This window comes from Hyperolius riggenbachi, chromosome 4 (assembly GCF_040937935.1).
Source record: "Hyperolius riggenbachi isolate aHypRig1 chromosome 4, aHypRig1.pri, whole genome shotgun sequence".
Classification (NCBI taxonomy): Eukaryota; Metazoa; Chordata; class Amphibia; order Anura; family Hyperoliidae; genus Hyperolius; species Hyperolius riggenbachi.
Genome location: NC_090649.1, coordinates 390,773,910 through 391,012,634, shown reverse-complemented (window position 1 = coordinate 391,012,634; position 238,725 = coordinate 390,773,910). Strand labels below are relative to the sequence as shown.

The following is a 238,725-nucleotide window of genomic DNA, read 5'->3' as shown; positions in this document are numbered from 1 at the left end:
GCTGTGTCCATTGGACCGAAAGTATCGAATACCGAATCTGAACTCCAAGTTGCTACACACTTTCAGTCCAACGGACACAGCAGGTATGATCTTCGTGTCACTGCCCTGAAGGGTGGCTGTGGACCAGGGCTTGAATAAGGACAAAAACTTTTTATATTGGTATGAGGCTGATGATATTGTGAGGATGTAAGCCCGACGAAGGCTGCAAGGCCGAAAGCTTGCTTATTCTTATTCATTTTTAGTGAGCCAATAAATGGTATCATCCTGATTTAAAACTTCTTGCTTTTCCTGTTGAAAGAGTAACTACTGGTGTAATGATCAAATCAGTCAACCACTCCCACGTGTTTAGTATATTCTACAACTGCTGTGGGCTTCTCAACATTTTCAGTCACTCTACCAGGGGCGTAACTAGACATCACTGGGCCCCCCTGCGAAACTTTGAAAGGGGCCCCCCACCCCCCTCGCTTTCTGCACAGGAAAACTGAGGACCAATGTGTTTTCCCCATGCAGATAAAATCACCTAGACTTAAAGGAAACGTCGGGCAATCTATGCTACCCCCAGATCTACTTAAACGGGGCTTCCTCCAGCCCCTTGCAGCTGACAAGTCCCTCGTTGCAGCTCTGCTCCCAGTACATACATACACACACAGCTGTATTATTTTACTACATGAGAGCACATGCTCTCCATATAGCTTATGGAGAAACAACAATGACATGCTGAACATAAGATATATTATTAATTCACTGTAACTTTGGCAAAACATTCAGAATGTCACTGATTGATACTATTATGCTGGGCATACACAGACCAATTCGGCGGCTCGATTAGCCGCCAGATCGACTCCCGCCGCGTCTCCCCGGATCGATTCCCGCTCGTCCCCGCAGGCGCTTCCTTATCTTCCGCTCGATTCCCCGCTATTGTCCACCCACAGGTATCGAGCGGGGAATCGATCTGGCAATCGGACCTGTCGGATATTATCAATTGAGCCATCAGCGGCTCAATTGATAAGAAAATAATGAGTCATGTATGCCCAGCATTAGGGATTTTGGACTTCATTGAGACAACAAGCTCTCAATGAAGCAGCAACAATAAGACATCAATCTCCACTCCATTGTGTTGTAAACATAATTAGAGGCCATAAGGTCATTAGCCCATGCGAGATAAGAATCTAGGAATCCTTTCCGAGTGATTGCTGAAAAGGGAAAGTCTACAACTTTTTTTTAAAATGTGACTTCTTTGTTTGTTAGGTTGTACATGGAGTCATCAGAACTTAGCTGCAGTGTAAGACAGATGTTTTTTACGAACCCTAGGGAGCAGGGACAGTGTGGTGGAGACATGAAGTCAATATAACGATGGTGCGAGAGCAGGATAAGTTTTTTCACTCCATGCCCTTAAGCTGTCAGTCTCTCAAACTTTTTTCCCCCACGGGCCCCCTGTGGCTTCGGAGGCATCCCTTGCAGGGTCTATTGTTACACCCTGTGACTCTACCTTTCATTCTTATCTGCTGTGTTGTAGTAGCAGGGTAGAAAGTGCTAAGCATGTGTATAATACGCTTATCCTTCCATGCCAATATCATCTCTTCACTGTCAAGTTTCCAAGCACGAACCTTCACAACTCATCAGTTTCAGTTTTTTTATTTCACTTGGTAGACCTTTGCGATTGGGCATGACCGTTCCAGTTATGTTAATTTTTTCTTTTAGTAACTCTTGAGCCAATATGTGACTGGTATAAAATCGATTTGTAAATAAATGGTATCCATGTACAGGAGTGGCTTGTTTCAGATTTGTACAAAGATGAAGGACAATGCGAGCTGAAAATGGCAAGTCTGGCCTTGGCAAGCTTTCGGTAGTTGCAGATCCAGAATACGGTTCAAATGGAAAGAGGTACCTAGTCTCGCAATCAGCCATAGAAAACACTCGTAGGCCCCACTTGCTTGGTTTCTGAGGATTGTACATCTTGTACTTTGATCTTCCTTTGAAACGAATTGTGCTTTCGTCAATCACTACATTCCTATGGGATATAAACAGACTTCTGCATCTTTCTTTCATATGTTCTGTCAAGTTCCTGACCTTCCAACCCCTAGTTTGAGGGCCTTCAGTACCACTGATGGGTGGAGAAACATGTAGCATCCAATGGATCTGACTAAATCGCTCACGAGAAATAATATCTCCAAAAAAGGGGGTGTAATTGATCCACCGAGTTGAGAAAAAATCCTGGATAGATCCCTTTTCTTGCAGTGCCATCCTAAGAATTACTCCAAAGTATGCCTTTATTTCCTGCATAGTAACATCAGTCCAGCTCCTCCAGATGGATCTGGGTGAAGGAGGGTTACTTTCTAACTTCCTTTTGGAATCATCATTTGTTTGATTAATAATTTCTTCTAAAAGGGCTGGTGTAAAAAAAACCCTCAAAAAACACCACACAGTTTCTAGAACATTAGCTGCAGGCAGTTGTACCCCTGCATTACACACAGTAAAGGGAAAATTATGCAGCAAGCAGTCACTGGTAGGAGAGAAGCTTGCCCATTTTCTGTGATCACCATCACCCTCCCCACTTTCAGCAGGCTCCCCACTTTCATCAGCTTGCCCACCTTCATCAGCCTCGTCAATATCAGTGTCATCACTATAGCAATAATCCTCATCAGAGACAGTATAGTCACTGTCATCACCAGAATCCTGCACATCTGATTCTGAGCTGCTGTCATTCGTAATCCGTTGTGTCACGTCAAACGCTGTCATTTTTCTTTTACGCGCTGCAGAGGATGCCATTGCTCCGCTCTGTAAGGAATCTGCAAGGATTCTTCAAAAAAAAACAAAAAAAAACTGGAAGGGATCTGCAAGAAGGAACATGCAAGCGATCAGCCAGGAATCCACCAGAAGTAATTTGCCAGGAATCTACTAAAAAGGCCATGCAGAAAAGCAGGAACAATCAGCAACAACAAAGCAGAGTTGATGCCACTACTTCCTGCCAGCGCTGATCGCCCACTTCCTGTATAGGGGAGGGGGGTACCACCTGTGTGGGCATGTAGTTTTACATGCCCACTAAGTATAGGGACAGAGATCAGACTTTCCGTGCGGCCAGATGCGCCGCAAACTGCCGCTGAAAAAATGTCCAGCACAGCGGGACATACGAGTGGAACACGGATTTCACAATGTCCCGATATGCGGGAAGTGGAAAGGGTTAAAGAGACACTGAAGCCAGTTTAAAAACGTCTTTTTACCTTTTATGTGAGGCATGTTTGCCCCGGTTAAAACGCCGCTATCCCGCGGCAGTACAAGGGGTCTTTAACCCCCAAATCCCCCTGGGTACACTGCGGGGAGCGCTTCCGTGAGAGGCAGAGCTTTTGGCTGTAGCTTTGCCTCTACACGCGTCTATCGGCACTGATCGCCGCCTCTCCCCACCCTTCCCAGTCTTCCTTCACTGAGAGGGGCGGGGGAGAGGCGGAGATCCACGGCTGATTGACCAATATGGAGGCAGAGCTGCAGCCGAAAGCTCTGCCTCCATGAGCAGCAAAATCCACGACCAAGTTGTGGATTTTGCACAGGGGATTTGGGGGGTAAAGACCCCTCGTTCTGCCGCGGAATAGCAGCGTTTTAACATTGGCAAACATGTCTCACATAAAAGGTAAAAAGCAGTTTTTAAAGTGAACCTCCAGACTAAAAATCGACTCATCAGCACTGAAAAGGCCTGGTGTTTATTTCTGGTGTTTACAGTTTCACAGCATCAGAACTTTGTTTCTCTTATACAAGCCTCATTTTTAGCTGCACAGAAGAAAACTGCCTTCCCCTGATGCTGTGCAAAGCATGATGGGATTTTTTGATGTTGCTCTCGTTCTGCTGTTTTGGTGCAAATTTTTTTTCTTACATTTTGAATTTGATATTTGAAGCCTAGGGTGCACAGCTGGGAGGGGTTATCAGGACACAGGACAGTTGGAACTGTGTATCCTGCTCCCTATCACCTCCTTTCAACCAAAAAGATGGCTGCCCCCATGACAAAGATGGCAGCCCCCATGAATCACAAACATTTGCCTGTTCTTTTAAAACAGGGTGAGTAAGAGATTATATTACCCATCTATTCTAATTAACATAACTAATGTAACTTAATGACAGTATGTTTGTTTAGGCTGAAGTTCTCCTTTAAGCTGGCTTCAGTGTTTCTTTAAGCCTGGTACATACATCCAATTTTGATTGGCCAATCAATGACCAATTTTACCAACTCCATATATTATGAGAGCTTACTTACACAATTTGTTCATAGTATTCAATATCCAGTCTCCCTCATACTACATGGTTGTCGTATAATTGGCCAAAAATTGAAGGTGAGCACCAGGCTTTAGTCTGGTAAAGGGAGGTTCCACTATCATTGAAGGAAAAAGCAATGTCTTCACTTTAGATCTATACACTGCACACAGGAGACCAGGGTTCAAATCTCAGCTCTTCCTGTTCAGTAAGCCAGAACCTATTCAATAAGGAGACTTTGGGCAAGACTCCCTAACACTGCCACTGTCTATAGAGTGTGTCCTAGTGGCTGCAGCTCTTTGTAAAGAATAAAGCTGCCACTGCTGTGTGAAAAGTGCTAAATGGAGTGGATACAATAATGCAAACTACCTATTACTAATCATCAGAAACTCAACAGGCATTTCAATTGATCTAACAGTAAATCTGCAAGAAAATCTCACCGTGTGTACCTATAATAAGGGAGGTTGTGTTTAAATTCCCCTTCCCTTTCCACCAAAAAAACAAACAGCAGAGAGGAAATTCTGAGTGCATTTCCACTCTAGGTAAAATTCCACATTTGTTTTTAAGATTAGCAACATGACAGACAACCTTTATGAAAAAATAAATCTTCATTAAAATTAATAGAAATCACAAAAAAGGTGAAGCTTGGAAGTTATTTTCACTTTGCAGGAGCACTGAAGGGGTTAAGCTCTGGTGTTTACAGGAAGAGAATAATGGCAGTGCTCCTGCAGTCTATTCACAGCTGCTGATAAGACACTATGATCTGGGTAAACTGAACATAGAGCAGTGTATTCCTTCAGTAACTATATTGGAATAAAGACTTTTCATTATGTGCTGTGCTAAATAATTTGTGATTGGTATTGCAGTCCTCAGAAACTGCATGTAATCAAAGTTTACCACTAGTGAGTTAGCACTCAGGCAACTGGTAAAAATCACGAGTGGCAGAAAGTGAGGTAAAGCCTAGTACACACCATGCATTTTTTATTTAAAGGATAGCTGAAGTGAAAGCGATATGGAGGCTGCCATATTTATTTCCTTTTAAAGTGTAACTGTAGATCGAAAATAAACACATTGTTTCACTTACCTGGGGCTTCCCCAAACCCCCAGCAGCTGTCCTGTCCTGCGCCGGCCCTGCCCGAGCCCCTGCTCTCCCGCCGCCGCCCCTCGACTTGTAAGTCGAGGCCAGCGCAGCCCTGCCAAGCGTATCCTTCGCGTTCCCCTCTGCAATAGCCGGGACCGCGAAGAAAGGATACGCGTGGCCAAAGCCGCGCAGGCGCAGTGGCCCGGGGTCGAAACCGAAAGTAGCTGGCGGCGGGAGAACGGAGGCTCGTCGAGGAGCGGCGCGGGACAGGACGGCTGCTGGTTGGGGAAGCCCCAAGTAAATGAAACAATGGCCTCAATTCACTAAGCTGATCTACTGTCTTTAATGACGTTTCTAGAGTTGTTACCATGGTGATAAGGCTTGTAGTACTCAGGAAACATTTTTACCTCAGGCAAACCTAAAGTTAACTCTTCTGTCTTTAAGTTAACTCTCCAATCCTTAAAATAACTCCAGAGTTAATTAACTGCGTGTGAAAATAACTACAGAGGAGGTTAATTAACTACAGAGGAGGTTAATTAAGGATTGAAGAGATAAGATAACTCTCTCACGTGTGGAGGTAAGTTTTCTCTTGCCTTATTATCTCCAGCATGATCTTAGTGAATTGAGGCCAATGTGTTTATATTCGATCTACAGTTCCCTGTTAAGCAATACCAGTTGCCTGGCTGTCCTGCTGGTCCTCTGCCTCTAAAAATTTTAGCCATAGAGAATGAACAAGCATGCAGATCAGATAGATCTGATGAAAATGTCAGAACCAACAAGATTAGCTGCATGCTCGTTTCTGGTGCTATTCAGACACTACTGCAGCCAAATAGTCCAGCAGAGCTGCCAGGCAACCGGTATTGTTTAAAAGGAAGTAAATATGGCAGCCTCAATATTCTTCTCACTTCAGATGTCCTTTCAGCTCCTATTCCAGAGTGTAATGAGATCAATATTCAGATCTGACAGAGGAAAGCCAGCATAAACATGTATGCAATTTGTTTCAGATTTCTTTTTGGATATTGATCTAAAATGTATCAAAAAGACATACACATAGAATGGTAGCCAGCTTTTCGATCAATATTTTCCAGCATGTCCAATCTGCTTCTGATTGAGAAATCAATTTTTAGTTTAGGATTGCTCCCTGGAAATCAGTAGGCTGTATATTTTTTTATCTGTCGGGTCTGCTCTACTACGCAGGCGCAGGAGACTTGCACCTGCACAGTAGAGCGGCCCAACAGCGATCGGCTATTTCCTCCTATCTGCTAGCATAGAGCCAATACTGCACCTGCGCTGGAGCCGGGAAGGTAAATATTTACATCCCTGCTGTTTAGAGGGGCACATCGAGACCGCCGTGGGACACTGGAGGACAGGGGAAGCCTCGATAGGATCCGAAGGCTTCCCCCACCCGAGGCGAGTACCACCAAGGGGAACATTTTTTAGTTACAGGTTTTCTTTAAAGCAGATAAAAAGAATTTCTAAAGCTAAACATTCCCTTTAGAAAGGTAAGCTTTGGTTGGTAAATAACTTAAAGGATACACAAGGTGACGTGACATGTTAGGATAGACGTGTATGTACAGTGCCAAGCACACAAATAAATATGCAGTGTTCCTTTTTTTAATTTCTCTGCCTGAGAGTTAAAAATACGGTACGTAAATGACAGTTTCTGGACCATAGCGTAACCCTCACTGATACGAAATTACAACCATAAAACATTACCTGGCAGAAAATGGCAGGAAAGAGATAAGGGGGCAATAGTTCATAGATTTAAGCTCAGGAATACTTCAATTAATGTGTTATTGAATGGAAACACAACAAATAAGTAAAAACTTAAAAAGTAGATATGAATATAAAATACAATTGCGGGACATTTAAAAAAAAGTCATTGTAGGAGAAAGAGGATAGATACAATTGTTTATCTCATCAGTTTATTATCACCTTGTGTTTCCTTTAATCAGGAAATAAAACAACGCACACAGTAATCAAAGAGCGCCACACATAGCTTTGCTACTGCTTTAATGATAAGACTGTTTCCCCTTTTTGAAGGCAATAATTACACATCCTTTTCCAGGTAAAATGTCTTTTTTTTCTCTGGCACCGTCATCATTTTTTCATTTTAAAAAAAGTAATAAAGAAAAAAATAAAAACAAAAAGTACCTCTTTGGTGAGGCAGGTACCAACAGAACTTTTGGAACATTTTGTAAACTGAACGGCAATACAGCGCTATACTTTACTTTTATAAAGTTTGGGTACCACAGATAGTCATCACAATGCATTTTGTGATTTTATAAAAGAATTTTAAAGCAGAGGCACAAAGCAAAAAAAGGATTTAAGTAGGATATAAACATCCCTGTTTTAGATATATTTATATATATTTATATATATATATATTTTTTATATATATATATAAAAAAGTGCATAATATTCTAGTTTGAATCTCAACATGTGGCCACATCAACAACGGTTTCCAAGTTAACGACTTGTTAATCCGCAACTGTTTGCAAGAGGTTTACTCCTGCCGATGGACAGTCCATCAATGGTGCAACTTGCATGGGAACTGAAGAGCGACAGAAACGTCCCTTTTCTCGTGTAATTCAGGCTTATCCATGCCATTCTTTGCAGTTTGAGGAAACAAAAAGTTTTTAGTGTTTACAATACACCATCTGAGTTACAAGGAGTTGGCATTCTCCAGCAAAGGGGGTCCATCTCTGTGGATGGATGGATGAGGAGGCTCCCGTTTGTAAGTTTTTGGAGGGAGCTTCGGAATAGGCTGAGAAGTACTCTGTCGGGGTGGGACAGGTGGGCCGGTAATGGCAGGCAGTTCTAGATCTTGGACTATTAAAGGGGGAGAAGGTAAATGTCTTCTTGTTCCATGAGGGGATGGAGTCTGTGGTGGAGGAGGGGTGAACGGTGAAGGACTATAAGGAAAGAACGTAGTTGAATGTTCACTTTTTCGTCCAAGAGGAGGTGGTTGAAGGTGCAGCGGAGAGCTAGAAAAGACGTCAGGAGTACGCACTGGCTCTCGTGGTGGTAGAAGCGGGGGGCTTTCAGGACCCTCAGAGACCGAGGTGCGCTCAGACATTGGGTACCGTGGGGAGTATCCTTTGTTAGGTTGTCGAGGTGGTATTGCTGGAGGGCTGTCTACGTGTTTAGACATCATCTGAAAATAAAAAGACACACAGGATATCATGAACAAAATCGATCAGATTTGTCACGACTGAAAATATAAGGTTAAAACAAACTTTATTACAATGAAACAAACGCTTCAAATTATAAAACTGTACAAAGTACTCATGAGTAGTCCGGTATTTTGATTGGATAATTCATCATCGAGCGGTACGAACGATTAACAGCAATTATCATCCAAACCAATCCACCAGGACGGACTGGTCTACATGGACGATAATCGCTTTCTTTTACCATTGTTGGGGAATTTATTTTAAACAAATGTTCACTGACCTGTCATTCGTTTCGGGTGACCGCGGCCACACAATTGTGCTGACCTTAAGCAGTAGGCCTGAACAATAAATCAAATTTAAACTGAAATCGAGATCACAATTTCGGAATCGTCAAAGCGGCGAGTATCGCGATGATGTAATTTCTGCATAGGGGAAGTTTGAAGAAGCGGCTTCATACTTCCCCCTAAGTCCCGGCGAGTGCGGCCCACAGCATCTGCAGTGTTGGACATACCTTCCGCACAAACCCAACACTGTCTGGCCTCTATCGCCATCTGCCGACTCTTGTGCATGGCATACTTCCTGGTTCCTGTATGTCACAAGAGGAAGTATGCTGTGCATTAGATCCTGCAGGAGAAGAAGTGGATAGATAGGCATCATTGGACTTGTGCTGGAAGGCGTATCCAGCACTGCCCGCAGCTTTGGGGACAGAGGGGCCACAGAGAGAACCAAAGCGGGTACAGAGAGAGATCCACAGTGGGCACAAAGAGAGACCCAGAGGGGACACAAAGGGGAGCACAAAGAGAGACACAATGGGGACACAGAAAGACACACACAGAGGGTGCACAAAGAGAAACGGGACCGACACAAAAGGGGAACAAAGCTTGATTTGAAGGAAACCGTGAATCGAATCGAAATTGTAATTTCGGACAGAAATCGCTCAATTACATTTTTCCTAAAATCGTTCAGGCCTAGTGTAAACGTAATCTGTACACTGCAAATACTAGTACACCAGAGGCAGGGGGTGGATGATCCAGCTCAGCCAGTTTATTTTGTATTTTCGGTTTGAGTTTTCAAACTGAGTGGGCCATTTAAGCTGCTGTGTAATCCGTCCAGAGCAAGCTGTATATAAGAAATTAAAAAAAAAATTATAGTGAAGGACGTTTCACCAGTTTACAAAATGAAGAGGAGTAAAGTGCCATTTTACTAAAGCACTGCATAGAGTTGGTATAATTGGTAGCCAAAAATGAGTGTTAAGTCACTCCTCCCACTGCCACTGACAGTGCATGGCAGTGTAGATAATCTGAGGAGGGAGACAGAGACCAGAGGCTCCCTGTAATGCCTTAAAGGACAACTGTAGTGAGAGGTATATAGAGGCTGCCATATGTATTTCCTTTTAAACAATACCAGTTGCCTGGCAGACCTGCTGATTTGGCTGCAGCAGTCTCTGAATAACACCCTAAACAAGCATGAAGCTAATCTTGTCAGCTCTGACAAAAATGTCAGAAACACCTGATATGCTGCATGCTTGTTCAGGGTCTATGGCTAAAAGTATTAGAGGCAGAGGATCAGCAGGACAGCCAGGCAACTGGTATTGTTTAAAAAGAAATAAATATGGCAGTCTCCATATACCTCTCACTACATTTGTCCTTTAAAGAGACACTGAAGGGAAAAAAATATATGATATTATGATTTGTATGTGTAGTACAGCTAAGAAATAAAACATTAAGATCAGATACATCAGTCTAATTGTTTCCAGTACAGGAAGAGTTGAGAACCTCCAGTTGTTATCTCTATGCAAACAAGCCATTCAGCTCTCCAACTAAGTTAGTCGTGGAGAGGGCTGTTATCTGACTTTTATTATCTTAACTGTAAGTGAACTGTTTACTTTTTCTCTGCTAGAGGAGAGGTCATTACTTCACAGACTGCTCTGAAAGAATCATTTTGAATGCTGAGTGTTGTGTAATCTGCACATATAAAGCCGCATCTACACGAGTAGATGCGGCCGCGATGCTCCTTATCAATCGAGCTGCTGATGCGGCTCGATTGATAAGATCCGACAGGACGGATCACCGCACCGCCGATTCCCTGCTCGCTCCCCGCGAGGGGACAATGGCAGGGAATAGAGCGGAAGATAAGCGGCGGCGGCGGGGACGAGCGGGGAATCGAATGCGGCGCACGCGCGGCGAGCGGGGACGCGGTGGGCACGCGGAAGAGGCGATCCGGCGGCTAATCGAGCCGCCGGATCGCAGCCTCATCTACCGTGTAGATGAGGCTTTATAGAATAAGGCAATGTTAGAAAAAACACTATACAGGATCTTCTCAAAAAATTAGCATATTGTGATAAAGTTCATTATTTTCTGTAATGTAGTGATAAACATTAGACTTTCATATATTTTAGATTCAAATACACACAACTGAAGTAGTTCAAGCCTTTTATTGTTTTAATATTGATGATTTTGGCATACAGCTCATGAAAACCCAAAATTCCTATCTCAAAAAATTAGCATATTTCATCCGACTAATAAAAGAAAAGTGTTTTTAAAACAAAAAAAAAGTCAACCTTCAAATAACTATGTTCAGTTATGCACTCAATACTTGGTCGGGAATCCTTTTTCAGAAATGACTGCTTCAATGTGGCGTGGCATGGAGGCAATCAGCCTGTGGCACTGCTCAGGTGTTATGGAGGCCCAGGATGTTTCGATAGCGGCCTTAAGCTCATCCAGAGTGTTGGGTCTTGCGTCTCTCAACTTTCTCTTTTGGCATTTTCCTCCTGACCTGAACCCCATAGAGAATCTGTGGGATATTGTGAAGAGAAGGTTGAGAGACACAAGACCCAACACTCTGTATGAGCTTAAGGCCGCTATCGAAGCATCCTGGGCCTCCATAACACCTGAGCAGTGCCAGGTTGCCTCCATGCCACGCTGCATTGAAGCAGTCATTTCTGCAAAAGGACTCCCGACCAAGTATTGAGTGCATAACTGAACAATTATTTGAAGGTTGACTTTTTTTTTGTTTTAAAAACACCTTTTTTTTATTGGACGGATGAAATATGCTAATTTTTTGAGATAGGAATTTTGGGTTTTCATGAGCTGTATGCCAAAATCATCAATATTAAAACAATAAAAGGCTTGAACTACTTCAGTTGTGTGTATTTGAATCTAAAATATATGAAAGTCTAATGTTTATCAGTACATTACAGAAAATAATGAACTTTATCACAATATGCAAATTTTTTGAGAAGATCCTGTATACCTAAAAATAAAAGTATGAGAATATTTTCTTTGCTGCTAATCTTCTAGTAATTATTCATAGTACACAACCAATTCATTATATCATATATTTTTTTCCGCTTCAGTGTCTCTTTAAAGCAAGACCCAAACACTTGCACAGAACACAAAGTTGTTGAATAAATTTACTTCTCTGTATTCTGTGTTCGTTTAGGCAAACCATAGTAAACACTGAGGCTTAACCCTTCCAGTGCCTTCTGCAAAAGTGAAACTAAGTAAAACTTCAGGGTTTTTTTTTAGGATTTCCATAAATTGTAATAAAGATTTTTTTTCCTCATAAAGGTTATTGTGCTGTGGCTAATCTTTTAAAGCAAAGAGGAAGTTCTGAGCCTAGTTCCACTTCACAGCAAAGAAACTGCCTGATAAATATCTGCAGCTGCTGATTGCACCTGTCAAAACTGGGCAGCAAGGAGAGTATGGGGGATGCCTGTACAGACTTCAGACAGATCACCCATACAAGCACAAACCATTATTTTGGCTGTCAGCAGTCATTGCGTGAGTATACGCATCTTAGTCTGAATGTACAATAAACAACGTCTGAGCTTAAGGCTGACAATTCTAGGCTGCCGCAGAATTAAGATCCGTCATATATGCCTTATTAGCACTGACCTCAGGGAGGAATTAAAACAGAGTAAAGCTTTTATACTGAGAGAAAACTTAGAGTGTGTGCAGCTGTCCCTGATTTCAGTGGCCTCCACATCTTCAATTACCCAGCAAAATACTCCATGGCAAATATTACTGTAGTCCATCGCAGTGTAGTGCCTCCCACTCTTCCTATATCTCTCCACTCTCTATAGAAAAGAATAGGCTGCTCGGCAGATAGACAAGCTGTGTCTCCGTACGGTGATCATTCCTAATGTGTCATCATTCGTTAACAGTGATCCAAAGTTTTCATGTAACGTTGTTTGTCCCTATATCTACGATTTCTGTTTGTCTATGAGGAGAACTAACTGACAATTGAAGGGGGGCGATACAGATTAATAAATATATGCAGGCATATCGGACAATCTATTTCAACTAGGGTATTACATTTTGCATATGATTTCCTGTATGCAAATTTTAAAGTGAATTTTCGTATGCGTCTATCAATCATTACACGAGAAACGAAAGCATGTTGCAGAACTCTATCCATATTTTTCTGCATTGTACTGCATGCAAAAATTTGCATTCAATGGTTATTACTCTATAGGTATTCAATGGTTACATTTTCAATGCGAGAATTTGCACTTAGTGGAAATGGGCCCTGAGGCCCAGAACCCACTAGCAGTGCACTAGCAGTGCTTTTCTAAGCGCTTTGGATTTGAAAAGTTCTTGCTTATGTAATGCTCTATGTGTTCTTCCACTTGGGATGTATTTTAAAAAAAATCCCCCCAGCATTGCATTAGTAAGAGCTTTTGAAATCACAAGCGCTTACAAAAGGCCCAAGAGTGACCAGAACCTAGAAAAATTACATTTTTTACGATGTACTTGCGTATTCTACATTGCAAATTAATAGCCATATAGCAATTTGTAACAAATACTAATAACATCAGATATTAGAATTATTTCTGCATTACCTTTGATGGGGATGACTCGGTTGGGGCGGATTCTGGTCGTCTGCGAGGAGGGACAGGCGGAGGAACCTGAATTTCATCACAAATCTTCGTGAAGTTGATAGAAGACACTGAGGCAGAGCCTGAAGTAACAATATAAATGCTGATTTATACATTAGGAAAACAAAACCATCATTCACGCAGTAAGATGAAACCTCACATACTATGTATACTCCTATATACGCGGACCCGTGTATAACCCAAGGTACCCACTTTACCCTTAGAAACCAGGAAAAAGTTATTGACTCGCGGATAATCCCCCCTCCCCCAGTTGCCAAATGTGCCCCCAGTACAAGTCACCCTTCCTCCTCATAGCCAGATGTGCCCCAAGGATGATACAGCGGTTTCTTAAGACGCCACTAGATGGAGTCATAGATACGAGACAGCGATTGCCACACAGGAGGAATCCCTGATCAATGCACCGCTGACACTTTGCTTGCACGCTCCGCTCCACAAGCCAGGGGACACAGATAGCCTTGAGGGGCACGGACAAAGCAGGGACCAAGCTGACAAGAGCAAGATCACTAGTGCATGATCATTGCACTCCTCTGCCAATAACAAAACCTGATCCACCATCCATTCTGCTCCACTGACTCGCATATAAGCCGAGGGGGTAACTTTTCAGCACATTTTTTTGTCCTGAAACGCTAGGCTTATGCCTGAGTATATACAGTAGTTATCACAAACAGAGATCTACATAAAGGTGCCCATACACGGTACAAAAAAAATGTTCAATTTTCCCATTTATTCGACCAAAACGATTGAATGAAAGTTTCAAAGAATCTTTTTTTCTATCAAGAAAAAAGAATTGATTATTCTGTTTTTTCAATAAAAATCCAATTGGACATTCACAAATCTTTATATTTGATCTAACGGAATAATTGAACAAAATTATATAATCGAAACAAAATTAAAAAAATTGTACCATGTATGGGCACCTCTAGGAGGACAGTGAGTGATGTCAATCACTGAGGGAGACAACAGATACTGCCCTATGAGGACCATACTGCACATCAGAGGGGAAGGAGTACAGTATATTAAGCCAGATTTTCCAATAAAGTCAAAACAAATTATAGTGTATAAATTCCCTTGAAAGTGCTTATAAAAGTCTTAAAATTTTTACATTTATTTCAGAATAGGAAACTTTAAGTCAAACACAAAAAATTAAAAGACCACTATCAAAAAAACCTGTAAAATATAAAACACACTTCTATAAAATGTGCATTTCTTTCAGAGTTAAATGCTGTCACTTACAGTAGGAAGTGAATAGTAGACTGAGCTGACAGATTTTGGACTAGACCATCTCCTAATGAGAGGTTCTCAGTACTTTTGTTAAGAACAAATGAAATACTATCAGGAAATGGGTATAGGACAAAAGGTGAACAGACTCTTGGGTGCATGCAAAAATTATTATTTATTAATTTAATCAATTAAATAGAAAATTTGAAAAACCACATACACAAAAATATCAATATACATAGGACAACATATAACTAATGAACATTTATTAAATAAAAGCGGACAAAAATATCCCAGGTAGCTCGATGGGAGGCTGCAGTCCTCCAATCCTAATCTATATTAATGTTCCTATAAACCTAGCAGGATGGTGATGCTATTAATGAGAATTGTGCTATTGCACTATTGATGGAGGCAAAGTTCAGAGAATGCCCATATAAATCCAGAAAATCCAGTGATGTACAAAGGACCAAGAGCTCTAGGCCTAAAACTGGATTGTTAATAAGCAGCCTTGTGATCTGAAATGATGTAAATTGATGCCCAAACCTCCGCTTAAATGCGCTATAAGGATCACTGTAGATAAAGTGGTCCTGGACCCAATCGCAGTCCTGAAGAAAGCATCCACAGATCCGTGGATACCGCATCACTTGCTTGGTTATAAATCACAAGTAAAGATGGAACACAGCGGTGAAGCACACAGCAGAAGCAGAAGCGATGCAATCAAGCACAGTGCAGGTAGTTCACATGCAATTCAATGGAATAGCTGTATCAGCAGGCATATAACAAAAGTTCTTTAAGCAGCAAAGCAGAGGTAGCTGGGTTAGCATAAGTGAATTAGCTGCATAGTTCCAAGTAGAGCATAGAGCTGCATAGCAAACAGTACATAATTACCATCCTGCGTAAGTAAATCCGGATAGGTAAGGAATCCCTTGGTTACAGGAAGGCTCCTGGGATAGTGTCCACGGGTGGACGCATATGTACCGACATGTTTCGCCGTTACCAATGACTGCCTCTTCAAGGATAGTGTCCTTCTTAGTCTCTGTCCGCATATAACTAATGCGGACATTTAAATCCTCCAGACCTGCCTCCCCAGCCCCCGTGACCCGCCTCATCAGCCGCAAAGGCGGCTGGTACACGGCGCGCGACGTCACACGCCATCCAGCGCATCAGAGCGCACAGAGGCAGAAGTGATTGCGTCGTGCGTCCCACAGTGGAGCGCAAATAGGAAGTACGGCGCTCCACTGTCGGCGACCAAGGGGGGGAGGGGGAAAGCGCGCACCGGATCACAGCTAAACATCATGTGTTTTATACAAAACAAAACAAAAATAATGAAAAATTCATTAAGAAAAAAGATAATACATAAAGCAAAAAACAAAAGCTATCAAAAATATAAATATAGCAAGAAATGTGCATATATATGTTTATACACACAAATCGTATCCAATGAAACTCATAACTATAACTATGGCAATATACCAATACGAGGCTGAATGACCGGGTCCTATAAATATAATAAGTAATATGAATGGGTGCACGTCACGCGCCGTGTACCAGCCGCCTTTGCGGCTGATGAGGCGGGTCACGGGGGCTTGGGAGGCGGGCTCCTGGAGGATTTAAATGTCCGCATTAGTTATATGCGGACAGAGACTAAGAAGGACAATATCCTTGAAGAGGCCGTCATTGGTAACGGCGAAACATGTCGGTACATATGCGTCCACCCGTGGACACTATCCCAGGAGCCTTCCTGTAACCAAGGGATTCCTTACCTATCCGGATTTACTTACGCAGGATGGTAATTATGTACTGTTTGCTGTGCAGCTCTATGCTCTACTTGGAACTATGCAGCTAATTCACTTATGCTAACCCAGCTACCTCTGCTTTGCTGCTTAAAGAACTTTTGTTATATGCCTGCTGATACAGCTATTCCATTGAATTGCATGTGAACTACCTGCACTGTGCTTGATGGTATCGCTTCTGCTTCTGCTGTGTGCTTCACCGCTGTGTTCCATCTTTACTTGTGATTTATAACCAAGCAAGTGACGCGGTTTCCACGGATCTGTGGATGCTTTCTTCAGGACTGCGATTGGGTCCAGGACCACTTTATCTACAGTGATCCTTATAGCGCATTTAAGCGGAGGTTTGGGCATCAATTTACATCATTTCAGATCACAAGGCTGCTTATTAACAATCCAATTTTAGGCCTAGAGCTCTTGGTCCTTTGTACATCACTGGATTTTCTGGATTTATATGGGCATTCTCTGAACTTTGCCTCCATCAATAGTGCAATAGCACAATTCTCATTAATAGCATCACCATCCTGCTAGGTTTATAGGAACATTAATATAGATTAGGATTGGAGGACTGCAGCCTCCCATCGAGCTACCTGGGATATTTTTGTCCGCTTTTATTTAATAAATGTTCGTTAGTTATATGTTGTCCTATATATATTGATATTTTTGTGTATGTGGTTTTTCAAATTTTCTATTTAATTGATTAAATTAATAAATAATAATTTTTGCATGCACCCAAGAGTCTGTTCACCTTTTGTCCTATACCCAATATTTTGCTGACATGGTGCATGCAGAATTTTAATATAGTGGTCTTCTGATTTAGGTTATATTGAGTCATTCAGACTCTTGAATCATAGTTGTCTGTATCCTGTCTGGGCCTCCTTGTTGCAATACAATTAATTACTATCAGGAAATGATCTATACAATCATGTCGGCCAGCCTCCCTACACAGGTGCACATTATTTTAGCAGTTGGACTGAGCAATTCAGTAAGTACTTTGGTAAACAAAGAAATAACTGAGAATATCCCATGAGGAGATGGACTAAACCAAAACCTGTCAGATATATCTGTCAGACTTTCACTACCTATTGTAAGTGCCAGTGACATAAGTAAAAGGTAATATATAGTGCATTTTATTCTGGGAGAAATCTACATTTCATATGTATGTATGAAAGTTGTCTTTTAAAACGTGCAAGGCAGCTTTCTTTACTCTTCCAACCTGTCAGGGGAGCTCTGCGCGATAAGCAGCTCAGACTGCTTTTAGATGACCAGTATTAGAAAATACTTGGTAGCTAAGACCATTTATATATGCTCTAGTCTAGTTCATCTACATTATCACCTTTCAATAAAGCCATTTTCCATAAATCTATGCAGCAAAAACCAAGCCTAAACCACCTGAAATCTATTATGGTAACGTGATAAACAAAAAGACCTAAGAAAAACTAAGCTACTGAAGAATCATAGAACTGCGTTGAAGACAAGGACTTGGAAAGACACCTACGTGAATGAAAAGGACTTGATGGGTCGGAATCGAACACACTGCAGACGTCGGTGGTGCTGGATGCTGTGGATTGTGGAGGAGGAGTTAAGGGTGTCCTGGGTGAGTTTGGTGCAGAGGCTGCGGTTTCTGTTTCACTCTCTGGGATGCGACTGTAGCTGATCTTTCGTGGCTCTTGTTGTAAGGGAGTGGGATGCCTCATTGTGCCCGGCCTTGTGTTTGACGGACGCACGCCAGGAGACTTCAGAGGATAGTTGTACTTTTTTTGCTGAAGGAGAGGAAAAACACAAAACGAGGGATTGATTCCTAAAGAAAGACATTTTCACTCAGTCAGTTTTTTACTTGTAACATCCAATCGAATTCATGAAAACCTGATATCAGAGAGCATGTGTGGTTGCCTTTCACTATTAGCATAGGGACTACACAACGCAACTGGCCTTGAAGTGGGTTATGAGGCTCACCTTCATAACAATAGACTGTTGTGTGCATCTATATGAACTTGCATCTGCAGGCTTCATGTGAGCAGAGGGTTCATCTATTTTTTGCTGTGTACATTTCAGCATACAATTATAAAATGACAGTGTAACAAAAGTGATAGATGGACTGGGAATAAAAAGCAAGCTTGGCATTTTTGTCACATGTCCACAATGGGGTGGACTGGCAAATATCGTCATTCCACGTGGCACACTAAGGGCCCGTTCACACTGCACGCGTTTCCAGCCGCGTTTTGGAAACGCGTGCAGGTGGCCAAAACGCACGACATCAGACATTGCATAGAGTGCAATGTCTAATGTTCACACTGCATGCGTTCCGGGAACGCATGCTGCACGCAGATTTTGCAAAAACGCGTGGCTGTCCCATTCACTTTTCAGTGATGGGATCAGCCACGCAACGCACACAAACGCGGATGGCCATGCGTTCGTACGCGTTGCGGTCCGCACGCGTTCCGCACGCATGGCCATCCGCATTTCTGATCTGAACGGGCCCTTATGGCCAAAGAGAATGTAACTATGTAACTATGAGGCTGCTTTATCAGGGGAAAAAAACTACAAATAAACAAGTTCTGACCTGCCCACAAATTTGATCAGGGACCTTCCTTAGTGCACCAGTCCTGCTACAAACTACAGCTGGCTATACACTATTATTCTACTATTGAAAAGACTGATCAATTTGATCATCTCAAAACTAAATGGTCGTGAACATGAATGCACATTTTCATTCTTTTTTATACTTTAGTGCTGATACCAACTGATTTGTTCATGGCTGACAAACTATTGCGACAGGTGCTAAATTGTGAGTGATCATTGGAACGATTGTTTGCTTTAATGATCATGACCTAACAACACGTTGTAATAATTTAGAACTACTGTGCCTATTCATAAGCACTGCAAAGGTGAATGACCTTTATAGCTTGTTCTGACTTTTTAGCCTGCTGGTGAGGTCATTGCTCTGCCACTTTGTGTACCTGTGAGGCCTAGAACCCACTAGGAGCGCTTTGTGATTTGAACAGCTCTTGCTAATGTAATGCTATGGGTGTGATCCCACTTGAGCGTTGTGATTTTATAAAAATCCCCCATAGCATTGCATTAGCAAGAGCTTTTTCAAATCACTAGCGCTTAGAAAAGGCTGCTAGTGGGTTTCAGCCCTGATTGTCTGAGGCCCCCTCTACTATAATGCTGAATTACCATGAAATAAAAAAAAAGTTTACCAATTCTATGGGCTACATCTTAACAGTACCATTTGAAAACATAGTAAATAGTGTGACTTGCAGTATGACTTTAGTTCTTGCTGTCATATTAATTAACAGCCACTAGATGGCACATCTGCATCTACAGTATGCTTAGCCAGGGAAAAAGTCACCACTATAATGAAAATGCGCATGATTGACTAATGATGTATGGCCACCTTAAGTCTGGCTTTAAATATAAAAACCTAAAAACACTGCTTACAAATCTTGGCAAAGTCTTTGCATTCCGTGGCTCAATGTCCAGCGACTTCTTAAACAAGTAGTCTTCAAATTCCTTCTCTGCAACATTCCCCATCGGATTCAGGTTCTCAAAAAACCTCTGAAATAAATATAAAGAGTTACTGTTGAACACTGTATAATTGATAAGCACTGTGTTGGCGTTAAGCACTGTGTTGGAAGCTATAGTATTGAGGTAGTATTTAGCATTATTAGGATAGGACATATGACATAAAACCACAAAAAGAAAAATATCTATCCTGTCACAAAACTTGCACATCTGTGCAAAAAATATAATGGAGTCACAAATCAGAAAATACATGATAATTGTATTATTGAGACATACGCAGCACAATAAAGCGCAAAAAAAAAAATCAACAAAGCCGGTCCCAAAATCACAATAATTAATCCATTATGAAGGAAGATACTCCCTAAAGGTACTGGTTGTCATGGTCACGATTATATAATTCAATAATTCATATACCGGTATACCAAAGTGCGAGTGCAAAAAAATGCTAAAATTTGAAAAAAGGTCCCCAATCACCAGAAAAAAAACCCCTACCATTCAAAGAAAAAAAAAAAAAAACACCAAACACCCCCCCCCCCCAGCAACAGACAATTTAAGCGTAATTAATGAAATAATTAATATTAAACAGCGGTATGAATTATATCAGCTGATTTATTGCTTTTTATTCTTGTTGCTCTAGGTATGTCCCACTAATAAAATCATTGTGTATTTTCTTCACAGTTTTTTACTCCATTATCATTTTTGCGCATACGTGCTGGGTTGTTGCAGGATAGAACTTTTTCTTTTTGTGGTTCTAGGCGACAGGAATTGGTCTGCACTCCAGTTGTGTGTAGTCATTATCACAGGATGTGTCAGAAGCAGATAGTCATTACTTACACGGATGTCAGCTTCTACTTGTAAACAGTATGGCTGATTCTGATACTGCTGGATCTCTCCTGTGATCTCGGCTACTTTCCTCCTCTTGCTGAAGTTTACCAGTTCCTTCCCGTGTCTTTTCAGAAAATCAGGATTGCCTTCTTCTGTCTTTAAAATGTTGGTCAAATAAATACCTGGAGAAAACACAGTTTACAACGTTAAAACGAGGTCTCAGTTCTCTGTGGCCCTGTTTGGAGCCCAGCATGTGTTGTGTGTGTCCGATTAACATGTGGAACTGCGGGCAGGACGTGGCTGGTGATAAGGGCAGGATAGGGCAACTGATGTGGCCTACTTTGCTTACTGAAAAAAATGGATTCTGTTTTTAAAGTGGAACTAAACTCAGTTTACTCTCTGCTCAAGATGATTAGCCACTGCATATAACCTTTATGAAAAAAATGAATTATGCTTCATTAGAATTTATAGAAATCCTAAAAAAAAAACACTAACGTTTGCAATTTAACACTTTTCTTGCTCCTGCAAAGTTAAACCAAAGGATGCCTAAGCCTAAAAGCGTGTCGCAGGGCAGCACCTGCGAAGTCTTAACCTTTCAGCACATTTAAAAGCAAAATAATCACTCAAAGTAGGTTGTTCCTGATTAACTTAATTTCAATATTACTTTTCTTACCTTAATTATATTATATATTTGCTCTTGGGAGCGTACAAATGTAACATAGATAAGGTAAAAACAGAGGCAAACAGGTGAAAAAACTTTGTGAATCATGCCCTATATGTGGAATTAAGACTTATAATTGTGTGCTGTGCAAGAGTTCAGTTCACTTTAATGTTTGTAAATCGGCTGTAATAAACTTTTACTCAAATTATTTTGCTTCGGAACACTAAAAAGTGTTGACTACAAACAATACTTACCGCAAAAAGGCACACATGGTGGATTAATTGACCTGAGTTTAGCCAAATACTTCTTTTGGTGATCTTCGCTTAATTCATGAGCTTCTTCAAGAATTTTCCTCTGCCGACTTGGTATTTGCTAAATGGGGGAAGACATACAGAATGAAATGGTAGTAAACATTTTAATCTTAACATGGTATTGTTATCAAATTTAATCTATAGTCTGATAAAAAAAATATGACTGGTTTTCAAGGGTTAAAACCTATGCTTTACAATTAAATTCAATAAACCTGCCTTTACCGGGCAACATTATAAGACTAAGCTGGACGTGCATACACTTTGTAAACAAGGCAGAAACTTTTCTGCTGTATCCAGGGGGAGCAGAGAACTTTATTCTATTTGCTTACCAATTACTTCTTAGAAGTACATCTGATTATCTGTCCTGCAGCCTGCAATGATATCCGTCAGCTTCAGGAGGTGCAAATTACCTCCTGAACGAGAACTGGGCATGGAGATCTGGTTCAAAACGTAACTTGTGCTGGCAATGCGTTTTGCAGGTCTACACCAACTTCTTCAGGTATCGTGTCATGCGCCATATAACAGCAGACGGACAATTATTAAAAAATCTAATCCACGTTAGTTGGATGACCTCTGTTCTCCATCTCAGGAGAATGTTAGTAAGTCTACTCCTGCTGGCTGTCTGTGGCCCCCATGAACTCGTGTTATCCTCTGTTCCCATTACAACATTGCAATGTATGAAGTGTCACCAGAGCAGGAAGTGAAAGGCAGCAATACAGGCCAGCACAGTGCCTCTGATCCTTTCACACTAAATTTTTATTTTGAAATCCCAATCTCCGTTCTTCCTGCAGCAATGTACTCCTGTCAGTCAAAACAGGAAACAAGGACTATTCCCCTGAACAGGTTTGAGCTAAGTACCTGGAGAGTAGTGGGTAGTTTCGTACGAGCCAGAGCTCAGCAACTCCACTCAAAAAACACTGTTGTAGGAATCTACAAAAAACAACCCTTGCCTGATCATGTGACCAGCTGGACAATGGACCAGTAATGATATGTAGCTATTTTATTACTGCTGGAACTTGTTAACTTGTTGCACTGGATTAGGTCAAGATACATACAAATCCTTTTTTGTCTGACTTTAGACCAAGAATGTAATGTACATCACGTGACTTATGGCATGGTCACATTTTGCTTATATCTAATAACCTGCAACATATAGTTAAAGACTCCTGGGTTCAATCATTCCTATTGATGTGCACATTATTGGGTTAGATTTACATTTACAGGGTGGTGCACAAAAGACCGACACTTAGCCAGTCACATGCTCCAGTATACAGACAGACTACAGCAGCCAGTCCTCATGCACTCTCCTTGCTGTGTGTGTCCTCTCTGGCTAATGGAAGCCGGTTTCGCTAAATGCCATTAGTACACACACAAAGTACCACTCCCACACAGCAGCGCAAATATAGGTGAAACAGGCTTCATTACACCATAGAGAACACACACACAGCAGGTAGAGTAAGAGTTGCATGGGGACCAGCCGCCGGCACCTGACTGTATGCTGGCGCACATGACAGGCTCAGGGCCGGTCTTTCATACGCCATCCTGTATTATCTCAGAATAAAATACTCACCTCAAAGGTATTATCAAGTCTGTAAATCGGTGAGGAGTTCATGGCACTTACAACTTCAAGCACTCCGTTAAAGTTATTTAGCTCTTGAAAGACCTGGAGGATTTCAATAATCCGGCTCACAACCACCACCCGTTCTTCTAAGTTTTCTGTTTCTACAATACACCTGCAGGACAACATGGGGTACGTATGAAGATCAGTAGATGTAGTCACTGAACAGGAGGAAACCGCCACACATGCTCAAATGCAAGCAAAACCAAACCTCTGTAACAATCAAGCTTTTGTATTTATCTAGAATTATAACTATTTTCTTTATGAACAATGTATTATAAAACCACGCAGCCCCAAGAAATAAAGTGTTTACATAGAAAACCATTGTTTACAGCAAGCAGCTGAAAATCCACAAGAGACACAAAATAATAGCATACAAAATAGAAAACAGAAAAATATTGTGAAAGAGAATCCGACATGGTTCATACAACAATGACCAGAGGATGTAGAGAATGTAGGCAGTAACTTCAGTTAAACAGAGTGTGGTTTACTAAGTTTCCAGGTATTAACAAGATATAAACATCGTTCCCCAAGCAGGTCATTTACAAGTTCCTCTTAACCTCTGAGCAGAGTGCAAAAAAAAACAGGAGCATTATGCTGGCAGGTTACTGGCACCGCTCCACAGAGGTACAGCAATGACTTCAGTGCTGGATATAAACACAGTAAAAGGAAACACACAGCTTGCTACACAATGGAACTGTTACTTTTACACAACACTGTGTTTCTCAGAACAGACTGCAGGCCTAAACGGGGAATCTGTTTTTATTACTCAATGGGTCACCTATAATGGCCTTGTTGTTCAATAACAGGGTCATTTGCTCAATGGTTAAAAACATGTATTTTCTCTCTTTAACCTCCTGTTTAAACAAACTGGTCTACAATGCATGTTCTATTTTTAAAGCCCATCTGCAAGCAAAGACCTAAATATATCATTTAACAGCTTGGTAATTATTTCACACAAAAATGGAACATTTGAGCATTCCAACAGCTGCTACAGCTAAAATTATCATTATAAGACCTAAAGGAACATACTGGAGGGGGCTAAGATTAAAGGACAACTATGGTGAAAAATTGTAAAATGCACACATATAAAATGTACGTTTCTTCCCGAGTAAAATTCACTGTAAACTACCTTTTTCCTGTGTTGCTGTAGCAAGTAGTTTGTAAGAAGAAAAAAAAAAGCAGACAGATCAGTTTTTAGATTAGTTCATCTTCTCACGGGGGATTCCCAGATTTTCCTTTATTCTTTACAAAAGCACTTCTTGGAAATGCTCTATACAAAGATGCTGGCTGGCTTCCCTATTTGCTTAAATGCTAATTTGGCAGATGGACTTAGCAACTACTATTCACTAAGTGCTTTTGTTAGTTAAAGGGGCACTACAGCGAAAAACTGTAAAATTTAAAATATGTGCAAACATATACAAATAAGTACATTTTTTCCAGAGTATAATGAGCCATAAATTACTTTTCTCCTATGTTATTGTCACAGTAGGCAGTAGAAATCGTACAGAAGTGACAGGTTTTTGACTAGTCCATCTCTTCATAGGGGATTCTCAGCAAGGCTTTTATTCTTTATAAAGATATTCCCGAAAAAGGAGTTAAACAATGATGCTGGCCAGCGTCCCTGCTCCCTACACAGGTTTTTTGGCAGTTGGACAGAGCAACTGCCATTCACTAAGTGCTTTTGAAAATAAGTATATACCTGAGAATTCCCTATAAAGAGATGGACTAGTCCAAAACCTGTCACTTCTGTTAGATTTCTACTCCCTACTGTAAGTGACAGCAACATAGGAGAAAAGTAATTTATGGCTCATTTCACTCTGGAAAAAAATGTACTTATTTGTATAGGTTTGCACATATTTTACAGTTTTTCGCTGTAGTGCCCCTTTAAGAAATATCTGAGAATTCCTATGACAAGATGGACTAGTTCACTCACTAGCACCCTAGCACAGAGCACTTTCCCTGACGATGGCTCCAGTTTAGGAGCTGAAACATGTTGGACTGGTGGGGGGTTTTATCTTGTATGTAAGATTAGAAAAAGTATTATTCAAGGGATAGGATTGTAGGATCGAATAAATCTACCTGGATGGTGGTATCTAAAATATGATCTGCAATAGTGCAATCTTATCTTGATATGTTAATGATGCTCTCTATGAGAATTTTTTTTTATTGAAAATAATAAAAGTTACGTTTTAGTATATATACTTCTATAAGGATCAACGTTGTGTTTTTCTAGTCCAAAACTTGTCAGATTTTCAAAACCAACTTTGACAGTGACATAGACAGCAATGTACATTTTATATGTATGTATGCATGGATTTTACAACTTCACAATAGCTGTGTTTCAAGATTCTTTGTGTCATTGTACAGACAGCAGGGAAAAGGCACAGATTGGATGTCTCTGAGAAAACTGCAGTCTACAGCACAGGCAGTCTGTTATGTAGACAGTTGCCAGTGTCTGGTCTCCTGAGCCCGTACTTAAAGAAAACCTGTACTGAAAATTAATAGTCAAAATAACCATACACAAGTCATACTTACCTGCTGTGTAGTCTACTCCTCAATCTCTTTCTCCTCTCCTGTGTCCTGTTTGTCCACTGTGATCAATGGAATTCTCCGTCCTCCATTTTGAAAATGGCCATTACTCCGTAACAGCTTTCTGGTCAGCACACAGTTAAACTGTAACATCGCCCACTTGAGCCATAGGGAAACATGGACACATCAGTTCTCCTCTCAGCTGTAACTGACAGCAACTGATATAAAACTGACAGCAACTGATTTATTTCAGTTCTGACAAAATGTTGTCAGAACTGGAAGTGATCATTGTCAGAAGAAAATGGTGAGCTTCTGAGAGGAACTGATGGCAAGGTAACTATGTAATGTTCATGTGAAGTTACCTCATGTGTTTATTTTAAATAATTTTACTCAGTACAGGTTCTCTTTAAACAGTGATTCGGCTGATCATGAGGCTTAGAGGCACACACAAATCAGGACAGGTGTGCAGGAAATAAATCCAGGGCAGGTGTGCAGCATCACTTATGTTGACTTTCATAATTATCCACAGACATGCTGGGCATATTTAGAAAGTTTTATAAGCAACCAATGCAGAAACAAAATACCAGGAGCGTCCACCAAAAATCAAAAAGTAGTGTGCCAAAGGTCCTCACCCCAGTACCAAGGGGTCGCAATAGTGCAGTAACAACAAAGGACCGGCACCACACGATGTATTATAGCTCAGTAATGGTTTATTGTAGCATCAAAGCAATCATCAGCAACGACAGCCCGCTGTTTCGGCCAAACGACCTTTGTCAAGTTGCACAAGTGTGGTGCTGGTCCTTTGTTGTTACTGAACATAAGCAAACAAGTGACAAAAAGCATGCATGCTGTTCCCCAAATACAACTTCAATTATGTTCCTCTAAGAGGTGAAAAAAAAAATCTGACTGATAAGGAGAAATGTACTTTGAAATTGAAAATCTAAAACATTTCAAAGTGGACCCTAAAACTTTCAGGGAGTCCAGGAAAATGCCAACAGATAGAAGTATTGCCCAGGATTGGTCTCACCTGTACAAAGTGCTGAGAAACCCATTCATGTGACCAGATGAGAAGCTTAAAGTGGATCCGAGATAATCTTTTACACATTGCATAATTGTGTTCCTTACATTTAGTTTATAGGGCATTCCTCAAGCCTAATACTTTTTTTTTTGTTTTAATACCCTAATTCCCTATAAACTAAACAAGCCTCGCCTACAGCTCCTCCAGCGCCTTAGCATTTTGAGTCCCATGTAGCAAGTGCTCATGGGAGCTCAGTCTGGGGAGGAGGAGGCTTTTCCCGAAGGAGGAGGAGACGTTACCAGCCAGAGATTTCAGAGGCAAGGGGGCGGAGAGGGAAGGAGAGAGGAGTGGAGTTTTCACAGGCTGAGGGGTGGAGATGCAGAGCAGCTTTCTTGTGTGATGACAAGTAGAATATGGCTGCTCTCATTGTATCACAGGAAGAAATAATCATATACTGTTGAAGCTGTTTGCAGCTAGAGTTGTTGTGTAAACTATCTAAACTTTAGATAAAATACATAGACAAGTTAGTTGTTATAATTAGTTTTTTAACTCGGATCCACTTTAATCTCTGAGTCCAGGACTTGACTGTGGGGTGGCAAGTCTCTCTCTATAGTGTAAGCAAGTGGAAGTACCCAACCTCCTTTCTGAGATTAATGGAATGGTAATTGAGGGCCCATTGCTGAATAGAAGTGTAACTAAGCAGATGGAAGAGACCATTTTATTGGCACATGATTGAACTAAACAACTCATTACGACCTGGGCAGACAGGCTCAGGCAGCTACAAACAAATTATGAACCCATTAGAGACCTCATACTGGGGCTCAGTAGCCATTTGGACACATGGTTTTCCAGTGACAATGGTGGCCATAGCACTATCATCCCCCTCCCCCTTCCTTCTCTGTTTTCCAAATCCAAATCCAAAAAAGCTTTATTGGCAGGACCAAATACATTTAGCATTGCCAAAGCAAAACAAAACATTAACATGGGGGGGGGGGGGGGGGTTGTGGGAATAAGGGAAGGATATAGGGAGTTGGGGTATATAGTCCATAGGTGTGTGGATGATGTAAGGGACAGCATGGGGGACTGGGATATACAGTCCATAGGGGGGTATTGGGGGGGGGGGGAATACAGTCCATGTGGTATCATGTTCCTCTCAGTTGGTGGCAGGCTGTGACATATCGGGCAGCTATTTGCACGGTTGTTTCCTCCTCCCCCAGTAGGATGTAGAGTTTCCTCTCCTCATCTGTGGAGGTAAAATCCTGGATGTGGGCGGAGTCTCTGGAAGTGGGCGGTCCTCACAGGTGCATATTTGCTGCAGTGTAGCAGGAAGTGGGCCTCGTCCTCCAAGACCTCCTGGTCGCATTGTCTGCACAGTCTCTCCTCCCGGGGCTTCCATGTCTGTCTGTGCCGCCCTGTCTCTATCTCCAGGCTGTGGGCACTCAGACGGTACAAACTCAATACCTGTCTGTCTTTGTGGAGGTGTAGCCTCTCCAGATATGGAGCCATTGTGTACTCCCTCTGTAGTGATTGGTAGACAGCGAGTTTCTTGGAATTCTTTATGTCACATCTCCATTCCTCTATGTATCGTTCCTTGCAGCTTTCTATAGTCTGTTTTATTTGGGCTTTTTCCTCTCTCTTCCCCTGCTGCCCTCTCTCTCTCTCCTGCGAGTTTGGAAGAAGAAGTTTGCGCAGTGTTCATCCAAAGCGTAGTGTTCAACAACTTTCCCACGCTAGGAGTCAATCCCAAACTATTGAGACAATATGCAACAAACTCTTTGTAGAAGTGGTCATTCATTCTATTTTTTAGACTGCTTAAAGGGGGATATGGATTTGTCCTTTTAAAATAATACCAGTTGCCTGACTCTACTGCTGATCTTGGTGTCTCTAATACTTTTAGCCACAGCCCCTGAACAAGCATGCAGATCAAGTGCTCCGACTGAAGTAGGACTGGATTAGCTGCATGCTTGTTTCAGGTGTATGATTCAGCCACTACTGCAACCAAAGAAATCAGCAGGACTGCCAAGTAACTGGTATTGTTTAAAAGGAAACATCCATATACCTCTCAGTTAAGGTTCCCTTTAATAGTATGTATAATACTGCTTGGAAATTTTGCATAATTTTGTTTGCATCTATTTCCTTTTTTGATGCAACATTTGTCATTTGCCCTTGTCTAATAAACTTTCATGCAATAAAAAAAAACTCAGTTCAGTGTTTTACCCTCATTACCATTCTAATGATCCCATGAAGGTGATTGTGCAATTCCACATGCTGACACCATAGAGAGACACAACCGGACAGTTCCTGGCTCAATTGGCGATTATTCTTCTCAGCTGGTCATTTGCGCACGTTCACCGGCACTTTGTGGACCTTTTTGTGTCCTCACAATTTTGCACTGTGCGGCACATCTCAACCCTCGTCTGTATGCTCCTTCCATTATCCCACACAATGAGATAAGGAGGTTCTGTCTGCTGTCTATACAGTTTTTTCTTTCCATCAAAACTGTAGTCATTTTTTGTGCTAGATCAAGATCTTTGGCCTATTTTTGGCATAACTCTAGAAAATAAAGCTCAGAACATGTCAGTTCCACAATGGTGAACACACGTGGTAGGTGTAAGCATCTGTTATCAGGAGAATCACGTGAATATGTCAAATCAATGACTGCAGAAAACAATATGGAAACAAAAAAAAATACTGCTGAAATGATGAACTTACTTTTCAAACCACAAAGTTAAATTAGTTGTGTGCCTGATCATTTTTAAGAGGTTGGGAGAGTTAACCTCTTTATCTTCTTTAGTCCAAACACTACCGACAAGTTCTGAAGACTGTACAGCCCTGTAAGGAAGAAAACAAACAGGCTTACTAGTAATTCAAGGTTAAAAATGAATTGCAAGAGTTTCCAACTTGATGCACATTTTTATGCAATTTATGTGCAGATTGTCAGACACAGCTGCTGCTAATTTGGATTGGCCCAACTCAAAATGACATACAATTTGGAACACAATTCACATCCTGTCAGAAATATTGGCATCTCTACCAATGACCATGAAAGGAGATGCTGTGTAATGGCAGACGTAGGTTCAAAGCCAGACAAGCAATGAGCAAAGCAAACAATACTCTATAATGCCCACTATACAACAACTTGCACCTGTTCAACTCACTGCAATATGAACAGAAAACACGTGTTCACACAAAAATGCAAGAGCTAGTATGGTTGAGTTGAGCCACAGCCGCTTCCTGTACATAGCAGAATGGCAGTGACCACGGGTTTGTAAGAAATAGGGGACCCAGAGGGAAAAACTGCACACCAGGACCCTTGCTTTTGACTGCTGCTGGGCACAGTGTTCAAATTAGCTACCGCCTCTGCTTGCTTAACTTTAATAAACCTATTTGGTTGTAGGTGTGGATAGCAATTCCTGCTGGGTGCCCCGTTTCTTACAAATGAGTGGCTGCGACCAGTTTACCAAGAGCAGGAAGTGGATATGGGTCTGAGGTTTACCATTGGCCAAATGTGCATGTGAATTTTATGCTGGGGTGACTCATGACCTTTACACAGTTATTACATTTAAATAAAAAGGATAACTGTATGGGCAATAAAAATTAAGGAAACAAATGTATACTGCATTTTTACCAGACTGTAAGGGCTCAAACCCACTAGCAGCCTTTTCTAAGCGTTAGTGATTTGAAAAAGCTTTTGCTAGTGCAATGATATGGTGGACTTGCTCAAGTAGGATCCCACCCATAGCATTACATTAGCAAGAGCTTTTCAAATCACAACTGCTTAGTAACATCCCGATAGTGGGTTCCAGGCCTAATTCTGCTTTTAGAGTGAAGCAGGCCTTTTAGTTGGTAGTACAAAAAGACAAGTATATTTACCAACAGGCTAAATCAGTAGCGGCAAGCATTAAACATCATAGAAATTAACAAAAAATTATACAATGCTAGTTCAGATGATAAAATAGAAATAGATTTTATTTAAAGAAGAATAATAAAAAAGACATCCAGAGACAATACCTGTATAAATCTGATTCTAGTAAAGTCAGCTGTCGAGCTATTTCTATGGGATGTAATGTAAGCAGGTCAAAGGTCTCTATCTGTCCAGGCCTACTAATGTGCCACTCGATGGGAGGAGGCAAGCTCTCAAATGTTATATTGTGGCTAGGTCCATTGGCTTGGGCTTGTTTCTTGCGTTGGATGATCTTTGTAATGGATTCCACCCATTTCTTCATGGCTTTACCTATAAGAAAAACAGGCATTATGATGCCATCGGCTACAACTGTCTGCATAGCTACAATAGCACAACTCTGAAAAGTATCTCTAAACAGAAAACTAAAAATATTCATGAAACAGACAATGCCATCGAGGAAACACTACTAATGGGTTCTCCCAAGTCCAGCCAATGACAATACAACCCAGGAAACACTGCTAATAGGCTCCCCCAAGTCCAGACAATGACAATGCCATCCAGGAAACACTGCTAATGGGTTCCCCCAAGTCCCAGTGAGCAGGTTTCTTAGTGGGATGTTCACTCTGAGCAATGCTTCCAAGACACTGCTATACAATACATTGTAGGGAACTGATGACCTCCTGGCCAAGCAGTGGAAGATCTGTCACACTGCAACAAACAAGAAAAACGAATGTAAAACTGCACACCAAATGAACCTTTCACAAACATGCTGAAAAAGTACCATGTAAAAAAAAAAGGTTACAAGACTTGACAAGATTTACAGCATGCCATAACACTAGCAAAAAGGTCAACATGTACAATATAGACAAGCAGTGACAAACCTGACAAAACAGCACAAATCAGAAAGAAGGGATCACAGAGACAGATGTTGCAGCTAAAGTGTTATGGCCATACTTCTTCCAGCTTTTGAGGAAACGTCAGGCTGTGTGATCCTTTCTTTTAGACTTGTGCTGTTTTGTCAGGGTAATGTCACTGCTTGTCTATATTGTATCCACTGACCTTTTTGACAGTGTGATGGCATGTTGCAAACATTGTCAAGTTACCTTTTTTAAATGGTACTTTTTCAGCATGTTTTTAACAATTTCTCAATTTCTCATTGATTACTACAGTATATAAAAATTTAAGATAATTTGCTGGGCGGTTTTACGTTCATTTTTCTAGCTTGTTGTACAATCTGCCTTACTGAGAGGAGACTTATATTTATAACCAGCACCCTTTATTTAATATATAGATTGCATATAGACAGATGTGCACACCTATCTGTATTTGAAATGATACAGCAATAAACAGTCATTTCATGTTACGGTCAGAAATCAGTAAACTCAAACTTTATACTATAGAAAAAAAAACCATAAGCATAAAAATTTATGTTTTTACCTTGATTTAGTTGTTTAATAAAACTGTGAGTAAAAATATCCTACTTTTACAGTCATGCAACCTATCACTGGCAGCATACCGGCAGGCTTTTTTCTGGAGGGAAGAGGGAGTTCTTCTTTACTGCAGTTGGCTGATGGTGTAATGGTTAAGGGCTCTGCCTCTGACACAGGAGACCAGGGTTCGAATCTCGGCTCTGCCTGTTCAGTAAGCCAGCACTAATTCAGTAGGAGACCTTTGGCAAGTCTCCCTTACAGTGTTACTGCCAATAGAGCGCGCCCTAGTGGCTGCTGCTCTGCTCTGGCGCTTTGAGTCCGCAAGGAGAAGAGCGCAATATAAATGTTATTTGTCTTGTCTTGTCTACTTCATGGTTAACTGATAGCATTGTGGGAAAGGGGGGAGGGGGTTAGATTCTCACAGAGAGGATCCCACAGGTAGAAGCAGGCAAGTGCTGGACAGTTGCACCATGAACATCAATGCCTTCACATAGGCAGGTACGCTGTGCAGTGTCGGGGACACACAGAGCTATGGTTGTCATCCAGCCTGCAGCGGTTACAGGTAACCGTGGTGATAAGTGTGTCACTAGAGCCAGGGATATACCACCTTCAGAGATACGGAGAACTCCTTACATGATGAAACATATAAATAGTTCTTTTGTGCTCCTCATTAAGTTGGCAGTGCCAACAGTCAGTCAACAGTCAATGTTATCATACATTGACTTTCTATAAAGATTAAATTACAATAGCCTTTTTTACAGTTCTTTACACCATTTTATTACTATTTAAAATATATACTTATAGAAAAAATATCACCAGTTACATAGCAAGAAAAAATGTGAAAGGGCTGAACTCTAGCGTTAAAAAGTAGATTAAACCGTCCTACCTCTTACTGTTCCAATAAATTCTTCTAAACGTTCAAGTAGGTCTGCATCTCGTTCAAAGTCATAGAAGTGATGTTCTACCCAATGTCGACATACATTCAGCACTCTGAAAATGATGGAAGGTCTGTGTTAAGCACATGGTATAAAATGCTGTAACAATGATCTATAATCAAAAACACAAGGTGGAGGAGCACTCTTCCATAAGGAGGAACTGACGTGTGCCCAAGCCCCAGATCCCAGTATCCTCAGAAATGTTTGCAAAAAAAAAAAGGCTGGCACCACACAAAAATAGGAAAAAATAAAAGATTAGCTCTTTATTAATTAGTCATTAAAATGACAGCATAGTCAAAAAGTAGGCTCTGGCGGCGACAGCCCGCTGTTTCAAGCTGCTATAGCTCTTTTTCAAGCCACTCAGTCCATAAAACATACATCCATTGACACAAGCTTATATAGAGATCTACACAGTAATCAGCCAATCAATTCAAAATCATGAGCGCCAATCAGTGCGCTACAACGTATAGGCGGACCTATACGCCTATATGTTCTAGTGCAGTGATTTGCCACCTCTGGGATTGCTCAGAAGGCTTTGGGAGCCCGAGTGCTCCGTACAGTGCAGGGCTGTGGAGTCGGAGTCGGAGTCGTGGAGTCGGAGTCGTGGAGTCGGGCAATTTTGGGTGCCTGGAGTCGGAGTCGGAGTCGGGAAAAAATGCACCGACTCCGACTCCTAATGAATTTGTAACTGTAATTAAAATAGAAAATATGATAAAATGTTCTATTTCTCAGATAATAGTCATTAAAAATAATGTATATATACAGTATATATACAGTAATAGCTGTGCTTAGTATACAAAAATGAAATAAACCAATCAAAATTAGTTACTTGTGCTGCTTCAATAAAGCAGTCCACGTATTTTTAAGGTCAGATATACATATCTGATTGTGACTGTATATATGATGTGTACACAGGAATCTCTTATATATACTAAATATCATCTATGCTGTAAGAATAAAGCCTGATGTGTAGCTATGTCACTAATAGAGATGGTCAACAAGATGGAAATAATTCTGCATTGATGCTGATTTATGCAAATGTATGCACTCCCTTTGCTGATGAAATAAAATAATTTGATATGTTATGAAATTTGGTTTGGTGACTACAAATTAAAGGGTAACTGAGACGGATGAAAAGTAAAGTTTTATACATACCTGGGGCTTCCTCCAGCCCCCTTCAGGCTAATCAGTCCCTCACTGTCCTCCACCACCCGGATCTTCTGCTATGAGTCCCGGTAATTCAGTCAGTCAGCGGCTCCACAGCCAGGAACATTCTGCACCTGCGCAATAGTGCTGCACAGGTGTAGTATGCTCCTGGCGGCGGAGTGTGTGCATGCGCACTACGCCTGACTGGCTCAAGTACCTGGACTCATAGCAGAAGATCCAGGTGGTGGAGGAGGACAACGAGGGACTGATTAGCCTGAAGGGGGCTGGAGGTTACCCCAGGTATGTATAAAACTTTAATTTCATCTGTCTCAGGTTTACTTTGTTACACAGTAGTACTATACTCTACATATGCACTCCCCACAGAGCTGCAGGGAATCCACTGAAAATGCTGTGCACATTGAACACAGAGGTGTTGTCTGTTTACAATCTCCTCATTCCCCTGCAGAGTACCTGCACATCATTCTTACATGTACCCACACTTACATTGCCTAGGGCCTGATAGATGTTCTTTGTTCCGGTTTGTACCTTTTACAAGTACTCTTACCAAGGACTAGTTTTAGTCTAAAGGGAATAAATATAGTATTCTACATATCCTTCTCACTTCAGTTGTCTTGTAAAATTCCTAAGCGTTGGCAGTTATGAGACGAATTTCATGTTACATACTTTTAATCAACAAAATTGTAATATGCAAATTAGAGGAGTCGGAGTCGTGGAGTCGGAGTCGGTGGAATCCTAAACTGAGGAGTCGGAGTCGGAGTCGGTGGATTTTTGGACCGACTCCACAGCCCTGGTACAGTGCATGCATGAGCGCACCCTCGCACTGTATGGAGCCGCCTTTCTTGTGGAGCACTTGGTCAGTTGGTCGAATATGTGGACCTGGAGTGACAGCGATGGGAGGACCGGGAGGGGACAGGGAAAGCTTAATAGGACCCACAGCTTTTCCTCTCCATAGGTACGTATCAAATTTTTCCTTTTTTGCTTTAGTATCACTTTAAAAATTATCTACAGTTAAGGCTGGAAGTCAAGCTGTTACTAAATACATGACGATGCCATTACTGAACACCTACTGTAGATAATAAAATTCTACTAACATGCAAATTTTCACTTAAAATTGAGCCAAATCCCTCCCCACCCCACACCTCCAAGTCAGTGGGAATTGTCATGTTTGTAGAATTTAGTGCACATTGTCATCAGTGTTGCCAACTTATCCCTTTAATTACTGACACATCAAATTATACAGGTTTCGTGGCTAGGTAGATGCAGTTAAGACGCTGATTATGTGTAAGAAGCCCCAGAGCCTGTATAACTTAGATGTGTCAGTAATTAAAGGGATGAGTTGGCAACACTGATCGTCATTGCTAATAGTGAACAGGCAAGATGTACCTTAACTGTACAGGCTGTACATATTCTTTCCTAAATCTCTTTAGCTCGGCACTGAGAGGCTGGTCTCCATTTTCCATTGCAATTTTGTCTGCTTCACTTGGTTCGGGCTCTGGAATTTCAAACCTAGGCAAACACACAGAAAACATGTAAACTTCAGGCAATCACAATATATTTTTACCGGGTACATCGCTTGGGTGAAAAAAAGCAGAGCAGCGCAGTAGTGTAATATTTACATACTCCAGTGATGCGTTGTGTCTCTTCTGTTCTTCCCAGCAGCTGCACGCTCTATACTTCCATACCTCCAGTCACATGACATTTATTTGGAGCCTAAGGTATAAAGTCTTTGCTGTCAGGAAGGTCAGAGGAGACCAGAAGCAGCACTGCAGCAGGTAAATATTAAAGGAGAACTGTAGTGAGAGGTATATGGAGGCTGCCATATTTATTTCCTTTTAAGCAATACAAGTTGCCTGGCTAACCTGCAGATCATCTGCCTCTAATACTTTTAGCCCTAGACCCTGAACAAGCATACAGCAGATCAGGTGTTTGACATTTTTGTCAGATCTGACAAGATTAGTTGCATGCTTGTTTCTGGTGTGATTCACACTACTGCAGCCAAATAGCTCAACAGGGCTGCCAGGCAACTGGTATTGCGTAAAAGGAAATCAATATGACAGCCTCCATATACCTCACTACAGTTCTCCTTTAATTTAATTTCAGCGCGCTGGGATTTTTCACCTTATGCATCAGAGCAATGTTCATCTCCCATTCATTCGCTAATAACTTTATCACCACCTATCACAATTTATTGATCTATATCTTGTTTTTTCCGCCACTAATTAGGCTTTCTTTGGGTGGTACATTTTGCTAACAATTTTTTTTTATAAATGCATCTTAACAGGAATATTAAGAAAAAAATGGAAAAATTCATTATTTCTCAGTTTTCGGCCATTATAGCTTAAAAATAATACATGCTACCATAATTGAAGCCTATGTATTTTATTTGCCCGTTTATCTCAGTTATTACACCATTTAAATTTTGTCCCTATCACAATGTATGGCACCAATATTTTATTTGGAAATAAAGGTGCATTTTTTCAGTTTTACGTCCATCACTATTTACAAGCTTATAATTTTAAAAATGTTCATAGTATACCCCTTTCATATGCATATTTAAAAAGTTCAGACCCTTAGGTAACTATATATGTTTGTTTTTTTTAATTGTAATTTTTTTTTCCATTGAAAATTTTATTTGGGTAATTTTTTGGTGTTAGGAAATAAACAGTTAATTTTAAATGTTATAACAGGTGTAAATTTCCTTGAAAAATGTATGTAGATGTAGTTTTACTATTTGGCCACAAGATGGCCACACTGAGGGGTTATTTTTATGACCTCGATTTTTCTGCTGGGGACTTAGATTTGTGAACGGGAACCATGTTCCCGTTCACTGATCTCAGGGCTAGCAGGGAACCGCACAGGGGCACTGCAGCAGAGCAGCCGCCTGGACGTAATGCTCACGTCCGAGCGGCTGAAATGGTTTACTGCTACTCTGCAGATAGGGAGAAGGGGGTTCCCAGGCCTTCCCCCGGTCGCTATAGTTGAGCGGTTTAATTGGAGATTGTTCAATAAATGTTAATCTTAAAGCGGAATATAACCCTGCATTTCAACTTTGCTCTAAAACATTATTTACAGCATATTATATGCAAAAAGCATTTTTTTTACTAGACCAGCATTGGAAGGGTTAAACACAGAGGTTTAAAGTTCTGTGGAGAGATATGCAGAAGTTCAGATAGATACATTCTATTTAGTTAAATGTATCTATTGAGAAATGTTACACACTCTTTGGCTGTCCTCCAGCTCCTTCTCAGTCAGAGACAGTGAGTCACATGCCACACTTAGATACATTTTGTTTACATAAATGTATCTATGTCAGCTTCGGATGCATCTGCAGAAATCTCCAGGAACTTTAAAGCCCTGTGTAACCCTTCCAATGCTGGTCTAGTAAAAAAAAAAAATGCTGGTTGCATATAATATACTGTAAATAATGTTTTAGAGCAAAATTGAAATGCAGGGTTATATTCCGCTTTAAAGAGACTCTGTAACAATTTTTTCAGCCTTAGTTCTTCTATCCTATGAGTTCCTATGCCTGTTCTAATGTGCTGGGGCTTACTGCAGCTCTTCCTAATTACACTGTCTCTGTAATAAATCAATGTATCTTTCCTCTGTCCTGTTTGTCGGGCTAAGGCTTTGATTGTGTGGAATGTGCAGGGCTGCTTGTGATTGGTAGAAGCGATACACACCCTCTGCAGGCCCCCTGCATACTCACACACTATGCTTAGCTGAGCCTATTAGAAGCTGGTTAGTTTGTTTGTAAACATTGCCTAAAACTGTTAATTACAAGCCAGGATTGCAGCAGAGAGTGTCAGAAACAGCACAGAGGGGCACAGGAGAAAATAAGGAATAGAATGGTATGCTTTTTAGTGTAAGAATATTAGAGTACAGATTCTCTTTAATAAACAATATACTGCCTATTTCCTTTTTTTTTGTTGCTGAAACCAGCCCTTATTTCACTAAAGCTAGCCAGCCATTCATGACACATTCCAGTAATTCAACAGAGAAATTATTTCAATAATGTGAATTGATTTGAAATCATTGAAATGAAATAATGTGAAATGTAAATTACTCCTAAAATAAAAGTCAAACTTTAACACCATTATCAGTGATCACCAGCAATTCAAAAAGGAATTTGACTATGTAATCCCATTTGGAAAATAGAACCAATGGCTTTATTTGTGGACATCAGAGTGTGCAAGATTTAATTTTCAATCATATTGGTCAAACTCTTAAAGAGGAACTCTAGTTAAAATTACGTAATTTAAAAAAAAAATGTTTTTACAATATTAATTTAAAAATTATTTAGTCAGGGTTTTCCCATTGTAAAATCTTTCCTCACCTGAATTTACATTCTGAAATTTATCACAGGTGACAACAGCTTCAGTTCTGTCAGGAGATCTCTGTTTGTTTTACAGAGAATTCTCTAGCCAGTGAAAATAATGCCTACTCTCCCAGAATACTCAGATAATTCTGCATCTCTAAACAGCCTAAGCTAAAGGGGCACTATGGCTAAACATTTTAAAATTTAAAATATGTGCAAACATATACAAATAAAAAGAACATTTTTTTCCAAAGTAAAATGAGCCATAAATTACTTTTCTCCGATGTTGCTGTCACTTACAGTAGGTAGTAGAAATCTGACAGAAGCAACAGGTTTTGGACTAGTCCATCTCTTCATGGGGAGGATTCTCAGGGATTTATTTATTTTCAAAAGCAATTAGTGAATGACAATTGCTCTGTCAAACTGCCCAAAAAACTGTAGCGAGCAGGGTAGCTGGACAGCGTCATTGTTTAACCCTCCTGGCGGTTTGGCAAAATCCGCCAGGGGGCAGCAAATACGTTTTTTTTTTAATTTTTTTTTTTTTCATGTAGCGAGACGAGGTCTCGCTACATGATAGCCGCTGCTCAGCGGCATCCCCCCAGCCCCTCCGATCGCCGCCGGCGATCGGAGATCAGGAGATCCCGTTCAAAGAACTGGATCTCCTGGAGGGCTTCCCCCGTCGCCATGGCGACGGGGCGGGATGACGTCATCGACGTCGTGACGTCAAAGGGGACTCCGATCCACCCCACGGCGCTGCCTGGCACTGATTGGCCAGGCAGCGCACGGGGTCTAGGGGGGGGGGGGCGGCTGCGGCAACGCGTATAGCGGCGGATCGGCGGCGATCGGGCACTGCACGCAGCTAGCAAAGTGCTAGCTGCGTGCAGCAAAAAAAAAATTATGCAAATCGGCCCAGCGGGGCCTGAGCGGTGCCTCCCGGCGGCATAGCCCGTGCTCAGCACGGGCTTACCGCCAGGGAGGATAAATCCTTTTTAGGGAATATCTTTATAAAGAATAAAAGCCTTGCTGAGAATCCCCTATGAAGAGATGGACTACTCCAAAACCTGTCACTTCTGTCAGATTTCTACTACTTACTGTAATTGACAGCAACATAGGAGAAAAGTAATTTATGGCTCATTTTACTCTGAGAAAAACATACTTCTTATTTGTTTTTGTTTGCACATATTTTAAATTTTAACCTTTTTCGCCATAGTGCCCCTTAAAGAGACACTGAAGCGAGAATAAATCTCGCTTCAGTGCTTATATTCAGCAGGGGCATGTGTGCCCTTGCTATCCCGCGGCAAAACGGGGGTCCCTTACCTCCCAAATCCCCTCCGTGCAGCGCGGGGATCACTTCCGCATTGAGGCATGGCTAATGGCCGCAGCCCTGCCCTCACACGCGTCTATCAGCGCGTATCTCCGCCTCTCCCCCGCCCCTCTCAGTCTTCCATCGCTGAGAGGGGCGGGGGAGAGGCGGCGATGCGCCGCTGATAGACGGCGCTGAGAGGCAGGGCTGCAGCCGTTAGCCCTGCCTCAACAGCAGCAAAATCTACGACCAAGTTGGTCATAGATTTTGCAGGGGGGGGGGGATTTGGGAGGTAAGGGACCCCCGTTTAGCCGCGTGATAGCGGCGTTTTAGCAGGGGCACACATGCCCCTGCTGAATATAGGCACTGAAGCGAGATTTATTCTCGCTTCAGTGTCTCTTTAAGCATCACTAAAAGGGTGGGCAACATGCCAATCTATGTATAGATATACGTAGTGTTTCTGACTCTGAAACCAGGAAAATGACCATAAAAGTGGGTATACTAAATAATTCAGACAAGACAAGGCTTTATATTGCATTTTCTCCAAGTGGACTCAAAGCGCTTGAGCTGCAGCCACTAGGAGCTCACTCTATAGGCAGTAGCAGTGTTAAGGAGTCTTGCTCAAGGTCTCCTCACTGTATAGGTGCTGGCTTACTGAACAGGAAGAGTCGGGATTTAAACCCAGGTCTCCTGTGTCAGGAGAAAACCCCTAACCATTGCACTTACCCAGAAACTTCCTGGCCACAATTTAATGCATTCTACTATATGTCACTACAGTGCCTCTTTAACCAAGTTTCAGGAACCCTTCTTTATTGAAAAATGAGATACAAAAGGATTGTTTAGTTCTATGAAGACAATACTACAAGCAAAGGTTGGTATTCACACTGTGTAAAGTAAGAAACATACATGCCCAGCAGTTTATTAAATATCTCTTGTAATCTTGCCCCTGTTTTTACAGAGCAGAAATGCGTATCATCGCAGCTGTGCAGTCACTCAGCACAGCACTGCATGCATCTCTACAGAGGTTGCCGACACTTGGATACTTCACGCCACAATTTCTCAGGAATGGAACAGTCACGGTCATAACTATCACGCTGGAGGATAAAGCTGCTGACTCATTCAGGCCGCTTGCCCATAATTATGCTACAATAAACATGGAAACCGCACTTTCCAACCCTCGGCTGCTGCTGCACTCTGTATTAGCAGAGGAGCAGCTGCATCTGTTTCAGGGAATACAAACAGCAGCACTCTGACTACTTCAGTTCTCTAGCAGAGTTCTGGGGAGAATCCCATGCAGCACTGATAAAACATCATTCTGAGGCATCTTGCGCACTACGTGCAATTCCAATTTTTTTATACGATCCGATTTTTGATTCAGATTTTAAAAAAAAAGTACTGCATGCTGCTACTTTTTTAAAAATCTGAATTAAAAATCTGATCGTATAAAAAAAAAAAAAAAAAACAGAATCGCATGCTTTGCACAAGAGGGCTAACATGGACATCAAAACATTCTAACGTGGATCGGTTTAGTTACCCAGGGAAGGTATTATACTTCTTCAGTCAAAGCTGAGTTAATTAACTATCTAGCAAGTAGCGGATTGACAGCGGCTGGGTTTGATAGGCTCAGTTTATTTCTCTTCCTGGGTCACTGGAAACCTTTATGTTCGGATGTGATCACAGATTGTTTTTATTCTTACCTTTCTATGAGAAGGCTCAGAAGTTCCTGTGGTTTGCAGAAAGATCTATAAGTTGTAAGAAATGTTCGCACAAAGTTGGGGTCTAGAAGGGCAAAAAGGGGAAACCCATTAACGGTCCCAATGCATTTCACGTGAGAACATCAAACAATCATTCCTATAATTCATGCTATTTCAACCTACATGGGAAGTTTGTGTAGGTCAGGCAGTTAAATTATCTGGTCTGTGGTAAAGATTACCTGTCATATGACTTATAAGGAGGTGTTCACAGTAGAGAGAAATATTTCAGGTTTCTTCTGCTGAGTGGACAGGCACTGTTGCCCAAACCAGTAACAAGCTATTCCCCCTCCTGCCTGGGAATGCAGTGCATATAAAAGCTTATGAGCAACACATTTTATTCACAGCATAAAAGAAGTACATTTAAGGTCAAAGGAAAAGGATTAATTTGGTCATTCTGATATTGTGATTGTGTCAATTCTACTCAGTGGTCCATTTTAAAGGGAACCTAAACTGAGAAGGATATGGATTTTTCCTTTTAAAATAATACCAGTTGCCTGACACTCCTGCTGATCCTGTGTCTCTAAAGGCTGCCATACACTGGTCGATTTGCCATGAGATCGAACAACAGATAGATCCCTCTCTGATCGAATCTGATCAGAGAGGGATCGTATGGCTGCCTTTACTGCAAACAGATTGTGAATCGATTTCAGCATGAAACCGATCACAATCTGTGGAGCTGCCGCCGCCCGCCAGCTATACGTTACCTGCTCCGGCCGGCGCGAGTCCCCCGGTCTCCGCTGTCTCTTCTCCGCTGGGGTCCGGGTTCCGGACCGGCTGGCTTCACTTCACGTCCGGGGAAGTTTAAACAGTAGAGGGCACTCTACTGTTTAAACTTCCTGCCGGGACAGGAAGTAGCCAGCCGGTCCGGAACCCAGCGGAGAAGAGACAGTGGAGAGAGCGGGGACTCGCGCCGACCGGAGCAGGTATGTATTGCCACTAACGTCGGGCAGTCGAACGCCACCATCGACGCACTCCCGACTCGCCGGCGATCGAGGGAAATCTTCCGCACGGACGGGACAAGAATCGTAGGGAACGATCAATTTCGGACGGAAATCGATCGTTCAGTCAGCTTTTGCGCGACGATTTCACAGCCGATTTGATCACAGTGATCGAATCAGCTGTATATCGGCGGGAAAATCTTTACGTGTATGGGCCCCTTAATACTTTTAGCCACAGCCCCTCAACACTCATGCAGATCAGGTGCTCTAACTGAAGTCAGACTGGATTAGCTGCATGCTTGTTTCAGGTGTCATTCAGCTACTACTGCAGCCAAAGAGATCAGCAGGACTGCCAAGCAACTGATATTGTTTAAAAGGAAACCTCCATATCCCTCTCAGTTTAGGTTCTTTTTAAGGATTGGTTAAAGCAGTAAAATTGAAAACCAAAAAGATAATAATCTAGCTAGATGTACACATGTATCTACTGCCTCACACCCATCATAAACCCCCCAAATGAGAGCATCTTATTGAGGCCTTGCTCAGGCTAGCTTTAAAACCAGGAATTTTACCTGCAATCGCTAAGCTGAAAAAACATCTACTTAATGGCAACAAAAACCATATAATGGACTACTATATAAACATCCAATGTTAACTCTAGTGGCCGTCTGGACACATGTCCAGAAACAGTCATCTTTAACAGTGGCTGTCTGCTCTCCTTGAACAATGTACCAGAAATAAATTGGAGCAGTGAGCAAATGATGAATGAATGTAGATGCAGGGTTAGTGCCAGCGCTTGCAGTCCAATCAATACAGTGGTGTACAAGATACAGAGGCGCCAAAAGAATAAAAGGTAATTAAATGAACTTAAAAAACCAACTGGTTAAACAGAGGAGGCAGCGGTGGTCTTACCCCCTCCAAACAGACACAGGCAAGGACTGCGATTCAGACAGTCAACAATTTATTCGGAACTCCAAAAAACAATGCAACGCGTTTCACGGGCCATACATCCCGCTTCCTCAGGCAAAATACAGTAGGAGTCACAGCATCTGTATTATATCAGCGAGCTCGGCGCCTCTGCAGAGGCGCCGAGCTCGCTGATATAATACAGATGCTGTGACTCCTACTGTATTTTGCCTGAGGAAGCGGGATGTATGGCCCGTGAAACGCGTTGCATTGTTTTTTGGAGTTCCGAATAAATTGTTGACTGTCTGAATCGCAGTCCTTGCCTGTGTCTGTTTGGAGGGGGTAAGACCACCGCTGCCTCCTCTGTTTAACCAGTTGGTTTTTTAAGTTCATTTAATTACCTTTTATTCTTTTGGCGCCTCTGTATCTTGTACACTACATTGAGTCCACCCTGGGTGGAGGGTTGTTACCCTATCTTCCTGTCTACAGAGAGCGACTTTTTATTCCTGAGTGGGGTCAGGATTGTTCTCCCCACCTGCCTATACAGTGGTTGCCTATTGGTAACCCTGGTTTGTGAGTATAATTTTAACTTCTCATTTATTTTGTTGTCCCCAAGACGAATTACACTATTGGGGCTCTTGGTGTCCCTCTGCTTTATTTAATCAATACAGTGGAGTCAGGCATACTCGTTCTGAGTCACTAACTCAAACTATCAAATGAGCAGACAATAATAATGCATATTCCACACAAATCTGTAGTGGTGTAGCTACGAAGCGATGGGCCCCAAAGCAAGTTCTTACATTGGGCCCTCTCAAGCATGCTCTGCATAGACCACAAAAGTCTGCCAAGGACAGCTGTGGAGTCTGAGAGGTATAATCAGGAGAGGAGAACAGTTTGTTAATAATTACCACTATTCAAAGCACAAGGTGATCATCACAAGCATAGCACCAGTGCTAATACAGCAGTGGCAGGAGGGCCCCCAGGGCAGTCACAACATTCTGAACAATTCAGGTAGGTATTACTGTAGAACAGTCACACACCAAGTAAATAAAAACAAAAACTCTTGCAGCCCTCTTAAGGTGGCCATACACACGTTAGCTTTATTTCATCATCAGATAGATTTCTGATCTATCTGATGTGTTTAGGAACATGTTTTACTAGAAACAGATTTCCAATACATTTCAGTATGAAATCTATTGAAAATCGATCTGATGGCATTTTTTTTGCTATCAGATTTTCATTAGGTCCAATGCAAAATGATAAGCAATCTCAACAGATCGACCTAGATTTTTTTCAGCATGTCAGATCGATTGAAATCGACCGAAATCGGATGAAAATTGATTTGCGATCGATCAGCCGATCAGCTCAGTATATGGGCCCCTTTACAGTTCTATACATTTTCATATTTGATGCAACTGTTCCAAGCATATTCCCTGGAAAGTCAGTCACATGACAGAGGAAACACTTCAGAAAACAGGCAGCTGTTATCCAGCTAGTGATCATCTCTCACTACCAAGCACAGCATTTTACTGTTACCATATCTTGCCAGTGTGTTTATATCAAAACCTCTAAATCACATTATTTTAACTGGAATTACAATTTCTCTCAGTTTTTTTTTTTTTTTTTTTATTAACCCTGTTAGGAAAAAAAAACTATGGAAGGTGTGGGAAATGTAAATGAATCCTTGCACTCTGTGCATAAAGGAACCACAAGCAATTCAGTAAGCCAAGCAGCATCGTTCTCTGGCACAGAAACATTACTACAAACCCAGCCATTCAGGTAATATACTAAAACTGAAAATCCAAAATGCTTTTTTTATGAGAAATTCCCAAAACACTGAACACTGCAAGTTACAATGTATTCCATACTATGTGCATTACATAACAATAAGTCTGACATTGGGAAAGAGCTTGTAAATGCAACCACAAATATTTTGGCACATTGTGTCAATAACAATTATACAAATGAATGTGCATAAATTCCATGCTCCATTTTGCATTGTAGAAATACATTCAGTCATTATTTATTCGTCTAATGCAGGCATGGGCAAACTTGGCCCTCCAGCTGTTAAGGAACTACAAGTCCCACAATGCATTGCAGGAGTCTGGCAGCCACAGTCATAACTCATAAAGGCAAATGAATCGTGGGACTTGTAGTTCCTTAACAGCTGGAGGGCCAAGTTTGCCCATGCCTGGTCTAATGCTATATTGTGCTAAACTTCTAATCACATAACCACATCATAAAAGGAAAAAACACACAAATAAAAATGTAGGCTATTTGTGCACAGAACCAGTTTTAAAGCGGACCAGAACTCAGAACTTCCTCTCTGCTCTAAAAAATACACAACAGCATAATAACCTTTAAAGAAAAACATTTCTTTGACACAGCTGATACAAATCCTGCAATAAATCCGCAATGTTTCTACTTCCTGCTTTCATAGAAGCAAACATATTGTTAACATACTGTGTTTACCAATTAGCTTATTTGCCGTGGCAGTCAGCTGACACAGGTGAGAGGGCAAATTACGTGTGATTAGGCACAGATGAGGGGGGAATTAGACAGGCTACACTCTCTAAATACATACAAGGTAGATTTCTCTCTGTTTTCCTTCTGTCCTGTGCAAGAGTTCAGGTCCACTTTAAAGGGGAACTGAAGTAAGAGGTATACAGAGGCTGCCATATTTATTTCCTTTTAATCAATACCAGTTGCCTGGCAGCCCTGCTGGTCTATTTCTCTGCCGTGGTATCTGAATAACACCAGAAACAAGCATGCAGCTAGTCTTGTCAGATCTGACATTAATGTCAGAAACACCTGATCTGCTGCATGCTTGTTCAGGGGCTATGGCTAATAGTATTAGAGGCAGAGGATCAGCAGGAGGGCTTAGATGGAAATAAATATGGCAGCCTCCATATCCCTTTCACTTCAGTTGTCCTTTAAGCTACATTCTGAAGCTAGACTATTGTTGTTTTAAATTATTATTTCTGATAATTTCAGGTGAAAGTTTTTGAAGTATAGTTGTAACAGGCAGACTGATTGAGACAGCACTGTGATGCACACAGAAATGTCACCTCTGTATTTACAATACAAGCTGTCTTTGTTACAAACAGCAACATGTATGGTATTTTACATAACAGGAACTGCAGCTAGTTTTTCGTTACAGAGTGTATTTTTTACATTGAAAAACGTGTCTGCTGACATTTTGAGCGGGGTGCCCAACTCTGTATTTATATGTATGTATGTCTTTTTTATACATGTTAGTTATATGTTTGAATAAAATTATATATATATATTTACAGTTCGGTATACTTCTCTCTGTGGTCCACTTTCTCCAGTTTATTTTTGTACTTCTAGGTAGGGATCCAGCGGACTTATTGCTGTGTCTTTTTAATTTATTGTGTGGTATAACAACAGAGGCGCCAAGTAGAGTAAAATTAGTTAAAATTGTTAAAAAGGGGGAAGTGGGTGGACTCACCTCCCTTCTGAAAAAATGGCCAGACAACGGGCAGGTTACTTCAAGTTTAAAGTAACATTTATTATGAGCTCCAAAAGTGCAACGCGTTTCACGAGCAACAGTCCCGCTTCTTCAGGCAAACAATTTTTGGAGGGAGCAAAGTCGGGTCAAGAGCCAGATATAGTGCCTCGGTTATGTTATACCACATAATTGTTTAGTCCACCCTTGTTGGAGGGGTGTATCCCCATTTCCTTCTATCTACAGAGAGCGACTTCTTAACCCTGAGCGGGGTCAGGTTACAATTCTCCCCGCCTGCTTATTTAGTGGTTGCCTTGGAGCCATCCTTATGAGTATAACCATTGTGTGTGTTTGCATCAGACATCACCTCATTAACATACTACACCATATCGGGCTCTCGGTTCTACCCCTTTCTTTCAAGCTTTTTCATTTATTGGCTTGTCTGTACCATGTATAACCTCTACTGCAGTGTGTTTTCTTCTATATCAAATACAATATAGAAGTGTAGAAGAATTTTGAACTAAAGAATTTATTGCACACCTCTTACATTAAGTTATTTTTTTAACCGGTTTCATACAAGAGTGACATTATTAGACCCTGGTAAATAAAAGAATAGAGCGCTCTGAGTGTCAACAATAAAGGCTGGCATCCGCCCTCCTAGCCAGGACAGACCTCACCTGATGTATGGTGACCATCTAGAATGATAAGCCAAAAAGGACTTTGTCCCTCTTACGCTGAGGACCAGGCTTGCGATCACTCCAGCCACATCCGGGTCACCAGCACGTAGGAGCAGTCAGCTGGCAGCGGTGATAGGTGTCGGCGTTAATCATGCAAGGCAGTGTGCGCGTGACGCTGCTCTCTCACTCCGTACAATGCAAGGAAGGAGCAGTGGCTATCGCATGGTCACTGAAAAAGTTTTTTGCAAGCAGTACTGGAGCATAGCGGCGATATGGGAAGTAATATATTAAAGGAACAATAGGGTACATGACAAAAACACTTTATTGTGCATAAAGGAGGTATAAAATGATAAAAGACGACGCGTTTCACAGATAAGCCACTTTCTGTTTCATCAGGTCAGTGATTTTCTGTTTCATCAGGTCGATATTATTTTATACCTCCTTTATGCACAATAAAGTGCTTTTGTCATATACCCCATTGTTCCTTTAATATGTTACTTCCCATATCACCGCAGCGCTGCTCTCCAGCACTGCGTGCGATGACCTTTCTCAGTGACCATGCGATAGCCACCCCTCCTTTCTTGCTTAGTACAGAGTGAGAGAGCACCGTCATGCGCACACTGCTCTTGATGATTCATGCCTGGCCACCAACCCTGGACACTGTTTGGCTGATCCTTCTATGGTCACATACATCAGGTGAGCACTGACCTGGCTAGAAGGGCGGATGCCATCCTTGATTGTTGACACTCAGAGCGCTCTATTTGTTTATCTAAAAACAGTGTTCCAGGGGATATCTTTAGAGCTGCCTAACTCCAGGATCGCACCATAGGGGGATTTTTCCTCACTCCCCGCATTGCTGATTATCAGACCCTCACAGCATAAACACTGGACAGCATCTGCTTTTTGGGCGTTTTTGTCCAACATATATACAGTAGGGTCCCGGTTATCTGGAACTTGCAACCAACCAACACAAATCGCTGGCAGTACTCACAATAATGAACGCCAACTTCTCTGTAGGCTGTTTGTAGGCTCTGATGTGCTTAAAGGCTGCGTTTCATGGCTCCCTCAAGGTTAATATATTTTAAAGTACTGTAAGTTAACATAATGTTCATGGTATCTACAGTATGTATATAAAGTGGTATGGTATGTGTATAGTACTGTATTAGCCAGGCCTATTTTTAAAGAGACTCTGTAACAAAAATTGCATCCTGTTTTTTATCATTCTACAAGTTCCAAAAGCTATTCTAATGTGTTCTGGCTTACTGCAGCACGTTCTACTATCACCATCTCTGTAATAAATCAACTTATCTCTCTCTTGTCAGACTTGTCAGGCCTGTGTCTGGAAGGCTGCCAAGTTCTTCAGTGTTGTGGTTCTGCTATGAACTCCCCCATCCAGGCCCCTCTCTGCACACTGCCTGTGTGTTATTTAGATTAGTGCAGCTTCTCTCTGTTCTATTATCTTTTACAAGCTGGATAAATCCTCCTCTGAGCTGGCTGGGCTTTCACATACTGAGGAATTACATACAGGCAGAGCTGTCTGCACTCTGCAGGAAGAAATAGCCTGACACTTCAGTGGAAGATAGCTGCAGGGGGAAAGAAACACACATATGATCTCTTGAGATTCAAAAGGAAGGATGTATACAGCCTGCTTGTGTATGGATGTATTTTCTATGTGTGGACATACTGTACATCAATCTACTTCCTGTTTTGGTGGCCATTTTGTTTGTTTATAAACAAACTTTTTAAAACTGTTTTTAACCACTTTTAATGCGGCGAGGAGTGGCTAAATTGTGACAGAGGGTAATAGGAGATGTCCCCTAACGCACTGGTATGTTTACTTTTGTGCGATTTTAACGATACAGATTCTCTTTAATGGAGTCTCAAGTAACCAGAAAGAACGCTTGTCCGGCATTTATTTATTTATTGTATTTATAAAGCGCAACATATTACACAGCGCTGATCCCCGTCTGTGCCAGATAACCGAGACACTACTGTATATTTACACGTTCCGCACTGCAGAGCCTTTATAATGCACAGCTGGAGACATTTTGCTGACAAACCGGATAATGAGCAAAACTACGTATTTTTAGTAAAGGACAAATTTTATGCAAGTCCAACAATAAAACCCGAGGAGGGATTTCATAAGTCTGAGCATTTGTTTCTTCTCCAATGCAGCAATTTATAGATAACAGAAAACAATACTGTGACCTACAATTAGCTCTAAACAATCTGCCTTGAATTCCTCAAGAAAGGAAACAGGCTTCATGCTGACGCACAAGTGCTATTTTTGCATACAAAGAGAGGACCAGAAATAGATCTCCTCAGACTCTGAGAACAATACTTGTGAGGAGAGAGTCAGGACCCAAACATCACAGTGGAGAGTAAATTAATTACGAAGGACAAGATAACAGACGGGTCATTTCCTCCTCCTGGAGCTGCAGACTCTGCTCATTAGGACTACAGCAAGGCTGTGGTTTCTAATAGTACAGCATATCTGTGGGTGAGCTTTGTTTTGTGTTGGCGGTGGGAGGGTGAGAACCTCATCTTCCGTTATCGTCACTCTGAGCCGTGCCAAGAAGTCAACTTTTACGGCAAACTTGGAGAATACGACATTTGTCTTGGGAGTGTGCCACAAAGTTATTTTTAAAGGATTAGACATAGGCTAAAACATCTATCTACTGAAGCTGCATCTGTATTGCAGCACACTGGACAGAATGAATAGCTATCTACTGAAGCTGCATCTGTATTGCAGCACACTGGACAGAATGAATAGCTATCTACTGAAGCTGCATCTGTATTGCAGCACACTGGACAGAATGAATAGCTATCTACTGAAGCTGCATCTGTATTGCAGCACACTGGACAGAATGAATAGCTATCTACTGAAGCTGCATCTGTATTGCAGCACACTGGACAGAATGAATAGCTATCTACTGAAGCTGCATCTGTATTGCAGCACATTGGACAGAATGAACAGCTATCTACTGAAGCTGCATCTGTATTGCAGAACACTGGACAGAATTAAATATATGACCAGCAGAAACAATCTGAATACATGGAGTATGTTGGAGTAGGAGAAATCCCAGGAGCCAGGTAGCCAATGCTCCTTAAGAATTACAGCTGGCGCCTTACTTTCAAGATTTTCTTTAATTGCTGTCAGTGAAGCCAACTCTAATTTCCTGCATTCCACATTAATTTATACTTGGCCTACAATCTAAGTCAGCTTCCAAAAATTTATCTGATCCATAGAGAGAGGGTGAGGTTAGCTTTTAATTTCCATTTGAGTTACCATCTCATGCTCATGGAGTGCTGTCACTGAGCAGATGCGATACAGCTTAAAGGAAACCTTAAGTGAGAGGGATAGGGAAGCTGACATTTAATTTTAAACAATACCAGTTGTCTGGCAGCCCTACCTCTAATACTTTCAACTGTAGGCCCTTAACAAGCATGTAGATCAGATGTACGCTTCATGCTTGTTTGAGGTTTGTGATTCAGACATTACAGATGCCAAGATGCCAGAATGATCAGCAGGACTGCCAGGCAACAACTACTGTTTAAAAGGAAATAAATATTGCAGCCTCCATATAACCCTCGCTTCAGGTTCCCTTTAAAGCCAGCCCAAACTTAAAACTGACCATGCTCGCATAATAATCAATATTAGATTTTAATATGAAATCCTGTTTTTTTTTCTTTTCAGTATAAACACTCATTAACTACTGTAATTGGAGGCTGAAGCTTTCCCCCCACCCCTTCCTGCTGAGGCAGAAGTTTGCTTTTTGCCTTTTTCCATGCCTTTGCGTTTTTTTTGTTTGTTTTTTTCTATAATTGAGCGTTTTGCATTTTTAAAGATGGGGGAAGGTTGAATTTGATGCAGCAACCCACTTATCAAAAATGCATTTTAGTTCCTCTTTAAAGTGAACCTTAAGTCAGGGAAAAAAAATAAGTTTTACTCACCTGGGGCTTCTACCAGCCTCCTGCAGCAGTCCTGTGCCCTCGCAGCCACTCACTAATCCTCTGGTCCCCCTCTGCCAGCTAGTTTCGTTTTTGCCGACAGGTCCGTCAGGACTGGCCACGCGTAGCTTTTTCCGCATTCCCGACTGCAATTAGCGATATTGCGGGCCGCAACGCGTACAAAAATACGCCCGCAATAGCGCTAATTACAGTCGGGAATGCGGAAGAAGCTACGCATGGCCAGTCCTGACGGGCCTGTCGGCAAAAACGAAACTAGCTGGCAGAGGGGGACCAGAGGATTAGTGAGTGGCTGCGAGGGCACAGAACTGCTGCAGGGGGCTGGTAAAAGCCCCAGGTGAGTAAAACTCATTTTTTGTTTTCTGGCTTAAGTGTCTCTTTAAATGAGGAAGATCAGAACTTTTATCAAGTTTTTACAGTTGTCCAAGAGCTGGTTAACACTGAGAGCTAATGCAGTGTCGCCCTATGAGTGCGTTCTCACAGCAGCGTTTCGTTTCTTAGAAAATCGAAATCTTGCTTTGTGTAACATTTTTAGATTCTGCTCAAAAATATGCAAAAGCATCACTTTGCGATCTTACAATGCAGTTTTCAATCACTAAGGAGTTATCGATTGTGTTTTGCAGTGTGAACTAAGCCTAAGGCTAGCTGCACTCACATCGATTTTTGTGGCCTAATTGATCACTTTGAATAAACTGGCCAGGAAGCCATCACCGCTCACAATGTTAGACTAATCAACTTTTGCCCAATTTATTGAACATGTTGAAAAATATCCCTTGTGAGTGTCAATGGCCCTAAAGCGCTGCATGGCACTGAGCGGTATAACATTGAGTAAACAAGGTGGAAGAAATGGTCATTAATAATCAATCGATTTTTATTGAAAGTGTAATTGATTGCTTGTCGTATCTGGTTGTTATTAACCCAAGTCTGGCTAGCATTAGCCCCACTTCCTTTCCTAGTGACTGCTGTCAAAGAGAACAGGAAGTAACGGGTAATCCTGAAATAAAACAGGAAGTAATAAATTAAATTACAGTAGAATCCCTTTATAATAAACTTCAGGGACCAGGAAAAGTAGTTTACTGTATCAGAAATGGTCATACATTGTATATTTAAACAGATGCATTTGCTGAGACCTGAGGACTGAGTTTACTATATCCAGAGGCTTAATATATCCGTTTACTACTGTAGAGATTCTACTGTAACATAAAAAGTGGATCTTTCTTAGTTATCGGAATCTTGCTGTGTGGCTTGAAACTAGAAAGCAGTAATCGCTATTGCAATCACTGAGCGTTTTTGGTAGAAATTTTTGATGTGTTTTTCAAAGCTGAAAATCGCTTTGTACAGCAATTGAAAAGCACTTCTGCAGCCATGTATACTCCATATTGAAGCGCAAATGCTCCAAAAATGCTGCAGGTACCAGAATGCGCATGCGCAGTACGATGCAACTGGAGAAGGAGACCAGCAAAGGATCGAAAAGGCCCAGGAGGATGGGGAGGGAACCCATGGCCGGAAGAAAGCCAAGTACATATAAATGTTTTCATTTTTTAGCCTGAGGTACACTTTAACCTAGTGCTTTTGAAATCACCAGCGATTCCAAAATGTTGCTGAAAACGCTCTAGTGGGCCAGTTAGCAGAAATAGATATGCTGTGCCATACGCCCTCCATTATACATAACTGTGTTTGAAGTAAGATACAGGTAATCTGCGTGATCTGGTTTTTCTTGTATTCCTGTATTGTCGTATTGCTGTATGTCACCCTAAATATTGTCTGTAACCTAAATGAATGCCCAGCGCTGCGTAATATGTTGGTGCTTTATAAATACAATAAATAATATCTAAATAAATTTCAAAGCGCAAGATGGCAGCCCTGATGAAACAGATTACACATTCTGCAACTATATTCAGCAAAAGGGAAATAACAGTGTGCATGAGTAAGGCCTGTTTCCACTACACGCACATTGGATGCAGAAAAACTGACTCCACTGAATGCCTATGGGAAAATCTGCACCAGAAAAATCGCGTTTAGTGGAAACAGGCCCATAGACATTCATTGGAGTCAGTTTTTCTGCATCCAATCTGCATGTAGTGGAAACAGGCCCTAACAATGTTGTTTACTGGTACTTATGTAGATCATGGAAGACATGGGAACAGGTGGGTTAAAGTTTGGTTCAGGTTTGTTTGAATGCAGCCTTAAGCACATGACTTATGGTAGGGAAAACTGTTAGTTGAATTTATTGTTCTTGTTATGATGTCAACATTTGTAAAATTATCATTACTAGACTTTTCAATGTGTGCATCCACTTGCGTCACACTATAATCTGAATGTATATAACGTACTGCAATAACAAAAATAAAACTATGCTCCTCATGCCTTTAAGGCTTTTGATCTAGGAAATGTCAGTGCATTGGTGTCAGTTAGTGTGGGTGTAGCCATGTTAGAACAGTGCAGTTCATTGTCGGTTAGTTTTAGGACAAACTATTGATTAAAATGCAACAATAACGGACCATGAAAAATTCAATGGGCTACTCAGTGAATAAAAAGATTTCTAAAATTAAGCTTTAGACTTCTCAAAGTGACCAATTGCAAAAAATTAAAGCCCTCCTCCGGTTACAAGGTAACCACCACAGTGACACAATAAAGTTAGCAGGGCGAGGGTATGAATGTCTAAGGGCTGGTTCTCACGGATGCTTTCCCGGCGTTCAGACGCAATGTTTTTCGGGATCTACAGCCTTCCCATTCAAGTGAATGGGAGCGTTCGGGGCATGCTTTCATGAAAGCCTGGTGGTAGATCCCAGCGTCACGTCTTGTAAGCAACTTGTTGCATTCAGAGGCGGTAGACACCAGGAAACAAGTGTAGGGACCCGAACCGCTAGCCTTGAAGGCTTCCCAAAAGCCTTCAAAAGTTAGCGCCTAAACGTCAGCATTTGAACGCAGCATCCATGCGAACTAGCCCTTAAAGTGAATGGGAACCGCATTTTAAAAAAATAAAGCAAATACCTAAAGAGAGGGAAGACTCTGGATTGTATAGAGCCTTCAGTCTCCTCTCTCGGTGCTCTCTTATCCTGTGCTGGCTTTCCCCCATTTCAATCCCCCGCCGAAAGGGTATTTGGAAGTCTTCGGGAGCCATGTCCTCCTGAAGACGTGCAGCTTCATACTGCACAGGCGTGAGCGTGCAAGAGAGCGTGCTTCCGCTTGTGCAGTACAGGGCCCCCCTTCTTCAGGAGCACTCGAGCTCCCTGAAGACTTCTGAAGCCTCCTTCGGCCAGGTAAAACAGTATTTGACTAATTTAGTAAAATACTGCTACCGGGCGAGCCAGCACTGGAACGAGGGGACCAGGAGAGGAGCGGGAAGGCTCTATAGGACCCTCTCCTTGGGTAAGTATCTGTCTCATTTTTTTAAATGCGGTTCCCATTCACTTTAAGTGGTCACTAAATAGGTAAAACTATAAAAGGTATCACAGTTGGACTTCACCCCTGCTATGTGGACAGTGATACTGTGGTTGGTAAGTGACTGGAAGGGGGCGGAGTTCTGACAGGAAGTAGAGAGGCGGTAAAGATGCACCTTTTTGTAGCTAGTAAGAAGCTGAGGCTTGTGATGAAACTAGTAAACTGGTAAACTAGAAAACAAATATTGCAAAAACGGAACATTTTTGAAATACAAAATTTTTTTTAACTTTTTCCTAAAAAAGCATACTAATTAAAACAAAATGCATTAATAATGAGAGATGATGACCTGGGGCTTTAATATGAAATAAACTCTCTGCTATGCAAAAAACAGGGAGATGCTTATGTTTAATGCATCGTGGAGTTGGCTACGTTGCAGAGTGGTCATTAACTATCACAGCAGGGCTGCTTAGGAACCAGAAAAAAATGCATTTTTTTATATTCAGAGGAATACTCCTAAAATAATGGTGCCTTTCCATGAATGCTGAGTTTAACAGCCCTTAAATTTAAGTAAATATGTGACCACTATTATTGTAGCATTCTGTTGTAAGCACGTTGGTGTTACAACTGCGGGGGAAGGTATGTCTTTACTGTACAGAACTGTTAGAACACGGAAAGTCACATAGCCAGGCTGAGACAGTATGCATTATGTCCTCACTCTCAGGAAGGGACTCTCACTCCGCCCACTCTGCCATTCCAAGAGTGAGAGTAATGTGCCTGAGTAACCAATCAGGTTTCATTTGATGAATGAAACAAGCATTCTGGTTGGATTATTTTGGGTAGCCGTGCTAGTGTTGCTTTTTCTACCTGTTATGATTAACAAGAAACCATGACCATGCATACTGCCTGTCCGATTATTAAAAGATGTCCCAACACAAGAGACCTAATTCACAACAGCGCAGTAAAGTTGCTGTGCGGACAGCAATTTTACCGTTACTAACCCCGGGGGAGCACTGCTTGTTAATCCTTTAGCACCACGGGCGTTACCATGATAATGCACATTTCCATAGCAACGTAACACCCGCGCTGCTAAAGGGTTAATGTGCGGTTTAACCCCGTAATTAGAAACGGTACAATTTACTGTACAGTTGTGCATCAGGCCCTAGAGTCTTTCCTGGTTGTAAATGGATTCTGCATGGTACAGAGCTGCTGGTGAAACTTTCCAGCTCATGCTAATGTAATTTGGCCAGTCACAAATGTTCAAAGACTTCACCACTGCATTTGTTTCAAGCATTCAGAGATACAATACAAAGTTCAAGCAAACCGATATATTTTGGGCTGTTCCTTTGGAGCTAGAATTCAAACTTGCATGCAAGTTAATGGAAACTGTCTGCAGCTTGGGATTAGGTCAATCATAATCAGTAGGAAGCGCATTGGATTGGCCCAATTCCAAGCTGCATAAAATGTTTGAGCAAATTTGAATTGTTTGCACATCACTGACCGTCTACAACACAAAGATCAATGTGATTACGAGGGTTCAACACATTTTGCGCCAAGTAATACCTAGCCATGATATAGTTACCTACCAGTATCAGCTCACTGATTTGAAAGAACCCCTTTCCCCCAAACCCAAGACCATACAGATGATAAACTCAAGCACATCGATTTATAAAGATCAGGATGAGCGCAACCTAAATTAGGGTCAAATACAGCATTTTTAGGATTATTGCTAAAGATGGCCAATGAGATTCAAGTTGTTCCGCGCTCATACAGGATTATGCAATGTATGCAGCTTGAAAGTGGACCAATCAAATGCCACCAATGTGGAATTTAATTGTTCAATCTTCAAGATGTATACCTTTACATAATTACGTATGGACATGTATGGAACAATTTGTATCTCAGTCACCATCCCTAATTATTACTGGAAAATATGACAATATGCATTTCATTCGACAGACTGGTGATTTCCCACTGGAAGTCTAGAACCTTCACCTTGAACTTCTACCACAGACAAATGTAGTGCTGAACAACGTGTTAGTAAAATAAGAAGAAAACTTGTTTCCAATGACTATAAGTAAAGACCTTGCGGACATTGTGTTTCCTTGAACCATGGTTGGCACTGAGCATCTGGTCTCAACAGCAAAAGATTGACCCAACCCAGAAGGGTCACCCAAACTAGAAGGGTCATAAATATATATATTCAGAGATACATACCGGCATACATGTGATAAGTTAATCTCTCGATGAGTTTCACTACAGTCCCAGCCTTGATGATGGGGATACCAGATTTAGGCTGTACATTTTCCTCAAATATTATGTTCTCTCCTGAGTCGGGCTCTGCAAACCTATACACCTTGGGGCTTGGAAGCCGCAACTGTTCCTCCTTCTCCTCCTGTAAAATTGTCCCATCTAACATTCGTTCTAAAGTACTTCTGTATTGTAGGGATATTAAGGCAGCCATCCAGTTATTTTTCTCCTCTGCTGACTTTGCAGCAAAAATAACACTGTTCTCATCCTTTAAGATAATCTCAAAAGCGTGTTTATATTCGTTAGTGTCATCTTTGTCGTTAATTTGTACCTTTCGCATAAAGAACTTTTCTTTTAGCCGATACTCCGCGTTGCTGGCGCCCGGTAACCTAGGTTGTCCATGGTTTGATTTACAACAGATCATTAAGCCATCAAAGAGGAATATATGTCTCTCGTGCTTGGCTCCTACTCGTGTTAGAGCCCCTTCCATGATGAATTCATTACAGCATTGTCCAATGTCCTTTCCCTCCCATCCATCAATGTTCTTCTGAATCTCGTTCATCTTCTTAATTGCTAACTGTTTTCCCTTCATTTGTTGACTATAAAAACGACATGCAGATTCACTGCAAAACGAACAAAAATACAAACAGTTAAAACCAAATCAGAGAACATATAAAAAATAAAAATGACAGTTTTCCGAAACAATGCATACTGAACAATATAATGCAACCCTTCTCAGAGGTTGACAGATTAAGAGGAAAATTGATACATATCTGTCCGGTGAACATCACTTCTGGTAGGTACAGCTGAATGACCAACTATGACCTCCTACAGGAGTATTAAATCTGTTGACTAAATGGATTTAAAGGACACTGAAAACAGAAAGTTCTGCAAGGCCACAACTATTGAGGGACCTTCTCTTTTGAACCTGAGGTGAAAGTGATATGGTAGTCTTTCTTGATCAATATTCGATCGCAAAAAAATAATTGTTCAACAATTGTGAGGGCCTTCATTTAAAAAAAAAATTGTTGGGTGGAATGTTTTTTTTTATTAAAGTGGACCTGAACTCTTGCACAGGATAAAAGGAAAACATACGGTAGAGAAATGCACCCTGAATGTATTTACGTTTAGCCTGTCTAATTTCCCCTCATTTGTGTCTAATCACAAGTTGTTATTTGATCTCTCCCGTGTCACCTGACTGCAATGGCAGATATGCTCATTTGAAAGCACAGAATGTTAACAATATGTCTGCTTCCATGAAAGCAGGAAGTACAAACAGTGCAGATGTATGCTAGGATTTGTATCAGCTGTAATAAAGTGCTTATCTTTTAGAGCAGAGAGGAAGTTCTGAGTTCAGGCCTGCTTTAAATCTAACATCTGATCTATTAAAAAGATCTACATGCTGCTTCCAGGGTTGCTTACTGCCCCGTGTCCCCCTGCGGGGGAGAATAATGCTGAAAGCTGTCAACGCTTGCAGAAAAGCATTTGATTGACATGCCAACAAAACGCTTGTGTGAACCGGCCCTTAATGTGTTACCGTCTACAAAATACTTTATTATAACAACAGGCAACTACAAGACATTGATTGCAGCAATTCGTACCACCTCAGAGGGTGATAACTCCTATGGGATTGTTTACAACATTAATGGTGCGTACACACACACACACACACACACACACACACACACACACGTACGTACACACACACACGCACGCACACACACACACACGTACGTACACACACACACACACACACACGCACACACATACACACATACACGTACGTACACACACAAACACACGTGTACACACACACGCACGTACGTGCACACACACACACACATACACACACGTACGTACGTACGTACGTACGTACGTACACACACACGCACGCACGCACGCGCACACACACACACACACACGTACACACACACACACACACACACACACACACGCACGCACGCACACACACACAATTTTGATTGGCCAATTTTACCACCTCCAAATAGTATGGGTGCAACAGATTTTTAACGCTATAAATAGATAATGTAGGTAAAGTCTAATACTACATGGAAGTGGTAAAATTAGCCACAATCTAATTTGGAAGTGTGTACGCACCCTAACTTGTGAATAGGACTAAGTGGAAAAGCAAACAACCAATGGTAATGATAAAGGAAAAAAGAATTATGTAGCACTAGGGTGAATGGAGGGCCTCTCAAGCAATAAATGGTAGTTTGTCATCAAATTAGGGTTTATTGAACTTATGTAGGAAAGAGTAGAACAAAGACAGTTAAACTTGGGGAGTCCATAACCAGTACAGCCACAATTGGAGTTAAAATAAATAGAATTTAAATATAGGACATGTGTGATTGGTTACTCTTCCTCTCCACGGTGTTGCTGCCAATGCTACAGTGTCCACTGACTCCAAAAAGCAGCATTTGATATAAAGTAAAACACACAAAAAGTAGAAGGATATACCATAGATTATAATACAGTACAATGATTTTAAAGGACAGCTTCTGCTACAGGACAGGATTACAATTACTGCTGGAAATCAATATACAGTACACTCGGTTTTGTAACAGAACTTGCTCTGAGTCCTAAAATCAAGAACTAACCTCATGCAACAAGAGCAGTCCGGCTTACCGGATTACACTATCCAATGTAACTGTGGGAAAAGGGCAGCAAGAAGTGAGCTGAACCACTCAGTTGCTGCAGATTATTTAGTCCCTGTCACTTTTCCACTACCATAAAAAAGTGACAGGTTGCCATTGACATGCAAACTCTGCTCCATTACAAAAAAAAGCATAAGTCTATTGCTGGCAATAAGCAGATCCTTATGGCTACTGTAAAATAAATGAGTTGCTTTTCACAATGGGATAGATGCAATTTCTGTATCATGTATAACACAAATCTTTAGGTGCAAAGCTGTGAAAATTACACCCAACTATCATTGGGAATGAAAGTGAGAGAAAGAGAGAGAGAAGAGAGAGAGAGAGAGAGAGAGAGAGAGAGAGAGAGAGAGAGAGAGAGAGAGAGAGAGAGAGAGAGAGGGAGAGAGAGAAAAGGAAAGAAAAGAGGAGAGAAAAAAAATGGAGAGGGAGAGAATGAAGAGAGGGAGACAGAGAGAAAAAGTGGGTGGGGTGATGGAGTGGGAGAGAGAGACAAAGAGAAAAGATGACGGAGAGAAGGGTCAATGAATGAAAGACTAATGCAAGAGAGAGCGAGATGAGGAAGAATGAAGAGAGGGAGAAGCGGAGAGAAATAAAGGAGAGGGTGGTGGTGGTTTTCTAGAAAGAGCAACAAGAAATCACAAAGAAAGAGAAAGACAGAGAGGGAAAGATAATGAAAGAAAAGTAATAATAGGATTAATATACATTTTTAAGTTATCAGAAAGCCATTGTTGGTAGCATAAAACCCAAACCTGAAAGAAATCCACTTGCAAAGCTGTGTGAGAATGCCCTGAGCTGTAGCTAGTGGAGATAGCTAAATATAAAATGTACTCAGACAATAAGAATCGCCTGCCTTTAATGTCACTTCCTTTAAAAACAAAAGACAGGACTCGGGCACTCCCACTTCGTTGTATTCTCTACATAATGTTTACACTAACCAGATAAAAGATAAAGTATAGCAAAAGTAAATAAACCACTTCAATTGCTTTTAAGCTTCACTTTTCAACAGTCTAAAAACCCATAGCTTTTAAAAGCTCACTGGAAAAACAAAAGAAAACAGACTAATAAATGTACAGTTTAGATTCACTTTCAGCTGCCCTGGGTAACAATTAAAATAAACCCTACAAAAAGTTTGAATTATCTTACACATGAATGGAAATCATCCAAAAATTATAGTGTACCATGATATATATCTTTGGTGATAAAAAACAAGCAAAAAACTTGACAAGTTAAAAAAGTTATCCCATCAGATAATCAGAAATGTCAGTAGCACAAAGAAAACCTGTTAATACTTTGATTTTGATTTAATAAAAATGTAGACCAGTGGATAAGGTAGTGATGCAGCAAACCTGGGCCTTATTCAATACACTTTTTCTCCTAGGTTTTCACTAAGGAGACAATTTTTCATGTTTTGTTTGAATTAACTTTTCAGCACTCAGCAATTAAAGCGGATCCGAGATGAAAAACTAACTATAACAAGTAACTTGTCTATATATCTTATCTAAAGTTGAGATAGTTTACACAGCATATCTAGCTGCACATAGCTTCAATAGAATATGATTAATTATTCCTGTGATACAATGAGAGCGGCCATGTTGTGTTTGTCATCATTACACAGGTAATCTGCAACTGCATATCCAGCCCTCAGCTCACTCACTCCCTCCCTCCTCCTCCTCCCCTCTGCCTCTGAAATCTCTAGCTAGTAGCCTCCTCCTCCTCCTGCCCAGACTGAGCTCCCATAAGCCCTTGCTACATGGGTCTGAGTGCCTTGGCGTTTTGGAGAAGCTGTGGGCAAGGCTTGTTTAGTTTATAGGGTATTAGAGTATTAAAACAAAAAGAAAAAAAAGTATTTGGCTTGAGGAATGCCCTATAAACTATATGTAAGGAACACAATTATGCAATGTGTAAAAGTTCATTTCGGATCCACTTTAATTTAGTAGATGAAAAAAATACAGCCCAAAGCATTTTCTTCCTTGCTGGTGGTGTAAAGGCATTTTAATAATAAAGTGTAAAAATATCACCTAGGTCCTAGGAGAAAACTTAGGGGAAAAAAAGTGAATTTGAATAAGGGACTTGAATTTTGTTATTTTCTCTTCTTTTAACTGTTATGAGGTGAGAAAAGTTTGCAACTCTGTTTGCCTGGATCACAGTAAACGCAGCCACAGTCAATGAACTTCAAAATTGCAATTTTGCATTAAGATACTCAGTGATTTTGCTGCAATCTCTGCACTCTGCCTGAAGCTCTAAGCAACATTCAGCATGTAGGCTTCCTAACATTTAAATAAGTCTCACAATTGGAACTTTGTTGTATTTCGAGAGGAGTACGCTGTATTCAGTCTTTTAACTGAGACTGATCCCTGATTCTGTGTGGCCACAAGTGAACTGCATGGACTCTTATGGCCCATACTCACGAGGGACTTTTGTCGCCTCAACACGCGGCGCGCGCGTGTTGCGGCGACAGGTCGCCCGTGAGTATGGGCCGTTGCACGCGCGCGCACCCCGAACTGTCGCCCGTCGCTCTTGTCGCCATGCGATTGAAAGTTTCAATCTCATGGCAACAGTCGCCGCCGCACCTCCGCCGCAACTGTCACTAGTCCGCGTGAGTACGCGGACTAGCGACAGCAACCTCCATAGAGGTAAATGGAGCTTCCGGCGGGGGGAGGAGGAACGTCGGCGACAGCTTCCGTCTTGCCGCTGGTCCCTCTTCAGCGTGTGTACGCGGAGGGACCTGGAGAGAAGCTGTCGCCGGCCTGTCGCTAGCACGCTCACGTGTGCTGGCGACAGGCCACTTCTGCAGCCCGTGAGTACGGGCCATTATGGCCCATACTCACGAGGGACTTTTGTCGCCTCAACACGCGGCGCGCGCGTGTTGCGGCGACAGGTCGCCCGTGAGTATGGGCCATTGCACGCGCGCGCACCCCGAACTGTCGCCCGTCGCTCTTGTCGCCATGCGATTGAAAGTTTCAATCGCATGGCAACAGTCGCCGCCGCACCTCCGCCGCAACTGTCGCTAGTCCGCGTGAGTACGCGGACTAGCGACAGCAACCTCCATAGAGGTAAATGGAGCTTCCGGCGGGGGGAGAAGGAACGTCGGCGACAGCTTCCGTCTCGCCGCTGGTCCCTCTTCCGCGTGTGTACGCGGAGGGACCTGGAGAGAAGCTGTCGCCGGCCTGTCGCTAGCACGCTCACGTGTGCTGGCGACAGGCCACTTCTGCAGCCCGTGAGTACGGGCCATTACTATACTTGCAAACGGACCTGTCCACAACATTTGGATCTTTTCAGGCTGGAAACAGCTTTAAGCATTCCAGTTTGCATCTTGGTGTGTGTGGTGGTGAGGGTTTTATGGAGAAGACCTCTTGGCCAGCATTTGAGATTTCAATTGAACTGGAATTTGTTTTAGTACATTGATTTTAGGAGTTTTAGCTTTTGATAAATAAACAGGCATTTTTTTTTTGCATTAGCTTCTTGTTTTGATGTGATATTTAAAGTTGGAAAGAAGAGATCCCACTAGCAACTAGCAGCTCAGGATTTGAGAGTTTTTAAGCAATACTGCCATTATCTATTTTCTGATCGACCTGCCAAGATGCAGCAATGAACTGTTTAGATTTAGCCAAACATTCTGCAGCTCTGGGTGGCAAGGTTACATAGCAATGTGCATTATCAAAATAGTGTTCATTAGTTATGCAGAAAATGGCAGCGAGAAGATCAAAGGCAGATTTATTTCTGCTTTACTCGAAATACATGTGACTTCTTCACTGAACTCCAGTTGGGAGATTTAGTCAAAGCTAAAAGCCATTTGAAGAGGATCTGTAAAGTAAAAAAAAAAAGTCCCCTGGGGGGCACTCTCCTCAGGAGGGAGGAAGCCTCTGGATCCTATCGAGGCTCCCCCCGTACGCCTCCATCCCATGGTGGTCTCGCTGCAGCCTACTGAAAAGCGGGCATCTAAATGTTTACCTTCCTGGCTCCACCGCACGTGCAGTAGTGGCTCTACGCTCAGAAATAGCCGATCCCAGTCGGGTCCGCTCTACGCAAGTCGCCTGCGCAGTAGAACAGACCCGACTGAGATCGGCTATTTCCGCCGATTTCCGAACGGGGAGCCGCAACAGCGCCCCCGCTGGAATAGGGAAAGGTAAGTATTGCACAGCATGACAAATTGTTGGCTGTGCATTCAGTGGGCCGCAGCGAACCCACCGTGGGACTGAGGACGACGGGGGAAGCCTCGAAAGGATCCAGAGGCGCGTATGAGAGGAATCGGCGCAGGAAACTTGGGCGCAGGATACAGCAGGTATATGGCTGATCCTGCTGCTGCACAAGTTCCGGCCGTGTTAAATACTATTTCCCCCTCCAGGCCGCCATGGATGGTGGGGAATAAAAAATTTGTCTTCCAGGAATTGCTGGAAGCCGAATTATTGTGTTTTAAAAGTAACTTCAGCTCCGTCTTCTGACGGCGCTGAAGTTACTCCCTATGTGCCCAAGTCTCCTGCGCCGGATTCACTGTTCGCCAAAGGCTTCCCCCTACCGAGGCGAGTACCCTCCAGGGGAACTTTTTTCATTAAAGTCTCTTTAGGCAAAGTCTCTAAAGCATTTCTGTATCTGTAAGTGGCAGTCACTGTACACAACACTACAAGAGCATGCCATGCTTAGAGCGATAGCTGCTCCTTGGGGTACCAGGGTGATTTCTAATAGGTTTTCATGTTGAAATCTACTGGAAATTGCTGTGTAGTGTGTGGCCAAGCAATAGATTCCTCGTTGATCAGATTCGATCAGATCTATCTAATGGTCTATCTGGCCACAAATCGAGTGGTTTATGGCCACCTTAGACTCAGTTGTATACCTTGCAGATTGCTAAATCTAGTCGATTTCTGACAGTTCATCAGTCAAGATGCTTTGTATTGTGGAACAGATACACTACATGTTAGGGACCCTGTTGGTCCATCATTAGGTAGTGTGCCGCCTTTTTCTTGTTATTGGTATTTAACGAAGTTGTATGTGCAATCCGACTCGGGCCTGGCACCAGCATGATCCCTGGTAAAAGTACCCGGGTCACTGTCTCCTTGGAACCCTATATGCAGCTTGAGTTTGTATTTGTATGTTGCACAAACCCAGACAAGGGTGAAAATAAACATTTTGAACAAGTCCACTGGAAAGCAAGAGTCTGTTCTGCCTGTCTGTATGTAGTGTACGAAACACCAAAGCGTGTATTGCATTTTGTATGTGTCCTTGTAGAGTAAGCTGCAACTAGTTAATATTAGCTGGGTACCAATGGTTCACCTGTAGGGATGATCACAGATATGCAAATTCATCTGAGTTGATGCAAATGTATGCACATTTATATGCAAATGTATGCCGTTTGAAAATGGACCAATCAATTTAAACCCAGTTTTAAATTGATTGGTCCTTTTTCAAACTGCATATATTTGCATAATTCTGGAAGTATTTGCACCTTATTGATCATTCCTATTCACCTGATCTAAAAGGCTAATTTAATACTGTATGTTGGCCTCAACTCTTCCCAACATTCATTCATTCTGCCTTTCTTGGGAATAAAGTCAGGTTGTAGTTCCACTTACGCAGCATGCAGTTCAAGAATTACATTATTATGCTGACCGCAGCAACAACAGCAACTAGTTTACCCAACTATTTTCACAGCACAAGCTTTAATGAGAGTTCAATCCAAAACTAACAACAGACCAAGGGGGATGACAGAAGGATGGATCAAAGGTCTTTCTGGAAGCCAAAAATAAGACCATTGAACAGTAAACACCACATAGCTGACTGAGCATTGATGTTCAACAGACAAGTGGTGATGTTAGAAAAGGCATGAAAGGTGAAGTCCCAGCATACCTGAGGCGTCTCTTTGCCAAGCTTTTGGAGCATATCCTTTCCATACTACTCTGAAGGTTGAGTAGTGCAGTAATGGATTGCTTCAAACATTCTTTGTCTTCCTCATCTTCACTTTTTTCTTCTAATTGCTAAAATGAAGAACACCACATATGAAACATAAGGATAATAAAATCACAGCCTAAGTGAACAGAAAGTGTAAAAATAGTGCATGGAAATTAGACATATACCCTTGCTACAGGCAACTGTCATTTTAAGTGTATCCATTAAGTTTTGCAACATTTTCAGTTTATTTGAAGCTATGACTCCGTTACCAAGTTGTAAGCAATTCTCTGCAGTAAATAAGAATGTTGCAGTTAACCATGGATTTAATATACTCGTTGCTTACTGGTTCCTATTAACAGCTACAAATAATTGCCCAAGAGTAACGTGGGGGTATATTCACCAAAGTCTGTTAAATGTTGCAGGCGCACACAGTGAACATAATGCTTAAAGTGTACCAGAACCGAGCTGTAATAAAAGTTTTATACATACCTGGGGCTTCCTCCAGCCCCATCTGCACAGATTGCTCCCACACCGCCATCCTCAGCCTTCTTCAGCTCTGGTATCGGGTCCCGTAAGTTCTGCCAGTCATGGCCAGTCTGCGCAAGAGAAGTACGCCCCTCAACGTATCTCTCCGGCAGGCGCAGGAGAGATACATAGAGACAGGGCCGGGCCGAGAGAGGCTCCAGCCTCAGGGCACAGTGCAGGAGGGGGCGCACAACTCACTCAGCTATCATTCCCCTATTGTTTGAAGCAGAGAGAAATAAGAAAAGGGGATACATAGCTGTGACTGCAAGCCAGATAACTAGAGATGAAGGTGTTCGGGGCCCTGGGGCACCTCTGTCTAATAGCAATGAGTGTGTGAAGGCTGGGGTGGGAGGGGCGCACTTTAGTGTCTCAGCTTTGGGTGCTGGAGGACCTTGTCCCGGCTCTGCATAGAGAGCTTACTTCTCTTGTGTCAGACTGGTCGACTGGAGGAAACCCCATGTATAAAGCTTTTATTACAGCTCGGCTCTGGTTTCCTTTCATGCTCAACTTTAGATATACAATAAATAGGAACAAATAAAGGCATCAGTACAGCTAGGATCTGAATCGGTTAACATCAATTCAGATGATTCCTGATGATACCTCCTCTTACCTTAATAAATTCAAAGTAGTGCAGGCAGTAGTAAACAGGAGCTAGAAGTAGCCGAGGCAAAACGTATTGCACAGCTTCTTTAAAACCTTCACCTATAGACTGTAAGCGAGAGAGAAAAGAAAAATCATTCCACACTGCAGCCACTACCATCTCACAGTGATACAAACACACAAAATGTTAGCAATATTATTTAAAGTGAAAAGATCCGCCATGTAGCAAATGCAACACAATGTTGTATTACTTTTAAAAACGGCTTAGTTTTTAAGAATCTGCTTGCCATAACATATGCAAGACAGGTGCAAAAAAAGGACTCAGTGGAACAATGTCAAAGGCGGATTTCTTTTTTTTAATAGCTGGGCACAGGTGGCAGAGGTAGGTGATGGACCACAGCACAGCTTTGTACTGCATTACATGGTTTGAAATTTGAAGTGACACATTTTTGCTTAAAGTGTACCCAAGTTGGTACAAAAAAAGAGGGAAGCCTCTGGATTCAGCAAAAGCTTTCCACATCATCCTGGCCCCCAACCCTTGCCGAATGCGGACTCCCGGAACATATCCGACAAGAGCTGTCACATAGGATAGCGATGCTCCCTGCCATGTACAAGCGCCATACTGTGCCCACATGAGTAAGACAATGCCTACGCATAAAGCCAAAGCCGCTTGTATACTGGTGCACAATGGAGGAGTGCGGGCTCAAATTTCAAGAGGGTCCCGGGCAGCAGCGATGGTCTGGAGGTAGGAGGACATGGGAAGTCTCTTCATCAAATTTTTTTTTTTTTTGATGTGGCCTCGGTTTTCATTGATTGAAACAGAGTGGTTGGTAGTCAGTAAATTGGCAAATAATCCATACTAGGGTGGTACAGATTACTTGCTGAATGGGATGAATATGAGCAGTGTATAACCAATGACCAGAGCAGCCTCGTCCAAACAATACTACTGATGTCTAAAAATTAATCAAACAGGTGCAGTACCAGTACTACGTTCTAAGCTGGTGCCGCAAGTAATAAATGTTAGATGAGTAAATGCATAATGCCTATTTTACTAACCTTGCCTCCACTATGGGGGCAGTGCTTACAGAACTACAGAGATTTTGCCCCATGTGAGAGCTAAAATAAATAATAATGACTCATCACCTTGTTGGTCTGAATTACCTGTAAATAAAGAGCAGCACCAGGCTTTGAAAGCTGACCAAGGAAGTGATCATGGAAACCTGGTCGTAGTATATCCTGAGCATAGGATTCATATGGGTCAAAAGCTAATTCCTGCAAGGAACCAACATATACATCATTACTTACACTGAAGAAAAAATAATTACAGCCAACCACTCATTAATACCAAAAAGCTCCCACCCCCTGCACATAACAAAATCAAAAGTAAAATGTAACAAATACAGTGATCTCATAACAACAAAAGATTTAATGTACCGGAAATAAGGAAAGGGAGCTGAATCCTATGAAGGTGATGCAGCATCTGAGCATTCTCTATGGGTCATAACACAAGTCTGCACTGCATTACCCTGGGCACATGACCCAGGAATAGTGATGCTGTCAGGCCATACAGTAGGTCTACGCTTTCTAGGCACAACATTCAGGCTTTTATTTTACATTTTAATGCTCACCGTGTTTATTCCAGGTGCTGGGGTTTGGCAGGTGGAAGAAAGGTCTTCTAGTATTAAACCAAAAATGCAATCTGCCCAACCAATGCATCCCCTCTAGCAGGCTACTTTGATAAGTATTATTGTTGGTGTTTGAATTAGTGTTATTGAATTCTGAACACCGGAATCCTCCCGAACATCACACTTCAGCACTTTGTAAGTACCGAGCAAGCGCATAGGGTTAGTGGGAGTTCACTTACTTGCCCTTCATGTGACTCCATACTCCCTCCTTCTGGCTTTGGAAGGAGGAAGTATCGGAAGCACGGGAAAGCACAAGTACATGAACTCCCACTGACTCTGTCTGTTTGTTTGGTACTTACATGGTGCTGAAGTGTGCTGTACTGGAGAATGCCGGTGTTCAGAGTCAACGTCACGTGGGCACTTAAAGCCTATGAATATAGATATATCAATAATGATTCAGACTAGTTCACCCCAGCTATATAGAGGAGCCTTGTTTATGAATGCTTCATGCAAGTATGCAATACAGGTCACACAGAGTTTTAACAGTTTTATCAAATGATCTATTACCAAATGACTGCAAACGATTTTAAAATGTTCAAATATTTCTTCAAAAATGTAAATTGTCTCAATTAGATTCCAACGTCCTCATTCACCCACTCAATAAAATAATACATTTGAACTATAGCAATTATCCAGTCGTTCTTAACCCGTTTGCCAACCACAATTAAATAACCCCCCCCAAAAAAAAGAACAAAAAAACAACAACAACAAAACCCACTATTTTATTTATTTTCAGCTTTTCAAGGACTATGTACAACTTAAATCATCTAGTCTTTCACAATTATTTAGTTAGCTATATTTCTCTTTTCTATCAGATGAAGCAGGCAGAAATTCCCCTGCAACAATGCAAACGATTTTAAAAAGCGTCTCTCTATATTTTTTTTTCAAACTAAAAAAACCCTTCTGTAATGTACTGATATAAATTGCAATATCTCCAGTTTACCCCAGCAGGAAAGGAAACTGTCCCCGGCCATACCAGTTATCTGTGGCCTTGTGAGTGATCTTCAGTGTAGGCTGTGATGATTTAATGAGCAACTCAAACTAAAATATTTAGGACCTTTGCTTAAGATTGACTTTTGCTGACCATAACTGATTAAGGTAACAATCCACTGCATGCATGTAAGGTTGTGATCAAACAAAGGCCTTGTTCCCATTACGTGTGATTGGATTAGGTTTTGCAAGCGCTTGTGTTCTGCCAATTGCTACAACAGAAAAAGTTTCCAAGAGCACCAAAAATCCGATAGCAAGAGCACAGAAAGATGGCCTGCATTTTTCTTGGGCACTTTGTGTTTTGTAGTAGGAACAGTGTCTCTGTGCTTGAAACTGAATGTGACTGTTGGCTTTTCTTTGGCCAACAAAACGAGAGAAAGTCTAAACTTGATGGCCAAGTCTATCAAATACTAAAAACTTACCTCTGCTAGGTCCTCAAAGCAGCTTCCTACTAAAGGGTGAGGACTGCCTTCATCTGTCATCTCCACTGTGTCCTCAATAAGGCCCAGAAGCTTTACACTAAGTTCATGGATATCAATGATCCGACTAAATATATTTTCTACATCCTAAGACATGGAAAGACAACAATTATTAACCACTTCAGCCTACAGCTTCGAAAATCTTATGCATCCGAGCAATGTTCACCTCCCATTCATTCGCTAATAACTTTATCGCTACTTATCAAAATTAATTGATCTATATCTCGTTTTTTCCGCCACTAATTAGGCTTTCTTTAGGTAGTACATTTTGCTAAGAGCCACTTTACTGTAAATACATTTTAACAGGAAGATTAAGATAGAAATTGAAAAAAATCATTATTTCTCAGTTTTTGGCCATTATAGTTTAAAATTAATACATGCTACAGTAATTAAAACCCATGCATTTTATGTGCCTATTTGTCCCGCTTATTACACCATTTAAATTACATCCCTATCACAATTTATGGCGCCGATATTTTATTTAGAAATAAAGGTGCATTTTTTCAATTTGCGTCCATCACTATTTACAAGCTTATAATTTTAAAAAAATTAATAAGATACTCTCTTGACATGTATATTTAAAAAGTTCAGACCCTTAGGTAACTATTTATGTAGTTTTTTTTTTTAATTGTAATTTTTTTTAGTTTTTTTTTAATACAAAAATGTATTTGGGTAATTTTAGTTTGGGAGGTAAATAGCCAATTTTAGATGTAATATAATGTATTTTTTTATTCAATACAGGTATGTGGGTGCAGTTTACTATTTGGCCACAAGATGGCCACATTCAAAAAATTCCTAGATGCGAACGATGTCGCATCTAGGAACTAAAATGAAGAGAAGAAGTTTCCTGGGGGCAGAAATACCACGCTCTCTGATGAGAAAGCGTCGGTATTTCTGCCGGGGACTTAGATCGGTGAATGGGAATTATATTCCCATTCACTGATCGGGGGGGGGCAGCGGGAGGCAGCGGGAGCGCGCCCGATCGCGCGCACCACATGGCTGCAGCACCACTGCCTATCTGGACGGATATATGCGTCCAGATATGGCGAAGTGGTTAAAAGAAAGCAGTTTCACTACAGTATTCACCATGCTTACATTGTAGAGCTGCAGATCAACTTTCTGCTTTAATAATCAGTAATGCCCAAATAGACTATTACAGTAAAACCTTGGATTGAGAGTAACTTGGTTTGAGAGTGCTTTGCAATACAAGCAAAAATGTATGTGAAATTTTGACTTGATAAACAAGCAATGTCTTGATATTCAAGCAAAAAGAGTATACATGCATCATGTCATCACAACTGAGCCGATAGTTCTTCTCCCTTTGACGCTGCAGGATTGTACTTATTGGAACTTAACCTGAGTGTAGAGACTGTGCAAAGTCACATTTCCATGAAATCCTTAAAAGTAACTGTCATTGGGTAAGTTCCTTGTTACATAGTTACATAGTTACATAGTTATTTTGGTTGAAAAAAGACATACGTCCATCGAGTTCAACCAGTTAAGCAACATTAAAAAAAAAAAAGTTTGGGTGAGCCAACAGATGGCAATGATTCTGTTAGTTATAGTGAACGTCTTGTTTACATGTTTCCATTAATTCTTATGGGGAAATTGGGTTTGATATAAGACTGCTTTTGGATTACAAGCATGTTTCCGGAACAAATGATGCTCGCAAACCAAGGTTCCACTGTATTACTATTTCTAATACAAGAATAGACTGTACATAGAATGTTCTATAGGAAGCTTGAACAACAAAATAAACCTTGTTGAAAAAAGGGCAGGAGAGAGAGAGAGTAAGTGATATAAAGTCATCAATTGGGAACTGTATATGGACACATAGGGCTCAATTCACTAAGCATTACCGCATTAGGTAATGCTGAAAACAGCTGATTTTACAGATCACCTTCCCCAATTCCAATTCACTGAACCTATTACCACACAGAAAATTAGAATTACCCACTAGAGAGGTAAATTACCGACTTGTGTGGTAAATGCATCAAAAAATTTCAAGAAATTGCAATTCCCTAAGATAAACGCATTCGGTAAATGGGGCAAAAGTGGTTTATATTTTTCTCCAGCTGTGGAGGCACAGGGGACAGAGATGGCACAGTGTTCTGACTTAAGAACGGATTCAGGTTAAAAACGAACCTACAGTTCCTATATCGTACGTTAACCGAGGACTACCTGTACTGCATTTTTTTACATTCTATTGTATTTTAACTAATCTTACATATAACCTCTTACATATAATCTTAGCTTATTTACATTGTTTCATAATAAAAACATAAGGAAGGACATTTGTCTAGGTAAGTAATGAAAACATCTTTATGTATCCTGAGAGGTCCGTCAATCTAGTGCAACTCATTTCAGTTTCAATAAACCAGCCAAATAGGAATATTAACTGATTATAGATCAGGAAATTAAATAATGTTACACAGTAAAGCAAAAGTCACTTCATGTTCCAACAGCAGGTAGACCCTGCATCTGTTACCGGTTGAAATTGGGAATGGGTAAAGCTTTCAGACTACAGCACACTGTCAATTACAAGACTAGTCTCTAGGTGGCGTGGCTGAGCTCTGGCTCATACAGAATGACCCACTGAACTCCAGAGACTCAGTTCCCATCATGCATTTCAATGTAATTACAGCAAGCCTAATGCTACTGTAGTGAATTCTGTAGCCATAATATACCACCATTCATTTTTGATTCTGCCTTGAACTGAGCTTTATGAAAAATTACAGTTTTGTAAGCAAAGTTATAAACCTATAACAATACTTAAAAGTAAATGCATCATAGTATAGGAAAAAGACAAACTCACATGAGCTGAGAACAGTTTTGTGTTGGAGGCAAAAGGTTCTCTGAATACTTTAATGATGAGGTTGAGTTCCCTTATATATTGTCTAACTTCTGCCATAAAAGATTTAACTAGATCATAATACGTTTGTTCCCCTAAAGTAGATGGCTCTTCATCAGCTAAGGACAATACGCTCATGTCTTCCTCGTCTTGGTTGAACATGTCCATTAACACCTGTGTAAGAGAGAGGTGACAAAATGTCATCTGCATCATAGTTATTTCATATCTATCACACAGAATGTTTTCTGTACGCGACTGCAGCAACGCCTCTGTTAACTGTTAAATTCTGCGTGCAGGAAAATCCCCTTTTCCTGCACATGTAATCAGTTGCACAGAACACTTGCAAAGCATCTTTGAAGCTCCCGCCGGGGCTTCCCATTGGTCCATTGTGTGAGCCAATGAAAATGGTACAGACAGTGTACCAATGGGGAGCCCCAGCGGGAGCTTCAAAGATGCTTTGCTGGGGCTCCTATACACAATGATTACAGTGACAAATACACTGGAATTACGCATCGGCATTTGTGGTGAGAGGCGGCATGTTAATTACTGTCGGTTGACCGGCAGGGGGGCTTCGGAGATATGCGGCCGCCCGACAGGGAGCTCTGGGGGTCTCATTAAAGGAGACCCTCAGATTCAGCAGCGGATGCGCACTGATCTCTAGTGAGCGAGGCCGTGGCGCTGAAGGACAGCACCACAGGATAAAACCTTGCTCTCCAGCGCCCGTAACATGGGAGCATCGCTCAGGCTTTTCCCTGAGTAATGCTCCCCACTATCGGCCATCGCGCGAAGGAAACTGGCAATAGGAATTGTCAGTAATCCTCATGCGATGGCAAGGTGATAAGTAGCTCGCATCTCCAAACTACTCATCACCTTGAATTGGCCCTCAGTGTTACCTGCCAATCACTCAGTTTGTGCAGGTGTGGAAAGCAAGGTATAATTCTTGCTGTGTTGCCCAGCTAATTACTTCTGCAGGAAGCGCAAAATACCTGGTGCAGCACACATTACAATACAGATAACAGACTGTAAAAGTAATGCAACTTAGGTTTAGGACATATCAGTCACGGGTTTATTCACCAAGAAGCAGTGGCAGGTGCCACATGTCCATTCTATAGGGACGTACAGGAGTATGGCCTGTTACAGGTCATTTATATAGAGACATTTTGATGTTGGGAATGGGATGTGACATATATGTATGCCATTGTATCATAGGATTAAGGGGATTGTATATGGGAGGTTTAAAGGCCATATGGGGTCAAGTATATAGGTATACACGTATGTCACAGGTTTAATATAAATATTTTGTTGCTATAATGTATTTTGGTAATGTATAATATAACTGGTCATCTATGATATTAAGTATGGGGGTAGTCTGGTCACACTCTGTATGGGGTTATATAAGGTCGCAAGGTTAGAAATGGTAATGGGGGGATTAGAATTATATGTATATGTTATGTATCAAAACACTGTGAGAATGAGAATGCATATGTATATGTTATGTATACAGATACTAGGAGAAGGATGGTAGCGCTTAAGTTTAAGCAATGTGGAGCAGGATTCTGGAGGGATTTATCTAAATGGTTTAATTCTTTTCCCCAGAAGTATGTCCATAGTGCAAGCAGGAGGCGCTATACATAGTAGCAGTTAACGTAGAGGGCATCATACAAACCAGGAAGTTATTTGCATAATGAGGTGTTCATAGCGTCTCCCTGCCGACGCTGAGGCAAGCCCCTGATGAGTCATACGTGACGAAACCGGTAGGGCGTGGCCTCAGGTGCGGCGGCAGCAGAGACGCAGATGGCAGAGAGCCGCCGAGGATTTTTTACTTGATATGCGCATGATCTTTTTACACTTGTGAGTGCAATTTTACCTTTTATATATCTTAATAAAACGGAGTTATGCTATGGAGGCATTTGTTCTGAGTTTTTAAGGAAGGAAAAAGCTGGTGGAAAGCGGAAGTCCGTATGGCAGTATCTGAATGACACCCAAACGCATTTGCTGGTCTGGAAACAGTCAGCCATTGAATCTGGTGAGCGTTTAGAGATCGGTGGTGGTGGTGTGTACACGGACACAGTGTGTTGGCACAGAGGTGCTCACTGGTGGAGGGTGTCACTCGATAGCGTTGCCTAAACTGGATTACACTATGTTTTTTTCTTGTCCTGTTCGAGTTCAATACAGAGTGAAGCTGATGAGGAGAGTTAATGCCTGGATCTGTAATTAGCGTGACTGCTGGTATTTGTGTTATCAGCCACTGGACACCGGTGAGAGTATAACTACTAACTGTGGGACTGTTTTTTACCTGAAAGCCTGGAATTCAGTGTGGATTATATGCTGGACTATAGAGCAGATTGTGCAGACAGAGGAAAAAATTGGACTGAGTTTAATCCAATACGAGTTGTATGATTGCTATATGATATTGCATCTCATATATTGTGTTAAGCACTGGGAAAGGGTATATTGAGCTCTTAATCCCAGTTGTTCCCACGCACTTGGAGCGCTGTGCACATTATAACATAACTTAGGTTTACCGCCAGTTTTGAAAAATCACAGCAGTCTGCAAATTGAAATGAAATAGTATTTTTTTAATTACATTAAATTGCAAAAACAATTCTTCAGCCCAAGTGCGTTAGGAAAAGACTTTAGGGAAGATGGCATTTTGCTGCTTGTTCACTACTGCTATCCAGTCTGAGGGTCTTTAGTAAATCAGGACCCGAATGTCATGAGCTGGGAGTGGCAGGGGTTGCAGACACACATTCAGGGGCGGACTGGCCCGGGGGGGCGGGAGGCAATTGCCCCCCGGGCCGCCCTGGTTCTAAGTAATTAGGGCCGGTGAGCTGTGCAGGATAGATGCAGACCGCATCGCAGTGACAGAGAGCCTGTGTGCGCAGCTGCAGCCTCGCAATTAGTGTACTACTGCAGCCGCGCCTCTCACTTCAAAGCCAGCCCCCTGCCTGGCCCGCCCCCGTCACAGACTTACTGTTTGTCTTTGGCCGGTCACCGGCTCAGTCCTCCTAGCTGTCAGGAATAGTGTACTGCAGACACACCCGGCTGGCTCTAGCTGCAGTGACAACGATCTCTCTCCCCCTGACTAGCAGCCTTCCGATTGTTGCAGCACCGCGCCAGAACAGGTTTAAAAGTTGAACACACGCAGCCACTCTTCTTTCTGGTGGCAGATCTGTGTGATGGGCTGAGCGTGCTCCAAGAGTTGTGAGGCTGACTCTGGCTGTGCAGTTGTTCTGCTCTCTCTGCGCCAGGGCCGGCTTTAGGGGGAGGCAAGAGGGGGCAGAGCCCCCTCAAATAGACTTCTTGCCCCCTCAAATATGCTGCTGCTTCCTGGTCCATGGAACGCAGACACATTTCCTCTATCTCCGCTGTGCTGTGTGTAGAGGGCGGAGATAGAGACACTCAGTAGCCTGGTCGGGTATCACATGGGGCCAGGCAGCCAGTGAGAGAGGAGTGAGACACTCTGCTCTCTCACTGGCTGCCCGCCCCATGTGATCCCGGCCAGCCAGCCACAAGTATCTCTGTATCTGAATGAGAAGGATGGGCGCGCTGGGGAGACATGAGAGGAAAAGGCAAGTGATTTATGTCTCCAGTCCCAGCCGCCCAGCTCTCTGCATACACAGGACACAGCCTGTCAGACTGCCTGTGTGCTGCTGATGGACGGCGCTATGTTGTGTATAATGTACAAGTCCCCTGACCTCCCACACTGACCTGAGGACCCTGTGCCCACATCACTGTGATGATTGGTGGGCAGGGGGATACTCTTTTATTAATAACTGATTCCTATCTGCAGCTCAGGGAGCAGGAACAATCTGCACAGAGGTCAGATATACTCTGTGTAATGGCTCACCCCCCTTCTTTTCACTATTCAGTCTCACTGACTGACCTGCCCTCTGCTCTTCTATCTGCTCTGCTCACTTCAGCCTGCATTTTCTTTTAACCCTTTCACTGCCTGTCCTAGCTTCTTAAGCTTTGTGTATCCTAATTTAATCATTTGTAGCTGCTGCTGGTCTCCTATTAAGAATGTCTTAAAGTGTACCAGAGATGATTGACAGTGTTGTATACATACCTGGGGCTTCCTCCAGCCCCATGCGCACAGATCACTCCCACGACGCCGTCCTTTGCTGCCTGCTGCTGCGGTATTGGGTCCCGTTAGTTCTGCCAGTCTACCCAAGGGAAGTGCGCCCTCTACGTATCTCTTCGGTGGTCGCTGGAGAGATACGTAAAGAGCGCAGTTCCTCTTGCGCAGACTGGCTGAACTAACGGGACCCAATACCGCAGCAGCAGGCAGCAGAGGACGGCGGCGTGGGAGCGATCTGTGTGCATGGGGCTGGAGGAAGACCTGGGTATGTATAAAACAGTATCAATCATCTTTGGTTTCCTTTAAGGGTGCCATACATCAGCAACTTGGCAGTGTATTTTTGGTGAAATGCTGTCAGATCACATATATTTTTGGGGGATGCACTACAGCAGAGCTCAAACTATCCCAGCAGACCTTTAACACCACTGCTAAAGTCATGTATATTTGGCCCCACCCATGACCACACCCACGGTCTGCTGCATGACCACGCCCATTTTTTGGCGCGCCGCGCGTAGCGCGGCGCAGGGGTTTTTTATGCCCCCTGCAAATTTCTGGCTGCCCCCTTATATGTGCCTGTCTAGAACCGGCCCTGCTCTGCGCTCTGTTTAGCTTGGAGTCTCTAGGCTGTTAGGCTGTATACGTTACTACTTTATAGCTCAGCCTCACAACTCTCTGGTCCTGTCCTCTTATCATCAAGGTCTCCTGTGCTATTCAGCACAGGCAGAGATCGCTGTCACCCGACCCTGCAAGGCTAAAAGGAATGTTTATTGAGAGAAGTTTTGTGACGTGGAGTAGCTGAGAGAACGCAGGCATCCCTATAGAAGTAGATGATCCTTCCTGAGGGTGCACAGGCTTGCTCTGCATATCAAATCAGCAACTAACACTGGTGAGCAACCTGTTTGTTTCATTAATCACCAGAATATTCAGTATGTTAAGCAAGGTTTGTTACCTGTGTAGGCTTTTGGATGCCGTGTGTATTTACTAAGTAAAATACTTATGGGGGCTGCTTAGTACGCTCCCCCCCACCCCATATGGAGGCCTCCATTTTATGGGTCTCTGTGCTGCAGGTTGAAATTCCCACAGTGACATTCTGTGTCCCTGGCAGCCACAATGCATGCTGGGAATTGTAGTTAATTGATGCAGTTACAGCTCCCAGCTTGTATTACACCTCCTAGGTATGCATTACGGCTGTCAGGGACATCACTGTGGTTCTCTGGCAAGGTGAGACAAAATGGAGGCCTCCATATAGACTGGGGGGTGGCTACTAAGCTCCTGCTCACACCCAAAAGCCCACACAATTAAAGGATACCTTAGCCTAAATTTAAATCTAAAAATAATGCCCTGTGTGTAGGGAGGTGCACCTTTTGTCCATGACATACTGCCCTGCACATGCGCAGTATGTCCTATTGGGCTTTCTGTGACGGCACCGGTGGAGCACATACCGGGCATGTGCTGACGAGTGCCATCACAGAAAGCCCAATAGGACATACTGCGCATGTGCAGCACAGTATGTCCAGGTCAAAGGGTGCCAACAAAGAAACGTGAGGCACAGCGGGTGAACCGTTGAAGACGCACGGCCACAAGAGATGTGGTAAGCCTATGCACCCCTCCCCATACACACAGGGCATCATTTTTAAATTAGGGCTAAGGTATCCTATAACGAACCTCCCTTAGGAAGAGTTTAGTTTAAAAAGTTTTTAAAAATTGGTACAGAGTCCCATGGGGAGCACTAGACACCAGGGAACTGTAAAGAGGAGGGGGTGTGCAGCTTGTTAAATTGTGACATGGTTAAAGGTATAGGTCAGGTGTTGGTGTCCCTTTTTTATGGCTCCAAAATTTGGGACGTGTGTGTAAGACGAGACAACCAGCTGTGACCTGGCTGAGAGACGCGAGGAAGTGGAAAGCGGGACCCTTGCTTGCTGCTGGACACCGGTCAGGTTGTCATAATGGCTATGTTTCTGCCGCCTGTCAATTCCTGTGTGTGTTGTGGAGGTGTCATAGCGAAGCGAAATAGTATTGGGAGGAATGAGTATGTGCAGTCTGTGGATCATAGTGAAGTGAAATGGGGGGGGGGGGGGGAGGAATGCAGGCTGGGGTTAGGGGTGCAGGATTGGGTCCTAGTGAAGTTAAGGGGGGGGGGCTTGTGCGCAGGCTGGTGCTGCCGTGAATGGGCCTCTAGGTTGTGTTGTCCCCCCAGGCCAAAGGGTTCCAGTCCTCCCCTGCACACATTCAATCTTATCAGAATGGCTTAGGAGCGAACAGATCCTCTGTGACCCCTCCGCTGCAGGCCAGGCCCTTTCCTGTCTTAACGGCCGCTCTTCCTTCTGTGTTCAACCACAGCCACACTGTGCAGCTGCCTGTGCAGTAGCACAGAGCCGCTTGTGCACAGAGGGAAAAAACAAAACAAAACTGTGCACTACAGGTGCCTCCATGTTACTGTGCAAGCCGTACTTTGCACCTGTGCAGTGTGGCTGCCCTTGTACATGGAGGTGAGCACAGCCAAGAACAATCTTTGTCTTTGTTGTCGAAGATTGCTCATAGGGTCCCAGCACAGCACAGGAGAGGGAGTGGAAGATCGAGGAAGCCTCAGGACTATTCAGAGGCTTCCTCCTATTATTGAGGTAAGTATTTAAAGGACAACTGAAACAAGGGATATGGAGGCTGCCATATTAATTTCCTTGTAAGTAATACTAGTTGCCTGGATATCCCGCTGATCCTCTGCCTCCAATACTTTTAGCCATAGTCCTTGAACAAGCGTGCAGCAGATCAGATGTTTCTGAAATTACTGTCAGATCTGACAAGATAAGCTGTGTGCTTGTTTCTGGTGTTATTCAGACTCTTCTGCAGCCAAACAGATAAGCAGGACTGCCAAGCAACTGTAATGGTTTAAAAGGAAATACAATATAGCAGCCTTCATATTCTTTTCTCTACAGTTATACTTTAACTCTTTTGGGGGGAAATGTTACACATGTCCTTTAAGCAATATAGAGAAGGAGAGCTTGTTCCTACCTTATCCACACACATGGCAACCTTGATGTCTTGCTTGGTGATTTCATAATGCCTGATATTCCGCACATAATTTCCAGCAAGTTTTAAAATATCAGCAGAAATGTATTCTAATACTGCTACTATGTAAACAGATACTTGATGGTCAATTTTATAGCCTAAGACCTCCTGCAAGAAAAGAAAAAGCTTGCAGTAAAAGTGATTTATATAACATCAGACAATGCTTTGTTGTGTACAGCAACTATCACATATTTTTAGGAATAATCAGCAGAGATAATCTACAGTACTTCTGACTTGCATCCCACTGACCATCGTTAAGCATTTACCGATTATGAATTTATAATGCAATTTCTGAAAGAATGCACATTTTTGCACATTCCTTAAAGCTGATATACTCTGATAAATGCCGTATGCAGATCAATTGTGATTTCAACCAAATTGCAACGCTGCTGTGGGAACACCCTTTTAAGGTCACATTAACAAAAGTGCTTGCAGTGTGAACAAGCTCTACTAGTTATACAACAAGACTGCTGAAATGGACCTGTGATCAGGTCGAACTTGCACAAACATAAAAAAGAACCTTTACAAGCCAAGGATCAGATGTATTAACTACACTATATATTTTTATACATACATACATACCTTGAAAAGTCTGTGTAGTTAATTTACCACACACTAGATTTTAACCACTTGAAGTGATTGTTCATCATCATTTTGCTTAACCTCCCTGGCGTTCTATTAAAATCGCCAGGGAGGCTGCGGGAGGGTTTTTTTTAAATTAAAAAAAAACTATTTCATGCAGCCAACTGAAAGTTGGCTGCATGAAAGCCCACTAGAGGGCGCTCCGGATCCGCACTTTCGATCGCCTCCGGCGATCAAAAGTAACAAGGAAGGCCGCAATGAGCGGCCTTCCTTGTTTCGCTTTCCTCGTCGCCATGGCGACGAGCGGAGTGACGTCATGGACGTCAGCCGACGTCTGCCGCCTCCGATCCAGCCCTTAGCGCTGGCCGGAACTGTTTGTTCCGGCTGCGCTGGGCTCGGGCGGCTGGGGGGACCCTCTTTCGCTGCTGCTCGCGGCGGATCGCCGCAGAGCGGCGGCGATCAGGCAGCACACGCGGCTGGCAAAGTGCCGGCTGCGTGTGCTGCTTTTTATTTGATAGAAATCGGCCCAGCGGGGCCTGAGGAATCCTCCTGCGCAGGTTACCCCGAGCTGAGCTCGGGATAACCGGCAAGGGGGTTAAAGTGTAACTGTCAGGCATTAAATCAAAAATCTATTTTTTATTTTTATCTGGTAAACAAGTAATACGGATGCTGACCAGGCAATCCAAAAGTTAAAATCTCTATTACTTTTCTTGTTTATAAATGATCATTCCCCAGTTTACCTGACTCTTATTTGGTACAATGCCGCACAAAGGAAGTTGCAGGGCATGCTGGGTTGTCTTTTTTTGCTTCTTTATTTCCCCTCAGACTTAACTAATGTACAGAAGCAAAAAAAGACAACCCAGCATGCCATGCAACTTCCTTTGTGTGGCAACGTACCAAATAAGAGTCAGGTAAACTGGGGAATGATCATTTATAAACAAGAAAAGTAATAGAGATTTTAACTTTTGGATTGCCTGGTTAGCACCCGTATTACTTGTTTACCAGATAAAAATAAAGAATTGATATTTGATGTTATGCCCGACAGTTACTCGTTAAAAATCTAATGTGGGTGTCCCTCAACCTCTGCAGCTTCCAATCAGCAATCCACTGATCTGGATCCCACTTGTCTGATCACTTTTTCAGTTTATCCTACAAGCTGCAGAGGGACAACCGCTTCTCCTCCCCTCTCCAAAGACAGAATGGGCTGCTTGGCAGAAAGCCAGTCAGCACATCCGTACATGGACTGCTGCGAACGGTCACTTGCAACAATCGTCATTTTGGGCAACATTTATCCCAGGTCTGTACATAGCTCTATACTGAAGTGTGATTAAATTCTCTTAAAATGGAGTTACAGAAACAGGAATATGCCTGTGTGAATGACACCTAAAGATGGCCATGAAAGTCCAGGTTTAATATAACTTGCTTACAATTTATTGTTTGCCACTTCATGTTTAGAAACCAAGTATTTTCATTAAAATGAAGTGAAAGGAAACTCATTAATGCAAGAATACAATTGACAATTATTAACTGATTTCACACCAATCTCCTTTCCAACCCACTTGGCGGTTGTCACATGACCTGTAGCACAGTGCCGCTGCTATCTCAGTTACCTTGAGTAAAGGATGGATTTTATCTACAGGGAGAGATAAAGGATTCCGCCGCTTCTTTTTCTCTATAGCAGACTGAGCGTCAGCGATTGCCCACTTATCTATGGGGTGAGGGAAACTCTTCTGAACACGTTCCTAAAGAGAAAAGAAGAAAAACATGCTTAAATTATCAAGCATCTCTGGGTGTGCTTGAAAAAGGCAGAACAATAAAAAGTGAGAAAAATAGCGTATGTGGATTCTCGGCACCCGGTCACTATGCGCAGGGTGAGCTGAATTCATCCTGCTGCCACTCTAATTCCGGGCGCCGATAATTACTATTGCCCCTCTGAATTGTAGCAACTCGGAGGGAGAAGTAATTAGTGGTTCAGCGAACGCCGACACCTGAATTACACTGATGCGCAGCCATTAACATAACATCATGTCAATGGCAGCTCCCAGGTCAGGAGTGGAGCATGGAAGAGCGCATGCCGAAATGACCTGCTTCGTGACAAACTCTTCTACTCTTAGGCATAGCAAGTCTGCAAGTATACACACCTTCTATTGTCGGGTACATGTAAAATGTCTGTATGCTGACAGACTATGATGAAATTCATGCACCAAATCCAAATGCAAGGTGATCCCACTGCCGGTTTAAAACATCCCTCTATTTAGTGTGGTATTCCAGGAACAAAAGTGCCAATACAAAGCATTCCCTTCTCTCCTCTGGCAGTTTAATTTACACTACATTACTATGGAGGGAGTGTGAGAGTAGTTCAGTCCAGCGAGTTCAGGAGGTTGACAGCACAGGGGAAAAAGGAGTTACTATGCCTCAAAGTTTTGGCGTAGATGGCTCGAAACCTGCGGCCTGAAGGTAGCCAGATGAAAAAGCGGTGACCAGGGTGTGAGTGGTCGCCGGCAATCCTCAGTGCTCTGGAGCGTAGTCTGGAGAAGTGGAAGTAGTCAAGTGAGAGGAGCGGTCTTCCAATAATTCTTTCCGCCGATCTAATGATCCTCTGAAGTTTGTATCTGTCCCTGATGGATGAACCAGCGAAACAGACTAGGATCGATGAGCAGAGGACAGACTCAATGGTGGCAGTGTAGAAGTTCATCAGCAGTTCTTGTGCCATGCCGAACTTCTTCAGTTATCGGAGGAAGAAAAGCGTCTGCTGGGCTTTTCTCTGGGTTTAGGTAGTGTTTTCCTTCCAGGTCAGGTCTTTAGAGATGGTAGTGCCCAGGAGGCGAACACTGGCCACTCTTTCAACCTCAATGCCGTCAATGTAGATTGCTGGAGTGGCGGGGGCATGCTTCCTAAAATCCACTATCATCTCAACAGTTTTGGTTGTTTTAAGGACCAGTCTGTTGTCCCTGCACCACTGGCATAATCTTTCAACCTCCAGACGGTAGGCCTGTTCGTCACTGTTGGTTACTAGGCCAACGATGGTGGTGTCATCGGCGAATTTGATGACCTTGACAGAGTTTGCCGTGGATCTGCAGTTGTTTGTGTAGAGGGAAACAGGATCGGTGACAAGACACAGCCTTGTGGAGCCCCCGTGTTTGTTGCCCTTGGTTGAAAGATGACATCCCCCAGCTTTACAACTTGAGACCTGTTGGTCAGGAAGTCTGCGATCCACAGGCAAAGGGTGGGATGGACATTCAGTGCTACAAGGTTGTGCTGCAGTATGCGGGGACAGATGGTGTTAAATGCCAAGCTGAAGTCTAGTAGAAGGATCCTGGCATACGTGTTCGATTTGTCCAAGTGTTCATTTGCAAGCTCTAAATAGATGTTGATAGCGTCATCGGTGGATCTGTTTGCTCTGTACGCAAACTGGAATGGGTCCAGTAGGGGGCGGTGTTGTGCTTAATGTGGGACAGGACCACTCTTTCAAAGGTTTTCATGATGTTGGAGGGAAGGGCCACGGGCCTGAAGTTGTTGAATTTGGAGTTTCCTTGCTTTTTGGGGACCGGTATGATAGACTGTTTGAAGCACGTGGGGACCTTGCCTTCCTGAAGAGTTTTGGTGACGATGGGGGTCAGGACGGGAGCAAGTTGCTGTGAGCACGTTTTCAGGCAGGCTGGTGACACCCTATCAGGCCCGGAGGCTTTCCTCACGTTCAGGATGTTTGCAAAGGTCAAAATCAAAACATAATTAGCTATTGAACACCCTTTACGTCACACTGGAGATGCTTTTCAAGAAGGGACATTAAAAGCAGCAGCAAAACGTGTTAAATATGCTGTCAGGATTTAATTGAAAGGTTTATAAATAAGTAGGTCTAAGATTGTTGTAAGTTAATCTGGTACCCATTTTGTCAAGTGCTTTATCTTCTATTACAAAGTTCTCAGCCAACAAAATGTTCAGCAGCAATGGTATTTATTTCATGGGTATTTTAAAGTCTGATGCAACGAAACTCTATATTTCTGCTATGAGTGGATGACAATCACCCTTTATTCAAACTAAACTCTGTTCTAATGGTACATTCTCTGCAACAGACTAAAATCTAGTAGGAAGAGTAACACATGCTAGATATAATTTGGCGAACATAAACGAGCGATGTCACTCAAATGACATTACCCGGCAAAAATAAATGATAAGTCTTTTAAGCGATGTTATCCACACACCCACATTCCAAACAACTATGTTGTATCAATAGAAAACAAATGGCCATGGCCATTTCTGTGTTATTTTTATATTGACAATGTTATATTAATGATGTTTAAATAAAAAGAGCATTATTTTACTACCAGTGGGTGCCAGCCTCATTGGACTGTTTTTTTCATATTGGTTACTAGGTACTGTGATAGATCATTTTTAATTCATAATTTTCAAAGTAGTTCGCAAGCAGAAAAAGTGTGGGCACCTCTGCCCTAGAGATGCACTTTAACCCCATCCCCTCCCCGAGACGAATATCTACGTCTCTGAAAAATCCCTCTACAGCTCTCAGGGGCGTAGATACTCGTCCCTTTCCTTCTCGCACTCCCGCTCGTGTTCTCACTCTCAATGGGAATGCAGTTCCCATTCATTAATCTAAATGCCCATGTCAATGATCACCGTCATCAATGAGATGCCTGTGGTCATTGTAGCTACCGAAGTAACACGTCCACGCATTACTTCTTGCTCACGTACTATTAGTACATCTTGTGGCCAAATAGTAAGACTACACCTACATAAATTTATTTCAATAAAGACCTACACATACTTTAAAATTAACTCCTACACTCTCCCATAAATACCCAAATAAAACTTTTGCAATAAAAAAAATACATAAATAGTAACCTCAGGGACTGAACTTTTTTAATATGTATGTCAAGAGGGTATATTACTATTATTTTTTTTAAATTATGGGCTTTTAATTAGTGATGGACGCAAAACTGAAAAAAATGCACCTTTATTTCCAAATAAAATATTGGCGCCATACATTGTACCAGGGAAATATTTTAAACATTGCAATAATCAGGACAAATAAAATGTGAGGCTTTTATGCACAGTACAATGTTTTTTTTTAAAACGACTGAAAACTGAGAAATAAATATTTTTTTCCCCATTTTTTTCTTCTTATTCCCATTAAAGTGCAGTTAGAATAAAATAAGTCTTAGCAAAAAGTACCACCCAAAGAAATACTAATTGGTGGCAAAAAAAAAACAAAAAACTATAAATCATTTTAGTGTGATAAGTAGTGAAAGTTATTTGCGAATGAATGGATGCAGCGCTGAAATGTGACAATTGCTCTGGTTTTTAAGGGGAAAACCCCTTGGAGGTGAAGTGGTTAAATAGAATGATGGACCTGATGACTCCAGTGCAACAATCTTTCGCAAAGTAGCCCCACGAGACATACAAGAGAGATATTGCTAGCTGGCAAAACACAGTGGAATTTGCCACACCTGTCAGATTTTTTTTCTTTTTATATTGATGTTTAATAAAATGAGGTTTAACCACAAAAAAAGGTCAAGCATACTAACTGATATTTCAGATACATTTCCCACCACAAGATGGCAACACTGTGAAAGTTTAGGCTGGTAATGGAACAAAAGCAGAAGTATGACATGCTGTATTCTTCGAAATGCAAGAGTTTTCAGGCTCAGTGATCTATCTCTTTTTGCCCAATAGTGTATGAGACATTTATTTTAAAAACAGACATTTAATAAAAGCACAAGCAAGACATTGGATGGTATAGGTAGGCACTTCTATGGTTAGAAGGAGCGAGCAGTGAGGCTTGTGCAATGGTGCTGCTCTTTAAGAAACCACCTCAGTGGCCATGAAATCTAGGATAAAGACAAGAAATAGAGCGCACTCAGAGAACCAGTGGTAGAAAAGGCAGGGATGCCTGAAATAATCTCACCTTAGAAAGTTGCTGGCAAGCCTGTACAGGCTTGTCCAGCGGCTGCGCATATGTCCCTCGCGCGGGGGACCAGGCTTGGCAATGTCCAGATTCTCCTCCATAGGAAGGTAGGGCTGGAATACGTGGTTGTATCTTTGCAGGTCTCTTCCTGGACTGTATGCAAATTCCGCACTATGCGGCCGCACCACAGGCTATGGCAGGTTGCACTCGTGCAAAGTGTTATGCAGCAATGAGGTTGTCCAAAACTCACTACTCCCAACTGCCTGCAAGCTGTTTATACAGTCACACAGAGCAACAGGGAGTTTTGGACAACCTCATTACTGCATAACACTTTGCACGAGTGCAACCTGCCATAGAATCTGGACACTGCCAAGCCTGGTCCCCGGCCAGAAGGACACATGCGCAGCCGCTGGACAAACCTGTACAGGCTTGCCAGCAACTTTCTAAGGTGAGATTATTCCAGGCATCCCTGCCTTTTCTACCACTGGTTCTCGGAGTGCGCTCTATTTCTTGTCTTTTTCCTAGACAAGCAAGACATTCAGCATGCAATGCAACAGTATAACCCCAATCAGAGTGCCTGGTGGCAACATTGAAGTGAATGCCATATTTATTTCCTTTTAATTTAAACAATACCAGTTGCCTGGCACCCTGCTGATCACTCTAGTCAATAAGTGTCTGAATCAATCACCAGAAACAGGTATGAAGCTAATCTTGTCAGGAACATCAGATCTGCATGCTTGTTCAGGCTGTATGGCTAAAAGTATTAGAATCTAGTGGACAGCCAGGCAATCTGCATTGTTTAATAAGTATGTCTGCCTCCATGTGTCTCTCACCTCGGTTTCCCTAACTTTACCTGCGGAGAACAACTCCCCCCCCCCCCCCCCCACCCAAAGAAAAAAATAATAATCAGATACTTACACAAGAGGGAAGCCTCTGGATCCTGCAGAGGCTTCCCACATTCTTCTGGACCCCACCAGTGCCGTGTGTGGACCTCTGGAACATAACCAACATGAGCTTGTCGGATATGTTATGTGACCGCACTCCTCTTCCTGCACGAACGTGGCCGTACTGTTGCACAGGCATACGAGTGTAGATGCAGCACAGCCGTGCTCATGCATGAAGAGGAGTGTGATCTTCAAGAGAGTCCTGGGCAGCGGCGGTGGTCTGGAGGATCCAAAGGCTGCCCTCTTCTATCTGTTTTTGTGTTTATTGCTGTCTTGGGTTTACTTAAAGTTCAGTGTGCAGCTGCTGTAACTTTTTTTTCTTTAGGAAACTGGCTGGAATAGCCCTGGCCTCACCCACCTAACTTTACAGGTGTGACTGATGGCCACAAGTGACTAATTCTTTGTACCAGGGCTGTAGAGTTGGAACAACTTTGTCGAGAAGTCTATTTTGGGTACCTGGAGTCGGAGGTTTCATAAACTGAGGAGTTGGATGATTTTTGTACCGACTCCACAGCCCTGCTTTGTACCCTGTAAAGTGCTGTGTATGGATTTTTTAAATTACACCGCACACTATTTCCCTATAGTCTTTATCTGTCTGGCATCTTGCACGCATCACTGTTTACAATGAACACTATATTTTTGGCTATTAGGTAGTATCCAGAACTATGCTGTGTAAGCCCAAGTGGGACTGATCCAAATTTTCTTGCTGCAGAATAGCAAGGACCTTGATGGGTTTTTGGCCGACCAACACCACAGTCACTAGAAATAGAATAAAATGCAGTTCTTTTAAGTGGCATCTTTATGAGCAGATCAATATATAAACTAACTCTGAGTACCTCAACATCCTGGACACTGCGGGGCTGCGCTTGGCAGAGCATGCTTAGCAGCTGCAGAATTAACTCTTCAACGTACTGGAGAGCATCTTCGGCTGATGAGAGGTTGGGATGGACCTGTACTTGAACCTGCAAAAAAGTGGGAAAAATATTAAGGATAGAGGGAAGAAATACAAGAAATTGTCACTTACAATACAATGCATGCCCTGGAAGTGTTCTTGTGAATTCAAGTAAATGCTGATGGATTCAACTCAAATTCAACTACGCAGATAATGTAGTTAAGGGTGCCCATACATTTTTTCAATTTTTCAGACCGATAAACCTTTCGGTCCAATCATTTTATCGGCTCAATGGAGAATAGGTGCCGCAACATGGCTACCCAGTCGATCAATTTCTGGATGAAATCTAGAGTTGATCGATTGGGTGTACACCAGTAAAGGCGTTCAATATCGCGGTGACCATCGGACTATCAGCCAGTATTCCCCCCCTATGTGTGTCCCTCCTCCTGTGCAGTGTTGAAGGGTCTCCTGTCATGGCAGTGCACATCCTGTCCTCCGGTGTCTGACGTCACCACGAGAACTACTGCGCCTGCGCAGTACGCTCTGACCCACTTGGCGGTGATTGACAGCGCCGCTCGTGCAGGCGCAGTACAGACCAACCTGGAGGTCGGCCTGACGTCATCGCCGGGGACCGGGAGCGAGCAGCAGCAAGGGACATGCTGGGAGCTTGGGGCTGGAGGAAGCCCCCGGTAAGTAGCACCTATTTTATTACATTTTCTCTGATGACTCCTTTAAAGTAATGATGGCCACCCGGTTTTCTTTACTTAGAATATGTATTATGGCAAGAAAAAAGCAGCTAACAGTCTATTCAGTAGGACTATCAGCTGTGTATCCACCTGACTTCACAACGCAACTGATGGTCCCGACCCCATTTATAAGGCAAGAAATCCCACTTATTAACCACTTAAGCTCTCAGTCGTTTTCACTTTATGCATCCGAGCAATGTTCACCTCCCATTCATTAGCCTATAACTTTATCACTACTTATCACAATTAACTGATCTATATCTTGTTTTTTCCGCCACCAATTAGGCTTTCTTTGGGGGGTACATTTTGCTAAGAGCTACCTTACTGTAAATGCATTTTAACAGTAAGAATAAGAAAAAAATGGAAAAATTCATTATTTGTCAATTTTTGGCCATTCTAGTTTTAAAATAATACATGCCTCCATAATTAAAACCCACGTATTGTATTTGCCCATTTGTTACAGTTATTTCACAGTTTAAATTATGTCCCTATCACAATGTATCGCGACAATATTTTATTTGGAAATAAAAGAGCATTTTTTCCGTTTTGCATCCATCACTATTTACAAGCTTATAAAAAAAAATAGAGAGAAATATTTCAGCTTTACATAGATATTTAAAAAAGTTTAGACCATTAGGTAAATATTTATGTGGTTTTTTTTGTGTTTTTTTTTTTTTTATAGTAATTTTTTTTTTTTTTTTATTAAACATTTTATGTGGGTATTTTTGGGAGGGTGGGATATAAATAGTGTTTTATTTGGGGAAATATTTGTGTATTGTAATTTTTTTTATTTTTAGATGTAGTTTTACTTTTTGGCCACAAGAAGGCAATCTTGAGTTTGTTTACATGACGTCACTCTAAGCATACAATGTACGCTTAGAGGGACATAGCGTCAGAAAAAGCGTAGCTTCCGAGAGAAGCCGTCGCTTTTTCAGCGGGGGAGAGGAATCAATGATCGGGCACCATAGCCCGATACATTGATTCCTGGGCTAACGAATCCGCGGCCAGGAGTGCGCGTGCACGATCGGCCGCGGGAGCGCGCATGTCCACCTTGACGTTTTTATACGTCAAGGAGGACAAAGTGGTTAAACCTGATAGGGCACACCCGTGAAGTGAAAACCATTTCAGGAGACTACCTCTTGAAGCTCATCAAGAGAATGCCAAGAGTGTGCAAAGCAGTAATCAAAGCAAAAGGTGGCTACTTTGAAGAACCTAGAATATGACATATTTTCAGTTGTTTCACTCTTTTTGGTTATGTACTATACTTCCACATGTGTCAATTCATAGTCTGGATGCCTTCAGTGTGAATCTTTAATGTTCATAGTCATGAACATAAAGAAAACTCTTCGAATGAGAAGGTGTGTCCAAACTTTTGGTCTGGTGTGTGTGTGTGTGTGTGTGTGTGTGTGTACACCCTCTTATGCTGGGTATACTGTATATATGTATATATGTATATATATATATATATATATATATATATATATATATATATATATATATATACATATATATACACACACACACAATGCAGTTTCCAGGTATTCTGAGGAAATTGCATTGGAATCGATCCCTTTATCGAACGGGAGTAGATCAGACATGACAGAAATAATCGTCTGACGCCAGTCGATTGGGCAGGAAACTGCATCGTGTGTATTCAGCAAAACATCTTGTCGGTATACAGGATTCAAGTCTGAAGAAGGCTGATCTAAACTCATTAAAGGAAACCTGTAATGTCATTGAAAAAAAAATTCACTTACCTGGGGGCTTCTGCAGCAATCCTGTGCCCACGCCGGTACTCAACGATCCTCCGGTTTTCGCCGACCTGCAAGTCGACGTCCACAGCACCTGCGCACCCCTGGCTGCACAGGTGCAGTGACCGGCAACTGAAGAAACCTAAACTGCACCGCTGCGGGGGACCGGAGGATCGTTGAGTACCAGCGTGGGCACAGGATGGCTGCAGGGGGCTGGCAGAAGCCCCAGGTAATTGAAACGCTTTTTAAAATGACATTACAGGTTTCCTTTAAAAAAAACAAGTTTGATTGTATGTGGAAGCTTGCAAAACGTTTGTAAAACAAGTGATTGCATATGACCTGTCAAGCATTAAGCAACAATTTGCAGGACAGTGTGAAATCTTGTTTATGTTGTTTAAAAAGTAACACATACTAAGGCCTTGTTTACACATCACTGCATGTGTGGTTTTTATGGTTACAACGGTCTTTTGACGGGAGGTCATGTGATCAGCTTCAGTTCCAGGAATACTATTTGCCCTCTCATAGGTCTTGCTCAGTAAGTCAGGAGGAACCTGCTTTGAAAGCAGAATTTTACAATAGGTTTAGTTCTACAAACTGTTTCATGTTTTCTGCTGACACTGATCTGCACTTCTGACATATTAAGAGATAAAAAAAATATTTCCTTTGGTTTCCTCTGCAGATAGCTCTGCCCATCAAGGCACTAATATAACTGACTGAAAGCAGCAAAAAATGTGCATGCAACTGGCATACATGTTCACCAAAAACAATCTTTTATGATCACTTTAAGTGACAGCTTACCTACCAATTAGTGTACAAATAAGGCTGCTGGGCTCTATGCCAGGCTCTAAATTCAGTCCTATGAAGAGGGGGCAATCTAAAGGTCCGTACACACGCCGGACTGCAGGCAACGACGGGTCCGTCATCACCTCCCGCAGGGTGGGCGTTCCAGCAACAGTCTGGCGTGCGTACAGTCTGAACATGTTTTCAGAGCAGATGAAAATGCTTTTGCGCCGTTTGTGCCCAGCGGCGGGGGGGCCCTATGCAGTAACTGCAGCGGGGACCAGATGCACGACTATCTGCACTGGTTATGCTGTGAACACACCATTGTTCATCCTTGGCAACAATGCCTGAGCCTTTCAGCTGCCTGGCCAAACTACCTGTAAAATAGCCCTTGGCTTCTGTCACGTCTTTATGGGTCCTTTAGAATTGAATCAACTGCCATTGCATTCCGTTTCAATAGAAAACATAATTTCACCCCAACACGATGCAACATTTCTATGGAACGTTCACATAACACAAGGTGCAGCGGGTCCCTGCAGGGTAACTACTGGACACTACGCATGTCTGGCAGTGAAGCATACTTTCATTGTATTGTATGCTTCACTGTGCGGTCGCACTGCACATCTAACCCTTGGTGCGACTTTTCGGCACTGTTGCATTGCTATAATATTGCAACGTGCACAGTGTGGAAGGATACATAAAGAAGATTTAAGATCTGAACCTTCACAACACCACCCACTGTTTTATAAAGTGGGGAACAATAACAATTGGGAAAGGTGGCTCGAATGGCACTTTTCAGGAAGCATGCAGACACGAGATCAGCATTCGATTAGTCATCTTACATCAAAGAAATTACAAGGTGACAGCTAAGCCTTGTTCACCTATCCAATTTTACCACTTTGATGTAGTTTGATAGCTAACCAACACAACATGTCATAGTATTCACAGTCTGTTGACCCTCCTGAAGGTGGTAAAATTGGTCAGTGATTGGCCAAACAAAATCAGATGTGTGTATGCACCTTTATGCAGACGTAGACATAAATACCTGAAACCTAACTACTTGTTCTGCTTCATTTGTTCCCCGATAGTCCATGCACTGGCCTTCATCAAGAATGTATCAAGCATTTCAACAAAATCAATTGGGATCAGTTAACTGAAAGAAATATTTTTCTACACAATTGTTTCTTTGAATAAAATCCCAGAATTGCATTGCTTGAATAGTACTTTACCACTTTGAGGCTGGTTTCACACTTGTGCGATGCAGTGATCCCATGGCATGGCTTAGGGCTGGCCTTAGGTTTCACAGCGCCCTGAGCCAGATTTTGGTGCCCTCCCCCCTACCAGTCCAGCACTGCACCACAGTATCTGGCAGATCCCCCCTTAGTGTATATAGGCTACTAGTCTTGTATATATAGGCAGATACCCCCTTAGTGTATATAGGCTTAGGCGACTAGTCTTGCAGTCGCAGATCCCATGCTGAATACACACGGTTTGTTCCCGCATCGAATGCGCCGCTCGATTCCTGACGAATCGATTATTCCCGAACATTTCCGAGCGCATTTCGAAGATTTTAGGTCGATTGCCATGTACAGTATGGCAAATCGACCTAACGATCCATCGAAACGCGAATCGGACATGTCAGAAATAAACGAATCGGCGGGAATCGGGCGGCGCATCGACAGGAATCGAGTGCGGGAACGAACCGTGTGTATCCAGCATTAGTGTATTTAGGCAGCAGATCCCCCCCCCCCATTAGTGTAGCAGGATAAGCATATTCCCCCCTTTAGCATAAGAAGGTTGGGGAGCCATACTTTTTGCTGGTCAGTCTTCTCTTCTTACTGTCTGCAGAGCAGTGCCAGTATAGATGCCAGGATTCTGGGAGCAAAAGAGAAGGACACGTCGTCACTCAGGACATTGTCACAGGGCTGGGTGGCACATGTGCTGCGTGCTTCTCTGCAGCAGCCTGAGGCTCAGTGCGCCTCCGTCCATCCTGATTTCTGACATACAGCTACAAGTCCCCCCCCAGTATAGGTAGCCAGGCATAGGTGACCCAGTAAAGGTAGCCAGCTATAGATGCCCCCAGTATAGGTTAGCCAGGTAGGTGACCCCAGTATAGTTGCCCCAGTATAGGTTTGATAAGTAGGTGCCCCTAGTACAGGTTAGATAGGTAGCTGCCCCCAGTATATAGGTTAGCTAGGTAGGCATCTACATTATAGGTTAGATATGTAGCTGCCCCCAGTATAGGTTAGATAGGTAGGTACCCACAATATTGGCTAGATAGGTAGCTGCCCCCAATACAGGTTAGATATGTAGCTGCCCCCAGTATAGGTTAGATAGGTAAGTACCCCAGTTTAGACTAGATAGGTAGGTACCCCCAAGTATTGGTTAGATAGGTAGGTACCCCCAGTATAGGCTAGATTGGTAGATTCCCCCAGTATAGGTTAGATAGGTAAGTTACCATAGTATAGGTTAGATAGGTAGGTGCCCCCAGTATAGGTTAGATAGGTAAGTACCCCCAGTTTAGACTAGATAGGTAGGTACCCCCAAGTATTGGTTAGATAGGTAGGTACCCCCAGTATAGGCTAGATTGGTAGATTCCCCCAGTATAGGTTAGATAGGTAAGTTCCCCCAGTATAGGTTAGATAGGTAAGTTCCCCCAGTATAGGTTAGATAGGTAGGTGCCCCCAGTATAGGTTAGATAGTGGAGGGGGAGCCGCAGCTGCGGGGAGGTCAGCCTGACCTCTCCCGGGCCGCCCTCTGTGCTCCCCATTCAGCATTCAGTAGAGCAACTCACCTCCCTGGTTCTGATCGCCTCTAATTTGCCGCTGGTCTCCTCCTCTACATAGCCACGGATACACACTAAACTTCCTGCTAAACAGGAAGTTTAGTGCGTATCAGTGGCTATGCAGAGGAGGAGAGCAGCAGCAAGTGAGCAGCAAGTGAGCGGCGATTGGAACCAGGGAGGTGAGTGGTTTTCTATATTGCTTCCTGCTGCACTCTGCATTGGAGGGGGAGCACAGAGGGCGGTCTGGGAGAGGAAAGGAGGGAGAGGTCAGGCCGCCCTCCCCGCAGCTGCAGCTCCTTCTCCATCACGGCGGTCGCACGGGCATGTTCATCCCCCATCACCCCCAGCAGCGGCACCAGGGGGCGGAACGAGACGGACCAGCCGGAAGCCCGCAGCAGCAGCCAGAACACATGCGGCCAGGCGGCAGGAGCGCCCCCCTGGAAGCCGATGCCCTGAGCGATTGCTCTGGTCGCTCAGGTTAAAGGCCGGCCCTGGCATGGCTGCCAGCATGAATCAGTAGTTCATATGGCGTACCTATGAAAAAGCTGCCGGGAGACTTGGGCACAGGATACAGCCGATATATGGCTAACCCTGCTCCTGCACAAGTCCCGGCAGCGTTAATTACTATTCCCCCTCCAGGTGGACGTGGAGAGATAAGTAATTCGGCTTCCAGCGATTGCTGGCGGCCGAATTACAGTGTTTTAAAAGTTACATAGTTATTTTGGTTGAAAAAAGACATACGTCCATCGAGTTCAACCAGTATAAAGTACAACACCAGCCTGCTCCCTCACATATCCCTGTTGATCCAGAGGAAGGCGAAAAACCCTTACAAGGCATGGTCCAAAAATTCCTTCCCGACTCCAGATGGCAATCAGATAAAATCCCTGGATCAACATCATTAGGCATTACCTAGTAATTGTAGCCATGGATGTCTTTCAATGCAAGGAAAGCATCTAAGCCCCCTTTAAATGCAGGTATAGAGTTTGCCATAACGACTTCCTGTGGCAATGCATTCCACATCTTAATCACTCTTACTGTAAAGAACCCTTTCCTAAATAAATGGCTAAAACGTTTTTCCTCCATGCGCAGATCATGTCCTCTAGTCCTTTGAGAAGGCCTAGGGACAAAAAGCTCATCCGCCAAGGTATTATATTGCCCTCTGATGTATTTATACATGTTAATTAGATCCCCTCTAAGGCGTCTTTTCTCTAGACTAAATAAACCCAGTTTATCTAACCTTTCTCGATAAGTGAGTCCTTCCATCCCACGCATCAATTTTGTTGCTCGTCTCTGCACCTGCTCTAAAACTGCAATATCTTTTTTGTAATGTGGTGCCCAGAACTGAATTCCATATTCCAGATGTGGCCTTACTAGAGAGTTAAACAGGGGCAATATTATGCTAGCATCTCGAGTTTTTATTTCCCTTTTAATGCATCCCAAAATTTTGTTAGCTTTAGCTGCAGCTGCTTGGCATTGAGTACGATTATTTAACTTGTTGTCAATGAGTACTCCTAAGTCCTTCTCCAAGTTTGATGTCCCCAACTGTATCCCATTTATTTTGTATGGTGCTAGACCATTAGTACGTCCAAAATGCATGACCTTACATTTGTCAACATTGAATTTCATCTGCCATGTATGTGCCCATATAGCCATCCTATCCAGATCCTGTTGCAATATGACACTATCTTCCTGAGAGTTAATGATTCTGCACAATTTTGTATCATCTGCAAAAATAGCAACATTGCTCACTACTGCATCTACTAGGTCATTAATAAATAAATTGAAGAGCACAGGACCCAGAACAGACCCCTGTGGGACCCCACTGCTAACAGTCTCCCATTTTGAGTATGATCCATTGACCACAACTCTTTGTTTTCTGTCCATTAGCCAGTTCCCTATCCATGAACACAGACTCTTCCCCAGTCCTTGCATCCTCAACTTTTGCACCAGACTTTTGTGGGGAACAGTGTCGAAGGCCTTTGCAAAGTCCAAGTATATCACATCTACAGCATTCCCAATATCCATATTAGCATTCACTACCTCATAAAAGCTGAGCATGTTAGTCAAACAGGACCTGTCTTTAGTAAACCCATGTTGATGCTGAGAAATAAGATTATTTTCTACTATGAAGTCATGTATAGTATCTCTTAGTAACCCCTCAAATAGTTTGCATACAACTGATGTTAAACTTACAGGTCTATAATTTCCTGGATCAGATTTTTTGCCCTTCTTAAATAATGGGAAAACGTGGGCTGTACGCCAATCCACTGGGACTCTGCCAGTTGCAAGAGAGTCACAAAAGATAAGATAAAGGGGTTTATCTATAACTGAACTTAATTCCCTTAGGACCCGAGGATGCAGGCCAGGTGCCTTCAGCTCCAGTAACTTCAGCTCCGTCGTCTGACGGCGCCAAAGTTACTCCCTGTGTGCCACTATAGTCTTAATTCCTATTACAGTCTATGGTGGTGCCGGCTGCATCCAAATCTCCTGCGCTGGGTTCAGCATGAATCAGTAGTTCATATGACCCTGCGACAGAGTGCGCCGATACGGACATATGCATAGGCCCGCCCTTCTTCTGCCCTCGTTCAGTGACAGTACATCACTGCTGGACAGGAAGTACGTCACTGGGATTCCCTTCGGTCTGTGCATGCACGCTGCATCGTGCTCCGTCGTTCACACTCACTGCGTTGCCATAGTCTTGTATTATTGCATAATCCATGTGGTATGCATGAATCATGCGGTAACGCACAGATGACTCTGCAACGGCATTGCAGCAATTTGACCATTTCTGGCACCCGTGCACTGTGTAAATATGAAAGTCTCCGTAGACTCATTGCAATCGCGATGGGGGAGCATACCGCACAGTGAGGTTAACATGGGTTAAAAGGCCCTAAAGGACTCAAGGATTCTGACTTGAGTGCACAAGTGTATACCTCTTATGTACGCAAACTCATCCCAGTGACCACATTTAAATACACCATAAAAAATGGTCGCTAAATAAAGTGATCATGAACTTCCCCAAACAAGCCTATAAATTACAGTAAATTACAGTAAGCATGCTAGTTTTTTATTGCCTAACCTCACACAAAGTGAACGCAATATAGTTCTGCATAGCTGAGAACCACAACTTACATTTCAAGAAATGGGAAATGATACACTGAGGGAGAAGACAAAGTATACATTAAACAAATGTGAAAAATACACAGTTTGCCAATACTGCACAAGTGCTCAAACGGTCCCTTATGCTGAGAATACACCATAAGTTTTTTCGGCAGATAGATAATTTCCCACATGTCCGATCTGGAGAATCGAGCGGGTAATCTAATCGAAAATCGATCGAACGGAAACTCACCCGAAAACACGCATTGTGTATTCTCAGCATTATAACCAAAAAGAATGTCAAGTAACAATATCTCTCAAAAGTGAGTACACCTCTGGCATTTCGGTATATACAGGTTGTGTTATATCTTTTCATGGTACAACACTGAAGATGACACTTTGATACAATGTAAAGTTGTCATTGTACAGTGTAAATTTGCTGTCCCATCAAAAAAACCATTCCTTTAGATTGTAGGCTTGCAAGGGCAGGGCTCTCTCACCCTTTTGTGTCTTGGAATTTGTTATACATTTCATAGCTTGCACTCGGTTATACATTTTATTCATCATGTTACATCTGTCATTGTAATCACTAATTCTGTGTACAAGTGTTCATATTTGATGTATATAATTGTCTGTATCATTACATACCCCTCGTTTGTTTTCCTACTTTGTACAGCGCCACGGAATACGTTGGCACTTTATAAATCAATACTAATAACACATGGCCATTAGTGTCTAAATGGCAACAAAAGTGAGTACACCCTAAATGGTGAATGTCAAAATTGTGCCCAAAATGTCAATATTTTGTGTGTTCGCCGTTATTTTCTCTAGTGGAGTTTACTAGAGCTTTACAGGTTGCCACTAGAATCCTTGTCCACTGCTCCATGTCTTAAAGTGAACCTCCGGACTAAAAATCTACTCAGCAGAAGTGAAAAGGCTTGGCGTTTCTTTAACAGTTTCTCAGCATCAGAACTTTGTTTTTCTTACCAAAGCATCATTTTTAGCTGCATTTTTAGCTAAGCTCCGCCCATCAAAGAAAACTGCCCAGGCTTTTTTTCCCTGATGCTGTGCAAAGCATGATGGGATTTCCTATGTTGTTATTCACATTGCCTAGCAACTGGGAGAAATGATCAGCACACAGGACAGTTGGAGCTGTGTCTCATGCTCCCTGTCACCTCCTTTCAACCAAAAAGATGGCTGCCCTCATGAAATCAAACATTTGCCTGTTCTTTTAAAACAGGGTGGGTAAGAGATTATATTATCTATTAATTAACATACCGAATATAACTTAATGACAGCATGTTTGTTTAGGCTAAAGTATCTCTTTAAAGAGGAACTCCAGTGAAAATGTAATAAAGTGCTTCATTTTTTCAATAATTATGTATAAATGATTTAGACAGTGTTTGCCCATTGTAAAAAAAAATGTAATCCCTGATTTACATTCTGACATTTATTACATGGTGACATTTTTACTGTTGGCAGGTGATGTAGCTGCTTCATGCTTTTTTGGCAGTTGGAAACAGCTGTAAACAGCTATTTCCCACAATGCAACAAGGTTCACAAACAGGAAACTGCCAGGAGTACCACAGTCCTCAGTTTTTGTGGGAGGGGTTTCACCACAATATCAGTCATACAGCGCCCCCTGATGGTCTGTTTGTGAAAAGGAATAGATTCCTCATGTAAAAGGGGGTATCAGCTACTGATTGGGATAAAGTTTAATTCTTGGTAGGAGTTTCTCTTTAACCTCTTGAGGACCACAGTGCTAAACCACCCTTAAGACCAGGCTGTGTTTTGTGTAATTGGCCACTGCAGCTTTAAGGCCAAGCGGCAGGGCCACACAACACAGCACACTAGTGATTGTCCCCCCCCCCCCCCCCCCCTTTTCTCTCCACCAATAGAGCTCTCTGTCTTTGTACTCCTGACCTGGTTGCTGCTACAAACGTTTGACAACTTATGAACCAAACACATTTATCTTGGTCTCATCAGACCACAGGACATCATCATCATGTCCTTAGTCTGATCACCAACAACTGGTATAATCTGCGGATCCTGCTATCCTACTTAGTCTGATCACCAACAGGCTGACCACCCAACCCTTTAGCCTCTGCAGTAATGCTGCCAGCACTCCTACTTCCAGTTGCAAAAGACAACCTTTGGATCTGACCCTGAGGACGTGTAGTCAACAACCATGGCGAGGCCTGTTCTGAGTGGAACCTGTTCTGGTAAATTGCTGTATAGTCTTGGCCACCATGATACAGCTCAGCTCATTGTAGGCAGTGTCTCTTCTCTATGATTCCTTCCAACTGCGCCACTAGAGGAGTCAGAGAGGCGAAGCTAGGACAGGGCTGAAAGGGAATCCCAGCAGAGTCAACGAGTAACAGCTGCAGCACACTCTGCTCACAATTACAATGTAATGGCTGGGCGAGGGGGGCACTATGCCTTGGCCCTGACTACTTTCCCCACTATTAAGTCAAATTTTCATGGTAGATATTTGTCATTTGTGTCTCTCAATGCCATTTAGTGTTCAAACGTGAAGAATTATTAAAAGACAAATACGCACTATTGCGTTCTAATGTTTTTCCCATCGCTTGCTTGTATATCCACCCCCAATTATCCCCCCCCCCCTTGTCCTATAGAGAAGACAAGACTGTTCAGAGGTAGCCCAGCAGCATTTCCTGAAAGTAGTCATCCAGTGTGATCCACAGATTGTTCTGGGGACAGTGAATCAGTAAGTACATACGGCTATAGTAATAGTAAATTGTTTCCCCCCGACTGGTGCTTCATCTTAATCTCTCTTATTAAAACTATGTGGTCCACCCATGATTTCTGCTACCTGGGTCCCGCTCACCTGTCTTACCCACTTCCATCATTAAACTGTTGTAGTGCCCATCATGCACCAATTAGCTAGTGCGTGTAAAATAAAGAGGAGCTTAAAGAGGAACTCCAGGGAAAATAATGTAATAAAAAAAGTGCTTCATTTTTACTATAATTATGTATAAATGATTTAGTCAGTGTTTGCCCATTGTAAAATATTTTAAAACCCTGATTTATATTCTGACATTTATTACATGGTGACATTTTTTACTGCTGGCAAGTTATGTAGCTGCTGCTTGCTGTTTTGGCAGTTGGAAACAGCTGTGAAACAGCTATTTCCCACAATGCAACAGGGTTCACAGACAGGAAACTGCCAAGAGTACGTACTTAGAATCTTTGTGAGAGGGGTTTCACCACAATATCAGCCATACAGCGCCCCCTGATGGTCTGTTTGTGAAAAGGAATAGATTCCTCATGTAAAAGGGGGTATAAGCTACTGATTGGGATAAAGTTCAATTCTTGGTCAGAGTTTCTCTTTAAAGAGACTCCGTAACAAAAATTGCATCCTGTTTTTTATCATCCTACATGTTCCAAAAGCTATTCTAATGTGTTCTGGCTAACTGCAGCACTTTCTACTATGACAGTCTCTGTAATAAATCAATGTATCTTTCCCCTGTCAGACTTGTCGGCCTGTGTCTGGAAGGCTGCCAAGTTCTTCAGTGTTGTGGTTCTGCTATGAACTCACCCTTTCTGGCCCCTCTCTGCACACTGCCTGTGTATTATTTAGATAAGAGAGAAGAGAGGAGCTGCTCTAATCAGCTGGATAAATCGTCCTCTGAGCTGGCTGGGCTTTCACATACTGAGGAATTACAAACAAAGGCAAAGCTGTTTGCAAGAAGAAAAGAGCAGCCTGAAACTTCAGTGCATGGGGGAAAGAAACACACAAATGATCTCTTAAGATTCAAAAGGAATGCTGTATACAGCCTGCTTGTGTATGGATGTATTTTCTATGTGTGGACATACTGTACATCAACCTACTTCCTGTTTTGGTGGCCATTTTGTTTGTTTACAAACAAACTTTTTAAAACTGTTTTTAACCACTTTTAATGCGGCGAGGAGCGGCGAAATTGTGACAGAGGGTAATAGGAGATGTCCCCTAACGCACTGGTATGTTTACTTTTGAGCGATTTTAACAATACAGATTCTCTTTAAGATGCCCATTAATGGTACATTTTCCTGACTGATCAACAGGACAGGATACCGTTAATTGACAACCAATGATCACTCTGGCGACCATTCCCTCAATCCAAACAATTCTTTTAGTATAAGTGTATTGTTTATACCCCCCCCCTTCCCCCCACTTGTGGGCTCAAAACGCTAGCAGAGACTGAATTAGAGGGTCAATCATATGGCGCATTGGATCATTAATGGGCACCTTTAGAGTGAACTTAAAACCTCTGGACTCTTATTTCAACTCAGAGCCATACCTGGGGCTTTCTCCAGCCCCCACCAAGCTGATCACTCCCTCGCTGTCCTCCTGCGCCACCTGGACCCTATGGCTGTGTAGTCGGTACAAAGATCATCCGACTCAGACTCCTCAGTTTATGAAACCACAGACTCAAACTCCAGGTACCCAAAATTGCTGACTCCTCGACTCCAACCCCTTAGTCTAATTTTTACAAAGGCTATGGATTTGGTTCAAAAATCATCCGACTCCTCAGTTTATTGAAACCACTGACTCAGACTCCAGGTACCCAAAATTGATCAGACTCCTCGATTCCACAGCCCTGCTGGATCCCCCACAATTCTGCCTTGAAAGTCCTTCAGTCTGGGCCAGTCGGCGCAGGTGCAGTCCAGCCACACGTACTACCCAGTTGCCGCAGAACGCTCCTGGCTATGGGAGTGTGACGGGGGCGTGCGCGTGGCCGGACCACGCATGCGCAGTACGCCACAGACTGGAGGGCTATTGGGATCGAATTGCAGAGGATCTAGGCAGCGGACGGTGAGGGTGGGGGATGGAGGAAGCTCCAGGTATGTATCCTCCCCGCCTCAGGTTCCCTTTAAAAAGGGGGATGTCCTGGTAAACTATAGCTATGCCTAATGTTTAGCTCCCTGTACGCACTTCAAGCTTTTTCGGTCAGACAGGTTAAGATGTTAAATGAAAGAGACCCAAGCAGACAAAAAAAAAATTCAGCAGGTAATAAAATTATTAGCCCTGATTTATCAAGAGAATCCATATAAGAAAGGACCCACTGACTATATGCAAATGTTTCATGGGAACAGCTCTTTCCCACAGAAAATCCCTGCACACATCAAATTCCAATCATATTTCCATTGCCAAGTTCAGATCATCTTTCATTTGTTTTACTGCAAAAGAAAACGGCAATATTCTCCCTTTCCAAATCAGTGTTCCACTTATCTCTTGTCCTGCAGGCAGATCTGATGGAAAAAAGCCATTACTCTATGAAGGATAATTAACCTTCTTGAATAGGTTTGTATAAATGAGGCAAGACTATGTGGAAAATATAGCTTTTCTATCAGGTTACAGCAGAATTATTTAATATGAAGTAGACAAAAAAAATAGATGGAGAAGTTGTTGAATCTGGAATAAGTGTACAAGCTTGCGTTTCCCCTGAAAAATGCTAGTCCTGTAGGTGTCTGCCAGAGCCTCCACAAGCAACTATAGATTCACGAATAAGTGCAAAGAAGGCAATATTGGTGTGATGGCAATGGGGCACGTTACGGGCAGTAATATAGACAGAAATATTAAATTGCAGCCATGGGGTGCCGGGTTCTTGAGTTTGGTGCAAGGTTCAGCAAGGCGGCCAGTGATTAGTAAGTGGTGCCAGGTTCTGCTTCCGTTTACAAAGTTTGATTCTTTACATTAAAAGACAAGGAGAACAAAAGGTATCAGTGATGCTTAGAGATGTTAATTTGGACACTAAAACCTCTTATATGTTAGAATTGGAGAGGGATTTGGGGGAATCAATTCATCTGAAAAGGTGGTTTGCAATTTTGAATAATTTTGCCTCAGTGTCATCCTCTAATATCTTAAAGGATACACCCATCAAGCTTTTATTGCGGTGGTCCTACACGCCTGGCAGACACACCGTATCTCCCTCTCCCCCCTTTTGTGTCCGAGGCTCTGGTGCGACAAGCACCTCCTCCCATATTTTTTGGGATTGTCCCATTGTACAGTCATTCTGGGCACAATGTAGGACCCTTGCTTCTCTTGCCTTCCCATTTGATGTCCCGCTAAACAAACAGGCCTTGCTGTTTCCACCGAACGCATACTATGAAGCTATACAGATATATATGCATATTAAGAAGCTATACAGATATATATTGTTGGCTGCCATTTGGATTATAGCCTTCAAATAGAAGACACCATCCCTTATCTACAATTGCTGAAAAAATGCATATATCTCTGTGATAGACCTTTAGGCTTCTTGCACACAGGGACGTTACAGGCGCACGTTAGTGCAGCCTGTAACGCTCCCCTAACGCACAGCAATGTAACACAAGTGGGCTGTTCACACTGCCCGCGTTGCGTTACATTGTAACGCAGCAAAGTGCTGCATGCTGTGCGTTCTAGGCGGCTAAGCCACGTTAGACTGTTTGCACATGCTCAGTCATGTTGGGGAGGAGGGGAGAGCGGCCGGGCACATGGCTAATTAATATTCACTGCACTCAGTGACGTGCAGGGTTTACTTCCTGGAGCGGCCGCTCTGTGCGGCGATTGGCCGGGCGGGACCACGTGATGCCGCATGCGTCCAAGAGTACGCATCACGGACGCCAGAGTGAGCTGCACAACGCGGCTCACTCCGACGTCCACACCAGAGAGCACCAGGCGTTGCGTTAGGGGCACGTTATGTGCCCTATAACGTCCCCTAAACGCAACATCCTGGTGTGTAACTAGCCTTAAGCTAGCCAAGACAATCTGGACAAGTTCAATTCTATCTGGAAAGAATGGACTACATAATGTGACCAGATGAGTCAATAGTTCTCTTATTGTAAGATTTATTTTGGGGTCTTTCGATACTTTTGGGATGTTGCATCCCTGTTCTAGTGTATTTACATACGCTGGTTTCTTTTTTGGGCTACCCCTGTTATATTTACTGTGTATTTGACTAATTGAGTGAACTGATATGCGCAGTCTTGGACCTGTATTTGTGTTTACTTTGTGTGTTTTAGTAAAATTCTGCTTTTACGTTATATCTGTACCAGAAAACATCATTAAGGCGCAAAGAGAGTGGAGACATGCAGTATCAATTTCACTTCATGGAAATATCTCGACTATACATAGAAATCTAAAATAAAACGTTGTGCAGTAAAATAAGGACAACATCAGGAACACAGCACAACATATTGAGCGCTCATACTATGCAATTACAGATACAAAAAAAAGCATCTAATTGACTTCCTTCAGCACCCTTTCTCAGAAGTCAAAATGTTTCAAGCATCCCCTCTCATGCAGCTGACTGGATCACAAGCTTTCATTCTTTACCACAAATTTTATCTTCTCTAGAGGAACAGAACAATGTCTATGCCTGCATTTTTACATCATTAAAAACAAGGGGTATGTCTTTAAGCTAGGTGGTGAAGTTGGAGAGAAGAAGGAACATTAGCAGAATGCTGAAAGCTAAACATACTTTTGCAGCAATGCTATATTTTTATGCTACAGGGAGTGCAGTGCACCCTTTTCAGACAAAGTATATGCGGTGATTGTAGAAGTACAGTGTGCATGTGCCCAGTAGCCAAGCTGCTGAGATAGTGTCTGCAATGGTGCAATCAGATAAGATCTGGGTTTCAATCCTGCCTAAAGTTGGCCTTACACCAAGGGCTTATTTCTGCTGGTTGCTACGCCCATTTCTGAATCGAAGGTGGCCCCCATGCTGCTATGAACCTGCAGCTGAATCGCTACAGACATAGAACATTTTTATTGCACTTTTCTCCTGACAGACTCAAAGCCCCAGAACTGAAGCCACTAGGGTGCACTCTATCAACAGTAGCAATGATATGCTGGGTACATACGATGCGTTTTTTCCCATCGATTTTCCATTCGATTGATTTCCGATTCGATTTTCCGTTCGATTTCTGATCCAATTCCGTTATCTTTTCTTATCTATTTCCATTCACTTCTATGAGAAATCGATCAGAAAAACGATCGGACATGTTGGAAATTATCTATCGAACCATCTATCTAACACAAAATTGTATGGTGTGTACCTAGCATAAAGGTAGCCATACACTGGTCGATTTGCCATCAGATTCGACCAACTGACAGATCCCTATCTGATCGAATCTGATCAGAGAGGGATCGTATGGCTGCCTTTACTGCAAACAGATTGTGAACCGATTTCAGCCTGAAACCGATCACAATCTGTTGTGGTGGTGCTGCCGCCGCTCCCCCCGCCCGCACACATTACCTGCTCCGCCGGCATGACTCCAATCCCCAGGTCACCGCTGCTCCGTCTCCGCTCTGGTCTCCGGCATGCTTTACTTCTTCCTGCCCGGCAGGAAGTTTAAACAGTAGAGCGCCCTCTACTGTTTAAACTTCCTGCCGGGCAGGAGGAACTGAAGCATGCCGGAGACCAGCGAGGACACGGAGCAGCGGTGACCGGGCGTAGACGTGCTGGCGGAGCAGGTAATGTATGCGGCTCTATTGCGTTGGTCGTCGGGCAATCGAACGCCGCTAGCGACGCGCTCCCTACCCGCGAGCGATCAACGCTAATTTTCCGCACGGAGAGATCGACGGGATCGGACGAAAAGGATCTAAATTCGGCGTGTAGCGTGAACGATTGGCAGCAGATTCGATCCCAGTGATCGAATCTGCTGTCGAAGCGGCCGCGAATCGGGCCAGTGTATGGCCACCTTAAGGCTCGGTTCACATTAGATTTTGCGGTGGTCTGTTCCGCTGAATGGACAAAAAAAAATGCAAGTAGGACCCAATTTTCTGGACTGTTTCGCTCAGTGGGACAGAAGGTTTTGCAGCAGAATAGGAACCTATGGAAAATGGACGTTTTACAGCACACTGGCTGTAAAAACGTACTAATTTCCCAGATCCAGATGGCCGAATCCATACAGCCGGTTCCGCAGAAAAATGCAGATGTGAACCGGGCCTTAGGGAGTCTTACCCAAAGTCTCCTACTGAATAGGTGCTTGCTTACTGAACAGGAAGAGACAAGATATGAACACTGGCCTCCTCTGTCAGAGCCATTAACCAGCGCACTATCCAGCCACAACTATAGCTGTGGGGTCATTTGTCCAGAAACCAAACGCTGCTACCTTCGCACACCCGGCCACTCCCTTTTGAGCAAGATGATTCTAGTCTACTGGATTGATAGTTTCAATCAAACAATCTTGACCAGATATCTATCGGAATCATGATCAGGCGGTAACATTGCTGTATCCATCTCATAATGATCGAATCTGGTGGGAAAATCTAGTAATGCATGGGCGCCTTTAGTCTGTGGTCCTCATAGCATAGATATATTAGTAAGATTGTTTAATCAGACTGTATAGTATATAGCCAGCTTATAATATAGCAATCAAATGCCATTTCACATTACATTAGTCTAATGAAGTTTATGATTTTACAAAAATAAATAAATACATAAAAAAAACCACACATCAACAAAGTCCTAATTCTCATTCTGTGTATGGATAATCACTACAGCCTTTACTCAGAGATATGACTTATAGCTTTCTTTACAAACTATGTGAACAAATGACCATATAGAGTGTTTGTAACTGGTTTATTCATGTTGCATCAAGATAACAATTCATTTATGATACTTTGGAAGCTATAAACCAGTATAATCTAACAGCTGCCTTTAGCCATCTAGGATGTGCTCCAAGCAGGACAGTATTTCTCAAGAACACATATACAAGTCCAATCTGGTTTATCTTTCTGCACTGTAACCCATAGGCAGAAAAAATATAAACATACTTCTAGTATTCCACAATATGCATTTCAGAACTATGCAAACTAGGTATAGATACACACATATGGTACATACACACATGCACACCCAGTACCTCACCAAAGTGTGTACACCTCTCACATTTTTTGTAAATATTTTTTCATGGGACAAGCCTGAAGAAATGACACATCGATACAAGTAAAGCAGTCAGTGTACAGCTTGTATAACGGTGTGTAAATTTGCTGTTCCATCAAAATAACTCGCACAACCATTAAAAGTTAGTGTAAAGCCCACCCCCCATTACTTAAAGAAAATCTGTAACATCAAAAAGTTCCCCTGGGGGGTACTCACCTCGGGAGGAGGAAGCCTCAGGGTCCCAATGAGGCTTCCCATGCTGTCCTCCATCCCTCGGGGGTCTTGCTGCAGCCCTCCGACCAGCAGCGATGTAGATATTTACCTTCCCGGCTCCTGCGCAGGCGCTGTGGCGGCTCTCGGCTTCCGAAATAGGCGGAAATACCCGATCGCCATCGGGTCTGCTCTACTGCGCAGGCGCAAGTCTCCGGCGCCTGTGCAGTAGAACTCCTCCGCCTGAGATCGGGTATTTCCGTCTACTTCGGAGCCGAAAGCCGCAACAGCGCCCCCGCTGGAGCCTGGAAAGGTAAATATTGAACAAGCTGACGGATTTGCCAGGCCGCTGTTCGGAGGGTGGCAGCGAGACCCCCGTGGGACAGAGGACTGAGTGGGAAGCCTCATTGGGATCCTGAGGCTTCCCCCTCCCGAGGTGAGTACCCCCCAGGGGAACTTTTTGATGTTACAGTGTCTCTTTAAGGGAAGGCTATGTATCCTTTAGAGCCTTCCATGTCCTCTCTTGTACCCCTCGTTACAGCGTGTCACCCCCATATAATTTGCTGCCTTGGGTGGCTTCGGAAGCACTGGCGCTCATGCATGCCCAGCACGGAGGACTTGCGGACACGAGTGCTTACGAAGCCTCCCGAGAGCTTGCAGGTGTGTATTCAACCAATTGGCTGAGTACACAGCGGGGGTGACAAGGCTGGAAAAAGGGGAGCAAGAGATGACAGGGAAGGCTCTATACTATATAGGATCCAGAGCCTTTCCTGTCCATAGGTAAGTATCTGACATTTTTTTCCCGGCTTTACACTTAATTTAATGTCTAAACATCTGGCAACAAAAGTGAGCACACCCCTTAGGGAAAAATTGCAAATGTGTGTCCAAAGTGTCAATATTTTGGGTGCCCACCATTATTTTTCAGCACTGCCGTAACTCTCTTTGGCATGGTGTTCACTAGAGCTTCACAGGTTGCCACTGGAATCATCTTCCACTCCTCCATGACATAATCACAAAACTGGTGGATTTTAGAGACTTTGTTCTCCTCCACCTTCTGTTTGAGGATGACTCAGATACTTAATAGGGTTTAGGTCTAGAGACATGCTTGGCCAGTCCATCACCTTTACCTTCAAATTCTTTATCAAGGCAGTAATCACCCTGGAGGTTTGTTTGGGGTTTTTATGTTGGAAAACAGCCCTGAAGCACAGTTTTCAAATGGATGGTATCATGCTCTGTTTCAGTATGTCACAGTACATGTGGGCTTTAAGAACTGTAATTTCATGTTGGCGGCAGCACTTATGCAACCCCAAACCATGACACTCCCACCAGCATGCTTAGACACACTTGTCTCTGTACTCCTCACCTGGTTGCCACAACACACACAACACCATCTGAATCAAATAAGTTTATCTTGGTCTCATCAGACCACAGTACATGGTTCCAGTAATCCATGTCCTTATTGTCTTTAACGATTCTCAGAGTTTTATGCTATAAGGAGCCATGTTGAACTTCCAGTGACCGGTATGAGAAGGTGTGAGAGCGATGATGCTCGGTACACACCATACAATTTTCTGTTAGATCAATTTTTCGATAATTTCCATCATGTCTGATATTTTTTCTAGTCAATTTCTTATAGAAGTGAATGGAAATTGATAAGATAAGAGAATCGAGTGGAAAAACGAATCAAAAATTGATCGAATGGAAAATCAACGCATCACGTGTACCTAGCATAACACCAAATTTAACACACCTGCACCCCATTCACACATGGGACCTTGAAATACTAACATAACACTGGGGGAATTGTAACAGAACCGTCTAGTTGGGTAAGGCTGCTTTCACAGTGGGACGTTACAGGTGTACGTTAGTGTAGCCTGTAATGCTCCCCCAACGCACAGCAATGTAACACAAGTGGGTTGTTCACAGTGCCCACGTTGCGTTACATGTAACGCTGCACGTTGTAGTGAAAGTGCAGCATGCTGTGCCGCGTTAGACTGTTTGCACATGCTCAGTGGGGGGCGGAGAGGAGGCAGGGAGATGCCTCTACAGTAGCCGCGCACATGGCTACTTAATATGCACTGCACTGGAGGCCGCTGATTGGCCGGCGGGATCACGTGATGCGGAGTGTCTCGCTCTGCATCACGTGGTCCCGCTGGCCAATCAGCGCCACTCTGGGAGACCTTATGCAGATAGAGCCGCCTAACTCCAACGTCCTCTCCCGCACCACCATGCGTTGCGTTAGGGGCACAATATGCGACCATAACGTCCCCTAAAACGCAACGTCTTAGTGTGTAAGTAGTCTAAAATTTTTACATTCGTCACTTAGGGGTGTACTCACTTTTGTTGCCAGCTGTTAAAGTGTACCTGAGGCAGTTACGGGCAGATGGGACACAGAGGCATGTTCCCTGCTCTATGCCACGTCTGTGTCTCCTATGCGCCACTCTCAGCCCCCCTGCTCTGCGCTGGGACCCCATGAAATTGCAGACATGCAGCTTGTAGGTAATCTAATGCTAGGAATACACAGGTTGATTCTGGCGCCCAATCGTTTTACCCGTTCAATTCTCCTATCTTCTGTTCGTTTTTCTTATCTTTTTTTCAATTCATTTCAATGAGAAATCGAGTGGCAAACCGATCAAACTGTAATCGGACATATTGGAAATGATCTATCAAACCATCTTAGCTCAGAATCGAGCCGCGTATTCCAAGCATAAGAGGGTAAGAGGCGTCCGTTGCAGAAGATGCACTTAGTGTCAGGTACACCCCCACCTCCTCTCATTGGCCCATTCACTGCCTCTCCCCTGCCTGTTCCCCAACTTCCTGAGCTCTGTGCTTCTCAGATTAGAGCACAGAGCTCTGTATGCAGCGTTGTGACCCCTGAAAGTGAAACTATGCCATTGAAGGCTTCAGTAAGACCTAAAAGTAGGAGGATTAGCCATACTATGCCAGGGGAAAAAAACATATATATAAGTAGATAAATACTTGATCTACTTACATAACACATGTTTTGTACTGTCCACGTTTTGATTTCAGTGAATGTTATATAGTAAATGAAGAGAATTCTGTTCCTGGTGGGAACCATGTCTTTTGCCCACAGTTTGAGGCTAAATACTGATGTAATTTCTTCCCTTAACGGTTTTTTTTCTTTTCTTCTTCAATCGCTGAGTCACTTCAGCCTTGCTTGTAAACAAGCGAGCAGAGGATCAGGTTTCAGCTAGGCAGCGAAATAAAGGGAAGAAGAGGACTATATTATAGATAAAAAGACCCCCCAGCATGCAACTGAATGGCAATGGCTATTAAAGGGCCAGTGCTCCTAAGGTATGTGATAACTCCAAACCGTAACAGCAAGAAAACGTTTGGAAAGTTTTGAATACAGGATTAGCATCTTTACCACTTAATACACTCAGACCAGTTGCTGTTAAAATTTGATTTTTATGGTGACAATCCCACTTTAATGGCTGTGTGTCGAGTTATTTTATTGGGACACCTAATTTACACTGTTTTACATTGACTACATTAAATTGTATCTAAGTGTCATATCTTTAGTGTTGTAAGATATAAAATATGTACAATAATGAGAGATGTATACTTTTTTGTGAGATACTGTATATACACATATAGCCATTACAGGATTTTCCTGGTTGATAAACATACTTCTGGTGTCACAATGGAAAATGTTTAGCTGTCACAAAACTTCCTTGTCCCTGGGATTCCCCCATCTGTTTCACTAGATTGTAGACTGAATTTCTTCCTCTGTCCAGGCTACACATTGCATGCATAGCCCTACACTACTCTTATAGCTAATTAAAAATTATAAGTCCCCCTACCATTTTACTATACGTTGTTCACAACCAGACCTTCATGTGCAAATCAGGTTTCAGGACCATTTCATATTACACTCCCCTCCACCCCAAATCAGTTAACCTTATGATTGTATGCCATTAGAGTAAGCTGCTCCAGAAGCGTTACAAATGGAAGAGCTATGATGAAAATAAGAAGGAAGTTAAAGAGGAACTTTTGCGAAAAGGAGAAAAAATAAATTAATATTTTGCTAAGTGAGAAGTTAAAAAATAGAAGAGAGATCAAGAAATGATCAATATTCACCATGTAATTTGTTCAAATTTTTTAACCATTTCAGCCCGCGGGGATTTTTCACCTTATGCATCAGAGCAATTTTCACCTCCAATTCATTCGCTAATAACTTTATCACTACTTATCACAATTTATTTATCTATATCTTGTTTTTTCCGCCACTAATCAGGCTTTCTCTGGGTGGTACATTTTGCTAAGAATTATTTTTTTATAAATGCATTTTAACAGGATTATTAAGAAAAAAAATTTATTATTTCACAGTTTTCGGTCTTTATAGCTTTAAAATAATCCACGCTACCATATTTAAAACCTATGTATTTTATTTGCCCGTTTGTCTCGGTTATGACACCATTTACATTTTGTCCCTATCACAATGTATGGCGCCAATATTTTATTTGGAAATAAAGGTGCATTTTTTCCGTTTTGCGTCCATCACTATTTACAAGCTTACAATTTAAAATGTTTGTAGTATACCCACTTCAAATGCATATTTAAAAAGTTCAGACCCTTAGGTAACTATTTATGCCTTTTTTAAATTTCTTTTTTTAATTGTAATTTTTTTTTTCCCATAAAAATTTTTATTTGGGTAAAATTTTGGTGTGGGAAATAAACAGTTAATTTTTAATGTTAATATATGTGTAAATTGCAATGTAAAAAATATGTAGATGTATTTTTACTATTTGGCCACAAGATGGCCACCTTGAGTTTTTTCTCCCCCCTTGTGCTTCTCGCTAAGCGGAAGCACAGGGGGGATGCGGAAATTTTTACGTGTAGAAAGAATGAAGCCTCTTGTAAGAGCGCTTCGGTTTTTCTGCTGGGGACACGGATCGGTGATCGGGAACCATGTTCCCGTTCACTGATCCCAGGGCTACCGGGGGACACCACGAGGGCACACCCGCGATCGCACTGAAGTGCGGCACCGCAGCAGAGCAGCCACCCAGACGTGAGCTTCACGTCCGGGCTGCAGAAATGGTTAATCATTCAGCCTGACATAATCATCTGTACTACTGGCAGACATGTCAGACAATGTATTAACCCCACCTCTAACGATGCCATGGATTAAAAGCATCTTTATTTTAGATATACATATGCACAGAGAGATACTGATTGCTTGCCAGTTGGAAACAGCTCTGATTTCCCACAATGCAACAAGGCGCACAGAAAGGAAACTGTGAGCTTGGGCTAGGTCACCACAGTGTTGGAGGGTTTCCTCACAATATCAGCCATACAGACCCCCCTGATGATCTATTCAAGAAAAAAGGTAAAGATTTATCATGGGAAAGGGGGTATCCGTTACTGATTGGGATGAAGTTTAATCCTTGGTAACAGTTCCTCTTTAAAGAGAGTCTGAAGCCTTGCAAAAATCCTCTTGACTTGACTTTTATCTTCAGCAATATGAGCATAGCTAAAACGCAGCATTCCCGCAGCAGAACGATGTAATTAAACCCCCCAAATACTGGGGGAAAATTCCACGACTTTCCAGGTCGTGGATTTTGCTGCCCGGGGAGGCAGAGCTTAGTGCTGTAGCTCTGCCTCCATTAGTGTCAATTCCCGCTGATCGCCACCTCTCCCCGCTACTCTCAGTGAAAGACAGAGGGGCGGGTAGAGGCAGCTTTCAGTGGGGATTGACGCGAGTAGAAGCAGAGCTACAGCACTAAGCTCTGCCTCTACCAGGAAGCGAACCCCGAATTTTGCCCTGCAGATTTTGGGGGTTCAATTACATCGTTCTGCAGCGGGAATGCTCATATTGCTGAAGATAAATGTCAAATAAAAAGAGGAGTTTTAGAAGGCTTCAGTCTCTCTTTAAGGTGGCCATAGAAGCTAAGATACCCAATGTGGCAAACAGATCATTCCCTCTCTGATCTGAATCTGGTGAGAGATGGTTCGAATCTCCCCATAAACTGTCCACAGATTTTAAACAGATTTCGGGGTGAAGTCTATTGAACTGCAGTATTGCACTGTTATATACAGTGCAACACTATAATAATAATATTTTTATAGCTCTTTCCTCCCTGGTGACTCAAAGTGCTGTGGCCCTGCGTTATGCAGTCTCTGTAGGCCACCACCACCACTTCCTTTCCGCGTTAGATCGATTAAAATTTACCGGCCGGTTTGATAGCAAATCAGGTGGAATTTTTGCTGCAAATCGATGCAAAATTGTGATCAATGCTTGTTGCCTCATAAATAAAAGGCAGATTTGATAATGCCAGTAAAAAATCAATGTGTATATGGCCAGCTTTAGGATTGAGCACACCTAAGCAGAGATCAACAAATTGCAGATCATTCCAAGTTGATGTAAATTTGGTTAGAATTTGTACACAAACCGAAAATGGACCAATTGGTCCAATTTCAATCTGCATACAAATTGCAACAAAATTTGAAGAACTTGTATGTCACTGATGATGTCTACAGCTAAGCATAAAAGTAAAAGATGAAACAGATGTATTTGAAAAAGAAAACAAGCGTTGATACCCTAGATCAGTGTTCCCCTAGCCTGTCCTCAAGACCCACCAACAGCGCAAGTTTTGTAGGAATTCCACAGAGGTAGCTGATCAGCTCTGCTGAGGCACTAATTACCTCACCTGTGAATGTGTGTGGTTTTCTGCAAAACATGTACTGTTGGTGGGCCTTAAGGATAAGATTGGGGAACTCTGCCCTAGATAATAGCTGGTTCAACAAGTGAGCACCAGTGGATAAGCTCTGATCACCCAGGATTTCTGATCAAGCTTTTGCTTAATGTGTGAAACATTTTCATAAACTTGTATTCAAATGTCCGCAGTGCTTTCCCAGATTTGTAATTTCCCCTAACAATGGTAATTTTCAGGTTTCTTATGCTGTGGACACGTTTGTTAAAATGCAGTCCTATTGGGGCGTCCTTCCTTTTGTGTTTCACTGTGTAGCAGTGCATTTTTAGCCTCTTCTGTACTGATTAGTTTCCCCTTAATTGCATACACCACGTTGGATGATGTACGTGTATATACTCCCCAGATGTGGAAAGCACCAGTAGAATCTAGTACTGGCAAACTTTCTGCACTCAGGGAAATGTGCCATTATTTTCAGGTAGGAGTAGGGACCTCCTGAACAGGAGTAGGCCTGGTGCCTTACTGTGTTTTTTTGGACTAGAAGACTCACTTTTTCTCTCCCAAAAGTGGGGGAAAAAAGTCACTGCATCTCAGTCCAAATGCAGGGAGCTCCTGACTTGTGAACACCTGCCAATACGAGCCTCCAACCCAACGTTGGGGACTCCCTGTACTGTGCCCATGCAGAGGAGGGCACTGGGACAAACGGAGGACACAAGAGGGACACAAAAAGGCATAGAGGAGGACAGAGGCAGACACATGGGACACACAGGAGGACACAAGGGGGACAGAGGAGAACACAGGGAGACACAAAAGGTGCATGATGTACAAAGGGGGCATAATCCACACGATGCTCCTTCACCATGGATGCACCAGGTTTAGTATATATATATATAGATAGATAGATAGATAGATAGATAGATTTTTTTTCCCCTGGTTTTTGTCCTCTAAACCTAGGTGTGTCTTATGGTCAGAAGCGTCTTATAGTCTGAAAAATACTGTAATTCTGGGAAGATTTCCACGGGGCTCTGGAGTTGAAGTCAGTTTCAATAAACTGAGGAGTTGGCTGATTTTTGCACGAATTCCACAGCCCTGGTAAGTATTAGACGAAGGAGTCGAAGCAATTTTGGGTACCTGGAATTTGAGTCAATGGTTTCATAAACTGAGAAATCTGAGTTGTATGATTTTTGTACCAACTTCACAGCCCTGCCTTTAAGTCTGCTCTCCTTGTGCAGTGAGGGTTGTAGTTCCCTGGCTATCTTCCGAAGTAATCCAAGTTGCTGGTGAAATGTTACTACTATGGGTACTCTGTCCGGGCACAAAATGAACAGAGAAAATTCTATACATATGGGAAACTAATCAAACAGTACAGAAGCTAAGGGCAGATCATCACAAGGCCGATTCCCGAGAGATTTCATGCTGAAATCATTGAAATCATTGAAAGGAGGTAAAACTGTGTGACCTCATGTCAGATTTGAGCCTACGCAAAGTCTCTGTAGGTTACATATACTTTTATACGGTGCAGATCCAGTTCTGTATAATGCCTGAAGAAGAAACAAAGCGGAACTGAAGATCTTCTAAAAATAAGAGTTTCACTTACCTGGGGATACTGCAAGCCCCCCAGCAGCCATCCTTTCCCGCCCTGGTCCTTAATGATCCTCCATTCCCTGCCACAAGCTAGTTTCGTTAGGGCTGGTTCAGACGGACGTCTGCGGGGCGTCGCGTTTGGGGGCATTGCGGCGGCTGCGCGGTCAGGCTTTCAGTAGCCTTCGCGTCGTGTTTAGATGCAGTCGCATTTTTTCTTCCCCTAGGGGGACATTAGCCGTCGCGGTTGGCCGCCCCCTGGAAGCTACATGTTGCTTCCAGGGGCAGCTCGAACGCTAGCAAAAATCGGGACCTGAACACTGCGATCGTGTAAACGCTCCCATTCACTTGAATGGGAGCATTTACCGCGACGTTCGGAACGCTTGCGGTAAACGCTCCACAAGCGTCCGTCTGAACCAGCCCTTACTTGACTTGTAAGTCGACGGTCCGCTGCGCCTGCGCAGCCCTGCCAAGTGTATGCTTTTTCCGCTTTCCGATCTGCAATAGTGCTATTGCGGACTGGAATTCGAAGGATACGCGTGGCAAGAGCGGCGCAGGTGCAGTGACCAGTTGGCTAAACCAAAAGTAGCTGGCGGTGGGAGAACGGAGGATCATGGAGGACCGGCGCGGGAAAGGACAGCTGCAAGGTAAGTGAAATTTTTTATTTTTAGATCTTCAGTTCCGCTGTAACGTTTCAAAAGCTTGCAATTACCCATGCACAGTTAGTCATTAAAGGTGTTACCCAAATCAATGTTTGTTGGTTTAATGTCTGCATTATTGATTTTATAGTAATAAAACTACTAACAATTTCAATCTAGAAATATTAACACATTCTATAACAGCATCTAATAAACATGAACAAGTGTCAGGAGCTGGAAACCGACATCTAGCCAGTCAATCGGTCCCATCGTCCACTTGCTGTTGCATGCTGCTCCATCCTGCACTGCTGTAAGTGCCTCTTCTCTAACTCTAAATACAGTAATCTAAGCAAACTGTGCCAGCCTTTCCCCTCCTGCTTAACTTCATGGATGCGCTTTTGGTCTCATATCAAGCTACATAACAACACACGTAGTCAGAATATCAACAATAGCATTAATAGAAGGTTGACACTTGTAGAATGTAGCAGTCCTTAAAGGAACCTAAACTGAGAAGGATATGGATTTTTCCTTTTAAAATAATACCAGTTGCCTGACTCTCCTGCTGATTCTGTGTCTCCAATACTTTCAGCCACAGTCCCTGAACAAGCATGCGGATCAGGTGCTCCGACTGAAGTCAGACTGGATTACCTGCATGCTTGTTTCAGGTGTGTTATTCAGCCAATACTGCAGCTAATGAGATCAGCAGGGCTGCCAGGCAACTGGTATTGCGTACAAGAAAAAATCCACATCCCTCTCAGTTTAGGTTCCCTTTAAAACCAAAGTTCCCTGTTATAGGGTTAAAGCAGGGAACCTGGATTGCCTGAAACGGAACAGGCAAACTTAGTACAACATAATGGAAAATAATTCAACAAAATGGGGACCAAACCCAAATTATTTTGGGTAAGGTCAATCTCTGAAAATCAAAACCTCATCAGTAGGGGATAAGGATAAATAAATAAAGTACCCAGTGGCCCCATGCTGACTTTTTGCAGCAAGGGCTAGGAGGGGATTAGGTTCCGCTCCCAGTACATATCCAGAATGGGAAATTGAAAAGACATTAGAAATAGAATAGGAAAAAAGAAAAAAAGAAAATAAAGTTGAAGAGAAATCGAGAGTCCAATATGGTGTAGTATGTCAAAATTGATTGGATAAATGAAACAGTGAGATGGTAATACTCACAAACACGGGTTACCACCTAGGTAACCACTCATTAGGCAGGTGAGGAGATTAGACCTGTCCTCACTCAGGATTAAGAAGTCGCTCTCTGTAGATAGGAAGAAAGGGGGTAGATCACCCCTCCACCTGGGGTGGACTCAAATATATTGGTAGGTGAACAGAGGCGCCAGAAGGATAAAAGTACATAAAATTTTTAAAAAATTGCTGGGAGGAAGTGGTGGACTCGCCTCCGTTAAAGCAGACACCAAGGACTGTAAATGTATAGATATACACATTTATTGAAAATACCCCAAAGATGCAACGCGTTTCGCGGGCACAGCCCACTTCTTCAGGCAATAAGCAGGGGATAAACAACAGCAATTCAGTTATAGCAAGCAGAGCACCTCTGCTGAAATTGTAAAAGATTTCACATAAATCCAGCCCATAACATGCAGTAGTAGATGGCTCACTAGCACAGAAATCAGGGCATCAAAGTATGTGTATATGATGATAAGGGACCCCCCAATTTCATGGATGGATCTGCTGTGACCGGCCACATTGTGTCTATGATGTGGTGTAGACCCGGCCAAGGGTTTACTGCAGATGGTGCTTTACGTTTTTTTACAGGGGCAGTATGACGAAATGCATGCAATCAATAAAATACAAAAGTATTCACAAAGTAAAATCACATATTTACAATATAAACATCATTATTAAAATAAAGTCACCATTAACTTTTAATTTTGTAGCCTTGTCCCTCAGGAAATTCCCTTGCGACCCTTTGTAGTTATCTTCGCTGTCCCTACGGCAGCGCAGTACAGACAGGGCTTCTCTACTGGACAAGCTGTCAATGTCACTTGGATTTAGGTTTTAAAAAACCAGGTCTGCTCAGATGTCATTTGAATTTGCTGATGCTGGAAGGTAACAAGTTCCACTGAAGCATAAAGGAAAAACTTTTAAAAATGCTACTATTCAGTTACTTACCGAAAGAAAATCTTTCATTTTTTTAAAAAAAAAGATTCATTGAAGCATTGCAACAGCTTTAAAGCGGAACTGTAAAAACATTTTAACCCATTCGCATTCCGTCGTTTTCACGTGAGAAATGTTCACCTCCCATTCATTAGCCTATAACTTTATCACTACTTATCACAATGAACTGATCTATATCTTGTTTTTTCCGCCACCAATTAGGCTTTCTTTGGGGGGTACATTTTGCTAAAAGCCACTTTACTGTAAATGCATTTTAACAGGAAGAATAAGAAAAAAATGGAAAAAATCATTATTTCTCAGTTTTCAGCCATTATAGTTTTAAAATAACATATGCCTCCATAATTAAAACTCACGTATTGTATTTGCCCATATGTCCCGGTTATTACATCGTTAAAATTATGTCCCTATCACAATGTATGGCGACAATATTTTATTTGGAAATAAAGGTGCATTTTTTCCATTTTGCATCTATCACTATTTACAAGTTTAAAATAAAAATATAGAAATATTTCATCTTTACATTGATATTTAAAAAGTTTAGACCCTTAGGTAAATATTTACTTTTTTTTTTTTATTGTAATGTTGTTGTTTTTTTATAGTAAACATTTTATTTGGGTAGTTTTGGGAGGGTGGGGAGTAAACAATAGATTTATAATGTAAATGTGTGTTAATTTTTATTTTTTTTTACTTTCAGGTGTAGTATTACTTTTTGGTCACAAGATGGCGGCCATGAGTTTGTTTACATGACGTCACTCTAAGCGTAACACACGCTTAGAGTGACGCATCGGGGAGGGAACAGCCAGAAAAAGCACAGCTTCCGAGAGAAGCTGTCGTTTTTTCAGCGGGGGAGAGGAATCAGTGATGGGCACCATAGCCCGATACATTGATTCCGTGGCTACCGAATCCACGGCCGGGAGTGCGCGTGCACGCGCGCGATCGGCCGCGGTAGCGCGCATGGTTCCTGGACGTAGTTTCTACGTTCAGGAACCAAAATAGGTTAAGCACAGTGTTTTACTTACCTGGGTCTTCCCCAAGCCCCCAGCAGCCGCCCTGTCCCACGCCGGTCCTGCCCGAACCGCCGTTCTCCCTCCGCCGCTCCGTCCCGTAACCCGACTGGTAAGTCGAGGCTAGCGCAGCCCTGCCAAGCGCATCCTTTCTTCGCGTTCCCCTCTGCAATAAATAGCGGGGAACGCGAAGAAAGGATACGCGTGCTGCGCAGGCGCAGTGTCCCGGCGGCGAAGCCAAAACTAGCTGGCGGCTGGCGAACGGCGGCTCGGGCAGGACCGGCGTGGGACAGGGCGGCTGCTGGGGGCTTGGGGAAGCCCCAGGTAAGTGAAACACTGTGCTTAAAATGTGTTTACAGTTCCGCTTTAAACTAATTAATGGTATTGCAAAAAGGAGGCCCAGGTAGGATACAGACAACTATAATTCAAGAGTCTAAATGACTCGATTTAGCCTGAATCAAAAGACAACTGTATTAAAATTCTGCATGCACCATGTCAGCAAAATATTAGGTATAGAACAAAGGGTGAACTGACTCTTGGGTGCATGCAAAAAATTACTATTTATTAATTTAATCGATTGAATAGAAAATTTGAAAAACCACATATACAAAAACATCAATATACATAGGACAACATATAATTAACGAACATTTGTTGGATAAAAGTGGACAGAGATATCCCAGGTAGCCCAGTGGGAGGCTGCAGACCTCCAATCCTAATCTATACTAGTGTTCCTATGAACCTAGCAGGATGGTGATACTATTAATGAAGACTGTGCTATTGCACTATTAATGGGGGCAAAGTTCAACAAATGCCCATTTAAATCCCGACAATCCAGTGATGTGCAAAGGGCCAAGAGCTCCAGGCCTAAAACTGGATTGTTGATGAGCAGCCTTGTAAAAAATGATGTAAATGATGCCCAAACCTCTGCTTAAATGCGCTGTGAGGATCACTATGGATAAAGTGATCCTGGACCCAATCGCAGTCCTGAAGAAAGCATCTACAGATCCGTGAAAACTGCGTCACTTGGTTAGTTATAGATCACAGATGAAGATGAGACACAGCGGTAAAGCACACAGCAGAAGCAGAAGAGATGCCATCAAGCACAGTGCAGGTAGTTCACATGCAATTCAATGGGGTAACCGTATCAGCAGGCGTGTAACAAAAGTTCGCTAAACAGCAAAGCGGAGGTAGCTGGGTTAGCATGGGTGAATTAGCTGCATAGTTCCAAGTAGAGCACAGAGCTGCATCGCAAACAGTACATAGTTACCATCCTGCGTAAGTAAATCCAGATAGGTGAGGAATCCCTTGGTTACAGAAAGGCTCCTGGGATAGTGTCCACGGGTGGACGCATGTGTATCGACATGTTTCGCCGTTACCAATGACGGCCTCTTCAAGAATAGCGTCCTTCTTATTCTCTGTCCGCATATAGCTAATGCGGACATTTAAATCCTCCAGACCTGCCTCCCCAGCCCCCGTGACCCGCCTCATCAGCCGCAAAGGCGGCTGGTATACGGCGGCGCGCGACGTCACACGCCATCCAGCGCATCGGGGCAAAGGTGATCACGTCGTGCGTCCCACAGTGGAGCGCAAATAGGAAGTACAGTGCTCCACTGTAAGCGAGCAAAGGGGGAAGGGGGAGAGCGCGTACCGGATCACAGCTGATCATCATATGTGTTGTACAAAGCAAAAATAATGAAAAATTCATGGAAAAGAAAATAATAAAAAGGAAAAAGCTATCAAAAACATAAATGTAACAAGAAATGTGCATATATATATATTTTTATATACACAAATCATATCTAATGAAACTCATAACTATGACAATATGCTAATACGAGGCTGAATGACCGGATCCTATAAATATAATAAGTAATATGAATGGGTGCACATACAAAGGTGTGCCAACCCAAACTGACCTATATTTAATGAAAATATATACATACATATATAGTAAGGAAGAACCATGCGCAAATAGTGGCAAACTGGAGCACTGTACTTCCTATTTGCGCTCCACTGTGGGACGCGCGACGTGATCACCTTTGCCCCTATGCGCTTTGATGCGCTGGATGGCGTGTGACGTCGAGCGCCGTCGTATACCAGCCACCTTTGCGGCTGATGAGGCGGGTCACGGGGGCTGGGGAGGCAGGTATGGAGGATTTAAATTAAGGAAAGGTGGGGGGAAAGGCTGCGCATCCCTAAACACATGCTGCAATTGAATGGTTAATCGCATAGGCATACACCGCCTCTGCCAGACTGAAAAATGCATGCCCTGCATCCAAGACAAATGCTAACATTTATTAAACTAGGAGGTACTTTAGCTTCCAATATGGTTTGCATGCAAAGTATATTATACTAGACACTTGCGCCACGGTGAGGCAGACCTCCGGGCAAGTGACCTAACCTAAATTTAAAACCTCGGGAGCAGCTAAGCAGAAAAAAATGTGTAACTTACATTTGGTAGAACAGCGAGGAGAACGCCAGCGCATACCACTAAGGCTGCATCTGAAATGACCACCAGCTCAGTGTGTAGCACCTATATAGACTTTCTACACACTTCGCATTCAATTCAGATGCAAATCATATGCAAATCTGCTACTACTTATTAGAAAGTCTATATCTTAACTTTGTAACTATATAACTGCCAGGTTAGCTGCTCCCAGCCCCTCCTCCTGAGTTTCCTGTTTGCATGATAAGTAGTAGCAGATGTGCATATGATTTGCATCTGAATTGAATGCGAAGTGTGTAGAAAGTCTATATAGGTGCTACACACTGAGCTGGTGGTCATTTCAGATGCAGCCTTAGTGGTATGCGCTGGCGTTCTCCTCGATGGAGGATTTAAATGTCCGCATTAGCTATATGCGGACAGAGACTAAGAAGGACGCTATTCTTGAAGAGGCCGTCATTGGTAACGGCGAAACATGTCGATACACATGCGTCCACCCGTGGACACTATCCCAGGAGCCTTTCTGTAACCAAGGGATTCCTTACCTATCTGGATTTACTTACGCAGGATGGTAACTATGTACTGTTTGCGATGCAGCTCTGTGCTCTACTTGGAACTATGCAGCTAATTCACCCATGCTAACCCAGCTACCTCCGCTTTGCTGTTTAGCGAACTTTTGTTACACGCCTGCTGATACGGTTACCCCATTGAATTGCATGTGATCTACCTGCACTGTGCTTGATGGCATCTCTTCTGCTTCTGCTGTGTGCTTTACCGCTGTGTCTCATCTTCATCTGTGATCTATAACTAAGCAAGTGACGCAGTTTTCACGGATCTGTAGATGCTTTCTTCAGGACTGCGATTGGGTCCAGGATCACTTTATCCATAGTGATCCTCACAGCGCATTTAAGCAGAGGTTTGGGCATCATTTACATCATTTTTTACAAGGCTGCTCATCAACAATCCAGTTTTAGGCCTGGAGCTCTTCGCCCTTTGCACATCACTGGATTGTCGGGATTTAAATGGGCATTTGTTGAACTTTGCCCCCATTAATAGTGCAATAGCACAGTCTTCATTAATAGTATCACCATCCTGCTAGGTTCATAGGAACACTTGTATAGATTAGGATTGGAGGTCTGCAGCCTCCCACTGGGCTACCTGGGATATCTCTGTCCACTTTTATCCAACAAATGTTTGTTAATTATATGTTGTCCTATGTATATTGATGTTTTTGTATATGTGGTTTTTCAAATTTTCTATTCAATCGATTAAATTAATAAATAGTAATTTTTTGCATGCACCCAAGAGTCAGTTCACCCTTTGTTCTATACCGCTTTAAACTAAATTGGAAGCTTTCTGGCTAAATCCTTAAATTGCTTTGATTACAGACAAAATTAAGTCGATGCTGGGAGATGCTGGGCCTGATCCAATTCACTTTTTCTCCTAGGAGTTAATTTTTCATCTCCATTTAAAATAACTTTTCAGCACTCTTCAATTGTAAAAGAACTAAAAAGTAGAGGAAAAAGTACTGCCAAAGCTATCTTCTTCATTTCTAGTACACTATAAAAGACATTTTTGATAAGATGTGAAAATATCCCCTAGGAGGAAACTTAGGGGAAGTGAATGGGATCAGGCCCACTGTTGGGAGATGGACTCTCGGTCATTCTCAATAAGCAGAACACCTCTCATTTCCCAAGAGCCACCTCTAGCGGTCAGGGGCGAAGGCTCATGTGAGGTAAATAGCAAAGCAGCAGGCTGCACGAACGACACAAAGAGAGAATCTGTGCAAAGCTTAAAGCAATACTGAAGCGAGCTGCAAAAACATGGAGTAAGATACTCACCTATGGAGAGGGAAGGCTCTGGACTTAGAGCCTTCCCGATCCCCTCTCCATGTACTTGTTTCACAGCTGCTCCCCGTTTAATCTCTGCACCTTTGGGACTCCTCAGCAGGCTTCCAAAGACCGGCACATCTGCTCCGTGCATGTGCGAGTCCGGACCTACGCATGGGCAGTATGGATCCACTCGTCTTCAGAGCCAAAGACAGGCACATTTGCACCGTGCATGTGTGAGTCCGGACCTACGCATGGGCAGTATGGATCCACTCATCTTCAGAGCCAAAGAAGTATTCAAGCAAGCTGGTTGAAGAACTTTACCGGAACACGGCGGTGGAACAAGGGGATGTAGAAGAGGACTGGGAAGGGTCTATAGCAGGGGTCCCCAAACGTTTTGGGTCGAGGGCCGGGCCAACATGCTTCAGACTGCTGGGGAGCCAGAGTATACAAAAAATAATGTAGAAGTCTCTGTGCGCCAGACAGTGAAGCATACCCAGGTGACAACCTACAGTCTAATTGGACAACAGTGTCACCTGATGTTGCATTTGATTGGAAACTAGCGAATTACTGCTTTCTGGCTACATTCTATATGCGTACTACCAATATTTAAAGATGTAGCTGACCGCATCTGTAATATATTTTGTGTGTGGGGGGGCCAGTCAAAAAGTCTCAGGGGGTCACATTCGGTTAGTTTGAGGACCACTGGTCTATAGGATCCAGAGCCTTCCCTCTCCATAGGTAAGTATCTAACTCATTTTTTCCAGCTCACTTCAGTATTGTTTTAAAAGCTGTAAATAGCACCTCTAAATCAGTAACATTTTTTGTTCAATAATCTGTCCAGAATACAGAATCATTAAACTCCGAGCATAATAAAAATCTAAAATAGGAATAAAGGAGTAGGAACATGTTTAACCATGCCTGATGGAGGGTGGGTGCACCCTGCAGAGATTCCCTGGAAATGACGAGCAACAGCAGCAGCCTGGCCAAAATAAGCAAAAGAATGGTAGACGCTTAGGGAAATCAAACAAACAATCTCATGGGAATGGTTTTGCTCTGGGGATCCCACTGAATAAAAAGACTGTGGATGACTATGAGGCCAATCATTCAGCACACATACACTGGAAAGTGATGTAAAGGGTATAAACATGCAATGATGTCAAAAAAAAAAAAAAAAAAAAATTAAACTCCATCTCTCACTGAAAATAGTAAAAAGACAATACCTGTTAAAACTGGGAAAGTTAATTTTTTAAAAAACATTTTAATATTTACTTTGGATTTGTCTTTGAAAGTTTTTACCTTTAATAAATCTCTGCTAAAGTCATTTTTTTATTTAAATCAATCAACCAAATTATCTATCAATGAGGAATGTGATGATGGAAACTGAGCACCACCCACACCACAATCTGAAATCGATTCTCTCAAACCATCTGTTTCTGTTTGTGCAATAAAACTGCATTGCATAAAAGACAGGGGTTTTAAGCTGCAGAAGCTCCAGATCCCAAAAAAGCAACACACTGCACTGATTCCTAATCGGAAGCGATAATGTGGCATTTTTATATCTGTGCCTGGAGACTGGCTTCAAGGCAAGTCTGGACAAATTTCAGGATTACATTAGCATATGTTTCTGAAAACATTACAGTCCTAAATATTTCCTGGAGCTACTTATACATATTACAGGTAAACCTGAGTTCAATATCAGCAGCGTTCTTCATGCAGCCCAAACAACAATACCAGTGTGCGGCATAGCTACCAATCGATGCAATAAGGCGTTTTATAGTCAAACACAAGTTTCATCATTTTGCCATTTGATCTGTTTCACTAAACAATTCTGTAAATGGCATACAGCAGCGAATGGCATACAGCAGCGAATAATAAGAGTATCGGACAAGAATATCGTGTACACATTGCTTTCAGTTCTGTGCAACTCTCAAAAGCAGGAAGCCCCCCGGGAACACCAGTGGGTGCAGCATTATAATATTTTCCTCCTGTTACTGTTGTCATAATGACTGAATCATTGTTCTGCTCACTTGTTTCTTGGCACCTCTTTATCAATGGGCAGAAAGCCGAGCAGCAAGAAAGGCCCCAGCCCAGCCTGGTTGGCCATTCTCCATGTGGACTCCACAGCCCTTGCAGGTAAGAAGAACGTTCTTCCCGTGATGAGAGAATTAGAACATTTTCAGATCTCGAGGAATTTCTGCATGCGAATCACACACAATTTTCTTTCCTGTGGTTATACGTTTATTTGAGTACATGCCAAGGCTTAATCACGTGAGATTCCTCCTTGAGGAGAGGAGGGAGACAGAAAAAAGTAATGGAAAACTTCAGCTACCTCAAATGTGCTCATCCTTGTCTACCATTCAGAAATCATGTTCCCTCAAATGACAAACACAGCAACCATTAGCCCACAAATGACAGTACAGCAGCAATACCCTGCAGATTTCAAGCAATTATCATCCCCAAATAAATCCACCACTCACTATCCCACATAAGAATTTAAACAAGATAAAATATAGTGCACTATTAAAGAGTAACTGTCAGGCTACAAAAGCTAATTTAAACCTCTATTCTCCTGTGTTAAACAGTTTAGAAGGAAGCCAAAAAGGCAATACTGAAGTTAAAAATCTCTCTTACTTTTGATGTGTGCTGAATAGCAAGGCTGTTAGACCCAAGCTCTTTAGAGGCCGAATACCATACTGCAAAGCATTCTGGGGCTGCTTCTTCCCACCTTGGGTCCTCCCCTCTGCTGCTAGTGAGAAGTTACAGGCTCATGTTACAACAGCGTGTAATGCAGTCCAGCTCACAGCACTGAAAAATCCGCTATTGTTCCTATCCACATGGCTAATTAATATTCACTGCACAGTAGTGTTGTCTTTTTTCTGAGTCCAATCATCAGGAAGCAGGGAGGACATGAGGACACATTTGGCTTCATAGGAGACAGACAAACATGGAACCTGCCATGAGCTGTCAGGAGCATCATTCTCTGCAAATACTATATAAAAATTCTGTGAAATCCAAACGTGGACAGTGAAATGCATATGTAATGTAAGTACAGCAAATCTTTAGCTACTGATATATGTGTTTTTTTTTCTCTGAGACCCTTTACCTAACAGCTCCTCTTTAATCCCACAGAATAAATGTAGTCACATCCTTCTTCTGTGAAGTGAGCAGACACCGCCCCCTGAATCACTAGGGCTCAGTGGTCTTTCCTCTCTTGAGGTGTCATGTTGATCAGCATTTCCTTGCAGTCTCAACTTATCTTCCCCAGTTTTTATGTCTACAACATTGCGTTCCAAATGTTGAGCAATACAGATCAATCTGCCAGCTGTTTGTGCCGCGGAAGTGTCTAAACAACTTTGTTTCCTTAAAAGGGACTCCGAGCAGTGCAGAAACTATGAAAAGATGCATATCATTTTAAACCTCTCTTTCTCCTCTTTCCAATGATATTTAAACCGCCCTACGCCTTTTAGTTTACGCTATTTTCGGGAAAAAAAATTGCTGCGGCCGCGATTTCGATCACGAAAATAGAGGAAACTAAAAGGCGTAGGGCAACGATTTAGGTGTCGTCAGAAAGAGGAGAATGGCCTGGTGCACACCAAAAACCGCTAGCAGATCCGCAAAATGCTAGCAGATTTTGAAAACGCTTTTTCTTATTTTTCTGTAGCGTTTCAGCTAGCATTTTGCGATTTTGTGAAGCGTTTTTGGTGTAGTAGACTTCATGTATTGTTACAGTAAAGCTGTTACTGAACAGCTACTGTAACAAAAACCGCCTGGCAAACCGCTCTGAAGTGCCGTTTTTCAGAGCGGTTTGCGTTTTTCCTATACTAACATTGAGGCAGAAACGCCTCCAATCCAAAATCTGCAGCAGCCCGGGAGTATGCGTTTCTGCAAAACGCCTCCCACTCTGGTGTGCACCAGCCCATTGAAATACATTACCCTAGCGGATCCGCACCCGCAAGCGGATCGCAAACCGCAGCCGAACCGCTCTGGTGTGCACTAGGCCAAATAGAGCTTTAAAATGATATCCATCTTTCCATAGTTATATTGTACTACACAGGGCGACTTTTTCCTAAAGTCAGCAGCTCCATTCTGCTGAATGGAGCTGCTGACTTTGAGAAAAAGTCACCCTGTGTAATACAATATAACTATGGAAAGATGGATATCATTTTAAAGCTCCCTTTCTGACGACACCTAAATCGTCGCCCTCGGCCTTTTAGTTTCCTCTATTTTCGCGATTGAAATCGCGGTCGCGGCAATTTCCATAGCGAAAACTAAAAGGCGTAGGGTGGCGGTTTATATATCATTGAAAAGAGGAGAAAGAGAGCTTTAAAATGATATGCATCTTTCCATAGTTTCTGCACTGCTCGGAGTCCCTTTAAAGAGATACTTGAAGGATCTCTGTCACGAAAATCTTAAAATTTAAAATATATGTAAACATATACAGTTAAGAAGTACGTTTCTTCCAGAGTAAAATGAACCATAAATTACTGTTCTCCTAGGTTGCTGTCACTTACAGTAGGTCGTAGACAGAACCCACAGGTTTTGGACAAGCTCATCTCCTCATGGGGGGTTCACAGGTATTTGTTTGTTTTCAAAATTTACTGGCAGTTGCTCCATCCAAATGGCAGTTGCTCCATCCAACTGCAAAAAAAGTGTACGGTGAGCAGGGAAGCTGGTCAGCATCTTTGTATACATTTTTTTTCAGGGAGTGTCTTTATCCTACTAATATAATAAATGGGAAAGTTCGGATGTTTGTTACTCGATCACGCAAAAATGGCTGAACGGATTTGAATGAAATTTGGCACACACATAGTACATTACCTGGAATAAAGTATAGGATACTTTTTATTCCCATAACCAAAAAGGGGGCGGAGACAAATATAAATTTTACTGGAAAATGTAAACGGCAGTCATTCTTACACTGTTAATGGTAGGGTTCTCAAACTTTGCACAGTTGGTTGCTGGGTGACTGGGATTAATATTCAGAAAGGTGGGTGGAGTCTATAAAAGCCAATCAAAATTAACCTATTGATTTTCAAGGGGAATAGTTACATTGCTGCCATTCTTGCACTGTTAATGGCACAAGCCTCAAACCTGGTACAGTTGATCATTGAGTGACTAGGGTTCAATTTCAGAAAGGGGGTGGAGCCACAAATAGCCAATTAAATTTGTTTCATTTCAATGCAAATTATTGATGCCAAACACCGCAAAGATCACAAACTTGGTAATTGATTAATTGTGTGTTAGGGTTAGAAAAGTAGACACAGCCTACACCAGCCAAATACATAAATGGACAACGCCGGGTCATAAGTGGGCGGAGACAAATACAAATTTTACTGGGAAAATGTAAACAGCAGCCATTCTTACACTGTTAATGGTAGGCTTCTCATACTTTGCACAGTTGGTTACTGGGTGACTGGGGTTAATATTCAGAAAAGTGGGTGGAGCCTACAAAAGGCAATCAAGCCTCAAAATGGCACAAGCCTCAAACCTGGTACAGTTGATCATTGGGTGACTGGGGTTTAAATGTATAAAAGGGGGTGGAGCCACAAACAGCCAATATGAGTTGTTTCATATTAATGCATGTTATTGATGCCAAAGACAGCAAAGCTCACAAACTTGGTCATTGAGTAATTGATTAATTGTGTGTTAGGGTTAGGAAAAGTGGGCGCAGCCAGCACCTGCAAAATACATAATCGGGCAATGCCTGGTCATCAGTAGGCAGAGACAAATGCAAATTTCACTGAGAAAATGTAAACTGCAGCAATTCTTACACTTTTAATGGTAGGGTTCTCAAACTTTGTACAATTGGTCACTGGGTGATTGGGATTAATATTCAGAGAAGTGGGTGGAGCCTACAAAAGCCAATCAAAATTCACCTATTGATTTTCTAGAGGGAATATGTAATTGCTACCATTCTTGCACTGTTAATGGCACAAGCCTTAAACCTGGTACAGTTGGTCATTGGGTGACTGGGGTTAAATTCAGACAAAGGGGTGGAGCCACAAACAGCCAATCAGATTTGTTTAATCTCAATGCAAGTTATTGATGCCAAAAACCGCAAAGCTCACAAACTTGGTTATTGAGTAATTGTGTGTTAGGGTTAGAAATAGTAGGCGGAGCCAACACCAGCCAAACACATTGTATACATAGTATATAACCCGGAAACGGATAGTCATGAATTGCCACACTGCCTCTGAAGACGCTACTGAAGCGAAACGGACGTTAGGCGGGCCGTTCTCGCCACCATGCCCCACAACCTTTACTTACCACAACGGGTATGTGCACTTTACATGTTTGTACTGCATGAATACTGTTTGCATATTGAAAGAGCCGCTGGCAATAAAGCTCTTTTTAAAGCTAGAAGCAGTGCCGGATCTTCATATATCTATTTGGTGAACCAGCCAAATACATACCTGAACAATGTTAGGAAATAAGTGGGTGGAGAAAAATACAAATTTCATTGCGCAAATGTAAACTGCAGCCATTCTTACACTGTTAATGGTAGGTTTCTCAAACTTTGCACAGTTGGTCACTGGGTGACTGGGATTAATATTCAGAAAAGTGGTTGGAGCCTATAAAAGCCAATCAAAATCCACCTATTGATTTTTAAGGGGAATATTTAATTGCTGCCATTCTTGCACTGTTAATCACCTGTACCTGGTACAGTTGGCCATTGGGTGATTGGGGTTCAAATTCAGAAATGGGGTGGAGCCACATCCAATCAGATTAATTATTAATTATTGATGCCAAAGACCGCAAAGCTCACATACTTGGTCATTAAGTAATTGTGTGTTAGGGTTAGGAAAAGTGGGCGGAGCCAACACTAGCCAAATACATACCTGGGCAACGCCGGGCGTCCAGCTAGTAAAGAATAAAGGCCATGCAGAGAATCCTCTATGGAGAGATGGACTAGCCCAAGTCGGTAATGTCAGATTTCTGCTACTTACTGTAAATGCCAGAAACATAGGGGAAAAGTAATTTATGGCTCATTTTACTCGAGAAGAAACATACTTCTTATTTGTATGTGCTTAAAATTTAAAGATTTTCGCGACAGTTCCAATTTAAAGAGACTCCGTAACAAAAATTGCATCCTGTTTTTTATCATCCTACAAGTTCCAAAAGCTATTCTAATGTGTTCTGGCTTACTGCAGCACGTTCTACTATCACCATCTCTGTAATAAATCAACTTATCTCTCTCTTGTCAGACTTGTCAGCCTGTGTCTGGAAGGCTGCCAAGTTCTTCAGTGTTGTGGTTCTGTGATGAATCTCCCCCCTCCAGGCCCCTCTCTGCACTATTTAGATTAGGGCAGCTTCTCTCTTCTCTCTTATCTTTTACAAGCTGGATAAATCCTCCTCTGAGCTGGCTGGGCTTTCACATACTGAGGAATTACATACAGGCAGATCTGTCTGCACTCTGCAGGAAGAAACAGCCTGACACTTCAGTGGAAGATAGCTGCAGGGGGAAAGAAACACACAAATGATCTCTTGAGATTCAAAAGGAAGGGTGCATACAGCCTGCTTGTGTATGAATGTATTTTCTACGTGTGGACATACTGTACATCAACCTACTTCCTGTTTTGGTGGCCATTTTGTTTGTTTATAAACAAACTTTTTAAAACTGTTTTTAACCACTTTTAATGCGGCGAGGAGCGGCGAAATTGTGACAGAGGGTAATAGGAGATGTCCCCTAACACACTGATATGTTTACTTTTGTGCGATTTTAACAATACAGATTCTCTTTAAGCCTAAGCAAAAAACTCAGTTTTACTCACCTGGGGCTTCTACCAGCCCCCTGCAGCTGTCCCCTGCCCTCAAAATCACTCTCGGATTTTCCTGTCCCTCGCCACCAGCTACCTTTGTTTTTGGCCGACAGGCTTACTGCGCCTACGCAGGCCAGGCCACACGTCTCCTTCTATGCGTTCCTGTCCGCAATAGCGCCCTGCGCAGGTGCAGTACGCTATTTTGTACGGGAATGTGTAGAAGGCTATGCATGGACTGGCTTGTCAGCTAAATGAAAGTAGCTGGTGGCGGGGGAACCGGAGGATCCGAGAGTGACTGTGAGGGCACAGGACAGCTGCAGGAGGCTGGTAGAAGCTCCAGATGAGTAAAACTTATTTTTTTCTAGACTTAAGTGCCTACCAAAGATCTAGATAAGGATGAGTTCTGTCAGTAGCATTGCAGCCATGCCCTAGTGAAGAAAGCCTTGATACGGCTCTATGAATTTTTCCTGTGGATATAAAACAATAATGCAAATTATCTGCATAACTAATGGGGGGGGTGGGGCAGGTTAAAGCTGAACTAATACCTGGCAATAATACCACTACCAGGGACCCACAAAGAATGCCCACAAAAACAAATCCTTCCTCCTTAATATTGTGAACATACTTGTAAAATGTGTTCATGCAGAGCTACGGGCAGCGGAACTGCATCTTCAGAGCAACGATATGTTGCAGTAACAGAGGCTTCTGCTCTTGACTTGACTTATCTGGCTCCCATCAACTTTTATTAAGATAGGTGGACATTCCTATACAAGTGAACTAACGCCACTGAGTTTGCTCCTGCTGCCTACAGCTCTTCATCAATAGAGATTTTATGCACACCATGTAACCAGTAACATACGCTTTAGTATGCATGCTTTAGGGGGGGTTAGTGCTCCCAGGCAACAATCTTACTGCCAAAGGCCAATTGGGTATTGTGCAAAGAAAGCTTAGGTAGGGCACAAATGTGCGATATAAGAGGTGATTTGTTTTTACGCCATGCTGAAATTACGTTTTACTTGGTCATTTTTTTGTTTTCAAATGCAATTTTTTTGCATCTAGAGGCCTCCCTCCCCCGAGGTAAGTATACATACTGAGTTAATGCAAGGTTCACACTTATTAGTGTGCGCAAGAGAAGTGCGCCATCTATGTATCTCTCCAGCAGCCGCGCACTTCTCTTGCACAGACTGGCCGCGACTGGAGGAAGTTACGGGAGCTACAGGCAGTGGAGGACGGCAGCGTGGGAGCGATCTGTGTGCATGGGGCTGGAGGAAGCCCCAGGTATGTATAAAAAAAACTTTCTTATTTTTTCATCTCTGGTTCACTTTAAACCGGAGGTCCCCATACTTTTTCGGTCAAGGGCCGGGTCAACATACTTCAGACTACTGGGGGGGCCGCAACATATATAACATGATGTTGAAAAACATTACATTGCATCTAGGTATTGATCTGAAGGAGAACTCCCAGCAGCAGCCATTCAGTCATGCGACACCCGGAGAACGACTTTGTGCACCAGACAGGGAAGCATACCCAGGTAACAACCTGCCGTCCAGTTGGACAGCAGTGTCATCTAATGCAGAATTGGATTGGAAGCCAGCAAATGCCTGCTCGCTGGCTTCTACAGTATGTGGATTGGTGGTGAAAGCACTCCTATTCTATATGTGGGCAGGCGATATTTAAAGGAATACCGAGGCCAAAATCTGCCCCCAAAATGTAAAAAAAGTTAAAGAGAACCCGAGGTGGGTTTGAAGAATATTATCTGCATACAGAGGCTGGATCTGCCTATACAGCTCAGCCTCTGTTGCTATCCCAAACACCCCTAAGGTCCCCCCTGCACTCTGCAATCCCTTCATAAATCACAGCCATGCTGCTGACAAACAGCTTGTCAGAGCTGGCTGTGTTTATCTCTATAGTGTCAGTCTGCTGCTCTTCCCGCCCCCTGAAGAACTCCAGTCCCCGCCTGCATCCCTTCCCTCCCTGCTGATTGGAGGGAAGGGATGGGGGCAGGGACCGGAGCTATGCAGGAGGCGGGGGAGCAGCTGAGACTGACACTACAGATGTAAACAGAGCCTCACAGCACGGCTGTGATTTATGAGGGATTGCAGAGTGCAGGGGGACCTTAGTGGGGTTTGGGATAGCAACAGAGGCTGGGCTGTATAGGCAGATCCAGCCTCTGTATGCAGATAACATTCTTTAAACACACCTCGGGTTCTCTTTAACTACCTGCATGACTTTGTATGGCACGGACGGCGTCCGCGCCCTCCGTGCTGTTCCGCCGGGTCCCCGACTCTCAATATGACCCCGAATGGCTCCGGACCCCACGGCCAGGGTCGGGCTTTGTTGCCTGTATAAAGATGGCCGCCGGCCCTGACCGCGCACTCCGCAGGGCCGCTACTGCGGCTGCGCAGCACTAGGGCCAACCCCCCCGATCCACGCAACAGGAAACAGCCTGTCGCGTGGATCAGGCTGTTGGCCCTAGTGCTGCGCAGTAGCGGCCATGCGGAGTGCGCAGCCGCGGCCAAGGCCGGCGGCCATCTTTATACAGGCAGCAGAGCCCGACCTTGGCCGTGGGGTCGGGAGCCATTCGGGGTCATATTGAGAGTCGGGGACACGGCGGAACGGCACGGAGGGCGCGGACGGCGTCCTCCTTGCCATACAAAGTCATTCAGGTAGTTAATTTTTTTTATATTTTGGGGGCAGATTTTGGCCTCGGAAGTCCTTTAACCCTCCTGGCGGTTTGCTAAAAAAAAAAAAAAAAAAAAAAAATCGCCAGGGGGCAGCAAATCTTTTTTTTTTTATTTTTTTTTTTTTTTTCATATAGCGAGACAAAGTCTCGCTACATGATAGCCGCTGCTCAGCGGCATCCCCCCAGCCCCGCCGATCGGCGATCAGGAGATCCCGTTCAAAGAACGGGATCTCCTGGAGGGCTTCCCCCGTCGCCATGGCGACGGGGCGGGATGACGTCACCGACGTCGTGACGTCAAAGGGGATTCCTATCCACCCCATAGAGCTGCCTGGCACTGATTGGCCAGGCAGCGCACGGGGTCTGGGGGGGGGGGGGCGGCTGCGGCGCGACGGATCGGCGGGTAGTGGCGACGATCGGGCACTGCACGCAGCTAGCAAAGTGCTAGCTGCGTGCAGCAAAAAAAAAATTATGCAAATCGGCCCAGCGGGGCCTGAGCGGTGCCTTCCGGCGGCATAGCCCGAGCTCAGCTCGGGCTTACCGCCAGGAAGGTTAAAGCTACAGTGCGCCACATTGTGTTTGGGGGGGGGGCAGTGAAAAAGGCTTGGCGGGCCGCATTCGGCCCGAGGGCCTCAGTTTGAGGACCACTGCTTTAAACAGAAGAAAGAAAGGGGAAAAAAAAGAGACAGATAAGCAGCATATGTCACAGCTTTATTTAATCTACCTGGACTTTCTAATAACAAGGCTTTCTGGAAAACGGTAGGTCATGTGCTTGTCAAGGAAAAAGGTTCCTTACAGTCAACAGATTTCCAGCGCACAGCGAGAAACTGGATATGGGTAAGTGGTGCACATGTTCTTATTGTTAATGTCTGTTTATTTGCACTTGGCTAATCACATGAAAGCTGATGCGGCTACTAATCTAGCCAGCAGAGAATCAAGATATTCAAAATCTAGCAATCTATTGCTAAACTCACTCATAGTTGCAGAAAAAATAAGCAACTATACACTTAATATTTACCTTAATTTTAGGTTAAGTTATGGTAATTTTGCTTGAAAATTAAATCTATATAAAAACATCTGGTAAGATAAAGGATAAGTGCAGCAAGCATAAGCACATGTTTAGCTTACTTTAATTTTATGACCATGTTTATATCATTGGGTCAGGTAAATACAGTTTTTGTTTTTGATGCCGTATTTAGCAGTCACACGATTAACAATTAGCATATTAACAATATACTGTTGACATTCCGCAGCACTTCACAGAGTACAGTAGAATCTTGTTATAGTAAACCTCTGGCCATAGTAAACTTAGTATCCGGGTCCCAGCTATGCACATGTATGAATATACAGTATACAGTATGACCAATTCTGATACAGTAAACTTCTTATATAGTAAACTACTTTGCCAGGCCCCTTGCAGTTTACTATAAAGGGATTTTACTGTATATACCACTAGCTGTACCTCAGATTGTCTCACAATCTAATCCCTACTATAGTCATATGGCCATCATAGTCAGTGTTCTCCCCAGGCTCTTTTAGCCGGGTGCTCCACCCGGCTAGTTTTGGTAAGCACCCGGCTGTCACCAGCTCACCTCCTCCTATGCTGTAAGCAGAGTTGCACACAGAAGCACTGGTCCTGCATTCTCTCATATTGCCCCACCCGGCTACTTTTTCATGCCACCCAGCTGGAAAAAAATTCTGGGGAGAACACTGATAGTCTAGAGTCAATTTACGGGGAAGCCAATGAAAGTTGGATTGTCAACCATTAAATACAATTTCAATTACCCACTGCTTTGTGTTTATTATGTAGTCTACATCCTGATCCTGCATTGCAAGCATTCCAATATAATCATAAATGTGTCTGCAGTAATGAATCTTATCTCAGCCAGCCTGGCTGGCTCCTTTCTGGTACATTTCTGGTTAGAGTGAAGCTTTTTATCTCCCATCCCACATTCCTGCTCCTCATTGATTGGCTGAGGGCAATTCAGTGTGACACAAGGCTGAGAAGGGAAATAAACCTCACCCCTCTGCAGAAGCTCCTGAAATATGATCTATGTGGTGCTCACATGTGTTTACAAAGCAAGCTAAATATTACAGTGTAGTTTCAGTACAGAGTAAAGGAGGAAATTACATCAGGATTGGCTTCAGTCAGGAGGCAGCAAAGATGAAAAACAGTTTTCAATTTATCTAATATATAAAATTCACTAGAATCAAATCGTGGACAGTACAATACATATATCATGTAAGTAAAACAAGTATTTGTCTACACCAAGGGGCATTGGTTCTGCTTTCCCGCTGTGGGAGAATCGCACCGCATGTGTATCTGTATATATTTTTTTCCTGATATACAGGGTGGGCCATTTATATGGATACACCTTAATAAAATGGGAATGGTTGGTGATATTAACTTCCTGTTTGTGGCACATTAGTATAGGTGAGGGGGAAAACTTTTCAAGATGGGTGGTGACCATGGCGGCCATTTTGAACCCAGCTTTTGTTTTTTCAATAGGAAGAGGGTCATGTGACACATCAAACTTATTTGGAATTTCACAAGAAAAACAATAGTGTGCTTAGTTTTAACGTAACTTTATTCTTTCATGAGTTATTTACAAGTTTCTGACCACTTATAAAATGTGTTCAATGGACCTGACACCCATAATGTGGTGGTGCACCATGTTGCTGGAAAAACTCAGGGAATGTGCCATCTTTAATGCATTAAGAGGGAAACACATAATCAGGTAGCGATTTCGCATATCCAGTGTCCTTGAGGTTTCCATTGATGAAGAATGGCCCCACTATCTTTGTACCTCATATACCACACCATCAATTTTTTTCCCAAAAGTCTTGGAGGGATCTATCCAATGTGGGTTAGTGTCAGACCAATAGCGGTGGTTTTGTTAGTTAACTTCACCATTCACATAAAAGTTTGCCTCATCACTGAACAAAATCTTCTGCGTAAACTGAGGGTTCTGTTCCAATTTTTGTTTTGCCCATTCTGCAAATTCAGTGCGCCGATCTGGGTCATCCTCATTGAGATACTGCAGTAGCTGGAGTTTGCAAGGGTTAAAGAAAACCCGAGGCAGTTTCATGGGGGGCAGATGGGACGCAGAGGCATGTTCTCTGCCTCATCACATGCCTCTGTCCCCACACCGCCGCTCTTTGCCCCCCCCCCCCCTCCCCCACCATGAGATTAGCGAAAATATTTGCCGCTATCTCAGAGGTAAACATGGGGAGAGGGATTACCTGTTTAAAACACCCGTCAGCGGTGTTCCTGCAGGGTTTCCACAGGTGCCATTGGGAAGCTCTCTCCCTGGCTGCGCCCCCTGCTGCTCCACTGCCTCCCTGCACGCTGTGAATGATAGACTATTATTCCAGCGTCGTGACCCAGAGGTCATGAAAGTGCAAGTGGGCCAGTGTGGGCCACAGTAGCGTCGTTTTTTGGCGGCTACCCGATCAGCTCAGCCCCACGGACTGGGTAGCCTACTTTTATAATTTTATGAGCCCACCTTGGGCTCGCTTTACTGGCCCTTCTACACTGCTGCGGTAAGTATTTTTACCGCTAAGGCAAAGAAAGTCTACGGAGACTTTCACACTTACGCCCTGCGACGGAAGTAGTTAAATTGCCGCATTCCTGACGCAAAGTCATCTGGCGTTACCACATGATTTGTGACTACCGCATGAATTATGCAGTAATGCAAGTCTATGGCGACTCAACAAGTGTGAACAATGAAGCACAATGTGGACTGACGGGAATGCCATTGACGTACTTCATGTCCATCAGTAGGTCACTAAGTGGGGGGCGGGCCTATACACATTACCCTGTTAGTGCACTCTGCCGCAATAGTGCCTGGAGGAAACCCACGCGGACACCGGGAGAACTCCATGCAGATAGTGCCCTGGCTGAGATATGATCTGGAGATACAGTGCTGGAAGGCGAGAGTGCTATCCACTTCTACAGCAATACTATAGTAGATCAGTACCACTAGTAGATCAGTACAGCAATGCTGTAGTAGATCAGTACTACTAGTAGATCAGTACTACAGCAATGCTGTAGTAGATCAGTACTACTAATAGATCAGTACTACAGCAATGCTGAAGTAGATCAGTACTACTAGTAGATCAGTACAACAGCAATGCTGAGGTAGATCAGTACTACAGCAATGCTGTAGTAGATCAGTACTACTAGTAGATCAGTACTACAGCAATGCTGTAGTGCATCAGTACTACTAGATCAGTACTACAGCAATGCTGAAGTAGATCAGTACTACTAGTAGATCAGCACTACAGCAATACTGAAGTAGATCAGTACTACAGCAATGCTGTAGTAGATCAGTACTACTAGTAGATCAGTACTACAGCAATGCTGTAGTACATCAGTACTACTAGTAGATCAGTACTACTAGTAGATCAGTACTACAGCAATGCTGAAGTAGATCAGTACTAGTAGATCAGTACTACAGAAATACTGAAGTAGATCAGTACTACTACTAGTAGATCAGTACTACAGCAATGCTGAAGTAGATCAGTACTACTAGTAGATCAGTACTACAGCAATGCTGTAGTAGATCAGTACTACTAGATCAGTACTACAGCAATACTGAAGTAGATCGGTACTACAGCAATGCTGTAGTACACAACTATAAAGGGTACTGGAGGGCGCTGCCTAAAATTCCGTTATGACAAATTATTATAAGTTGTTCTCGTCAGTTTTTCCGCAAAATGGTCTGCCTCCTGCTGCAACTATCCAGGATAGGGATACCCCCTACTCCCTATCTTACCAACTGTCAAAATGTATACAGCAATAGGAAGTGCGCTGGACGTCAATATGTTGTAATAAAAGATTTTTATTTAGACCTATATGTCTTTAGACAATTTTTAAAATCACACACATGCACATATACATTCACACACAAAGCGTGCTGGTTCCACTTAAAACATTTTTTTTCTCAAACTACGTGGTTAATTGATTAAGGCCAGTGATCAATAGCGCATAGGAGAATCAAAAAATATGTATATAAAAATTTAAAAGTAACGACAAGACTCGGGAAATAGAATTATTCTGGGATTTTGTTTCCCTTATTCCTCCCAAAAAGTGATTGCTCGCTGGTTTGCCGATATTTAAAACTACTATATTACTTGCAGGTATTGCACAGTCCCATTAATGATAATATATGGCTGTTTAGCCTACCAACTGTAAAAGTTCCGGCTTATGCGAGATGACACTGCTTACCAGTCTATATCACAGGTCTCACCACTTCCCGTGATACTGTCCGGGTGCAACTTACAAATTACGAATCTTCAGTGGGATTTGGCAGATTTGTTTCCTCCACGTAGATCTACCTCGGTCACGCTGTTCCGGTGGTTCGCTCCGAGCCTGAGTTATTCACTCTCGCCGGTTTCAGCTGCGGCTTCCGGTCCTCCACTCTTGAGACGTGACGCCACTTCCTGGTGCGTCTCACTCAAGTTGCTCTGGCTATTTCCTTGCGTTCCACCCTCCACAGTCCTCTCTGCTCGTTTCAGACTATTGGAACTTGATGGGAAGAAAGCGGATTAGCCGTACTACAGTCAAAGCGCGGGGCGCCCCTTACAACTGTTTAGTACTCGATTGACATGTTTCAACGGCACGGCCGTCTTCCTCAGAATCTGGAGGCCGGTATAGAGTCGCCATTAATATATGCAGTTGTCCAGCACTTGGCTACTCCCACTATTAAGTCCTTAAAGTGGTATCCTCTGTGAAGTTGCATATCAGACAAACCTCTTTCCACGGTCAACGTTTAGCAGCTATTATGTCCTTTTTCCTCTAGTCAATAAATATATTTATACTGTCTTAATATTCTCCCCAACATATTCCATATCATACAGCAGCAGCAGCATTATTGAAAAAATCCACATTCAAAAGTTCCACAATAGAAATCTCTCAGTATTAAAACTGCCCAAGAATACATATCAGGGGAACCAGCATACTATGGGGAACCAGAACACTCAAACAATCAAAAATCCAAGATAAAAAGGGGAGGGGGGGGGGGAGGGGTCGATAATACTCCAATTAATATTCTATTTCATAAAGCCAAAAAGTTCCAATTCCTCGTTCAGTCCCCTTGGTACTAAAGTGTCTAGATTGTAAATACACCTACTCTCCTGTCTCGACATTTTGGCTATATAATCTCCACCCCTTATGTCTCTATGTACCACTTCTAGACCAAAGTACACTACATCCCAAACACAACATTTGTGGAATGGAGGGGGGGAGAATTTTAAGATCAGGGAACTGATTACATGTGACACTCGAGGAGTGATCTACTGCCTGAATTGCCCGTGCAGGAAAAAGCATATAGGCCGCACTAAGAGGACATTATCTAGTAGTGTGGGTGAACACCTGAACAACATAGGGAAAGGATGGGAGGGACACCCACTGTCCAAACACTTTAGGAACTTCCACAAATGTTGCGTTTGGGATGTAGTGTACTTTGGTCTAGAAGTGGTACATAGAGACATAAGGGGTGGAGATTATATAGCCAAAATGTCGAAACAGGAGAGTAGGTGGATTTACAATCTAGACACTTTAGTACCAAGGGGACTGAACGAGGAATTGGAACTTTTTGGCTTTATGAAATAGAATATTAATTGGAGTATTATCGACCCCTCCCCCCCCTCCCCTTTCTATCTTGGATTTTTGATTGTTTGAGTGTTCTGGTTCCCCATAGTATGCTGGTTCCCCTGATATGTATTCTTGGGCAGTTTTAATACTGAGAGATTTCTATTGTGGAACTTTTGAATGTGGATTTTTTCAATAATGCTGCTGCTGCTGTATGATATGGAATATGTTGGGGAGAATATTAAGACAGTATAAATATATTTATTGACTAGAGGAAAAAGGACATAATAGCTGCTAAACGTTGACCGTGGAAAGAAGTTTGTCTGATATGCAACTCCACAGAGGATACCACTTTAAGGACTTAATAGTGGGAGTAGCCAAGTGCTGGACAACTGCATATATTAATGGCGACTCTATACCGGCCTCCAGATGCTGAGGAAGACGGCCGTGCCGTTGAAACATGTCAATCGAGTACTAAACCGTTGTAAGGGGCGCCCCGCTTTGACTGTAGTACGGCTAATCCGCTTTCTTCCCATCAAGTTCCAATAGTCTGAAACGAGCAGAGAGGACTGTGGAGGGTGGAACGCAAGGAAATAGCCAGAGCAACTTGAGTGAGACGCACCAGGAAGTGGCGTCACGTCTCAAGAGTGGAGGACCGGAAGCCGCAGCTGAAACCGGCGAGAGTGAATAACTCAGGCTCGGAGCGAACCACCGGAACAGCGTGACCGAGGTAGATCTACGTGGAGGAAACAAATCTGCCAAATCCCGCTGAAGATTCGTAATTTGTAAGTTGCACCCGGACAGTATCACGGGAAGTGGTGAGACCTGTGATATAGACTGGTAAGCAGTGTCATCTCGCATAAGCCGGAACTTTTACAGTTGGTAGGCTAAACAGCCATATATTATCATTAATGGGACTGTGCAATACCTGCAAGTAATATAGTAGTTTTAAATATCGGCAAACCAGCGAGCAATCAATTTTTGGGAGGAATAAGGGAAACAAAATCCCAGAATAATTCTATTTCCTGAGTCTTGTCGTTACTTTTAAATTTTTACATACATATTTTTTGATTCTCCTATGCGCTATTGAACACTGGCCTTAATTAACCACGTGGTTTGAGAAAAAAATTTTTTTAAGGGGAACCAGCACGCTTTGTGTGTGAATGTATATGTGCATGTGTGTGATTTTAGAGATTGTCTAAAGACATATAGGTCTAAATAAAAATCTTTTATTACAACATATTGACGTCCAGCGCACTTCCTATTGCTGTATACAATGCTGTAGTACATCATTACTACTAGTAGATCAGTACTACAGCAATGCTGAAGTAGATCAGTACTACTAGTAGATCAGTACTACAGCAATGCTGTAGTAGATCAGTACTACTAGTAGATCAGTACTACAGCAATACTGAAGTAGATCAGTACTACTAGTAGATCAGTACTATGGCAATGCTGTAGAAGATATTTCTGACTGAAGTCTGACTGGATTAGCCTCATGCTTGTTTCAGGTGTGCGATTCAGACACTATTGATGCCAAAAAGATCACCATGACTGCCAGCCAACTGGTATTGTTTAAAAGGAGGAAATAAATATGGCAGCCTCCACATCATGCCCTTTTAATCATGTGTCAGCAATCAGGACATCAAAACATTGGAATAGTTCTAGAAAGTGTGTATTGTTCCAAATCTCCACAGGGAATCATTACACGCACATTTTGAAAAAAAATAAAAAAAAAGCCTACATGCACATGCTGGTTTGAACGCCGCGCCATGGTGAATGCTAAAAACTGCCTTGGCAGCGAATCTTGAAAGAAATCTGCGTGTGTTCAGCGGCCATCGTCATCTGCTAAAGATCCGGAACGCTGGATCTCTAGCGATCCCCGAGCACTACCGGATCGCATAGTTCTCCACACTCCCCTTCCAGTGGCAACCCGTTCAGTCCTTCATTTTTCCTCCGCCCCCATCCATAGCAACAGATGCACTGCTAGCCTGGGGGGGCTAGTGACGCATCTGTACAGCGTTGGCACTGCAGTCACCCAAGGGATTGTGCACAGATCAATGCCGGGCAACAGAAACGCCTCTCTGAGTACAAGCCTTTACTTCTGTCACTAGAAACAACCATGTGTGATTGGTTTGTGATAAAATTGTATGCATGTCTTGTCTTGCGCACTTAGGCTTGCTCAGTTCACCAGTTTTATTCCCCCTTCCAGGCTATATAAGATGATCACAGTTCAGAACGAATTTGTTAGTTAGAGAATGCCTAACTATTGTATTACACAGCACTACTGTCTTTCACAACTCACACAGGAAATCTGCTCAGAAAAAATGTTACAAGCCATCTTTTAGGCCCCAGTTCAGGTTATTTTATATGAATTATGCATAACATAAGAATGTAACGCAAGAATGAAAAAGCACTTTGTGCAAAATAAAAAGGAAAATACTTTCTTCACCAATATAGAGTTTTGCATTCCCTTGTCAGCAGTTTCCACTTGGCTGCTCATTTTCTACCATTCCAGTCATTCTGAAGAAATGATTAGTTGTTAGTAGGGGGCATGGCTTTAGCTGGTGGCGTAATCATCCCTTCATGTCCATAGGGCTAGAAGGGAAATGTTCGCGCTGACTTGTCTTCCAACTCATTGGCTGGTTCTCCAATTCCGAACGTGTGTGCGTGGCAATACCGTAATGCAGACAACAGTTTTTTCAGACAACGCATTTGAATGGGATTAGGATGCATACAGACATCAGCACAAGTGAAACCAGTTAATTCACTGCCTGTCAGCCACTCCTGTGCACCGGCCGGGTGCTTGCTGTTGCTCGCTATGGCCGGTGAAAAGGCAGAGTGGAGTAACATCTGCATGGGGCTGTGCTCAGTTGCAGTTTTCTGTCACAGGGCAGCATCACCGGATGTCTAACGATAACATGCATGGTGTTACAAACTATCCCATTAAGCTGCACCCTAATGGAGCCTGTGGCTGGGAGGCTGAACTGCCCGACAAGCGTGCAGGTCAAGCGTGCAGGTCAGTCTCCCGTGTGAAAAAGGCCTGTGCTCTGAGCAAAAACCCACCCCCAGTTCTTTACAAACAATCTAAAAAAGACTGGATATGGAACAGAACTAGGAACTAACCAAAAGTTGTTTTGGACCTGGTCTGCAGGAAACCTCATGCAACTAACTTCCTGGTACCATACTGAAAACCTAAAAGGGGCAATTTTGAAAGTAGACTAATGCTGATAAATGGGATATCAGAGGCTGACTAGACTCAATAGCAATGGTACCCACCATTTTTTTCTACAAGTTGTCCAATGTTGAGAAAGTATAATGAAGGTGCAAGTAGCATTGATTAGAATTCAGGATCCTATATGATTGATAGCTAGTTTGACCAGGTAGAGGTCAATAAAGTTATATATAGGATGTATTTGCTTTTGAATAAAGTATTATGCTGTAGGTTACTCCAATTTCCCCCCCCCCTCACCAGTACAAAAGGCAACTTTGCATTAAGACCATATTGGGCAAATGTGTTTGTGGGTGTTTATTATGTGTATTTGTGGGAAGAGTATCATACAAGAACACACATACCCAACCCCGATGCCAGGCCATAAGCAGGGAGAACTATGTTGGTCTCCTTGACATTTTCCTAAAAAGTCTACAACTATAAACAAACTTCTAAATCTATCAAGAGCTGAAACTAATTAAATGGTCTGAACACATTTCCTGGACTTCTGACACAAGCACAGGGTTTCCTCTTAGAGGGTATAACATTTAAAAGCATGCTTCTGTTGAATGTTTCTTCGTTGATTATCAATCAAATTCAAGGACGACCCTCTAAATGCAATTCCTAATGTGCATTACTTTTTACTGATTCATGTATGATTTCATTTTTCCATTTCATAGTGAAATGCAGTTTTTTTTATTTATTTTTTTGAAAATCTGATCTGCTCTTGAAAGTTCACCTACATCAAAGCTATATAAAGCCTACAAGTCAGGTAGCCAAAATTTATAGTTGATCACCAAGCTCTCGATTTTTTTCTTATCTGAGTATGTGAGACTGGAACATGACACGATGATGGAGAACTATAGAGGCAACCAAAAAAGCCTTGAAATTCTTTCTGCCATAGATAATGACATTGACATACCTATTATACAGCAAGTCAAGCTTTATTTAAAACAAATACAGGTAAGTCAACAACATATACCGTATGTATGGCAAGTTAACAAAAGAGAAAACATATACCAGCTATTGATTTTCTATACAATTCCTTAAAGCGGTATAAAACCCTGACATCATAATCAATAAAAAAACGTTTTCCTACTTTTTATATACAGTTACATACGGTTATCATATTTGCATTTGTGCATAAGTATTATTATTCATTTAGAAGATTACAAGTTCCCAAAAGTACAGTTTTTTGCTTTGAGAGCTGACTTTGCATTTTATTCATAACTGGTTTTATTTATTATGTATTGAAGGCAGAAATGCTTTGAGTTTCTGTCTGTGTCCAGGAGCTTCTGCACAGTCAGAGAATGTGTCACATTCCTCATTCGATACAATTAAGTAAACACAAGATAACATTATCTCCCCTTCGGATGCGGCCAGATTTCTCTGCACTGAACTTTCAAGTCCTGTGTGTTACCCTTTGAACGCTGTTCTAGTAAAAATGAAATGCTGGTTGTATACAATACGCTGTAAATAATTTTTTAGAGCAAAGAAGAAATGCTGGGTTTCATTCCGCTTTAAAGGATACCACAACTGACATGTGGCATAATGAGATAGACATGGGTATGTACAGTGCCTAGCACACAAATAACTATGCTGTGTTCCTTTTTTTCTTTCTCTGCCTGAAAGAGGTAAATATCAGGTATGTAAGTGGCTGACTCAGTCCTGACTCAGACAGGAAGTGACTACAGTGTGACCTTCACTGATAAGAAATTCCAACTATAAAACACTTTCCTAGAAGAAAATGGCTTCTGAGAGCAAGAAAGAGATAAAAAAGGGGGACATTCTTATCAGTGAGGGTCACACTGTAGTCACTTCCTGTCTGAGTCAGGACTGAGTCAGCCACTTACATACCTGATATTTACCTCTTTCAGGCAGAGAAAGAAAAAAAGGAACACAGCATAGTTATTTGTGTGCTAGGCACTGTACATACCCATGTCTATCTCATTATGCCACATGTCAGTTGTGGTATCCTTTAACTAGAACCAAAATGTTACTATAGCTCTCTGGATCCCGCTGGCACAGCTGCACAAGCCAGGCTACTAACCAGAACTTTAACCATCCAGGTTCTGCTGCAACTCTCTTTTTGTCTACTCTCTCAGCCCTTGTCCAAAGACAGACTGTGGGGCATCTAATTAATTTATCGTTGCAGAGCATGTGAAAGCAGATTGCCCCTCAGTCCTCTCTTTCACATATCTTTTATCTATGCCTAACCTTGTATACTCGCTGTTTCTACTGTTACCTTTAATGCTGCACCATGCTGTCTGTTACTGTATGGCACCATACTGTATGAGACTGTACCATCAAAACCAATTTCCGGGTACAACCCATGTTGTACTCGGTGAAATAAACCAGATTCTTATTACTTGGATAAGTTTGATGGTTCTACCAGTTTTAAAGGATACCACAACTGAAATGTGACATAATGAGATAGGCATGTGTATGTACAGTGCCTAGCACACAAATAACTATGCTGTGTTCCTTGTTTTTCTTTCTCTCTCTGAAAGAGTTAAATATCAGGTCTGTAAGTGGCTGACTCAGTCCTGACTCAGACAGGAAGTGACTACAGTGTGACCCTCACTGATAAGAAATTCCTCTTTTTATCTCTTTCTTGCTCTCAGAAGCCATTTTCTGCTAGGAAAGTATTTTATAGGTGGAATTTCTTATCAGGGAGGGTCACACTGTAGTCACTTCCTGTCTGAGTCAGGACTGAGTCAGCCACTTACATACCTGATATTTAACTCTTTCAGGCACAGAAAGAAAAAAAGGAACACAGCATAGGTATTTGTGTGCTAGGCACTGTACATACACATGTCTATCTCAACATGTCACATGTCAGTTGTGGTATCCTTTAAAGCTTTAAAAAATATCACCTCAGCATATCATTAAGTATAACTGTAAATAAACTGCAGCAAAAGTGACATCTACTGATAAACCAAAATGTTAACATATACCTGTAGGGAAAATACCTGTAGGGATTCTGCTGTGAATTGCAACGTATAGATAGGGACATCACAGTGCAGTCTATGCACTTGTGATGTCTCTGCAGATCATGTCGCTGAAGACGAAGATGAATTTGCACAAGAAAAACACAGAAAAACTTGCGTTTGGTGCTAGTTGTAATTTTTAAAAAGGCAACTGAGATGAGAGACATATGGAGACTGCCGTATTTATTCCTTTTACACAATACCAGTAGGCTGGCATCCAACTGATCTTTCAGGCACCAGTAGTGTCTGAATCACACACCTGAAACAAGCATGCAGCTAACCTTGTCAGATTTTTGTCAGAAACATCTGATCTGCATGCTTGTTCAGGGTATATGGCTAAGGGTATTAGAGACAGGGGTTCAGCAGGGCAGTTAGCTTTCACATGTCTCTCACCTCAGGTTCTTGTTAGCTACATTGGATGTGATCAGCCCTGACATAACAGCCAATTACTAACCAAGTATTATTTCTCCCATATTTCAGTATAACCCTGCAAGAGTTAAAATATTATACTGCATATTAACAGAACATTGCTTACAAATCCAGTATAGAACAATCTATACCATTGTCTCCAAATATTCTCCAATACAATGACAATACCAAGGGAATTCTTACTTCAATAATGGCCACGTACAGAAAACTGATCTGGCAATGCAAATCCTTTAATATACCATTCAACAACCCAGACCACAAACACTACACGCTTGCCAACAGAGACAGTGACTTCCCAGTAGCGCTGACATAAGAAATCCACATTTATAGATTGTAATTCAATGCCGAAAATGTAATTCATCAATAACTCATGATCCAGATGATAAAACAACACTGAAAAACACTAAAACAACACTCACTAACACTTAGCTGACCAAGTTTTTATGTTACTCACTGGCTGTGCAAGAGATTGCATGTAGTACAAAATGCCCAACCGCTAAACAGAGGGGTCAGTAGCTTGTCCGTTTTCAGGGCCTGGGGTTGTCACTGATGTTTCCCACATAGTTGTGACGTCTTCAGCAGCGTACGAGAGGATTCGGCGCGGGAGACTTGGGCGCAGGATACAACCGGTATATGGCTGATCCTGCTGCTGTACAAGTTGACGGCCGTGTTAAATACTATTCCCCCTCCAGGCTGCCATGGATGGTGGGGAATGAAATAATTCGACTTCCAGCAATTGCTGGAAGCCGAATTATTGTGTTTTAAAAGTAACTTCAGCTCAGTCTTCTGACGGCACCGAAGTTACTCCCTTGTGCACTGCTACAGCCGTAATTCCTATTACGGCCTATGGTGGCGCCGGCTGCGCCCAAGTCTCCTGCGCTGGATTCACTGTGTTTGCTTCAGCAAGACAAACATAGTGGCATCAGTGGACAGATCCAAATTGCGTGAGCTGTGGAATGCTGCACATGCAAATCAACAATATCAGACAAATAGTCAGTTACCTGACCTAATAATGATGGGAACTGGGAAATAAAGGTGTCAAATAAGGGCAATTCAAACGTACAATCCGCTTTGAAAGCTCTTAGCTGGCTGTAAAATTAAATTATTATTACAGTATATTGGTTTGATATTGTGACAGCATCTTTTGTCGCACGGAAATGGAAAGCTACTTTTTAAAAACATTAAATTACAAAATGACCCATACAACGTCCATCCATTTTAGAGGTATTTTATGATTGTAGTGGTGTTTCCTATAATATTTGGATAAAATGGGTAAGGTGTTTTTACTGCCATCATGGTCCCTACAGGGAGAGTCTTCCCCTTCCTGTCCCACTAGGAAGCTATCTTTCTCAACAGTTCATACAACGGAGCAGATAATAAATTGAATAACCATATTTTGCAGAGAAATGGAGTAGCATGGGCAGCATGGTGGAAAAGTGCATAGCTCTCTCGTCTTGCAGCACTGGGACCCCGGTTTGTATCCCAGCCAGGGCACTATCTGCACAGAGTTTGTATGTTCCTCCAGGCACTCCAGTTTTCTCTTACATCCCAAAAACATACAGAGAAATTAACTGGCTTACCCCTAAATTGGCCCAAGACTACGACACATACACTACATGATACATACATAGACAATGACTATGGGTAGGGATTATATAGTGAGCCCCTCTGACAATTAGTGACAAGACCATATATACTCTGTACAGCACGGCAGAAGATGTACTATATACTGTAAATACTAAATAATAATGGTAATAAAATAGAGTAGAAAAGATTGTGCCCATGGGCATTTGCTGCTTTTTTTCAATTCAATGTGCAGTCTAGAAAAAAAAAAAAAAAGTCCAGCATGCAGTACTTTCAAAAGTCATGACATGCAGTCTGCTTCAGGTAAGATGCTGCTGTTCAGTTCAAGGAAAACTGAATGACACCTGAAGTGACAGGGATATGGAGGCTGCCATATCTACTTCCTTTTAGGCCCTATTTACACAATGCAATGCATTGCATTGAGTTGTGTCACGTCCCATTTTGGCAAATGGGATGCAACTCAATGCAACACATTAACCAGTTCACCCCCAAGGGTTTTTATCCTAACGGACCAGAGCAATTTTCAGTTGTCAGCGCTCCTCCCTTTTATTCCCTAATAACTTTATTACTACTTATCACAAGAAAATGATCTATACCTCGTTTTTTTCGCCACCAATTAGGCTTTCTGTGGATAGTACATTTTGCTAAGAATTATTTTATTCTAAATGCATTTTAATGAGAAAAACAGAAAAAAAAAGAAAAAAAATCATTATTTCTCAGTGTTCAGCCTTTATAGTTTTAAAATTAAACATTCTCCTGTGGATAAAACAAACACGTTTTATTTGCCCAGTGGTCCCGATAATTAAACCGTTTAGATTATGTCCCTACCACAATGTATGGCGACAGTATATTATTTTGAAATATAAGTGGTTATTTTTCTGTTTGTTCTGGCCATAATTACAAGCCCCTATGTAATAAATTAAAATTAATTTTCCCCCATAAAATATAGAATAAAAAAAGCTGAGTCCCTAAGGCAACTATTTTTTTTTTTTTTTAAGCTGATTTTTTTTTTTTACAAGTGTTTTTTTTGGGGGGGAGGGTTGGAAGTGTAATTTTATTAATGATGTGTATATACTTGAAAATGTATGTATTTTGTAAGTGTAATATACTTTTTGGCCACAAGATGGCGCTGGTGAACACTCATAGGACGTGTTCACTTTTTTTTTTTTTTTTTTACACACTTTATTAAACTGTTACATTTCCTGTTTATGTGAATGGACGTAGCCGCTGTTCGCGGTCACGTCCATTCACTCCAGGCACTGCGATTGGGTAGAGGACTGTTCAGTCCTCTTCCCCAATCGCCCAGCACGGGATCCCGACGGTAATGGCGGCGGTAGCGGCGGACACACGGCGGTAGCAGCGGCGGGAATGCGCGACGTATTAAAACGTCATGTTGCTGTTAATAGCGGTAAGCATGACGTTTTAATACGTTAGGATGGCGGTAAATGGTTAAAGAATACCAGAGCCAAAAAGATTAGGCGAAACGGGGGTAACAGACATGTATGGGGAACTGTCCTGATGGCCACAGCTCCCCCTATCTCCCTCCTTTCTTACCAATTCGCATGAAAATTCGCATCAGCATGCGAATTTTTACCGCGGCGATCCCCACTGCACAAGTGGAAACGGGCCCTAAAAGTATTGGAGACAGATGGTTAGTAAGACAGCCAGGCAATATGCATTGTTTAACCACTTAAGGACCAGCTGATTTGTTAATGATCTGTGCTGGGTGGGCTCTTCAGCCCCCAGCACAGATCAGGTTTTAGCCAGAGCGATCAGACTTCCCCCCCCCTTTTTTCCCCACTAGGGGGGAGGGGATGTCCTCCAGGGTGTTCATGCGCAGTCGGCCCCAGACCAGCGGATTTACCAGAGCTGATTGTGGGGGCAGCGGAGGACGCCGAATGAGCGATCAGCCTGGAGGGGGCTTCTTTCCTACCCCAACTCAGGTTTCCTTTAAAAAGGAAATAAATATGTTGGCCTCCATATTGCTCTCACTTCAGGTGTCCTTTAACATGAATGGGGCTACATTGTACCACAGGAAAACATGCTCTAAAGCAGAGTTCCCCAACCCTGTCCTTAAAGGCTCATACACAAGGGGCACAACTGTTGCCACAAACAGCATCGCGCACCGTCGCCAGTCGGAGCTGTCGCCAGGCGATTGACGTGGCCAATCGCCGGCAACAGCTGTCGACACAACTGTCGCTAGTCCGCCACGCGTACTGCGTGTGTATGCGGACTAGCGACAGCAAAGCATACACCACACACAGAGCTTCCGGCGGGGGGGTGGGGGGGTTGGGGTTGGACAAGGGTCCTTCGGCGACAACTTCTGCCGCATCTCTGTCCCTCTGTGCGCCGTGAGTACGGCTGCTGCACAGAGGGACCTGGCTTTTTTTTTTTTTTGTCTCTAGTAACATCTGTGTCTCGTGTGTATGATGCTTAAGGCCCACCAACAGAACATCTGTTGCAGAAAACCACATACATGCACAAGTGAGGTAATTAGTGTCACAGCAGAGCTGATTAACCACCTCTGTGGATTTACACATAACATGCTCTGTTGGTGGGCCTTGAGGACAGGGTTGGGGAACACTGCGAGTCATGCATGTTGTGAAATCCATAAAAAAAAAAAAAAAAAAAAAAAAAAAAGCCAGGTTATAAGTTTCTGCTTTCAAGTAGAGATAACAATTAGCAGTTCAATTTAATCAACTTGGTTTTATCTTAAAAAATTACAATCACCAATCCACAAAATATTTTGTTTTATGACTGTTTTTTGAAAGTGGTGAAGTAACTCCCAGAATCCTCTGCATCTTCAATTCTGGTTCTTGTTGAGGCTATCTTCATACATAGTAGGATCTTCACTAACGGCTTGCAACCCCCATAAAAGGTATTTAAGCAAGTCATGTGACATCAGTTTCAAAGGCAGGCCTAATCTATCTACTTCTTGCCTTAAAGGGAAGGTCCAAGCAAAAAAAAAAAATGAGTTTCACTTACCTGTGGCTTCTACCAGCCCCATGCAGCCATCCTGTGCACTCGTAGTCACTCACTGCTGCTCCAGTCCCCCGCTGGCAGCTTTCTGACCTCAGAGGTCAGGGCCGAATTGCGTACATTTTTACAAATTCCCGCTAGTGCAGGAACATTAACACATACATTTTTACGCGTTAGTGGTGCAACGCGTACATTTTTGTTCCTGCACTAGCTGGAATGCGTAAAAATGTATGCAATGTGGCCCTGACCTCAGAGGTCAGAAAGCTGCCAGCGGGGGACTGGAGCAGCAGTGAGTGACTACGAGGGCACAGGATGGCTACATGGGGCTGGTAGAAGCCCCAGGTAAGTGAAACTCATTTTTTTTTTTTTGCTTGGACCTTCCCTTTAATAAATATATTATATGTATAGATCTACTTTAACTAAATGGAAAAAAGTAATAAGAAAAGTATGCTCGCCTGCACATTCCAACTGAAATATAGACAGATGACTTGATGTTGAATGATTCAGACATACTATTATGTCATATTTTCCTTCCAGCATTCTGCAAATTCCTTCTTATACCTATCCTTGTGGTGAAACTTTCAACTCTTTAAACCTGCATAACCAAAGTGAGAATTCCTTGTTTGAGAACACACCTACAAACTGGCAGAAAGCACCGAATGCCATATAGCTTCTGTTCAACAAGCAAACACCCAAAAAGGTGCAATAGTTTCTATTGATTGCATTATACGTATCGACCAAGGTACTGGCGTGCTATGTATGCTTCGAACACATAACAAGCAAGGTGTTGGAGAATCTGTTTCACCCTTAATTATTTTGCATGTCTTTTCTACATTTATCTAATACTGTATCTAGTCCCCTCTTCATGATGCTGTAAATTCATACATTACTTCCAGTAATGAAAGGAATTCTATTAACAACCTATGAATGTGTAAATCTGTTTGTCATTTACCACTGTCTAGAAAAGATTAAAAAACTCATTACTAAAATATATAGCACACAGATCGCTAAAGCCTTGTACACACGCCTGACTAAAGTTGGCAGAGGCTGCCGATATCTACCAACTCAGCAGATAGTCATGTGTGCACAGAGGCCCCGTCCAGAAACGGCAGCTCTGCAAGCAATATGCCTGGCGGAGCAACTTGGTCAAGCAGAGGCCAACTCCTTCGAAGACAAAACTCCCCACGCCTGCCGCGGAGGAAGCCCCGGGTAAGTATATCATGGGGCAGCAGTATTTGGCTGATACTTCAAGTATCCTCACTTGAGAAGATAAGCCTGGATTCTATGCCTTTCTTTTTAAAAAAAAACAAAAAAAAAGAAGGCATTCTTGATCAATATTTGATTATACTATTAACTGGGCATTAACTAGAAATACATGCTGATTCAATCTACAAGAGCTTTTTAAGAGCTAGAGATTTGAAAAGCTCTTGCTAATGCAATGCTTTGGGGGATTTTAACAAATTCACATCGCTCCAGTGAGAACACACGTAGTATAACATTAGCAAGAGCTTTTAAAATCACAAAGTGCTTAGAAAAGCTCTTGTAGTGTGAACTAGCCCTGAGTGAGCGACGAGTGCGTGGGGCAGCAGCTTAACACAATAAAACAGGCTTATTGCTTGTGCTGCTTTCAGTAAAACTAGTAGTGGTGCTACTTATATTACACAAGATTTCTGCTGAAATCTTGCCCAATATCTATGGGCACAACATTGGAGAACAGGTAGGAAAACGAAATCAGGAAGAAAGCGGCAATTTACCTGAACTACTACTTACATGTATAGTGCATTCCTAGCTTTTCGCAAGTACTAAGGTTTTTTTAAGATCTTGTACTCACAACTACATGCAAGCCAGGAAATACAGCTAACAAATATGAACAAGCTGGCAAAAACATTTGCAGCAAATATAAAAAAACAGAAACAAACAACAACAAAAAAAAACATCCAGGCAAACAAATGTTGCCTCCTGCATACATAGTGGTTTTTGTTTTACAAGGACAGTAGCAATGTTTTTCAATGGCAAGGCAAGGTTCACAATTGGCCAAGTTTAAACACGTTTTTCCCATTGCAAAATTGACTTGTGCACTCTCCATATTTTACCCTGTGTTGCTGTGGACCAATGCGAACGTGTGTGGAGTACAAAAAAATGCATTCAAAAATGTGTGCGATTTCCATGCACCCAAGTGTGTAGCTACCCTCAGGTGATCTTCTCTATTGATTCATAAATACGTGAGCGAAATTTACAAATTTAAATGCCAAAAATAAGGGAAAAGACTTTTACCAACACAACCATTATGAAAATGAACCTCTATCATCTCTAGATGGACCCTGTTTGCACCTGGAAATATACCAGTATCCATTGCGGATGACCGTTTGTCACTAGCGTTTGAAGTGGCATAGAAACTGACAGCTCAACATTTATGATCATCTTGCCCATCAAAACTTTAATACCTACTCATATCTTTACAGCATTGTTGGACATTAATTTCATATGGAATATATGCAATCAAGACTGATACACAAATAGTCTAATTTTTTTATCCTGTGCAAAGAAATTTGCTATAAGCAGAATTATGTGTATTGGAATTAGAACAGATTGTACTCCAACTAAAAAACAAAAACACTCAGGGCTGGAACCCACTAGAGTGATTTTTTGAGCGTTTAGGGAGCGTGAGAAATCGATAGCTATTTCCCTAAACGATCTGCCAATGTAAATGGATGGTGCAAATTCCACAGAAGTGATTGCGATTAGCAAAATAGCAAACACAGGACATGCAGCATTTTGTTAGCATTTGCGATTCAATGTAAAGTATATAATCACTGGCGTAATCGCTCATCAAAACTTGCAACGATTTTGTTAGCGTTTTAAAGTTAATGTACACTGTAACAAAATTTGAAATAATTGAAAGGACCAATCAGACCTTAAAACGCTAATCGCTACACAACCGCTGGCAAATTGATACACTTTCTAAAAACGCTCCCTAAAACGCTCATAAAATCGCTTACAAACTGCTCATACAAAACGCTAGCGATTAGCGATAGCGTTTTGTAGTGGGTTCCAGGCCTAAAGCAGTGTTCACACTTGTCAAAATCACGTGCCTTTCCCACATGCAAATTCGCATTTAAACTTAAAGCACACCTGAGGTGAGGGGGATATGGAGGCTGCCATATTTATTTCTATTTAACCACTTAAGGACCAGGGCTTAAACCCAGGGCTGTGGAGTCGGTACAAAAATCCACCGACTCCGACTCCTCAGTTTAGGATTCCACCGACTCCTCGACTCCTCTAATTTGCATATTACAATCTTGTTGATTGAAAGTATGTAACATGAAATTCGTTTCTTAACTGCCAACACTTAGGAATTTTAAAAGACAACTGAAGTGAGAAGGATATGGAGACTGCCATATTTATTCCCTTTAGTCATAGACTAAAACTAGTCCTTGGTAAGAGCACTTGTAAAAGGTACAGACCGAAACAAAGAACATCTATCAGGTCCTAGGCAATGTAACTGTGGGTACATGTAAGAGTGATGTGCAGGTACTCTGCAGGGGAATAAGGAGATTCTTCCTCTATTACACATTCTTCATGCACAATCTGAACCAGGTTTATGGGTGATAGACAACACCTCTGTGTTCAATGTGCACAACATTCTTAGTGGATTCCCTGCAGCTCTGTGGAGATCGCATATGTAGAGTATAGTACTACTGTGTAACAAAGTAAACCTGAGACAGATGAAATTAAAGTTTTATACATACCTGGGGCTTCCTCCAGCCCCCTTCAGGCTAATCAGTCCCTCGCTGTCCTCCTCCGCCACCTGGATCTTCTGCTATGAGTCGAGGTACTTGAGCCAGTCTGGCGTAATGCACATGCACACACTCAGCCGTCGGGACCGTACTACACCTGCGCAGCACTATTGCGCAGGTGCAGAACGCTCCTGGCTGTGAAAGCAGCATGCGGCCGGACTGCGCTCACTGGCTGAATTACCAGGACTCATAGCAGAAGATCCAGGTGGTGGAGGTGGACAGCGAGGGACTGATTAGCCTGAAGCAGGCTGGACGAAGCCCCAGGTATGTATATAACTTTTCTTTTCATCCTTCTCAGGTACCATTTAATTCGTAGTCACCAAACCAAATTTTAACATATCAAATTATTTGATTTCATGAGCAAAGAGCAAAGTACATTTGCATAAATCAGAATCAACGCAGAATTATTTCCATCTCATTGACCATCTCTATTAGTAAAATGGCTACACATCAGGCTTTATACTTACAGCATAGATTTTACTTAGTATATTTAAGAGATTCCTGTGTACACATCATATATACAGTCACAATCGGATGTGTATATCTGACTTTAAAAATACGGGGACTGCTTTATTGAAGCAGCACAAGTAACTAATTTTGATTGGTTTATTTCATTTTTGTGGACTAAGCACAGCTATTACTGTATGTATAAATTATTTATGACGACTATTATCTGAGAAATAGAACATTTTATCATATTTTCTATTTTAATTACAGTTTAAATTCATTAGGAGTCGGTGCATTTTTTCCCCGACTCCAGGCACCCAAAATTGCCCCGACTCCACAGCCCAGCTTAAACCCCCGTAGTGACCAGGCCATTTATTACTAAATAAGCCACTGCAGCTTTAAGGCCTTGCTGCAGGGCCGTACAACTCAGCACACAAGTGATTCCCCCCCTTTTTCTGCCCACCAACAGAGCTCTCTGTTGCTAGGCTATGATAGCTCCCAGGATGTGTATATATTTTATTTATTTTTTAACAAATATTTCTTTTTTTTTTTTTTTAAATAAAAATACGTACTTTTTCTTAGAACTCCCTCCCCCCGCCAGCCAATCAGTGCGATTGGCTGTGACAGTGGATCGCTATCTTGCTGCCCAGGGGGACAGCCGTGTCACATGGCTGTCCCCAGTACAGCTCTGCCGTAAATGCCATACAGCGCTGTACAGACTATATAGACGGCGAAACAGTCTAACAGTCTCCTAGCGGCAATCGTCGCTGGAAGACTGATGGCGGAGTAGAGCTCCGTCATCCAACGGAGATGCGCACGCATCACCACGCGGAAACTCCTGCAAAACACGCTCCCAGGACTGCACGCCGATGGGCGTTAGGCAGTCCTGGGGCTGCCACCGCACTCGGTCAGCAAGTTGTTAAACAATGCATATTGTCTGGCTGTCCTGCTTATCCTCTGCCTCTAATTATTTTCTGCCATAGACCCTGAACAAGCAAGCAGATCAGATGTTTGACTGAAGTCTGACTAGATTTGCCCCATGCTGATTCCAGGTGTGTGATTCAGACAATACTGATGCATGAAAGATCAGTAGGACTGCCACACAGCTGATATTGTTTAAAAACAAATAAATATGGCAGTCTCCATATCCCTCGCACTTCAGGTGTCCTGTAAAACCAATGGAATACAATGGAATTGTTCACACTAAAATGCAAATTTTGCACGTGGGGGGAAAACACACAGTAGTGCAGCATAATTTTTCAATATTGTGTATATTTTCTCATTGACAATCATTAAGCTACTGTGAGAATATGCACCCATTTAAACAAGAACTGTAAGGAAAAACAAACTGTGCCCCCCACACACACTTGTACATGTGTACAAGTCTTATACTGTACAGTGTCCCACACTATACTCTACACACTGTGTCAATGTTGAAGCAAAGCAAATGACAAATCACAGCAAACTTACTGCAACAGATTTATTACTGTAATTTGTGCTGCAAACAGCTTTGCGAATCCTGTATTCAGTCAACTTTATTTTCAACCAACCAGCTTAATGAAATTCACTCTTTCAACTTCAAGTAACTATTACAGAAGTAGATTTTGCTGGGTAGACAGCGCATCATGATTACCAAGATGAAGGTCTGACGATCAAGCTGGGAGAGGTGAAGTGGATGACGGAGTTCTGGTTAACTAAGTTTCAGATATCTGAGGTGTACTTGTTTTGAGGATTTGAAGATATTTTACAGGGCTGAATAAGTTCACATATAATTTTTCTTAAAGGATCAATACTTCCTGCCTTGCTCGGATAGCATGGACATGATTATGAGGGGCACAGTTTGCATCCTTATGTTCTGCCTTGATAGACATTTAGGGCAAACTAATGAACAGGGAAACCTCACCCTAGTACCACCCATCTAAAGCTTAGATTTTTCAGTCACATCTTAATAGAATACAACATTGTTACAGTGAAAATAAAGCAACCAGAGCCGCTTATCAGTATCCAGAGGCTGTGCTTTTGTGCTTTCTGGCAGTACCCTCCAGCAAACATTAGTATGGATAACAGAGGGTGAGGAGTCACTTGTTCTCACTTGCACTGCTGCTCTTCCCCAGTCTGATCATTGACCAGAAGTCTCTGCACTGACTGCTATGTGTCAAGAGCCCAGGAATGAGAGTTTACTGTAACTATACTGCTGCTATGCGGCATGAATGTGGCGGGAGCGCATGCGCAGTTGGCCTGGACTGGAGGACTTTTCAGGGCCAATTGCAGAACAATGGTGATTTGGAAGAGGACGGCGTAGGAGCAATCAGTCCGGAGGGGGCTGGAGGAAGCCCACGGTATGTATATTTTATTGCTGTGGCCCCATCTCAGGGTCACTTTAACCTTGTTTTCAGAGAGAAAAAGTGAAGGGGTAAGAAAATTAACCTTTTAAATGTCAATTACTGTGCAGTTGTTTCAATCAATTCCATGGCCCCAGGTGTATAAAATCAAAGCATGCTGCCACTGGACTGGTTGTGGAGACATGTTCTCTGCAGTAAGACTTCTCGCTTCTCTGTCTGACAATCCGATAGACAAGTCTGTGTTAGGAAGATGCCAGGAGAACAGCACTTGCCTGACTCTGTTGCACCAAGTGTATTGTGGGTTTGATTTTCAAGGGTTGGGCTTGGTTCCAGTAAAAGGCACTCTTCAGGATACCAAAGCATTTTGGACAAATTTTATAGTTTCAGTTTTGTGGGAGCAGTTTGGGGACGGCACTTCCTGTTCCAACATGACTGTGCACAAGTGTACAAAGCAAGGTCCATAAAGACATCAATGAACGAGTTTGGTGTGAAGGAACTTGACTAGCCTACACAGAGCCCTGACCTTAACTCAACAGAACACCTTTGGGAGGAATTAGTGGAGACTTGCCCAACACCAGTGCGTGATTCTCTACTGGAAGAATAGTCAACAATTCCAAGAAACACCTTCCTAAAACTTGTGGAAATCCATTTCAGAAGAGTTGAAACTGATATTGGGCCAACCCACTATTAAAACGTATGCATTAAGAATGGGAAGTCATGAAAATTCATGGCCCATATGCAATTTACTTTTCTCCTGAACTTTCTCCCACGAGATAATTTTTCATCTCCTCTACAAAGTAACATTTCCCTTATTAATTATTCATTCCTTTCCTGACTGCCCCCCCCTCCCCTCTTGCTGCTGCCATACCAGAGGTAAGCTTCTCTTGTTTGAGGGTGTGTGTGTGTGTGTGTGTGTGTGTGTGTGTGTGTGTGTGTGTGTGTGTGTGTGTGTGTGTGTGTGTGTGTGTGTGTGTGTGTGTGTGCGTGCGTGCGTGCGTGCGTGCGTGCGTGCGTGCGTACATGAATGTGCACACACAGTAGCACTCAAGCACTCAGCAATCTTGTCAGAGGAGCCCATTCCTCTGCAAGGGTACTGGAGGGAGCACTATGCGTACTTAGAGGCCCATCAGCAAGCTCTGGGGACAATTTTCCCCTATGGAATTGACAGGCCTTTTATTTCCCTTTCCCGCCCGGCTAATTTTTCATGCCACCTGCCTGGAAAAAAAAAATCTGCGGAGAACACTGCACTAGATGACTATTACCTACTGCAAAGCAGCCTGCACGCCAGCTTTAATGTCTCTGCACCCTGCCAGCTCCCCATGCCTCTCACTTTAACCTGCCTTTTTCTTCCCATTTCTGAGTAAAAACTACACTGCCATACCTGAAAGTAGATGGTGTATGAATATGCTTTGACTGTGCACTGGAAGCAGAAGAGAAAATGTACACGAAGGATAGCAAATCAGGGATCAAACCTGATCTACAAGACATGTAAGGAAGGATGTCTCTTTTCTACGAGCAGCTGAAGGCAGCACATGCACCACCTGTCAGCTGCTCCTGTCCAGTGGCACTTGCTAGTGCTTGGTACAGGCAGTGGACAGGTAGTCCGCCATAATGTTGCATCTGAGCTAGGCGGTTGCCGTGCTCAGATGCGACATGAGGTTGTTGCCGAGTAACGCCACTGCATATCAAGCCACGGTGTTACTAAACACTGCCATTCAGCTGCATGTAACCATTGCTGAACAGCGCTTGTGGCCAGTTGCTGAACTGCTCGACAAACAAGCAGTTCAGCCATTCATGTAAAAAAAAAAAAGGCCTAATAAGACAGCTGGTTTAGGGCCCAAGTACACTATCATGTTCATGCTCTCCAATGCAGGTTGCCAAGTGTTTTACAAAAACACATAGCACCTGCAGTGCTCGTCTTTGCAGCACTCACTCCTTTCAAATAAACTGAATGAAAAAGTGTTGCTTTGTGCATGGACATGCTTGTACAAGCACGTTGTCGTTACGCACTTCTGTGCACCAACCAACTGTGCCCTCAGACAGTGCAGTCTAATATCCCTGCTTACCACACACTGATATGCGTTGCGTAGCATCTGAACACACTGCACTTTGCTCAACAACACAGATGACCATGCGTTGTACACAAAAGATTGGCACCTGCACTGCTCTTCATTGCCATGCTGCCCCATTCAACTATGCTTAATGGGACAGGTCTGTGTTGCACTGAGTATACATGCAGCAGTGCATTGTAAGAAGGCACTGCTGTGCTGCACATTAGTGTGTCCATCAGACAGTGCTGCCTATCTCCCTGCACACTGCATGCTGAGCCATGTTGCTGCCATCTTATCAACAAAGATGCAGTGTGCCGGCTCTTTTTCTGCACACCGTATGCAATTTTAGTATAATGTACACTTATACAGCCAACATCATGTGGTTTTAATCATACAAATGTGCAAAAAAAAAGTACATATTCACAACTAACATTCTATGATAATGAAGGATGTTGAAAAGGAAATGAATTAGCATTCCTACTTTTGTAACCACTGCAAATAGTTTCTTTAATGAATTCATGGCATTCTGCTTTTATTCATAGTACTTAATTATTACTATATGTGAACCACTTCTGGCACCTAACAGACACTATGTAATATATACCAGCCAGCTTTATATGATGACTTGGGTTCCCCATCATGGAGGAAATTTTAATAAATCAGACTCACTGGGTAGGGTTGAATCCCTGCCTTTGTTCTCCACATCTATAAAATAGAATACAGTATAATTTAATTATAATAAGGTCCAAGGGACCAGGAAAAGTGTTTACTGCATCAGGAATTGTCATAGAAATGGCCCAGCATGGCCTGGTACATTCTCTGCTGCAAAGGACCAATTATGTCCTGCCATTGGTGTTACAGTACAAGCACTTGCACATTTGGTGGACTACAAGGTTAAGTATACCTTAAGCCTGCTTAGTGAGGCTGGACAAGTTGTTGGTACGGTATCCAGGGCTCCTTACAAATTGCAGCAGTCACTGAATAGAGGCAACCACTCGCTTCCTGAGAGTGGCTCAGATATGTCCACGTGAGACTTGCAGCAAGTGTCCTGCAAAACTTTCTGCTCACACTTGAGCCAATCATGACACCTCATCAAAATGCAGCCAATCACGATAAGCCACATGCATCTTTATTGTTGCGATTGGCCCCGATACCTCCGCAGGCGGGACTTAGCACTCTCCTCTCCACTCTCCTTAGTTTTGCAGAGAGCAGGCCCACTCTGATCCGCACAATGAGTGAAAGTAGCCTGTATTGCGCTCCACACATTACCGGAAGCGTCATCGCTAACAAGGGAAGAGATACCCGGGAGTGCATACAATCCCATGGGAGAACTGTGAATATACTTTTAATTGGTGATTGCAAAGTGGAAGTGGTAATGCTGCTTCCCCTTGTTTACATTCACAGTATTCCTCATTTTTCCCAGCCTGCTTATTTGTACAATACTGTATAGTACTGTACAGTCCAGCGCCGATGCTATTCTTCTGGTCTTACAAATTTTATTAGGCATCAGCTCACTTGCAACCAGCCTGAAGAGAGCAGCTGACCATGGGTTTCATACTGACACATGACGCATGCACATCACACTTTTTACTATATCCAAAGTCAAAAATCCCATTTACAAAAGGGTGCTCATATTTTGGTCAGTGTCACTTCTTGATCACCGGTATAACTGGCAATATGCATTTCCATTGACCTGAATGCAGTAACAGATCACCAGCCGTGACCCAGTCTTGAAAAGAAAAAAAAAATAGTACTGTAGTGGTAAATGACCCATTAACGTTAATTACAGACATTTCTTGCTAATTCTCAAAGTAGCGATCCATGGGAAAAGTGGCCGACAGGTTATAAGACAAAAGGGTAAAAAAAAAAAAAAAAAAAAACCAATGCTGTTTTCCAATTCTACTTACAGTGCTCAGTACAACGAAAATGGTGAATTGAAAGAGTCAATTAGACTGATACCTACTTTATAAATAATGGTAGTCGCCACTCGCCACTGTAAAATAGTAGCAATAGTGTCATCACAGAGTAGTGGTGATACTGCGGCATGGTGATCATTGAAACTGTTAGACACTTAAAGATGAAATGCAGTTATTTCTGCAAAAACACAAATTTTATGTTTAGGTGATCGCGCTGATCGCCACCCATTTAGTAAATAAGCAAATTGTGAAGCTACTCATCAAAACGAAGTCACAACAATTTGACAATTCATCAACACATATCCAGTGGCAAAAAAAATGTTCATTTAATAATTACAACAGGTGAATATCCATTTTTAAAACAAAATACAGAACGTCAGTGGCATTTGCTCCACAACAGCTTGCTACTGGTAAGACAAGCTCCCACTAAAACCAAAGAGGAATGAATGAAATTCCTGATAATCCAGGGGCCCAAAAAAAGTAATCATGGAATACAGATTAAGCAAAAGTGCTTCAGATGATGACATCACCAGTAACAACACAGAAGAAAAAGATGAAAATGCATCGGCTTCCTTGGCTGGAGGAAATTTCAACAACAAAAATCTCACCTTCTTCAAGGAGGATACAAGGAGGTTTCTCCACTTAGGGGCATTTTCCTCGCTGAAGAAATCGTACTGAAGCTGGGGAGCCTGCATGACTTGGCCTTTATTCCAGATCTGTGCTGTACAAGGGACACAGGGAGGTAGGCTGGGTCCAGGCACGGAGCTGTCACACGTCCCAGAGGCCAAGCTCAGGGCAGGAGATTGTCCATACGGAGGGGGCTGGGGTGACAGATGCCCCTCAGCAGGGGCAGCATATGGAGGAGGGACAGGGGGCACACAGCAGCACCCCTAAGGGGAGAGGAGATGGGGGGCGGCTCATGGACACCGCTGGGGGGTGGCAGGCTGCACATAATATCTGTACATCCAGGGGGAGAAGAGGCTGGGCACTGCTGGATGGCACAGGTGACACAGAAGGCCTATAGTGCCCTCTCGGGCCCACACACAGCAGGCGGCCCGTGTGACAAGGCAGACAATGGAAAGATCACTCTCGGCTCAGCTCCGACCCGAGGCATAGAGAGCGGTAGCAGAGCTCGGCCAGGCTCCGCTTACCGTGTGATGGCAGCCAACAGCAGACACCCCGGCTCCCCTCCCTTCCCTCCGTCTGCTCCCCCGCCACCCCTTCCGCCTCACAGGCCGCCTCTCCTCCTCCACAGCTCGGCGTCACATATACACAGCAGCCGGGTCACCCTCCTCTGCTTCGTATTATTATTGTTATTGTTTTCCCCAGCTTTCTCTCCCGACAGTTACGCTCCGCGGCCCTCAGAATAGTTTCCCACTGCGCCTGCGCTACTCTGGGAGGCCCGGAGGGCGGACTTGCTCCCGTCACGTGACAGCAGCTGGCCTGGCCCTCTCTCCCTGTCCCAATCCTCCACAACACACAATTTTTTTTTCAACAACAGCTTTATTGTTATCTCCACGTTCCAAAACCTCGAGGTGTAACAATGGGATAACGGAATGGATTATTATCATTCTGTCCATAAAGTATATATTACCATGTCCTTGTGGAGCTGGGCTAGTTGAGGAGTCACAGCTGGAAGCCTCATAGACTAGCTTTGCGCCTTCAATAAATGATGGCAAACTCACCAATTTGGTAGTGACCACTAGAGATGGCCCGAACCTCCGATTTTCGGGTTCGCGAACTTCCGCAAATGTTCGGTTTGCGCGAACTTTCATGAACCGCAATAGACTTCAATGGGGAGGCGAACTTGGAAAACTAGAAAAAATTATGCTGGCCAGAAAAGTGATGGAAAAGATGTTTCAAGGGGTCTAACACCAGGGGGGCATGGCAAAGTGGGATACATGGCAAAAGTCCTGGAAAAAAATTTAGTTTTCACGCAGAAATCACAATAAAGTGCAGGGCTAAACTACTGCATGTCTATACATCAATCAGGGAGTGTAATTCTTCCTCCCTTCCTCTCTCTCTGATTTTGTCTTCCAGGGATTTGTAGCGTAAAAATCAAGGAAAGTGGAGGGTTGGGAGGCATATGCAATAAACTCAATCAAACAAGTTTGTTATAAAAAAAAATACTTTAATTAATTAATTACTCTTGCAGAGAACATTAAAAAATGTCGCACATATAGTGCAGCCAGACACTCAGCACAGCCACGGCTCACACATCCACATACAGCCACTCCTAACTGCGACCACCTAATGTGGTCAGGGATCCCAAAAAAATAATGATTGTGGCCAATCCAGTATAGCAAATAGAAGTGTCCTGCTCAATCTCAGCAATAGTGCAAGCTGTAACAATAGCAATAGAGGAGCGGTTTAGTAACAAGCTGTAGGATGGTATATATGCACAAGGAGGATGTATGACCCGGGATCCGAGGCCAACTCTCAGGTTAGTAGACAAAGCTCATGCAAGCAGCAGCAGCAGGCAGCATACCCATACCATGTAGTAGGCAGTTCACGCTATAACATAAACGGGCAAGGGCTGTATACTGTACCCACTCCGGGCGGCAGAAATGGCAAAATGCAGCTTGTGTTCCTGGTCCCTCAACCCACCGCCGGAGCTCACGGCTAGGGGAGAGACACTGCAGTCCCAGGAAGTCCACTTGTCACAGTGCAGGATCTCAGTTTGTCAGTTTCCGCAACAGCTGATGTGTAGCCCGACCGAAGGATTGTCAAAGATTGCCAGCAGCGAACAACAAACCCCAGCAAACAGTGGAGGGCAAGGGCGGAGAGCAGCGGGAGGCAAGCCTGGCTAACACCATGTGCGGCATACGTAGCACGCCAGGTGCCCTGACATGTTTCGCCGGGACTTCCGGCTTTCTCAAAGGGAGGCGTGGTAAACGTCACATCCGTGCCCTGCCTAAATACACACCCGCGGCCATTCAAACAGGCAAGCGTGTGCGTCATCCACTCACAAACAAGCCACAGCCAATCAGGCACTACAAGGAGGAGCTGAAACTGTTGTAAACAGCTCCAGCGTGTGAAAATCACACACGCTGATGGTAAATAGTGAAGACTGGTAGGTGGCTGTAACTGGGCGGTGCAGGCAGACAGCACATACGCACACAACATACATATAATTCATAGCTAAATATTACCACTACCCTCAAGCTAAGGAGGGGATTAAGGAAAAACAAATGAAAAAAACAACAAAAAACTAAAAATCTAGAATTTGTTAGATTGGAGCCGGCATTACAGAATTTCTTATTAAATATAACTAGGGGCATCATAGAAACAACCTAAAACTCAGGTCAGATGTCCCCAATGTGAATGCTAAACTAGCAAACAAATATAGTAATCGATAATTCAAAAAGTGCTGAACATGCCATGTGCAAGAATGTGGAGGAGGACCCGGGTCCCGACCCAATCGAGGCAGTACGCCAACAGGCACAGGGCGCACAGAGGGGAACACCAATCACAGAAAGGGAGGAGCAGCACGACCGAAGGAGCCAAGGCACAGACCAGGGAGGAAGGGGAGAAAAGAGCCCATTCACCATGAACATGTATCAAACTGGCAGGAATGCCGCATAACCCACTGAGTCATTCAGACCGGGTGGGTCTGTGGCTTTTAATTCAAAAATCCATCGGGATTCTTTCTGGAGGAGCAGTCGATCGTAGTTGCCCCCCCTAATTGTCGTGTGTATGCGATCAAGGCCAACAACTCGCAACCCACGGCAGTCGCCACCATGGACCGACTTGAAGTGCCTTGCCACAGGTGTGGTGGACGTGGTGCTCCTAATATTGGTGAGATGTTCACCGATCCTAGTCTTCAGATCACGACCCGTCTTGCCAATGTAGAATGCTCCACATTGGCAATAGAGGAGGTATACCACAAACAGAGTGTTGCAATTAACAAAATGTTGTAGTTTCCAACGATGTCCGTTGGGGAGCAGAACCTCCCTCCCCACGGATAAAAACCGGCAAACACCACAACCACCACACCCATATGTACCAGTAACATTGCAATGAACCCGTGTGGGCTCAGTGCCACGAAAATGACTACGAACTATGAGGTCACGGAGGGATGGCGCTCTTTTGAAAGCAATTTTTGGTTCCAGGGATTTGTAGTCTGTCAAAAGCAAGCTCACATACATTGGCCAGGAATCAAACCTAGGTCAACTGCTTGGAAGGCAGCTATGCTCGCCACTATACCACCATTGGCCAGGAATCAAACCCAGGTCAACTAACATTACAGGCTGAAGCCAGCCATTTCACTCATCTCTACAACTACAAGAAAGGCCCACGAGTAGTCTTAGCTACCGTAATATCTATGTTACGGCAGGGCCCTTGTTACACTTTCATTCACACTGAAAACACTATTAAAACAGAATTAACTGCAGTGCCTGACTCAACAGTCTTTTTTCTTTTTGATGCTGATCCTTAAAACTTAATTTCGCTAATTTATCATGAGCACGCAGTGTCTGTAATTTTGTCAAGGTGGCATTTTATAAATCTGTCGACCCTCACTTCCAGTGATACAGCTGAGAATCCCAGAGTGCCGTCAGCCATCCACTTCCAGTTTTGATCTGAATATGTCTTTGACCACCTTGGGCAGTCTTCGGATGTACTTGCGTCCCCAAACTTCTGGACACGTGGTGGCATTACCTATTAGCCAAACACTGAGTACATCAACTGCCATGCTCAGATGCAACTCCGTAGGGGGCCGCCTCTCCACTGCTCGTACCGAGCATAAGCATGCGCCCAGGTGGTGAACAGGAGCAGCTGACAAGCGGGGGAGTCACCGCCTTCAGCTGCCAGTGGAAAAGAGGCGTAGTAGCGTGCAGAGTGTGCACAGCATTATGCCCGCATTGTAGCCCTGATGTTAAAGGACCACGATCACAAAAATCGTACAATGTAAAACACATATAAACACATACAAATTAAAAGTATGTTTCTTCCAGAGTAAACTGAGCCATAAATGACTTTTCTTCTATGTTGCTGTCACTTACAGTAGTAAGTCTGGTAGAACCAACAGGTTTTGGAGTAGCCCATCTCCTCATAGGGGGTTCTCAGGGTTTTATTTTCAAAATTCGTAGAAGGGTTAAGGAGGCGCTCGATATATTCGCACAGTATAGTGTATCGTTTATACGCTCAGAGGCAGTAAGCTTAGAGTGTAAACAGAAAGTAAATAGAGGTCCTACCTTACAAAAAGTAGTCTATCCACTGATTTTATTTCTAAAAAGTAGATACTTTATTGGGCACTTAGCTGGCAACGCGTTTCGCGATGAGAACCGCTTCTTCAGGTCGAATACTGTGCCTCTAAACTGCAGCAGCTATCCAGGGCGCCTGTAGACTCATTTTCAAAAGCACTTAGTAAATGGCAGTTTCTCTTTCCAACTGTCAAAAAAGTTTGCAGCGAGCAGGGAGGCTAGCCAGGATCTTTACATATATACTTTTCAGGCAGTGTCTTTATAAATAAAGGCCATGCTGGGAATTCCCCATGAAGAGATGAACTAGTTCAAAACCTGTCAATTCTGTTAGATTTCTACTACCTATTGTAAGTGACAGAAACATAGGAGAAAAGTAATTTCTGGCTCATTTTACTCTGTAAGAATCACACTTCTTATTTGTATGTGTTTAAAAGTATTTCAAATTTTACCATTTTTTGTGAAAGTGAGTGGTCCTTTAAACAATATATTGTGTGAACTTGACCTGAAAATTTTTCCTACATTTTCCCACAGGAAATGTTCTGCCCTTATCTACAAATACTTTTTACACTTAAAGAGAACCCGAGGTGTGTTTAAAGAATGCTATCTGCATACAGAGGCTGGGTCTGCCTATAGAGCCCAGCCTCTGTTTCTATCCCAAACCCCCCTAAGGTCCCCCTGCACTCTGCAATCCCTCATAAATCACAGCTGTGCTGTGCGGGCTGTGTTACATCTATAGTGTCAGTCTCGGCTGCTCTCTCGCCTCCTGCATAGCTCCAGTCCTGCCCCCGTCCCTTCCCTCCAATCAGCGGGGAGCGAAGGGACGCAGGCGCGGACCGGAGTTCTGCAGGAGGCGGGGAGAGCAGCAGACTGACACTTTAGAGATAAACACAGACCGCTCTGACAAGCTGTGTGTCAGCAGCGTGGCTGTGATTGATGAGGGATAGCAGAGTGCAGGGGGACCTTAGGGGGGTTTGGGATAGCAACAGAGGCTGGGCTGTATAGGCAGATCCAGCCTCTGTATGCAGATAACATTCTTCAAACCCACCTCGGGTTCTCTTTAAAAAAAGCTACTACCGTGTTTCCCCTAATTTAAGACATCCTCCTAAAGTAAGCCCTAGCCCATATTTCGAGTATACTCTAAATATAAGGCATCCTCCTAAAATAAGCCCTAGTCAGAATGGGTGCTAGGGTCCTGCTCCACATGCCCCCCGCTCGCCGCCCGCCCATGCTCTCCTCTGTGCTGGCTCCTGTCCCCCTCCTTTTCAAAAGTCGGATCCCCCTGCGGTTACTGCCGGGCATCATTCAAACCGCAGATCAGCGGTGACGTCAGCTCCTATAGCCCAGTAACAGCGCCGCCCTGTACAGGAAGTAAACACCGATCACTTCCTGTATATGGCAGCGCTTACTGGACTACATTAGCTGCCTTCGCCGCTGATCTTCAGTTTGCATCATGCCTGGCATAAACCGCACAAGGATCCATTTCTTGAGGGGGACAAGGAGCCAGCACAAAGGAGGTAAAGCGGGCGGGCGGGGGGGAGAATCTGCCTATATACACAGGGGGGGAATCTGCCTATATACACAGGGGGGGAATCTGCCTATATACATGGGGGGGGGGGATCTGCCTATATACACAGGGGGGTAATCTGCCTATATACACAAGGGGATAATCTGCCTATATACACGGGGGGGGGGGGGAATCTGCCTATATACACAGGGGGGGGAATCTGCCTATATACACAGGGGGGGAATCTGCCTATATACACAGGGGGGGGGGAATCTGCCTATATACACAGGGGGGGGATCTGCCTATATACACAAGGGGGGAATCTGCCTATATACACAGGGGGGGAATCTGCCTATATACACAGGGGGGTAATCTGCCTATATACACAAGGGGGGAACCTGCCTATATACACAAGGGGGGAATCTGCCTACAGGGGGGGAATCTGCCTATATACACAGGGGGAATCTGGCCATATATACAGGGGGAATCCGGCTAAATACTAAAGGGGGGATCTGGCTACCCCCGAAAATACAAGACCTCCCTGAAAATAAGCCCTAGCACATATTTTGGAAGGAAAATTAATATAAGACAGTGTCTTATTTTCGGGGAAACATGGTATAAACAGCATAACAATGGCCATAGAAAGGCTGGTCAATGTGGTCCTTCAAGGGAGATTTTAAAGTGAACCTGAGATGAAAATAAACTGATGATATCAACAATTATATGTATCCTCCAACTCCTGAAAATGACTTTTTTTTTAAAGTATCCCATGGTTTTTCTTTTATATTTAAACAATCACAAAGTAGGTTGAATGTTTTACTGTCTCTAATCAGTGGCATCCTATTAAGTGTCCCAGAGTTAGAAAAAGGTCAATAGATCATGTATTTATCTCTCCCTGCCCTCAGAAGTTGTATTCTGCCAGAAAAAAGTTTATGGTTATAATTTGCTTATCAGTGATGTTTTCTATATTCCCGACAAGGCACTGACAAGACAGAAGCTGTCACTTCCATGTGTAGAAATTAACTCTTTCAGGCAGAAAAATAAAACAAATAAAACAACCTGGTTATTAATATGTTTTGTACTATACATACACATGTTTATCTCATCATGTCATATATCACCTCGGGTACACTTAAATGTCGTGTGACATGATGAACTAGACATTTGTATGTACGGTGCCAAGTACACACACAAATATGCTGTGTTGCTTTTCTTTTTTCTATGCCTGAAAGAGTTAATATTCAGCTATGAAACTGACAGTTTCTATCCTAGCCTACTTTACTGATAAGGAATTACAGCTTTCCTGGCTGGCAGAGAACTGAACTTCTGAGAGCATGGTATAGATAATTACGTTAATAGTTAATATATTTTAGCACTCAGAGATAAGGGACAGACTGTTTCATTTAGCTGAGACAAAACAATACATCTACTGTTTTTAAGTTTTTAAACAACATAAAACTATGGGATATCTAAAAGTAATTTTTATAAGTAGGAGGATAGATACAATTATTTATCTCATCAACAGTTTATTTTCACTTAAAGAGAGTCTGAAGCGAGAATAAATCTCGCTTCAGACCTCATAGTTAGCTAACTACTGTATGAGCTCTGAAGCGAGATTTATTCTCGCTTCAGAGTCTCTTTAAGGTGACACTGAAGCGAAAAAAAAGCATGATATAATTAATTGTATGAGTAGTACAGATACCTAATAGAACATTAGTAGTAAAGAAAAGAGTCTCATGTTTTATTTTCAGGTCTATAGCTTTTTTTCATAGCATTGCATCATCTATCTACTGGTATGTACCAAACCACACTGTATTTTAAACTATGAAACAGAAACCCTTTAAATTTCTCTGCAGTAAAAATCTTATATGAAGCTGCCTCTCACTGTTTCTTTGAAGTAAAAGTGCCTCAGAAAATCAGCACTGTAGCCGACTAAATTAGAGAGCTCAGAGAAGATCTTTTACATGCCTGTAGATAACAAGGGAAGTTTATTATGTCTTGCTCAGCTGGAAACAATATGAAACTGGTTTTCTGCTACTAAAGTTCTATTTCTTGGCTGTACTACACATACAAATCATTACTTAATAAATATATTTTCATTTCAGATTCCCTTTAAGTATCACTTTAATGTGTTCACTACCATATCATTTTTTTGTGTTTTATCCCTCTGTGATTACAAAACGACTTCTATGTATTAGGAATAGTGAAATTACCTCAGCGGCGGAAAGCAACGCAACCGCTGCTTCCGCGTCTGATGTCATGGCGGCTGTTGCCGCATCATCGCAGGCGTCTCTCACAGCCTCCGGCAGAACAGGTCTCCCTGCTGCACATCAGGTCAGGTCAGCACGCTCGCGCACGGAGCGGCAGGACCTTTATGGGCTTAGGAGACGAGTGAGCGGATCAGCCGGTCAGCTGACATCTGGCTGCTGTCTCTCTTTGCTGATTGGTGGAAGTATTCTGGGTGGGACGTTTGGAATTGCCTGTCTGCATTTAAGCTTGGAGATGTCAGTAGCCCATTGTCTGTTGTTGCGAATACTTCACGGTAGGAGCGCTCAGACCTTAGTCAGAGCCTTGTGTGCTTTGATCTGGCAGGACCCCGGGGATTTCACACTAGACTAGGATTAATATATATACATTGTATTGATTACTTGTTGATGACTCTGTGCCTGTTCTTGACTCTGATTCTGCCTTACGATTCTGTACCTCTGCCAATCTGATCTGTTGCCGACTTCTGCCTGAATACTTTCTCTGATTCTGCCTTACGATTCTGTACCTTTACCAAGCTGATCTGTAGACAATCTCTGCCTGTCTGACCTCGCTCCCACCAGTGGGCCCTCGCCACTGGGGGTTACTCCTCACCTCCACCAGTGGGCCATCGCCACTGGGGGTTACTACCTCTGTATTGCTATTATTAATATTGTTGTGTAAACGTGTGCACCAATCACTTACATATACATCTATTAAAGTATACTGACGTCAGTAGCGCGCTGAGCTGATCACTGCTGATCATTACACTATGTAGTAATAGAGCCCAGGTAAGGTGTGTGTGGTAATTTAAAGAAAACCTGTACTGAAAAAAAGTTCCCTTGGGGGGTACTCACCTCAGTAGGGGGAAGCCTCTGGACTCTATCAAGGCTTCCCCCGTCCTCCTGTGTCCCACAGTGGTCTCGCTGCAGCCCCCGGAATGCACATGCGACAAATCCGACAGCCTGTGCAATATTTACCTTTTCAGGCTCCAGCGGGGGCGCTGTTGCGGCTCTTCTGACGGAGATAGGAAAAAATAGCCGATCTCTATCGGGTCCGCTCTACTGCGCAGGCCTATCTCCGTGGGAAGAGCGGATACTGCGCTCGCGCTGGAGCCAAAATATTTACATCATTGCCGCTCCGGGAGGATTTTCTCCACCACCGTGGGACCGAGGAGGATGGGGAAGCCTCAATAGGATCCAGAAAGCTGTCTCACTCAGCTTCCTACTCAGGAAGGATACAGAAAGCTGTCTCAGAGATTTCAGCTGTCTGTTTCAGCAGTTAGGAACATATTGAGGAAATGGAAGACCACAGGTCAGCCCCGTTTCTATGGGCGTGCGATGTGTGCAATCGCCCAGGGCGCTGGATTGTTGCGGCCGGAGGGGGCGCTGTGGCGGTGGGAGCAGGCATACTAGTAATAACTCACCTTTCTTCAGCCGGATAGCCGATCTCCCGCTGCTTCAATGTCCTTCCTGTCCCGGCATCAGTCTCAGTAACAGCGCCCCCTGTGATGACGTACCGCATGTCATCACAGGGGGCGCTGTTACTGAGACAGATGCCGGAACAGGAAAGACATTGAAGCTGCGTGGGATCGGCTATTCGGATGAAGATGAAGAAAGGTGAGTTATTACTATTATGCCCGCTCCCAACACTGCTGCAGCACCTACCTGTCTAAGCTATGCTGCAGTCACCTACCTAACCTATACTGCAGTCACCTACCTACCTAATCTATACTGCAGCACCTACCTACCTAATCTATACTGCAGCACCTCCCTACCTACCTAATCTATACTGCAGCACCTCCCTACCTACCTAATCTATACTGCAGCACCTACCTAATCTATACTGCACCTACTTACCTACCTAATCTATACTGCTCACCTACCTACCTACCTTCCTACCTACCTAATCTATACTGCAGCACCTACCTACCTAATCTATACTGCAGCACCTACCTACCTAATCTATACTGCAGCAACTACCTACCTACCTAATCTATACTGCAGCACCTACCTAATCTATACTGCAGGCACCTACCTAATCTATACTGCAGCACCTACCTAATCTATACTGCAGCACCTACCTAACCTATACTGCAGTCACCTACCTATCTATCCTATACTGCAGTCTACTTACCTACCTAATCTATACTGCACCTACTTACCTACCTAATCTATACTGCTCACCTACCTACCTACCTTCCTACCTACCTAATCTATACTGCAGCACCTACCTACCTAATCTATACTGCAGCACCTACCTACCTAATCTATACTGCAGCAACTACCTACCTACCTAATCTATACTGCAGCACCTACCTAATCTATACTGCAGGCACCTACCTAATCTATACTGCAGCACCTACCTAATCTATACTGCAGCACCTACCTAACCTATACTGCAGTCACCTACCTATCTATCCTATACTGCAGTCACCTACCTATCTATCCTATACTGGCACTTACTTATCTAAGCTATACTGCAGGCACCTACCTACCTAACCTATACTGCAAGCATTTACCTATCTAACCTATACAGCAGGCACCTACCTATCTAACCTATACTGCAGGCACCTACCTACCACAGTTTAGGTTAGATTTTTCGATCAGGAAATTCGAACGATTATCCTGTGTTTTCGAGAAAAATCTGATCGGACATGCTGGAAAAACCTTTATATTCGATTTAACGGAATGATCAAACTAAATTATCTAATTGAAAAAAAAATGAAAAATTGTACCATGTATGGCCACCTTTAGAAATGGGTAGTTGCCATGGTAATCCACCCCTGCAGGTCAGGACTTTAGCCACAGATGATTTATTGTTCTGATAACCAAAGATCTTTATACAGGTCCTGTTCAAAAAATTAGCATATTGTGATAAAGTTCATTATTTTCTGTAATGTACTGATAAACATTAGACTTTCATATATTTTAGATTCATTACACACAACTGAAATAGTTCAAGCCTTTTATTGTTTTAATATTGATGATTTTGGCATAGAGCCCATGAAAACGAAAAAATTCCTATCTCAAAAAATTAGCATATTTCATCCGACCAATAAAAGAAAAGTGTTTTTAACCTCCTGAGCGATAATCCCGAGCTGAGCTCGGGGTATGTCGCGCAGGAGGAGTTCTCAGGCCCTGGTGGGCCGATTTGCATAATTTTTTTTTTGTTACACGCAGCTAGCACTTTGCTAGCTGCGTGTAACTTCCGATCCCCGCCGATCCGCCGCTCGCCGCCGTGTCGCGCAGCCCCCCCTCCCCGACCCCTTGCGCAGCCTGGCCAATCAGTGCCAGGCAGCGCTGAGGGGTGGATCGGGACTCCCTCTGACGTCATGACGTCCATGACGTGGGTGACGTCATCCCGCCCGGTCGCCATGGCGACCGGGGAAGCCCAGCAGGAAATCCCGTTCTGAACGGGATTTCCTGCTTACTCTGATCGTCGAAGGCGATCGGAGTGGGTGGGGGGATGCCGCTGGGCAGCGGCTATCATGCAGCGAGCCCAGGGCTCGCTACATGATTTAAGAAATAAAAAAATTTTAAAAAGTGCTGCGCCCCCTCCTGGGCGATCTTATTGTATCGCCCAGAGGGTTAAAACCAAAAAAAGTCAACCTTCAAATAATTATGTTCAGTTATGCACTCAATACTTGGTCGGGAATCCTTTTGCAGAAATGACTGCTTGAATGCGGCGTGGCATGGAGGCAATCAGCCTGTGGCACTGCTCAGGTGTTATGGAGGCCCAGGATGCTTCGATAGCGGCCTTAAGCTCATCCAGAGTGTTGGTGTAACGATTGTTGTCAGAAAAGGCAGAATATGATTATTAGGTGATCTGCAGTATCACCTATAATGCAGATATATACCTGATTATAAGGTGATCAGCAGAATCACCTATAATGCTGGTATATCAGAAGCTGCCGTGACAACAAATACAGAAGGTGTAACAGGTGTAGCCACACACAGGAGATGTATAACGAATAATGCTTGGTGCAACAGTAGTACTGATAGCTAGCAATTGCCTCACCAGAGGAGCTGGTGAGTATATCAGTATAGAGACTTTCACCAGAGGAGCTGGTGGGTGTATCAGTACAGAAGCCCTCACCAGAGGAGCTGGTGGGTACTATCTGTATGGCGGCTTTCACCAGAGGAGCTGGAGGATGTGTTTAGTACAGTAGCCCTCACCAGAGGAGCTGATGAACATTATTAGTACAAAAGCCTATTAACAGAGGAGCTGGTGGATAGTAACAATACAGTAGTCCTCACCAGAGGAGCTGGTGGGTACTATCAGTAAAGAACTTCACCAGTGACAAGGGCTCACCGGTGAGTAGAGTAGTCAGACAGATCGGTTTGGCAACAGACAGGAAGATACAGTACAAAGTCGGCAGGCAAGAGGTTAAAGGTTATTGTAATGGATTGCGGAGATGCCGCCGCACGGTCTGGCAGCGGGGCGGCTGTCTCCGCGTTCAGACCGGCGGTTTCCGCACAGCAGCATGCGTCTGGTTTGCCTGGGCCTTCTAGTGCACACAGATGGAGAGCTACGCGCGCGCGCGCTAGAAGGCAAGCCATTTATGCCAGTAGGTTGATCAGCGATCCCAGCGCGGTTACTGATTGGCTGAGTGGCGCAGGGCGGCGCGGAGGAGCGCTGCAGTATATATAGATCTTGCTGGTCAGTCTCTGGTTGTCTGCCGTTGCGAATACTTATGTGTGAGCACTCAGACCTCAGTCAGATCCCACAGTGTGTCAGAACCAGGTGGTCCTGGGAATTCACACTTAGCCAGATTACTGCTGTGTTATACTTTAGACCAGTTCCGGGGTGTTGAGACCAAGGACCTCACACCCAAGCTTAGGATTACTGTGTCATTGCTGAGTTATTCTCTAGACTAGTTCCTGGGTGTCGAGACCAAGGACCTCACACCTCAGACTAGGACTGTGCCTTATATCTGTTATGACTATTTGCTCTGTCGACCTCTCTCTTGCTTACTGATTCGGTACCTCTGCATATCTGTTTATCTGTTGCCAAACCTTGCCTGTACCCGGTTACTGAATCAGCATTCTGTCTCTGTACCTTATCTGCTCGTGTGTTGCCGACCTGGCCTGCCTGACCATCCAGGCTGTCACTCATCCCTTGAGTGCTCAGTCTATCTGTACTAGCTGTGACACTATTCCACCAAGTGTCAGTTAGCTGTTAGGACTCCTGCTCCTCAGAGAGTCCGGCCTGCTAGCAGCCAGTGGCCTCTACTCCTCTGGAGCCCCCCTTGGCTGCAGTACAGTCTATATCTGATCACCAAGTATCACTGGTTGCCAGGTTCTCTCTATTCCCTCTCTCAAAGGAGATAGTTCCTGAACAGCCGAGGGCCCACTGCCCCTCAGGTGGTTCCTGGCCAAGCTGCCTGTGTCTTCCGCCTCACGGGAGATAGCCTACAGTTACACCAAATACTTACACTTTATTAGGTGTCCAGAGGTTAGTCATACTTGTATTATTGGTGATTCTGCCGATCATCCATAATCAAGTATACATCTGTATTATTGATGATTCTGCAGATCATCAATAATCAGATTATCTCTGTGTGCTGACACCAATTGTTACAGTTATACAGGCAGATTTAGCAACAGGATCAGATGGGCTAAAGTACAGAGACGTTAAGCGGAAGGGAAGTCAGAAGAGAGCCAGAGTCATACACAAATAATCAAGCAATATACTGTATCAATGACAATGATAATCCTAGTTTCCTCCCGGATCAAAGCACACCGGATCTATCTAAGGGTCTGAGTGCTAACACGTAGCATTTGCAACAGCAGACAAAGAATGACTGAATCCTCCGGGCTTAAGAGCCCAAGGAGACCTCGCAGCACGCCCCCCTGCGTCCGGCCAATCAGCGGCGGCGGGCGCATGGCGTGACGTCAGCCGACCCGTAGGTCAGCTGAGCCGCCTCCTTGCCGCATAAAGTCTGTGACGGTGCGCGCGCGCACGCGTCACAACAACCCTATGGGCAGATGACAAACCGGTCTCGGCGTGCTAGACGCCGGAGGCACGGGTGACATACTGGTCAGTGGAATGGGGGCAGCTGCGGAGGATGCCAGGCTACCCGCAGCTGCTTCCTCCATGTCCCCCTCAGACATACTGGGCAGCGGAATGAAGGCAGCTGCAGAGGACGCTAGACTACCTGCAGCTGCTTCCTCCATATTCCTTACAGTTGGGTCTTGCGTCTCTCAACTTTCTCTTCACAATATCCCACAGATTCTCTATGGGGTTCAGGTCAGGAGAGTTGGCAGGCCAATTGAGCACAGTAATACCATGATCAGTAAACCATTTACCAGTGGGCTTGAACTTCAGTTGTGTGTAATGAATCTAAAATATATGAAAGTCTAATGTTTATCAGTACATTACAGAAAATAATGAGCTTTATCACAATATGCTAATTTTTGGAGAAGGACCTGTATATTTACACAGTAGTTATTCACTTGACACATCTGCTGAAACTAACAAAGGATAGAGTGGTAGGCACTGCCCAGATACAGCAGAACAGGCCCAAAGCAGAAAACACCCCCAGCACATTTCACAGATGGGATAAGGTCCTTCTGCATGGATACATAATTTTTTCCAACCTTTAAATATAAGACTACTCATTTAATTGCTATTGTGGCTGGGAATGCAAATAATCACTCGCGTTCCCAGCCTGTCGGCCGGTGACGGCGAAACCGGAAGTAGCCGTCGGTGGGCCCAGGAGCATTAGAGCGGGGCTGCGAGGGCACCGATCAGCTGCAGGGGGCTGAGGGAAGCCCCAGGTTAGTTAAACTAATTTTTTTCCCCTGACTTAAGGTTCACTTTAAGCCATAGACCCTGAACATGCATGCAGCAGATCAGACATTATTATCAGATCTGACAAGATTAGCGGCATGCTTGTTTCTCATTTTATTCAGACACTACTGCAGCCAAATAGATCAGCAGTGCTGGCAGGCAACTGGTATTGTTTACAAGGAAATACATTTGGCAACCCCCATATTCTTCCCACTTCAGTCCCCCTGTCAGAACAGAACCTGTCAATACACTAACCTTGATCAAACAAAGAACACTGCCATCTTGAGGCAGCTATAAGTACACATAGAAGTATTACATTAAATTACATTTCTTTGCCCCTAGAAATATGGCATCTTCCCAAAATGGAAATACCATCAACATGGGTTTATTTTTTTCAGTATGTTACATAAGAAGTCAAATCCAATACCACAAAGTGTGTGTTTGTATATCATTTTTACTTACCACTCTGAGCAATGCTTCTCAAAATCATTATATAAAAAAAGTATTTGAAGCCCTTTGCACCCCACCTGGTACTGAGCTTGGCAATCTGCAGCATAATGTGATTTCAGTTCAGTAGCCCTTAAATATATCGAGGATTTCCACAGAACAGGCAACGATAGGATCCCTGAACTGCAGCGTGGTGAGTGGAGTGGAGTCTGTGGAGAGGTAACACCGCCTTTCCTCACTTCACTTCATCTTCCTTTCTGCCTACTCAGTCCCAGTCTCTATGACTCCAGCGGCATCTCTTGCAATGTAACTGGCAGGTCAAAGGCTGCTGGAGGCATGTAGACAGGACATTGATGTGAGGATGATTTAACTCACCTTTTCACACTCAAGCAACATATGCTTTTTTTTTTTCTCGCCTTAGCGCCATGTACTGCAAACTCTTCGCTGGTTGCCAGGAAAATGGAGAATCCATTTTAAGATCAGCCTGCTGACATTCAAGGCTCTAATGCTGGGAATACACGGTAAGATTCTGAGCCATTTAGATGGCTCGATAGATAATTTCCGACATGTCCGATCTCCTGCCCGATTGTTTCCGTGTTCGATTCTGCATGGGGGACAATGGAAAAAGATAAGAAAAACAAGTGGAAGATAAGAGAATCGCCTGCAGAATCGAGCGGCAAAAACGACCGAGCGTGGAATCGAGCGCCAGAATCTTACCGTGTATTCCCAGCATCAGTCTAACCACATGGGACCCAAGTACATAGCGGTTCTGTTGGAGCTATATGCCCTCCTCCATGGTTATTCCAAGGATCCACCTAAAAACATTTGGTGCTCAAGCCTTTTCCTATGCAGCCCCTACTCTATGGAACTCACTTACACAATCAGTGTGAGAGGCTCCTTCTCTGTATAGCTTTAAGAAAAGGCTAAAAAAAACCACCTCTTTTGCTGAGCCTTTAAGACTACACAACGCAGGGCCACAGCGCTTTCAGTCCCCACAGCGCTAGAAAATATTTTTATTATAAACATTTCTGCTGGCTGTGGGAATGTCGTATCGCTGTGCGCAGCTATAAGCTGCTGGTGCTGAACAGAAGGTGTGTTGTAGCCCATAGCAACCAACAAATGACATTTTTGCAATTATTATTATTATGTCTCTCAACATGTGACCCGCTGTTATGTGATGAGGGAGTTACCTCTTGACTCGGTTCACCACTTTGCATGGGGAAGCCACCTGTGGCTGCCTAATATTGGGGGCACATCTGGTTAACTAATACTGGTAGGTGCCTCTGGCTACCTAATACTTGGGGTGCCTCTGTCTACCTAATATTGGGCCACACCCGTGGCTACCTAATCTTGGGGGCACAAGTAGTTAGTTAACTTATACTGGGGGACTACCTAATACTGGAGGTAACATCTTGCTACCAAATGCTGAAGGGCACCTTTGGCTATCTAATACTAGAGGCACGTCTGGCTACCTAATACATCTCTTGACAGCATATTTTGTTTTGAGTATTACGGTGATTCATGTATAGCATTTTTTGCTGATAAGCTGGGAATAAATGTTAATTCATATCTGCATGTTAAGTTGCCTTTTTTTAGTTTTCACCCCTAAAGCATTATGACACAAGGGCCCATATGCAATTAAACTTTTCTCCTGAGTTTTCTCTTAGGATATTATTTTTCATGTTCTCATTAAAATAACTTTTCAGTGCTTTGCAGTCAAAAAAAGTACCAAAAGTAGGTAAAAAGTATTATTGACAAGCTGAGAAAATATCACCTGGGAGAAAATTCAGGAGAAAAAATGAATTGCATATGGGCTAAAATGACCAGATTATATTACTTCAGTGGCTTTATAACATTACAAGGTAAGCTCATTAAAAACTGTGGGCCATGCAAAGTTTTAATGACTTACTAGTTAGACATCTGATTCTGCTCCTGCGTTACCCAGCTGCAGACAACTAAGTGAATTCTGGACGTTATTTGATTCATATATCTGGCAGTAATCTGTTGGAGAACATCTCAGTGATCATAAAATATGGGGCAGGGTGGTAACTGCAAAGTCATGACAGGATTACAGAATAAGGCCAGTTTCACACTACACTGCAAAATCAGCATATGCGCTAAAAGCATGGTCAGCGCATCCTGCTTGGATGTGCTGGCGTCATTCACATTGGCATCTGCATTTGCGTTGACACTCGTCTGCTTACCCGTCCACCGGTACTTCCGCTGCTTTTCTTGTCATCCCCACTTGTGTTCATTTGCCATTCGCCATATTCTCATTGCTCCGAATGAACCAATGAAAATTTTCTTTGTTGCAGGCAGATTCCCATTAGTTCTTTTGCTAACCAAGAAGAAGCCTTATGTTTCTTGATCTCTGGGACAAACGGGAACGGCAGCGACAAATCTCTACAGGACGGGTATGCATTTTTCGTGCCAAGAGAATCCTAGCGGGAACTTCCATTGTGTCTGATTCTTGTTTGTGGTTTGCCATTTTCGGTGCTGCTGCGGAAAAATGCGTCAGGTCAGCATTTTGCATTTTCGGCCCGGCGATTCCCTTGTGCATACGAACCCGTTTGGCAGTGTAAATGCATTCCACTAATAACATAGGATGCATTTAAAGGAAACCTGCATGGAACAAAAGTGCCCCTGGGGGGTACTTATCTTGGAAGGGGGAAGCCGCTGGATCCTAATGAGGCAGTCTTCCGCAGTAGCCCCGATCCAGCATAGAGACCCAACAATGCAGTGACGGACCTCGCGCAGGTGCTCCGGCGGAAATAGCCAAGCCCGATTGGTCCACTCTACAGCACAGGCACAGGCGGCTCACTCTTGCGCAGTAGAATGGACCTGATCAGGCTGGGCTATTTCCGCCTGAGCCTGAGAGGTAAGCCTCTAATGCGCCTGCGCAAGGCGTTTCACTGCATTGTTATGGCCATGGAGTCAGATGACTGCAGCACCAGGCATCCTTTCGGGGGCTCTATGCTGGATCAGGGCTGCTGCAGAGGACTAGGGAAGCCTCCAGAGGTTTCCCCCTCCTGAGTACCCCCATGGGCACTTTTTTTTACAGGTTACTCTAAAGTGCTCTGAAACGCTGACATAACATTCAATGAAAATGTGTTTTTCTACTTTTTATTACCCATTCAGTTACTATATTTGCTTTTGTGCACAAGTAATATTGTCAATTAACAAATTACTAGTTCCCAAAGTACATTTTATCTGCTCTGAAAGCTGCCATTGCATTTTAACCATAGTTGTTTTCATTACATATTAAATCTGCTAGTGAGCTCTTCTCAACTGTGTGGATGCTAGAAGCAGAGACAGCTCCTTCTCAGCGCAACTAAGAATGTAACAACATAGGAATGTAAACAAAAGATAATGTTATATCTAATGCTGGGAATACACGGTTAGTTTCTGCCGTGCGTTTCTGCTCTCAATCATTTTTGCCGCTTGATTCTGCAGTCGATTTTCTTATCTTCGACTAATTTTTCTTTATCTTTTTCCATTCACTTCTATCTGAAATTGATCGGCAAAATAATCGAAAGGGAGATCGGACATTATCTATCGAACCATCTAAAAAACGAACCGTGTATTCCCAGTATAAGGATGCGGAACATAAGCTGAAGGGACTCTCCACTGCAGAATGAAGTGCTTTGTTTAACTGTGTGAATGCTGTTCTGCTACAATTTTTTTTTTGTGCTAGTAGGTTTAAGGTTGTAAATAATCTTTTAGAGCAAAGAAGAAATTCTGAGTTTCAGTCCACTATAACGTCTGTTTTTGTATTTGACTGCGTTTCGGTAAATGCATTGTCTTTTTACTTTAGTGTGAATGCGCCCTAGCGAACTTACATGCTAGACTCACCTTCTGTAGACCAAAAGCTCCTTACTGTCTGGCTACATCCTGTCAGAAAACGGAAGGAAACAATCCATTCATCTGCCTGACAGTACGATTGTTACTGGTGGTCAGTATAGAAAACCTACAGATCATAGCAATTACTTTTTTGATAGCTTGAATTTTGATAGTTTTAACCCTGCCTTGTTAAAGAAGCCAGCCATATAATCAGCTGATTAGGCTGGCCACTAACGGTCCAATTTCTAGCGAAAAATCGTTTGAGCGATCAGAAATTCTGATCGGATTGGTTGTAAATAATGTCCATTGGTGGACACAATCGATTATGAACGAGTGAAAAAAATGTCGCCCGAATGAATTTTCGTCGAACGAAAATTTGGATTTTCTTGGTGGTCGTGATAGATAGGAAGCAAAGATTGGTTAGTTGATGGTGTAATGAACGATTTTTCGTCCGATCAGAATTTCTGATCGCTCGAACGATTTTTCGCTAGAAATTGGACAGTTAGTGGCCAGCTTTAGAAGGATTACAGAAAATGATGAGCTGTTTCTACATAGAGCTACAGAATTGGTCCAAAATTTTGTAGATCATGGCTATGAATTTTATAACAGTAGATACCATGATTTTTATAACTGGAGATATTACTCAAGGTCTCGATGGTCAGGGCAGGGTGACCTTTTACAGTTTAAACCAAAGAATAAGAACAGTAAAACACCACTAAAGCTTCATACATACTGTATGATAGTGAAACTCGACTGAGACTGGCAAGAGGATAACGGGAAGAGGTGCCCAGATAAGATAAAATACCTTAAAACCAAATAAAATATAAAATGGTGAGGTGGCTTAACTCATTGAAGATTGAGACTAGCAAGAGTCTAGTGTGTGTACAGCACAGGGCCGGGCCGAGGCAGAGGCGAGAGAGGCTCCAGCCTCAAGGCGCAGTGTAGGAGGGGGCACACAACTCACTCAGCTATCATTCCCCTATTGTGTTTGAAGCAGAGAGAAATATGAAAAGGGGATACATGGCAGTGACTGCAAGCTAGATAACTAGAGATGAAGTTGTTGGGGGGGTTGGGGGCCTTGGGGATGATCTTAGTCTAATAGCAATCAGTGTGTAACGGCTGGGGTGGGAGGAATGGAGAGGCACACTTTTGTGTCTCAGCCTTGGGTGCTGGAGGACCTTGTTCCGGGTCTGGTACAGCAGCCCATGATACCCCCTGATGCCATGGCCAGCGATCTGCCTGTTGGATTAATTTGGCTGATCGCTAGCTGCTCACCTGGCTCCCGCGTTACATCAATCCCATGCCGCTCTGTCTGCCCTCCACCCCACCCCCGCAAAGCAACAGAACACATCACTAGTCAGGAGGTCTATATAAACTGGGCCCTGCAATGTCGCTCAAGGGATCAGGTTGATGATCTGCTGGGCTTTACACTTACCTACTCTTATCAGAGCCAGATAATCCGCAAGGCATAAAAAGGCAGGTGCCTAGGGCCTAGTAGGGGTCCAGGGGCCTGGCTTGCACCTTTTCTGATTCCTATTCCTCATCTTACCTTAGCAAAGAGGGACCCATTTTCTGTTAATCCTTCTCTGACTCTAACGTATTTCAACAGGGGAAGTACAGATTATCTGATGCTTTTATAAACCCTTCCTATAACCATATGACAAAGTCAAACATGTTCACATCACATTGTTTACGGTTTGCTTTTTTCTTGGATGTTCTCGATGAAACTAAATAAAAAGTATTGTGAAATTAAAACTTTTAAAAAGTTGTAATGTTCTCCTGATTATCCAAACCTAAAGAAAAAAAATCTTTTTGGGGAAGAGACCGTCGTGGCTGCTTTTGCGCCCATGTCCACTGTGCAACATGTTACTAAGCCTGGGGAACATACTTTGTTTTTTTACATTTCATTGCACACTACATGTAAGAACCAGGAAAAATAAATTTACAGGATTCAAGATGTGAAAGTGCTGCATAAATTCAGCCATGAAACTATTCTCCAACCACATCAGTAGATGGCACTGTTGGTACGTTGTATGTGTCATCACAGATGGTGAGGTGCTTATCATTTTAAATTAAACAAAACCTGCCATCTAGTGGTTATATTGTGAAGCACCAAAATGAGAAGAGTGAAATTTGAAAGTGGAGATGTAACAGTCTTACTTTCCTGCGGCGAGTCCCGCTGCGTCTCCGGCGGTACTCGCTCGCGTAGTGGGACTCCCGCTCTGACGTCCTCCAGTGGCATCCCCAGCACCCCTGCTGTAGTTCAGCACGAGTGCATGCGCAGGACGTCCAGACGTCCGCGCGCGGAGCAGAGCAGCCTTTATAGGCTGATGGGGCGTGTCTGATGGTGTGTCAGCTGTGATGTCATCAGCTTTCACCCTTTTGCAGGAAGTGTTGTTAATTCTGGGGGTGGGCTTTTGCTTTGCCTCTTGGGTACTTAAGGCCAGAATGTTCACTTGCTCATTGGCCTTGATACTAATCAGTTCGCTGGTTCTTGGCCCTTAGCTAGTGAGTCACTAGCTAAGGGCCAAGAACCAGCGAACTGATTAGTATCAAGGCCAATGAGCAAGTGAACACTCTGGCCGTACCCAAGAGGCAAAGCAAAAGCCCACCCCCAGAATTAGTGAGAATTTGTGAGAGCTACATTGCATATACTGCACATCAGCGCGATACATATGTACTCTAGTCAGTGAGTATTATATAATTGTAATATTGTATATTGATCTGTGTACCGACCTTTGCCTGCCTTTTTGACCTCGAATCTGCCTAGCCCCTTTGTACTATTGCCATCTGATATCTGTGTATGACTTGGCCTGACTCTGACTTCGCTCCTGTTTAATCCTTCCAATACGACTGACATCTGACCTATGTGTATGACTCTGCCTGTTATTTGATTACGATTTTGCCTAGCCCTTCTGTACTGTAGCCATCTGCTCTCGTGAACGACCTCGGCCCGTCTCTGACTACGCTTTCTCACTAGTACTGCGTATTGCATTGTCACGCTACATCTCTTCACGCACCAGCGTTATAGGAGAGTAATAAAGTTTGTTGCATCTGTAACCATTTAGCTATGTACCTTGACCTAGTTTCTTTGAAACTCTGGTTTTAAAGGGAACTCGACATGAGAGGGATATGGAAGCTGACATATTTATTTCCTTGTAAACAATGCCAGTTGCCTGGCAGCCTTGTTAATCTTCTGGCATAAGTAGTGTCCGAATCAAAACCTTGGAACAAGAATATGGCTAATCCAGTAAAATCTGAGTCAACTGAGTCAGAATAACTGATCTGCTGCATGCTTGTTCAAAAGTATTAGAGCTACATGATCAGGAGGACTGCCAGGCAACTGGTATTGTTTAAAAGGAAATAAATATGTCAGACTCCACATCCCTCTCACCTCGGGTTCGCTTTATTATGTCTTCTCATCACAAGGATTCTGTGGTACGTGATGTTTAAGCAAACAAATGGTCTTACCTATTTGACATAAATTACCTTGCATCCATGTGAGACCCGCCTGATGTTGCAATGAAGGCATTCAATTACATTTATTTATGTTTGCAGAGCAATGTATATCTTTTTAATATCCAGCGTATATAAGCTGTGTGTTCTACATCATTGGTCCTCGAACTAAGGCCCACAGGCCGAATGTGGCGCCCTGAGGCTTTTTTTTCCGGCCCCCCACACAAAATGTATTACTTATAGATGCGGACAGCTACATCTTGAAATATTGTTGGTCCGCACATAGAATAAAGGTGCAGGCACCACCCATCCACATGGAAGCCAGAAAGTAATAATTTGCTGGTTTCCAATCAAATTCCACATCAGGTGACACTGCTGTCCAATTGGACTGCAGATTGTCACCTGGGTATGCTTCACTGTCTGGCCCACAAAGACTTCTACATCATTTTATGTATCCTCTGGCCCCACAGCAGTCTGAAGTATGTTGACCCTTGACCCAAAATGTTTGGAGACCCCTGTTCTACATGGTCAGTATACAGGAAGAGAGTCTGAGGAAGGCTTTATAGCCAAAAGCTTACGTCTTTTCTTCTAAGTTAGCCAAAAAATTGTATCATTGTGATTCAAAACTTCTTCTTTTACTGATGGCTAACACGGTACAGTGCTCTACTGCTACTTACTACGCTGATTGATATTGCACAAAAGATATGAATGTTGTGCCACGCACGCATTAACCCCCCACCCCCTTCCCATTTTGTGAACTTTACGTAATTTCAGTTGTAACAGTGAACATCACGCTCCTATTTTTGCCAGAACAGTATATTCCAGACAAATTTGTATATCGATGATGAGCCATCCACTGAGTGAGAAACATTGTTGCGCATCCTAGTATTGTCTTTTACAATGGTGTATCTACCCCTCCATGCAACTAAATAGGAGGGCTCCTGAGGACAGGAGTCCACAATACCTAAAAGTACTCCTCCTCCTTGCAGGGTATACTCCCTCTCCTATAAATGTCTGCTGCTGCTGCCTGAACTGTCAAACGTGAACTTGTCCTCCCACCAAATAGATATTCACTCAGGACACCAGTGAAAATACTCAGAGACTGAACATGGCTCAGAGCCTGAGGGGCACAGAGCAGAGGTGGCAGTGGCCATACATTCCATGACTGGGGTCTATCATCTGTTACCGGGGTCTGATTTATGTTACTGAAAAAAAAAATCCAAGTTAGATACTTCAGTAGAGCGAAGCCTCTGGATAATCAAGAGGCTACCCCCATCCTCCTTGTGATAATAAAGAGACTACCCCCATCCTCCTTGTTATAATCAAGAGGCTACCCCCCCCCCATCCTCCTTGTGATAATCAAGAGGCTACCCCCATCCTCCTTGTTATAATCAAGAGGCTACCCCCATCCTCCTTGTGATAATCAAGAGGCTACCCCATCCTCCTTGTGATAATCAAGAGGCTACCCCCATCCTCCTTGTGATAATCAAGAGGCTACCCCCATCCTCCTTGTGATAATCAAGAGGCTACCCCCATCCCCCTTCTGATAATCAAGAGGCTACCCCCATCCTCCTTAACTGCACTGATCCAGTGCTGTTGAATATGTTCTTGCAGCCACGTTCCCATCTGTGTACAAGCAAGGCCGCAATGAGCAAGCACAAGTATAGTCTACACCTGCGTAGTAGCTGGCCACGGCTCTGTGCTGCTGCGCAAGCGCGTTCGAGCTTACAATGCCCAGCCATGATTGTGAAATTCTCTTTTTTTACCTGATTTTTTCTTTAGTCCTCTTTGGCATAAAATTCTAAGCAGATTTGATGCATTTCCACAGCAGAACGAGTAATTTATAGCAATGAAATAGCCCAGCAAAGTTCCTGGGCTCGCAGATCTTTCTTCCTGATACAGGCAGAGCTGTGTGCTGTAGCTCTGCCTCCTCTTCAGTCAATCTCCGCCTCTCCCCGCCCCTCTCAGTTTTCTTTCATTGAGAGGGGCGGGGAGAGGCAGAGATCGGTGGAGATTGATTGGATAGGAGGCAGAGCTACTGCACAAAGCCCTGCCTCCCCCGAGCAGCAAAATCTGCGACCTGCAAAGTCGTGGTACTTTGCAGGTCTATATCTTTGCTATAAATCGGTAAGGCGGCAAATCCACTTACAATTTAATGCTGAAGAGGACTAAAGAAGAAAATCAGGTAAAAAAAGAGACTTCAGTGTCTCTTTAAGGGGGCATGGCAGCGAAGAAGAAGGGAAAATGGGCAGGCACCCCAGTGGGATGGATGAGGAACGGAGAAGTTTCTGGATCATCCAAAGGCTTCCCTCTACTGAAGTAAGTATCTAACTTTTCTCCCCACAGGTTCACTTGAATTTTGTTATTGGGGCCTGGCTGCCATGAAGGTCTTGCTGTGGAGAGTGGAGGAGATGGGAGATTCGAGGATGGGAAACAGGTAAGGTAACTATAATACATCTGTTTTGCAGTAAGCTTTGCATAGAGGAGCCTATCAGCAGGATGGGGAATGGAAGGTATTGGACTTGCAACATCTGCAAGTAAGCATGTGCAGACATTTAAAGACCATAAAAGGGAAGTTGGCTGAAACAGCGATGAACAAGTGCATTGTTCCCCTCCTAGCCCCGCTCTCCAGAAGCTTATCCGCTGCATGCCATACTATGGTTCTTCCTCCCTTCTCCATAGAAACAGTACACCACTTGGCTACAGCCGAGTGACGTGTTTGTTTATGCTGGCATCCAGAACTGGCGCCTGGTCCCCGTGGCTACTGTCAATAGTTAGGGCAAGTCTCCACTAGAGCTGGGCATCCGGCTCCGAGACAGACACCGGCACTTGTGTAGTGCAATTATACATCCGATTCCCTCTAGCCATACCACGTAAGGCTATGAGGATTCTGATCTGTTGTCCGAAATCCTGAAGCAGTGCTCCAGTTCTTTTCCCGCACACGAATTCGGAAGAAGCCTATTGATTTCAATGAGCTGCGATACCGGATTCATTTCCAAAATCAAACATAATCCCCCCTCCCCCCCCCCAAATAGAAATAAGAAACAACAACAAATAATTTGTAAAGCTCTTTTCTTCCATAGGACCCAAAGCACATAAGCTTGACTGGGAAGCACGGTGGTGTAGTGGTTAGTGCTCTTGCCTTGCAGTGCTGGGTCCCTGGTTCAAATCCCAGCCAGGTCAACATCTGCAAGGAGTTTGTACGGTATCCCGTGTCTGTGTGGGTTTCCTCCGGGCACTTTGTTTTCCTCCCCATCCCAAAAACATGCAGTTAGGTTCATTCCCCCCCCCCCCCCTCTAAAATTGACCCTAGACTACAATACATACACGATATAGACATAGGACTCTGGTAGGGATTAGATTGTGAGCTCCTTTGAGGGACAGTTAGTGACTAGACTATATACTATGTACAGCGCTGCGGAAGATGTCAGCACTATATAAATACTAAATAATAATAATAATAATTGTCTCAGATCAGTACATAGTGATGTGTACATGGGAAAAGTTATCTGATCATAAATGCCAGACTAAACACGTGGCTTTTCAGTTTTGATTTAAATGTGTTCAGGATTGGAGCTGTCTTAACCACTTGATGACCCAGCCTTTACCCCCCCTTAAGGACCAGCGCTGTTTTAGAAGATCTGTGCTGGGTGGGCTGTGCAGCCCCCAGCACAGATCAAACAACAGGCAGAGCGACCAGATCGCCCCTCTTTTTTCCCCACTAGGGGGATGATGTGCTGCGGGGGTCTGATCGCTCCTGCCTGTGTGTGGCTGGCGGGGAGGGGCACCTCAAAGCCCCCTCCACCGCAGGATTCCCCCTCTCCTCCCTCCCTTCCCCGGAGATCGGAGGCTGCACAGGAACGGATCTGTCCTGTGCAGCCTCTAACAGGCTCCTGCCTGTCATGTGACAGCGATCCCCGGCCGCTGATTGGCCGGGGATCGCTGATCTGGTACAACGCTGCTGCTGTTAGCTGCGTTGTACAAATGTAAACAAAGCGGATTATTTCCGCTTGTGTTTACATTTAGCCTGCGAGCTGCGATCGGCAGCCCGCAGGCTATTCACGGAGCCCCCACGCCGTGAATTGACAGGAAGCAGCCGCTCGCGCGAGCGGCTGTTTCCTGATTAATTAGCCTGCAGCCGGCAACGCAGATCTGCGTCGCTGGTCCTGCAGCTGCCACTTTGCCGACGCGCGTTATGAGTGCGCGCTCGGCAAGTGGTTAATTAAAGTGTACCTGAGATGCGATGATATAAAAAAAAAATATACATACCTGGGGCATCCTCCAGCCCCCTCTGGCCTGATCGCTCCCTCGTCGTCCTCAGTCGCCTCCTTGTTCACCTGCAACTGACCCTAAAAATGCTCAGTCGCCTTCTCGTTCGCCTGCAACTGATGCTAAAAATGCTCCAGTTGGCTCAGGCACAGTCCAGCCGAGCGTTCTGTATCTGCACAGTAGTAAGACTGCACAGGCGCAGAACGCTCCCGGCGTTTACAGGCACAGAATACTCCTGACGATGGAAGTGTGTGCAGCCGGGTCACGCAGTTGGCCCCTGATCGGATAAATTTGCCGGGGCCAATTGCGGAAGAATGAGAAGGCGGTGGAGGATGGCATGGGAGCGATAAGCCTGGAGGGGGCTGGAGGAAGCCCCATGTATGTATATTTTTTATATTATCCCATCTCAGGTTCTCTTTAAGTTTGTACTACACAGAGAATTGAATGTGTGCATTAAACACCACCTCCCAGCCTCTCCCTCTGGGATGCCGCTGTGGTTTCCAGGCAGTGAGAGAGCTTGGGGCCCCGCGGCACCTCGGTTGTATGGGGGCATTGGGAAGCCTCCATGTGGCGCTCCTGGATAGTGCTATTGCAGCATGAACTAATTCCCGCAGGGCGACCGCTTTGCGGCATTGGTTTTTGACCCTGCATAAGTTGGCATGCGAAAGCGAATGCATATTTGCATGAGCATTGCCTCATGAATAGCCAATTAGGCCAAATTTGCTTAGCCAGTTATGTCAGGTGTTCACTTGGTGTTTAATGCACACATTCAGTTCTCTGTGTAGTGGTTTATCTCTTTAAGTTTGGTAAGGCATTCCACAGGGTAGGAGCAGCATGACAGACAGCTCTGGCTCCAATGGTTTTTAGTTGAACTCTGGGGGTGGTCAAGTTATTAGATCCTTTTGATCTGAGGTTGTAAGAAGTGTGCCTCAGTTGCAACAAATCCTTTAGGTATCCAGGGCCTAGGTTGAGTAGGGATCTGAATGTTAGCATGACAATTTTGAAAAGGATTTGGAAGGCATGCATAGAAGGTATTGCAATAGTCCAGCCGTGATGAAGGCGTGAACTAGGGCTGGAAGATCCTGAAGGATTGAGGTGCTTATTTTTTTGCAATATTCCTTAGGTGAAAGAAGGAACAGCTGAAATTTGATTCATGAAGTTTAATTCCCCACCAATCAGTAAACCCAAGCTGTGCACACTGTTGGAGCTAGTAAAGTCTGAGTTCCCTACCATTAGTGGTGTTGACTGTGTATGGAGCTGCTTTACTGTTAGGCGCTGACCTCCGCTTACAAGAACCTCAGTTTTCACATGTAAAAATAAGGATAAAATTTTTGAGAAACCACAAAAAATATATACTACCCAACTTTAGTTTTATCAAAAAATGCAAAAAAAAGTATATCCGGTAAAAAACTTTTGTGTCAAAAACTTCACAGATAAGAAGGCAGTCCTTCCAAAGGGAATCATACAATTTGCAAGCAGAGAACAGTGTAAAATTTGCATAATAATTTCAGGCAACAACACTAGCCTGCTTCGGGTTAGTATCAAACCTTCATCAGGCCTTTGCAAAACAAAGAATCTCTGAGTTGGTAAAGAAAAGGAAAAAGAGTGGGCATCAGTGCAATCGGTGCAAAAAAAGTGCATTAGCGCAAAAAACAAAAACAAAAAAACAAAACAAAAAACAACTGTTTGGCCATTAAAAAGTATAGGGTATTTGAGCCAACCAAATGTGCAGCTGCACCCTCCTCTGGGCTTGCAAAGATCGTCTGGGCTGCAAACGAGGAGTTGCTTTATTTTTATTTTTTTTGCACTGATGCCATCCCTTTTCTTTACCAACTCGGAGGTTCTTTGTTTTGCAAATACGGAGATGTAGCTCATCTTAAAGGTGACTATACATCAGGCGACTTGGTGGGCGACGACCATTGATTTTGATAATTGTTCTTAAATTGGATTAAAATCGGCACAGCTGCAAGCATGCCCTATCAAATATTCAACTGATTTTCAGCCGAAATTGGTTACCATAAATGTATGGATTGGACATGCTGGGAAATCTCCCCGGCCGACGCTGTCGATTGGGTGCGCTGAGGTAATGTCGTGATATAATCGTGAACCTCATTGGAAACCCGGCCCCTTGCCCGTTCATTAAAATACTGTACACACTGTCGCCTCCTGCAGTGTCCATACATCTTTCCGAATTGCCACCCCACATGGCTACAGCCTTATAGTACGTGGGGTCAGTGTGTGATGATACACGTGCGTCCCATGTGCTATATGCTGGTAGCCACTTGGGGAAGCAATGCAGAAGATGTATGGGCACTGGCAAAGTATTTTAATTAATGCATAAACACAAGGGTCACATTTACATTGCAGGGGCAGCGATAAAAAGGTGGCACATGCGGCATTATAAGGCTGATTTCATGCTAAAATTGATCAGGTATCGGCCTGCAGTGTATGGGCAGATCTCTCTTTGATCAGATTAGATAGAGATCTGTCTCTGGCACCGTTAGAGCCTAAACTATCATTAGTGATATATAAAGCATCAACATATTCTGTGCTGCTGTACAAAGTAAGAGACGTACATAATGCAGAAAATGGTATACACCAATATACAGGAAAATTAATACTTACCTATCGGAAATTTTCCTTTCCTGGTGCATTTCCATGGCAGCATACTATGGGTTGTGGCCCCGCCCCTGAACCCTATTGGACACCATAACTATAAATTTGTTGAGAGTATCACCCACCAGTATTCTAGTAACTATAGTCCTCCCCGTTTTGACGGTGGGTTCGTATGCTGCCATGGAAATGCAACAGGAAAGGAACATTTCTGATAGGTAAGTATTAATTTTCCTGTTTCCCTGGTGCTTCCATGGCAGCATACTATGGGATTTAACTAGCAAAAACAAACATGGAGGGTAAAGTAACACTATTTTTTAACATTAGTAGGATCAGAAATTAATTTATTTTCCCACATTTGAAGAGCTAAGGACTGAAGGGTCAACTCTAATATTCAACAAAAGTATATGTCGAGGACCATGCAGCTTTAAAGATTATGGCTGTAGACACACCGGCAAGAAATGCCCACGATGAAGTTATACTTCTGGTTGAGTGAGCTAATGTCTGGCCAGGTAGACCTTAGCCTTACACACACAGCAGATGCATTCCCGAATCCAAGCCGCTAACATCCTGTAAGGTGTTTCTTAAAGCCAATGGGTACCGTTTAAAAAAAGAAAAAGTCCGATACTCACCTAAGGAGAGGGAAGGCTCGGTCCTAATCAGCCTTCCCTCTCCTCTCCCGGTGCCCTCGGTGCTGCGCTGGCTCCCCCGTTCGCGTCCGCCGCGGCAGGGACTTCGGAGGTCTTCGGGAGCACTCGGGCTTCCGAAGACGGGCCGCTCTATACTACGTACGCGCGAGCGCGTCATAGAGGGCACTCGCGCATGCGTAGTATGGAGCGGCAGCGTCATCGGGAGCCCGAGTGCTCCCGAAGGCTTCTGAAAGCTCCCTTCGGCATGCGGAAGTGGCAGTATTTGACCGAACTGGTCGAATACTGCCACGGGGGATCCTGCGCGGGACCGGGCACCGGGAGAGGAGAGGGAAGGCTCATTAGGACCGAGCCTTCCCTCTCCTTAGGGGAGTATCTGACTAAACGGTAAACATTCACTTTAACCTTTTCTGTAACCAGAAGAAACTAACAGGAGATGGGTTGAAAGATTCTGTGATCTGCAGATATCTTTTAAAAGAGCATGACACTTCCAGAGGATGTATTAGAGGCAGATTGGATTTTACCCTTTTTCTTTGATAAAGACAATCATTATCTAGGTAGAGCACTCATACCACTTTGGGTAAAAAGTTCATCACTGGTGTTAGGGTAGCTTGATCATGATCATTGGGGGGGCGAGGGGAGATGCTAATCTTGAGACCCCCAAAAGAGACCCCAAGAGAGCGGTTTTGAGGATCCCCACACCCTATGGGAGCCACTGTGAGTCTCTTAAAGAAATTTTGACAAGACACTGGCCAGTCTTGACGGCTTCAGAGGATATAAAAGCCTTGGTGGGCGAATATCCTCATTTGGCTGCTAAGAGAGCAGTTTCCCTTAGGAACCAGTTAGTTTAAAGTGAGTTCAAGCAGAGTACAACTACCACGTGGCTCGGAAAAGCCACTCCTTGTGGTATGTACCGATGTGGACACTGTCAGGTTTGCCCCTTGGTAGACCGAACTGGAACTTTCGGTGATTCCCTTGGCCAGAGAGCCTACAGAATAGAGTCCTTTATTAACTGTGCCACTGAGGGGGTTGTTTATATGCTCACCTGTCCTTGCGGTATGCACTATATAGGGAAGACGACGCGTCCCTTGCGAGCGAGGATAGGTGAGCATATGCGCAATGCGAAAGAGGAGAAATATACAACCCCCCTGGCACAACATTATAAAGATTTTCATGGAGGGGATCTTGTGGGCTCGAAGGTCAAGGGAATCTATAAACTCAATATTTCCTCCCGCAGGGGGGACTTTGACAGGGTTCTTAAGCAGAAGGAGTGTGGCTGGATTTTTAGGCTTCGTACTCTGGCCCCATTTGGGCATAATGTGGACTTTGGGCTACAGTGTTTTTTATAGTGGCTGGTTTGTCTTTGAGCCGCACTCCTTCTGCGTCTGGACGTGTCCGGTCCCCACTTGCATGGGAAAGCAATGTTTGTGTTGGGATTGTTCCAGTTCCTAGTGCATTTTCTTATTGAGGAAATGATTTGTCCTCCTCTTTTTGGGGGGTGAATCTACTGATTGGGGGCTGTGTTCTTCTGCTCTGGAACACGTGTGTTCCTCTATGTGCGCTGACCTGCTGAACCATTTTGGCTTCTTCCCGTTTTTTTCCCTTTTTTTTGATTAAGAACTTACCTCCGTTATTTGTTCCACTGTCTTTTTGAGGATCTGCGACATCCGTAATTTTTTTGATAGGTCCAAACCGCCCTGTAGGCGGAGTCATGATGTTGTGGGAATAAATACAACTGTCTGTCATGGGCTGGCCACACCCTGAGGAAGCGTGCATGCACGAAACCGGTCGGTGGGCGGAGCTTGAGGATCCCACACGCTATCCATGGGATTACGTTTGGACGCTGGTGAGGACGGTGGTGTGCCCGCGAGATGAGATCTCGCATCCCTGCTGAGAGCACAATCCGTATCTACACGGACCAGCGTCCTGCTGCTAGCTGGAATAGACTTTCTGCTACGGAACACTTATATGCACCTGAGGAGGACACAGACAAGCCCCAAGTAGTGTGCAGCTCACCACGGAAAACGATTGAACTGCAACATTTCCAAGCGGCAGGTAACTAAGAACACTTGCGGACTTACCCCTGCCTGTATGCAATCACTGCAGCTTCAGCTACTCTTGCTTCATGCTTTCTGCATCTGCCGATCCTCCTTCCAGCTTGGCTATTGCACATTCATTAAGTTCATATTGTGAGTCTGCGAGTGGGACTCGCTTGGTGGATTACACTAGAGGTCCATCCTTTCATGAACTGTTTGTGACAACCATCCGGTGTGCTATTCACCTTCCGTGTCATCATGAACTGGCATTGATTTTTCCAGCTGTTTTTTCCCCCAGTGTTAGCTCCCAATTCAGGTGATCCTCGCTCCTTGGACATTTGGGTTTTATTGGTGGGTGGGTGGATCGGGTATTGGGCTTCTGACATCCAATTTTGCATTTTATTCATTTTGATACAATAAAGTGATGATTTTTCATACCATTTAACCCCTTGTCAAGTTTTAGTTAAATCACGCTTTGCACTTCCAACCTTTTTATAATATAGCTTGATCATGATAAAAGCTTAGATCTTCACAACCTAGAGCATGCAATTCTGACATTCTTCTAGCAGATATTATTGACATGAGACAGCCTTCCATAGGATAAAATGGAGGAAAACTAAGTTAATCCAACAGCAACATTAAATCCCATTTGGGATATATATTTCTTCTAGGTTTCATTTTAAGAGCTGCCTTTAAGAATTGCATCAATGGATTTAAGGCCCACTTGTCTCCAGAAAATGAGAACAGTGCCGTCACCTGGACCTTCAAGGTATTGTAGCTAAAACCAAGGTCAAATCCCGCCTGAAGAAAGTTTTAAGTATTATTTACTGATGGGAAGAATGGATCAAAATTGTCTCCAGAAACAGTCTTGAAACCAGTTCCAGACTTTCTGGCGTACCACATTTGTTCATACTTTACTTGCTGTCTTGGAACATCCCAACTTAGTTAACCTCTCCCCTTAAATATACAGGCTACCAGACAAAGTTTGTGAGGTGCTGATTAAGATAACCATGGCTCAGACAACAGTTTCGTACAGACCGAGAGAAACATTGGCTCTGTCTGAGATAATTGGAGAAGAAGAAGAAGAAGTGGAAACCACAGTCTGTACGGCCAGTATAGAATTATTGAAAGAACTTTTGATTTCTCCTTCTTAAATTTCTTCAGAAACCGAAAGACTATTGGTACTGGAGAAAAAGCGTACCGAAGCAGGAGGCGGCCAAGACTGGGATAGAGCATCTATTCCCACTGCTGCTTGACAATAAATCCGGGAGAAAATTGTGGTATAATTGACTGTCCTGTTGCACTCGGTTTTCCCTACTAGAAGATGTGCAAAAGCTTGAAAGGCTAAACAGGCAGATCTTAATTCCAAAGAATTTGAATTGTTTGTTAAGGAGTGACATGGCCATCTGGACTGAACCACCTGGTCTTGGCACCATGCACCCCATCCCAATAGACCAGCATCCCTGAAACATAAGTCAATTGAGACAGAATCAGAATCCATTGAGTAAATAATCCTGATTGCAACACCAGATAAGAGAATTCTTCATTGATGTGTAAAATCACCATTTTATGTTGTAGAGACACTCTGCCCCACTAATATAAGAAAGGGAGTTTAAAAATGCATCATGTGCTAGTGTGGCCACTTCATCATTATTGTAGCTGCTAACATTCCCAAGACTTGAAGACATTTCCTTGCTGAAAGATGAATGTCTTTAATTGCAAACCAAACAAACTGTTGGTACTAAGGATGTGTGGGAATACATAAATATCTTTTAAGTTTATTGGAACTAGAAAATAGTTTTATTGGACTGTCAGGATAATGGATTGAAGAGATTCAATCCTATATTTTGGAAGCAGTGTGTACTTGTTTAAAATATTCCAGATCTATGACAGGTTGCCAAACTCCTGTTTTCTTGCCAAACAACAGAGGAGAGTACATCCCTTTGCCTCTCTGTGAGCAAGGTACCTCCAGTGCTGCATCTTGCACTATTAATTGGCATAATGAAGATGACAGACTTCTCTCTCCGGGTAGGCATAAACATACCTTGCAGAGTGATTTAAATCTCCACCGATAACCCTCAGAGATTGCTTGAAACCCCGCCCCCAGAAGTGTGGACGGATGGGGACCCAAAAGGACTTTCCTTGGGTTCGTCGATTAGCTGGAGCAATCTTGATTGCCTTAGAGAGGGCTGACTGAGAAATTTGCATTTTTTTTTTTTTTTAATTCTCATCTGGTTTATAGGAACAAAAATTCCTGAATCTTTGCTGGAACGGATTTCTCTGTAAAAATCTTTGTAACTTGAGTCTTCTATCTTGAGGAATATCTCCAGATGTTCCTCCTGTTTATTATCAACTTTGCCCGTTTCTTAAAGAATCACTCTTATGATTTCTTTCATTAAAGGAAAGGCAAGTCCAACCTCGGTAAGATGTGGATAATATTTACCTACTTCTATGGAAGGATCTTCTGGTTCTTTCCACTGTAAAAGGTTCTTTAGTGGAAAATACCATTACCTTCTGCTTCAGAAACAACCTCTTGATTAGATTTGACTTGGAAAGATCTGTCATTCTGTGAAGTTGACAAAACTGCAACTGGCGCTTGGGAACGCATTTCCCCTCTTACTGCTTGCTTCATAAAGATGTAACATTCTAAAAAGAGTCTTAATATTTGTCTTCAGAATTTTCAGTATAACAATTCACACAAGTCTTATCCGGCATCGTCATATTTCCACACTTCCAGTAAGCTGATTTTCCTGTCGAGTGGTTGGAGATCAATGGAGGCGGAGTGTGCCGAGTCGACCTGGATCTAGAATGACAATTCAATCTTGAGGAAGGAGATCTTCTAGAATGCCCTTTATTCAGACAATGGGCCTGATTCACAAAAGAGAGCCAACCGCCAGCACGGCCGGCCCCGTGCGAATCCGCGAACCCCCGCGCGAAACGACAACATCGCCGTGCGCAAACGCAAACCCCCACGCGAAACCGACATCCATCTTACGTGGAAATTCGCACCCGCGCGCGAAAACGCCACCGCCCCGCACGAAAACCCGCGAGCGCGCGCAAGACGCGAAAACCCCCGTGCCAACAGCCAGCACCCCCCGCGAATCAAGCCCAATGACTCCTGTCATCAGAATATCTTCATGAAGAGTGTAAATGCCAACGATGTCAGGAACTTTCTTGAAAACGCCAATCTTCAGTGTTATTAGGTCAAGAGGGGCTGAAATGGAATATAATTTCGTATTCGCAACACCCAATGACCCTCCTTTTTTTTCTCTCTTTCTTTTAAAACATTGCCCGAGAGTCCCCTTTCTATGGGCTTCCGTCTGGTCTTTAGAGCTGCGTGCCATATTTCCAGCAGGAATAGGCTGCAAGAGTTAAATAGTAAGAACGTTTTTTTTGTTTTTTTTTAAGGATATTATTGTAAGATACTTTTAAGAAGAGTAAATTAATCCCTTGGGAGAAAATGACTTCTCACAGGAGTATTAGCAGTGTCCCTGCAATTTTCAAATAGCAACATTAGGCTAGATACTCCTTAAACCTCCAGGAGGCTGTGAGCATGCTCAGAAGCAAGCTGCCCACAACCAAGATGGTTGCAACATCACCCAAGTATGGGCAAAGAGGAAAAAGCTACTGGCCTATATAAGGAAGTGCACACTCACACACGCGTGCTATACACGCTTGCATGCTTGTGAACACTCTCCACCAATCCACACTGTCCTGCCACTGCAGAAAGCAGAGAACTGGCATTTACAAAACCATGAGACTACTCCAGCCAGGCAGGGCCAGGCCGAGGCATAGGCTGGAGAGGCTCCAGCCTCAGGGCGCAGTGTAGGAGGGGGCGCAGAATTCATTCAGCTGTCATTCCTAATTGTGTTTGAAACAGAAAGAAATAAGAAAAGGGGATACATAGCAGTGACTGCAAGCCAGATAACTAGATATTAAGGTGTTGGGGAGGTTGTGGGCCCTGTGGCCCTCTTAGTCTAATAGCAATCAGTGTGTGACCGCTGGGGTGGGAGGGATGGAGGGGCGCACTTTGGTGTCTCAGCCTTGGGTGCTGGAGGACCTTGTCCCGCCTCTGCAGCCAGGAGATGAGGAAGTCCACCAACAGTAGATGCCTGGAGAACTAGTGTGTTGGGTCCCCTGGACCTGTAACTGGCCGGTGCCCTGTCTCAGCCGGATTGCTCCTGCGGCTTCGGAAAATTACCAATAAATGCAAGAGACGGCACACAAATGGCTGCAATGATTTTGCTGTATTCGGAACAAGTGCACACTACATGTTACGGATATTACATCCTTCCTCAGGTGTATAACAACAAATGAAGATACAAACAGCATTATATATGTTCAAGGCGAGCCACCACACCCAAACTGTTTGGCTCCGCCCATTCCCTTTAACCCATTGTTCAGTGTCCATACATAAACAACATCTTCACGGTCATAGGGCACTCCAGATCGGCTACCCATAAAAAATAAAACAAAACTGACCGTAATCCAGGCACTTCCTGCAATGGACTGCCACTGACCACCTAAAAAAAGACATGCAATCAATAACATGTGTAAATACCAGCAACAATAAAAGAAGTACACGTCATATTAGAGGCAACACACATCGTATATATATTAGAACCAGTAGATTTAACTGTGTATACAGCTTTGAACCAACATTATAGAAAGCATTTGAGAGGCAACCTCTCGTTCATGCCTTTCGGGGCTACCACATCAAGCTTATGGATCCATCTGGACTCCTTCTGTTTTAAACTTTTTTCCATATCACCTCCTCTGCTGGATGGATTCATGGATTCCAGAACGCACCATCTCAGTTGCGCTGCACCGTGCTATGGGGTACGGTGCAGCGCAACTGAGATGGTGCGTTCTGGAATCCATGAATCCATCCAGCAGAGGAGGTGATATGGAAAAAAGTTTAAAACAGAAGGAGTCCAGATGGATCCATAAGCTTGATGTGGTAGCCCCGAAAGGCATGAACGAGAGGTTGCCTCTCAAATGCTTTCTATAATGTTGGTTCAAAGCTGTATACACAGTTAAATCTACTGGTTCTAATATATATACGATGTGTGTTGCCTCTAATATGACGTGTACTTCTTTTATTGTTGCTGGTATTTACACATGTTATTGATTGCATGTCTTTTTTTAGGTGGTCAGTGGCAGTCCATTGCAGGAAGTGCCTGGATTACGGTCAGTTTTGTTTTATTTTTTATGGGTAGCCGATCTGGAGTGCCCTATGACCGTGAAGATGTTGTTTATGTATGGACACTGAACAATGGGTTAAAGGGAATGGGCGGAGCCAAACAGTTTGGGTGTGGTGGCTCGCCTTGAACATATATAATGCTGTTTGTATCTTCATTTGTTGTTATACACCTGAGGAAGGATGTAATATCCGTAACATGTAGTGTGCACTTGTTCCGAATACAGGAGATGAGGAAGAAAGGACGGAAGGAGATAGAACCAGATAGAAAGCAGGGAGGAAAAGGACAGACAGGCAGGTAACTCATGCAGCCATTGCACACCTGTATGCATTTAGCACAGGAATTAATGCAGCCATAGTTCAAGTAATGCAGCCATCGTTCATTTGTATGCATCTTGCACATGAAAGTAATGCAGCCATAGTTCATTTGTATGCATCTTGCACATGAAAGTAATGCAGCCATAGTTCATTTGTATGCATCTTGCACATGAAAATAATGCAGCCATAGTTCATTTGTATGCAATTTGTACATGAAAGTAATGCAGTCATAGTTCATTAAGTAATACAGCCATTGCTCACCTGTATGCATTTAGCACAGGATACTGATGCAGGCATTGCTCACCTGTATGCATTTAGCACAAGATACTGATGCAGGCATTGCTCACCTGTATGCATTTAGCACAGGATACTGATGCAGGCATTGCTCACCTGTATGCATTTAGCACAAGATACTGATGCAGGCATTGCTCACCTGTATGCATTTAGCACAAGATACTGATGCAGGCATTGCTCACCTGTATGCATTTAGCACAGGATACTGATGCAGGCATTGCTCACCTGTATGCATCGGAGCAGTGCTTTTCAGCGCTGCTAACTTTGGGCGCAGCCAGCGCCGCCACAGACTGTAATGGGAATCAGTCTATAGCGGCGCTCAGTGAGGAAGTTGCTTAAAAAACACAATAATTCGGCCTCCAGCAATCGCTGGAAGCCGAATTATTTCATTCCCCCACTATCCATGGCGGCCTGGAGGGGGAATAGTAATTAAAATGCCCCGGACTTGTGCAGAAGCAGGACCAGCCATATAACAGCTGGATCCTGCGCCCAAGTCTACCAGCGCCAAATTCACATGTACGCGTATGCATTTAGCACAGGATACTGATGCAGGCATTGCTCATTCGAATGCATTTAGCACACATGTATATCTCCGGGACCAGAAGACCGGGCTCTCTATGTGAGGTACATTTAGTGCAGAGACTTCCCAGGGAAAGGGATAAACCCTGGGGTAGAAAGGGGACTGAAAAAAAAAGAAATGAAGAGAAGGAAAGAAAGAAAATAGAAATAGTGTCCAAAGGGGAGGACAAAGGAAAAAGAAAATACTGGTGGGTGATACTCTCAACAAATTTATAGTTATGGTGTCCAATAGGGTTCAGGGGCGGGGCCACAACCCATAGTATTCACAACAATTACAGCACCCTGATACTGCGCTCATATGCTGAGTCAGATGTTATATAGGTCACCTCTAAAAAATGTTTTACATAAAAGATAATGAATCAAACATTCATCAAACATTCATATTACAGGTGCTAAATTCTAAGTAAAACACAATAGCAGGCAGTAACCACATGTATAATGTCCTTGCTCATATAATAATTATCATGTAGGAGCGCTCTTCCTAGATGCGTGCAACCATCAAAATAAAGTTCTTCAGTAAAAATGGTTAAGCGCTCTTCTCTGCCTGTTCCTTCTTAGACACAGCAAATATGTCATATAATGAAAAAGCCCCCCCTTCGGGGAAAGACTCACCAGACTTCTAGGCCTCCAAGGACAATGCTCGCATTCGGGGTATTGGCCACGCCGCAGCCTCTCTGGCAGTCCTCTCTTGGCTATTCCCAGTCTGTGTAAGCAAAAAGCGGATTCCACATCGCGTAAAAGCGTACCAGTTTATTTTTTAAAAAAGTTAAAAAATAAACTGGTACGCTTTTACGCGATGTGGAATCCGCTTTTTGCTTACACAGACTGGGAATAGCCAAGAGAGGACTGCCAGAGAGGCTGCGGGGTGGCCAATACCCCGAATGCGAGCATTGGCCTTGGAGGCCTAGAAGTCTGGTGAGTCTTTCCCCGAAGGGGGGGCTTTTTCATTATATGACATATTTGCTGTGTCTAAGAAGGAACAGGCAGAGAAGAGCGCTTAACCATTTTTTTTTTTTTTTTTTTTAAACACAATTTTTTATTTTATTTTTTCACCAAGTTTAAACAAGGGGTTGAACATTTGTACAGGTCAAAAGATAGATACAAATAACAGGTGTGTATTGCATTTAGCTTCTCATTTGAAAACACTTATCTTTCGAACTGATAAACTTTGGAGTAACATATCCCCTTCCCTCCCCCCCACTCCTCCCACCCCCCCCCCCCCCCACTCCTCCCACCCTCCCCCCACCTGTCATCTCTGAGGTTCCAACCACACTGATAAGTTTAGATTAAGAAATCTTGAGCCTACCCAAGGAACCCTGAAGTTGTTCCACAAGATACCATTTGGTGTAAATAAAGTGTCCCATCAGTTCTCTTAGTTGGGTATCATTATGAGAGGTAAGTATATATTGTCTCCATTTTTTGAAAAAGCTTCTGGTCTTTTTGTCCTTGTGGATAATGGCCTCCAACTTGTCCTGTTGAAAAAGATGATTTAGTTCTTCTTTAACGTCCCACACCGTTGGTGTACTGGGGTAAATCCATTTATTGAAGATCACCTTGCGCGCGGCTATGATGATTAGATGAGCCAGTTTGCTCGGGCTTGGTTTTGCCCGGTCGTCTTCCCCTGGACGTTGAGATTTGGAGGCAAAGTAATTAAATAAGAGCAATAATGGGGACTGATCTAGCTGTGCATTACATGTTACTTTTACATACCCCAGGACATGTTGCCAAAATCTAGCAATTAACGGGCACTTCCAGAGACAATGGATAAGATCTGCATCCTGCAAGGAGCACTTTGGGCACCTCGGAGAATAATGCGAGGGAGGAGACTGATATTTAATATTGAAAGCATATTTTGCTCTATGTATTAATTTGAGGTGGGACTCTCTCCATGTTTCCCCTGGGATCAATTTATGTACAATTCTATAGCCTTCCAATATCTTTTCCTCTACGTTTTCCTCCGCTATATCCTTGCCCCATCTAGTCAGATTTTTCAATGCTTTCGGTGCTAAATTTATCTCTTGTAGTCTAGTATGAATCTCAGACAAGGATAATTGTTTTATATGTGGAGAGAGGAATTTATCAAAGGAATTTAGGGAAACTATGTTTGAAATATTTGTAAGATTACTCCTAATATATGAACGTAGTTGTCCGTAGTAGAGGAAGTGATTTTTTGGAATGTTAAATTTAGATCTAATTTCCTGGAAAGACAGGAGTCTTCCCCCTCGCAAATCACAGATCTGTCCCAAACGCTCCACCCCCCTCTCTTGCCAATTCAAAAAACCTCCATGGGCTATGCTTGCTGGGAAACCAGGGTTACCCCACAAGGGCATATATTTTGATATGTTTTGGGGAACGGAATATATTTTCCTTAGGGCTTTCCATGTCAGGATTGTATCTTTAATTACTCTGCTGTCTTTAAACCTCTGGGGAAGGAATTTCTGGGGAGTATGTAATAGACCTGCCAGTAACCATGGTTCAGTGAATGATGCTTCTAGGGAGTAATTAGAATATATGCTTGTTTTATTTAGCCAGTCTCTCACATATCTGGCCAGGCATGATAGATTATAACGACGTATATCAGGAATTGCTAGGCCCCCCCACTCTTTGGGTAGGATCAGTTTGGAAATGGATATCCTTGCTTTCTTATTTCTCCACAAGAATTTAGAGAATGCTCTATTTAAATCCTGAATATCTGAATGTTTCAAGAGGAGGGGGATAGTCTGGAGGGGATATAACAGCCTACCAAAACTGACTGATTTAATTAAGGCGGCCCTGCCCATTAGGTTTATTGGTAAATTTTCCCATCTTGACAGTTGGAGTTTTAGGTCGGCAATTAAGGGGGTATAGTTTAGAGAGTACAGGAGAGCAGGGTTTTTATGAATTTTTATCCCTAAATAATTAATCACTGAGCGAACCTTCACTGGCAGATGCGATAACTTGTGCGTTGGGGCAAGGGTCGATAGATACATTAATTCGCACTTTGACACATTGACTTTAAAGCCACTCTGGGTACCCACTTCCTCAATCAGTCTTAAGGCCTGTTCTAGATGGGATTCCGGGTCTCTCAAAAATAATAAAATGTCGTCGGCAAACATGGCTTGAGAAACTATTGAGTTTCCAATCTCCATTCCCGGGATTGACTTGTCTAGTGCTCTGGTCAGGGGCTCCAAGGCTAAATTAAACAGCAAAGGGGACAAGGGGCAACCCTGCCTTGTGCCTTTCTCCAGGTGAAAAGTCGCTGACAAGAAACCTGGTATATATATGCGGGCGCATGGATCTATGTGCATAGCATCGATCAAGTTCCTAATAGTGCCTGTTATATTCATTTTGTCCAAGACCCCATCTAGCCAAGACCAGCTAACATTATCGAAGGCCTTTTCGGCATCGATCATTAGTAATGCATAATTTCTACAAGATTTAGGGTAAGACTTGACATAGTCTTGAGTCAGTAGTACTTTACGTATGTTAGATACAGCCGATCGCTGTCGAACGAAGCCCACCTGGTTTGGACTAATCAATGTAGGTAAGAGATCTGCCAGGCGGTTTGCCATTATCTTTGAGAGCAGTTTTAGGTCTTGGTTGATCAACGAGATAGGGCGATAGGATCCTGGATCCAGTGGATCTTTTCCTGGCTTTGGGAGCAACTTGATATATGCCATATTCGCAGATTGGGGGTACCGTCCTTCTTTTAAAATTTTATTAAATAACAGGACTAGATAGGGTGCTAACTCCTGTTTTAATATTTTGTAAAATTCAGGGGTAAGACCGTCTGGGCCCGGGGCCTTCTTATTTGAAAGCTGTTTGATTGTGGATATCACCTCCGTAAGGGTGACTGGCGAGTTTAGTTCCTCTAACTCATTTTCTGATAATGAGGGCAAGGAGACCCGGTCAAGCCATGAGAGCCCTGAGGTGGTTTCGCTGGAGACGTGGGATTTTTTGTATAGGTTCTGGTAGAATTCGCAGAAAATTGAGCTAATAGTCTTTGGATCACTGCTCACTTGGCCGGAACTAGAGCGGAGACTAGTGACTACTGTCATCATATGGGGGGGTTTTGACATTCTTGACAGTAGAGATCCCATTTTATTGCTAAATTTATAAAAATAAAGGTCTCTGTAGGACTTCAAATATCTTTCTCTAAGCTTAAAATTAGTATCTGAGGTCTTTTTTGCTGTCAGCCATTTCAGCCGCGTCTCTGGGGATGGATTAATGAGAAATGCCTTATGTGCGGAGCGTAGTTCCTCCATTGATGACATGTATGCCTCATGGGATTTTTTTTTGTTTCCCGCTACATAGCTAATTATCCTCCCCCGTATTGTGGGCTTAGCTGCTTCCCAGAACAAAAAAATATCTTTTATATGTGTGATATTATTATCCTTATACTCCCACCACCACTGTAATAGGAGTTGGGTGAATCCCTCATCCTCGTAGAGGTAAGAGGGAAATCGCCAGATGATGTCAGAGCCTTTGGGAACTACCGGGGAAAATAGCAGCTGTATCGGCGAGTGATCTGAAATCACTAGATCTAGAATATCCGCAGAAAGTACCTGGGCCATGACTGGGGGTGATACCATGAGATAGTCTAGGCGGGACCAGATATCGTGAGGAGCAGAGTAGAATGTGTGTTCCTCCCCATCCGGATGTAATGATCTCCAACTATCACACAAAGATGTGGAAGCTAAATACTCATTGAGTGTTTGCGATTTGGAGACTGTAAGACTGCTAGGTGGTGTTCTTTTGGACCGGTCTTCACTTGTGTTGCAGATAGCATTAAAGTCGCCCCCCTGTATTATTTTGGTATTGCCCTGCAGGAGAATTTCAGATGTTATTTCTGTGAAAAAAGATTTATCTTCTTCATTTGGTGCATACACATTGAATATTACCAATTCTTCCCCTGCTAGGCGCAATCTGATCCATGACCACCTCCCCCTCGCATCCTTCTTGCTTTCTACAACTTCTCCCTGGAGTGATTTGTGGAGTAATATGAGGACCCCCGATTTACGGCCTTGCGAGGGTGAACCAAAGACTCGTCCCACCCATGATTTTCGCATAAAATTAAACTGCTCAGTAGTTAGGTGGCTTTCCTGAATCAAAGCTATATCGGTTTTTAGTTTTTTTAAGTGGCGTAATACAATCGAGCGTTTCCCAGGTGATCTAAGCCCCTTCACATTCCATGAGGTAATTCTCAGCGTCATGTAGCAAAATAGTCATGGATCAGACCGCGCAGCATTATACATATCATACTTAATACAGCATAACTATGGACCCCGAGATGACAGTTCCCCCCCAAAACCCTCCCCCCCATATCTCCCCCCATCGCTTCATACAGTTTCAAATACAGGGCTGAACCACCCTGGGAGTCTAATAAAAGAGTTGGTTTAACTGTAGCCGAGCTGGAAAAAGTAAAAATCAAAAAAAATAAAACAAACCAAACCAAAACACTGGTACTTGACTCCACTTCTTCCCTGGATGATGTCTCCATCTTTTAGACTCCAGAGTCGGATCTCCGGCCAGAACTTGGCCCTTAGATAGGATCAAATAAATCGCTCAAAACATGAAAAGTAGGAAATATGTTTTCAAAACGTTGAAAAGAAACATAATCTCATGCATAACTACCAGTACACAACTGGTGCTGGTAGAGAAATATTATACTGTTGCCGGCAGCGCCCCCTGCCCGCTATAATATGCAAAGCGGCGGGTTTACCTGAGTCAGGCCGGGTCTGCGTCGGATTTTCGAAGAAAAGAGAGGGCCTCAGAAACCAGGTGGAAGGTGTGGGTGTTCTCTGAGTTATCAGTAACTTTCAATATCGCAGGATATTGTAGAGCAAATTTCCATCCCTTTTGTATGCAGATTGCACATGCTGGATTAAAAGCTTGTCGCTTCTTGGAGACTTCTGCAGAGTAGTCGTTGAAGATACGGATCTGAGTGCCTTGATGCTCCAGGGGGTGATCTAGCTCTCTATATGCACGGAGTAGGTCGTTTTTCTCTGCAAAGTCCAGGTATCTTGCTAGAACCAAGCGAGGAGGGCGTTTGTCGGTTGCTACGCGGGGGGGCCCCACTCTATGCGCTCGTTCCACTTTACAGCCTCGTTTGAATCCCAGCATCTTGGGAAGAGTGGATGCACAGAAGTCGCGTAGAGCTTGTGTTGTCATAGCCTCCGGGAGCCCCACCACCCTTAAATTGTTTCGACGTGAGCGATTCTCCAGATCTTGTATTTTTTCTTTCATTTGCTTGTGCTCTTCCTTAAGCTTTTCGTTTCCCTTTTCCTCTTTAGATTTATCGTCTTCTAATTGCTGTATGCGGGTTTCCGCATGGTCTATGCGCTGGCTATGGGAATGAAGTTTACCATGCACCTCTCTCAGGGAATGTTCTATGGCTGCCTGTATGGATGCGTTGAGCTCAGGGGCCAGCCTTTCTACCACCGCTGCTGCTAGCCTCTGATAATCAATGCTTTCACTCTCCCTCTCACCTTGGGCTGGTGCACGTGGGCTATCGGCAGAGTCCCAGTCCCCTCGCTGGTGGTGGTTGTCGGCTTCCCACTCCGGGGATTGTGACTGCGTAGGCTGCTGAGAAGAGGGATCGGCGGCCATGATGGAAGGCCCGTCTTCTTTGTGCGGGGGTTTCTTCGTGGACCGCGTTAAGTAACGGTCCATGGGTCAGGAGAGCGGCGGCTATGTGCTCCGGGCTGCCTCCGAGCTAGTGTGCAGGCTTGCGGGGACGCTTTAGCTGTTGTGCGGGACACTGGCAGGGATCGCGGCTAGCGGAGCTCCGCACTCAGCTCCCTTTCATCCAGGCGCCGGAACCGGAAGTCCACGCTTAACCATTTTTACTGAAGAACAACCCATAGTATGCTGCCATGGAAATGCACCAGGGGAATAAAAATACAGAACTGGTACAAAATACAGAATTGGTAATTATAGTGACAAAAGCAACATGATGAATAAAATGTATACACACAAAAAGGTGAGAGAGCCCTGTCCTTGCAAATTTATAATCTACATGAGAATAGACATCAGTATAATCCTTTTAATCCTCCTTGCTGAAAATGTGGATCTAATGGTAAAGGGACTAATTAATCAAAAATAACATTTCCAGCGAAAATGTTTCAAGACAAGCCAGCTGGCAGCAAATAACTATATACAGTTACCAGCTACAGTCTGAGCTGCTGTTTTGGATGCTGTGTGCTGAGCTGACTCCTCCAGGCTCCCGTACACAGACAGCACAACGTGCAGAGAGTAGACTTCTTCCTGCAATGTGACCTCTGCTGCTGTATTCAGTGCTGCTGCCTCTGTATGTACATTTCAGTGCTAGCTATTTTTTCTCCTTCTAACACTTCTTTTTCCCCACAAAGATGATTAAGAATAAGTATGTTGTGGCAGCTTCTGTGATTGGAACAGTCATAGGAGGATCTATCCTTATGAAGTAAGTGCTGTTCTCTTTTGCACGTTACTTTCTGTTTTTATAAATGAATAGCATGATGTGTAACTGTATTTAGCAGTTGCTATTCATTAGATATAATGAGCAGAGTTGAGCTTGGCTCACTTTCTCCAACTTCCCTGAAATGTTCTAACTAGAGAAGAACAAATAATTAAACTGTTCTGTTAATTTTCAATCTCATGGAACTACAATTAGCTGGGGCAGAACCAAATCTTTGCATAGCAGGCTTCTAACCATACCATACAATCTAACCATACAATCTTGACTGTACAATTTCAGCACTTCCATGTAGTGTGACTGCTTACCTCAATAACCTATTCAGATTATTCTCAACCTGTTGATTGTTCCTTTGTGGCTATGTTCACAGTGGTGCGTTGCGATACATTGTACTGGGGCTTGCTACACTGCAATGCACCACCTAATGCGCGGCGGGTGAGTTGTAATATAATGGGGCAATATCGTAATGCAATGAATACAGTGCGTTACTGCAACATGCCCTTTCAGTGACACTGAAGCATACTTTACATTGACTGTATGCTTTACTGTACTTCCCCTTGCATTCCTGCTGTTCCAGGGAGCCCAACTGTTTCAGTAAACCTAGCTTTAGGCCTGGAACCCACTACAAATTGCTATCACACATGCTAGCGTTTTTAATGAGCGTTTTGTAAGCGATTTCATGAGCGTTTTCTGCTGATTTTGGTAGATTTTAAAAAGTGTACACGTTTTGCCAGCGATTGTGTAGCGGTTTACGATTAGCATTTTTAATTCTGTTTGGTCCTTTCAATTAATTTTAAATCTTTTAACAGTGTGCAGTAATTTAACCTCTTGACGACCAGCTAACGCCGATTGGCGTAAACTGGTCGTCTGCGGGCTACCATGGAAACGGCCGCTCGATCGAGCGGCCTTTCCATGTCAGTTCACGGAGGGTGTCTCCGTGAACAGCCGGAGGGCCGCCGATCGCGGCTCGCCGGCAAAATGTAAACAGGCGGGGAAGAAATCCCCGCTGTTTACATCATATGGCGCTGCTGCGCAGCAGCGCCGTAAGGCAGATCGGCGATCCCCGGCCTCTGATTGGCCGGGGATCGCCGGCATATGATAGGCTGAAGCCTATCCTTCAATGCGCAGGACGGAAATCCGTCCTGCGCAGCTCACAGGGGGAGGGACAGGGAGGGAGCGGGAGAGACGGCGGAGAACGCTGCGGAGGGGGGCTTTGAAGAGTCCCCCCGCTAAGCAAATGCAGCCGGCGGCGATCAGACCCCCCCCCAGCAGGACATCCCCCTAGTGGGGAAAAAAGGGGGGGTAGTCTGATCGCCCTGCTGCACTCCTGATCGGTGCTGCGGGCTGTAGAGCCCACGCAGCACCGATCAGTGAAAAATCCCCTGGTCGGCAAGTGGTTAAAGCTAATGGGAACCGAGTTTTTTTTTAAAAAGTCAGATACTCACCTAAGGAGAGGGAGGCTCTGGGTCCAATAGAGCACTCCCTCTCTTCTCCCGGTCCCCGATATTGCGCTGGCTCCCCGTAGCGGTATTCAACCGTTTTGGTCAAATACCGCACTCTCCCGGCCGAAGGGAAGCTTCGGAAATGCTTCAGGAGCCCGGGTGCTCCCGAAGACGGACCACTCTACACTGTGCATGCGCGAGCGCGCCCTCTAAGACGCGTTTGGGTGTGCGCCAGCTGTCTTCGAGAGGACTCGGCTCCCGAAGACTTCTGAAGTCCCATCGGCGTGGGATGAGAACGGAGGAGGCAGTGCAGCACCGGGGCCACCGGGAGAGGAGAGGGATGGCTCATTAGGACCGAGCTTTCCCTTTCCTTCGGTGAGTATCTGCCTTTTTTTTTTAAAGCCGGGTTACATTAGCTTTAAAAACGCTACCAAATCGCTCTGTATAATGTTAGTGCAGCCTGTAACGCAGCCCACCGCACAGCAATGTAACTGCAATGGGCTGTTCACAGTGCCCACGTTGCGTTACATTGTAACGCTGCACGTCAATCTAAAGTGCAGTATGCTACGGCGTTAGAGTGCCTTTGCTGCGTTAGCCTGCTTGTACAGGCGCAGTGATTAGCCACATGGCTAATTAATATTCACTGCACTGTGCTGACGTCACTGGCGGGACCACGTGATGCGGAGTGTTCCGCTCACGTGGTCTCCACCAGTGCATGCGTACTATAGTTCGCATCACGGACGCATCAAAGAGCCGCTTAACACGGCTCTTTGCAAACGTCTTCTGCCACCACCATGCGTTGCGTTAGGTGCACGTTATGCGACCTTAACGTAGCACCTAACGCAACGTCTTAGTGTGAAAGAAGCCTTAAAGAGATATGGTAGAAATTGTTCAATCAAAATTGTATGGTTAGTGGCTAGCTGTAAGATGCTCATTAATGGTAAAACATTTTAGTAAACAATCTTATTTTCGATCATATTTTATGAAAACTGGTGGGCCCAATTGATCCTAAGCAATTGAATTATCGAGTGTTGCCTTTAAAAAAATGGTGTGGTGGATTTTATGGGGGATCCCATAGGGAACAGTTCTTTTACCTAAAACCTAAAAGTTCTACTGGGAGCTGTAATTGGAGAACTGTTAACCGCTAGCCGACCACGTAATGCCAACTAGCGTGAACATTTCTGTATAAATCACTTGTGAGACCACATCTGGAATATGGGATACAGTTTTGGGCACCACACTACAGAAAGCTCTGTTGGTGGGCAGAAAAGGGGGGGGAATCACTTCTGTGCTGAGTTGTACGGCCCTGCAGCGAGGCCTTAAAGCTGCGGTTGCCTAATTGATAAAAACGTTCTGCTGACAGCACGTGAGTACAAGCTGTCGACAGACTGATATGTTTTTATCCGCTTGGCAAGTTTAGCAATGGAAAAGTATGTTGAATATGTTGAACAATGTGGTGGATCAATGGCCCCATAGCATTGCTGTTCGATCAATGCTAGATAGATTTATGCTGTAGTCTATTGAAACTACATTTCTCATGTAGGATAGAAATCAATCACTTACCAATCCAATTCAAGTCAGACAGTGATTGATCGGCTTGGCATATCGGGCCATGATCGTGAATCGGGTCCTTTGGGTGCCGCAATCTGCAGGTGGCTAGTAGATGCCTGTGCTAAATTTCGGCTATCGAGCGCCCAAGTGGTGATTTGGGTTCTTGATGTGGCTATGAATTTAATTGTTGTAGACAGTCGTATCCAATTGTCTGTAACTATCAGTAGTTTGGATTAGGCATTAGGTGGGGGTGAGGGCTAGGCACCTACATCAGAGAGTTGGGCATTAGGGGGGTTTAAGGTTAGGCACCAACATTGGAGAGTTAGGTTTAGGGTAGTATATATTAAAATATTGGTAACTTCATTTTCTGATACTTTAGGATTTGCAGTTTCTCCCGACGCCCAGCTGATGCGGTGACACCGCAGTACATACTCCATATTCGACCCCTGTATGGCCAGCTTAATTAGGCTGCCAGTGAGTTAAGCATGTTAGCTAAGTGGCTAGCACTGTCACTGGAGATGTTGAATAAAATGACAGTTTTTTTTTTCTATTAATACCATATTGGTGTTCATTGTCTGTTTTGTTTTGTTTTGTTTTGTTTCAGGGATTATACAGGTGGTGGACTCTGTCCCAGCAAAGCAACTGTAGAGGGGAAGACAGTCATAGTGACCGGAGCAAACACTGGCATTGGCAAAGAAACTGCTTTGGAGCTTGCAAATAGAGGTGAGATTTACAGCTGAGCTACACAAGCCTTCTTAGATAAGAATAGATTTGAGGGGCTAATGGCTCTCATGCTTGATGGATCGGCATCTAATGAAAAGTTGAAGCTGATTAACAGCGTACCATTACGCTGCAGCTGTTACACAGATGAAATGGCACTGGAAGCTGTTTGGCCAGGTTTTAAATAACCCTGGCCTGCGAAAAAAAGCGCTGAGACCACGCTTCCCACCACACACACTAAAGGCAGTGGGATGCGTGCTGCTCCCTTGGAGCATACCCGCATGGCTTTCAGGACTGTTTTAGCGGACGCCGCATGAGAGAAAAGACCCACCGCTGGATCCAGGGACAGGCGAGTGTGAAAGGTTAATTAAAAACATACTGTAGATGAATGTTTGAAAAACATTCATAGAGAATTGTGGAGTACTCCTAACAAAGACGTGTGTCAGGGTAGCTTAGCTTGTCCTAACCACAACAGGGAGTTGGGCAAACACAGGCTATTGTAAAAGGGTTCATAATATAATAATGTTCAGGAACACTGCTGTAGAACATGCTATAATCATAATGAGATGTGCTGCATTGTGTTTAGAAACAAAGTATAAAACCTTTACCCGTCATTTCAGGTACACTTTAAGGGATAGAAAGCAAAGAGTGGTGGTAAATGGAGCATACTCAAAATGGGAAACTGTTAGCAGTGGGTACCGCAGGAGTCAGTACTTGGTTCAATTCTTTTCAATGTATTTATTAATGATTTAGTAGACCAGGGGTCCCCAAAGGTTTTGGGTCGAGGGCCAGGTCAACATACTTCAGACTGCTGGGGGGCCAGAGTATACATAAAATGATGTAGAAGTCTTTGCGAGACAGACAGTGAAGCATACCCAGGTGACAACCTGCAGTCCAATTGGACAGCAGTGTCACCTGATGTGGAATTTGATTGGAAACCAGTGAATGACTGCTTTGTGGCTTCATTCTATATGCTGACCACCAATATTTAAAGATGTAGCTGACCGCATCTATTATGCATTTTGTGTGTAGGGGGCTGGTAAAAAAAACCTCAGGGGGCCACATGCGGCCCGCGGGCCTTAGTTTGAGGTCCACTGTAGTAGACGGAATATAAAGTAATGTAGCCATATTTGCATATGAAACAAAATTATGCAGAATTTTCAACACTTAGATGGATCATTACATATAACAGGATCTTGACAACATGGCAATATGGGCAGGCACGTGGCAGATTAAATTTAATATTGATAAATGTAAAGTCATGTACCTTGGATATACCAATGGCCTTATACCATACAAGATAAATAGCATACAGTTGTAAACGTCAGACTTGGAGAAGGACTTAGGAACACTGGATGATAACAAGTTAGGTAATTGTAGTGTATACAATGCCAAACGGCAGTAGCTTAAAGCAAATAAAATTCTGGAATTCGTAAAAGGGACAATAATACCTCGAGATGCAAGTATACTACTCCTTCTGTATAAATCACTTGTGAGACCACATCTGGAATATGGGATACAGTTTTGGGCACCACACTATAGAAAGGACATTGACCTTCTAGAACAGGTATAAAGGCGGGCAACTAAATTATTCAGAGCGATGGAATAGCTCACGGACCAAGAAAGTTTGGACAAACTGGGCTTATTTAGCTTGGAAAAAAGGTGACTGAGAGGTGACCTGATTAACATATATACAGTATCAGAGGGCAATACAAAAGCTTGGCAGGTAAGCTTTTTGTCCCTAGGGTTGTACAACAGACAAGGGGACATGATCTGCGTATGGAGGAAACCAGTTTTGCCATCTATTTAGAAAGGGGTCCTTTACAGTGAGAGTGGTTAAAATCTGGAATATCTTAAACTCAGGAAGTAGTTATGGGAAACTCTATATCTACATTTTAAGAGGGCTTGAATGCTTTCCTTGCAATGAAGGGCATCCACAGTTATTATTATTAGGTAATTCACAGGAGAGTTGATCCAGGGTTTTATCTGACTGCCATCTGGACTCAGGAAGGAATTTTTCCCTTTTAAAGCTAATTGGCCCAGGCCTTGTAAGGTTTTTCACCTTCCCCTGGATCAACTGGTATATGTGCAGGTTCATTCTTTTTTTTCCTTTGTTCTATTTTGGTTGGACTTGATGGACGGATGTCTTTTTTTCAACCAAACTATGTAACTATTTAATTGCAGACTGAAGCCTGTCTTCCCGCGGCATACTGTCGAGTCAGGATTATGTTGCATGCTGGGACAACTACTACACAGGCTCCCAAAATCACAAACACAAACAAAATGATAGAAAAATCGCATGCGTTTTCCATGTGTTATTGTTTTTTAAAGCTGGTGGTCCCCTAAATTTGATGCAGCAAACCACTTTTCAAAATGTTTAAACAATGGTGGAGGAGTAATTAGGTAGTATAGTTGTATTTACTATTTATAATGCTGTGGGTGCAAAAAGGTCAAAGTGTTTTCTTAGGTTGGTTCCTCAATAAGTAGAAGTACACTAATACTTTAACAGCTAACTGCAAGCTTCAACATGCCTTAAAGGATACCAAAACTGACATGTGGCATAATGAGATAGACATAGGTATGTACAGTGCCTAGCACACAAATAACTATGCTGTGTTCCTTTTTTTCTTTCTCTGCCTGAAAGAGGTAAATATCAGGTATGTAAGTGGCTGACTCAGTCCTGACTCAGACAGGAAGTGACTGTAGTGTGACCTTCACTGATAAGAGATTCCAACTATAAAACACTTTCCTAGAAGAAAATGGCTTCTGAGAGCAAGAAAGAGATAAAAAAGGGGGAAATTCTTATCAGTGAGGGTCACACTGTAGTCACTTCCTGTCTGAGTCAGGACTGAGTCAGCCACTTACATACCTGATATTTAACTCTTTCAGGCAGAGAAAGAAAAAAAGGAACACAACAGTTATTTGTGTGCTAGGCACTGTACATACCCATGGCTATCTCATTATGCCACATGTCAGTTGTGGTATCCTTTAAGAAGAGACCTGAGCTACTTTGAAAGCTATCTACTCTGCCAAATAAAAGTATTAACTTTTCATTTACCTATGTACCTTTATCTTGTCAGTTTACACGGGATGAATTAATCAGCTATGCTTTTATATTGAAATTCAGGCAACATACAGTATATGCTTAACGTGTGCTTTATTTCACTGACACAGGTGGGAGAATAATTATGGCTTGCAGGGACATGGAGAAGTGTGAAAATGCTGCAAAGGAAATCCGTGGCAAGACTTTAAATCACAATGTGTTTGCCAAACAACTGGACTTGGCATCAACCAAATCCATCAAAGAATTTGCAAAGAGCGTGCTTAAAGGTAAAACAGATTCATGTTTGCATGACATTAGCAGACGAACTAAAGTTGACAGAGAATAACATTCACATTTGTAAAAATCAGGGTGAGATTGTGAACATTCACTAAAACACAATTGTGTAAGTAAAAAATGTAAACTGCTATCTCATGGCCTTATTTCAATAACCTTTCCTATGTACACAGGTCTGGATGCATCTTGGAAATACCTCTGGGCCTATTTAGCCTAGAAGTCAGAGCCAGATCTATTGAACTTAGAGAAATATGGAGGCTGACATTTGTTTTCTTTGAGGCCCCTTGCACACATATGTGCTGCATTGCACCGCATTACGCTTCCCTGAAGCAACTCCGCTGCAAGGGCCATGCAAGTCTATGGAGACTGGCACAGTTAGCAAATGTGACGCGGTGGGCCCGGAAGTATCCAAATCAGTGCAGTCCTGACGCAAAGTCTGGAGTGCGTTACCGCATGATCGGTACAATAAGACACGAATTATGCAGTAATGCAAGTCAATGAGCGACGCAGTAAGAGTGCATGACAGGAGTGCAGTGCGACATGGTGCACATGAACTGATGGGAATACCAGAAACGTATTTCCTGCCCTGCAGGGAGTACGTCACTAGCTGGGGTGTGCCGCTATGCATATGACCCTGACGCAGCATCGTAGTGCAGGGTCATATGTAGGCTGATTTATGCAGTGCGAGGAGATCAAATTCTTATTTCACTCATTACAATGCATATCAAGCTGTGACTTTGGGGCACTGGGTTTTTGAGGGTTCTTTTGTTGTTCTGTCTCACAGCTACAATAAACCTAACATTACAATTATAGACTGCCCATTTTTTGGTTAGAGGGCAAACAAGCAAAATCAACAGGGGATCAAATATTTCTTCAATTTAATTCTTGAATGCTTTTTTTTTTCAGAGTAGAGTGGGAAGCAAGTTAATTCTAGGCTTAGATAGGAAAATGAGATGATTCCTGGTGGTTGAGACACCAACCGCCAAGGCTCTGCAAAGAGAGAGACCAGGAGCCTGATTGTGCAGTACCGTTAGATAAAATTAGTATGCGTAAGATATACTCACAAGGGTGGGTTGCACTCCTGCAACCACCCACAGAGCTTACGGGAAATTAACCGTTCCCTTTCGGTATCCCAGATTCGCTTGGCAGGTGCTGGTCGGTCGCTCACCTTAAGTATTTGGACAGGTGGTGTACCATATACTACCCCGAAGGGTTGGACTACAACTAAGAAAGCTTGTTGGAGGCGCCCAGAATATAATTATCTTAAATCATAAAGTATAAGAGTCATTCGGTCTTACCTCCATAAACGGACAAACCATATAAGTAACAGTTTTTAATGAGGCACAAAGAAGACAAAGCGTTTCACAGGTACTGGCCCGCTTCCTCAGGTCAATAACAAAGTGCCCAAGTCTGTAGCAGTCACAGCTGCGGGTGCCTCTTTTTCCTTTTTTTTTTTCTTTTTAAAAAGAGGCGCCCACAGCTGTGACTGCTACAGAAAGAGGCACTTTGTTATTGACTTGAGGAAGTGGGCCAGTACCCGTGAAACACATTGTTTTCTTTGTGCATCATTACTCCTAAACTTAATGATTGAAGATAATGATAGTTGTAGGCTTAGATAGAGCTTTTTAGCTGCAGATAAGAAATTAAATCTATACTGAAAATGGGATGGTACCAGCAGAGGAACTAGAAAGGAGAGAATACCACCATAAAAAAGGATTCACCTTGAGACAAATCCAAACTCCCCAAAGTTCTGTCAAAAGACAAATACTGGATTTTGAATAATCATGTTCAGTAAAAGATAATGGGGATCATACAGTATCCAAACTATATACCGTGACTTGCTGATATGCAGTCGATGAAGGTCAGATACACGAGATAATAATCAATTGAGGAGGGGATCTAGGAAAAATGTGCCCCTGCATTATGAGGAGAAAAGTTCTGTCTTAACGCATAAATTGTGTGTTTCAACTAAAACGTGGGAGAAACTACAAAATATTAGATAGTACAAATATACAAACAGGTGCAATATACATGATCTTTATAAATGCTGAAGGATGTAAAAATGGGACATGGAGCTATATACTCATATGGTGGGAATGTAACGCAATTCAATGCTTTTTGTCTTAAAGGTTTTCAAATTCAAAGATTTCACTGATTGTCTATAACCAGTGGCGTAGCGATAGGGGGAGGTTACGACCTCACTGGGGCCCCAGAATTACCTCTTTATTGGTCCTGTGCTGATAATAATCACTTCTATAGATGCTTTAAATAGTAGTAATCATTAAAAAACTGTTCCCCATCCCCTTCTTTCACCTCTGACAATGTGGTTGTCCTTAGCAGGTTTTGGTGCACCGTATCAATTGTTATGTATAGAGTGCTTGGAGGGCCCAATGTAAAATTTGCACTGAGGCCCTTAGCTGAATGCCCAAGAGAAGAGACCCAGCACCGTCTTCAAATGTATTTCAAGCTCTTTATTTTTAAAGCATCATGTTTCCTGTAACAGCAGAAACACAACACAATGGAACGGGAAAGCGGCACCGCATGTTATCCGCGTGCTGCGTCGCATACAGTCAATGAATCATTCTGTCAATGAAAAGTATGCTTCAGGCTTGTTCACAGTAGTGCGTAGTGGTGCCTGGCAGTGTCACACCGAAACCACCACACCACTGTGAACATAGCCATAGCTTTATTATTTGTCATCTCAGGTTCAATTGCAGAGAGCAAAACGTCTGTGGATGTTGCCCTCTTGGGGGTCAAGGTCAGAGGAGCAGCAGGTTTTACAATTTTGTTGAGTCTCATTAAAAGGAAGCTTAAGGCTGGGGAAAAAAAACGATTTTAACTTACCTGGGGCTTTTTCCAGCCCCTTGGACTTGTACTGTGCCCACAATGTCCTCCTGATCCCCGGCTTTTTTTTTTTTTTTAAGCCTTAAGCTTCCCTTTAAGAGCTTTTTGATGCTTTAAACCGTTGCAATATCATCAGTACATGATTAATGCAAGCTTTGCTGTGGTAATGCACGTAACATCGTAGTAACGCTTGAGTTAATCATGTACCTTGGGTACACCACTAGCAGTAGTAATGGATTTCCATTGTGCGCTGCGCTGCGTGCACAAGGCAATATTACCGGCAGTTTGTGCATCAACGCCATTGACACTAATAGGTGAAATCTGCATGAAGACTGGGGAATGTATGTTCTTTCTAGTAAAAAAAAAATGCCTTTGTAAGATATTTGACTTTTGTGCCATTTTTATTTTTGTAGAAGAGAAACACATCGACATTCTCATTAATAATGCTGCAGTAATGAGGTGCCCTCACTGGACAACAGAAGATGGGTTTGAAATGCAATTTGGAGTTAACCATTTGGGTATGTATTTTGCAGACTTTAGCCCCTTGCATACCAGCAGTCTTAGGCCCCTTAAAGAGAAACTCTGACCAAGAATTGAACTTTATCCCAATCAGTAGCCGATACCCCCTTTTACATGAGAAATCTATTCCTTTTCACAAACAGATCATCAGGGGGCGCTGTATGACTGATATTGTAGTGAAACCCCTCCCACAAGAAACTCTGAGGACCGTGGTACTCCTGGCAGTTTCCTGTCTGTGAACCTTGTTGCATTGTGGGAAATAGCTGTTTACAGCTGTTTCCACTTGCCAAAAAAGCATGCAGCACCTACATCACCTGCCAACAGTAAAAATGTCACCATGTAATAAATGTCAGAATGTAAATCAGGGATTTAAAAGCTTTTACAATGGGCAAACACTGACTAAATCATTTATACATAATTATTGTAAAAATGAAGCACTTTTTTTATTACATTGATTTCATTGGAGTTCATTCAGGGTGCATTTCTCTATGTTTTCTTTCTGTCCTGTGCAAGAGTTCAGGTCCACTTTAACTCCGTTCTCCGCCCCCTTCTCCTTTGCAACATATTTCACTGATAAAATCCGAAGTGGTTTTTCCACGCAGCCCTCAATTTCCATCTCCACCTCTCTCATCGACTGCTCGCTATCTGCATTCTCTCTACTCTTTGAACATTCTCTCTCCTCTCTAATAACCAAATCCCAGCTAACCACCTGATCTTTAGATCCTATTCTCTCCCATCTCATTCCACAGCTATCATCATCCTTTATGCCTGTACCTTTGTAAGTGTTTGGCAGGGTCCTCCCTTCCCTAGTATATTCTACATGATCATATGCTCCTTTCCAATGACTGCCTCGTATTTAGATTAGTGGCCCTATCTAACCAGCCCAAAATCGAATGATCATGTATTTTGTACCGTGTGCCTTGTATAGCTTTGTTCTATGTTGTATAACCTTGTTACGTCGCTCATCCTTTGTATCGTATGTGTCAAGAACCGGCCCGCGGCACGCCTGCGTATACGGTTCCCGACTGCGGGTTTGACCAGATTAAGCGGGGAACAGCCTTATTTAAGCTACAAACAAGGCTGGAACCCCTCCAAAACACCTCTCACTGCCACCACTAGCGTTGCTAGACACTTCCACTCTGCTGTCGAGTCCTCAGCGCGCACTCCGCGTTTTCGTATTTGGGTCAGCTTTGCGCTTAGGCCAAATACGGGAACGCCACGCACCCACACACACACACAGTTGCAATCTTACACTGTCGTGAAGCAAAGACCCACTAACAGTCGTTCCGAACGATACTGTTAGCTACTCGCACTGGCGTTGTTCGTACGTTGGGTCAGCTGCGCGCTTAGGCCAACGTATGACAAACGCCCCCACACACAATGCAATTACAATTTCCTACGGTAGTGTTGCTCAAGCGTACAATTAGGCATGAACTTATACACGGTTACACTTCAGTCTCTTCTAGGCTATGAGTGTTAGTTTAGTACGGCAGAAGTCAAACTTATTAAATAATAATTTAATATTTCAGAAAAAACATAAAACAGTGCAGAACTGAATATATACAAAAAGATTACAAAAAAACAAAGTAAAAATAGTTACAAGATAAAATGTACAAAGATAACACACAAAGCGATTTTGCTTACCAAAATAAACGGGAAATAAACGTACCAGCGTATCGATCTGGTGTTGTTGCGGGCGGTACGCACTTCTGGTCAGGAACCAGGTTAGTTCTAGCCGTGTGAGCTACCTCCAAGAACTACAAGTTGTGGCTATCCTAGCTGCGGTTTTATACTATGAAATACGCCTGGAGGCTGTAAGCCTGTGTGGACGGGGGGAAGCTAGATTTAATAACATCCTCAGACATAATTTGATTTCCCAGAGATCTGACATCCACATGTGAACAGTGTCCTATACAACAAAAGACTTTGTTAACCTCCAATCTCCCCAGGTTACAGGTGACAATTGATTAAGGCTTTCACATTGCAGCAGGATGTCCTGTGTGATCTGCTTCAAAGCAACTGTCTGATTAAGTGTTTCCTAATTACCTGTTTTCTGGCTGTCCAGAGGAACTGTATGCTAATGTCCCAGCCCCCTGCTTCCAGAGATATTCAATTTCCACAGGTAAAAAATGGTATCAAAAGGACTTCACCCATTTCTAATAGCCTGTCATGTACATTTCAGAGGTTCCTGTGTTAGTCTCCAGACACTGGTCCTCTGGCTTAGTGTATTGAGACAATGGGCCATCTCCTGAGTTCAAACAGCCAGGCAGATAATCCCATTAGCACTCTCAGAGGAACTGCATACAGACTCAAAGCACCTCATGGTCAAGACAATCACCCATTTCCTGGCCCCAAGCAACTCAAGGTAACAGCTCCCTTCTGGCAGACTTACACGGAACACAGGCAGAAAAATGAAAGAATATATTCCTTTATTCCTAACATCATCAGCACCCCAATATATCACCACAACTCCCCTCTTTAGAATGGGGCAAGGCAGATGATCTTCCCAGATTATCCTGCCAGCACCTACATTGTTGGTTCTGCTTGACGGGACAGTCCATCAGCATTCCCATGATTGCTCCCCTTCCTATGTTGAATGGTGAAGCTATATTGTTGGAGAACTAAGCTCCATCTCAGCAGTTTTCCATTGTCCCCAGAAACCCGATGTAACCAACTAAGAGGGTTGTGGTCGGTTACGACGGTGAATACACGACCGTAGAGATAGTGCTGCAGCTTTTGTAGGGCCCATACAATTGCCAAGCACTCCTTCTCTATGGTGGCGTAAGCTACCTCCCGGGGTAGCAGCTTCCGACTTAAGTACAGAATCGGATGTTCTTCCCCAGTTTGGTTTACCTGGCTTAATACAGCACCTAGGCCAAAGGCTGAGGCGTCCGTCTGGACTACAAACCGTCGGCTGAAGTCTGGCGCTTGCAACACGGGAGGGCTGGCTAGGGCCCTCTTCAGAGCTGTGAATGACTGTTCACATTCTGGTGTCCAGAGAATCTGCTTGGGCAGCTTCTTTTTTGTGAGGTCTGTCAAGGGCTTGGCGAGGGCACTGTAGCTGGGGACAAACTTTCTATAGTACCCCGCAGTCCCTAAGAAGGACTGAATCTGCTTCTTCGTGTGGGGGGTGGGCCAGGACACAATGGCATCTACCTTCCCAGTATCTGGACGAAGCTCTCCCCCCCCCCCCCACCACATGTCCCAGGTACTGTACCTGTTTCATGCCTATCTGACACTTGCTAGGCTTGACTGTTAGTCCTGCTGCAGTGATGCGCCCCAAAACCTGTGACAGCTGCGCTAAGTGGTCGTTCCAGTTGGCGCTAAACACGGCGATGTCATCTAGGTAGGCGACAGCGCAGTGTTCCAAACCTTCCAGGAGACCATTTACAACCCTTTGGAAGGTGGCTGGGGCGTTTTTCATCCCAAAAGGCATCACATTAAACTCAAACAGACCTGAGGGGGTGATAAAGGCAGACCTCTCCCGTGCCTCAGCTGTTAGAGGGACCTGCCAGTATCCCCGACTCAAATCCACGATTGTTAGATATTGCGCGCCAGCTAGCTTATCTAACAATTCGTCGACCCTCGGCATTGGGTAAGCATCTGATGCAGTTATCAAATTTAGTTTTCGATAATCTACACAGAACCGAGTGGTCTGGTCCCGTTTGGGTACTAGCACTACAGGTGATGCCCATGCGCTGTGCGACCGTTGGATCACCCCTAGTGACATCATTTCATTAATCTCCTTGCTGATGTGGGCCTGAACCTCAGGGGAGACTCTATAGGCTGACTGTCTAACCGGCTTGTTATTTCCGGTGTCAACATGGTGTACAGCCAGGCTGGTCAGACCAGGGCGGGCTGTAAAGGTACCACGGTAAAGGGTCAGCACATCAGATAGCCCAGCCTGCTGCTCTGCTGTCAACTCCGGATTGATCTGCACCTCGGTAACAGAGTCGGTTTCCTGGGTGGATGCCAGGATGTCAACCAGGGCCTCTGCTTCACCGTCCGGTAGCAAACTGCAGACAGGGAGAGCGCAAGCGGTTCTAGCATGATGTTCCTTTAACATATTTACATGGTATGTTTTCAGCTGCTTACCTCGGTCATCCAGCGCGACCACATAGGTCACATCACTAATCTTCCTATGTATGGTATAGGGCCCATCCCAAGCGGCCTGCAGCTTATTCTGTCGCATCGGGTTTAGGACCCATACCTTGCGACCTACCTCATAAACTCTCTCCCTAGCCCCGTGGTCATACCACTGCTTCTGGGTGGCCTGGGCTTGAGTCAGATTCTCTCGCACTAACCCCACCAGGGTGTCCATCTTTTCCCGGAACTTCAGAACGTATTCCACTATGGAGACCCCGGGGCCCATATCCTGCCCCTCCCAGACCTCTCGAATGAGATCGAGGGGTCCGCGTACCCTCCTCCCATATAATAGCTCAAAGGGCGAGAACCCGGTGGATGCCTGGGGCACCTCACGATAAGCAAACAGTAAGTGGGGCAGGTATCGCTCCCAGTCTCTCCCTTGCGATTCAACAAACACCCTTAGCATCTGTTTTAGAGTACCATTAAACCGCTCACATAACCCATTTGTCTGGGGGTGGTAAGGGCTGGCCATGATGTGTTCTACCTGCATCTGCTTACAGAGGCATTCCATTAGGCGCGACATGAATTGCGGGCCGTGATCGGTGAGCATTTCGCGGGGAAAACCGACCCGTGAGAAAATGCGCACCAATGCGTCCGCAACCTTGTCTGCCCGTATGGAGCTCAGGGCTACAGCTTCAGGGTAGCGAGTGGCATAATCTACCACCGTAAGAATGAAACGTTTCCCTGTGCTGCTGGGTACCGCTAGAGGCCCAATTATGTCAACAGCAACCCTTTGGAAGGGCTCCTCTATTATGGGTAAGGGCCTCAGTGGGGCTTTGTCGGTGTCACCTGCTTTGCCGACCCGCTGACAGGCGACACAAGACCGGCAAAAATCAGCAATATCTGTCCCCATGTGGGGCCAATAAAAATTGTGGGCAAGCCGGGATTTGGTCTTGCGGATCCCCAAGTGACCAGCCAGGGGCACCTCATGTGCTATTCTCAATAGCTGCTCCCTGTACCTGTGAGGAACAATCAACTGCCGGTCGGCCTCCTCCACTTCAGACGGCTCAGAGGGAATAACCTCTCTGTACAGTCTGCCGTGTTCCCAGTACACCCTCACTCTGTCGCCCTCCACCGGTGCCCTGTCCGCCAGACTCCTGAGCTCTTCCAGGCTGCTATCAAGTCGCACAGCCTCGGAGAACTCAGCGCTGTCGGCCACAGGCACCAGGGAGGTGGCAAACTGAGAGGCCTCTGGGTTCTCAGAGCCAGGCTCTGAAGTGGAAGAGCCCGACCCAGTGACATCAGCCCCTTCAGTGGACAATTCGTCTGCTGCAGCCCGGTGAGCACTGCGGGTCACCACTGCAGCTGACGGAACGTTCACGGTACACATGTCATTATGCAACACATCACATTTTACATCAACATTATCTGCATTCATGGTAACAACATGTCCTCCTCCAGGCCTGGGTACTGGAGACTCACTAGGGCTGGCTCCTAGTACACAGTCCGTAGCCCCTGGGGCCTCACCAGCACTCCCCGCTTGCACAGCATTATCACACAGTACCTTGCAAGAGTCCTGAACTTCTGCTGGGGGTGCAGGCCCCATGGGGTGTGGAGTAGGCTCATACCGGGCCACTAACCGTCCCAGGTCAGTACCCAACAAAACGTTTGTGGGGATGGCATCCGTTACCCCCACTTCTTTCATTCCGCTGCCGGCCCCCCAATCCAGGTGGACCAAGGCGGTGGGTATGGCGGGGGTGACACCCCCAACTCCTTTGACAGCCATAGTCTTGCCAGGAATGTACTCCTCAGGGTTCACAAGCTGGGGGTGCACTAGAGTCACCTCTGCTCCAGTGTCTCTTAGACCGGTGGTAACCGTATCCCCAACCGTGACAGGTTGCAGATTCTCTGCATAGCTACCTGCATTCCTGGTGGCACACAACGCATTCCGGGCCCCGCCAGAGTTTGGGGCTTCCTTCTTCTTTTCTGGGCACGTAGCACTGATGTGACCCGGTTTGTTACAGGCAAAACATCTCCGAGTGTCAACGGTGGCTGTTCTACCTCCAGGCGGCTGCGGGACCTGGCTTCGCTGGGTGCTCAGAGGAGAAGGTCTCGCAGGCTTTTCTCCCTTCCAGCTGGGCGCCGTAGTCCTCCGAAAATCAGATGCTCGATTGGACGTGTAGGCATCAGCAACTTTCGCGGCCTCATCCACGGTCTTTGGCTCTCGGTCCCGTACAAACTGCCGGACCTCAACAGGGCAAGTGTGGAGGAACTGGTCTTTTATTATCAGTTCCTGCAGGGCATCAAGTAGCTGTAGGTCGGCTTCCAGAGATGTCATCTCCGTGTTAGGTGGATCATCCAGGACATCGTCTCCACTCGCATCCTGTGGCGGGAGCGATTCCTCCTCTGGCGTGTCGTGAGCTGCATCTGCTGACGTTGAAGCACGGGCTCGTTCTGCCTCATCATGCTCCTCGAGCGCACGAACTAACTGCTCCTTAGTCTGGCCGCTCACCGTCTCGATGCCTTTGTGCTCACACAGGTTGAGTAGTATCTCTTTGTTTTGCCTTGCATAGCTGGATGCTTTCTGAGCCATCGTGTTGCACAAAATAAAAAGAAAAAAAAAGGGGGGGAGGGAAAGCAAACACCAAGTGTGTATCTTTGAACAAAAAAAAAACCGTATATAGATTCTGCACTGAGTAGACTTCTGTAGGCTAGTTGCTTCTAGCAAGCTTCCAGCCTTTAGTACTCAGAATAGCGAGCTAAACTGCGTACTAATGTACTAAACGATGCCACCACTGCCAGCCAATTATGTCAAGAACCGGCCCGCGGCACGCCTGCGTATACGGTTCCCGACTGCGGGTTTGACCAGATTAAGCGGGGAACAGCCTTATTTAAGCTACAAACAAGGCTGGAACCCCTCCAAAACACCTCTCACTGCCACCACTAGCGTTGCTAGACACTTCCACTCTGCTGTCGAGTCCTCAGCGCGCACTCCGCGTTTTCGTATTTGGGTCAGCTTTGCGCTTAGGCCAAATACGGGAACGCCACGCACCCACACACACACACAGTTGCAATCTTACACTGTCGTGAAGCAAAGACCCACTAACAGTCGTTCCGAACGATACTGTTAGCTACTCGCACTGGCGTTGTTCGTACGTTGGGTCAGCTGCGCGCTTAGGCCAACGTATGACAAACGCCCCCACACACAATGCAATTACAATTTCCTACGGTAGTGTTGCTCAAGCGTACAATTAGGCATGAACTTATACACGGTTACACTTCAGTCTCTTCTAGGCTATGAGTATTAGTTTAGTACGGCAGAAGTCAAACTTATTAAATAATAATTTAATATTTCAGAAAAAACATAAAACAGTGCAGAACTGAATATATACAAAAAGATTACAAAAAAACAAAGTAAAAATAGTTACAAGATAAAATGTACAAAGATAACACACAAAGCGATTTTGCTTACCAAAATAAACGGGAAATAAACGTACCAGCGTATCGATCTGGTGTTGTTGCGGGCGGTACGCACTTCTGGTCAGGAACCAGGTTAGTTCTAGCCGTGTGAGCTACCTCCAAGAACTACAAGTTGTGGCTATCCTAGCTGCGGTTTTATACTATGAAATACGCCTGGAGGCTGTAAGCCTGTGTGGACGGGGGGAAGCTAGATTTAATAACATCCTCAGACATAATTTGATTTCCCAGAGATCTGACATCCACATGTGAACAGTGTCCTATACAACAAAAGACTTTGTTAACCTCCAATCTCCCCAGGTTACAGGTGACAATTGATTAAGGCTTTCACATTGCAGCAGGATGTCCTGTGTGATCTGCTTCAAAGCAACTGTCTGATTAAGTGTTTCCTAATTACCTGTTTTCTGGCTGTCCAGAGGAACTGTATGCTAATGTCCCAGCCCCCTGCTTCCAGAGATATTCAATTTCCACAGGTAAAAAATGGTATCAAAAGGACTTCACCCATTTCTAATAGCCTGTCATGTACATTTCAGAGGTTCCTGTGTTAGTCTCCAGACACTGGTCCTCTGGCTTAGTGTATTGAGACAATGGGCCATCTCCTGAGTTCAAACAGCCAGGCAGATAATCCCATTAGCACTCTCAGAGGAACTGCATACAGACTCAAAGCACCTCATGGTCAAGACAATCACCCATTTCCTGGCCCCAAGCAACTCAAGGTAACAGCTCCCTTCTGGCAGACTTACACGGAACACAGGCAGAAAAATGAAAGAATATATTCCTTTATTCCTAACATCATCAGCACCCCAATATATCACCACAGTATGTATTTATTGTCCAGCGCTGCGTAATGTCAGCGCTGTATAAACAAAATAAATACTAATACTAACATTGCTTTTTAACCTATCCCTCTCCAGTGGTATCTTTCCATCCTCACTCAAAAAAGATGTTTTGTGACTATCTCCAGATCCCACTGCACTCGCCAAATACCACCCTGTGCCATTTTTCCCATTTGTATCCAAAATACATGAACTGGTTTTAGTATCCAAAATCCATTATTTAACTAACTCCCTGCTTGATCAGCTGCAGTCTGGCTTTTGCTCTAACCACTCCACAGAAATCACTCTCACTAACGTGATCTTCTTATAGCTTAAAGGGGAACTGAAGTAAGAGGTATACGGAGGCTGCCATATCTATTTCCTTTTAATCAATACCAGTTGCCTGGCAGCCCTGCTGGTCTATTTCTCTGCAGTAGTATCTGAATAACACCAGAAACAAGCATGCAGCTAGTCTTGTCAGATCTAACTTTAAAGTCTGAAACACCTGATCTGCTGCATGCTTGTTCAGGGGCTATGGCTAATAGTATTAGAGGCAGAGGATCAGCGCCCTGCTGCCAGGCAACTGGTATTGCTTAAAAGGAAATAAACGCGGCAGCCTCCATATACCTCTCTCTTCAGTTGTCCTTTAATCCAAAGGCCATTATTCTTGATCTGTCATCAGCATTTAATACTGTCGACCACACCTTACTCCTACAGATAGGCCCGGTGCACACCAAAAACCGCTAGCAGATCCGCAAAATGCTAGCAGATTTTGAAACGCTTTTTTTTATTTTTCTATGGCGTTTTGCTAGTGTTTTGCGGATTGCTGCTGCGGTTTTCAGTATAGTAGATTTCATATATTGTTACAGTAAAGCTGTTGCTGAACAGCTTCTGTAACAAAAACGCCTGTAAAACCGCTCTGAAGTGCCGTTTTTCAGAGCGGTTTGCGTTTCTCCTATACTTAACATTGAGGCAGAAACGCACCCGCAATCCAAAAAATGCCTCACCCCGGCATTTTTCGTTTCTGCAAAACGCCTCCTGCTCTGGTGTGAACCACCCCATTGAGATACATTGACCAAGCGGATCCGCAGCCGCAAGCGGCTGCAGAAACGCTGAAAAAGCTGCTCGGTGTGCACCAGCCCATACTTTCATTTGTAGGCATTAAGGGCCTGACTCTCTCCTGGATATCTTCCTATCTCTCTGGAAGGTCTTTCACGGTCTCTTATGCTAGGAACACACCATACAATTTTCTGTTAGATTTACCTGCCAGATCGATTTTTTTTCCAACATATCCGATCTGAATTTCGATCGATTTTTCGATGTTCCAAATTTTTTAAAATCTTTTTTTCGAATTTTTTTTTTTATCAATTTTCATAGAAATAAAAGAAAACAGATTAAAAAATTGAAAAAACAATCGAAATTCAGATCGGACTTGTTGGAAATTATTGATCTGGCAGGTAAATCTAACAGAAAATTGTATGGTGTGTATCTAGCATTACTCAGGACAGACCTCTTCTCCACATCCTATATTTGTGGGATATGTGGAACTTTGGGTGGTATAAAGGACTGCACCATTAACTTCCTGACGACCTCCCCACAACAATGGGCGTGGCTGCGGCGGCAGCCCCAGGAACGCCTAACGCCAATTGGTGTCAGGTCCTGGGGTCGGCTACTGCAGGAAACCGACCTGGAAAGTGGTAGAATTTTGCCCTGGGATTTTGGGGGGATAAATACATAGTTCTGCTGCAGGGACGCGGTGAATCATCTTTGATCTTAATGCTGAAAAGGACTGGAGAGTAAAAAGAGGTATTTTTATTGGCTTCAGACTCTCTTTAACTCTCTCCTCACGTGTTTCTGACTGCTAGTGTTGCCACTTGTGATGAATTTCAGAATGTAAATGGGGGAGAGGAACGATTTTCCAATGGGCAAATAATGTCTAACAACTTTAGAAATTAACCACTGTGTCCTCCTTGACGTATAAAAACATCAAGGAGGACAGGCGCGCTCCCGCGGCCGATCCCGCGCGTGCACGTGCACTCCCGGCCGCGGATTCGGTAGCCACGGAATCAATGTATCGGGCTATGGAGCCCGATCACTGATTCCTCTCCCCCGCTGAAAAAGCGACAGCTTCTCTCGGAAGCTTCGCTCTTTCTGAAGCTGTGTCCCTCTAAGCGTACATTGTACGCTTAGAGTGACGTCATGTAAACAAACTCGAGATTGCCATCTTATGGCCAAAAAGTAAAACTACAAGTAAATGTAAAAAAACATTACAATACACAAATATTTCCCCAAATAAAACACTTTTATATCCCACCCTCCCAAAAATGCCCACATAAAATGTTTAATAAAAAAAAAAAAAAAAATTACTATAAAAAAAAATATATATATTTACCTAAGGGTCTAAACTTTTTAAATATCTATGTAAAGATGAAATATTTCTCTCTATTTTTTTTTTTATAAGCTTGTAAATAGTGATTTATGCAAAACGGAAAAAATGCTCTTTTATTTCCAAATAAAATATTGTCGCGATACATTGTGATAGGGACATAATTTAAATGGTGAAATAACCGTGACAAATGGGCAATTACAATACGTGGGTTTTAATTATGGAGGCATGTATTATTTTAAAACTATAATTGCCGAAAACTGACAAATAATTAATTTTTTCATTTTTTTTTCTTATTCTTCCTGTTAAAATGCATTTACAGTAAAGTGGCTCTTAGCAAAATGTACCCCTCCAAAGAAAGCCTAATTGGTGGCGGAAAAAACAAGATATAGATCAGTTCATTGTGATAAGTAGTGATAAAGTTATAGGCTAATGAATGGGAGGTGAACATTGCTCGGATGCATAAGCTAAAAAACGACTGAGATGTTAAGTGGTTAATATTGTAAAAAAAAATTAGCAATTTTGTTAATTATGTTATTTTCACTTCAGTTCCTCTTTAAGGTATAAAATGGTTTACATCTGTCTTTTACTGACTGGAATTTCCTTCATCTTCACAGGACACTTCCTCCTGACTAACCTGCTGCTTGATAAAATGAAGAATTCTGGACAGTCCCGCATCATCAATGTGTCTTCCTTAGCTCACGTATTGGGAGATATTGACTTTGAAGATTTAAACTGGGAGAAGAGGAAGTACAACACTAAAGAAGCTTACTGTCAGAGCAAACTTGCTAACATCCTGTTTACAAATGAACTGGCTAAAAGGCTGCAAGGTAAGTCAATCACAGACATAAGAGAAAAAAAAAGTATCTCTGCTGTCCTGTAAAGTCTGCCTGTGCTATAGATTTATGTTTTAACCCCCTGTATACGGCATACAGTCCGACATAGTATAACAGGTAGCGTGAGAAAACCAATATTCACATGCTCCAGGTATAAGACAGCAACAGTATTGTCCAAATTTATGTAGGCATTTCCTGCCCTGTAGATTTCTATACGTTTTGGAGAATTAGATCTAAGAGGTACTGACTACATACAGTTGGGCTAGGTTCACAGTGGAGTGCTGCAGTGTGTCATAATGGCCGCATTGTAACCAGGGCAATGGCGTCTCGGAATTTGAGCAATTTTTGCGTACCTGGAGTTGAAGTCCATGGTTTCATAAACTTAGGAGTTACCGTAGATGATATTCATACCCACTTCATAGCCCTGCTAGGGCTGTGGAGTCCGAGTCGGTGGTTTTGTAAACTGAGGAGTCAAAGATAGAATAGGTTGATTTTTGAACTGACTCCACAGCCCTGATTGTAAAGCAGAACATGGCAATGCAAAAGTAATGGGACGTTCACAGTGCAGCCATTGCGTCACGGTCTGATGGAGTGCGGTATCCCTATTCCCTACTCACTGCATGCAGTTCATTTACCGCACAACATCCGCATAAACAGTATTGTGAAGTATACTTTTCATTGACTGTAAGCAATCCAACCCACGGATAACGTGCAGCTCTGCTTTCCAATTCCGTCACGTTTGTGCTGTTCCAGGGTATGCAATGCAACTCTCACTGTGAACCTAGCCTAAGCAATAGGATGAAGATATATGAAACATACTACAATTTATTTTGAAGTTTAAACACAATATATACTCTGTGCAGTGCTGCGGAAGTTGTTGGCCCTATATAAATACTAAAGAATAATAATTCAGCATCTGTATGAGTATGACAACCATTCCATGCCAGTGTCAATTAAATGCCTACACAAGCACACCCCTTTCTGCTGTATGGAACTGATTTGGTGTTCTCCTGAATAGAATTTTATTTAGGGCCTGTTTCCACTACACGCAGATTGGATGCAGAATGGATGCAGAAAAACTGACTCCAATGAATGTCTATGGGCCTGTTTCCACTAAACGTGAGTTTTCTGATGCAGATTTTCCCATAGGCATTCATTGGAGTCAGTTTTTCTGCATCCATTCTGCATCCAATCTGTGTGTAGTGGAAACAGGCCCTTAAAGGAAAACTACTCCAGAAAATGTTAACATTTAAAATAGATACAAATAAAATGTAGATTTAGATGTAGTAGTGTACTATAAATTACTTTTTTCGTATGTCGCTGTCACTTACAGTATGTAGTGAAAATCTGACTAGCTCTGCTCTTCATGGGAGATTTTTTACCTATTTCTTTATTTACAAAAGCACTTAGTGAATGGCACTTGCTCAGTTTAACTGCCAAAATAGTGTGCCCACGTGTAGGGAGGATGGCCAGCATCTCTGTATAGATCCTTTTCAGGGAGTCCTTTTGTAAAGAATAAGGTCCTATTTCCACTGTGCTGGCATTCATCTTGCGCGATGCACCCCGGCACTTGCTTTCATGTGCGTGATACTTTTTTTGTGTTTTTGTTTTTTTTGCTGCATGCCGTGTTTCCCCCCCCCCCATATGCGAAATGAACATCAGCCTATTGATTTCCGAATTCGCAAGTGGGAAAACGCAAAGAATCACCCCTAGTGGAATCCAGCCTTTAAAGTGAACCCAAGCTGCAGCTCGGTTTCTAAACAAGTTCATACCCTGCCTGAAGAGAGAGGATCCTGAGGCTTCCATTGAGGCTTCCCTCTCTTGTCAGTAGTCCCCTGTTGCAGAACGCGGCCCCCTCCGATTCGGGGCTGCGCAGGTATACTAACGTGTTAATGGCCATGCGATCCCGCCCTCTCATGCACAGTAGCACGGAGCCCGTTGCTCTGGCTTACTGCACATGCGGGATCAGTCAGCTAATGCGTGGCCATGAATAAGGAAGAGGAGCTGGGCGACTCTAATCTGATTAGTGACAGTGCCTTGTCACTACTCTTCCAGGGGGTCGTGCCTAGCGTCGGGTGACATTAGAATAGAGAGGGAAGCCTCAATAGGATCCTGAGGTTTCCTTCTCTGCTCGCAGCTTCGGTACCGGGTCCTGTAACTTCAGCAAGTCGCGGCCTGTCTGACGCAAGAGAAGTCGTATAGTATGGTAGGGATTCTTTAGCCTTATCAATTAATAGGGTCTATTTCTTTGGTTCTTCAGCAAGGCTGGAATCCGGCAGTGACTTTGTGAAGGATGTGTGTATCAAGTCACATACAAGGTTATTCTAGAAAAACACTCGCTTCCTTCTGCTAAGACTATGGGCTTGATTCACTAAGACAAATAACATGCCTTATCAAAGTTAGCACGCCTTATCAGAGTAGCATAGTGAGCGCTAGGAACCTGCAGGGGCTCAGGGCAGGACGAATGGAGCTCTCGTCATTGCCAATTAGCAGGCATAAGATCGCTATGCTACTCTGATAAGGCACATTAACTGTGATAAGGCGTGCTAACTTTAATAAGGTATGCTATTTGTCTTAGTGAATCAAGCCCTATGTTTACTAACGCAGAGGATTGAAATTTCCAGCATGAGAATACTCCATTCCACATAGTCAGAGGAATCAAGATCTGGATGGAGGATCATAAAATCAAGAGTCTGTCCATATGAGGACCTTACTGAAAACCTCTGTAACAACATGAGCACGATAAATGGTCACAAACCATCATGCAAAGCTTTGCTATATGATTTTAGTTTTTTTGCAAAAAATAGTGGTATGAAGTTACCCAACAGCAGTGATTTGAAAAACTGATGGAGGTCATGACAAAACGCATGAAAGCTGTGATCGCAAATTGAGGTTATTCCACCAAATACTGTTTTCTGAACGCTGATCATTCAAAACATTATTGCCATTTAGTTTAAGACCGAACTGGGATGGTTTTCTTTGCATTATTCAAGTCCTGCAAACACTGCATCATTTCTTTTATTTGTATGCACTGTCATTTCCTTTAGAATTATGCAATAACGAACACTAGTTTTTAAATATGTGTGTATTGTTATGTTTAGGTACATGTTTCCAGTGACCTTGTTCTCTTTCTGTTTAGGGTCAGGAGTCACTACCAATTCACTGCACCCTGGAGTGGCTAGCACAGATCTGGGCAGGCACACGGGAATGCACAAATCTGCATTTTCTAGCTCAATATTAGGTAAGGTGGACTTGATTGCACTTCATTCTTACTCTGAATCTTTTTTTTTTTTTTTTTTTTTGCACTGTACTAGCTGAACCTGATTTGTTTGTACTTAAAAATGCTTTATATTTCAGGCCCCGTATTTTGGTTTGTGATAAAAACCCCAAGACAGGCAGCACAGTCAAGTGTCTACCTTGCTGTAGCTGAAGATTTCCAAGGGACATCAGGGAAATATTTCAATGCACTGAAAGAGGCAGAGCCGGCACCACAAGCCTTAAATGAGGAGACTGCAAAGAGACTTTGGGAAGAAAGTGCTAAACTGGTGCACCTTGATGAGGCATTACAGGAATGCAGACAATAGAGGAGCATGATGAGAACTGCACATGTGCAATATCTTCAATGAAGATCATGAGAGGAGTTCTGTTATTGGAATGATGGACTGTTTTATATGAAAATGCACTGTAGCTGTTCATCAGTTTGTGGACAATTTCCAAGATATTATGTAAATCTGCTCCCCCACCACCTGCAGTGGTTAACAAGTCCACATTTGCAGAAATAAATCATGCCCAAGTAATGTTTTGAGGAAATTACTGGTCAAGACTAGAGATGGTCCATGACATGCAAATAAGTCATCTTGCATACAAATTGTACTCAATTTGTATGCTTCTTAGGATTAATAACATCAGCATCAATTAGAATTATTGACATTGGAGCAGCTCTCTGGGTGTGTCCTTGATTACTAGAAATAAGCTCAGGCTGTATTCACACTACACCAGATGAAAAACTGATCCGTTTTCCGTTTAAATGAATCAGTTTACTATATTAGGCATCAATTTTTCATCTGGGTTTCCCTTCCGTTTTCGTGTCACCATCCGCTCGGAACCTGTGGCTGCGTTCCTCCATCGTTGCTGCCATCCATTTAGGTCCCAGCATGCTAGAAACTGTGGTATACCGATCCCAGAGCCCCATCAGAAGCATCAAGCTCCCATGGGTTTGCACAAGACCAATGGGAATCCTCCTTAACCTCCTTGGCGGTAATCCCGAGCTAGGGTCGGGGCGGAAAAGTCACTGGGAGGTCTGTGCAGAGTATACCGCGCAGTGGACAGTTTTACAGTTTTTCCGACGTCTGCAATAATTATTCGTCCGCTCCTGCGAGGCTCTGCTTCCTGCTGGTGAGATCGCTCCCAAGGTTATACATATGATGTTTTTAATTTAGGTTAGGCCACTTGCCTGGAGGTCTGCCTCATCGTGGCGCAAGTGTCCAGTATATTATACTTTGCATGCAAACTATAGTGGAAGCCAAAGTTCCTCCATAGTATAATAAATGTAGCATTTGTTTTGAACGCAGGGCATGCATTTTCAGCCTAATAGAGGTGGTGCATGCCTGAGTGATTAACCAGTTAATTGCAGCATGTTTTTAGGGATGCGCAACCCCCCCCCCCCCCCCCCTCTCATAATTTTGAGAGGACCCGAATAGACAGCGGAGGGAGAGTAATTTACAAAATGTATGCGGGGAGCCAGCTTAGTGAGAATGGACACTGTCATTCTCATAGCTTAATATTAACTTCTCTTGGCCTCCGTCGCCATCCACTTTGTCTGGCCGATCTGGAAAAATCGTTCAGGACCCAAACTTGCGTTCTGCTTGACTGAACAGACTGATGTGAACGGTTCCTAATGCATAGGATCCATTTGTATCTCTTCTGTTCAGTTCCGATAAATTGAACATCTTTACTGGCCGTGTGAAAGGAGCCTTGATGTAAATTTTGTTTTTGCATTTGCAGTTATTCAGCTTTATATGAGTAAGAATGAACTTTTATGATGCCAGACTTCTGCTCAGTGAGTGAACTTGCAAATAATTCCTGTAAAGCCAAACACACTGGTGTACTGTGTGCCTCTAACCTTGACATTTTACAGAGCTATACAAATCCAACTGGCAGACAGCTGTTTTAGGCAAATTGGCCTTTATCAGTGCAGTTATCTGTGTGAAATAGGAGTTTATATGTCCGATTAAGTGACAGTGAACCAGCACCACTGGGAGTTTGTAAAGGACTAAAAGCAACCACCCCCTCCTACTAAAAAAAAAAAGAACCTATACTAAACATAAATTTGCCTAAAGGGAGTACAGGAGCATGGGATTCTAATAACTCATTTTTATTTTTTTTTGAACAAATTTTTTATTGAATTTTTCAGTTTAACAATCCTCCTTTGGAGTCCAAAAGTATTATTTGACAGGTATTAACCTTGCTCAGAGAGCCACAGATAATCCGGTAGTCCTTGAACACTTTAAAGGAGAACTAACTCCCCAGCCCCTCAAAACCCTCCCTCTCCCTCCCCCCTGTCACCGTCCTAATATTTAAAGGGTAATCTTGTCTTATCCTGTGTTTATAAGATTTCTTGTTTGACCAAATTAATAGCCTGAAGTTTTAGCATTAAAGCTATATTTTTAATTGGCCCAGTTCCCCCAGTAGGTCTTTCTTTGCGTACCACTCTGTGTACTGGTATGACCTCAAAATTTCTAGAATCTCCGGTCTCTTAAAAGAGTGTATGATAAAGCACTTCCAGATCTTAAAGAAACGTGAGACAAGCTTCTCTTTGTGCATTAATGTTTCAATGTGATCTAGATGAAATATGTGTAAGAGCTCTTGCTTAACGTCCCACACCGAGGGTAAACTTGGATAAATCCATTTATTATATATTACTTTACGGGATGCTATTAAAACCATATGGGCCAAGTGTGGAATTTGACTAGTATCCTGATCTTGCCTCCTCTGTGAGGGATCAGGTTGTGTGTTATGATTAAATAAGCAGAGCTGTGGGTTCAGGTTAACATCATACCTACAGATGGAGAAGATGTACTTTTGGACCTTGTTCCAGAAGACTTTAATGGGTGGGCAATCCCACAGACAATGATACATAGAGGCATTTGGTAAGGAGCACTTGGGACAATGTGGCTGGTAATGAGGGGGTTTCTTCTTATATTTAATATTAAAGGCATATTTGGCTCTGTGTATCATTTTGAAATGGGATTCTCGCCAAGCTTCGTCTATAATTAAAGAGCGAAATAGTTTGTTGCCTTCTAGGATGCTTAAGCTTAGGTTTTCTATTGGTATCTCCCTGAGCCATGAAGAGAAATTAGCATGTGCTTTCCCCTCTGTATTTCTGTTAGCTATTTTTTGCTGTATTTCTGATAGAGATATTTTTGGTCTTTGGGGGTTCAGAAAATGGTCAAAATCGTTTAAATTCATTACTCCAGCCATATCATCCGCAAGCTTTACTAGATAGGACTTTAATTGTGCATAATATAGAAAATGAGTCTTAGGGATCCCATATATTGCTCTTAATTCTAAGAAGGTATACCACCTGTTTTTTTTAAAATACCAAAGGTTGCCTAGTTTGGAAATGCCTTTATTTTCCCACTCAAGAAAACCTTTGTGTAATATGCTGGGTGGGAAGCCCGGATGTCCCCAAAGGGGCATATATTTTGAAATTTTGGTTGGTTGTTTGAATCCTAGGCGTATAGCCTTCCAGGTTGCCCACGTATCTCTGACCATTCTGCTATGTTTGAGTCTCAACGGGAGGTGTTTGTATGCAGTGTGTAGTACTGCCATTGGGGCCCAGGGTTCCATGAATGATCTTTCAAGGTCAAAGTTGGAATAAAAACTTGTTTTACATTCCCAATCTCTAATGTGCCTAGATAGGCATGCCAGGTTATATGTACGTATGTTGGGAAGGTTTAGGCCCCCTTGGTCTTTAGGTAATTGTAGCTTAGTGTATGCTATTCTGACCTTGCGACCTCTCCAGA

General features: G+C 43.4%; 2 protein-coding genes across 2 annotated transcripts; one reads left to right on the top strand and one right to left on the bottom strand.

Moving 5' to 3' along the window:
- Positions 1 to 7,299: 7,299 nt before the first annotated feature.
- SOS1 (SOS Ras/Rac guanine nucleotide exchange factor 1) lies at positions 7,300 to 164,208 on the bottom strand. Its single transcript, XM_068232174.1, has 22 exons — positions 163,418 to 164,208; positions 88,410 to 88,535; positions 82,320 to 82,451; positions 80,071 to 80,235; positions 72,945 to 73,154; positions 70,073 to 70,216; positions 68,137 to 68,247; positions 66,986 to 67,084; positions 65,809 to 65,936; positions 57,260 to 57,915; positions 41,649 to 41,730; positions 35,717 to 35,839; positions 33,118 to 33,221; positions 30,909 to 31,131; positions 29,610 to 29,729; positions 23,300 to 23,462; positions 21,673 to 21,790; positions 20,767 to 20,939; positions 19,849 to 19,965; positions 17,903 to 18,167; positions 13,340 to 13,458; positions 7,300 to 8,477 (listed from the first exon to the last, which is right to left on the bottom strand). The coding sequence occupies exons 1-22, from the start codon at positions 163,502 to 163,504 to the stop codon at positions 7,986 to 7,988; spliced, it is 3,957 nt and encodes a 1,318-aa protein (XP_068088275.1). The 5' UTR covers positions 163,505 to 164,208; the 3' UTR covers positions 7,300 to 7,985.
- A 45,288-nt stretch (positions 164,209 to 209,496) lies between these two features.
- LOC137504146 (retinol dehydrogenase 13-like) lies at positions 209,497 to 237,011 on the top strand. Its single transcript, XM_068232173.1, has 7 exons — positions 209,497 to 209,675; positions 213,285 to 213,403; positions 216,575 to 216,730; positions 219,995 to 220,099; positions 231,482 to 231,694; positions 234,840 to 234,941; positions 235,058 to 237,011. Exons 1-7 carry the CDS (start codon positions 209,605 to 209,607, stop codon positions 235,282 to 235,284), a joined length of 993 nt encoding a protein of 330 aa, XP_068088274.1. The 5' UTR covers positions 209,497 to 209,604; the 3' UTR covers positions 235,285 to 237,011.
- The last annotated feature ends 1,714 nt before the right edge of the window (positions 237,012 to 238,725 follow it).

Coding starts and splice junctions, on each gene's coding strand:
- SOS1 (XM_068232174.1), bottom strand. CDS start 163,504: ATGCAGGCTCCCCAGCTTCAGTACGATTTCTTCAGCGAGGAAAATGCC. Junction 65,937..66,985: donor ACTACTTTGAATTTATTAAG/GTAAGAGGAGGT, acceptor TCTTCATTTTAG/CAATTAGAAGAAAAAAGTGA. Junction 21,791..23,299: donor GACTTGATAATACCTTTGAG/GTGAGTATTTTA, acceptor TCCCCCATTTAG/CAAATACCAAGTCGGCAGAG.
- LOC137504146 (XM_068232173.1), top strand. CDS start 209,605: ATGATTAAGAATAAGTATGTTGTGGCAGCTTCTGTGATTGGAACAGTC. Junction 209,676..213,284: donor GGAGGATCTATCCTTATGAA/GTAAGTGCTGTT, acceptor GTTTTGTTTCAG/GGATTATACAGGTGGTGGAC. Junction 213,404..216,574: donor TTTGGAGCTTGCAAATAGAG/GTGAGATTTACA, acceptor TCACTGACACAG/GTGGGAGAATAATTATGGCT.